A 275,971-nucleotide genomic window follows, 5' to 3' on the forward strand; every position below is an offset into this window, starting at 1 on the left:
TTTTTAGTAGAGACAGGGTTTTGCCATTTTGGCCAGGTTATTCTCGAACACCTGACCTCAGGCGTCCCACCTGCCTTGATCTCCCAAAGTGCTGAGATTACAAGCGTGAGCCATCAAGCCTGCCCCGTTTTTCAGGGCTATTTTGTTCATGGCTGGAACCAGGAGCAGCACTGATACACAGCAGCATTCAACAAATACATTTTATTATTGTTGTTTGAGAGACAGGATCTTGCTCCATTGCCCGGGCTGGAGTGCAGTGGGGTGATCACAGCTCACTGTAGCCTCAATCTCCCAGGCTCAAGCAGTCCTCCCACCGCAGCCTCCTAAGCGGCTAGAACTACAGAACCTACAGATACATGCCACTATGCCCAGCTATTTTATTTTTTAGTAGAGATGAGATCTCACTCTATTGCCCAGGCTGATCTCCAACACCTGGGCTCAAACAAGCCTCATGCCTCCGCCTCCCAAAGTGCTGGATAACACGTAATCTGCTGCACCTGACCACCAACAAATACCTTTTTAAAGCAGGTTTTGCTAGTCTGGTCAACATGGCCAGATCCCATCTATATGAAACAATTTTTTTGTTGTTTTAAATTAGCTGGACACAGTGGTGGACACCTGTAGTCCCAGCTACTCAGGAGGCTGAGGTGGGAGGTTATCTTCAGCCTGGGAGGTTGAGGCTACAGTGAGCTATAAATGCCCCACTGCACTCCACCCTGGGAGACAGAGCAAGACCCTGTCTCTAAAGAAAAATACATAAATAAAAGGAGAAAAGAAAAGGGCTTCTGAGCTATCTTACTAGCTTTAGCTTGCTAGGGCTGCCAGAAGGAAACATCACAGCTTGGGTGCCTTAAAAACAGAAACTTACATTTCTGGAGGCTGGCGTCCGAGATCAAGGTGTCATTAGGGTTGGTTTTAGTTTCTTTGAGACCAAGTTTTGCTCTTGCTGCCCAGGCTGGAGTGCAATGGCACAATCTCAGCTCACCACAATCTCTGCCTCCCAGGTTCAAGCGATTCTTCTGCATCAGCCTACCGAGTAGCTGGGATTACAGGTGTGCGCCACCATGCCAGCTAATTTTTGTATTTTTAGTAGAGACAGGGTTTCTCCGTTGGTCAGGCTGGTCTTGAACTCCCAACCTCACTGATCCACCTGCCTCAGCCTCCCAAAGTGCTGGGATTACAGGCAGGAGCCAGCACGCACAGCTGTGTGTGTGTGTGTGTGTGTGTTTGAGATGAAGTCTTGCTCTGTTACCTACACTGGAGTTCAGTGGCATGATCTCAGTTCACTGCAGCCTCTGCCTCCCAGGTTCAAGCGATTCTCCTGTCTCAGCTTCCCAAGCAGGTGGGATTACAGGCACGCGCCACCTCGTCTGAGCATACCTTCACTGCTTACTTTCCAGCTGGATGGACATTCTGCGTACCTGGCCAGCACAAAGTTCATCCAGCCTCCTGTGGCCCAGCCTTTCTCCAGTGCCAATGGTGGGAAGCAACAATTACGAAGCAATGATTCCAAGAAGATAAATTCAGTCATCTTCTTACCTGACTGTTACGTGGTCACATCCCATAGGAAACCAGACAGCTGTGCCTGAAGCTGATCCACACAGCCCCCCACCTCCTCCAGCCCACACCCCTATCTGTGAATGTGTGCGGGTGGGCAAGTTGCATGCTGTTCCTTCCACAGCCTCCCTTGAGATCTACCCGTGGGCAGGCTCTGGGCCAGTCACTGGAAATTAAACCCCATCCCAGCACTCGGGAGTGAGTGGCTGATGTCCACAGTCCCCAGGATGAAAGGTACAGGTCTCTGGCCGGGAACAGGGGCTCCCACCCATAATCCCGATGCTTTGGGAGCTGAAGCGGGAGGCTCACTTGAGCCCAGCAGTTCAGGTCTGCAGTGAGCTATGATCATGCCACTTGCACTCTAGCCTGGGTGACAGAACAAGACCGTATCTCTTTAAAAAATGAAATAAATAAATTTAAAAATAAAGGTACAGGCTTGCCGCCAGCCTCACTCAGGACCTAAATCTGGTGGGCTTGAGCCAACTGCCAGTATTCAGAGAATTTTAAAAAAATGATTAGGGCAAACAGCTAATGCATGAGGGACTTAAAACCTAGACGACGGGTGGATAGTGCAGCAAACCACCATGGAACACATGTCCCCCACGGAACACATGCCCCCCATGGAACACATGCCCCCCACGGAACACGTGTCCCCCACGGAACACGTGCCCCCCACGGAACACGTGCCCCCCACGGAACACATGTCCCCCACGGAACACATGCCCCCACGGAACACGTCACCCACGGAACACATGCCCCCACGGAACACATGCCCCCCACGGAACACATGCCCCCCACGGAACACATGCCCCCCACGGAACACATGCCCCCCACGGAACACATGTCACCCACGGAACACATGTCCCCCACGGAACACATGCCCCCCACGGAACACATGTCACCCACGGAACACATGTCAAGTGTCCCCCACGGAACACATGCCCCCACGGAACACATGTCCCCACGGAACACATGCCCCCCACGGAACACATGTCACCCACGGAACACATGTCCCCACGGAACACATGCCCCCACGGAACACATGTCCCCACGGAACACATGCCCCCACGGAACACATGTCCCCCATGGAACACAGCTACATGTTCTGTGCTTCTATCCAGGAACTTACCATTTTAAAATAAAAGTAAAGGATCAGGCTGGGCGCGGTGGCTCACGCCTGTAATCCCAGCACTTTGGGAGGCTGAGGCGGGCAGATCATGAGATCAGGAATTCCAGACCATCCTGGTCAACATGGTGAAACCCCGTCTCTACTAAAATACAAAAATTAGCTGGGCGTGGTGGCGGGTGCCTGTAATCCCAGCTACTCAGGAGGCTGAGGAAGGAGAATTGCCTGAACCCAGGAGGCGGAGGTTGCGGTGAGCCGAGATCGTGCCATTGCACTCCAGCCTGGGTAACAAGAGCGAAAACTCTGTCTCAAAAAAAAAAAAAAAAGTTTTATTACTTTGAGGCAGAGTCTTGCTCTGTCACCAAGACGGAGTGCAGTTGTACAAACTCAGCCACCCTTTTAGTAGCGACGGCATATCACCGTGCTGGCCAGGCTGGTCTCCAAATTCTGACCTCAGGTGATCTGCCCACCTCGGCCTCCCACAGTGCTGGGAGTACAGGCCTGAGCCGCTGCGCCTGGCTGATTTATTTATTTATTTCGAGACAGGGTCTCGCTCTGTCACCCAGGCTGGAGTGCAGTCCCCTCACTGCAACCTCCACCTCCTGGGTTCAAGCGATTCTCCTGCCTCAGCCTCCAAGTAGCTGGGACTACAGGTGTTTGCCACCACACTCAGCTGATTTTTGTATTTTTAGTAGAGATGGGGTTTCGCCATGTTGGCCAGGCTGGTCTCGAACTTCTAATCTCAGGTGATCCATCTGCCTCGGCCTCCCAAAGTGCTGGGATGCCAGGAATGAGCCATCTTGCTCCGCTCATTTATTTCTATTACAGGTTGGATCACATACATTTCTGACGTTTGGCATCTCATAACCTAAGAAAAGCAATGGCGATTTTAATACATATCAGCCAAATGCACTGCATAGGACCCTCAGGGCCATGTTCAACAGAGACAGTCATAGGAGCTACCCTTGTCTACATCCTAACTTTCATGAAAATCGCTTCTAAAATTTTACCATTAACTATGATGATTACTATATATTCAGGAAGATAGGGCCAGGTGTGGTGGCGCACACCTGTAATCCCAACACTTTGGAAGGCTGTGGGGGAAGAGGAGGGTCACTTGAGCCAGGGAGGTGGAGGTTGCAGTGAGCCTGGATGTTGACACTGCATTTCAGCCTGGGTGACAGTAAGACCTTGTCTCAAGGAAAAAAAAAAAAAAGAAACAAAAAGATGCTAGCAGTGCATTGTCTGATGTTGACCCTGCCCTTGCTTCACTGTAATACAATCTAATTCACCATGATGCATTATTGTGTGTGTGTGTGTGTTAGTGGACATTGCTGTATTCAACTTGATATTATTTTATATAAAATTTTGGAATTCATGTTCCTAAAAGTTAATAGTATCTAACATCTATTTGGTTTTCTGTGTTTTGGATATTGCTAAGTTACTTTCCTTGAAGTATTTCATTTCATCCTAGAAGGCTTGTTGTAAAGGTTATTTCCCCTTTATATATGAGGAAGCTAAGGCGCAGCAAAGGCAAGTCATTTTCCCGAAGGTCACAGGGAAGGCGAGTAGTGGCAGCAGAAATACCAATCCGGATTGCCTGGCTGCAGAGGCCGTCACTAGCACTGCCCTGCACCCCCTCCCTGTGACAAAGACCCATCGTTCAGACTGTCCTGTTGTGAACTTGCCTTGTACACCCTTGTTGCAGTTTTCCACCAAGATTGTATCATTCTCCAGAGATAATTAGATAGCTCTTCCTTTTCTCTTATTACAAAAATACTCATCCAACTTTCATAAAAACCTATTTCATCCAATCACCTTTGCTAGGGTGACTTCTACAGTTTTTCAGTGGCCCCCAGGTTTTACGGTATTTGCAAGCTCCTGTCCTGGAGATACTGGGGAGGTATACACCCCATAAAGCCAGGGATATCGACCACGGATCAGCAGTCCTTTCTTTTTTTTTTCTGAGATGGAGTCTTGCTCTTGTCACCCAGGCTGCAGTGCAGTGGCACAATCTCAGTTCACTGCAACCTCAGCCTTCGGGGTTCAGGTGATTCTCCTGCCTCAGCCTCCTGAGTAGCTGGGACTACAGGCATGTGCCACCACACCTGGCTAAATTTTTGTATTTTTAGTAGAGACAGGGTTTTGCCATGTTGGCCAGGCCAGTCTCAAACTCCTGGCCTAAGGTGTTGCGTCCGTCTCAGCCTCCCAAAGTGCTGGGATTACGGGCATGAGCCATCACGCCCAGTCTTTATTTGCTTTATATCTCTCACCTATTACTGCTGCAGTTTGCACAAGAGAGAATGCCCGCAAACTTAACTTCACCAAAGTGTCCCAAAAGGGAGGTCTGCCCCACGTCATCACTGTTGTTATTTATAAAAACCACATGTCAACATGTCAGATTCCAGCAAAGGGATGTGGACGGAGCAACACGAAAGCAAGACTGACAGTCCTGGAGAGAAGGTGGCAGAGCTGCCTTTTGAAGGGGAGTAGGCCGAGTAGTGAGTGTAGGGGGTATAGGTGAAGTAGGGGGTGTGGGGGTGTAGGGGGAGTAGGGGGGTAGGGCAGTAGGGAGTGTAGGGGGAGTGGGGAGTGGGGAGTGTGGGGTATAGGCGGAACAGGGGGTGTGGGGGTGTAGGGGGAGTGGGGGGTAGGGATTGTAGGGGGTATAGACGGAGCAGAAGGTGTGGGGGTGTAGGGGGAGTGGGGGGTAGGGAGTGTAGGGGATAGATATAGGCGGAGCAGGGGGTGTGGGGGTGTAGGGGGAGTGGGGGGGTAGGGAGTGTAGGGGATAGATATAGGTGGAGCAGGGGGTGTGGGGGTGTAGGGGGAGTGGGGGTGTAGGGAGTGTAGGAGATAGATATAGGCGGAGCAGGGGGTGTGGGGGTGTAGGGGATAGATATAGGTGGAGCAGGGGGTGTGGGGGTGTAGGGGGAGTGGGGGGGTAGGGAGTGTAGGGGATATAGGTGGAGCAGGGGGTGTGGGGGTGTAGGGGGAGTGGGGGGTAGGGAGTGTAGGGGATAGATATAGGTGGAGCAGGGGGTGTGGGGGTGTAGGGGGAGTGGGGGGTAGGGAGTGTAGGGGATAGATATAGGTGGAGCAGGGGGTGTGGGGGTGTAGGGGGAGTGGGGGGTAGGGAGTGTAGGGGATAGATATAGGTGGAGCAGGGGGTGTGGGGGTGTAGGGGGAGTGGGGGGTAGGGAGTGTAGGGGATATAGGCGGAGCAGGGGGTGTGGGGGTGTAGGGGGAGTGGGGGGTAGGGAGTGTAGGGGATAGATATAGGCGGAGCAGGGGGTGTGGTTGTGTAGGGGGAGTGGGGGGTAGGGAGTGTAGGGGATAGATATAGGTGGAGCAGGGGGTGTGGGGGTGTAGGGGGAGTGGGGGGTTAGGGAGTGTAGGGGATATAGGCGGAGCAAGGGGTGTGGAGGTGTAGGGGGAGTAGGTGGAGTAGGGGGTGTAGGGGGTGTAGGCAGAGTAGGGCTGTACAGGTGTAAGTCTCCTGGCATAGTGCCTTGTTTAAGGGAATGGGGAAAGTTATGGAATGATAATAAAGGTGGGCAAGTAGGTTAACAGGATGATTCTTCTGGATTTACTGATTTAAGGAAAGGCTAGCGCAGTCATTGGGGTGAGGGGTCTGACAATTTAAGCGCCAACAACCTCTGTGGTGCCAGAAATCCCAGACTGGTGAATGTTTTGTACAGTTTTCCCTGTAAAAACACCTGATTTGCTTTTGACAGACAGGACTGGGAAGTCCAGCCCAGGTGGCAAATGAGGGAGAGAGTGTCTTGTGGGAGGAGGTCCCTAGCAAGGGTTTTGAAGACGTTTTTGCACGATAAGAGTGACAGGACATACAAAATTAGACGTTAGGAGCAGACAGGACAACAGGCACCGAGGTAGGTAAGGCGCCGAGGTAGGTAAGGCGCCGAGGCAGGTAAAGGATTTTGGCAGTTTTAAGGACACTGGACCACGTCACGGCAGAACAGGCAAAACGGGTATTAAAGTTCATCTGCAAATTAGCGCCCGGTCCTCAGGTGACTGATATGTATTCCCAAGGACAGTAAAGAAATGTTTACCTAGACGTTGTGAGCCAAACCTGTGACCAGACATACAGGCAAGACACGGGCCCAAAAACACAGTGACAAAGGACTTTTCAATAGATGACTCAGATGCCCACCTGGCCGCTCCCCTTACGGGGACTTGGGTGCCCTTTGACATAGACAGGCTGGTGTAAACCCCCGGCTTGGAGTAGAACCAGCTAGGCTGGTACCAAACAAGTGGGATACTGTCAAGCCGTATGAGGTCACCACGGAACCACAGGGAGGGGCCCACCTGGACTCCGGAGCTTTTGCTGTGGAGCCACAGATGGATCCTCAGAGGCAGGCCCTGCGCTCACTCACACACTCACACGTTCACTTACAGGTCACGGCAGTTTTTGCACGTTGTAAACCAGTCAGAATCCTGGAGAAATTTCCTTTTTTGTTTTAGAAATTTCTTGTTAAACCAGACAGGAGAACAGAACAGGGGACTCTGTCCTCCAGCGTTCTGGAGGGTTGACAGAGTCCTGTGAGGTGCCCTTGTTAGGGCCAGTACCCCTCCAAACCAGGCAGCAGAATAGAACCGGGGACTCTAGAATACAGGAGAAATTCCTCAAACCAGGCAGAAAGCAGACAACAGGAGTCACTGCTGTTAATTGGTGACCCTGCGCTTTCCAGGAACCAGGTTAGGCCTGGCTTACCTTCTCCGTGGAGCAGGACCGAGGACGTGGAAGGAAAATTTGGTGGAGCGTGCTGGGAGTCAATCTGCTCTCCTCTGGAAAGGGGTGGCCTACAGGGCCCTGCTATGTCTCAGGGGGCACCTCCCCCAAGTCTGCCTCTTACCCAGTGGCAAATATCTCACTGGGGCCTCCAAATGTTCTATCCGAGCGAGTGGACAGGAAAACGCCACGCTCTGAAGCTGGATTGTGAGCTCTTTACTGCCGGTGACCAAGAGTCTGCTTACGCTTACAATCTCTTGGTCCCGAGGAAGGGGTTTGATTTCCTTTGGTATGTTGCTTAGCGTAAGAGAGCAAAGCAGAATTTTACAGAAGCAGAATGGGCAAGTTAGGGAGGAGGCTGGCAACTAGGAGGCAGGAAGCTCCCGTGATTGATTAACTGAGGAGGGTACACACAAGTGGTTCCCATGATTGCTGGTTACCCAGGGGGCATTCGGGACTTTCCATGTAATTAACTGAGGTGTTCACAATAGCAAGGGGGCTTGCTAAGCAGGGTATGTTTACAATGGTTATGTTTTTATAGTTTTAAGCACAACGTGACCCACCACAGTGTGGCCCAGGTATGCACTCGAGGGAGAAACGGTGGGGGGTGGGGGTGGGGCCAAGATGGGGTCAGTCAGTCAGGCTAGCACAAGTTAGGTTGTTACAATAGAATGGTGTGTGCCAGGGCCTGGGGGAGGGGAATTGGGGAGTGAGTGCTTAAGGCCACAGAGCTTCAGTCTTGCAAGATGAGAGTTCTGGGCTGGGCGAGGTGGCTCATGCAAGACTCTGTCTCCAAAAAAAAAGAGTTCTGGGGATGGATGGTAATGGTGTGAACATACTTAATGCCACACAGCTGAACACTTAAAAATCATCAAGATGATAAACTTGGTATTATGTGTATTTGACCACAATTCAAGTAACTTTATTTGAGATGGAGTCTCACTCTATCACCCAGGTTGGAGAGCAGTGACAGTCTCAGCTCACCACAACCTCCACCTCCCTGGTTCAAGCAGTTCTTTTGCCTCAGCCTCCCGAGTAGCTGGGATTACAGATGCACGCCACCATGCCCAGCTAATTTTTGTATTTTTCATAGAGGTGGGGTTTCACCATCCTGAAGTCTTGACCTCAAGTGATCTGCCCACTTCGGCCTCCCAAAGTGCTGGGATTACAGGTGTGAGCCACTGCACCTGGCCCTTTAAATCACATTTTTAAATGGGGAAAAAATGGCAAACAGGCGTGGGTCAGTGGCGTGTCCTGCATTTCCCTGTCCTCCAACCCCCCCCCCCCCGGTCCCCAGAAGCTCCTGGGTGTGGCCTCCACTTTCTCCTGCCTTTACTGCCTCCAGCAAAAGGTCCAGGTCAGCGAACAAGTTAGAAGGCACATGGGCACCACAAACACAGTGACAGCTCCTGTCATTCCCTGGAGGTGGGTGCCATGACCCTGTCTCACCAGTATGGACAGTCGCTCCCAGGGTCGCACAGACAGCCATGGCAGAAGCAGGGCTTGGGGTCCTGCCTGTCTGACCCTGGATTCCCCGTGCTTCCTCTCTAGGGCCCCAAATCAGGGTTGGTTTGATCCACGGTTCCAAGGGCTGAACCTCCACTCCTGGAGCCACAGAGAGAAGGGACTGGCCAATCTCAGGGAGGGGCAGAGTCTGAAACCTAAGCCGGGCCCAGGAGCCAGCCCAGATAACAAAGGTCCCCAGAAGGGAAGCCACAGAGGCACAGATGTATTCCTGAGACCTCAGCCTGTGCTTGCCTCTACAGGTTCCTGCCTGGCCCATTCTGTCCCCCACCCCCTAGCCTCCCGAGACTGACTTTGGGTCAAGTTGCCTTTTTTTTTTGGCTGGGTGCAGTGGCTCATTCCTGTAATCCCAGCACTTTGGGAGGTCAAGGCGGGCGGATCACAAGGTCAAGAGATCGGGACCATCCTGGCCAACATGGTAAAACCCCGTCTCTACTAAAAAGACAAAAATTAGCTTGGCTTAGTGGCATGCGCCTGTGGTCCCAGCTACTTGGGAGGCTGAAGCAGGAGAAATTGCTTGAACCTGGGAGGCGGAAGTTGCAGTGAGCTGAGATTGCGCCACTGCACTCCAGCCTGGTGAGAGAGCGAGACTCCATTTCAAAATAAAAAATAAAAAATGTTATTTTTAGGGACATTTTAGGTTCACAGCAAAATTCAGCAGAAGGTACAGTCTCCACATAACCCCACCCCACACATGCACCCTCCCCCGCTATCTGTGTCCTTTATCAAGAGCGGTGTCTTTGTTGCAACAGATAAAGCTGTGTGGACACCGCTCTGTCTTCTAGAACCCTGAGTTTCCATGGGGGTTCACTCTTGGCACTGTACCTACTATGGGTTTGGGCAAACATGTCATGACATGTCCACCACTGACCATAGTGTCGCACAGAGTCGTGTCCCTGCCCTAAACATCCTCCCAGCTCCACCTGCGGATGCCTTCCTCCCGTCTGCCCCCGGCAAACACTGATCTTTTCGCTGCCTCTATACTTTTGCCTTTTCCAAAGTGCTCTGCAGTTGGAAACTCAGTGTGCAGCCTTTCCTGACCAGCTTCTTTCACTTAGATGCATTTGAGGTCCCTTTGTGTCTTTTATTTTTTGAGATAGAGTCTTGCCCTGTCACCCAGGCTGGAGAGCAGTGGCACGATCTTGGCTCACTGCAATCTCTGCCGCCTGGGTTCAAGCAATTCTCCTGCCTCAGCCTCTGGAGTAGCTGGGATTATAGGCACACGCCACCATGGCTGGCTGGTTTGTATATTTTCAGTAGAGATGGGGTTTCACCATGTTGGCCAAGCTGGTCTCCAACTCCTGACCTTGGTCTCCCAAGTGCTGGAATTATAGGTGGGAGCCACTACGCCTGGCTCCTTCATGTCTTTGCAGCTTTGGAGCCCATTCCCTTTTATATCCTGTTGTCTGGAGGTGACATGGTTTATCCGTTCCCTGCTGAAGGATGTCTTGGTTGTGTCTGAGTTTGGGCAGTGGTGAATGTGGCCGCATATATCTGCGTGCAGGTTTTTGTGTGGATGCAAGTTTTCAGTTCCCTTGGGCAAATAGAAAGGAACACGACTGCTGGATGGTACTATTTGCTGTTAGGAGTAGCCTCATTCTCAGCGAGTGATGACGGCAGGTATGAAGCGCTGGTTACATGTTGTGAAACCCAGCGAGACAAAGCCCTCAGCAGCAACAGAATCAATATTCATGGGGCCCCACTGGAAGCCCCGGTCCCAGTGCCCTCTGTCAGCATCACATGTAGGGAGGGGTTCCTGAGATCCTCAGCCACCTCCCTGTACTTGAAGGTGCTGGACACACAGCAGCATTATTAATGCTGCTGTTCTCTCAGTAATGAACGTGGCTCACAGCCACACGCCTCTATGACCTCGTGTTTCCGTGGGTCAGGGGTCTGGCCTGGCAGGCTTGGTCCTTGGTTCAGGGTCAGATGAGGCTGTGATCAAGGTGTCAGCTGGGCTGTGTCCCTATCTGCTGCTCGGGGTCTTTCCTGGGCTCACATGGACTTTGGCAGAATTTGGGTCCTGGTGGTGGTGTGGTGGCTCTGAGATTCCACTCTTGGCTCTTGGAGGCCACTCTCTGTCCCCTGCCATGGGGTCCCCTCCTCAGCACAGTGGAGATGTCTTCAGGGCCAGTAAGGAACCTCTCATCTCATGTCATACCACCTCCTCCAGGCCATAGGCCCCGCCTACTTGAGGGTAGGGGAACCCTCGGGGCGGGGCCCCCTCAAAGACCTACTCTTCGTTCGCTCTCCTGGGACCAGCTCGGTCCTTTCCAGGCCCTGTAGCACTTCTGACCAAGAAAGCCAGTCTGCCGGCTCAGAGGGGACCCTGGGCATCCCCAGCTGTGTGATCGAGGCAGAAGGAAATGAGGTGGCCTCCAGCCTGGCTTGTCATACTACCCAGGAACCCTGACCCTCCAGCAGGAGTGGGGGTCAGAACTGCCAGGGCCATCTCACACAGCGTCTTGCAGGGCACCAGGCTGGCCGCCTCCACTGTCATGTTGTCCTCCAGCCAGCGGCTATGCCACTCTTCAAAGTGCTGGTGGTAGTGGAGCAGGACCAGGGGCTGCACCTGTTGGAGAGGCAGGGTGTCAGGGTGGCAGAGGGCTGGATCCCGGGCCCCACACATGGGGTGAGGAGGGTGTGTCGAGGCAGCCCCGGCCTCCCCTGGCAGCTGCTTGGCCCGGCAGAGGGTCCCGTGGCGGTACATGTAGTCCTCGGAGTTCACGATGAACACCATCTTGTGGGTGCTGAGCTTGAAGCGGCAGTCCACGTCGCAGGCGCTCTCCACGCCCACCAGCTGCTTCCAGGAGCTCCTGGCCTCGCCGCGCAGGGCCCGCGCCTGCTCGCTCTGCCATCGGCGGTGGAACTTCTTGAGGTTCCTGGGGGCGAGATGAGGTAGGGTGGACCTTGGTTCTTGGCATTGTGAGCCAAGGGCCTCTGGAAAGGGGAGGAGGATTTGCAGGCTGGGGAGCCCTCGGGCCTGGGACCACCAGAAGATGTGCTACCTCCTGGGGGGTCCACAGAAAAGCAAATGGAAGCAACAAGAAACATCCCCAGATCTGAACACCCACCAGAAGCCCCTACTGGTCCCAGGGGTGCCATCCTAGCCCAACGGGAGGTGCTCCAGGGTCCCACCATAGCCATCCACCTCGGGCCTGGCCTGCAGCTCGGGCAGCATCTCCCTCCAGGCCGGGTGCTCACTCTTCCATCCACTGCCTCCCCATGTGGTTGGACCTGGCCCCTTATACCCCTCAGCATCCTGGGGTTACTGATCCCACCCATGGAGACCACAAGCCTCAAAAGGGCAGGGCCATACCTTAGCACACAGCAGGTGCCTACTAAGTGCTCCCAGACAGAATGTGCCACGGTCCAGCCCCCATCAGGACAAAGGGGACACTCCCTAGGCTCACTGGAAGGAACTGAGCACGTGTCTCAGGGCCTCTCACCTCTGCAGGAACACAAGTTTCAGGAGGAAGCCCTCAGTGGGTGAGCTGGACACGCCCTCGGTCCCCACGTACTGCTCCACGTACCGAGCCAGGTGCTGGGGAGAGGAAGAGAGATAGCCCATGACCCATGATGCCCCTACAGCAGGGCCATGGTCCCTCTCACTCTGGACCCTGAGTTCAGTGGCTCACAGGGGTTCTGTGCACCACACCCCCAACTCCCAGAGCATGAGGAGGGCTGCTGTGGAGGGCTCCGATCCCTGACAGAGAACACCCATACTGTAGCTCTCACCAGCTGAGGCATGCCAGAAGCCTCAGAAGCTGGAAGAGCAGGAAGGATCTGCCCCTAGACCTTTAGCGGGGGCATGGCCCAACCCACACTGTTGTTGTGGGGTTGAGAGAATAGAATTTGTTGTTTGAAACCATGTGGTTTTTGATCGTTGTGGCAGTCACCCCAGCTGAGTGATGTGCACACACACACACTGGACCTGCAGGACCCAGTGACCACCCTGCGGACACACATAGGTCGATGCCATCCTCCCACCAGGACACGGGAGGTGAGCAGGAACATCTGTCCCAGTGGAAACTGACTGGGAACTGGGGGCTGGCAGCTCATTGGCTGGGGACTGGGATCAGGATTCGGTCCTGACATAGGGGAGCAGAGGTCATAGCTGCAGGGACTCCCTGCAGTGGGAGCCAGGGGCCAGGGAGAGGTGACCTGCCTCCCCTCCTGCCCTGGGACCCACCTGCTGGCTTGGGAGGGGTGGTCTGCTCTTTGGAGAGTGGGCACAGAAGACAGGCTGGCGGGGGAGCAGGGAGGGAGGCCGCCCCACCCACCAGGCCTCAAGGGGCACCCACGGCCTGCAGAGGGTCTCTGGGTGGATGCTGCGTGGCCTGCACTTGGCACTCCCTGGTGTGTGTGGCATGGACTAAAGCCAGGGCCTCACCTGGACCTCCACAGGGTCCTCCGTGGCCGGGAGCTCAATGGTCACGATCACCTGCCCTTTGCAGTGCAGGAACATGACCTGCGGGAGCAGGGAGGTGGACAGCCTGACTGCTGGGACAGCGCAGCGGCACCACTCGGGCTCACAAGGCTGCCGCCACCACCTCTGCCACCCTCCCAAAGCCCTGATGCTTCCTGCAGGTCAAAGCCACCTCACGGACTCTGCTGCAGGGCTGGCGTTCCAGCCGAAGGCCCAAGTCAAGAGCCAAGTGAGAGGCCGGGCCTCCCCACCTGTTCCCAGCCCTGGGCCACCTCTCACCTTGAAGCAGTTCTCATCGGCCATGCAGCACTCAGCCTTCCACTGGTAGCTGGTCTCCCTGGTGGCACGGACACAGCGGGAAGACAGGTTCCCGCCAGCAGCACCCTGCTTCTTCTCATTTAGGTAAAGCTCCACCACCTTCAGGCAGACGTCACTCACAAGGTGGTGCAGCTGGTGGGAGGGAGAGCAGGTAGTGCTGCTACCCTGCCTCCTGCAGGAGCCCCCACCTCACCCACAGAGGGAGTCGGAAAAGGCCAGAAACACCTCAGGATGGAGAGTGCGTGACACGGGGTGAAGACCAGGATCCTGACAGGCTGTGTGCAGACCAAACAGGCTGGACCAGACCAAACAGACCAGACCAGGCCAGGCCAGACCAGATGAGACCAAATAGGCCAGGCCAGACCTGGCCAGAACAGACCAGACCAGGCCAGACCAAACAGACCAGACTAGGTCAGACCAAACAGAACAGACCAGGCCAGACCAAACAGACCAGACTAGGCCACACCAAACAGACCAGACCAGGCCAGACCAGACCAGACCCAACAGGCCAGGTCAGGCCAGACCAAACAGAACAGACCAGGCCAGACCAAATAGGCCAGGCCATTCCAAACACACCAGACCAGGCCAGCCCAGGCCAGCCCAAACAGGCCAGACCAGACCAGGCCAGACCAAACAGAACTGACCAGACTAGACCAGGCCAGACCAAACAGACCAGACCAGACTAGACCAGGCCAGACCAAACAGACCAGACCAGACTAGACCAGGCCAGACCAAACAGACCAGACCAGGCCAGGCCAGACCAAACAGACCAGACCAGGCCAGGCCAGACCAAACAGACCAGACCAGACTAGACCAGGCCAGACCAAACAGACCAGACCAGGCCAGGCCAGACCAAACAGACCAGACCAGACTAGACCAGGCCAGACCAAACAGACCAGACCAGGCCAGGCCAGACCAAACAGACCAGACCAGGCCAGGCCAGACCAAACAGACCAGACCAGACTAGACCAGGCCAGACCAAACAGACCAGACCAGACCAAACAGACCAGACCAGGCCATGTCAGACCAAAAAGACCAGGCCAAGTCAGGCCAGGCCAGACCAAACAGACAAGGCCAGACCAGGCCAGGCCAGACCAGATCAGACCAGGCCAGGCCAGGCCAGGCCAGACCAGACCAGACCAACACGGGACCAGCTTAGAAGAGACCAGACCAGCACACCCTCCCTGGGTATGAGAAACACTCGGAGAAGATATGGACAAAAATGTGCCAAAGCAAACCAAGGAATGATGTGAAGGGAGTGTCAGTGCAGGCCATTCCTTTCCCCTGAATGCTTGGCTATAAACACACTGCCATTCCTTTTACCTTTGTGCTGAAGGAGAAAGTAATGGAGACAGCAGGGGTTGTGGGGCAGACAGGGCTGGTGTGAGCCCGCCTACACAGCCTGGGCCCTGGGCAGGACCACACTCCCTGCAGGTTCCATGTGCAGCTTTCTTGAATGGATACAATAACACCTGGGCAGGCACAGGTTTCAGACAGTAACTGGCACACAGCCGGTACCCACTGAATGCCAGCTGCTCCTGGGTTGTGGTGTGGCCACAGATGGGACAGCAGGGCAGTGTGAGTGAGGCCCTGACGACAGCTCCAGACAGCCAGCCCATTTTCACTGCTTTTTAACAAGTTCTAGAGAAGAGGTTTATGGAATGGGAGGATTTTTCAAAGTGTTAATCAATGCTTTCCATAAACCATCTGGTCCAATCTCCTGGTGCCACAGCAAAGCTGCGGTCCCTGAACCCGTGGCCCATCAGGGGTGCCCAGCCTGGGGGATGGAATGCCAGCCCTCTGGCATCCCTGCACCACTGACCTGACACCATGTGCTGGGCCCTGGGTGTCCTCTCTCCAGGCTGCTCCCTGCATGTCTCCCTCACCCGGAAGTGGCCACAGCTGTGGATGGTGATGGGCAGGAACCCATTTCAGGCACACAGAGGGAAAGTGGAGGGGGTTGAAGCAAAGGTATCAGGACACAGCTGTGGGTTTCTCTAAGTCCTGTGGCCAGAGACAGAATGGGGATCATTCCTGGGAATCACTGGCCAGTTCATCTCAACACAGGAATCTCACAGAATGATACTCCCAGGATGCAGCTGGGCACTGTGTGCTTCAAGACCAGGGATCTACCTCTGTGCAGAAATCAGGGTTGTGATGCTGGGCACGGTGGCTCATGCCTGTAATCCCAGCCCTTTGGGAGGCCAAGGCAGGAGGATAATCTGAGGTCAGGTCAAAACCAGCCTGACCAACATAGCGAAATCCCATCTCTACTAAAAACACAAAAATTAGCCAAGCGTGGTGGCACACACCTGTAATCCCAGCTACTTAGGAGGTTGAGGCAAGAGCACCGCTTGAACCAAGGAGGTGGAGGTTGCTATGAGCTGAGACTGCACCACTGCACTCCAGCCTAGTGACAGAGCAAGACCCAGTCTCAAAAAAAGATCGGGGTTATTGGTGTCCACAGGTGGCAGGTGGCTGGGTGGGGACACAGGGGCAGGGGTTCTCTTGATGAAAGCCCATCCATCTGCCCCCTTCAGATTTGGGGACTTTTCTGCGTGTGGTTTTTAGTTCCATAAGCAGTCTTTAAAACCGGGGTGGAAGCATCTTGTGTGAAATGCTTCTCGTGACTGTGTCTGAGTGGGAGAGTAATGGCATTAGTTTTTTTCCAGCTTTTTTTCCACTTTATGATGAATAGCCTTACTTGGTGACCAGGAAACAGAAGTCACCAAGAACAATGCTTCTGGCAGAAACCAAGCAGGACCCATGTCCTGGAACCACACCCAGCTCGCCTGGGACGTCTGCTGTTTCTATCTAGGTGACTGGCTTCCTTGTGGTGACATTCAGCGGGGGCTGGTTTTTGCTACTACTAAAACCAACGCTGGTGAGCTGTGCTGTTCACACCCTCCCCCAGGATAAGTGGGTTAAGGTTTTTTTCATGTTGTCAATTCACCCTCAAAAAAGGTTTGTCAACAGGGACTCAGAAGAACTTGTACACAAATGTTCAGAGCAGCACTGTTCACCGTCTCTGCCATAGCCCAGATGGCCACCAAGAGATGGAGAAACGAAATGCAGCCAGCCGTGCAACGGAGTATCACAGAGCCATAGAAAGGAATGAACGCAGCGCGCGGGAAACCCAGAGGCAGAAAGCAGATTACTGGGTGTCGGGGAGTGGCTGCTGCTGGGGACTGGGTCTCCTCTGGGAAAGATGAAATGTTCTGGAACTAGACAGAGGTGGAGGCTGCACAATATTGTGAATGTACTAAATGTTACCAAACTGGACACTTCAAAATGTTTCATTGTTACATTATGAGAATTTTGTCTCAATGAAGAAGAAATCAGGATAGGTTTGCCGTAGACCACAGGCCCCCTCCCGGCAAGGGAGTGTGATGATATGGCAGGGCCACATGCAGTGTCCTAAGTGTTGGTCCCGCCCCAGCTCACCTGCCACACGATGTTCTGTACCAGCTTGTCCATGGTGAAGCCCACTTAGGCATGGATGGTGAACATCTCACACAGGGTGTCTTCATACTGCGTGGGGTCGATGCTGCCCTCGTGCAGGCTCCGTACCAAGTCCAGGAAGGCTGGGTAGTATTCCTCCAGCTCCACTTCACCTGTGGAGACACACGGCTTCATCCACATGCCTCCCGGGGGTGTGAGAAGCCACGCAGGCCAAGCTCTGGCACCACAGCACCCCAACAAATGCCCCCGTGGGGCCCAGCAACCTGGTCACCTGCCACTCCTGGGGCAAGTCTGGGCATCAGCAGGAAATTTGAGTAACTGGCATTCACTGCTAACCTCCCTGAGGCTGCCTAATCTGACTGGCAACCCAGGGATGCCAGTGAAAGTGCTGTGGAGGCTGGGCACGGTGGCTCATGCCTGTAATCCCAGCACTTTGGAAGGCCAAGGCAGGTGGATCACCTGAGGTTAGGACTTCAAGAACAGCCTGGCCAACATGGTGAAATCCTGTCTATTAAAAATACAAAAAATTGGCTGGGTGTGCTGGCACATGCCTGTAATTCCAGCTACTTTGGAGGCTGAGGCAGGAGAATAGCTTGAACCTGGGAGGTGAGGTTGCAGTGAGCCAAGAGCACACTCCTGTACTCCGGCTTGGGAAACAAAGCAAAACTCCATCTCAAAAAAAAAAAAAAAGAAAAAGGGCGCTCTGGAGCTTGGCGATGATGGCTCCATGGGAAGGGCTGTGAAAAACACAGCTTTCCTGGTCAGGACAGGGTGCTACACCCAGGATAGGAGCCTGGGCGAGGGGTTCACCAGACCTGTCTGATGCTGGCAGCTTCCTCTTTGCAATTTCCCATTTGAAATCACAGAATTCTTAAAATGAAAAGCCAGAAAGAAACAGGACGTGTGGGATGATGAGCTGTGATCCCGAACCCCAGGCACCCTCAGGGCCTCCCGGCAGGCCCTGGACCCTTACTGGGCTGCTTCCGCCGCAGCTCCATGGCGGTGTTGCTGCCCTTTTCCCTGCGGCCCTCGCAGAGCAGCTTCTCCCGCTCCTTCTTGGTCCGATACTCCAGGAGCTGCTTCTGCGCCTGGTGGCAGATCTTCAGCAGCCTGGAGCACAGGGTCTGGTGCAGGCCCAGGAAGAAGTACCAGTCGTTGTTGGCGAAGAAGAGGCTGTAGAAGTCCTCCAGGGCCTTGTGCAGAAGTGGGGGTGGCGGGGGCAGCTGCTCGGCGGCCAGGGAATCCCTGAAGGCCCCCTTCTTCTCCGGGGGGCTGCTGTGCGGTCCTGGAGCCGGCTTCTTCCGTTTGCTGGGGTCTATGCTCTGCCCCTGGGAGCTGTCCCGGTCCTCGTTGGCTGACTCCTCGGAGGCACCCAGGTCCAGCTGCTGGGAGAAGAAGAGGCTGGGCACGAACTGGTACAACAGCTGGTGGATGGTGCCCTTGTCCTCCTTGTGGATGGCTGCCTGCCGCTTCACATAGTAGCTGATGAGCGCTGCTGCGTCCTCCAGGATCTGCCAGTCCTCGTACACAAAGATGAGGTGTGGCTCGCTGGAGGGGGCACTGTGGGCCTCCGAGTGCTGCTCCTGGTGCTGTGGGGGACAGGATGGCCATTAGGCAGGGAGCCACCCAGCACCCAGAGGACCCCTACGCCCTTCGTGAGTTGCTGTGAGCTAGGCCACCAAGGTGGATGAGCGCTGCCCAGAGAGGGGTGCGTGAGCAGTGTCAGTGAAGCAGCAGGGCCTGGGGGCGTGGGGTGCTTGCCTTAGCCTCTTGTGCAGTGCCATGTGCTCCTGATCCCCTCTCTGAAAGCAGGGCAGACCCAAGTCATCCTGGGACACCAGGCGAAGGAGAGAATTCTGAGATGGGAGCGGGGAGGTCACAGGGCGTCTGGCAGCATCAAGCGTGGGTCTGTCACTCAGCCCAACTCCAGGACAGAGATCAGGGCGCCATGGCTCAGCACGAAGCCTCTGAGGCCGACCTCCTACTACTAACAATGGCAGCGCCTGATTCCAGCCTGACCATGGCTGCCCACACCACACTGTTGACGAGGTCAAGTAGGTGCAGAGTGAGCCTCGACCTCTCTGCCTCTGCCCTCCATCTACTCCCCGGGAGGTCTGTGACTCTCACATCTGAAGCCCCACACGCCCATCGTCACCAAGCCCATCTCCACTGCTGTCACCTGCCAGCCCCTGCATGTGCCTGCTACCACCATCACGTCACCAGCCCTCCCACCAGCCTGCTCCAACCACTCTCCTCACGGGGACCTGGGCAGTTTGCCCAACAGGAGCAAGGTCACCCTGACTAATGGTCCCCAGGCTGCTCAGAAGACGCTGGGCCCTGGCACACCCCTCCACAACTCCTCTGGCCTTACAGTCCCCAGGCTCCTTCCTGCGATGTTTGGGGCATCAAGCTCCTCCTGCATGTGCAGGGCCTTTGCACATGCCTGTCTGCTCTTACTCCCTGGAAAACCCTATCCCAGGCTTACCCCTCCCTCAGGCTCACCTCTCCCCTTGGTCTTTATCCAAATCGTGACTTTCATTCCCTCACAGTGGAAGACAATCACTCCTTTCTCCAGCCTGCCATGCCACTGTGCTGGGCGGCCCCAACCCCTCAGGACCAGGCGGGGAGGCAGACGCACCGGGGCTCTTGAGGAAAGTGAGTTGTGGATGCTGTCTCTGCCGGCGGGGAGCTCCCGAGGGCAGCACTGGGTCTTCCAGCAGCCTGAGGCTTCCCTTCCTCCTCCCCTGCAGGGCAGCATAGAGGCTGGCGGGGCCAAGCATGCTGGGCTGGTTCCTAGGCTTCTGCACACTCAGCTCCACTCTGGGCTCTTCAGTGGGGCCTCTGCCCTCTGACTGCTTCCTAAGTCCCCCAGGTCTGATTTATGCCATAAACACTTTCAAAATTCCTTTACAGTCCCCTCTGAAGCAGGGTCCCCATGTCTGTGGTCCATAACCATGCTTTGTAAACTGCATGATGGAATGGGGGTCCGACTTTGGAATGTGACAAGGACCTGCATGTGCAGAGATGCGCCAGGCCAGGGGGCCAACCGCAGTGCCCTCATCAGCCCCAGGGAGGGACTGAGGAACTTGGGGTCGCATCAGTGAATCTCCAGGGCCACTTCATCACCTACACTTTGCAGATGCCACAGACTCACAGAACCTATGCAGGGTCTCGGGGTTGAGGATCCACGGAGGGCTACAGTGAGGAAGCCAGAGTGGCTGTGGGGTGGGCCTGCGGCGAGGACAGCCCACAGGGAGGGAGGTGGAAGGGAAAGGGGTCTCCACAGTCCCACAGGCTGTGGGAGAGGCCTCAGGCCAGCAGCCCAGTTCCTGTGGCTTCCGTTTCTGTGTCGCAAAAGGAGGAGCTACCGCTCATTGTGCAGTGACAGCAGGAAGAAACCGAATGGGGTGAGGTGATGCCCCTGCCCAGGTGGGCACCAGGCTGACAATGCAGCCCCACTGTGATCTGGGCACTGTCCAGGGAGCACCACCCCTCCCCAGCCACCTTCTCAGAGCGACCAAAGACCTTCCCGACAGCTGGCTGCCACCAAGACCAGCACCCTGCCAAGCTTCCCACCTCAGGCTCCAAAGGCATGGCTGCTAACAACCCAGCTCCCGGCAACCTGCGGGCCCTGCTAGCCTTGGTTCTGTGACTCAGGCCTCCTGAGCCTGCAGTGAGGATGTGCAGCGGAAAGCCTCGGACCTGACAACTCAGAGCTCTGGCCCGCTATGACCAGCCCTGGCCACGTGCAACCTCTTGTGCCTCAGTTTCCCCACTGGTAAAATCAGAATAATGCAGCAGCAGAGTCAGGTTCAGAAGTGAGGTCAGATGAGATATTACTCCTTCTGGGAGTGCTAACACCCTGCCTGGCACAGTCAGCAAGAAAGAAATGAAGGCTGCTGCCACCCGCCACCTAAGCCAAAGTCCATCACTGCCCCATGGGAGGGCCGGAGACTTCTCTACACAACAGCAGAGTTGCTGGTTCTTCTAGGGCAGGCTGAAGGCTAGGCATCACAGAGACATGAACCCTTGCCTAGACTCAGCCCTGAAAGGGCGATGCCACTACCCTGCCTAAGCACCAGGGAAACAGAGGCACAGACCCAGCAGTTGGGAAAGCCAGGACCCTGCCCAGCCAGCCAGTGGTACCTCGTCATAGACACTCTCGGTCTCGTTGAGCTCTTGGAGCGCAGGGCCTTGGTGTCATTCTGCTTGAAGTTCACAGCCTGGTGGTTGAGGGAATTGAGGTATGCCTTCTCATACTGCTCCCGCCAGATCTTGTTGAAGCCCTGCTGAGCCTCCTGCCACTCCTCCTCCTTGGCCTTCAACCTGCGGGGGAAAGAGGGGTCAGCGCCAGGGACAAGCCAGGCCATCCTCCCTAAAGCACCCTGGGGCTGGCCTGTCTTCCTCTGGGATTTGACTGGAGGCCCAGGACCCAGGCCAGCCAGCTCCCAGCCTAGTCTGTGCAGTGGGCTCCGTGCTGCATCAGAGGGAAGGCGTGATGGCCTCACAGAGCCAATGTGGCTGGCTTCCCAGTTCCACCGCCTCTCCGCATGGCTCCTGGATCAACCACTTAGGTTCCTTGCTCAGCTGTGAGTCCCATGAGGAGAGGGACCGGGTCTGCCCCACTCAGCTGCATAACCCCAGGGCCAAGCACTGCAGCTCCCTTAAAGTGGCCACTTAATAAATACCTGTACGGGATGGTATCTGAGATGTAGCATTACTTAAAAAGCCAGCCACAGTGTAGCGGTTGCATCTGACTCTTAAAGCAGTTATTTACACGTCTAGATGTGATTATGTGCAAGGTGGAAAGTCCTAGAGGGTCACAGTGCTCTCCTCTCAGGAGTGGGAGAGTGGGAGATACAGGAAGCCAGCCCTAGGCCTCAGAGACCCCCGCTGGAGATGACACCTGTTGACAAACAGCACTAATGAGCAGTCCAGAAGCTCCACGCGGTGGGGAAAGGAAGGCCAGATGCTGTAGGGCACCTTTTCAGGACAACAGGGACAGCGGTCATGGGGTTCTTCTTGAGGCTCTCAATGATCTCTGGGGCCTCGTTGCCATAGGTGCTATGGATGGCACGGCGCTGGATCACCTCCGACTGCCCCTCAGGGAGTCATCCAGCCAGAACTTCTCCTGGTCTTCCGGCGTCATCTGAGAGAGCTTCTGCACGCTTTCCAACATGCGGATGGTGGCCAGGTTGGTCTCCAGGACCACATCTAACTACGGAAAGGAAGGAAGGAAGGGGTCAGCCGCTGGGGAACTCAAGAGGCTGCAGGGAGGGTCCTGGGACCTCAGAGGACAGAGAATTTTTGGGGTGTGTGTGTGTGTATTTAAGAGATAAGGTGTGTGTGTGTGTGTGTGTGTGTGTGTGTATTTAAGAGAGTCTTACTCTGTCACACAGACCGGAGTGCTGTGGCAGAAGCATAGCTCATTGCAGTGTCAACCTCCTAGGCCCAAACTATCCTCCCACCTTGGCCTCCCAAGTAGCGAAGGGTATAGGTGTATACCACCACGCCTGGCTAATTAAAAAAATTTTTTTTCCTGTTATATGCGAAAAACGAAAAAGAGAAAAACAAAAAAAAAGAAAAAAAAGAATAAATAAAAAGAAAAATACAAAGAATGAAAAAAAACCTTTTTTTGTAGATGAGTTCTTACTTTGTTGCCCGGGCTGCTCTTGAACTCCTGGCCTCAAGCATTCCTCCTGACTCAGCCTCCCAAAGTGCAGGGATTACAGGCGTGAACCATCGCACCCAGCCAATAAAAATTTTATTTAAAAAAATATATATATTTACAAAAATTATTTTAGCCTGGGCAATAAAGACCCTGTTTCTTAAAAAAAAACAAAAACAAAAAACAACAACAACAACAAAAAAATAAGCCAGGTGCGGTGGCTCATTGCCTTAACCTCAGCACTCTGGGAGGCCAAGGAGGGAAGATCACTTGAGACCAGGAGTGTGAGACCCGCCTGGGGAACATAGTGAGACCTCAACCCTACAAAAAAAGTAAAAAACAAAAACAAAAACAAAAACAAAAACCTGGGCATGGTATTGTGCACCTGTGGTTCCAGTGACTCAGGAGGCTGAGGTGGGAGGATCATTTGAGTCTGGGAGGTCAAGGCTGCAGTGATCCATGATCGTGCCACTACACTCCAGCCTGGGAGACAGAGCAAGCAAGATAAACAAAATAAAAATAAATTTAAATTACATTAATTAAACATTTTTTTTTTTTGAGACGGAGTTTGGCTCTTGTTACCCAGGCTGGAGTGCAATGGCGCGATCTCGGCTCACCGCAACCTCCGCCTCCTGGGTTCAGGCAATTCTCCTGCCTCAGCCTCCCGAGTAGCTGGGATTACAGGCACGCGCCACCATGCCCAGCTAATTTTTGTATTTTTAGTAGAGACGGGGTTTCACCATGTTGACCAGGATGGTCTCGATCTCTTGACCTCGTGATCCACCCGCCTCGGCCTCCCAAAGTGCTGGGATTACAGGCGTGAGCCACCGTGCCCAGCCTAAACTTTTTTTTTAGTAGACAGGGTCTCATTCCATTACCCAGGCTAGAGTGCAGTGGCACAATCTCAGCTCGCGACAGCCTCAGCCTTACCTGGTTCAAGTAATTCTCCTGCCTCAGCCTCCTGAGTAGCTGGGAATACAGGTGCCCACTACCACGCCAGACTCATTTTTGTATTTTTGATACAGATGGGTTTTCACCACGTTGCCCAGGCTAGTCTCAAACTCCTGAACTCAAGCGAGTGACCTGCCTCGGCCTCCCAAAGTGCTGGGATTACAGGTATGTACCACTATGCCCAGCCCAAATAAAATTTTAAACAGAAAAAAAAGCGCCATCTAGTAGCCAGCCCAGAGGCCAGCAAGACCTGGCAGGAAGCTTCCAGGAGCTGCTGGAATGTGCTGCAACACCTGCTCCTCCAAAGGAGACTGGGGTGGTGGAGGAGGAAGAGGACGCCTGTCCTGTGGAGAATGTGCTGAGGGTGGAAGGGCCTGGCCACAGCAGCACACACACCTCGAAGCGCTCGTCCTCACAGAGGTGCAGCTGTTCCTCGTAGGGCGTCTTCTTGGAGCTGACAAAGGTGGAGTCCTCAGACCAGGAGGGGAAGGAGACCCAGGTATCGTTCAGTACCTGCACCAAGAGGAAACGATATGACCAGCGCAGCAGGCCCCAGGGGCCCAAATTTACTGTCATCCAGAGCAGAAAGTACAAAGATACATTATACCATCCTGATTATATAATATGCGGATGCCTTATGCAAATGGGAAGGCTAATCAAGTTTTTAAGGGAAAACATGACTTTGGTCAAGTGAACACGTCCCTTGGTGTCCCAGGAGACTGGTTGCAGAAGCACCCCTAGAGACCCAAATCCACAGATACTTAAGTCCCTGACGTCAAATGGAGTCCTATTTGCATATAACCTAGGCAGAATCACGTCTAGAATACTTAGACCTAACGCAATCGTTGTTACACTGCATGCTGAAAATGTGGATTATCTTTTGCTGTAATATTACTTTTTGGTTTCCCCACGTATTTTCAATCCATGGTTAGCTGAAACCACAGATGTGGAATCTGCAGATACAGAGGGCTGATTTCAGTTCAGACATTGGTAAATTCTCTCTGCAAAGCGTGAGATAGCGAGTATCTCAGGCTTTGCAGACTATCTTGGATGAATACTCAACTCTGCCTTTGTGGTGAGAAAAGCAGCCACAGGCAACATGTAAATAATTGCCTGAGTCTGTGTGCCAATAAAACTTTATTTACAAACACAGGCAGTGGGCCAGGGTCCTCGGGCCAGAGTTTGGTGACCCCTGCACTATATCCTAGAATCCAGCAGGTACTTTGGAAACTTGGACATGCAGTATCGTCTGTCCACAAACCCTGGATAAGTATCCAATGGTCAAGCTCAACAGAAACACTGAGGTCAGTGAGCCTGGAACTGAGCAGAATCACAGCAGCCATAAACCTAAGTCAACCGAAGAATAAGCTGAACTCCACACTATCCCTGCACTCGTGGTTTGCAACTACCAGCAGGGTACAACACTGTCGTCTCTGCTCAGGTGGTTTTGCCAGGCCACATCCCAGCACCACCCATAACCCAACATTCAAGGGGGCTGAGCTCACAGCAATGCATTCATAACGGGGGTATTGGGTGTTTGCTGGGGAGGGAGAGGGATGCACCATGTCAAGGAACATGTGAGCCCTGAGGAGCACTACCTCCTTGCAGATGGCCGTCCTCCCGCTGCACTTGGGTTGCTGGTAGGTTTTGGGGAGCGCCCAGTAGCTGGACACATAGTTTGCAAGACACATAGTCGATTTCCCGGCATATCCCATCCCCAGATCTGTCGCTCATGGGTGGCACAAAGGACAGCTCTTTTACCCCCAGGAAGGACTTGAACTGTGCAAAGAGTTCTGGAAATTTCCTTCAAAGATAAAAACAAATGGTAACTGGTCATCCCCAGGGCCTTCTGAGAGGGATCTGGAGATTTTAGAATGGCTTCAAATGGACATTCCAGGTTAAACAGAGTCAGCATTCAACATCATGGACAGGAATGAGAGGCGGAAACATCCGATACACAGGAAGTCACTGCATGTCCCAAGGTGTGTGAATGAATGGGCCTCCCACCCCTCTGTCACATACCAGGTCACTTCCTGTGCCTACTGACCCCAGACTCACAGGAAGCCTTTGAAATAAACCAGAAAAGATGACTTAAACGGGCAGAAGCTGGAGCCCGTGATGTTCCTTGACTGGAAGAGGTCGGGCTTCACCTCAGCCAATGTACCCACTGCCTATGTTTTGTTTGGTTGGTTTTAGAGACAGTGTTTCACTCTGTTGCCCAGGCTTGAGGGCGGTGGCATGATCTCAGCTCACTGCAACCTCAAACTCTTGGGCTCAAGAGATCTTCCCAACTTAGCCTCCTCAGCAGCTGGGACCACAGGCATGTGCCACCACGCCTGGCTAATTTTAAAAACTTTATTGTAGAGTTAGGGTCTTGCTGTGTTGCCCAGGCTGGTCTCCAACTCCTGGCCTCCAGCAACATTTTGCCTCATCCTCCCAAAGTGCTGGAATGACTGGCATGAGCCACCGTGCCCAGCCATCCCATCGTAAACAAAGGTTCACTGGCACAGTCAGTGCCTGTGGCCGCCTGCACGAGAGGGGTTTGAGTCATTTCCACAAAGCCCATATGAGCCCTCAGAGATCAAGTTCACTGATCCCTGATCCACAGCCTTCTGCTCTCATGAGGGAGACTCTTCTCTGTGAACCCCTCTCTGGACATATCCTTGAAAGTCAGAATGTCATGGCTGTGCTCGACGACAGGAAGGCTTTAATGCAAATGACCCTACAATGCCACTTGGATTTCTGTTTAGAACAGTATCAGATCTGGTGGTGTGTGCCTGGAATCCCAGCTACTCAGGAGGCCAGGGTGGATCGCTTCAGCTCGAGAGTTTGAGACCAGCCTGGGCAACACAGCGGGACACTGTCTCTAAACAGTAACATCAGATCCTACCAGAAAAGGTGCAGTCACTTTGACTGCTGGTGCCGCGGTCCTGCTGTGCCCCCCAGCCCACCCTCGTGTAACAACGTACCTCTCGGTGATGTGGCTTCCGTCTGCCCTATATTTAAGAACCCTATGCCAACTCTGTTCACAAGGAAAACCCACAAGCCAATGGAAATGTAGGGAGAAAAGATACCAATAAAAATACTGCAGGGGGCTGGGTGCAGTGGCTCACGCCTATAATCCCAGCACTTTGTGAGGCCCAGGCAGGTGGATCATGAGGTCAAGAGATCCAGACCACCTTGGCCAACATGGTGAAACCCCATCTCTACTAAAAATGCAAAAATTAGCTGGGTGTGATGGCATGCACCTGTAGTCCCAGCTACTCAGGAGGCTGAGGCAGAATTGCTTGAACCCAGGAGGTGGAAGTTGCAGTGAGCTGAAATCAAGCCACTACACTCCAGCCTGATGACAGAGTGAGACTGTCTCAAAAAGAAAAAACTGCTGCAGAGATGCCTGAGGCTACTGCTGAGTTTAACGCAAACCATAACCGCTCAAGGGATACTTAACCCCATCCACCCTGGCTGCCAGCTCCAAGGGGCAGCTCCCTGGGCCATGTTCATCTGCCTGGCCCAGCTGAGCACCTGATGGCAGGTTGAACTCGCAAAGGAATGCCACGTGGTGGTAAATGCTCCTAACCCAACCAGGCCTCGTGTCAAGAACATGCAGAGGCCTGCTTCAGTTCTGGACCTTGCTCCATATAGACCCTCCCCAAACACACTTCCCCATATGAGTCTCTCACTACTGCTGAAACACGGAAGCAAGAACAGCTGACTGTGCCCCAGCACTGCCCACCTGCTCAGCATCTTGCCTTTTATATTCTCGAATTTCATGTTCCTTTTGTCTTCTCCTCTAGCCCCCTGACAAGCCTAGGAGGGAGGTATGGCCATTTTACAAAGACACTGAGGCTTGCTTGGCTAGGAAGAAGCAGAGTCCCAAGCAGAGCAAGTGATCACTTGCTCCCTGGGCCCAGACGCCAACACCCAGCTGCACACACAGCCCCGAGGGCCCCCTGTCAGGAGAGTGCTGGATTCTGAGCCCAAAAGAGGTGAGTGAAGGTGACTGTGCATTCCACATCCACAGAAAACGCCACAAACAGGTCTCAGGGGCTCGTCTGGCTGAGACTAGAGTAACACCATCCTGCTCTGGGCTGTTCTTCAGGGCACTTACAGACCTTCAGCAGCCTGGGAAAGAAAACCCACTAGAAAGAGCACCCCAGCATGTGCAAGCCCAGGACCACCAGGGAAAAGGCCTTCTGACGGGCTCAGCTTGACCCGAGGGGGTCGTAGCCTCAGGAGCATTTGAGGGAGGACTAGAGACCAATGCTCATTGTTAGAGATCCTGCCATGCGGTTACTTAAAAATGAGGCCGTGGGTCGGGCGCGGTGCCTCACACCTATAATCCCAGCCCTTTGGGAGGCCGAGGTGGGCTGATCACAAGGTCAGGAGATCGAGACCATCCTGGCCAACATGGTGAAACCCTGTCTGTACTAAAAACACAAAAAATTACCTGGGCGTGGTGGCAGGTGCCTATAATCCCAGCTACTCGGGAGGCTGAGGAAGGGGAATCACTTGATCCGAGAGGCAGAGGTTGCAGTGAGCCGAGATCACGCCACTGCACTCCAGCCTGGAGACAGAGCAAGACTCCATCTCAAAAAAAAAAAAGGATGTGGGTTCACATCTGATGCTGAAACACTTCAAAGGAATGTTGAGTTAAAAAAAAAAAAAGACAGGGAAGTCCAGCCTGACAGCATGAGCCTGTTGACACAACACCCAGCAGCCACTGTGCCCAGAAGGCAGAGAACACACAAAGGGCTGGCTTTGGGGCTGGCGCACCCTGGCTGCTGCCTAACAGCACGCTAAGCTCACCTAGGAGTGTTTGTCCTCGGGTAAGTCAGAGGCATTTGATCTGAGCTTCAGCTTCCTCACCTTTATTTTTGTTTATTTATTATAGACAGAGTCTCACTCTGTCGCCCAGGCTGAGTGCAGTGGTGTGATCATGGCTCCCTGCAACCTCTGCCTCTGAAACCCAAGCGATAGCTACAGGTGCGTGCCACCACTGCAGGCTAGTTTCTGACAAGGACTCACTATGTTGCCCAGGTTAGTCTTTTTTTTTTTTTTTTTTTTTTTGAGACAGAGTATCGTTCTGCTGCCCAGGCTGGAGTGCAGCGGTGCGATCTTGGCTCACTGCAACCTCTGCTTCCTAAGTTCAAGCAATTCTATCTCAGCCTCCTGAGTAGCTACAGGCACAGGCCACCACATCCAGCTAATTTTTTAAATTTTTAGTAGGGAGGGGTTTCACCATATTGGTTCGGCTGGTCTTGAACTCCTGAACTCAGATGATCCACCCACCTCAGCCTCCCAAAGTGCTAGGATTACAGATGTGAGCCACAACACCCAGCCCCTCACCTTTAAAAGGACTAGAAAATGTATTGAAACGTATCAAATATGTTTTAAGTCCATGAATTCATTCACATGCTTTTTTAAAAAAGGACCTAATTGGTCCCCTTGGGAAGATGACACGAAAGCAGCTCATCACTCTGAGGCCGCAGGAAGGAAACAAGACTGAAACCAAGCAGCTTTCCTGGCCACTTTAGAAAAGGTGATAAATGCTGTGGCAATCTTCCTGTGCAACCCCAGATGAATGAGCAAACCTGGGAGGCTAATATCACAGCAATAACAGAGGCTGGGACACGTCGTAGAAGGCTATCAGAATAGAAATAGTAAGGACTAGAATCGGAGGGAACTGGAGGTGAAAGGAGACTTACGAGATGTATTAGGAAACAAAACCCAGGGCCTGGGTGCCGTGGCTCACATTTGTAATCCCAGCACTTTGGGAGGCTGAGACAGGAGAATCACTTGAGGCCAGGAGTTTGAAACCAGCCTGGCCGACGTGGAGAAACCCCATCTCTACTAAAAATACGAAAATGAGCTGGGCGTGGTGGCGCGCACCTGTACTCCCAGCTACTCGGGAGGCTAAGGCAGGAGAATGGCTTGAACCTGCAAGGTGGAGGTTGCAGTGAGCTGAGATCACCCCACTGCACTCCAGCCTGGGCGACAGAATGAGACTCCATCTCAAAAAGAAGGGAAGAAAACCCGGCTGGGGGTGAAACGGAGGCATGTATTTGGCAATGCCCCCCTGGGTGGCTGCACCGTCACTAGCGCAGTAGGTGGTCACTCTTGCAGTCAGGACACACTCGAAGTGAGAAGGGCAGGGACTGGAATGGTACGAAGGGGGCTCCTGGAGTCTGTTTTTGATGTGGGTGGTGGGCACGTGGGTGACTGCTAAATACAGATTCAAGCCATTTCTCGACCATGTGGATCTTGGATCTGTGCTTCATTTTACGTTAGAAAAATATTTACGTATACACACATTTTTTTAAGTTAGTGCGAAAGGACTCACACAGCACCTGTCCCCAGGGTTGATTTAACTGTTTCCCATTTAGAAAAAAAAAAGTACAGCTTATGCCAGAGCTCATTTAATTTTAAATAAACTCTCTCTGAGGCTGAAGCAAATCTGACTGATTTTCAAGGTGGAAGTAAAATATAAAAACTGTTCTCAGAATTATTTCTAAACAGAGTGTCAGAATCATGTGAATCACCAGAAGTGTCTACTTTAGAACATTCAGAGCCATCAGATGAGTCTCTGGCCAACAACTGTTTGAGAACAATGTTCCCATCAAGTGCAGGAATGCTACGTTTTCCAAGATTTTATATTTTCAGTGATCAAGAATTACTATATTTTGTGTAACTGGAAATACCACTGCTAAAAACAGAATGCTATACGTAAAACGATGTCTTTTTATTTCCAAGGTTGATATATGAGAGCAATGCAAAAATAATAATAAAAATTAGATGCTTCATGACAAAGTTATCTTGGGGTAAACGCTGCAGCCACAATTGCCGTCAACTACTATTCTTGGGGTAAATGGGAAAACAGTTAAGGACTGAATGGGCTGATCACATAACGTGTGTGCCCTCCATGTTTGAGAACCATTAAAAAAAAATCATGGCCAGGCACAGTGGCTCATGCTCGTAATCCCAGCACTTTGAGAGACTGAGGCAGGCAGATTGCCTGAGGTCACGAGTTCGGGACCAGCCTGGTCAACATAGCAAAACCCCATTTCTACTAAAAATACAAAAATGAGCCAGGTGTGGCGGCGTACACCTGTAATCCCAACTACTCAGGAGGCTGAGGCAGGAAAATCGCCTGAACCTGGGAGTTGGAGGTTGCAGTGAGCCAAGACTGCACCATTGCACTCCAGCCTGGTTGACAGAGCAAGACTCTGTCTCAAAAAAAAAGAAAGAAAAAAATCTTCAGGTGTATTTTTCTTGGACACTCTTCCCTTCTTTAGGTAGATCCAAGTTCGTGACTTACATCATTTCCTTCTGCATAAGGAAACCTATCATTTCCTTTTATTTGTGAGATTCTATTGTATTTGAAGAGCCCTAGAGGTAGCGCCCACCTGCAGGTCTCAGGAACCGCGCTGAGGTAGGTACATTTACTATCCCCATTTTACAGCAAGGAAACTGAGGCTTGGACTGGCCGAGTGACTCATCCCAGTCACAGGGCTGATGTGCAGGAAGGGAAACTGGCCCCACTTGGCTCCCAGGTCTCACACAGCGCTCACAGGCCCGCCTACTTGTATTGTACACACTCCTGTGCACCCAAGAGCAGACGCAAGTGTGCACAGTTGCGCCCAGGGCCCCCCACCCAGACCCAGTCCCCTCTTAGGCTGATCTGGCCACCAGGGGTTAGAAACTGCTCTCAGGCCTGACCCACTAATGAGGCTTTTCTCTGTGCAGCAGGGGTACAGTTTTGTTTTGTTTTTTTTTAATGGAGTCTTGCTCTTGCTGCCCAGGCTGGAATACAGTGGCACAGTCTTGGCTCACTGCAACCTCTGCCTCCTGGGTTCAAGCAGTTCTCCTGCCTCAGCCTCCCGAGTAGCTGGGATTACAGGTGCCCACCACCATGCCCAGCTAATTCTTGTATTTTTTTAGTAGAGATGGGGTTTCACCATGTTAGCAAGGCTGGTCTTGAACTCTCGACCTCAGGTGATCCACTCACCTTGGCCTCCCAAAGTGCTGGGATTACAGGTGTGAGTGACTACACCCAGACTTTTTTTTTTTTTTTTGGATATAGGGTCTCAGGCTGGAGTGCAGTGGCGTGATCACAGCTCAGCTCACTGCAGCCTTCACCTCCCGGGCTCAAGCGACCCTTCCAGCTCAGCCTCCCAAGTAGCTGGAACTACAGGAGTATGCCACCACCCCCCAGCTAATTTTTAAATTTTCTGGGAGAGGGTTTGGCCATGTTGCCCAGGCTGGTCTCAAATTCCTGGCATCCAGTGATCCACCCACCTTGGTCTCCCAAAGTGCTGGGATTACAGAAGTGAGCCACCGCATCCCACACAAGCCCGAACCAAGTATTAGAATTATAAAAGGCATGGGCCGGGCGCGGTGGCTCAAGCCTATAATCCCAGCACTTTGGGAGGCCGAGGCGGGTGGATCACAAGGTCAAGAGATCGAGACCATCCTGGTCAACAAGGTGAAACTCCGTCTCTACTAAAATACAAAAATTAGCTGGGCATGGTGGTGCGTGCCTGTAGTCCCAGCTACTCGGGAGGCTGAGGCAGGTGAATTGCCTGAACCCAGGAGGCGGAGGTTGTGGTGAGCCGAGATCGTGCCATTGCACTCCAGTCTGGGTAACAACAGCAAAACTCCGTCTCAAAAAAAAAAAAAAAAAAAAATTATAAAAGGCATTTATCGGGTGAATCTCCAGGGAATTATGCTGGGTTAAAAAAAAAAGTTTCTCCCATAAGGTTCCTCCTGTATAGTTCCATTACTGTAACATTTTAATATAAATTTTAGAGACACACAGATGAGTGGTTGCCAGGGGTTGAAAACAGACTCTGGGTGAGGCAGGCTTTTTGGATGGAAACGAAAGGTCAAGGCAGAATGCTGACGGCTCTGGAGCTGCTCAGTATCTTCTGTACTGTGAGAAGGTTGTATAAACACACACACCAGACGTGTACGAGTGACATGGAGAGGCTGGAAAGATCGGTGGGTTGTGTGAGAGTCGATACAGTCAGCCCTCACTCAACATCCACGGGTTTTAGGAGGCTGTGACTTTCGGGGAAAAGACACCTAACAAAACCAATTTTGCCGCAAGCTAATTGACACATCAACAAGACTGACACTCCTAACGCATATTTCCGGTCATAAAACCATCACCAAATTTCTCAAGAGAGACCAAACACTTCTAATATTTAACACTGAAATAAATGCAAGCCAGACATACAGATAAGAAAGATGAGTGAAAACAACTTACCCGATTTACCCAATCATCCCAGTTCAGGGTCTCCGGCGGCTGGACCCCACCCCAGCGGCTCAGAGCACCCTGGACAGGACATCGCCCCACTGCAGGGCGCTCACCACACCCTCACTCAGGCAGGGACCATGGAGATTCATCACTTCACCTACATTTAACCTAACATGCACATCTTTGGGATGTGGGAGAAACTCCACACAGACATGGGGAGAACGCGCAAACTCCACTCAGACCAGAAATGAATGTTTTTTCTCACCAGTAACAAAACAGTGTTAAATGAAAAGGCTTTATTCGAGGACCTGCTGTTTTCTGGTGAGGATACTAACTCTAGATGTTACTGTTGGAGGCACCAGCTGGAGGGTACCCAGGTGGTGTATCACTCCTTACAAAAGCATGGGAATTGGCCGTGCACGGTGGCTAATGCCTGTAATCTCAGCACCTGGGGAGGCTGAGGCAGGTGGATCACAAGGTCAGGAGTTCGAGAACAGCCTGGCCAACATGGTGAAACCCTGTCTCTACTAAAACTACAAAAATCAGCAAGGCATGGTGGCAGGCGCCTGTAATCCTGGCTAATCAGAAGGCTGAGGCAGGAGCATGGCTTGAACCCAGGAGGTGGAGGTTACAGTGAGCCAAGACTGTGCCATTGCAATCCAGCCTGGGGGACAGAGCAAGACTCTATCTTAAAACAAACAAACAAAAAACACAAATGCATAGGAATCTATAATTAATCTAAATCACTTCAATTAGTAAACAGGATTTTAGAAAAGCATAATCATTGTTCAAAAACAGTAACTAAAAACCTAGTAGATGGAGTTGACAGGAACAGAACTACCCTGGGGAGGCCAGGGAAGTCAGGTACTCACCCCAGAAATGGGCTGACGAGCTGCAGGAGCTCGGAGCCAGACACCAGCTCCTGGCTGAAGAGGGCGATGCAGTGGAGGAAGTTTTCATACACCTCCTGGCTCTTCAGCACCCGGCGGACCTGTGGAGACAGCAGTTGGGGACCCACTGTGAACCCCTGCTCCTCAGCTTCTGGGCCTGGTTCACTTGTAAGTCACCCACATGGGTGAGCAATACAGGAACCAGCTGTGTCTGTAAGTAAATGCGATCCATGCAGCAATTCACAGCCCGTGTGTCATCTGTGCAGCAAAAGTGCTGAGATTACAGGCGTGAGCCGCCGCGCCTGGCCGAACATTGGGTCTTAACATCAAAGGCCGGTCTAGTGGCAGTAATAACAGTTCCTAGGGGGACTGTGCCATCACTACATCCCACTCCTCTGTGGGGAGGTGGGGACACACCAGTGTGATGCCCGAGTTGCACTTTGAGATGGAGGTGGTGCAGGGCCAGGACCCAGGTCCTTGGAGACACGAGCCCAAAGAGCCCAGGGAACTCAGGCATGGGGCAGCAGGAGGTGAGGGCCAAGTATAGAGTGGGGAGCCCCAGGAGTCACCTGCCCAAAGTCACCCTAGGAAAACTGGTGACGGCAGGCATTGGGGCACCCAGGTCCTTGGAGATGCCAGCCCGAAGAGCCCAGGGAGGTTGACCCTGGGGCAGCAGGAGGTGAGGGCAGAGTATGGAGTGAGAAGCCCCGGGAGTCAGCAGCTCAAAATCACTCTGGGGCGACTGTTGAGAGCAGGGGCAGGACTGCTAATTGGGGTGGGGCTGGCTGACAAGATTTTGGTGCAAGGAGCCCAGAGGCACTAGGGGGGCCAGCCTGCTGCGGCTGAGGAGTGGCAAAGACTCTGGCAGCAGTCCTGCTGTCATGGGGGGCCTGGGGCTGTGTTGGGGGTCCATCACCTGGTGTGTTTTACCTTTTCCTTGGTCCATTTGAGCTCTCTGGTTGCTTTGGACATCTCGGGCTGGGGAGGGACGTGGGGTTGGGGAGGGACGTGGGATCTGGGATTGGGGAGGGAAGTGGGTTTAGGGACGGATGTGGGATTGGGGAGGGACGCGGGGTTGCGGAGGGACGCGGGCTACGGGACGGACGCGGGCGATGGGACGGACGAGGGGTTGGGGAGGGACGTGGGGTTCGGGAGGGACGTGGGCTTGGGGAGGGACGAAGGGTTGGGGAGAGACGTGGGCTTGGGGAGGGATGTAGGGTCGGGGAGGGACGTAAGGTGGGGGAGGGACGTAGGGTTGGAAAGCAACCTGGCCTTGGGGTGGGACGTGGGCTTGGGGAGGTATGTAGGGTTGGGGAGGGACGTGGGCTTGGGAAGGTACGTAGGGTTGGGGAGGGACATGAGCTTGGGGAGGGGCGTAGGGTTGGGGAAGGACGTAGGGTTGGGGAGGGACGTGGGGTTGGGGAGGGACTTGAGCTTGGGGAGGGATGTAGGATTGGGGAGGGATGTAGGATTGGGGAGGGACGTAGGGTTGCGGAGGGACTTGGGGTTGGGGCCACATCATCGTGACACAGAAGAGGACAGTGAGATACGTCCTGTCACCTACCACGCAGCTGTGTGGCTGAGGCTGAGGACGTGTAACCAGGGCCTCACTAGGACCCAGAATAGGGGTGTGGCCTGAATGCCTCAAGCTCATTGGTCAATGAGAAAGACAAAAGGGGATGGAGGCATGACCAGGCAGTGGTGTGTCATGAGGGTCCGACCTGTGGTGTCACAATGAAGGCTGCCCATGCACCAGCTGCCCCCGCCCACTCCAGGAGAGGGGCAGGGCTGGGTTTCACTTGAAAAACTTTAAAACTTCATTATCTCAAATCTATAGCATGCTTGACGATGACCAGACTGTATTATCCAACATTCCAAGAGATGAAATAATCACAATGGTTTTTTTTTTTTCTTTTGGAAAAGTTTCTTTTAGTCTCCTACATTAAAAAAAAAAATTTTTTTTTTTTAAAAGATACACGGCTGTGGGGCCCGGTGGCTTACATCTGTAATCCCAGCTCTTTGGGAGGTTGAGGTGGGAGAATCATGAGGTCAAGAGATCGAGATCATCCTGGCCAACATGGTGAAACCCCGTCTCTACCTAAATACAAAAATTTGCTGGGCATGGTGGCACACACCTGTAGTCCCAGCTACTCGGGAGGCTGAGGCAGGAGAAATGCCTGAACCCGGGAGGCGGAAGTTGCAGTGAGCTGAGATTGCGCCACTGAACCCCGGCCTGGGGCCTAGTGACAGAGCAAGACTCTGTCTCAAAAAAAAAAAAAAAAAGAAAAGGAAAAAAAAAACACGTCTAACATCTTTAAAAACACAAAGCTTTTGAGTTGGGCATGGTGGCTCATGCCTGTAATCCCAGCACTTTGGGAGGCTGAGGTGTGTGGATCACCTGCGGTCAGGAGTTCAAGAGCAGCCTGGCCAATATGATGAAACCCTGTCTCTACTAAAAATACGAAAACTAGCTGGGCATGGTGGCGTGAGCCTGTAATCCCAGCTGCTTGGGAGACTGAGGCAGGAGAACTGCTTGAACCCAAGAAGTGGAGGTTGCAGTGAGCCAAAATCGTGCCACTGCACTTCAGCCTGGGCAACAGAATGAGACTCTGTCTCAAAATAAATAAATAAATAAATAAATAAATAAATAAATACACAAAGCTTTCGACGTAATAAGCATTCAAAGCTCTTTACCAGTTTAAAACAAATACAAGACCCTCCTAAAGTAAGGCTGAATGCTAAGTGATGGGGGAGAGAAAAAGGACATAAATAACTCCTACTCCCACAAGGTTAATCACTAAATCCTATTTTTCTAGAATCATCTGGCCTCTCCAAGTCCTGTGAATAAACTGAATTTCTCACTTGATACTGGGCTATGACTTGCAATCATGAAAATCAAGAACTGCGTTAAGTCACTGTATATGGCCTGTTACCTGAATTCCACATTAGGCTGGCATCAAGGGTTGACTTTTTCATGGTTTGCTCCATTACCTGGGATAAGCTTTTATCCCAGACCAAACTAAGCTTTTTTCTAGAGTTCTACAATTTACAGCTAGGATATAAGAGTGAGTCTCAAAAATGTAGACCAGCACCAGCAGCATCTGGGAACTTCTTATAAATGCACATTCTCAGGCCTCACCCTAGACCTGATGAATCACAAACTCTAAAGTAGGGCCCAGAAGTCTGTGCTGCAATAAGCACTCCAGGTGTTCAGGAACTGCTGGCATACAGCAGGTAGAAAAAGGTCTTTCCTTCTGTAGGTCCAAAGCCAGGGATACTGTATGTTCTGTCTCGGTATGAAACAATGACACAAAATCAAAAGACAGAAATCTCCTTCCTACTCCCACCCTCTAGCCAGTGTGTTTTATTTGTATGAATAAAATAAGAAAATGAGTAGCAATCAGCGATTTTGTCTAAAAAGTGTATTTACAGGTGTAAATTCTCATCCAGCCTGATCTCACTGAATATCATTATACACTCTTACATCTAAAGTTTTAGGAAAGGGTCTTGACAATGGAAGACTCAGGCACACTAGGAGTTCTATCACAGAAGACCAAGTACATCTGAATGTCCAAACTTACTAGAGAAGAAAAGTGGAATCATTGCCTATATTTTCACACTGCATTCAACGGGAAATTAACGTTTTGAATTTTTATCACCTTCATGCTTCCAGGTTAGAAGCATTAAACCAGAATACACCATTCTTCCAAAGCCTCTAGCCAGGCAAAGTTTTACTGCATTGCTTCCTGCTTTTCAAGGGTTATAAAGCAGAGTCCTGGTAGGCACATTTTGTATACCTGCAAAGATCCAGAACTAAACAGTTCCATCTGTTCAATATTCAAACAAAAGTCCTGTAAACCTCAGATGGTGAGTGGAATACGTCAGTACTAGCACCAAGACCTCAAATAGAAAAAGATACCAAGAACACCACTAGCAAACAACAGTAAGCTCTTGGCTGAGAGCAGTAGTTCACACCTGTAATCCCAGCACATTGGCGAGCCAAGGATTACCTGAAGTCAGGAGTTCAAGACCAGCCTGGGCAGCATAGAGAATTCACATCTCTATACAAATTTTTTTTAAATTAGCTGGGCGTGGCAGCACACATCTGTAGTCCTAGCTACTTTGGGAGGCTGAGGTGGGAAAAATCACTTGAGCCCAGGAGTGTGAGGCTGCAGTAGCTACAACCATGCCACTGCACTCCAGTCGGGGTGACAGAGCCAAACCTACAGAATTACATTCTGTCCTGCTCCACTAAAATCACTAAGTGAAAACACTTTCAGTCAGCAGGATAAAAATTAAGTGAAACGTGACTTTGGTGTTTGGCTAGCAAAATCAGTCAAGAAAAAAATAGAGCGAAATGAGAAATTACTTATTGGGAGAAAGTCTTTGTAACTTCAGTGACAGATAAAGGGTTTCTATCCTTAGCCTATAAAGAAATCTTTAAAATTTCTCAGAAAAGAATGAAATATTTCCAACAGAAAATAAGCAACAGAGAAATAGGCACTTCCCACAATAATATAAATGGCCAAAGAGTCATATGAAAAAGATTCAAAACCACTAGAAATCAAAGAAATGTGATGAAAACAATGAAATGTTCTGCTTAAAAACCGGCAAAGAGGACAAATGAATAGGGGAACCTGGAGTTCTGTCCCTGCTGGGGATCAATTGAACCAATTTTCCTACAGGATGATTTGAACATTTCTATTAAAATCCTAAAGCTGTTTCATATGATTTCCCTCCAGAAATTCTTCTATGGATTCATTCCAGTAATACTCGCTCAGGTCCAATAAATGTACATAGAAACAAATTCACCTCTGGGGTGGCAATGATTCACTAAATATACATCCAATTATTAAAACTCAGAATGTCAGGATATATTTCTGCCATGAAAATATGCCCAAAATAAAACCCTATAAAATATTACTTGCAGATGAGAAAATATTAAGCTTCCACAACTACACATATGAATGACATTTTAAGTTAGAAATCTAAAGAATGCCCATAACTGGCACCAAGCCATTTACTAAAGGAGTCCTCTTCTAGTAAAAATATACAATCTTTCTAAGAAGCCAAATCTAGGATTAATTTTTACCCCATAGGTACAACCAACCTATTAACTTCCAATTAATACACCATCGGCATTCTCCGTAGCGGTGCACATCTATCTACTAGGTCCCAGATTTGCTTTTTGCGTAATAAATTCACACAGCACAACACTCAGGAATGTCTATATTCCAAGCACAAACTCGCCCCACTTGTCCCCTAACCACCAAGTTTCCTCCTATTCGTCCCCCTTCCTCCACAAAGTTAGCCACTATTACGAATTTCTTGTATGTTCTTCTTTAACAACAGGGGACAGCCCACTGTTACGAGCCACTGTCCCTGCTTTCCCTCGAGGACAGATGCATGCTACAGACACTGTTTCAAAAGCCTGTTCTCTTTGATAAGAAAGCTACATCAGTTGTTTGTTTGAGATGGAGTCTTGCTCTGTTGCTTAGCCTGGAGTGCAGTGGTGTGATCTCGGCTGAATGCAACCTGCCCCTCCCGGGTTCAAGGGAGTCTCCTGCCTCAGCCTCCCCAGTAATTGAGATTCCAGGCACATGCCACCATGCCCAGCTAATATCTGTACTTTTAGTAGAGACGAGGTTTCACCATGTTAGTTAGGCCGGACTCAAACTCCTGACCTCAAGTGATCTGCCTCAGCATACCAAAGTCCTGGGATTACAGGCGTGAGCCACCGTGCCTGGCTACATCCCTTGTTTTTGCTTAATGTATACTGGCATATCTTTATCAAGCTCTTTCCTTGATAAAAACTTTCCATCTTTTCGTATCCTCATACTTTATATATGATGGATTTTATCAATTCAATCAGTCTAACTTTAGTCCATTTACATTTGTTGTGACTGATTTATGTGGACTGCTTCTGTGACTTTTAGAGCTCCTATACCTTAAGAACTTCCATTTCTCTCGCTTTGTTTTTTTGTTTGGTTTTGAGATGGAGCTTCACTCTTGTCACCCAAGCTGGAGTGCAGTGGTGATCTCGGCTCACTGCAAACTCCACCTCCCAGGTTCAAGCAATTCTCATGCCTCAGCCTCCCCAGTAGCTGGAATTACAGGCGCCCGCCATCTTGCCCAGCTAATTTTTGTATTTTTAGTAGAGATAGGGTTTCACCATGTTGGACGGGCTAGTCTCCAACTCCTGGCCTCAAGTGATCCACCTGCCTCAGCCTCTGAAAGTGCTGGCACTACAGGCGTGAGCTACCATGCCCGGCCTTTCTCTCACTTTCTAATACGATTTTAATATTTCCTCCTGGGTCCACTGAGACATATTTTAGACCTCATTCTGACCTCTTTCCCCACTTCCGCCCTGTCATCTACCCTCATTGTCTCTGTGTAACATTCTGCCTTATGTTTTTGGAGATAATCGTCTAATCAACTAGTTCCCTCTTCTGATGTCGAATCCATCTACTGAGTTTCTTATGTTAGCAATTACATTTTATATTGATTTTATTTTACTTTATATTAAGATGGAGTCTCACTGTCACCCAGGTCAGCACGAACATTGCTCAGTGCAGCCTCAGCCCCCTGGGCTCAAGTGATCCTCCCACCTCAGCCTCCTCAGCACGTGCCTATAGTAGCTAGAACTATAGGCACAGAGAAAAAAAGAGTTAAAATACATGAATTAAAGACTAGAGCCTAGCATGTAAAAGGTCACCTGTTATTAGTTCTATATAGGAACTCAATTTTGCAAAACTTCCAAGTACATAAAATTTTTAACTTACTATGGTATACTCCTGGGAGAAGGTCTCGACACATGTGTGATGGAGTACGTTGTTTGCTGAGAGGCAGTGGGAAGGACACTGGCAGAAACATCCTCAGGCAGAAAACTGCTAGAATTGTAAATAATATGTACTGGTTATGCACTAGTTAAACCAGCTTGCAAATCGCAGGATATCTGACCTCGTCCCCATCGCTGACTCGCAAAGGGTGCTTTCTAGCTGCCTGTTTAGTCTGTCTTTATTCTATGAAGAAACACTGAGCACCTGCTTATTAAAAATAATCACTTGTTCACAAAGAATCAATCCGTGGGTCAGAGTCTGCTCTGGGCTTTCAGCTGGGAAATGCTGTCAGCCCAGTGACATCCCACTCTGATCCCACTTTCGCACTTTATACTGTCTGTTTAACTCCTTCAGCACCGCCAAAGGAATGGGACTCCACGACCCAGCTGGTCTCAGCGGGATACGTTACCAATAATAAATTTACAACAGTAGACATGTTTATCTACAGTACATCTAAACACAGACTAAAAAAACAGACCCTAAATCATTAAATGGTATTTTCTTATACCTCTTTATTTTCTATAGATCGCTTCTGTCACAAGAAAACAAAGCAAATGAACATGAAATTCTCTCAAAAAGAAGTCAAGACAAAAAGAAGGCTCATAAAGTAATATAAAATATTTCAGGGTTTAGGTAACGTTCTTAATAAAATTACCTTATTTGCTCCAAACTGCATTCTGGTTTTGCCTTCAACTAAGGTGGCATTCATCTGCATCATGACCCATACCATTCAGTAGGCACTGCTCCAGCCCTGCAGGAAGAACAAAACATCTCTAGAATACAGCAACGTTCCCAATTCCCACTTGGGAAGGCCTAACAAAATGGCATATAACTCAACAGCAGCAGATCGGTATGAAAAAGGCTGTTGTCAAGGGGAAGGTCAAACTGGACCCTTTCCAGAATCTCAAAAAGGACAACAAACCTATGTTCTAAGAGCCTAACATGATCAAACTAGAACCTTAAATAAAGGTCAGTCTTAATGCCTATCCAGGCATAGATTCAGCACCGAGTACAAAACCACTTTACTCGTTTACCATTTTCATTCTTGAAAGTAGGAGGTATTAAAAAAAAAGCAACTAAAATTTCTTTAAGAGTAGGAGCTATTACTTAAGAACTTTCTCCTTACAATCTGACATCATCAAAACACAATATTAAGGGTGAAAATTTAAAATTTTAAGAAAACAGTCACCTGTTTTGTGAGAAGTTCCATATGAAATGCTCCTCTACCCAATACATACCTTAAAAAAAGAAGGAATCATACAAAATTCTCTCAGGAATTATTCCTCTGGAAACTATTTCTAAGTGGCATTACTAAGAAAGTATGATACAAGTAAAGATGAGAACATGCAAACGTAAAATAGTTGTGTGGGCTACACGACAATGGGCATGTATTTAGTTATTTCTGTATTAGCAGAGTCTTACTCTGTTGCCCAGGCTGCAATGCGGTGGCACGATCTCGGCTCACTGCAACCTCTGCCACCCAGGTTCAGGGGATTCTCCTGCCTCAGCCTCCCAAGCAGTTGAGATTACAGGCGCACGGCACCATATCCGTCTAATTGCTGTATTTTCAGTAGAGAAGGGTTTCACCATGTTGGCCGGGCTGGTCTCAAACTCCTGACCTCAAGTGATCCACTGGCCTTGGCCTCCCAAAATGCTGGGATTACAGGCATGAGCCACCCCACCCGGTGGACTACTGGGTAATTTAAAAATTATAATGCTATTACCCTAATCACTCTTAAATTCTAGTCAATTTTTCCAAATGCCTCCTAGAACAGAATACTTTCAAATTTTTATGATGCCAGAAACTAAGAACTTAGCCCTAAATATTCCAAAGAATAGGGGCAGAAGAACTTGTTTCCTTAAATGACATTAGAGTGTTCTTTATCCTTAAATGACATTAGAGTCCTTTTTGCCTCTGAAACTTTCTCGACCATTACGTTACAGTCAAGAGTTTTTCCTCCGACGATGGAACAGGAATCAGAAGGTGGTTCCAGGATGTGAAGAGCTGATGAACAGGGTTAAAAGATGGCTATCAGTAGATGAGAAAGATAATCTAGAGCAATGAAACATAAACTGAGGCTATGTATGCGCGGTGGCTCATGCGTGTAATCCCAGCACTTTGGGACACCGTAATGGGAGGATACCTTGAACTCAGGTGTTCAAGATCAAACTGGGAAACATAGTGAGCCCTCATATCTCTACCAAAAATCAAAGATTACCCTGGCGTGGTGGCACATGCCCATAGTCCAAGCCACTTGGCAGGAGGATCCTTGGGGCCTAGGAGACAGTGAATTATGATTGTGCCACTGCACTCTAGTCCAGGTGACAGAGCAAAGACCCTGTCTCAATACCAACAAACATATGACTGAATCCACCACTAAGGCAGGAATGGAGGAGAAGAGCAGCTGAGATCAGCATGTTAATGAATTGCTGGTATAAACTATAATTACATAACCACAAAAGTCCAGGTTCTAGAGATTTACACACACTTACACATTTAAATGGTCTTGCCTCTGAGTCTTCCTAATTTTTTCTAATATTGCCAAATTTTCTTTTTCAAGTCCACCATCCTGATTTTTTCCCACTAACAGGCTCTTCTTCCTTCATCTCATAGTGATCTAAGTCTTCTATATCCTTCAAAAAGAAAGAAAAATATTACCTTATTAAAGGTGTTATTCTTCATAGTCTTATGCCAAAGTTAAATTATTCTTGGCTCAGTGAGAGACAAGAACCAGAATATGTCTATACTATGGGGAAGAGAAAAAGCCCCCACATTCAGTTCAAGAGGTTCCATCCTTTTATATCCCATTTTTTATTTAAAAGCTAGACTCTGGGTAAAGCAGATTAAAAGTTTTGTAAAGTCCTATTACCAAATAACCCAACATACATACATACATACGTTCATTCATTAATTCATTCATTTACTCACATGGAGTCTCCCTCTGTTGCCCAGGTTGTAGTACAGTGGTATGATCTCAATTCAGTACAACCTTGGCCTCCCCAGTTCAAGTGATTCTTGTGCCTCAGTCTCCCGAGTAGCTGGGATTTACACGCACGTCCACCAACATGCCAGCTAATCTTTTTGTATTGTTAGTAGAGATGGGGTTTCACCATGTTCGCCAGGCTGGTCTCCAACTCCTGACCTCGAGTGATCTGCCCACCTCTTGCTCTCCCGCCCTTCTGCCTTCTACCACGTGAGGATACAACAAGAAGGCCCTCAGACACTAAATATTGGTATTTTCATCTTGGACTTCCCAGTCTCAAGAACTGGAAGAAAATAAATATCTGTTCTTTATAAATTATCCAGTCTCTGGTATTCTGTTATAACATAAAACAGACTAAGATAAAACTCCTTGATGATTTTTCAACAAGAGGGAGTTTCACTACTTCTGGTGAGTAGTCCCTCAAATCTTCTCAAATTCTTTTATGCAAACATAAAAGTTTTAAAACTTAGCAGTTCCTCTTCTGAAAAATAACCAAATACAGGTTAAAGACTGATTAGTATTAAATATAATATAATATTGGTGCTAAAAGTAAACAGCTCTTGTTTGCCAGGAAACCAAATCCAAAGAATTCAGATAAAGCAATTTGCTCAAAGGTGTGTCATCAGTTAGAGGTAAAGCCAGAGTTGAGAAATTATATTCCATTCCAAATACACTGTGCTTTCAATTATTCCACGTTAACAGTAGTTTACAAAGGAGATTAGAAAATTATTCCCATGTTCACAAACGAAGATATTTAGGAAATGTCATTATTATCTAAAATACCTACTTCAGCCGTCTCCTCTTCTTCCTCTTCCTCTCAAGTCACTTATTCTGTTGTCCCATTCTGAAACAGAGAAAGAATCTGCCAGGATTACACAGGCTGACTACAGGCTGAGTCCATTAGAAGACTGGTGCCATAGCTTCAGGGACAAACTCTCAACCACCTGTTACTGCAGTGCCGCTACCAGAGAGTTTATTAAAATTAAATGTTAAAAACAAGCACAAAATAAACAAAGAAAACAAACAACTTTGCCATTATACTTTCTCCTGGATAACTGCAGATATTTCCCGTCATTTCCATTCTGTTTCAACATTGCAGAGCAATACCCTCGTGGCCCAATGGTGAAGCAATGTGCACACGAGTGACAAAACATGGGAACGGGAAAAAGAATATAAAGGTAAATCAAACTTTTAAAATCCCAGTAATGCAACAGCTTCTTTCCTTATTTATTGGATCAATGTCCATTCCACATGAATTCACATTTTGGTTCCAGGAGGCCATGCACCATAAGCCCTAATAAAAAAAAGACCACTATTTCTAGAGGGTAAAACAGAGCCTGTGGCCAGTATCTCCTGGTAGAAAAACTCTTCTGGAAGACTCATAAAATTAAGTTCTATTTGTTTTCTGGATTCGGGGGACCACGGAAATAGAAAAGGACAGAAACAAGGCATGGTTTCGACGCTCCTTGGGCTCATTAGCAGGAAAATAGGTGTTTTCCTTTGCGGATTTTTGCAGCTTAGAATACTTTTTCGTTTTCCTCAGTCTTTAAGGGAGTGGTAGGCTTCAAGGGAGTGGTAGGCTTTGGCAGTCCCACTGTTGACAAAATCTTGTCTTCTTAAACTGAGCCTTCTTGTAGGCATGATGGAGTTCCATGTGCGCCCACAGAGAACACAGGAGGATGGCTTCTTTCCTTGTTTGTTTTGTGCTTGTTTTTATCCCCTTGAGGTTTTATTTTCCCACTGATTTTTTTAATAAACTTAAGAAATTCAGATTACGAGTATGCATGACTGTAAGAAAAAAAAATTGAAAGTTGATCACAGCAAATTAAAGAAATCTTTTCCTCTCAGAACTTAAGGTAAAATAAAAAAATATATAAATAAGAATAAAAATAAGTCTTTTCCACAGAGAAAGGCAACTATGATTATAACATTTAACATTCCCCCAAACACTGAGTGAATGAGATTTTTGCTCAGGAAATACTTGACCTGGAACAATGCCATTAAATGCAAATCTCTTCTAAACTACGGCATACCATGTAATGTCTTTCCTGGTCTTTGCGGCCACTGCCCTGGACTAGTGGAAGAATGGACTCTAGTCTTTCTCTACAAGAGGAAATAAGGCCTTCTGTCAGACTGCCCGGCCAGCTTGGGGCACTGAAAATAGAGCTCATTTTAATGAGTTACATTTATCAACCAGCCCAGTTTTGCCCAACATTTAAGAAACAGCACAGAGCCAGTAAATCTCATATGATCTTCTTCAAGCCATTATTTTAACTCGAGAAAACACCAGAGAAGTAAAGAAGCCATGTTGAAGAAGATACAAGAATGTGTCAAGACCATCCAGAAATGATGTGGGAAATACTGCTGTTTAAAAGGTGACATCATCCAGTGAAATGAATCTATGTTAAATGTTATTTTAACTATGCTATTATTAGAGCCATTCATATAGAGTTAGTCTTCAAAACTGTGATATTTTCTTTTTCTTTTTCTTTTTTAAAACCTGACAATATTCGTCATAAGTAAGATAAGGAAAAAAATTCTTCAATTCCTTTTGGCCAGAAAAGCGTAACAGAAAATAAATTTTGAATGTGTACCTAAGTCTGTATATTTGAAACTTTTTTTTTTAATCTTAAAAGCTGAATGAAGACAACCTAGGTTACTAATCTAGTTCAAAATGAAATTATTTAGATAGCAATTTTTAAACTCTGGAGAGAATTTATAGGTCTTTTCCCAGGGTTCTGCGATAAGCATTTGGAGCACACCTATTCCTCTAGATAAGAAATGTATGTTCAATAACTTTTTGTGTTTTTTAAAGCATTGGTAAAGGCTTCGATAATATTAAATACAAAATGAGAGAAAAAAATTAAATCTTCACTTTTAAATCCAGCTTTGAATTGACAAACAACAGTTAACACCTTTTAAAAACGGAACAATTTTCAACAAATCAACTTAATGGATGCCTTAGGAATAAAGAAAAGCAACCCGTCAAATATAAAGCAAAACCAAAACAAATGTCAAAACATAATCTAATGTAAAACAAGAAACATTTTACTTATATGGCTATGTGAATAAGATCAATGGCTTATTTTGTTTCAAATAAATATCCCAAACTATCCATTCCTTAAAATAACTATCATTTTTAACTTGGAAAAGCCTGAATCATTAAATAAATTCAATTCCTTATGTTTTAAAAGATCAGATGTGTTATTTATAGACACTTCACAAAACTAAGAATCGTATATTAAAACCACAGTGCATATTCACCAGAATGGCTGTAATGAAAAGGAAAAAGAAAAATGCCAAATGCTGGCAGGGATTTAGAGCAACCGGGACTCTCACAGCCCGTTAGTGGGAAAAGAAAATTACATAGTCATTTTGGAAAATTATTGGAATTATTATCTAAAGCTGGACAAATGCGGGATCCAGCAATTCTATCTTTAGTTGTATAGCCAACATAAATGTATGTCTACATTCGATAAAATGTATATGAGAATGTCCATAGCAGCACTATTTATAATAATCCAACTTGAAAGTACCCAAATGTCCATTAAAAATTGAATAAATGGGTAAATACACTGTATTTACAAAATACGCTACTATATGCAGCTATAAGGATTAAGAAACTGTAACTGTTCAGTCACAATAATGACTCTCAGACACCTAATATTAATCAAAGGAAGCCAAATACAAAAAGTACATTCCATACGATACAAATTTATATTACGGGTAGTTACTGGCCTGCTGTTAATTTTTATAGAGCTGTACATTTATGATGCATACAGTTTTCTGCATGTTTATTACACATCAATTACAAAGTTCAGTAAACAGTAAAGTAACCCTGAGGAAATCCCAGTGGTCACCACCAATTAGAGGTGGTGGCACTTTATGTGTTTTCAATATCATCTTCAACCCTCCCCTCCCTGCTTTTCTCCTCTTCTTGTCGTTTCTCTCTGCTTCCTCTCTCTCTCAGTGAAAAATGACCTGTTTCTCAACTTTAACTTAATGAAACAAAAGTCACATTTCAAGGAGAGTGGCTTCAGGGATAGATACAGAGTTTTTCCTCTAAAACTCTTTAGATTACCCAGATAGAAGCACACAGAGAGTTTCCATCAAGATAATCTGTTTTGCCTTAGGTATTACTAGACTTAAAGAGACAAAACAAAATTGGCTTGGTCTGAGAATAGGATGTTCAGAGCAGCAGATTTAATTTTGCTATAAAAAACCTCTAAATGTTATTTTTCCTGAAAGTCATGCTGTTTAGCATTAAAATATAGTTAATATATGAATTTGGCTTTGGGAAAAGGTGAAGTTCCTATATAACAAGCAAATGTTAAAAAAAAAAGTGATGTCACTAAAGGTAGAAATGAGCACGGCTGCCTCTTTCCTTCCACCTTCCACGTCACATATAAAGGCCCCTTTTGGCCAACTCTTCCTCTGAGAAGTCCCTCCTCAAGGGGCACAGAACTGATGGGGAAGCCAGAGAGAGGAAGCTCAGAATAGAGGTGAAAAGCCAGGAATGTGGAGGCCGACTTCTGCTCAGCTTTGCTCCCTTGCTTAGAGAGACTGGAGCCCAGGGCATCAGCCACAGGCCTCAGGACAAACCCTGGGCGAAAGAAAACAAAGCTGGATGAATCCTTGGAGACCATGAGATCCACTGTCTCACTCTGAGGACTCGGAAATTGGCTCTGACTCTGGCTGTGGATTGCGGCAGGTCCCAGGCCACTAACTCTGTCCTCTCTGGCCAACACCACTGCAGTCTGGGCCTCAGTTGGTGGAGCAAACCAGGCTCACCCACTGCCAAGCAACTGCAAAAAGGGCATGCAGCAGTTGTGGGCGGAGCCCAGGCCAGGCGTCAGCCCGTCCAGCCTGTAGACAATTGCTTAGCCTGCAGCTGGGGTCTGGCTAGGCCAGACACGGGGCAGGGTGCACAGCAGGGAGGGTGCCTGCCCATCTCCACAGTTATCCTCCTCCTGGGCACACTCACTAACAGGCACACCTGAAAACAAAATAAAATATATTATCAAATATTCCAGGGCAGGTGCAGTGGCTGACACCTATAACCCCATCACTTTAGGAGGCTGAGACAGGTGGATCACTTGAGGTCAGGAGTTCAAGACCAGTCTAGTCAACATGGTGAAACCCCTGTCTCTACTTAAAACACAAAAATTACCCTGGTGTGGTTGCATGTGCCTGTAAACCCGGCTACTCTGGAGGCTAAGGTGGGAGAATCACTTGAACATGGGAGGTGGAGGTTGCGGTGAGTGAAGGGCAACAGAGCAAGACTCAGTCTCAAGAATAAATAAATAAATATTTCAAACATACATAAATCTGTAGTAGCCCATATGCCAAACCCCTGGATACCACTCTCTGAGGTTATCAGAACATACTCATATGTAGTGATACTTGCTTCAGACTTTGTTTCATGAACTAAAACAAACTTACATATGAAATAAAGCACCTCAGAACCCCCCCACCTACAGGCTTATTCCACTACCAGTCCCTAGAGGTACCCACTCCTCTGGATTCAGAGTTCGTCACTCCTGTGCAGTATTTTATAGTTCTGCTACTTATGTGGATGTCTTTAAACATGTTTAAATGTTAGCTAATACGTGTATGTCCTATTTGTTATATATTATACATGACTTGTATATGTTATTGAAAACTTACTTTTTTTGGTTAACTTTTTTTTTTGACAGTCTTGCTCTGTCTCAGGCTGGAGTGCAATGGCACCACCTTGCTCAGTGCATCCTCTGACTCCCTGGTTCAAGCGATTCTCCTGCCTCAGCCTCCCAAGTAGCTGGGATTACAGGCACGCACCACCACGCCCAGCTAATTTATATATTTTTAGTAGAGACGGGGTTTTACCATGTTGGTCAGGATGGTCTCCATCTCTTACCTCATGATCTACCCACCTTAACCTCCCAATGTGCTGGGATTACAGGCATGAGCCACCACACCTGGCCTCTCCTTGTCATTTCTATGTCCAATTCCCTCATTCCTATTGATGCTAAATCTCTTGCTGTTTGCAGGTCAGATCATTCAAGTTTCCTTTTTTTTTCCCCCCAGATGGAATCTTACTCTGCTTCCCAGGCTGGTGCACAATGATGCAATCTCTGCTCACTGCAACCTCTGCCCCCTGGGTTCAGATTCTCATGCCTCAGCCTCCTGAGTACCTGGGACTACAGGCACGTGCCAACATGGCCAGCTAATTTGTGTTTTTAGTAGAGATGAGGTTTCACCATGCTGGCCAGGCTGGTTTCAAATTCCTGACAACAGGTGATCTGCCCACCTTGGCCTACCAAAGTGTGGGGATCACAGGCATGAACCACTGTGCCTGGCCAAGTGAACTTTTCTATGAATTCCATGTTCATACTGTTTGCCCACTTTTCTTTTGGTTGGCTGACTTTTAAAAACATTAGTTTATAAGAATTCCTTAAATATCCTCCATCTGTATCCTTTGTTGATTACATGAATTGCAAATACCTGCTCCTGATCTACGGTTTCTCTTTAAACTTCGTTTTCGGCATGTTTGGTGGAAAAGAACTCTAAATACTTCGGCCAAATCAAATCTATCACCATTTTTCTTTTGACCTTATGCTTTTAATATTTTTTGCTTTTGAGACAGACTCTCACTTTGTTGCCCAGGCAGGAGTGCAGTGGCTCAATCACAACTCACTGCAGCCTCAAATTCGTGGCCCCCAGTGATCCTCTCTCCTTAGCCTCCTGAGTAGCCAGGGCTACAGGCATGCAGCCGACCAACCAGCTAATTTTGTATACATATATAGGGAGAGATAGGGTCTTGTTATGTTACCCTGGCTGGTCTGGAAGTCCTGGGCTCAAGCAATCCTCCTGTTTTAGCCTCCCAAAGTGCTGGGATTACAGGTGTGAACCACCACACCCATCCACTTTCAGTACTCTATTTAAGAAATTACTTTCTATGTACTACGGAATGAATGTGTTCCTTCAAAATTTGTATGTTGAAATCCTAGCCTCTAATGTAATGGTGTTAGGAGGTGAGGCCCTTGGGAGGTCATTAGCTCCGTAGGGTGGAGCTCTCATGATGGATCAGCACCTCTATAAGAAGAGATGCAGAGCCAGGTCCTTTGCTCTCAGGCCCCTCTGCTTCATTCTCTGGACAGGAGAGTCCTACGTGCTTGTGGGGCCACCTCGGCCTCTCCTCTGGGGTCCTAGTCTTGGGCTTGAAGTCTCTCTGGGGGTCTTCACAGTGCTTGGCCTCAGGAGGGAGGTTCAGTGACTTGGGTTTCACTTCGTACCTGCTGGGGCTGCAGCTGGCCTTGCTGGGCATGCAGGCCTCTGCAGAGTCCCCGGCTCAGGCCCATGCTCGGGGCTGGCCTCACTGGTGCTGGTGATGCTGGTCATGCTCAGGCTCCTCTCGATCTTGGCCATGATAGGGTCAATGTCCTCCTCCTGGTCCTCCAGGTCCCCGTCCCCATGCCTCAGGTGGTATGGGGAGGGGCCGGTGTTCCCGTTGGCCTCTATGGGGTAGTAGCCCTGGTAACCCTCTTTGCTGGGATAGTAGTGGCCATCTTCTTCCTGGTCGTGGGCCTCCAGGACAGAGGGCTCGTCCTCCAGGATGGGCAGGTGGCCGTCTGGGTAGTCCTGGCTGCCCTCAGCACAGTGGCTATAGGGGTGCAGGCCCACCAAGTCCAGCCACTCCTCTCCTGTCCCGGAGTAAGACTCTCCTGTCCTAGAGAAGGTAGCAGAGGGGCCCAAGAGCAAGGGACCTCCTGGTACAGCCCCTGCAGATGCTGAAGCAAGGCGGTGGGAGGGGCTGGGTGCCTTGCAGTTGTGATGATGGCTGAGCTCTTCACTGGTCGGTCTAGTTAGGAGGAATGCAGTGTGGATGCTCCTGGCACGTGTCAGTGTCGACGGGGTGCATGCCGTGGGCCAGGTACTCCTCCCCATTGCAGTCCCTGCTCTCCAGGTAGCTGTCGTCCTCCGGGCAGTAGCAGATGTTGTAGGTCATGCCCTCCTCCTCCTTGGGGAGGCCCTTGTCGTAGTCCTCCTCCTCGGAGGTGTTCACGTAGTTGGAGTCCCCATCAGGGCTGTGGTTGTGGCACTCCCACTGCTTGGGCTGTGGGAGAACGTGGTGGGAGGTGCCGCGGGGAATGGAGTGGCCTCGTGCATGGCCAGGCTTTGTGAGGTTCTGACTCTGCCCTTCCCAATGTTCCTCCCACACTGGCTGCCTCCTCCAGGAGATGATGGCTCCCTGAGCGCCTGCCATGGCCCACCGAAAGTGTGAGAGCGCGAGGAAGGGGCATGAAGGCAAACTGGGTCCCCAGAAAGATAATGTCCTGTAAGAAAACGAAGGCATGAGAGCCCCAAGATGACCATAATCCCTTGGGCAAGGGACTCTCTGGCCAGAGGGCAGCCAGTTCCAGGCCCTCGGGCACATAGTCCTCTACGGGCAGCTCCTCGTCTTCGCTCCTGGCCGTGGGGAACAGGGCCCAGCCTCACTCCGTGGTCCAACATGCCGCTCCTGGCGCTCTCACACTTTCGGTGGGCCATGGCAGGCGCTCAGGCAGCCATCATCTCCTGGAGGAGGCAGCCAGTGTGGGAGGAACATTGGGAAGGACAGAGTCAGAACCTCACAAAGCCTGGCCATGCACGAGGCCACTCCATTCCCCGCGGCACCTCCCACCACGTTCTCCCACAGCAACGGCAAATGACAGCTCCTCAGCGAGGCCGCGCGGAGCCGCACAAACCTTCTGCGGCGGAGTCGGAGTCGCGGCAGGCGCGTCCCGGAAGCGGCGCACGACAAGCGCGCAGGGCCGCGTCTACCGGGCGCACGCGCACTGACCTGAGCCTGCGGGACACGCGCCCCCAGCCGCTCGCTTCGCCTCACCCTCTCCTGGGTCGCCGAGGCGACATAGCGCGGCGGGAAGAGATGGAATACGAAGATGCCTCGGAGCCGGGCGTGCACGAGGCCCTGGTCCCTGGACCCCGGCCCCCGGCCCCCGGCCCCCGGCGCTGGGACAGTGGGCAGGGCGGGCGCGCCCGGAGCTCAGACGCTGGAAGGCGTGGCGCCCTCAAACCTGGGCCCTGGGAAGCACCCAGATTCCGAAGGCACGGCCTGGCCCTGCTGGCTGGGTAGCTGCAGGGGTCTAGTCCGGTTAGTAGAGCCGGTGAACACGAGGCTCCCACCGTGCCACGGCCGCCGCACTACGCCCTGCTCACCTGACCTCCACCACCACCGCAGCTGTAAGAGGCTACCCTAGACCAACGAACCCTCGGGGCTCCTCAGAAAACCCCATCCGTCAGGAGAGGCTCCCTGCTGCCTCCCCACCGCAGCTACCCTAGGCCCGTGCAAGGCTCCAAGTGTTCCCTACCAGTCCCCTCTAAGCACCCCGGCACCCTATTTCCCATACCTGTGCTGCTTTAGCCCCCAACCCTAGGGCCTCACTCCAAGCCATTCTCTCCTTGCTGTCCCGAATGGAGAGGACCCTGACCTCCGCGGGGCGCAGGGGAGCACACACTCACACACATCCCCAGGGGAGCCAGTCTTCTGCTCCACAGCGCGAGAAATTCCCTGAAGGCCCTGGAAGGTGATGCTGGAGACTCCGGTGTCACCTTCGGCCCTCTGGCCCTTTCCTCGAGTCCTAGGCAGATGTGGTAAGCCGTGGGAGACGCACAGGGTGCCTTGTCTGGGCAGAGCGGGGGCTCAGGTGCCTCCCTCCCTGAGTGATTTGCCTTCTTCTCTTCTTGTGGCTGGATTAGGTGAAGCTGCGTCTGAAGTTGGGGGTAAAGGACAGGGGACCTAGTGGGTGAGAAGAGCCCATCTTCCTGCTGTCCTGAGGGCCCGAGCTGAGACCCTGAGAAGAAGGGGCTGGGGGAAGCCGAATCCTGAGCTGCACTAGGGTTAGATACAGTGTGGACTTGGCCTCTCCACACTCTGCCCCCACCAAAGTTACAAATCCCCAGGGCCAGAGCTGCCAGTGGGGGTTGCTCCTGGTAGGGCAGCTTTGTAGCCACAGGGCCAAACAAAGAGGCAAAGGCAGAGCTGGGGCAGGCCAGTGAGGTTCGTGACCCCCTCCCCGCTCAGGTGAGCATATTTTTTAACTTTAGTGGAGACGGGGTTTCTCCACGCTGTTTATGCTGGTCTCAAACTCCCGACCTCAGTGATCCACCTGCCTCAGCCTCCCAAAGTCCTGGGATTACAGGCCTGAGCCACCACACCTGGCCAGAATGCTGGTTCTTTAACGTCTCTTGGCAGTGGAGGTGAAATCTTCCTTAGAATTCAAAACCGTGGGCAAGCACGAACATGGGATTAAGGTCTGAATTAAATCTGTCAGCAGACCCCAAAGATCCCAAGCCAAGAATTCTGTAACAGGTGGCCCCAGATCAGCAGTGCCCACACGGGCCTAAACAAAAGCAACACTGTCAGAGAAATCTAAAACTTAAAAAAAAAAAAAAGCAAAGCCAAAAACCTACAGGTGAAGTTGCAATGAACAGAACGCAGCTGAGAAAAGGTAACATGACCCTGAGGCAGGACAGGCAAGCCCTAAGTGGCTCAGCCTGAAATGGTTCTTGGCTTTGCCCAGGAAAGAATTCAAGGGCAAGTCAGACGTAGAAGAAATCAGCTTTATTGAAGCAACAGTGTTACAGCTCTGGGACTGCTCCTGCAGAGCAGGGCCACCCCACAGGCGGAGCGGGGCAGCTCAGCTCGGGGCAGTTTTACATTCCTATTTATACCTACTTTTTTTTTGAGACAGTCTTGCTCTGTCACCAGGCTGGAGGACAGTAGTGTGATCTCAGCTCACTGCAACCTCCACCTGCTGGGTTCCAGCAATTCTCCTGCCTCAGCCTCCAAAGTAGCTGGGACTACAGGCATGCATTCTTATGCCCAGCTAATTTTTGTGTTTTTCGTAGAGACAGGGTTTCACTATGGTGGCCAGGCTGGTTTGGAACTCCTGACCTCAGGTGATCCACCATCCTTGGCCTCCCAAAGTGCTGGGATTGCAGGCGTGAGCCTCTGCAACTGGCCTTCCTGGCCTCATTGAAAGAGGAGTCTCTAACACTTTGTTTGATCTGTTTTTCCTAAGGCTGATTCATCTAGAGGGCCTTACTTTTTAAATTTCAAAATATGCCCTGTAGATGGCAGTATTACACCATCCTAAATCCACAAACCAAAATGGTTTTCATTTGAACCCTGGCTAAGAATCACTAAAGCAATATCTTGAGTTTTGTAGCCAGTGTGAAAGGAAAATAAATCTCCCCCCAAAATTACTAAGCCGAAGGGAAAAGCCAAGCTGGGAACTGCATCGGGCAAACCTGCCTTCCATTCCGCTCCTAAATAAGATAGATACAAAGATTGAAACAATCCCCATCCCTCCCTCACAATTTTCTGGTGAGGAAATTCCCTGTAGACAGAGGACAGGCAGAACCAAAGTCATCCCTCTGTTCACATGAGACAAATGCGTATCTGGTGGCTTCCTCTCTCCTATTGTTTCATGAAGCCAGACTAAGGCATAAGTGACTATTCCTGTAAATTGTGCATTCAGCGAAAGGCTAATTAGAAGCTCCAAAGAGGCTGGGTGCAGTGGCTCACACCTGTAATCCCAGCACTTTGGGAGGCCGAGGTGGGAGAAGCACCTGAGGTTAGGAGTTTGAGACCAAACATGATGAAACCCTGTCTCTACTAAAAATACAAAAAATTAGCTGGGTGTGGTGTTGGGCTCCTGTAATCCCAGCTACTCAGGAGGCTGAGGTAGGAGAATCGGTTGAACTGGGAGGCAGAGGTTACAGTGAGCCGAGATCATGGCACTGCACTCCAGCCTGGGCCACAAGAGCAAGACTATATCTCAAGAAAAAAAAAAGGAAATAAGAAATAAGAAAAACAAGGCCAAGCATGGTGGCTCATGCCTGTAATCCCAGCACACCCATCAAAAAATTAGCTGGGTGTGCTGGTGGCACATGTAGTCCCAGCCACTCAGGAGGCTGAGGCAGGAGAATCACTGGAACCTGGGACATGGAAACTGCGATGAGCCGAGATGGTGCCACTGCACTCCAGCCTGTGCAACAAGAGCAAAACTCGAAGGAAGGAAGAAGGGAAGGATGGAGTGAGGGAGGGAGAGAGGGAGGGGAAAAAGAGAAAGAAACAGAGAAAGAGAAAGAAAAAGAAAAATGAAAGAAAGAAAAAAGAAAATGAAATAAATGTAAGAATGAAAAAGATAAAAGAAAGAAAGAAACTCAATTCAACTATTTGTTTACCTGTGACCTGGAAGTCCCCCTCCTCGCTTTGAGTTGTCCCACCTTTTTGGATGGAACCAACGTTCATCTTAGATATATTGAAGATGGCTCCTAGTCTCCCTAAAATACACAAAACCAAGCTGTGCCTGGCCACCTTGGGCACATCATCAGGGCTTCCTGAGGCTGTGTCACCTGCACTTTGGGAAAATTAACTTTCTAAACTGACTGAGACCTGTCTCGGATATTTGGGGTTCATATCAGCAGACACTGATCCTTCTGAGGGCACAGAATGGCTTACAAGAGAGAGAACAACACATTGGTGTCCTAGAATGCAACTGTACAATTATTCACTTTTTTTTTTTTTTTTTTTGAGATGGAGTCGTGCTCTGTCAATAAGGCTGGGGTACAGTGACACTATCTCAGCTCACTGCAATCTTCACCTCCCGGATTCAAGCAATTCTCCTGCCTCAGCCTCCCGAGGAGCTGAGATTACAGGCTCTTGCCACCACACCCCGCTAATTATTGTATTTTTAGTAGAGATGGGGTTTCACCATGTTGGCCAGGCTGGTCTCAAACTCTTGGCCTCTGGTGATCTGCCCACCTTGGCCTCCCCAAAGCACTGGGATTACAGGTGGGAGCCACCCTGCCTGGCTATAATCTCATTTTCATTCCTCAGTGGCTTTAAGATCTTTTCCACATGACTACCCTGATGGCTAACACAATGTTCATCTTATGAAAACAGTAATCACCAATTACACATGTCAGCCAATGAGTATTTACTCGTTCATGAAAAACCATACATTGGTCTTCTACAAGGCAACTATGCAAGTATTCACTTGAAGCAAGGAAAATCTCTTCAACTCCACAGACAGGATAGCCACTCCCTTTGTGATCACGGATCACAGGGGGCAATGGAAGTTTCATAATCTATGGTCTTCACTTTGTTCTCTGGAATGTAAAGTAAATTTGACTCAGCTGGGCTTCTGCTACCACAGAACACTTAAAAAGATGAATACACACCTGTAATCCTTCACCTTGGGAGGCCAAGGTGGGCCTCCTGAACACTTGAGGTCAGAAGTTTGAGACCAGCCTGGCCAACATGGCAAAACCTTGTCTCTACTAAAAATACAAAGAAAAAAACTAGCTGGGTGTGGTGACATGTGCCAGTACTCCCAGCTCCTACGGAGGCTGAGGCAGGAGAATTATTTGAATCCAGGAGGCAGAGGTTGCAATGAGCCAAGATTGTGCCACTGCACTCCAGCCTGGGTGACAGAGTGAGACTCCATGTCAAAAAAAAAAAAAAAAAAAAAAAAAAAAAAGAAAGAAAGAAAAGGAAAAGAAAATGTTTTATGAGGTGTCAAGAAAGAAAGGGAAACTCAAAAACAAAAGCTTAAGAATGCAAAGAAATGATAGTGTTAGAGATTGCAGTCTCCCTGAGAATTCCCACCAATCTCCACTGACCTGGGATTTTATTGCAATAGGAGGCAATCAAGCTGGGATACTGAAAGAGCTAGGGGAAGGTTAAATTGGAAAACACCCACTCTCTTAAAAAGAACGCTTTATCAGAAATAAAGAATTTTTTTTTAAGATGGATTTTCACTCTTGTTACCCAGGCTGGAGTGCAATGGTGCGATCTCGCCTCACTGCAACCTCTGCCTCTTAGGTTCAAGCAATTCTCCTGCCTCAGCCTCCCAAGTGCAGAGATTACGTGCCACCACGCCCCTCTAATTTTTGTGTTTTTTAGTAGAGACAGGGTTTCACCATTTTGGCCAGGCTGGTCTCAAACTCCTGACCTCAGGTGATCCACTGCCTCGGCCTCCCAAAGTGCTGGGATTGCAGGCGTTATCCTCCACACATGGCCTTCCTGGCCTCTTTCAATGAGGAGTCTCTAATACTTTCATCTGTTTTTCCTAAGGCTGACACCTCTAGAGTGCTTTTCTTTTTTATTTCAAAATATGCCCTGTAGATGGCAGTATTATACCACCCTAAATCCACAAACCAGCATGATTTCCATTTGAACCCAGGCTAAGAATCACGAAAGCTGTACTTTGTGCTTTGTAGCCAGGGTGAAAGGAAAATAAATCTCCCCCGAAAATCACCAAGCCAAAAGGAAAAGTCAACCTGGGAGCTGCATCGGGCAAACCTGCCTTCCATTCTATTTCTAAATAAGATAGATACTAAGTTAAAAAAAAAAGAAAGAAAAAATGCTGCCTACCTCCGTTGTAATTTGCCCTTGAGGAAAATCCCTGCGGACAGAGGACAGGCAGAACCAAAGTCATCCCTCTGTTCACATGAGACAAATGCGTATCTGGTGGCTTCCTCTCTCCTGTTGTTTCACGAAGCCAGACTAAGGCATTAAGTGACTATTCCTGTAAATTGTGCGTTCAGTGAAAGGCTAATTAGAAGCTCCAAAGAGGCTGGACACTGTGGCTCACACCTGTAATCCCAGCACTTTGGGAGGCCGAGGCGGGAGGAGCACCTACGGTTTGAATTTGAGACCAGCTTGGCCAACATGATGAAGCCCTGTCTCTACTAAAAATATAAAAAATTAGCTGGGTGTGGTCGTGGGTGCCTGTAATTCCAGCTACTCAGGAGGCTGAGGCCGGAGAATCACTTGAATCTGGGAGGTGGAGGTTGCAGTCAGCCAAGATTGCACCACTGCACTCCAACCTGGGCAACAGAGCCAGACCCCATCTCAAAAAAAAAAAAAAATTCATATTCCCTTTATACCCTGTGCACCAAGATGGTACCAGTATATTCATGGAAGTTTACAAAATAGCAACAAAACAAAAGTAAAAAAATGGGAAACTCCATATAGCCATCAATATGAGGGCTATGTATTTGCATTGATTCTGATAACAGGAGATCCTGACAGACATGAGGTGCCTAAGAGGAAACTGGGGTCCTAGAGTGGCGTCAGTTCACCTTAAAAACTGGTTGCAGCATGGACTTAAAGGGAAGCAGTTCCCTTCCAGGCTGGTTTGTTTGCTCACAGCACACACAACACAGTAAAACGTAGAAATTGCAGCATATCTTGGGGCTAAACAGGGTAATAATCTCCTTTTCATTCCTCAAATGGTTCAAGCTCTTTTCGAAATAATGGCTAATCATCACGGGAATCATTTGGAAAAGAGCTTGTTTTCCATCTTCTGAAAATAATAATCACCAACTGGGCATTGGAGCCAAAGAGCATTTACTCCTTCCATTAAGAACAATGCATTGGTCTCCTGGAGTGCAACCATACAGTTATTCACTGTGTGTGTGTGTGTGTGTGTGTGTGTGTGACTTTTTGTTGTCATTGTTTTTTGTTTGTTTGTTTTTTAGATGGAGTCATGCTCTGTTGCCCAGGCTGGAGTGTCATGGTACAGTCTCAGCTCACTATAATCTCTGCCTCCTGGGTTCAAGCAATTCTCCTGCCTCTGCCTCCCCAGTAGCTGGGATTATAGGCATGCACCACCATACCTGGCTAATTTTTCTATTTTTAGTAGAGACAGGGTTTCACCATGTTGGCCAGGCTTGTCTCGAACTCTTGGCCTCAGGTGATCTGCCTACTTTGGCCTCCCCAAAGTGCTGGGATTACAGGCACGAGCCACCCTGCCCAGCTATAATCTTATTTTCATTCCTCAATGGCTTTAAAATCTTTTCCAAATGATTGCCTTGGTCGCTAATACCTGTACATCTTCTGAAACCAATAATCACCAATTACATGTGAGAGCCAATGAACATTGACTGCTTCCATTAAGAAGAATACACTGGTCTCCTAGAACACAACTTACAATTATTCACTTGGAAGAAGGGAAATCTCTTCAACTCCACAGACAGGATAGCCACTCCCTTTGTGATCACGGATCACAGGGGGCAATGGAAGTTTCATAATCTATGGTCTTCACTTTGTTCTCTGGAATGTAAAGCAAATTTGACTCCGCTGGGCTTCTCCTACTACAGAACACTTAAAAAGATAAATACACACCTGCAATCCCAGTGCTTTGGGAGGCTAAGGTGGCCGATTACTTGAGGTCAGGAGTTGGAGACCAGCCTGGCCAATATGGCAAAACCCCGTCTCTACTAAAAATACAAAAAAAATGTTATCCAGGCATGATAGTGTGCATCAGTAATCCCAGCTACTCGAGAGGCTGAGGCAGGAGAATCACTTGAACCCAGGAGGCAGAGGTTGCAATGAGCCAAGATCGCACCGCTGCACTCCAGCCTGGGTGACCGAGTGAGAATACATCTATAAAAATAATAATAATAAAAATAAAGACAATTTTATGAGGTGTCAAGAAAGAATCAGAAGCTCAAAAACAAAAGCATAAGAATGCAAAGAAATAAGCTAGTGTTAGAAATTGCAGCCTGCCTAAGAATTCCCACCAATCTCCATTGATCTAGGATTTTATTGCAATCGGACACAATAAAGCTTGGATACTGAAAGAGCTAGGGGAAGGTTAAATTGGAAAGCACCCACTCTCTTTAAAAAGAACCCTTTATCAGAAGCAAAGCATGTTGGTTTTTTGTTTCGTTTTGTTTTTTTTGAGATGGAATTTCACTGTTGTTGCCCAGGCTGGAGTGCAATGGCGTGATCTCAGCTTACTGCAACCTCTACCTCTTTGGTTCAAGTGATTCTCCTGCCTCAGCCTCCCAAGTTGCTGGGATTACAGGTGCACAAAATTAGCCACCATGCCTGGCTAATTTTCTATTTTTAGTAAGGTGGGTGTCTCCATGATGGTTACACTGGTCTCGAACTCCCGACCTCAGGTGATTCGCCTGCCTCAGCCTCCCAAAGTGCTGGGATTACAGGCACGAGCCACCGTGCCTGGCCAGAATGTTGGTTCTGTAACTTCTCCGGGCAGTGGGGGGAGAATCTCTCCTAGAATTCAAAGCCACAGGCAAGCACTAACATGCGATTAAGGTCTGAATTAAATCTACCAGCACACCCCAGACGCCTTAAGTCAAGAATTCTGTTACAGGCGGCCTCACATCAGCCATGCCCACACGTGCCTAAACAAAAGCAAACACACAGACAAAAAATCTAATACTTAATAAATAAATAAATAGGCCAGGCACAGCGGCTCATGCCTGTAATCCCAACACTTTAGGAGGCTGAGGCGGGCAGATCACGAGGTCAGAATATTGAGACCATCCTAGCTAACACAGTGAAAGCTGTGTTTACTAAAAATACAAAAACTTAGCCGGGCATGGTGGCATGCATCTGTAATCCCAGCTATTTGGGAGGCTGGGGCAGGAGAATCACTTGAACCTGGGAGGTGGGGTTGCAGTGAGCTGAGATCAGGCCACTACACCCCAGCCTCAGCAACAGAGCAAGACTCCGATAAAGTTCCAAAGAACACATCGCAGCGGAAAATTGCAACACAGTTGAGAAAAGTTAACATGGAATTGATGTAGGACAGGGAAGCCCCAGAGTGGCTTAGCCTGAAAGTGTTCTTAGCTTTGCCCAGGAAAGAATTCAAGGGCAAGTCAGACGTAGAAGAAAACAGCTTTATTGAAGCAACAGTGTTACAGCTCTGGGACTGCTCCTGCAGAGCAGGGCCACCCCACAGGCGGAGCGGAGCAGCTCAGGGTCGTTCTACATTCCTATTTATACCTACTTTTTTTTTTGAGATGGAGTCTTGCTCTGTTGACAGGCTGGAGTGCAGTCATGTGATCTTGGCTCACTGCAACCTCTGCCTCCCGGGTTCAAGCGATTCTCCTGCCTCAGCCTCCCAAGTTGCTGGGACTACAGGTGCCTGCCACCACATCCGGCTAATTTTTTGTATTTTTAGTAGAGATGAGGTTTCACCATGTTGGCCAGGCTGGTCATGAACGCCTGACCTCAGGTGATCCACCTGCTTCAGCCTCCCAAAGTGGTGGGATTACAGGCATGAACTACCACGCACAGCTTTATACCTACTTTTAATTACATGTAGATGAAGGAGTGGTTTATGCAAAAAAAAATTCTAAGAAAGAGGTAGTAACTTCTGGATCATTGGGTCCTTGCCATGGAAAGGGGCGGTAACTCCGGGCATTGCCACGGGAACGGTAAACTGACCAGGCTCATTTACAACACAGACCACACAGCAAAACTTCAGAATTTCAGCACAGTGTCGGTGCTTCATGGCCTCATCATCTCCATTTCATTCTCCAATAACGTTAAGCTCTTTTCAAAATGATTCCCCAATGGCTAACATATGCCCATCTTCTGAAAATGATAATACCAATTAGAAATGTGAGCCAATTAGCATTAACTGGTGGCTGTGTCTTTTTTTTTTTTTTTTGGTGAGATGGAGTCTGGCCCTGTCACCCAGGCTGGAGTGCATCATCCACTGCAGCATCCACTACAGCATCCACTACAGCATCCACTACAGCATCCACTACCTCCACTACAGCATCTGCTACCTCCACAATAGCATCCATTACAGTGGATCTACCACAGCAATCACCACATCTACTACAGCATCCACTACAGTGGATCCAACACAGCACTCACTACATCCACTACAGCATCCATTACAGAATGCACTACAGTGAATCCAATACAGTGCCCCCAACAACATCAACCCCAGCATCCAGTATAGTGAATCCACTAGAGTTTCCACCATAGTGGCATTCTTTGGGTCTTGATTATAACAAGGGCTTCTAGAGGTGCTTGCGGTATAAGATTCTGGGGGAGTCACCTTGAGGGCACAATCTCAGGCAGCAGAGTCAACTTCATGAGGTTGGAGTTATGTTCAGGAGATGAACCAGCAGCCTCCAAGGAGGCTGGAGATCAACAGTTGAGAACATTAGAGCTTGGACTCATGGTCTAAACCACCCATCAACTATGTCACCCTAATTAAAAGTATTGCTTCCCTCTTTTGAGGAGTACTTTCAAGATACCAAAGTTTTCATGTGTTTTCTCTCACTTGTGCACTATCCTGGTGACCACTCTCTCATCTGTGGTCATGCAGAACACACATGGAGCAGAGCCAAGGCCAGAATTTGCATTTCCTGGCTCCCAAGTCTGACTGCCTCAGCAACCCACATCCTCATTCTAACCCAGAGCCCAGCCAGAGTTCCTCCTCTGGTTGTGAGACTGTGATCTATGAAACCAAAACTTTTGCCTTCCTTTCTTAGCCTGTCAGAGTCTTACCCCTGGGTAGGAGCCTTGGGTGAAAGGACAGGAGATAGATAAATTGATGGCGCGGATGGATGAATGGATGGATGGATAGTTGGATAGGTAAATGGATGGATGGATGGATAAGTGAGTGGATGAATAGGTAGGTGGATAGATAGATGAATGGATAGACAAGATGGATGTACAGACAAATGGGTGGGTGGATGGATAGAAAGAAAAGAGGGAAAGAAGGACAGATGGATGGATGAGTGGAGGAAGAGAAGGCAATAGATAAACATCTAGGAAATTACAAATACAAATAGGTAAAGAAGGCCCCAAGAGAGGACAGGTGGAAACAGGCTGGTCTGATGGTAGTGGGTTATCAGAACTTACTAACATTGGTGTCACTTAAGTTGGTATACAACCCCCCACTGCTAAGTTTGACTGGCCTTTAAAATAATAATTTTAAAAAAGACAAGTGGGGGTAGAAAAAGAATGGCAGAAAAGCCAGAGGAGTCTTTTAGTGGCAGGAGGAAGATGAAATCAGAGAGAAAGAAAAGCAAGACCAAATTATACTGTGACAGGAAGACTGGGTGGTAGAAATACAGATGCAAAGAAAGAAAAACAAGAGTCCAAAATTGGAGAAATAATTCAGAGAGAGAGTGACCAAGAAGGAGAGTAACTAAGGAACAGACAAAAGAGAAGCAAAGTGAGAGAAGAAAAATAAGACAAGAATGGGAGGAGCAGGGGGGAGATAGAGGAAGAAATGGGAAGACAGAGAAGTCCTATATAGAAGGAAAGACAGAGGGGAAGGTGGGGTAAGGAGACAGAGAAATAGTGTATAAAATAAAGTACGCTGGATGTGGTGACTCACGCCTGTAATCCCAGCACTTTTGGAGGCTGAGGTGGGTGGATCACCTGAGGTTAGGAGTTTGAGACCAGCCTGACCAACATGGTGAAACCCTGTCTCTACTAAAAATACAAAAAATTAGCCGGGTGTGGTGGCGGGTGTCTGCAATCCCAGCTTCTTGGGAGGCTGGGACAGGAGAATTGCTTGAACTCCAGAGGCAAAGGTTGCAGTGAGCCGAGATCGCGCCACTGTACTCCAGCCTGGGTGACAGAGCAAGAGACTCTGTCAAAGAAAAAAAGACTTGCATTTCTGACAACCAGATGATTCCTGTAGTCCCCACCCAGAAACAAACTCAGCATACACGGACCGTTTATTTTCATGCGTCCCGGACCAGTTAGTGGTACCTGCTTCCTACCCACCGAACTATCTTAAAAAAACCCTAGCCTCCAAATTTTCAGGTTTCCCATTTAGCTGGCTGTACACGTTTGTTTGTTTGTTTTTGAGACGGAGTCTCTCTCTGCTGCCCAGGCTGGAGTGCAGTGGTGCAATCTCGGCTCACTGCAACCTCCACCTCCTGGGTTCAAGCGATTCTTCTGCCTCAGCCTCCTGAGTAGCTGGGATTACAGGTGAGCACCACCATGCACAGCTAATTTTTGTATTTTCAGTAGACACAGGGTTTCACCATGTTGGCTAGGATGGTCTTGATCTCCTGACCTTATGACCCACCCACCTCGGCCTCCCAAAGTGCTGGGATTACAGGTGTGAGCCACCATGCCTGACCCATCTTTATAAACATGGGAGTTTCCTGCATGTTAGAATAAAGCAATATTAATAATGATTAGTAATAATAATAGGATGGTAAAGGAGTGGAAGATTCTTGCAGGATTGGACTCTAGTTGGTTCCCGTCACCTTTTATCTGCATCCTTGAACAGTACTCTCCAAAACTGACTCAGGGTTTAGCCATGGGACTTACTCTGGGCAGCGAGACAGTAGCAAATACCACACGAGCAGAAGTTTGGGAACCGTTTGCATTTTGGGGCTTGTTTTGTTCAGCTGGGTATCCTTGCAACCACCATGATATGAACAAGCTTGAGTGAACCTCATGGAAGACAAGCAATCCTGGCTATCCCAGCAGAGGCCTCAGCACAGGAGTGAGGCTACTCCTAGAACCACCACCCAACCAACACATAGAACTGTAGGAAACAGGCCAGGTGCTGTGGCTCACACCCAGAATCCAACACTTTGGGAGGCCGAGGTGGGCAGATCACTTGAGATCAGGAGTTCGAGACCAGCCTAGGCAACGTGGCAAAACCCCTTCTCTACTAAAAATACAACAACAAAAAATAAGGCTGAGTGTGGTGGCTCAAGCCTGTAATCCCAGTACTTTGGGAGGCCGAGGTGGGCAGATCACCTCGAGAGGTCAGGAGTCTGAGACCAGCCTGGCTAACATAGTGAAATTTACAAAAAATGTAAATTTCTTTTTGTCTTTACAAAAAATACAAAATTAGTGGGGCGTGGTGGCATGCATGTGTAATCCCAGCTACTTGGGATGCTGAGGCAGGAGAATTGCTTGAACCTTGGAGACAGAGTGTGGGGCTGTTACTTAGCAAAAATTAACATGTGAAATGATGTGACTCATTCAAAGCCACTCAAGGGACTGAAGGTGAGGAGTCTGTCTCTAACCCACTACACTCTGCACTGTGCACGAGTAGCTCAAGAAGGGCTATTCAAAAGGCTTTCAATCCCATGGTCTAACCCATGGTCGCCCACCTGTCCACCCAACCTGGGAAAAGTTCTCCACTCCCAGGATGACATGGAAAATATTTAACATCCGAGTTTCCCACATGTCAGAATAGAGCAAGATCTTGAAGGTTCATTGCTATTCCTGGAGTGAACCCTTTAGTGGCTGGACCATGGGGAGGTCTGGGAGCCCTTGGGGAGGTGCTTAATTACCAAATGGCATGGAAATAGTGCAATATTTAAACCACCAGTTTGGGCATACCAGTATGTCCCTGTGAGTCATCAACTCTGCTGGTAGCATTTATTTAATCTCCCTCTTGACGTATGGAAGAATCTAGGTGTTTTTCCCCTCTAAAAAAAGGTGCTCACGGCCAGGCATGGTGACTCATGCCTGTAATCCCTGCACTTTGGGATGCCAAGGTGGGCCGGGCCCATCACCTGATGTCAGGAGTTCAAGACCAGCATGACCGACATGGTGAAACCCTGTCTCTACTAAAATACAAAAATTAGCTGGGTGTGGTGGTGGGTAACTGTAATCCCAGCTACTCAGGAGGCTGAAGCAGAATTGCTTGAACCTGGGAGGCAGAGGTTGCAGTGAGCCGAGATCACACTATTACACTCCAGCCTGGGCAACAAGAGTGAAACTCCATCTCAAAAAAAAATGGTACCCACAAATTCCAAGAGGTTTTTCTTAACACAGCCCAACCCACAGCCACATCCCCCCACCACACAACAGGTCCTTACTAGGACACCACACAAAAGCAAGTGTATTCTCAGATCATTTAATCAGAATTTTAATATAAACAGGTCATTATCCCATATTTTACATGCAAAACGATTTCAATATTCCAAAAGAAAAAAAAGGCATCTTCTATACATGGTGCTACTTGGCTCTTGTAGGAAAACATTGAAAAAATAATAATCGAGCTGTTGGTGGGTTTTGTGTTTCTGAGTTGTTTTCTACAAAAGCTGCGGCACATTTGACCCTTTGTTGCCAAAACGCAGGGCCGAGGCCACCCAGGCACACAAAGGGATGAGGAGCAGCAACTTTGAGGCAAAGTGTAAAGACTGAACAAGCTGTTCCTGAATATGTGCACCAATGCACACTCATTTTGAGGCTCTTCCTTCCTTCTCAAATGGGACCAAGAGCCCCAGATTTATCTGTTTTTTAACAAGGATTTTCAATGGCCCACACCCACCCAGATAGAAATATGGCTGGTGTCTGGTTCTGGACCTTGACTGTTATCAGAAGGTAACAGTAAGCTCAAAAAGCCATTGTGTCCCCTTCTCCCACCCCTGTTTCTTGGGGACCCCTAAGGAAATCTTCATCTTCTGTTGTAGCCCCTGAAAGTCCACTATGTTCTTTTGTATGTTCTAGGGGAAAAAAAAAATTCTGACCTGTCCTTTTTATTCCCAATCTCACCTCTCATATACATGAACATTCTGAAGAACATGCTGGAAGATTTTCAAAGTGACACCATGCTACGTGTACCATGTATATAAAATCAGCATTCCCTGTTTCCCATCCCCAACAAAACCATTGTTTCTGAAGAGCCTAAGGTGTTGAGGACTCATTAGGTGGCATCCAGGGGACATTTAATCCTAAACTTCCACTCACATGAAATAGAAAAGTGATCGTCACTGGGATTATAGCACGTCCACTTACCAGGACGGCCAGCATAAGTCAAAACCTGATGACATTTCTGCTCTTTCACAAGTGTTACAGTGGAATACAAATAAACACCTCCCAACTCAATAAGCACATTTCTTGGTGGACTGTCTGCCACAGGATACAGTGAAAGATCTGTCCATCAGTTAGCAACATAATCCCCAGGGTCACAGGATTACCTGTGCAGACCCCTTGTGTCAGTTCCCACAGTTTATCTCAACTGTCCTCAGCCTACATCCAGATGAGCCACAGTGCTTCTCCTTCTCACCACTTCCAATGACAGAATAGCACCTAGGACAGCTCCCAGAATCTGAACATTTTTGGACGAGTATTTGACATCACTGATGCAGAGAGAAAGTGACGTGCTTAGTATTCTCCTCCTGGAAGAAGAAACTACTGTGTGGATTTTACTACATTAATGAAAAGGGTTTTAATCATAGTGAGACATCTTTAAAAACAAGCAACAGAAAGTATTACCCTAAGCTGGTTTTGTTGCTTTTTTTTTTTTTTTTTTTTTTTAACTTAACACTACAAACTCCCAGGACAACCATGTCTTTCTAGGACCAAAGTTCTATTGTTACAAAGCCAACATTTCCTAAAGTCAAAGGAGGCTTTCTTGCAACCCAACAGCTGCTTGCCCTTTTCACTGCAGCAGTAGAGTCAAATAAATGAGATTGGTGCACCCCATTTGCAAGGGGCAGGCCCAGCACCGTACCTTTCTCCAGGGCAGGTGGAGAAAGATGAATCTGCAAGGGCAGCGCCTAGAAGTACAAGAGCAGCAAGGTTTTGGCCCTGCTGGCCCTGCCTAGACTCTCACGTGGGTTATCAAAGCTGCACAGTGTCCAACAATATCAGCTTGAGGTCAATCAAACCCCAATACAGAGGTCTAAGGTGTTGTTGCAAAAAAAAAAGTGAAGGAAAGCATTCAGCACATTAATGGATTTTGGATTAGAATTTCCCCCACATGCTCCCATCCCACTTGGAGAATTAAAAAAGACATTGCATTAAGTGTTTGTGTGTCAGGTGCAGCAGCAGACTGAAAGAAGCAGGAATAAGACATCAGAGAGTCCAGGGCACCTTCGAGCTCACTTCAGGGGGATTCCATTGAACAGGTGGGAATGCTCGTTCTGAATCAAAGCCTGTCTTTGCCCCAGCAGCCATCTCTCACCAAAGGAAGGTACAGCATGCTGGGGCACCCCATATATCAGACACATCATGACATCCTGGGACTTAGTTTATGTTTGGGGAACTTAGTGACAATAGATGGAGGATTTTTTTTAAAGTAAGATTAAATTCAGAGAGGAATATTACCAGCCAGAAAGAAAAGGATCTATGCTCACATGAAGGCCACACCTTCTCCATCCCAACTCCCTCCCTCAAAATTCTTAATGGTCCCTGGCATTCGAATCAGCTAATAGACACTTTCCCTGATTCAGGCTGGTTCCAGGTAGAATTCTGAAATCTCAAAGATGTCCATTATTGAATCACATCTTAACAATACACTGAGGTAGACTGTGCTGAAAAAAAAATTATTATCCCCCATTCACCTGTTTATTTTTCTTTGATAAAAATTGACATGCGCTCCATTTTTTACGAGAGTGATTTTCAGAGTGATTTTATATATTAAAATAAATATGTTTTCCCCTAGTATAAGAAAAACCTTTCTGAATTAGAAAATGTGAAAATTGCAGCTAGTGTAGTATACAACCACTACAAATTTACTAGGAAGAGAACAAAATACCTAGATCTACGTGTGCGTGTGTTTTTAGATTTACGTACAGACCCTCACATTTGCAAAATAAATTTGGCAAAAATAATTTCTGTACTCTTGCTTCTTGTACCCAATCACTGAGGCTCCTTGGCAATACTTTTACATGCTGTAATTTCCCAAATCATATAAATAAGGTAACAATAGACCATTGGGATTTGTGTCTACCGGTGTTCTTAATCAAGAATTGAGAGGGCTCGGAGTTTGCCATTATGACTCTATCCCATTCTTAAGCCCACAACTCTTAAGAAGAAAAGGAAGCAGTCAAAAGCTTGTAAGAAAATGCACTCAGGAATAACGCATGGGTGATGAGTTTTTTGATGAACCAAAGTGATGAGTTCACTGTGTTCTTTGAGCAGCTGTGGTGGTTCTTTTCGCAAAGAGAAGAAACGGTGGACTGATGCCCCGTCGGAAGTTCTCGGTGGTGTGAAGGTCTTTTTTCACGGTTTCTCCTCCAGACTCTACTGTCTTAGGGATTGCAACAACGTAAGCGCCTGAGCATTCTGCTCAGACCTTACACCTGGCCCAGATGAGGTCACCGGGCTCAGAGCAGCTTCCGGGAGTTCAGTTCGGAGGACTGCCAGGTGCCCTCAGGCTGGAGGGGACCAAGACGTAGTCTCAGTGCACCTCTCTCTTATATTGCTTAGATGTTCCCAAAGTCCATCTGGGTTGCTGGCTCTTTGGGATCTGATATTCTTGCATTTGCACAATAACGGTAGGATGTGCACACCCAGGAGAGGAAACGCCACACGAGGTACACACAGAGAACCAGAGGATGAACCAGAGGAAGGCAGGCTCAGGGCTAGGTAGCTACCAGTTTCATCTGAACAGCTTGGCACCTGAACCAGACCATCCACAAAACCTAGTCTCCCGCACACTCCACGTGGCCTCACAATTTCCAAAAGTGTTAGCAGCGAACGTGGCTTCATTCCCAGAAATGGATGCCTTTAAGACCAAACAAAGAGGCCACTCGTGCCTCACTCCCTCCCCGTCCCGGCCCCACAACAGGCAAAGCTACTCATGTCCCCACTCCCCACCAACCCCGGAGAAGAGTCAATAACTTATGAGGCTAATTCTGGAGACTTCTTAAAAATTAAATATGCTACAAATATATTTTCAAAACTCTATGTCATCTCAGTTCTCTTTTTTTTTTCCTTTTTCCATTTTTCTTTGTTTTTTTCTTTCTTTCTTTTTTTTTTTTTAACATCCTAGCTTGGTTTGGTCTTGAAAAGCTTCAGAATCACTCCAAATGAAATATTCCTCCCTTGGCTCCCCAAAAGCATTTTTTTCATCAATGTGAAGGGAGGGTAGGAACCTGAGGCTAACCTTCTGACACAAGAAGTATCTGTCGAGAGCATAGTCTCCCAGTCAATAAGGAAGGAGTGGGGGACATGAGCTGGCACACTTGAGAAAAACCTTCATGAGCCGATTCCCAAAGCATCAACTCCGCGTGGGTATGTTGCATACACATCAGCCGTGTCTAACGGACACACACACACGCGCATACAGATGTGAGCACACGCCGGGACCACAGACCCTTATCCAAAGTATGAAAACAGCAGCTGTTGGTCAGTTTGAGGAACTGATTTTGTAAAGAAAACAAAACAAAACAAAACCCTTCAGCCTGGACGAGGAGAACAAAAACCTCGAAGCTCAACCTGTGAAGCTTGAAATTCTCCTGGAGCAGGGCTGCGTATTTTTTGTTGTTGTTGTTTTTCTTTCGAGTTTTTGTTCCACAAACAAGAAGTTTTATCTCTTATACTGCAGCTCAGACACCAGCAAAAAACAAAAACAAAAAAGAATCTGTAAAAATAGGTGCTTTCTTTCCATCTACTGGGGGAAAAAAAGCAACAAAAAACACAAAATCCTGCTTGGAAACTGTGGTTGCCTAAAGAGGCAGCAGCTGTGGCAACCCCCTGCCGCTAGGTTCACAGTTAAGTCCTCTGCAGGACTAGTCCAATTGGCAACCAAACGAACAGAAATGTACAGGAACGATCTCTGAGCTCCATTGGACACTGTAGAGTTGTGTGAATCCTGAGTTTTCCAGAGGTTTCAAAACGGAGGAAAGTGAAGATGGGAGCCCCTGCCTGCCCCCGCTGCGGTAGGCACTATTAGGAAGGGTTGGAACGAGGCAAGGCCAGAATCCGCCCGTTCTTCTTGCCTCCATTCATGTGGGTGTAGGGGATGTGTTCGTCGTAGCTCCTCTTGAGACCCAGTGAGGACCCTCCATCCCGGCCCCCGGCCTCCTCCCTCTGACAGTGAGAGGAACGATCCAGGGGAACGTTCTCCATATCCTCAAACTCCATCTCCAGCTCCTCGCTCTCGGGAGCCTTGTTCTCCTCGCTGTGAAAGAAGGACACCTCGGGAAAGCTAGGATGCAGGTCATCCTTGAGCAAGTTGACAATCTCTAGGAAGGTTGGCCTCATCTTGGGGTTGAATTGCCAGCACATACGCATGAGATCAGTCCTGTGGAGCAGAAGGAAACGTCCTGGGTGAGTCTGGGGGCCCAGCCAAGCATCCTCCCATTCCTCCCCCCACCCATATGTAGCACATATGGAAACTCAAGTGTGGGTACCACAATGCAATATGCAAATGCAAGCACGCATGTAAAGACAAGCTCTGCAAACACAAACACGCCTGTAACACGTAGACTGCAAATGCAGTGCACATGTAGACATATGAAAGGCAAAGCCAAGCACATGTGGAAGGGGCAATACCCTTGTAATGAGCACCTCACACACCTCAACCCCTTTCTACACTTACACTCTCTCTGGACAGTTGTCAGGTTGATCCAGATACCCTCCTTCCATGACGAATTTCAACACTTGTTCATTAGACAGGCCTTGGTAAGGCTGTTCTGCCAAGCTGGTGATTTCCCAAAGGACCACGCCAAAGGACCTGCGGTGACAGTTGAGGGTAGTAACAAAGCCATTCACACACACACCGCACACACAATACATGTACATAGACACACACACACACAGACACGCACAAATACACACAGACACATGCAAACACACACAAACACCACAGACACACAAACACATAGACACACACACACCAACACACAAATGCATACACACATGCAAACACAAACAGTACACACACAAACACACACAGGGACAGACACAAACACAAACCCACACAGACACACAAACACACACATACAAACACACACAGACACAAACACACACACAAACACATGCACACAAACACAGACACACACGCAAACACACACAAACACAGACACACGTACACGCACGCAAACATATCTCTTGGTTTGCTTGAACATGGTTGGCCGGCTAATGAAACATTCATCTGCAGTTCATAGATGCTGCCTTAATAAGGCAATTCTCCTGCCTTAGCCTCCTGAGTAGCTGGGATAAATACTGCGAAAGAAAATAAATCTCGGGGCCCCCAAATCACTAAACTCAATGAAAAAGTCAGGCTGGGAACTGCTTAGGGCCAACCTGCCTTCATTCTATTCAAAGTCCTCCCCTCCGCTCACTGAGATAAATGCATGTCTGATTTATCTCATGTCTGAGCCTCTCCAAAGGAGAGGCTCATCAGAAACTCAAAAGAATTCAGCCATTTGTCTCTTATCTATCTATGACCCACAAGCCCCCTCCCTGCTTCAAGTTGTCCTGTCTTTCGAGACGGAACCAATGTTCATCTTACATACGTTGTTGGATGCCTCGTTTCCCTAAAATGTATAAAACCAAGATGTGCTCTGGTCACCTTGGGCACATGCCATCACCTTGGGCACATGTCGTCACCTTGGGCAAACGTCCTCAACCTTGGCAAAATAAACTTCCTAAATCAACTGAGACCTGTCTCAGATTTTCAGGTTCACAATGCCCACCGGATTGGTCAGGACATAAGAGTAGCCGTGGGAAGGTCCTCAGACAGGAGGTTGCCTTTTTTACCTTGATGGGGAACCCACGAGGAAGGCAGGCTACCTTCTCCTGCTCTTGGGGGGTCACTGGCAGGGCACCTGGAATTCAAGCCCAGTGACTGCCCACCCATCTACGCACAACTCACCACATGTCAGAAGAAGTGGTAAAGATCCCGTCCTTCAGGGACTCCGGTGCCATCCACCGCACAGGGAGCAGACCCTTGCCCCCTTTCCGGTAGTAATCCGTTTCATAGATGTCTCTGGTCATTCCAAAGTCTGACAACACAAACGGTTCACACACTCTTAACCTTCAGCCTTGGTCCTAGCACCTGCCATCTTGACTGTCCCACCTCTCACACAGCCCTAAGAGGGGTTCACCTGGCTCAGGTGTGTGTCCACCTGGGTGGTGGCCAAAGCCGGTAAGAATGGATTCTGAGGGTATGCATGGGGAAGTGAAGGGGAAGGATGGGCCACTATTTAAAGCCTGCAGAAAGAAGGTACCAAGTGACAAAGAAGCTACATTTTTCTTTTACTTTCTTTTTTTTTTTGAGAGAGAGAGACTTGCTCTGTTGCCCAGGCTGGAGTGCAGTGGTGTGATCTCAGCTCACTGCAACCTCCATCTCCCGGGCTCAAGCAATTCTCCTGCCTTAGCCTCCTGAGTAGCTGGGATTACAGGTGTCCACCACCATGCCCGGCTAATGTTTTGCATTTTGAGTAGAGACAGGGTTTCACCATGTTGGCCAGGCTGGTCTTAAACTCTGGACCTCAGTTGATTTGCCTGCTTCGGCCTCCCAAAGTGCTGGGGATTACAGGCGTGAGCCACTGCACCCGGCCAAAGAAGCTACATTTTGGCCAACAGCTTGGGAATCCCAGTCTTAACAAGGCTTCCTTCCCACCGTTACCACTACAGGCATCCCAGACTGAACTTCCGCCTTTTTCCAGCAAACCTACAGTTGACCATTGGATATGGCCACGCCATCACCCAGCTGCCTCCCAGAAACCCGGAGTTGGCCCCTCCTTTGACCACCCCCTTTCCTCTCAGCCCACATCTGATTCAACCCATTCTCTCTCCACATGTCTCTGCTATTCAATCCATCTACTACTGTGGTTTCAACCAGACCCACGCCCACATCTCTTACCTGGAGGACCCTCCTTTCACCTTGACCTTCACAACCCACCACCCCATGTCACTTCCTGCTTCCCATTGCTAATGTAGGAGTTGTGTTTTTGTTTGTTTGTTTTGAGATGGAGTCTCGCTCTGTTGCCAGGCTGGAGTACAATGGCACGATCTGGGCTGAAACCTCTGCTTCCCAGGTTGAAGTGATTCTCCTGCCTCTGCCTCCCAAGTAGCTGGAACTATGGGTGCCTGCCAGCACACCTGGCTATTTTTTGTTTTTTTAGTAGAGATCGGGTTCACCATGTTGGCCAGGAAGGTCTTGATCTCTTGACCTCATGATCTGTGATCCACCCGCCTTGGCCTCCCAGAGTGCTGGAATTACAGGCATGAGCCACTGTGTCTGGCCTTTTTTTTTTTTGAGACAGAGTTTCACTCTTGTTGCCCAGGTTGGAGTTCAACGGCACAAGCTCTGCTCACTGCAACCTCCACCTCCCAGGTTCAAGTGATTCTCCTGCCTTAGCCTCTTGAGTAGCTGGGAGTACAGCCACCTGCCACCACACCTGGCTAATTTTTGCATTTTTAGTAGAGACAGGATTTTACCATGTTAACCTGGCTGGCCTTGAACTCCTGGCCTCAAGTGATCCACCCGCTTTGGCTTTCCAAAGTGCTGGGATTACAGGTGTGAGCCACTAAGCCTCACCAAGAGATGCCTTTTTGAGTCATATATAGAATCATGCACTTCCTGCTACCCCTTGTGAATGTACGATAATGTCGAGATGACTTGGCCAGACATGCAAGGTGCTTCTGGGTCTGGTTTCTGTCTCTCTCCTCAACCTCACATCTCATGCTGCTCTGGTGCCCTCTGTATTCCCTTTTTGTTTGTCTTTTGAAACTGTGTCTCACTGTTGCCCAGGCTGGAGTGCAGTGATGCAATCATAGCTCACTGCAGCCTCTACCTCCTGGGCTCAAGCAATCCTCCCATCCCAGCCTCCTGAGTAGCTGGGACCACAGGTATGCACCACTACACCCCACTAATTTTTAAATTTTTTCATAGAGATGGAGCCTCACTATGTTGCCCAGGCTCGTCTCAAACTCCTGGACTCAAGTAATCCTTATACCTTGGCCTTCCAAATCACTGGAATTACAGGTGGGAGCCCTGGGCCTAGAAACATCTTTTGAATGACACAAGAGTCTGGAAAGTGGTGGAAGATTCCAGAAAGTGATGGAAGATTCTGGAAAGCAAAGCAAGATTCCAGAAAGTGAATGGGCAAGTTTATCAACACATGCAATTAAATGACAGCTGGGGGGTGGTCCACTCCAGCCTGGGCGACAGAAAAACAAAAACAAACAAAAAACAGACAAAAAAGAAATAACTTGCCCCTTTATACTATCAGGAAGATCTAGCGGCTCAAGATAGACAGCTTCCTTCTGGAATCAAACCTGGCCTGGGTCGTTAATGTTTTCAAAGTGGAAAGCTGGACCAACCTCCAATTTTGACAGTGAAATCATGCGCGACCATGCAGTTTCTGGCCGCCAGGTCCCGATGCACAAACTTCTTGGCGTTCAGGTAAGCCATCCCATCAGCAATCTCTGCTGCCATCTGAATCATCTCTTGCAGGGTGGGGGGAGGGCGGCCGGGATTGTTCTAAAACAGAAACATGGGGTTGGTGTTTCAGCAGCACTAGTATCTGAGGAGGCTGGGAGCCAGTGCCCCACCGAGCACCCCGCTGGGTTCCCCAAGGCAGCTCACCTCAGCCTCCGGCCGCAGAGAACGGAGGTAGCTCTTCAGGTCTCCGTGAGCCATCAGCTCCATCACCACCAGTGTGGGCTGGCCCTTGGACACCACTCCCAGGAGGCGCACCTGCAGATCAAGCTATCAGGGCTCCTGGAGAAGGGTCCGTGATTCCACTCCCCAAGGTTCTCCCTGCCTGGTGTCCATGTCACACACAGCACCCTGTGACCTGGATGCAGGGAGCTCAGCCCTGGTCTAGGGGAGCAGACGGACCTGCCCAGACAGCAGACAGACAGGCCTTTGTATTTTAACTGTAACCCCCTGCCTGGCTCTCTGTTCTGTGCCACATCCACAGGGCCCAGCCCCTCATGTCCTCTAAGTCTCTGCTCAAAGACACCCCTGCCCAGCCCTCCTTTCCTCCCTTTCTTCACGTTTCCATAGATTTCCTCCTAATGCATAAAGGGTTTGAAGTAGGTTGGGGGCGGTGGCTTATGCATCCCAGCCATATGCATCCCAGCACTATGGCAGGCTGAGGCAGGTGGATCACCTGAAGTCAGGAGTTTGAGACCAGCCTGGCCAACATAGCGAAACCCCATCTCTACTGAAAATACAAAAATCAGCCAGGTGTGGTGGTGGGCGCTGGCCATCCTGGCTACTCAGGAGGCTGAGACAGGAAAATTGCTTGAACCTGGGCAGTAGAGGTTGCAGTGAGCTGAGATTGCCCCACTGCACTCCAGCCTGGGTGACAGAGTGAGACTCTGTCTTAAAAAATATATAAAAATAAACTGGGCATGCTGGCTCATGCCTGTAATCCCAGCACTTTGGGAGGCCTTTGAGGGCAGATCACAAGGTCAAGAGATCGAGACCATCCCAGTCAACATGGTGAAACCCCAACTGAACTAAAAATACAAAAATTAGCCGGATGTGGTGGTGGGTGCCTGTAATCTCAGCTACTCAGGAGACTGAGGCAGGAAAATCTCTTGAACCAGGGAGGCAGAGGTTGCAGTGAGACAAGATTGCGCCACTGCACTCCACCCTGCGTGAGAGAGAGAGAGACACTGTCTTAAAAAATATATAAAAATAAAAATAAAGGTTTGGAGTCTCTCCACGTGTTGTTTAGGAAGCTCTACAGGGGCAGAAATCCACTGTATCACAGGGACAAGAGCAGGGCTTTAAATGCCTCATAAATATGTCTGGCAAGAATGAAAGCACATGGGACCCAAAGAGAGACAAAGGGGTTACTGGAGCCGAAAGGCAGGAAGAGTTTGTGCTGCCTTCAGTGGAGGGTAGGAATGAGGGCAGGTGATATGGGGTGTACCTCTGTGTGGTCCATGATTACAAAGGAGCCAGGAAGAGGAAAGAAATGGAGGATTCTAAAAAGCAATGGAAGATTCTGGAAAATGATGGAAGATTCCAGAAGGTGATGGAAGATTCCAGAAAGCAATGAAGGATTCCAGAAAGTGATGCGACAGTGATAGAGTCTGGTTCCAGGTGAAGAGGATGGGATTTGAGAAGGGAAAGATCCCTCCCCACACTGATAGGATGGGAAGCTTAGTGCAGTAGGGGTTGGGCAGAGGGTTACACTCAGTATCCTCTGTTGCTCTGTGCAGGAGGAGGAGGAGGCAGAGAGAAGGAAGGGGCAGGAAGGCAAGCCTGTGTCCCATCCCTGCTGGACTCACCACGTGGTGGCAGGTGAAGCCCTTCATGACTGAGGCCTCGTTGAGGAACTCAATCCGCTCTCGGAGACTGGCTGACTCGTTGACCGTCTTCACCGCCACGCGGGTCTCTGCCTCACCCTTGATGACATCCTTGGCGTTGCCTTCATACACCATGCCAAAGGAGCCCTGCCCCAGCTCACGAAGGAGGGTGATCTTCTCTCGAGGCACCTCCCACTCGTCCGGCACGTACACAGAGCATGGAAACACTACTTCTCACTTATCTACACAGCATCCTTGGTGGATCCCTTGGGGGGTCTGCAGCCACCTTTCACCAAAGCCCTCATCCAGATCCCCTCAAAAACACTCATGAAATGAGTTCTGTGATCCAGGGCTCATGCCAGGCACTGGGTATATGGCCAAGAACAGGATGGGCGTCTGCACCCATGGAGGGCATGGCAGAGACTCAGGAAGGAGCCATAACAGGTCCAAGATCCTGCCTAATATGTCCAGAGGCAAGCCTGCATCCCACTTCTTGTCTGATTTCAGACCCTTGCTGCAGAGTGATACTACTTACCAACTGAAACTACTGTTTCTGCAAAGTGCCAAGAGGATGGAAGACAGGTTGTAATAGGTGGGAAAAAATTTAAAAGCCAGGATGCTTGGCAGCTCTTCACAGGAAAAGGTGAAGTCTTTCTCACCACCTCTTGGCCCTAGGCATGGCCTTGTGAGTTATTTTGGTCAATAGGAATCAGCAGGAATGACTCAGGCAGAGACTTGGAATGGACTAATGCCCTGGAGCTTGCCCTCCCTTGTTACTAGGCACCAACAGAGTACCATGTAATGAAGTCTCAGCCAGCCTACTGGAGCCTAAGAGGCCACATGGACAGGAGGAGGCTCAGCCTCCCCCAGCTTAGGCCCCCCAACCTTGGGAACATCCAGCCTGCTGACCACCAGACATGTGAGTGAAATCATCTAACACTACTGAGCACTAGCTGACACACCAGCAAAATGTACCTACGTGGGTGAAGCCAGGCAAGACCAGAAGAACTGTCCAGCTGAGCCCAGCCCAAGTGGTTGATCCTGCCCAAGGATCCCAGACCAGCTAGATGAGCCCATTCAGGCAGGTGCCAGATACCATGTGTCCAGATGCACATAGTAATGAAGTTTCTGCAGTAAGGGCAGTTTAGCAAACTCAAATGAATGAGAGGGCTTTTCTTGGCCTCCCTGGGGAACCCATCATTCACTCTCACTCAATGGTGAAAGCAAAGGAAGCTGATGAGTAGGGTTCTGGCCACCCACAGGGAAGGGATGGTACTCACCATCACTGGCACTGAGATACTCAGGGTTTGAAGAAGCATAAAGTGGTCCCAGTGGTCCATCTTGCTGCCTGGAGGAGAAAAATGATGCACACATTAGCTTGAGATTCTCATGGAACTTTGAGAGTCACCACAAAGGGGTTACATACAAGACTCTCCAAGGCGAATGGCAGCCCTTACCAGCAGAATCCCCATAATCCTAGATGCAGTCTAGGACAGGGATGGGGGACCTTTATATTTTGAATGAAAGCCCATCAGGATGGGGGACCTTTATGTTTTGAATGGAAGCCCATCAGACAGGTACTTAAGTGGAACAGCATGAGAGCACTCATTCCTCCCTGGATGGTTTTTCTCTTACATTTCAGAGTTGGAGTCTTGCTGTGTTGTGGCTGGAGGGCAGCAGTATAATCATAACTCACTGCAGTCTCAACATCCTAGGTTCCAGAGATTCTCCCACCTTAGCTTTCTGAGTAGCTAGGAATACAGGTACTCACCACCACACCTAGCTAATTTTTAAAATATTGTAGAGACAAGGTCTCACTATGTTGCCCAGGCTGGTCTTGAACTCCTCCTGGTCTCAAGAGATCCTGCTGCCTCAGCTTCCTGAGTAGCTGGGATTATAGATGTGCACCACCATGCCGGGCTCTGGGTGTGTGGCTCTTATTATAATTTATGGCCGTCCACATAACACTTAAAAGCCACTCACTCAGTACTGTTCTAGAGTGAGATTGTCCCAGCTGATGAGAAACAATTATTACATATTCAGGAAACCAGTGATCTAGTTGTGAAATACAACCATCATTGAAGATTAAATTATACAATGCCTTCCAAATAGAACAAAAAATTTAAATTATAGAGGCTTACAATTAAGTAAGTTATCCTAAAAGCAAAGACAATACATGTTCAAAACTGATCACTTCCTAACTCTCATACTACATTTTTCTATGATCAATGCAGTTGAGGTTATGTATGTTATATCATTTATGTACCATATTGTATCCATAGGGGAGATACAACAGGGAGCTGTCATGTATCCCTTTCCAAAACTGCACTCAGTAACATTATTTCTACAGCTTGAAATTAGCCATGCTGGGAATATTTACACCATGGAAACTGGCAAATGCTATAACCCAGGACAGGATTTGTTGTGTTATTGTTTGTCCAGGCTTGAGAAAGTGATGAGAAAAATGTTTAATAATGCGGATGAAACTCAAAAGCATGTCACATCTGCAACTACGACATTACACACTACACAAAACATTCAGAAAATGTTCTTCTGGTCTTTAAGAATTACTGTCTGACTCAGCAAAGACACCACTCATATCATTGAGGAACACATATGTCTTATTCCATTTTTGTCCTACACTTTTTTCTTTTGAGATGGAGTCTTGCTTTGTCGCCCAGGCTGAAGTGTAGTGGCGTGATCTTGGCTCACCACAACCTCCACCTCCCGGGTTCAAGCAATTCTCCTGCCTCAGCCTCCTAAGTAGCTGCAATTATAGGTGCATGCCACCATGCCTGGGTAAATTTTTTTGTATTTTTAGTAGAGACAAGGTTTCACCATGTTGGACAGGTTGGTCTCGAACTCCTGACCTCAGGTGATCCATTCGCCTCAGCCTCCCAAAGTGCTGGGATTACAGGCGTGAGCCACCACTCCCAGCCATGTCCTACTCTTTAATGTAAATTTTGAAAAATCAATCAACATTCACATTGGAGCTATGCTCGTTTATCAATTGCAATAATAGTTTGGCTTCGGATATAAAGATTTGGGCAAAAAAAAAAATCAACAAAAACATTCCACGAGAATCAACTGGCTAGAGAAAATTTACAATAAAGAATTGTGTATATCATATTATGATTATTACCTGTAAATTGCATGTTACATATCCTTTATCAGTAAAATTCATAATAAACTTAAATATACCTATAGAGAGCTGATGGTTACCAGCACACCACTGCACTCACCTCTTTCTCAGGAATATATAAATACTTCCAATCACAACACTGAAGAGAAAGACAAAGATGAGGGGGCCGATGATAATTTTTGCAATATTTGATGGGACATCTACTGAAATAGAATAAGAAAATATATGTTTCACATCAGTGTGTTCCCAACAGAGTTAACACCAAAAATCACATCCACTCCTAGAATGAGTGCAATCTTGGCTCACTGCAAACTCCGCCTCCCAGGTTCAAGCAATTCTCCTGCCTCAGCCTCCAAGTAGCTGGGATTACAGGCATACACCACCACGCCTGGTTAAATGTTTGCATTTTCAGTAGAGACAGGGTTTCACCATGTTGGCCAGGATGGTCTTGATCTCCTGATCTCATGACCCGCCTGCCTCAGCCTCCCAAAGTGCTGAGATTACAGGTGTGAGCCACCATGCCCAGTCACTCTGCTGTTTAATGCTCTGCTGTTCCCCCTCTGAAATTCTTACTCATTGTATTTTATTGTATTTTTATTATTTTTGTTTTTTTTCTTTTAATCTTCTTCTTATTCATGTTTGTGATGGAGTCTTGCTCTGATGCTTGGGCTGGAGTGCAGTGGTGTGATCTTGGCTCACTGCAACCTCTTCATCCCAGGTTCAAGTGATTCTCCTGCCTCAGCCTCTCAAGTAGCTGGGATTACAGGCATGCGCCACCACACCTGGCTAATTTTTGTATTTTTATTAGAGACTAAAGGGTTTCATCTTGTTGGCCAGGCTGGTCTCAAACCCCTGACCTCAGGTGATCCTCCCGCCTCGGTCTCCCAAAGTACCGGGATTATAGGCATGAGCCACTGTGCCTGGCCAACTTCTTAATAATTTTAAAGGCAGGAGCTCTGCGTTTTCATTTTTCACTGGGTCTTGCAAATTACATAGCTAGTCCCTATCCCAGCATGACTTTTGGCAGATGTAAAATTCTTTTGATTTTTATTTTTTAGAGACAAGGTCTTGCTCTGTGGTCCAGGTTGGAGTGTGGCGGCATGACCACAGTTCACTGCAACCTCCAACTCCGGGGCCCAAGTGATCCTCCTGTCTCAGCCTCCCAAGTAGCTGGGATTACAGGCATGCACCACCACACCTGGCTAATTTTTGTATTTTTGTTGCTGTTGTTCCCCGGCAACAGCCTGCACAGCCTGCAGCCCATTCCAAAGTGAAGTGCAGTGGTGCAGTCTCAGCTCCCTGCAACCTCTGCCTCCGGGGTTCAAGTGATTCCCTTGCCTCAGCCTCCCGAGTAGCTGGGACTACAGGCACTCGCCACCATGCCCGGGTAATTTTTTGTATTTTAGTAGAGATGGGGTTTCACCATGTTGGCGAGGATGGTCTCTATCTCCTGACCTCAGGTGCTCCACCCTCCTCAGCCCCCCAACGTGCAGAGATTACAGGTGTGAGCCATCGCACCTGGCCATTTTTGGATTTTTTGTAGAGACAGAGTCTCTCTGCTTGCTCAGGCTGGTCTCTAATGTGCATCCTCAAGTAATCCTCCTGCTTCAGCCTCCCAAAGTCCTGGGATTACAGGTATGAGCCACTGCACCAGCCAAAAATCTCTAATAACAAAGATGGAGACACTAGCAAGAGGTGGCAGGCACTTAACATTTATATTATTAAAATGTCCCTCCACCTCCAGAAGTGGTTCTGTTATTATCTCCATGTACAGATGAGGAAGTGCAGGATCACTAAAGAAAATGTGATACATACACACCATGGAATACTACACAGCCATAAAAAAGAATGTGATCACGTTATTTGCAGCAGCATGAATGGAGCCGAAGGTCATTATCCTAAGTGAATCAACACAGCAACAGAAAACCAGCTACCTCATGTTCTCACCCATGAGAATGAAACGCTGAGCGCATGTGAGCAGAAAGGAGGGAACAAGAGACAGCAGGGCTGATGTGGTTTGATCTGTGTCCCCCCCCCAAAGCTCTTGCAGAAATGTAACCCCGGTGTTGGAGGAGTGGCCTGCTGGGAGGTGACTGGATCATGGAGGCGGTTTCTAATGGGTTAGCAACGTCCTTGCCCGTTACTGTATAATGAGTGAGTTATCATGGGATCTGGTTGTTTAAAAAGTGTGTAGCACCGGCCGGGCGCGGTGGCTCAAGCTGTAATCCCAGCACTTTGGGAGGCCGAGGCGGGTGGATCACGAGGTCAAGAGATCGAGACCATCCTGGTCAACATGGTGAAACCCCGTCTCTACTAATGATACAAAAAATTAGCTGGGCATGGTGGCGAGTGCCTGTAGTCCCAGCTACTCAGGAGGCTGAGGCAGGAGAATTGCCTGAACCCAGGAGGCGGAGGTTGCGGTGAGCCGAGATCGCGCCATTGCACTCCAGCCTGGGTAACGAGAGTGAAACTCCGTCTCAAAAAAAAAAAAAAAAAAGTGTGTAGCACCACCCCCATTTGACACCTGGTTCCCACTTTGTCTTCTGCCATGATTGAAAGTTTCTTGAGGCCTTCTCAGAAGCCGAGCAGATGCTAGTATCAGGCTTCCTTTATTGCCTGTAGAGGCGGGAGCCAATTAAACCTCTTTTCTTTATAAATTCCTGAGTCCCAGTCTCAGGCCTCTTCTTTTCTCTTTCTTTCTCCTTTCTCTTTATTTTTTTCTCTCTTTCTCTCTTTTCTCTTCTTTTTCTTTTCTCTCTTCCTTTCTTTGTTTTTTTTCTCTCTCTCTTTTCTTTCTTTCTTTTTTTTTTTTTTTGAGACAGAGTCTGGCTCAGTTTCCCAGGCTAGAGTGCAGTGGCGTGATCTCGGCTCACTGTAACCTCTGCCTCCCTGGTTAAAGCAATTCTCCCACCTCAGCCTCCCAAGTAGCTGGGACTACAGGCACATATCACCATGCCCGGCTAATTTTTGTATTTTTTGGTAGAGCACTTTGGGAGGCCAAGGTGGGTGGATCACTTGAGTCCAGGAGTTGGAGACCAGCCTGACCAACATGGTGGAATGCCGTCTCTACTAAAAATACAAAAATTAGCTAGGCGTGGTGGTGGGCTCCTGTAGTCCCAGCTACTGGGAGGCTGAGGTGGGAGAATCACTTGAAACTGGGAGGTGGAGGCTACAGTGAGCCAAGGTTACTGTACTGCAGAGCGATCCTTCATCTCAAAAAAAAAAAATGCAGAATCACAGAGGGCAAGCATCTAGCCCCAGTCACACAGTGGCAGCTGATGGACTCGAGGGTTAAGACCAGGGCCAGCACCCGTGGCCTCTCTCCATGTCATCCTCTGCAGTGTCCCGCCATGCTCGGTGCTAAGCGCAGCCCCAGCCCCCCAAGGCTGCCACAGAGACTTACAGTAGTCTGACACATAGAAATAGGTAGGTTCCGTCCAGGAGCCGTTGCCCGCCAGGGAAGTGGCCCGGACTCGCACGCTGTAGTTCCCCGGCGACAGCCCACGCAGCCTGCAGCCCCGTTCCAGAGTGAAGTGCTTGCGGGAGACGCAGAGATGCAGCTCCTGGAAGGAAAGGAGGAGGAGGGTGTCTGAGCTTTGCACATCTGTGATTGTCCACCCCTAGCGGGGAGCTCACAGCCAGGATCCCGCTCAGAGATGACGCTAAGGCAGCAAAGCACAGACGAAGACACACGAGTGGCTTCGGGAATTGCGGAATTTTATAACCATAGTGCTATGGATAAGGATATAGATGCAGGGGTTGTCGTTATTGGTAAAAGCCAGACTTCCTAAGCCGGAAGCCAAGTATCAGACCCTGATAGTTTCATCTAATCCTTTTTAAAATTTTTAATTAAATTCGCCTGGCTCAGTGGCTCATGCCTGTAATCCAAACACTTTGGGAGGACGAGGCGGGTGAATCACTTGAGGTCAGCAGTTCAAGACCAGCCTGACCAACATGGTGAAACTCTGTCTCTACTAAAACAATACAAAATTAGCCTGGTGTAGTGGCGCATGCCTGCCATTCCAGCTACTTGGGAAGCTGAGGCAGGAGAATTGTTTGAACCCAGGAGGTGGATGTTGCAGTGAGCCGATATTGTGCCATTGCACTCCAGCCTGGAGGACAAGACCGAGACTCCGTTTCAAAAAACTTCTTTAAAATTAAATTAATTAATTTATGTATTCATTTATTATTTTGGAGTCTCACTCTATTACCCAGGCTGGTGTGGTATGATGGCATGATCTCAGCTCACTGCAACCTCTGCCGACTCCTGGGCTCAAGCAATCCTCCCACCTCAGTCTCCTGAGTAGCTGGGACTACAGGCACCCACCACCCCCAGCTCATTTTTGTATTTTTTAAGAAACAGGGTTTTTGTCATGCTGTCCAGGCTGGTCTTGAACTCCTCAAACAATCCTTCTGCCTCAGCCTCCCAAAGTACTGGGATTACAGGCATGAGCCACCACACCAGCCTTCATCTAATTCCTGCAAGCTGTGTCTTGAGTAACACTACATTAGCCTTACACTAGGGGTGAGGAAACTGAGACTTAGGATGGAGACTGGCCAACTTCTGCCGTCAAGGACAGATAGTAACTATTCGCAGCTTCTTAGGCCAGATGCAATTTGGCTGTTATACTTCATGGACAATTTCATAACACCCATAAACAAAAGGGTTTGGTTGTATGTTAACAAAACTTGTTGACACTGAGAAGTTGAACTTCATGTAATTTTCATCTCTGGAATATCATTTTTCTATTATCAATTTCTAGTATCTCCCTTCCTTCCCTCCTTCCCTCCTTCTTTCCTTCCTTCCTTCCTTCCTTCCTTCCTTCCTTCCTTCCTTCCTTCCTTCCTTCCTTCATTCCTCTCTCTCTCTCTCTTTTGGAGTTTCACTCTGTCACCCAGACTGGGGTGCAGTGGCACAATCTCGGTTCACTGCAACCTCTGCTTCCTGGGTTCAAGCGATTCTCCTGCCTCAGCCTCCTGAGCAGCTGGGACTACAGGCACTCACCACCACACCCAGCTAAGTTTTGTATTTTTAGTCAAGTCAGGGTATTACCATGCTGGCCTGCCTGGTTTCCAACTCCTGATCTCCAAGTGATCCACCCCACCTCGGCCTCCCAAAGTGCTGGGATTACAGGCGTGAGTCACTGCTCCAGGACCTATTGTCTATTTTCTACTAATATTATTTTCTATAATATTATATTTCTAAAAATCATTTATTTTTAATTGACAAACAATAGTATTATAGATCAGGCACAGTGGCTCATGCCTATAATCCCAGTCCTTTGGGAGGCTGTGATGGGAGGATCGCTGGAGCCCAGGAGTTAGAGACCAGCCTGGGTAACATAGTGAGACCCCATTTCCACAGAAAATAGAACAATTAGCTGGGTGCAATGGTTCACACCTGTAGTCTCAGCTACTCAGGAGGCTGAGGCAGGAAAATCACTGAGCCCAGGACATCAAGGATGCAGTGATCTATGATCTATGATCACTCCACTGCACTCCAGCTTGGGAGACAGGGCTAGACCCTGTCTCTAAAATAAATGAATAAACAAAAATAAGAATAATAGTTGTATATATGTATGGGGTACAGTATTAATATGTAATATGTATTGGGTACAGTATGATACAGTATAAATTGTGGAGTGATTAAAACAAGCTAATTAAATCCTCACCCCTCATGTATTCATCATTTCTTTGTTGTGAGAACATTTAAAATCTATTCTAGCAACTTTAAAATATGTGTCATTAGCTGCAGTCACCATTCACCTACAGAGCAACGGATTCCTAGAACGTATTCCTCCTGCTGAAACTCTGCCTGTGATTCACATCTCTCCTTCTTCTTCCTTTGGTCGCTCCCACTCCCAACCATTTTAAAATAGACAAGTGGGTGGTGCACGGTGGCTCACACCTGTAATCCCAGCATTCTGGAAGACTGAGGTGGGTGGATCACCTGAGGTCAGGAGTTCGAGACCAGCCTGGCCAACATGGTGAAACCCCATCTCTACCCAAAATACAAAAATTAGTGGTGACAAATGCCTGTAATCCCAGCTACTCGGGAGGCTGAGGCAGGGGAATTACTTGAACCCAGGAGGCAGAAGTTGCAGTGAGCTGAGATTGTGCCATTGCACTCCAATCTGGGCAACATGCAAGATTCCATCTCAAAAATAAATAAGTACGATGAAAAAGTGACTCCTAGCTCACAAATCATTAGAACTCAGGCAGCAAGGCCAAGCGCAGTGGCTCATGCCTATAATCCCAGTACTTTGGGAGGCCGAGGTGGGCAGAACACCTCAGGTCAGGAGTTCGAGACCAGCCTGACCAACATGGAGAAACCCCGTCTCTACTGAAAATACAAATATTAGCTGGGCATGGTGGCACATGCCTGTAATCCTAGCTACTTGGGAGGCTGAGGCAGGAGAATCGCTTAAACCTGGGAGGTGGAGATTGTGGTGAGCTGATATTGCACCATTGTACTCCAGCATGGGCAACAAGAGTGCAACTCTGTGTCAAAAAAATAAAAGTAAAACTAAAAATAAATAAAATGCAAAAGTGACCCCTAGCTCATGAATCGTTAGAAATTGGGCAGCGGGCCACATGTAGCCTATGGGATGCGGCTTGCTGACTGAGCCCTAGTTTAGATCACATGGTTTGTCCGAGATCTCACAGCTGCAAAGCAGCAGGGCCAGCTCTTGAACTCAGAACTGTCTGGCGTGAAAACGTCTCCTTCAGACCCCTGCAGAATATTTTTGCAGGTCTCCAACAAAATGAGAAAAGGGTAGAAATGAAGGATCTGCATGGCCCAAGCCAGATTTCCAGCCTTTCCCTGCAACTCCGGCCTCTGCACATCAGGACCAAATGCACACGTGGGCTTCGTGTCTATGGACAAATAAAAAAGCTTTTTCTTTGCCATGGTGCTGCCCTTCGATTTTTTTAAAAAGTCATCATGAAAACAGTTGAGAGCCACCCAAGTATCTGGTGGAAATAAGAGGAGATGCACAAAGTGTGGAAGACACCTGGTGACAAGCATGTAACTAGAGATACACCCAGAACTTACGAGAAGAGGCTCTCTAGGGAATAAGACCATGAAACCTGCCAGCGGTCAGCCAAAACTGAAAAGTTTTCGAAACAGTTCCAAGCTAGTAGTGCACACAGAGAACCGGCCTGGAACATTTGGTTTGGGGAGGGTGGGGGGTGGCGCAGGCCGGTGGAGAGTGGAGAAGAGAAAGACATTTAAAAAAAAAAAAGCCAGTATCCCCTTGCTTATCATGTGACAATAACAGCAAGAAAACAAATCGGGCTGGTGGCAGGGAACTGCAGCCCGAAGTTTCTTCCAAGTGGAGTGAGTCACGGAGTAGAGAGGGACAAATAAGCAAATATAGAAACCCAAGGTAGTTCCTATCCGGGACAAAGGGGAAATGCATCTTTTTTTTTTCTTCGAGATGGAGTTTCGCTCTTGTTGCCCAGGCAGGAGTGCAGTGGCACCATCTCAGCTCACTGCAACCTCCGCCTCCTGGGTTTAAGAGATTCTCCTGCCTCAGCCTCCCTAGTAGCTGGAACTACAGGCATACACCACTACGCCTGTCTAATATTGTATTTTTAGTAGAGATGGGGTTTCTCCATGTTGGACAGGCTGGTCTTGAACTCCTGACCTTAAAGGTGATTCTAAGCTTGACAGAGGTTCTAGATCCTTTCCACATGCATCTCTCTTGTTTTTCACTCCTCGAGGTATCTGGGGTGAATGATTGGCATTAGAAGATACATTTTCCAGCTGGGCACGATGGCTCATGCCTGTAATCCCAGCACTTTGGGAGTCTGAGGCAGGTGGATCACCTGAGGTCAGGAGTTCAAGATCAGCCTGGCCAACATGACGAAACCATGTCTCTACTAAAAATATAAAAACTTAGCTGGGCATGGTGGTGGGTGCCTGTAATCCCAGCTACTTGGGAGGCTGAGGCAGGGAGAATTGCTTGAACCCGGGAGGCGAAGGTTGCAGTGAGCTGAGATTACATCATTGCACCCTAGCCTGGGCAACAGAGTGAGACTATGTCTCAAAAAAAAAAAAAAAAAAAAAGGAATTAGGCTCTGACACAGGTTACCATGTGGATAAACCTTGAAAACGTGCACTGTTCACAGTAGCATAGACTTGGAACCAACCCGATACCCATCAGTGACAGACTGGATAAAGAAAATGTGGTACAGATACACCATGGAATACCATGCAGCCATAAAAAAGGATGAGTCCACGTCCTTTGCAGGGACATGGATGAAGCTGGAAACTGTCATTCTCAGCAAACCGACACCAGAACAGAAAACGAAACACCGCATGTTCTCACTCATAAGTGGGAGTTGAACAATGAGAACGCATGGACACAGGGAGGGGAACATCACACATCAGGACCTGTCGGGGGTTGGGGGGCTACAGGAGGGATAGCGGGGGGTGGGGGGATTGGGGAGGGACACCATTAGGAGAAATACCTAATGTAGATGACGGGGGGATGGATGCAGTGAACCACCATGACATGTGTATACCTATGTAACAAACCTGCTCGCTCTGCACATGTACCCCAGAACTTAAAGTATAATATATAAATTTTTTAAAAGGAAAGAAAAGAAAGCATGATGCTCAGTGAAAGAAGTTAGACACAAAAGGCCACACGGTATATGATTCCACTTGCAATGTCCAAAATAGGCAATAGAGACAGAGTCCCCAAAGAGAAAGAAAGTAGATTAATGGTTCCTAGGGGAGAAGAGACAGGGAAGCTTGGCAGGAAGGAGTGACAGGTACAGGAGGTAGGGTGCATTTTTGGATTTCGGGGTGATATTTTGGGTGACACAAACGTTCTGAAATTGACTGTGGTGATGTGGCACAATAAAAAGTTCAGAGAATGTACTGAAAACTGTTGGCATTTTTAAAAAATTATTTATTTATCTATCGAGATGGAGTCTCACTCTGTGGCCCAGGCTGGAGTACAGTGGTGCGATCTAGGCTCACTGCAACCTCCACCTCCCAGGTTCAAATGATTCTCCTGCCTCAGCCTCCCAAGTAGCTGGGATTATAGGCATGAGCCACCGTGCCCAGCCCCAAACATTGTTTTAAATGGCTCTTCATCCACCAATTTTATGGATGCACTGTCTTCCATGTGTCCATTCTCCAGTGCATGGACATCCAGTGGTTGGCATTTTTTGCTACTGATGAAAATCTTGTGCATAGAACTTTGTTCCCTGCCCCAAACTTGAACAATTTCTTTAGCACCTATAGGATTAATACATATGGGATAATACATTAATAAACTTTGCAATTATGGCCCTCAGGGAATCATGCCTTTCTGTGTCTATGAGACTCTGGAAGCCTCAGTATCCAGCTCACTGAAATGCCCAGAGGACGTACTGTCCTTCCTGATTCTGGACTTAGGCAAGGCCTCACTTTGCCAAAGGGGCACTAGCAAATGGGATGTAAACAGAGTCCTGAGAAGTGTTTGTACATGGGGCATGTCCTTTCTTGCCTGAGCTAGCTCTCTGGGCAGTAAGAGAATGCCCAGGGAGAAAGCTCCAAGTGCCCCCAGCTGAGCCCTGGCCATGTGAATGAGGCCATCCAGCTCCAGCCAAACTGGCTCAGGGCAAAGGAATCACCTAGTGAACGTGCAGAATTGAGAGAAAGAATAAATATCCTTTGTAGAAAACCAGTACTTTGGGGCGGGGGCAATTTGTTACGCAGCAAAAACTGACTGAAACAATAACTAAAGCTGTCAATCCAAAAAGCTAAACTGCTTTCCAGATAAAATTAGTATTGCCTAAAATGGTGAAAACTGGGCAACCAAAATCTGCACAAATAAATGAAGCCCAAGCATGAGATGAAGTCCTGTGTAGCAAGCACAAATCATAATCCCAAAGGCTAATGCAGACAGAGACATCAAGAGGAAGAAGAAAGTAACTTGTGAATATGGATTAGATGTACGGGCACGTTTGTGCCAATTAAAACTAGCTGAGCTCTGTGTGATAAGGAATTTTATTTTAAAAACAAATGTTAAAAAAAGGCAAGTCAGGCCATTCATTTAGTAAATAGGGCCCTAAAGTAGGCCCAGAATGACAATTTCAGTAAGAACCCTTTCTTTCTTTCTTTTCTTTCTTTCCTTCCTTCCTTCCTTCCTTTCTTTTTTTTTTTTTTTTTGACGGAGTCTCACTCATCACCACACAGGAGTGCAGTGGCCAGATCTCGTCTCACTGCAACTTCCACCTCCTGAGTTCAAGTGATTCTCCTGCCTCAGCCTCCTGAGCAGCTGAGACTACAGGTGAGCACCACCAGGCCCAGCTACTTTTTGGTATTTTTAGTAGAGATGGGTTCTACCATGTTGGCCAGGATGGTCTCAATCTCTTGACCTCATGATCTGCCTGTCTCAATCTCCCAAAGTGCTGGGATTACAGGCATGAGCCACCGTACCCAGCCGGACTCTTTCTATTTTTGAAAGTTTACTTTTCCTATGAAGGGCCACATCAAAAGGCAGAAGAAAGTAAGAAGAAAGTCTCTGTTGCATATTCTTTTTTAGTTTTGAGATGGAGTCTTGCTCTGTCTCCCAGGCTGGAGTGCAGTGGCACAATCTTGGCCCACTGCAACTTCTGCCTCCTGGGTTCAGGCAATTCTCCTTGCCTCAGCATCCTGAGTAGCTGGGACTACAGGCACCCATCACTACGCCCAGTTAATTTTTGTATTTTTAGTAGAGATGGAGTTTTGCCACGTTGGCCAGACTGGTCTTGAACTCCTGACCTCAGGTAATCTGCCTGCCTCGGCCTCCCAAAGTGCTGGGATTACAGGTGTGAGCCACCCCATCCGGCCCTGTTGCACAGTCTTTACAATGCTCTGTAAGCCAGATTTGGCCCACAAGCCATAGTGTACGGATCTCAATGCTAAATTATTGTCAAAGCCAAAATCTTTGGAAGCCAAGAGTAGATGTGGCCCCAGGAGGGGTAAGTAGAGAGAGGTCCAACTGGTCATAGGAGGACTCTCTCTCAAAGTTCCAGGAAATCAGATGTTTTGCTGTAACCTCAGTTAGTTGTTAACAAACTCTGGCCCCCTAGCTAAACCTGGCCCACCACTTGTTTTTGTAAATAAAGTTTTATTGGCACACAACCACACCCATTCATTTACATATCATCCTTGGCTGCTTTCTCAGGTCAATGGTGGAACTGAGTAGTTGTAACAGAAATCATCTGGCCATGGAGTCAAACATGTTTACTATCCAGACCTTTATGGTAAAAGAAAAATTGGCAATTTCCAGATTGGAATATCAGTCTTGCATTTGGATCCTGATTCTATTCTTATAGTCCTTGTGCAGTAACTTCAACTCTGGAAGCCTCAGTACCCATCTCACTGGGATAATTTGAGGACATATTGTACTTCCTCAGTCCTGAGAGGTTTATTATTTTTGCATTTTGGCATTTCTGCAATTGGAATTCATCTTACAAGCAATACCATCTTACAATGAGAATTAACAATGCTTGGAGTCTATATTCTAGGAAAAAATAAAAATAAAATTAGAATTAACAGCACCTTTTTTTTTCTGTCTAGCTGTTCATAAAAATAAAGGGGCCTCTCAAAATGTCCTAGAGGTAATAAAATGTGATCAATGAGATACTATGTGTAATGTACTGAACGTGTTTAGGTTCATACAGTGAACCCTGGGAATAGTTTAGCAACGGTTTGGGTTCTTTTGGGTTCTTTGTTTTGGATTCTGTGTTTTGTGCATCTCTGCATTCACCCAGCAGCCTGCATGGTGTCTGGCTGAATGGAAGGATCCAGTGAAAAGCAACTTAGAAGGTTTTGTTGTTGTTGTTGCTGCTGCTGTTTTTGAGATTGAGTCTCGCTCTGTCACCACGCTGGAGTGCAGTGACGCAATCTTGGCTCACTGCAACCTCCACCTCCCAGGATCAAGTGATTCTTCCACCTCAGCCTCCTGAGTAGCTGGGACTACAGGTGCCTGCCGCCATGCCCGGCTATTTTTTGTATGTTCAGTAGAGGTGGGGTTTCACCATGGTGGCCAGGCTGGTCTCAAACTCCTGGACTCAAGTGACCTGCCTGCTTCAGCCTCCCAGAGTGCTGGGATTACAGGTGTAAGCCACCGTGCCCAGCCACTTATAAGATTTTAAGACTCAGATAACTTCTTCTAAAGTGAAATGAGTCTCCTGTCACGGCAGACATCATCCACTTTAGAGGATGCAGCTGAAAAGCAATGTGAGAAACTAAGGAAAGTAACAAGCTTATAGGTTGGCATTTCTGACCCAGCTCCCTGGGAAGTCATGTATCAAGGCTTTAAGTGCTAATAACACAGTATCTGATGATAGAAGCATTGGAATCAGAATTTAAGCAAAGGAAGGAGGTACCAAGAGCAACTCAGAAGGGGTGTGCCCAAGTATGAAGGGACCTTACCTCATCGCCATATCGTCGATAACTCACTTCATAAAGCACGATCAGACCATTGGGTTCCTTTGGTTCCTGCCACATCAAGTGGACAATGTTGTTCTCAAGGATTTCATGGGTCACAGGGCTGACAATGTCATCAGCCTTGGCTGTAAGGAGAGGAAGTGAGAGGCAGGGGGGTAACTCTTGGATCAGATCCCACTTCTGTCACCTGCCCGTGGAGCAACCTTGAAATGGTGGTGTCATTTTCCCATGTCCCATTTTCCTTGTTGGAGAATGGACATCTGAAACTCATCCCGTGGGATTGTTAGGAAGATTAAATGGGTTACTTTCTGCATATAACTTTTATGCTAAAGTCACTGCAGACTCACGAGAAGTGGCAAAAATAGCTCAGAGAGTTCCCATGGAGGCTTCACCCAGCTTCTGCCAATGATAACACCTCACTTAAGTCTTGTACATTATTAAAGCAAGGAAACTTAAACATTTAATAATGTTAAAGTTTCCTTTAAAGCTAGAATACTACTGTTAACTGAATTGCAGTCCTTATTGGTTTTTCTTTGTTTTTGAGATGGAGTCTTGCTCCGTCACCCAGGCTGGAGTGCAGTAGTGTGATCCAGCTCCCTGAAACCTCTACCTGGGTTCAAGTGATTCTCCTGCCTCAGCCCTGCCCCGCCCCATAGCTGGGACTACAGGTGTGTGCCACCATGTCTGGCTTTTTTTTTTTTTTTTTTTAAATAGAGACAGGGTTTCACCATGTTTCACCACCAGGCTGGTCTTGAACTCCTGACCTCAGGTGATACACTTACTTCAGCCTCTCAAAGTGCTGTGCTGGGATTATAGGTGTGAGTCATCATGCCTGGCCCTTCCCATATACTTTAAATCATCTGTAGATTACTTATAATACCTAATACAATGCAAATGCTAAGTAAATAGTTGTTACACTGTATTTTTTTATTTAAAAAAAAAATCTTTTATTTTCAATCTGAGGTTGGTTGTAAAATATATATTATTGTTTTATTGTTGCATTTTGTTTGTTTGTTTGTTTGTTTGTTTGTTTTTGAGATGGAGTCTTGCTCTGTTGCCCAGGCTGGACTGCAGTGGTACCATCTTGGCTCACTGCAACCTCCACCTCCTGGGTTCAAGCGATTCTCCTGTCTCAGCCTCCTGAGTAGCTGGGACTACAGGCTCCCACCATCAAGCCTAGCTAATTTTTGTAATTTTATTAGAGACAGAGTTTCACCACATTGGCCAGGCTGGTCTTGAACTCCTGACCTTGTGATCTGACCACCTCTGCCTCCCAAAGTGCTGGGATTACAGGTGTGAGCCACCTCGCCCAGCCTATTGTTGCACCACTTTTAAAATTTTTCAATCTTTGATTGTTGTATGTTTTTGTTTGTTTTTTAAATGTTCAATTTGAGGCTGGTTGAACCCACAGATGCAGAACCGGTGGATACGGAGGATCAACTGCATGTTTACAGGCACTCACCCTGCTGGCTGCTTCTCTCTTGAACCCTGGCTACTACACCACCGATACGTATCAAACTTCTTAATTTTACTATAGCTTTCTTATTGCTTTTGTGTATTTTCTAAAGTTTACATGATGGTTATCTATGACTCGTAATTTAAAAATACGACCTGGCGTGATGGCTCATGTCTGTAATCCCAGCACTTTGGGAGGCCGAGGTGGGAGGATTACTTGAGCCCAGGAGTTGGAGACCAGCCTGGGCAACACGGTGAAACCCTATCTCTACTGAAAATACAAAAATTAGCCGGGCGTGGTGGCACACACCTGTAGTCTCAGCTACTTGAGAGGCTGAGGCAGGAGAATCACTTGAACCAGGGAGGTGGAGGTTGCAGTGAACCAAGATCGCTCCATTGCACTCCAGCCTGGGCAACAGAGCTAGACTTCACCTCAAAAAAAAAAAAAAAGGCCAGGTGTAGTGGCTCATGCCTGTAATGCCTGCACTTTGGAGGCCAAGGTAGGCACTTCACTTGAGCCCAGGAGTTTCAGACCAGCCTGGGCAATATGATGAAACCTCATCTCTACTAAAAATACAAAAATCAGCTGGGTGTGGTGTCACACACCTGTAGTCCCAGCTACTCGGTAGGCTGAAGCAGGAGAATCACTTGAACCAGGAGGCAGAGGGGTTGCAGTGAGCCGAGATGGCACCACTGGACTCTAGCCTGGGCAACAGAGCAAGCCTCTGTCCCCCCAAAAAAGAAAGCCAATAATCTGTCCTCAGTCAGACTGGATCTCCCACCCCATGACACTCAGACCCCAGGGCAGCAGCCCCACCTTCAGGCATGGTCCTGGCGCTGACATAGGCTGCCACACTGCACCGTTCCTCGGGGGTGTCTTGGTTGCAAGCCTGCAGCTCAATTCGATAGCCCGTGAAGTGTCGCAAGCCAGAGATGACCAGCGACTCTCTGTTCACCACCTTCTCGAAGGGCTTGGGCTCCTCTGGACTCATGGGCTCCATGGTCGAGGAAGTGTTGGGGAGAACTGCTACCGTGGGCTCGGCCTCCGTCATGTTCCCAGTGTCGTCAAGGGACCTGCGTCTCCGAGTCGGCCTAGAACGACAATATGCGTGATCACACCAACGCCATCGTTTTTATTTTATTATACTTGAAGTTCTGGGGTACATGTGCAGATCGTGCAGGATTGTTACATAGGTATACACATGCCATGGTGGTTTGTTGCATCCATCCCCCCGTCACCTACGTCAGGTAATTCTCCTAATGGTATCCCTCCACAATCCCCCCAACCCCTGCTATCCCTCCCATAGCTCTCCCACCCCCGCGTAACAGGTCCTGGTGTGTGATGTTCCCCTCCCTGTGTCCATGTGTTCTCATTGTTCAACACCCACTGATGAGTGAGAACATGCGGTGTTTGGTTTTCTGTTCTTGTGTCAGTTTGCTGAGGATGATGGTTTCCAGCTTCATCCGTGTCCCTGCAAAGGACATGAACTCATCCTTTTTTATGGCTGCATAGCATTCCACGGTGTATATGTGCCACATTTTCTTTATCCAGTCTATCATGCCACTGGAGAATACAAGGCTTGATTAAGAAGAACGGTCAGAGTGTAGGAGGGTGCAGTGGTGGGGAACATGGATTAAAATGCAGACTGCCAGGAATTGCCACCCAGAGCAGCTTTCGAGATGCCCTCTTGAAAGGATTAGAGCACGCCCACCTTGTGAGGGCTGAGTGTTTCCAAGGCCGTCAATAGTAGACACACACCCACATTCCCCCTGGACATGCTTGATTTCAGGTTTTTCATTTTGCAGTACATAGGCCAGCCAGGGACAGTGGCAGAAATAAGACACCAAAAGCAAGTAAGAGTCTAGCTTTTCAGGAAGTCCTGCCAAATGGCATTTGCTCAATGGCCCAAGCTGCTGATCGACATCATCAGTTTAAACAGGAAAAATGTATCTTCTCCTTTTTATGACTGCTTAGGGCACCTGCATAACTTGAGTGATTAAGCCACAATTCTCATGAAAGGAATCACATCACTCAGTCAGGAAGGGTAACTCCAAGAAACTTCGATACAATGGGCGCACTTCTCCCTATCCCATAAAAAACTTATATTAAACAACAAATGTTGGTAGCTAACAAATATTAAAACACAAAGAAAAAAGGATAAAGAAGAAAATACTTTGTACTTTGGGAGGCTGAGGCGGGCAGATCACCTGAGATCAGGAGTTCGAGACCAGCCTGGCCAACATGGGGAAACCCTGTTTCTACTAAAAATACAAAAATTAGACGAGCGTGGTGGTGCACAGCTGTAATTCCAGCTACTTGGGAGGCTGAGGCAAGAGAATCATTTGAACCCTCGAGGCGGAGGTTGCAGTGAGCTGAGATCGTGCCACTGCACTTCCACCTGGGTTGACAGTATGAAACTCTGTCTCAAAAAAAAAAAAAAAAAAGAAAAGAAAAGAAAAGAAAAAAGAAAATGTAAATTACTCAAATTCACAGCCCACCGCTTCCTTGGACAATTTTTTTTCTGTAAATATTATGTGTGAACATGATGAGGATCAAGCCTGTTTTATAAGTAAACTTGGTTTACTTGCTGTATTGGAAGCATTTATTAAATATTTTCCTTACGACATAACATTTTAACTAGGAGAGAATTTCGGGATTTTTCCTTTTTAATAGTAGTGGTTTCCCCCATCACCTGTGCTTTCTGCAGAAAACTTGGAAAACAATGAATGACTGTAAAATATTCCACTTACTACATGAGACATCATTCAGTTAACCATCCTCCTTATTTTATTTATTTGTTTGAGATGTAGCTTCACTCTTGTTGCCCAGGCTGGAGTGCCATAGCATGATCTTGGCTCACTGCAACCTCTGTCTCCTGGGTTCAAGCAATTCTCCTGCCTCAGCCTCCTGAGTAGCTGGAATTACAGGCGTCCACCACCATACCAGGCTAATTTTTTTCTAGTTTCAGTAGAGACAGTGTTTCACCATGTTGGCCAGGCTGGTCTTGAACTCCTGACCTCAGGTGATCCACCTCAGCCTCCCAAAGTGCTGGGATTACAGGCATGAGCCACTGAGCCTGGCCGTCATTGCGTGTGTGTGTGTGCGCTGTTATGAATAGTCCTTTGATCAGTGTCTGATTATTTTCCCCAAAGTAGATAGGTAGAGGAAAATAACACTAGGTTCAAGGAGACAGGAAACTCTTTAAGCTTCTGGCCAGTTATCCAGAAACCCTATATCGACTTGTGGTCCAACCAGCAGGCCATGGAATTTCAATCCAGAACAATCTCAGCAACCCTAAGGCTTAACAGGTTTTTTTTCTGTGTTTGCTTTGTTTGTCTAGATTTTTAACCCAAGAGATTAAAAATATGTGATCACTGAACTACTTTATTTGTGGATGTTTATGTTACTGAGTGTGACTCCATTTTTCCTTTATTGATTCTCTGTTTCTCCGAAGAATTGTCCTTCTTTGTCCCTTGTCTATTTTTCCATGAATTTCTCGTGTTTTCCTTACTCCTGTGTTGTTTATTTGTTAAGGACATTAACCTTTTATGTATCGTGCTATACAACTTACTCTTTTCCATTTGCCATTAATCTTTCTGTAAATTATTCTAAGCAGGCTTTTATGTTTATCTGTACAATTTAATATATCAGTAACATTTTTAAAATTTGTTCCTTTATAAGTCATTCTAGACGGGGTTGTTAGGAGGTGTGCTAAGGTTTTACAGCAGTTTTGAAAGGGATCTTTCCCCTATTTTATCTTCTAATTATTACTTGTATATCAAACTGTCTTTTTGCTTATTTCTATTGCACCTACTTTCCCAAACTCTAACTCATTTTAAAAGTTTCATAATTGACTTTCGTGGGTTTTCAATGACACACTAGAAGAGGGGGTCAGCAAAATTTTCCCGTAAATGGCTAGATAATAAATATTTTGGGTTTTGCAAGCCAGATGACCTCTGTCACAACTACTCTGTCATTGTAGCTTAAAGCAGCCCTAGATGCTTTGTAAACAGGTGGGTGGGGTTACATTTCAATAAGAGTTCATTTACAAAAACAGGCAGCTGGCCCATGGCCATAGTTTGCCTACTCTTGAGCTAGAGGCTCTGCAAATAGCAATGACTTTATTTCCCACATTCCATTCTTTACAATTCTAATTTCTGTTTCTTGTCTTATTACGTTGGCTGGATGCCCAGAGAAATGTTAATTAGTAATGATGAGCTTGGGCTTCCTTGTTCTGTTCCTAACTCAGCTGAGAATAATTTTAAGAATGACATTAGCTTGGCTGTTGGTTTACTCTAGGTAACATTTATCCTGTAGAAGAAATACTCTCCTACTAGTTTTATGAGAGGATTCTTTTTTTCCTGCCCTTTCTTTAAGTTAGGAATTTTAAATTAATGTTATTGAAACAGCTTTGATCTTCCTTACTGCACCTCTTGATGGCATAGATGATGTAATCAGATCTTCTGATCTTAAACCATCCTTGCATTTTGGAGGTAAACAATATTGCAGTGCAGTGTTTTATTTCGGATATTTGAACCTAACATCACATATTAGCTTGGTCCGTGGCTTTTATTGAGTGCAGTATCTTTGTCAAGTTCTTTAAGGGTGTTCTGTTCATTTCATAAAATGAACTGGGATAATTTTTTCTCTCTTTTTTTTTTTTTTTTTGAGATGGAGTCTTGCTCTGTCACCCAGACTGGAGTGCAGTGGCACAATCTTGACTCACTGCAACCTGCACCTCCAGGTTCGAGTGATTCTCCCGCCTCAGCTTCCAGAGTAGCTGGGATTACAGGTGTGTCCCACAATGCCCAGCTAATTTTTGTATTTTTAGCAGAGACAGGATTTCATCATGTTGGTCAGGCTGGTCTTGAACTCCTGACCTCATGATCTGCCTGCCTCGGCCTCCCAAAACGCTGGGATTACAGGCATGAGCCACCACACCCAGCTGGGATACTTTTTATATATTTCTATGCCCTAAGATATTATAGGAAATAGTTGCTTTTTCAGAATTTGAAAGAATGTGTCTGTAACCCTCTCTGGGCTGAGGGGACTTTTTGGGGAAATTAATTGACACATACCTTTTTCCAAGGTTCATAACCGCTTAACTTTTCTGCGTCTTTTTAAATCCGTTTAGACAAGTTACATTTTCCTAGCTTACTGGAGCTTTCGAATTGAGCGTGCACAGTCGTCCAAATACCTTAACACATTAAAATGTTCTTCAGATGTTCGTTTTATGTCATCTTCTTTCCTTCTACTTTGTGTTTTCCCTTTATGTTTGCCATAGGCTTGGCTATTATTGCTTTTCCCTTCCTAATACATTTATATTTTTATAGTTTAAAGTTTATTTCTTTAGTTATCAATCCATTTAAGTATGCTAATTAACACCAAAGCCAAGCTTTGGCAATATGCTAAAAGTTAAGGTGCATGATATTCACATTTTCGTTATTTTCCAAAAGGACTTCAATGGAAGTTTCCATTTCTGCTTTGGCCAATAGATATGTAAGTGATTAACTTTTTTTTTTTTTTTTTTTTTTTTCCTGAGATGGAGTCTCGCTCTGTAGCCCAGGCTGGAGCGCAGTGCTGCGATCTCGGCTTACTGTAACCTTTGCCTCCCGGGTCCTGGTTCCAGCAATTCTCCTACCTCAGCCTCCCAAGTAGCTGGGATTACAGGAACGAGACATCATGTGCAGCTAATTTTTATATTTTTTTTAAGTAGAGACAGGGTTTCACCATGTTGGCCAGTCTGGTCTTGAACTCCTGACCTCGTGATCCACCTGCCTCCGCCTCCCAAAGTGCTGGGATTATAGGCGTGAGCCACTGCACCCGGCTGTGATTAACTTTTAACCACCAAGAAGTGAAATTTTCTAATCAAACTTTTGAAATTAACGTTTAGTTTTTATTGCAATGTTGTCAGAAAACGTGTGGTCAGAAAACAAATCCTACTTTGGGGGCGTTCGTTAAGATTTTATTTGTGGTCTTCTTGTATTAAAAGACCAAGAACATTCTAAGATGGAAAAGAAAACAGCTCCACCACTTATCAAGCCAAAGATTATCCTGATTAGCAAGATTCAGATAATTTCTACATAGGCACAAATAGTTCTTGTGAAAATAACCAAGACATTGGTGCTTCATGAATAACTACTGAGAAACTGATATCTGAACAACCAGAGATGTAAAATGGGCTCATCAAACAGGCCAAATGAGTTTATATATCAAAAAGATTATGACCAAAAAGACTGTGAAGGGCGAAAGACAAAAGACAGTGCATCAACTGAGTGTTCTACTTCTTACATAGGCAGAATTTTTTGTTGTTGTTAGAGTTTTGCTCTGTCGCCCAGGCTGGAGTGCAGTGGCTTTATCTCAGCTCACTGCAACCTCCACCTTCTAGCAATTCTCCTGCCTCAGCCTCCCAAGTAGCTGGGATTACAGGCATGCATCACCATGCCTGGCTGATTTTTGTAGTTTTAGTAGAGATGGGGTTTTGCCATGTTGGCCAGGCTGGTTTCGAACTCCTGACCTTTGGTGATCCACCTGCCTTGGCCTCCTAAAGTGCTAGGATGACGGGCATGAGCCACCGTGCCCATTCTAGGCAGCATTTGATGATCCAACTGAACTGGTGGGCCCAACCAAGGGTCCTTCTGCCCCCCATCCCTCGGGGATATTTAGCAATGTCTAAAGATATTTTTGGTTATTACAACTTTGGGAGGCAGATACTGGCATCAGATTAGTGGAAGCCAGAGATTCTGTCCTGTGTTGTTGGATAGTGCCCAGGAAAGTTTCCATGCCCTAGAATAATCTGACCCCAAATATTATTTCTTATTTTTTTTTTAGACAGAGTGTCACTCTGTCACCCACGCTGGAGTGCAGTGGCGAGATCTGGGCTCATTGCAACCTCCGCCTCCAGGGTTCAAGCGATTCTCCTGCCTCAGCCTCCCAAGTAGCTGGGACTACAGGCATGTAGTATGAGGCTTGGCTAATTTTTGTATTTTTTTGTAGAAACGGGGTTTTGCCATCTTGGTCAGGCTGGTCTCAAACTCCTGGCCTCAAGTAATTGCCCCGCCCCGGCCTCCCAAAATGATGGGATTACAGGCGTGAGCCACCATGTCCAGCCTTGGCCCCAAATACTATTAATAGCAGGACTAAGCTTGAGATCCGCTTTGGACCAAGCCCAGACATTTTTAGACCCTTCTTGGCTACAGATAGTACTGCAAAGGGCCACTAGAGGTCAGATCAGGCCACACAGCAAACTGCTAAAAGAAGAAAATTCCTTGGCCAGGACACCGTGGCCCACGCCCGTAATTCCAGCACTTTGGGAAGCCAAGGCGGGCAGATCACCTGAGGTTGGGAGTTGGGAGACCAGCCTGACCAACATGGTGAAAACCCGTCATGACTAAAAATACAAAATTTATCCGGGCGTGGTGGCACACGCCTGTAATCTCAGCTACTCCGGAGGCTGAGGCAGGAGAATCATTTGAACTTGGGAGGCAGAGGTTGCAGTGAGCTGAGACTGTGCCATTGCACTCACTCCAGCCCAGGTGACAAGAACAAAACTCCGTCTCAATAAAAAAATAAAAAATAGAAATCCCTCAAAGTGGTCCCAAACTGACTTTCTAGTCTCACCTCCTGTTTCTCCCAAAATCTCATCTCCTTGCCTTTCTCTCTCTCCCAGGACCCCACTTCTTTTTTCTCTTAGGATGCAAGTTGAAAGGAAACGTCCCTGACTCTCCTCCGTGGAATTCAGTGAGTGACACGTGTTCTTGTGTTCACAGTGCATCACCCTTTCAGGAAAATGTTTTATTTCCAGATCAACTTCCCACCATGGGGTAGGAGCTGCTGGGTCAGGGCATCCAGCTGCGGGGAGCTCAGATCCCGGGGACCCCGACCCAGTTCTGTAGACACACGCAGGAGGTGCAAAGAGACGTTTAGTGAGCAAAGGGTGGCTGCTAACAGAGGGCAGAGAGGGGGTGTCCAGGAAGTCCTCCCGTGATTCTAGGTTTCAGCAAGAGTGTGTTAGCGAAGATTCCCCTCTCCCCCACATTCATGCCCCAATTTCATTTCAGAGTGAAGGCACTCGATTTCTGAATTTGTGAAGCATCTGCTCTCCAGCCCAGCAACCCACCACATGCAAAAAGCCACAGAAGCCCCTGGAATCTCCGAGGCATCTGCCTGGCACGCTGCCACCCTGCACCAAGCAGACAAGGGGTCACATGGGTGAGCCATACCTAGAGTTCTCCGCACCAGGGCCTGGAGAGGTTCTTCTGTGGAAATAAAACCAACTGCTTTGAGGACAGAGGGAGCTTATGAGACAGACCACTGGGCTTTGACACTCAGAGGCACATCGCGCCCAAGTAAGGGCAGCCTGGTTTTGACCCGGGGCCCACTGGCTTCCATCACTTGCTGGAGGGAGGGAGCTACATATTCCCCAGCAGGTGCCTGGATCCAGCAAGGGAAGGGGAAGAAAGCAGAGAAGATTCTCCCCAGGGACAGCCTGGGGAGGTGGCCCTGGGATGGCAAATGTAACTGTGTAGACACAACTGACTCAACACTTCTCCAAGTCTGCCAGTCTTCCTTCTCTTTTTCTTTCTTTCTCCTTTATTTCCTTCCTTCTCTTTTCTTCCCTTTTTCTTTCCTTTCTTTCTCTCCCTCGCTCCCCTTCTTTCTTTCCCTCATTTTCCTTCTTTCCATCTTTTTTGTCTCCTCCTCTCCTTCCTTTCTCTTTCTTTCTTCCTCTTTCCTTCTCTCCTTTATTTTCTCTTTCCTTCTTGTCTTCTCCCTCTTCCTTCTCTCCTTCTTCTTTTCTTTCTCTTCTCTCTGTCTCTCTACCCTTTCCTCCCTCCTTTCCTTGTTTTCTTTCCTTTCTTTCTTTTTTAATTTCTTGCTTTATTTTCTTTTTGAGGGTTTTGCTCTGTGCAGTGGCACCATCACAGCTCATTGTAGCCTTGATCTCCTGGCCTCAAGTGATCCTTCTGCCTCAGCCTCCCCATGTGCTAGGAATTCAGGCATACACCATCATGCCTGGCTAATTTTTAAATTGTTTTTTGTAGAGATGGATTCTCATTATGTTGCCCAGGTTGGCCTCAAGCAACCCTACCACCTTGGCTTCCCAGATAGCTGGGACCACAGGCTTATACTACTGCAGCCAGCTAAAGCCTCAATCATCATGGCCAGGCATGGTAGCTCATACCTGTAATCCCAGCAGTTTGGGAAGCCAAGGCAGGTGGATCACATGAGGTCAGGAGTTCGAGACCAGCCTGGCCAACATGAGAAAACCCCGTCTCTACTAAAAATATAAAAATCAGCCAGGCGTGGTGGCAGGCACCTGTAATCCCAGCTACTTGGAAGGCTGAGGCACGAGAATAACTTGAACCCAGGAGGCAGAGGTTGTGGTGAGTCGAAATTGCACCACTGCACTCCAGCCTGGGTGACAGAGTGAGACTCTGGCAAAAAAAAAAAAGCCTTAACCATCTAATGGAGAACTCAGACCAGCTCAGGAGAGGTAAGAAAGGCAAATGCTGAGTTTTGTCCATTTTTCCCCTTGTGTGTGATTATTTGCTCTTCCTAATAAAATTCTCCTGGAAATAGCAAGATCTCGTCTTCCACCCAGGAAAGGGCTCCATTCAGACTCCACCCACCCTTCTGTGCCTCTGGGTCCCTTACTTAAGGGACTGTCCACCAACACCAAGCCAACTGACACCTGCTAAGGGAGCCCAGCGCCATGCCCAGTCCTGACCTGGGGATGAAAACCACATTGTGCAGGTAATCCTCAAACGTCTTCCTAAACGAGGACTCCTCCAGCTCCTTCTGGATCTGAGAGTCTGTCTTCGGACAGGAGCAACACTCGCCAGCCAAATCCTCCTCTTCACTCTGGTTGTGCTTCTGAAAACCTTCAGACTCAACTGGTGGAGACCAGGTCCTCGAGGGCAACTTCAACCCTGGAGAAAGAAACAGAAAAGGGGGTTCAGGTCTCTGTGGCTGAAAACACACACACACAGTGCTATATATTTCACACACATACTACACCACACACACATACACACAACAGCACATACCAACTACACACACCACACATCACACATACCACACACATACACCACACGTCCATGCCACAGACCACACACACCACAAACACACCACACATACCCTGCATACACCACACACACACCACATACACTATACACCACACACTATACCACACACACAAGTCACACACCACACACACACACACACCAGCACATACCAACTACACACACCACACATCACACATACCACACACATACACCACATGTCCATGCCACAGACCACACACACCACACACACCCTGCATACACCACACACACTACACACCACACACAACACAAATCACACACACCACACACACACACCACACACACCCATGCCACAGACCACACACACCACAAACACCATACACACAAACCACATACACCATGTACACTACACACCACACACACACCACATATATCAAAACACCAACACCACACACCACACACACACAACACACACACACCACATACATACACATATCACACCACATACATACACACATCACACCACACATACACACCACACACCACACACACACACACACACACACACACACACGCACACCACACATCACATACACACAGTGAAGGGGGCCTTCCCCGAGAGGCTGAGCTGAGACAGAGCCTAGATTCAAGTTCTGCTTTGAATCTAGACACTATGGCTCACACCTGTGGTCCCAGCAACTTGGGAGGCTGAGGTGGAAGGATCGCCTGAGCCCAAGAGGTTGAGGTTGCAGTGAGCCATGATTGTGCCCCTACACTTCAGCCTGGGTGACCAAATAGGACCCTGTCTCAAAAGATTAAAGAGATGGCCAAGTGGGGCCGGGAGCGGTGGTTCACGTCTATAATCCCAGCACTTTGGGAGGCTGAGGTGGGCAGATCACGAGGTCAGGAGATCGAGACCATCCTGGTCAATATGGTGAAACCCCCTCTCTACTAAAAAATACAAAAAAATTAGCTGGGCATGGTAGCACATGCCTGTAGTCCCAGCTACTCAGGAGGCTGAGGCAGGAGAACTGCTTGAATCTAGGAGGTGGAGATTGCAGCGAGGCGAGATCACCCCACTGCACTACAGCCAGGGTGACAGTGCGAGATTCTGTTTCAAAAAAAAAAAAATATGGCCAAGCACAGTGGCTCACGCCTGTAATCCTGGCTAGGGCATCCTCCTGCAGCATGGAATGGATAGAGGCCAGGGATACTGCTCAGCACCCCAAGGCGCCCAGGACAGTCCCAGTCCCACCCCAGAAAGTGATCCAATGCCAGATATCAAAAATGCCAAGGTAGAGAAACCCTGAGCTAAGGGCATGAGAGGAAATAGAGGAAAAAATGTTTCAAATATGCATAGAAAAGGGAATTTAAAAATTCATATATGAAGAAGAACACCATTAGCTTATAAAGGTAGCAGCCCTAAGAATGCAATTTTTTTCTCTCTTTTTTTTTTTTATGAGATGGGGTCTCGCTCTGTCATCCAGGCTGCAGTGCAGTGGTGCAGTCTTGGCTCGCCATGGCCTCCACCTCCTGGGCTGGAGCGATTCTCCTGCCTCAGCTCTCCCAAGTAGCTGGGATTACAGGCATGAGCCACCATCCCTGGCTTTTTTTTTTAATTTTATTTTTATTTTTAGTAGAGACAGGGTTTCACCATGTTGGCCAGGCTGATCTCAAACTCTTGACCTCAGGTGATCCACTTGCCTTGGCCTCCCAAAGTGCTGGGATTACAGGCGTGAGCCACTGCCCCCAGCCAATTTCTGTATTTTTTTGATAGAGACAGAGTTTTCCCATGTCACTCAGGCTGATCTCAAACTCCTGAGCTCAAGCAATCTGCTCTCCTTGGCCTCCCAAAGTGCTGGGATTACAGGTGTGAGCCACCAAGCCAGCCTACAATCCTTAAGTACCGTAGCTGGTCATGTCTTAACCCCTGAAGTTAGATTTCAAAGGTTCTTGTGATCCCTGGTGCATGCACAATTATACCTCTGCTACAGCCACGAAGACAGACACAGCTCTTTACAAGCAAAATCCACTACAGTCCCTGGAGATTCACCTTCCCTGCTGCCAGCCCGCCTGGTGCCTGGTGACTGCTGAGTACAGGAAATTCCATTTTTTTCTCCCCTTAATGCCTCAAGTGTAGACAATAAGCTCTAAATCATGTATCAAGTACTTTCTCATGAATGGTGAGTATCAACTCGGAAACCCAAGTATTTATACAGCTTTAAAAGCCTAAGAGAGACCGGAGAATACTTCTTATGTTTATAAATAGACATAGAATAACCTGCGTGGGTTAACTCTGATGGGAGCTAGTTACAGCATTCCAGATGGAAGAAAAATGCAGGGCTCCTTTTTTTTTTATGATTGTTAATATTTTTTGAGCCAGAGTCTCGCTCTGTCACCCAGGCTGGAGTGCCGTGGCATGATTTCGGCTCACTGTAACCTCCACCTCCTAGGTTTAAGCTATTCTCCCGCGTCAGCCTTTCGAGTAGCTGGGATTATAGGTGTGTGCCCCCACGCCCAGCTAATTTTTTGTATTTGTAGTACAGATGGGGTTTCATCATGTTGGCCAGTCTCGAATTCGTGACCTTATGATTCACCCACCCTGGCCTCCCAAAGTGCTGGGACTACAGGCAGGCAGGAGCCAACACACCCGGACTTTTTTTTTTTTTGAGACAGAGTCTTACTGTCTCTTAGGCTGGAGCACAGTGGCGCGATCTCGGCTCACAGCAACCTCCACCTCCTGAATTCAAGCGATTCTCCCGCCTCAGCCTCCCCAGTAGCTGGGATTATAGGCACCTACCACCACGCTCAGCTAATTTTTGTATTTTTTCTAGAGACAGGGTTTCACCATGTTGTCCAGGCTGGTCTTGAACTCCTGGCCTCAAAGTGATCCACCCACCTCAGCCTCCCAATGTGCTGGGATTACAGGAGTGGGCCTCTGTGCCCAGCAAATCTCTCCCATTTTAAGCGCACAGTTCTGTGCTTAAAATTCCTTCATAACGTTGTTCAATCATCACCACCTTCCTCTCCGGAACTTTCTCATCTTCCCAAACTGAAACTCTGCCCCCAACCCGTCCACTCCCCAGCCCCTGGCACCCCGCATTCTACTTTCTGTCTCTATGAATCTGAGGACTCTAGGGACCGCCTAGGCATGAAATCACACAGAATTTGTCCTGAGTGACTTTACTTTTAATGATATTAACTTTATGACATTTACGAATAAAACCATGTTGAAATGGTCTCATGGTAATTAGAGGTTTAGACTTTCAGAATTAAAAAAAAGAGAGAGAGAGAGAAAGCTTTGACTGACGTGGCTGGTGGCAGCTCTCACGGATAATTCTGGTTACCTGGACGCAGGGCCAACAGCTTACGGCGGAGCTGATGACTGGACTCGCCCTGGAGTTATATAAAGCATCGGAGGAGATAAATCACGTTTGCAGCCCTCAGCTCGGGTGGGGATGATGTCACACACATACATATAGCACATGAACTTAGAGCTGGGACAGCTCCCAGAGGTCATCTGTCCTCCCGCCCCTTCTCCCAAAAAAAGGAGGCAGACAGTGACTTGATCAGGAACTTGGCAAAAGCATTTCAGCAGGTCAGGGCCAGAGCCAAGAGCTCCCGGCCTCAACCACATCTCACCAGAGGCCCCCTGGCCTTCCCCTCCAGGGTCATGGACTGAGGCTATCACGAACCAAAAATATCTCAAGAAAAAGGCGTCAAGACACACAAGGAAACCAAAAGTAAAGAAAGAAATGGGCCCAGTGCAGTGGCTCATGCTTGTAATAGCAGAATGTTAGCAGGCTGAGGCCGGAGGATCGCTTGCAGTCAGGAGTTTGAGACCAGCCTGGGAAGTATATCAAGAGCCCCACTGCCAAAAAATTATTTTGGGCCGGGTGTGGTTGTTCATGCCTGTAACCCCAGCACTTTGAGAGGCCAAGGTGGGCTGATCAACTGAGGTTGGGAGTTCAAGACCATTCTGACCAACATGGAGAAATCCCATCTCTGCTAACAATACAGGATTAGCGGGGCGTGGTGACACACATCTGTAATCCCAGCTACTTGGGAGGCTGAAGCAGGAGAATCGCTTAAACCCCGGAGGTGGAGGTTTCAGCAAGGTGAGATTGCGACATTGCACTCCAGCCTGGGCGACAAGGGCAAAACTCTGCCTCAAAAAAATAAATAAGAAATAAATAGATAAAAACATGTACGTATGTTTTCATAGGAGACACGACAGAGTATGTGTTCACGTGCAAACCCCACTGATCTCAGCGTGGCTGCCTGCACTTACCTTTGAGGCAATAATCCAACTCGAACAGCTCACTGTCTTCCACCTGCTTCTGCCAGAAAACCAGGTAGTGGGTGATGTTGCCATTGGGGTCCGTGGGGGGTTTCCACTTCAAAATAATCTGGGATGATGAGTTAGACACTGAGATTGGATCCAGTGGCACGGACGGGTCTGCCAAGGAGAAAGGAAATGGGTCAACCATGAGAAAGCATGTGCAAAAAAAGCTGGGGGGGGCAGGACGCGGGAGGAGGGGGGGCGGGACACACCAGTTAAAGACATCAGGAGGATGTTTGCTGCAGTGTTTTGTTGGTTTTTTTTTGTTGTTGTTTTGTTTTGTTTTTTTTAGACGGAGTCTCCTCTGTTGCCCGGGCTGGAGTGCAGTGCCATGATCTTGGCTCACTGCAACCTCTGCCTCCCGGGTTCAAGTGATTCTCCTGCCTCAACCTCCCGAGTAGCTGGGATTACAGGTGTGTACCACCAGGCCTGGCTAATTTTTGTCTTTTTAGTAGAGACAGGGTTTCACCATGTTGACCAGGCTGGTCTCGAACTCCTGACCTCAAGTGATCTTCCCCACCCTCAGCCTCCCAAAGTGAAGTAATCATAGCTTACCGCAGACTCCTGGGCTCAAGAGATCTTCCCGCACGGGGCTGCTGAGTAACTGGGAATATAGGTGTACACCACCATTTTTTAAAAAAATTCTTGGAGAGATAGGATCTTGCTCTGTTGTCCAGCTGGTCTCAAACTCCTGGCCTCCAGTGATCCTCCCACCTTGGCCTCCCAATGTGCTGGGATTACAGACATGAGAGCCAAGCCTGGCCGACATTTTCATTCAAAGTGTGGGCCACCGCATCCGGCTGCTGCAGTGTTATTTAACATCGGTGAAAACTGGAGACACACAGGAAATCCTCACCCAATCAGTGCACGGGCTACCAAGCTATAGCCCATTCACATCACAGACTACATGAGCATTCCTGTATCCATTTCTGCAACAAACATCAGTGGGCTCTGACTATGCACTAAGCCCCTGTTCTGGGAACCAGGTAGATGCTGCTTGGGAAAGAGAGGATAGTGGAAAGAGACCAATAAACTCACGTTTTCCGATTAACATCTGTTCCTAATTAAACCGAGTCATGGGGCAGACGTGAAGCCATTGGATCGTGTCATTGAGCTGGTATTCACTCTATAAAACCTTCCCGTCAAGAACGGAGGTGGCTGGCTCAGTGGCTCAGACTATAATCCCAGGACTTTGGGAGGCTGAGAAGGGAGGATTGATTGAGCTTAGGAGTTTGAGGCCAGCCTCTGCAGCATAGCAAGACCCTGTCTCTATTACTAAAAAATCATAAAAATCAGCCAGGCATGGGGAAGCACGCCTGTGGTCCCAGCCACTTGGGAGGCTAAGATGGGAGGATCACTTGAACTCAGGAGGTTGATGCTGTAGTGAGCTGCGATCGCACGACTGTACTCCAGCCTGGGCAACAGGGCAAGATCCTTTCTCAAAACAAACAAAAATGTACAAAAAAACACAACCAAACAAACAAATGAATCTCCAAAACCCAAAGTAATGGAGGTGGCTGAGAGAGCTGGGGATGGAGAGGGGGTCAAAACACCTGGGAGCTGGACGTTTCTGAAAACTCCAAGTCTTTTGGTGTCACTAAAGGATGCAGGATGAGAGGGGACTAAGTGAAGAAGATAGGACTGATGGCTGGGCATGGTGGCTCACGCCTGTAATTCCAGCACTTTAGGAGGCCAAGGCGGGTGGACCTCCTGAGGTCAGGAGTTCAAGACCAGCCTGGCCAACATGGTGAAACCCCGTCTCTACTAAAAACATAAAAATCAGCCGGGTGTGGTGGCGCATGCCTGTAATCCCAGCTACTTGGGAGGCTGAGGCTGGAGAATCGCTTGAACCCAGGAGGTAGAGGTTGCAGTGAGCCAAGAATGCACCCTTGAACTCTGGTCTGGGTGACAACAGTGAAACTCCATTTCAAAAAGAAAAAAAGTTTGAATTTGAGCCTATAGGACAGGGTTTGTCACCTTCGGCCCTATTGGCTTTTAGGGCTGGATAATTCTTTGTCATGAGGGAGGGTACATCCAGTGTGATGTAGGACATGGAGCAGCCTCTCTGGCTTCCACCCTCAAAATGCCAGTGGTTTCATTCCCACAGCTGTGACAACCAAAGATGTCTCCTGATATCGACTGGCAACTGTTCCCTGGGAGAGCAGTCACCCCCATTTGGGAACTACTGCTATAACAGAAGGACTTAGGTTTCAGAAAAATATAATTAGAACAGGCCCAGTGGCTTGCGCCTGCAATCCCAGCACTTTGGGAGGTCAAGGTGGGTGGATCACTTGAGGTCAAGAGTTCGAGAGCCAACATGGTAAAGCCCCATCGCTATTAAAAATACAAAAATGGCCGGGCACGGTGGCTCACGCCTGTAATCCCAGCACTTTGGGAGGCCGAGGCGGGTGTATCACCTGAGGTCGGGAGTTCAAGATCAGCCTGACCAACATGGAGAAACCCTGTCTCTACTTAAAAAAAAAAAAAAAAAAAAAAAAAAGCAAAATTAGCTGGGTGTAGTGGCACATGCCTGTAATCCCAACTACTCGGGAGGCTGAGGCAGGAGAATCACTTGAACCCGGGAGGCGGAGGTTGCGGTGAGCCGAGATCACGCCCTCCCACTCCAGCCTGGGCAACAAGAGTGAAAATCCATCTAAAAAAAAAAAAAAGCGAACAACCATATCAAGGATCATTTTAAACAACCTCATTGTGTCAGCCTCTTAAAAGCAAGAGGTCCGATTCACATACAAATTCACATTCCCAAGACACACTCACTGGTGGCAGCTGTCTGGACATAAATGATGTCACTCTTGGCCCCATAGGTCCGGCGTTCATCAGAAAAGGTGACCAGGGTCTTCACAAAGATAGCATACTGGGTCCAGGGCTTGAGATTCCGCATCAGCCATCCTGGGTGGCTCTGTGATGTGGGGTCACTGGACCTCTGGGGCGGGTCAATGTCTACCACCGTCCAACTGTTGGAACCACAAGCATCCTGCCCGTCGAACTCCGTCACATTCTGATAAGGGCTTTCCAGACAAAACAGCAGAAGGTGGTTACCCTGACAAGACCATCACACTGAATGCAGTGCAGATGCGGCCCGGGAAGTCACATCCCATAGAGTCACATCCTATTCACCCAACAATCTTATGCCACTGGAAAAAAATAACTCGGGAACAGCCAAAGAGAAAGGAACCCCCAAATCTGACATCTCGATGATGAAACACAGCTTGGGCATCTCTCGTTCAAAATACTTGGGACTTGGCCAGGCACGGAGGTGGCTCATGCCTGTAATCCCAACACTTTGGGAGTTCCAGGTGGGTGGATCACTGGAGGTAAGGCGTTCGAGAACTGCCTGGCCAACATGGTGAAAACCCTGTCTCTACTAAAAATACAAAAATTATCCGGGTGTGGTGGCACAAGCCTGTAATCCCAGCTACTTGGGAGGCTGAGGCAGGAGAATCGCTTGAACCTGGGAGGCAGAGGTTGCAACAAACTGAGATCGAACTACTGCACTCCAGCCTGGGCGACAAAGGGAGACTGTTTCTAAATAAATAAATAAATAAATGCTTAGGACCAGAAGTCTTTTTGTTTGTTTGTTTGTTTGTTTGTTTTGAGACAGAGTCTCGCTCTGTCACCCAGGCTGGAGTGTCCTGGGGCTATCTGGACTCACTGCAACCTCCGCCTCCTGGGTTCAAGCAATTCTCCTGCCTCAGCCTCCCGAGTAGCTGGGATTATAGGCATACGCCACCACGCCTGGCTAAGAAGTGTTTTGGATTATGGATATTTTTGGGTTTTGAAATATTGGCATTTTGCCAGTTCATTTGCATTGTACTGCTTTAGCATCTCCGATCTAAAAACCTGAATTCTGAAATGCTCCAATGAGCATCTCCTTCAAGCTTCAAGTTGGCCCTCAAAAAGCTTTGGATTTTGAAGCATTACAGATTTCAGATTTTCAGATTAGGGATAGTAAACCTGTAATAATAGTAATAGCAGGAACTGCCTCACAAGTTATTGATAAGATTACATGAGAGACTGTGTGTAAGTTCTCAGCAAGGCACCAGGTACATCTTGAGAGCTAGAACTATTATTATTATTGTTATTTGAGAAGAGTCTCATTCTGTTGCCCAAGCTGGAGTGCAGTGATGTGACCTCACACCCAGCTAATTTTTGTGCCACCACACCCAGCTAATTTTTTTATTTTTAGTAGAGACAGGATGTCACCATGTTGGCCAGGATGGTCTTGATCTGTTGACTTCGTGATCCGCCCACCTCAGCCTCCCAAAATGCTGAGATTACAGGCATGAGCCACTGCACTCGGCAGAACTATTATATATACATATAAATATATCTATAAACATATATATAAATATATCTATATAATATATATGTTTATATATATACACATACACACATATATATACAGATACACATATATACATACACATATATACACACACACACATATGTATATATATACACAGAGAGAGAGAGAGAGAGAGAGAGAGGCAGAGTTTCGCTCTTTGTTCCCCAGGCTGGACTGCAGTAGCCCGATCTTGGCTCACCACAACTTCCACCTCCCGGGTTCTAGCAATTCTCCTGTCTCAGCCTCCCGAGTAGCTGGGATTACAGGCGCCCACGAGCATGCCTGGATAATTTTTGTATTTTTAGTAGAGATGGGGTTTCACCATGTTGACCACGCTGGTCTCGAACTCCTGACCTCAGGTGATCTGCCCGCCTCGGCCTCCTAAAGTGCTGGGATTATAGGTGAGAGCCACCATGCCCGGCCAGAACTATTATTAATATTACTACTGGCTAGCTGTGGTGGCTCATGCCTGTAATCTCAGCACTTTGCGGGGCCAAGGTGGGAGGATCACCTGAAGTCAGGAGTTTGAGACCAGCCTGGCCAAAATGGCAAAACCTGTCACTACCAAAAATACACAAATTAGCTGGTTGTGATGATGCACACCCCTAATCCCAGCTACTCAAGAGACTGAGGCAGGAGAATTGCTTGAACCCGGAAGACGGAGGTTGCAGTAAGCCACTGCACACCAGCCTGGGCAACAGAACAAGACTCTGTCTCAGAAAAAAAAGAAAGAAAGGAAGAACGAAAAATAGATAAGCAATACATTTGATAACATCCACTCAGTAGGCTGAGCTCCTGGCTACTAAGGATGTCTGATGAGACATATACAGGAAAGGCACAGTGGAATAGTACCCTAGAAATACTGTCTGGGTTTCTACAGGAAAGCTATCTACTTCCATTTCAGGCATTTGATAAAAGCGGATGCCATTAACTTTGAGTACCATCGACTGGTGAGATTGTGAAAAGGACCCTAAGATATTCATTCCAGGAGGAGGGGGCTAGAGAGGAACCTGAGAGGGACAGATCTGAGCACAAACGTAGCAAGCACAGAGCTAGCTGGCCCTCGCCTCCGCAGGGTCTAACTCTTCTACTTACGCTTCTTTGTAGAACAGCATGAACCCCAAGAGATCTCGGAAGTCGGGGGGCCAGTACGGCTCCCATTTCAGCAAGATCTTGTCAGAACTTGTCCGAATGGAAGAAAATTTAATTAATTCATTTTCACCTGGAAAATTTAAAACAAGAGGCAAAAGCCAGCTATTTCAGTATCATTTCAGACCAAAGGATGTGACCCCACACTTCCTGGAGGGTCTGTGAGAAGGGAGAGGTCAGTCTGCTATTCCTTATGGGTCTCCTTCCCATGTGCCTTGCTAAGTGTGAATCCGGGGAGATTCAAAGGCAAGAACCAGTTTTGCAACTTGGTCGTTCACGTAAAGCCAATTACTTGGCCAGATACTCAACTGAGTAAGAGCAATCTGTGGCCACGCAAGGACATCTGGCCAATAGTTACTGGGAGAAGGGATTTTCAAGGGTGATTTTTTTTGTTTTTGTTTTTGTTTTTTGAGACAGTCTTGCTCTGTCACCCAGGCTGGAGTGCAGTGGCGCAATCTTGGCTCACTGCAACGTCCTCCTGGGTTCAAGTAATTCTCTCTCACTTCAGCCTCCAGAGTAGCCGGGATTACAGGCACATACCACTAGGCCCAGCTAATTATTTTTGTATTTTTAGTAGAGACAGGGTTTTGCCATGCTGGCCAGGCTGGTCTTGAACTGAATGTTGCCTTGCATATTTCCTTGAAAGAATGAGATGGAAGGAGATGCAACTCCAGTGCAAATCAACCCACACCGAGTGAGTTTAGAGAGCCTGCAGATCATTACACACTGGAGAGACGCATCTAAGTCATTCTCTCTGCCTAGAAGGCAAACCCACTCCTAAACCTCACTCTAGCCTTGTTCTCTCTCTTTGCACTACAATTTTTTTTTTTTTTTTGGAGAGAGAATCTTATTCTATTGCCAGGGCTGGAGTGCAGTGGCATGATCTCTGCTCACTACAACCTTCACCTTGTGGGTTTAAGCAATTCTCCTGCCTCACCCTCTCAAGTAGCTGGGATTACAGGTGCTCATCACTACGCCCAGCTAGGTTTTGTGTTTTTTTTTTAGTAGAGATGGGGTTTCATTCGCCATGTTGGCCAGGCTGGTCTCGAACTCCTGACCTCAAGTGATCTGTCTCTGCCTCCCAAAGTGCTAGGATTACAAGCATAAGCCACTCCACCTGGCCCTCGCACTAGATTTTGACATAAGGAATTAACTTCTCATGAAGGTGTCACAGAAGCCCCTGGCAGCTCACTGCTCAGAATCTATCAGGGGCGTGCAGTCAGCAGGCAGCCTGCAGCTGCAGAAGCTTCAGGACACGCTATAGCATCCCAGCCAAGACCTGACTCCCTGGGCAGCCCCCACCTATGACTGAGCTTGGTGGATGCCTGGCTGTCCCTTTGCAATGCAGAACTCTGCAGACAACCACGGCCTTGAGCTCTTTCTGGGTTTGTCCAAGACTCAGGGGTGCACCACTGTCTGAAGCTCTCCCAGTCCTATCCTCCTTCCTTCCCTCTGTTTACAGGGGTCAGACCCATGCTGTTGTCAAAAGGCTCTTCCTGGCTGGGCGTGGTGGTTCATGCCAGTAATCCCAGCACTTTGGGGGGGCTGAGATTGAATGGATTACCTGAGGTCAGGAGTTCGAGACCAGCCTGGCCAACATGGCAAAACCCCGTTTCTACTAAAAATACAAAAAAATTAGCTGGGCATGGTGGCATGTTCTTGTAATCCCAGCTACTCTGAAGGCTGAGACAAGACCATTATTTGAACCCAGGAGGAGCAGGTTGCAGTGAGCCAAGATCATGCCACTGCACTCCAGCCTGGGTGACAGAGCAAGAATCTATCTCAAAAAAAGTCTTCCTCTCTTTCATATTTAATGGGTATCACCTCAGTATATTTTCTGCATTTCTAACTTCAACTTGGCAGTTACTTCCCAGGAGATGCAGACTGATAGGTATTTTACTCAACTGTTAACTCTTCAGTGTTGGCCTGATACACATAGAAAGTGTTATTGGCTGGGCGCAGTGGCTCATGCCTGTAATCCCAGCTCTTTGAGAGGCCGAGGTGGGTGGATCACAAGGTCAGGAGTTTGACCAGCCTGACCAACATGATGAAACCCTGTCTTTATTAAAAACATAAAAAATTAGCCAGGTGTGGTGCTGCGCACCTGTAATCCCAGCTACTCAGGAGGCTGAGGCAGGAGAATTACTTGAACCCGGGAGGCGGAGGTTGTAGTGAGCCGAGATTGCTCCACTACACTCCAGCCTGAAAGACAGAGCGAGACTCCATCTCAAAAAAAAAAAATTATAATAGGAATAAAGCACACAATAAATGTGCACTTGAATCATGCAGAAACCATCCCCGCCCCACCCCCATTCCCAGGCTGTGGAAACATTGCCTTCCACTAAGCAGGTCACTGGTGCCAAAAAGGTTGCAGACCACCGACTTACAGGATGCTTGGTCCCCATTGGTCTTTAAGGCAATGTCATTCTTCTCCTGGCGCCCCTTGGTTCCTGAAATTTCTTCCATCTTGTGGATTTCTGACAAGCAGAGTTTGGGGTTATAGTGGAAGAAGAGTTTCCCCTGAGTGATGGTGAGGTTGTGTTTGCTCCAGTCCCAGAGCTGCCTTAGGTTCTGATTGTCCAAGGCATAGAAGGAGTAGTTCCTGTGGAAATAACACACATCTGGTCATTCCACGGCTGGTCTTCTACAACTCCAAGAGGGTGTGGCTATGCCTGGAGTTGATGTTGTTTGGTGCTACACCCCTAATCCTACCCACTTGCTTGGCACATACTCAATACATATTTGTCGAATGGGGATAACAGGAAGTCGAGGAAGTTTTCATGGCCAGGAAGGAGGCTCCACTCAGTCATGAAGGGTGGTGGTGAGTCTGTGATGGACTGTGACACAGGTTTTACAGAAACCTATTTCTGCAAATAGGGGAAATATGGATGACACAGAGGCACCTAAGCTGAGCTCAGGGAAGAGCAAAGTAGCCTATTTTGGCCAGTAGGTGACAAGAAATAGCTGGAGTTGTAACGGACCAGACCTTCTAGTGTACTACATGCCAGAGCAGGACCAAGAACATGTGACCAATCCTCAATAAGCAGAAAGGAGCCATTGAAGGGTTTTGTTTTTTGTTTTCAGAGAGAATCTCACTCTGTCTCCCAGGCTAGAGTGCAGACAATATAGTCTAAACTCTATTGTTTAGACCACCTTCTCGAATCACTTACCAGCTCACATTGATTAGCATGTCCTTTTGTCCCTTTCCCCATTTGCTGTCCATTCTACAGATGTGAGGCTGGGGCTGAGGCAGCCATCTTGTGACCATGAAGAGCACAAAGATGGAAAGAACCTGGATTTTCCCCGGACCTCCTGCCTGTGAGTCAATCTTGATCTGCGTAAAGCATAGCTCATCTGAATTTCCGCTGTTTCAGACAAGCTGTGCTTCACACAGCTCCAGATTGACTCTAACTAAAACAGAGTTTCTAGGACCTCAAGGAGAAGTTGGAATGTATTGGAATATACTGAGATGGAGTCCATCCCAGAAATCAGGACGGACAATTGGGACTGGGACTAAAGCTCCATTTTATGCATGTTAAACTCTACTCACAATGTCGCCCAGATAGCCCAATGACCTACTTAGCAAAAATTCCAGCCTGCACCCTTGGAGGGTGGGCACCCCGGGGGCTGCTCCCACTTTTCTCAAGAATGACCATGAAACAGCTTTTACAAATTTTGGCTGGACGGGCCTTTAGCACATTCCAAGCTTTTTTCTGCTGAGGTTTTGCTGGATAGATTTCTGTTTGTTTTTTTTAAAAAAAATCTCTAAGTTTTTCTTTTCCCTTTTTTTTTTTTTTTTTTTTTGAGACAGAGTCTTACTCTGTCACCCAGGCTGGAGTGCAGTGGTGCGATCTCGGCTCACTGCAACTGCTGCTTCCCGGGTTCAAACGATTCTTCTGCCTCAGCCTCCCGAGTAGCTGGGATTACAGGCATTCACCACCATGCCCGGCTAATTTTTGTATTTTTAATAGGGACAGAGTTTCACCACGTTGGCCAGGCTGGTCTCGAACTCCTGGCCCCAAGTGATCTGCCCACATCAGCCTCCCAAAGTGCTGGGATTACAGGCATAAGCCACTGCGCCTGGCTGAAAGCATCCTTAAGTTTTTCTAATGCACAAACTTCCTAGTTAGCGCTCAGGCCATACACACAATAGGGCCCATGTACCCGGCTTCCAAGGTCTCTCCTCGAATCAGACGCAACTTCCGAAAGAAGGCAAGTGATACCAGCGCGTAGGATCGGCGGATTTTTAGATATCCTGAAATTTCTTCAATGAGGCCGAGGTTGGCTTCTAGCTCAACTGCCAGATTGTCTAAGGAAAGGAGAGAACATGCAGTGGGTTTCTACAGAAAATATTTCAATCTTTTCGTGATTCTCCATGGTGAGAAGATACCCCTCAGGCTGCAAACAACTGGACATACCCAGCTTAAAAGTCACCACGCTTAGAACACAATCTGAAGTCCTTACCATTCCTTAAGTGGGCGAAGCATACTTACCCCTCAGGATCTTTGCACTGGCTGTCTCTGTGGTTCAGAATATTACTCCACCATGTATCGGCTTGGCTTGTTCCATCATGATCTCAAACCCTCCTTCCCCACACCAGAGACTTCTCTAAAACAGCAACCCCAGGCTGGGCACAGTGACTCACACCTGTAATCCCAGCATCTTGGGAAGTCGCGGCAGGTGGATCACTTGAGGTCAGGAGTTCAAGACCAGACTGGCCAACATGGAGAAACCCTGTCTTGACTAATACTACAAAAACAAAAACTAAAGCAACCGCTGATATTCTGTATTTCAGAGGTTGACAAATGACAGCCCACTGGCTCAATTCCACCTTCGTCGTAAATAAAGTTTCACTGGAACAAAGCCACGCTCACTAGCTGACGTGGGTCTATGGCTGTTGCCATATTACAGCGGCATAGTGGAGTGGTTATGACAGAGACTGCCCGTTCTGCAGGGCTGCATATATTCACAAAATAGCCCTTTGTAGGGAATAGTTGCCCATTTCCATTCCACCTGTGACCCTGCTGCATTTCCCTTCACAGCAAGACCCTTACCTTCTCTTACGTTATCTGTGGTTTACTTAAGCGCAAAAATCTGCCAGGGCAAGGACTGCGCCTTGCTCACTGTCAGTATTCAATAAATGTTTGCTAGAGAAATAAACAAAGGAATGGCTTTTTTGCCTGAGACAGCTTATTATTGATTGATTGATTGATTGATTGATGACTGATTGTTGAGACGGAGTCTTGCTCTGTCACCCAGGCTGGAGGGCAGTGGTGTGATCTCGACTCACTGCAACCTCCGACTCCCAGGTTCAAGTAATTCTTCCGCCTCAGCCTCCTGAGTAGTTGGGACTACAGGCACGTGCCACCACGCCTGACTAATTTTTGTATTTTTAGTAGAGACAGGGTTTCACCATGTTGGCCAGGCTGCTCTCAAACTCCTGACCTCAAATGATCCACCCACCTCAGCCTCCCAAAGTGCTGGGATTATAGGCATGAGTCACCGAATCGGCTTTTTTTTTTTTTTTTTTGAGACAGAGTCTCATTCTGTCGTCCAGGCTGGAGTACAGTGGTGCGATCTCAGCTCACTGCAACCTCCACTTCCTGATTTCAAGTTATTCTCCTGCCTCAACCTCCTGCGTAATTGGGATTACAGGTGCTTGCCAGCACGCCGGGTCAATTTTTTGTATTTTTAGTAGAGATGGGGTTTCACCATATTGGCCAGGCTGGTCTCAAACTCCTAACCTCAAGTGACCCATCCACCCAGGCCTCCCAAAGTGCCAAAGGGATTAGAGGCATGAGCCACTGAGCCTGGCCCTGAGAGTTATTTCTGAAGACACAGTCTGCAAATGTGCAGCAGGGCATATTGCCCAATTGTAAAAAATGACAATTCCAAAGCCAGGTGGGCTATCTTGTGCCTATAATTCCTGCACCTTGAGAGGCTGAGGCATGAGGATTGCTTGAGCCCTGGAGTTTGAGACTAGCCTGGGCAACATAGTGAGACCCTGTTTCTGGAAAACAATTAAAAAAAAAAATTAACCAGGTGCAGTGAAACCTGCCTGTCCTCCCAGCTACTTGGGAGGCTGAGGTAGGAGGACTGCATGAGCCCAGGAGTTTGAGGCTGCAGTGAGCTAGGGTTGCCCCACTATACTCTAGCCTGGGCCACTGAGTGAGACCCTATCTCTAAAAATAAAAATAGATTTTAAAGCAGATTCCTGATGCCTCAATTCCTAATGTAGAACACGAGAATATCAAGGTGAGTGAGGCCATGACTGGACTGTTCATTTCAGGTTTTGAGGCAAACTCCCATTATGGTTCTATCCATGGGAAAGCCACGGAATGATCACCTAAAAGTGCTTTAGGAGCGTGCATCTGAGTCTGCGCTGCTTTTCCTCCCCGCTCACAGCTCACAGGGACGTGGAGCCCAGGAGGCTGCCCCCACATCCCCACAGAGAGACTCACTGCCTCCTCGGATGTTGATGATCAGACTCCCATTGATGATGGTGCATCCTCGGAGATCCTGGGCAGATGTCACTGAGTCGATGATTTTCTCGCGGTCTAGAAGGTGGCACACCTTGGGACAGGGACCCAGGCACGGGGTGCACATCAAGCTACAGATGGAGGAGAGAGAGAGAGAGAAAAAGAAAGAGAGAGAAGAATCAGGGTATTCAAGGTCCTTCAGACATTTCAGGCATCTTTCCACATATGGTATTTCTATTCTTTTCTTTTTTTTATCCCTGTTTTTCTCGAGATGGAGTCCTATTCTGTTGGGATCTCAGCTCACTGCAACCTCCGCCTCCTGGGTTCAAGCAATTCTAATAATAATAAAGATTGACAATAAATAGCAAGTGCTGCGGAGGCTGTGGAGCAATTAGAACTCTCACACATCGCTGGTGGAAATATAACAGGCTCCAACTGTTTCAACCACTTTGGAAAACAATCTAGCCTTTCCTTTTTTATTTTTTTTTTTAAGACAGAGAATTCACTTTGGGAAGCCGAGGAGGGTGGATCAGGAGGTCAAGAGATCGAGACCATCCTGGTCAACAAGGTGAAACCGCGTCTCTACTAAAAATACAAAAAATTAGCTGGGCATGGTGGCGTGTGCCTGTAGTCCCAGCTACTCAGGAGGCTGAGGCAGGAGAATTGCCTGAACCCAGGAGGCGGAGGTTGCGGTGAGCCGAGATCATGTCATTGCACTCCAGTCTGGGTAACAACAGCGAAACTCCATCTCAAAAAAAAGAAATGTCCAGGCATGGTGGTGTGCACCTGTGGTCCCAGCTACTTGAGAGATTGAGGGGCAGGATTATTTGAGCCTGCGAGTGTGAGGCTGAAGTGAGCCATAATTGTGCCATTGCACTCAATCTTGGGTGATAGATTGAGACCCTGTATCAAAAAAAAAAAACTGTTAAGACGATATTCCATTTTATTAAATATGTCTTAAAGGGTCAAAAAAAAAAAGAGTATTGCTCTGTCACTCAGGCTGGAGTGCAGTGGCACAATCTCAGCTCACTGAAACCTCCACCTCCCAGGTTCAAGCAATTCTCCCGCCTCATCCTCCCAAGTAGCTGGGATTACAAGTGTGCAGTAGCACACCCAGCTAATTTTTGTATTTTCAGTAGAGACAGGTTTTCACCATGTTGGTCAGGCTGGTCTTGAACTTCTGACCTCAGGTGATCCACCTGCCCTGGCCTCCCAAAGTGCTGGGATTACAGGCGTGAGCCACCGTGGCTGGCCCAATGGTCACTTGTTATTAGTGGCATCACTGTTGCCGCTGCTGTTGTTCTTACACCCCTGTGTGTTCAACTCTTTAGAATGATTTTTGTGGCTGTAGTAACATAAAGAATGTATCTGGTCTTCATCCCAGTTCTTGGCATAGAGCCTCAGAAATCCTTGGAATTTTCTGAGTCATAGGAATGCTTTTGTTAGGATTGTTAAGAATGTTGGGGTGACTTGTGGTGGGGGGGGCCTAGATAACATTAGGGTGGGGATTGGTCACCAGAAAGACCAATTGTGTGATTGAAGGGTTAGGGCTTTTAGTCATCTGACTTCCAGGGAGGGGAGGGGGCTGGAAATGGCAGTGTTCAACCACATGGCCAACGATTTCAATCAATTACACCTAAGGAACGAGACTCCAATAAAAACTCTGAACACTGGGATGGGTACAGTGGCTCACATCTGTAACCCAGCACTTTGGGAGGCTGAGGCAGTCAGGAGTTCAAGACCAGCCTGGCCAACGTGGTGAAACCCTGTCTCTACTAAAAATACAAAAATTAGCTGTGCACGCCTGGAGTCTCAGCTACTCGGGAGGCACCACACCTGGCCAGGTTTATTTTCGTTCTGTGAGTCGTTCCAGCAAATTATCAAACCTAGAATTTGTTGTAATCCTCCAATATAGAGTCAGTTGGTCAGAAGTGTGGGTAGCTGAGGGATCTCCAGGATTCTGCCAGTGTCTGAAGTAAGGGAAATCTCATGAAGGGCTGAGCCTTTTTTTCTTTTTTTGGAGACACAGTCTCACCCTGTTGCCCAGGCTGGAGTGCAGTGGCACAATCTCTGCTCACTACAACCTTCGCCTCCTGGGTTCAAGTGATTCTCCTGCCTCAACCTCCTGAGTAGCTGGGATTACAGGTGCCCACAACCACACCTGGTTAATTTTTTATATCTTTAGTAGAGACGGGGTTTCACCATATTGGCCAGGTGGATCTTGAACTCCTGACCTCGTGATCCGCCCACCTTGGCTTACCAAACTGCTGGGATTACAGGCATAAGCCACCATGCCCGGCCCAGGGCTGAGCCTTAAACTTGTGGAGTCTGATGCTAACTTTTGAGGAGGATGGTGTCAGAAGGGTGATGCAGTACACCCAGGTAGTGGCGGAACAGCTGAGGCAAAACAAAATAGTGACCAAATGTTTGACTTCTTTTATTGGTTCTATTCTTATGATGTGGCAGGTGATGCTCTGAGCCTGGTCTTGGCAAACAGTGGCCTAGGAGCCAAAGCCAGTTGGCCACCTGTTTTTGCAAATAATCTCCTACTGGAATATGGCCACACTTAATGGTTAGTATACGGTTTCACCCTGCTTTCATGCTGCAAAGGCAGAGGTGAGTAGCTCCAACAGAGACCATATGGCTCTAAGAGCTGAAAATATTTACTGTCTGGCCCTTGGCCAAGCTCTGTTCCCAGCTGCAGGTATACATGAGTGAACAAAGCAGATAATATGCTTTCCTTGTGGGAGATTATAAATGACCATGAGTTCTTTTTTTTTTTGAGACGGTGTCTTGCTCTGTCTCCCAGGCTGGAGTGCAGTGGCGTGATCTCAGCTCACTGCAACCTCTGCCTCCCTGGTTCAAGCAATTCTCCTGTCTCAGCCTCCCAAGTAGCTGGAACTAACTACTGGCACGCACCAGCATGCCTGGCAATTTTTTGTGGTTTTAGAAGAGACAGGGTTTCACCATACTGGTCAGGCTGGTATTGAACTCCTGACTTTAGGTGATCCACCCATCTTGGCTGCTCAAAGTACTGGGATTACAGGTGTGAGCCACCGCACGTGGCCCAGATGGCCACTTTTAATCAGGGTCACTAGAATGGAATCAGGAGCAAAGGGATTGTTCAAGGGGACTGGATCAGACATGATGGACAGATGGAATTGTAGAAAAATCTAAGACCTCAGCTTAATAGGAAGAAGTGAGGGAGGCCAAGAAGAGTCAAGGATTTTAGGTAATTCTCCCCTTCCCAATGGATGCCCCATACCCTTTGAAAATTTATTCATCACAAATATCTGGTCCCCCTCATCTCAGGAAGCAGTACTGTGCTCTTACATCCTAGCAGGTACTTGGGATGACAGTAGATGGTGAGACCTTTGTTTGTTTTGAGATGGAGTTTCACTCCTTTCACCCACACTGGAGTGTAATGGTGTGACAGCTCACTGCAACTTCTTCCTCTTGGGTTCAAGCAATTCTCGTGCCTCTGCCTCCTGAGTCGCTGGGATTACAGGCAGTCACTACCAATTCCAGCTGTTTTTATTTTTGCATTTTTAAAAATTATTTTTAGTAGAGAGAGGATTTCACCATGGTGGCCAGGCTAATCTCAAACTCCTGACCTCAGGTGATCCGCCCACTTTGGCCTCCCAAAGTGCTGGGATTACAGGTGTGAGCCACTGTGCCCGGCCAAGACCTTTCGACAAATCCACATGAGTTCCCAGAACTCTGCTCTGAAAACATCAAGAACTCTTTCCCAGATACGGCACCAGAATAGAAGAAAACATCTGGCCCTATTTGATATCAAACCACATTAGAAAATGCTACAATACTATAAAGACTTTCATAAAATAAAAATGAAAGCTTCAGGCTGGGTGCGCTTGGTCACGCCAGTGATCTCAGCACTTTGGGAGGCGAAGGTGGATGGCTCACTTGAGGTCAGGAGTTTGAGACCATTCTGTCCAACATGGTGAAACCCCATCTCTACTAAAAATACAAAAAAAAAAAAAAAGGAAAAAGAAAAAGAAAAAAGAATTAGCCAGGAATGGTGGTGGAGCTAATCCTAGCTCCTTGGGAGGCTGAGGTAGGAGAATTGTTTGAACCTGGGAGGCTGAGATTACAGTGAGCCAAGATTGCGCCATTGTACTCTAGCCTGGACAACAAGAATGAAACTTAAAGAAACAAAACAAAAGTCTTAAAGAAACAAAAACAAAACAGCTGGGCATGGTGGCGGGCGCCTGTAATCCCAGCTACTCGAGAGGCTGAGTCAGGAGAATTGCTGGAACCTGGGAGGTAGAGGTTGCAGTGAGCAGAGATCACACCACTGCACTCCAGCCTGGGTGACAAAGTGAGGCTCTGTCTCTGAAAATAAATAAATAAATAAAAGCTTCAGAAATAGAAATAATAATTTTTTTAAACCTACAAAAGAAAACACTGTGACAATGAACCATTCTCTCCATTCAGGAATGGGCCCAGATGCCAAGATATGCTGTCAATTTCCGGGGGTTTTTGTTTTAGCACTACTGCACCATCAGTGAGAAAATCAAAGGAGGTTGCTATATTTCTCAGGCTGTAGTTACGGTGAGGGAAAAACACCTTTTTTTTAAAATTATTTTTATTTTTTGAGACAGAGTTTCACTCTTGTTACCCAGGCTGGAGTGCAATGGCGCGATCTCGGCTCACCGCAACCTCCACCTCCTGGGTTCAGGCAATTCTCCTGCCTCAGCCTCCCGAGTAGCTGGGATTACAGGCACGCGCCACCATGCCCAGCTAATTTTTGTATTTTTAGTAGAGACGGGGTTTCACCATGTTGACCAGGATGGTCTCGATCTCTTGACCTCGTGATCCACCCGCCTCGGCCTCCCAAAGTGCTGGGATTACAGGCGTGAGCCACCGCGCCCGGCCTCCCAAAGTGCTGGGATGACAGGAAAAACACCTTTTACATAAGGCCAATGTCTTAAACATCTTGCCAGGGGTTATTAACCCATGTTTTAAAAATTTTTCAAATGTGATTTTAAAAACAAAGAAAGAGGCCAGGCATGGTGGCTTCCGCCTGTAATCCCAGCATTTTGGGAGGCTGAGGTGGGCGGATCACAAGGTCAGGAGTTCAAGACCAGCCTGACCAACATGGTGAAAGTTCATCTTTACTAAAAATACAAAAATTAGCCGGGCATGGTGGCGGGCACCTGTAATCCCAGCTACTCAGGAGGCTGAGGCAGGAGAATCACTTAAACTGTGGAGGTGGAGGTTGCAGTGAGCTGAGATCACACTGCTGCACACCAGCCTGGGTGACAGAGCAAGACTCCATCTCAAAAAAAGAAAGAAAGAAATGAATTAAAAGGAATATAGCCATTTTCCCAATCTTGGGAATACACTGGCCAAAAAAAAAAAACCAAAAAAAGCAAAAATGTTCTCTCTGGTATGCAAAAGGTGATTTATAGACACTTTTGGTCAATAAAGCCAAAAGATTTTTGTTGGTAGGATTTGTATGAAAAATGAGCAAAACAAAACATATTGTACTTGCAGTTTTCGCAAACATTAGAAGAAAGAGTCATAAGAACCGAAATGAAAACTTGTTTTCCTTCCCACCCTCTCCACCCAGGGAAATAAAACTTCCCACCACAACACTCTCACTTGGCCAATTTTCAAGTCTGAAGAGGAAGATATTTTACGTAAGCAGGTCAGCTCAAGGCCTTTTGGTGTGTGTCTGTTTCTGATTTGTTTTTGTGTTATTTTGTGGTGTGTGTTTGTGTGTGTGTGTGTGTGTGTGTTTAAAACAAAACAAAAAGCCTCAATATGAAAACCAGGAAACAGATTTTTGAAACTCAGTTATGGCCCCAAAATAGCTCATGGAAGAAGCTAACAGCACGAACAGAAAGTCTACGATATGCGTAGAAAATCTGACTCACTGCCGAAGAGAGAAAATCCTGCTATTTCTCACCCAAAAGGCAGGAAATGGTTTGATTATACTGCCCTTCAGAGAACAGCAAAGCCTGACAATTATGCAGAAGTGAGTCTCTTCCTCCTGGAGACGGCATGTTCTGGGTTAATCTTGGCACACTACCAGGCTACAGGTCAGGGAAGACACGAAAGACCTTGGCAATATCCTTGATGTAACAATGATGAAGCGACCTCAGTGAGGACAGGCCATGTGGAGGACTTTAGGGAAAACCAAGGACTCTGACCTTATGCTTTTTTCTTGTTCTGAAGCTAAGCACAGAAAGCTTAGAACTGGGATGCACAATGCCAGGCTGGGTGCGGTGGCTCACACCCGTAATCCTAGCATTCTGGGAGGCCGAGGCCTGCAGATCACCTGAGGTCAGGAGTTTGAGACCAGCCTAGCCAACATGGCAAAACCCTGTCTCTATTAAAAATACCAAAAATTAGCCAGGCCTGATGGCAAGCACCTGTAGTCCCAGCTGCTTGGGAGGCTGAGGCAGGAAAATCACTTGATCCAGGAGGCAGAGGTTGCAGTGAGCCAGGATCATGCCACTGCACTTCAGCTTGGGCAAGAGAGCAAGATTTCATCTCCAAAAAAAAAAAAAAAAAAAAAAAGAATGGTATGTACAATGCCAGAATATATACTATCTGGCCCTTTAGAGAAAAAGGTAGTCAATTCCTGCTCCCAAGCCCAGGACCAAAACAGAGGGCAAAAGTAACATCTGAAAGTGGAGGCCTCACTCACAGCCAATGAATCCTGGGTTTGCACGCAGTCTTTTTGTTTTTGTTTTTGTTTTGAGACACAGTTTCACTCTTGTTGCCCAGGCTGGAGTGCAATGGTGTGATCTCAGCTCATAGCAACCTCCACCTCCCGAGTTCAAGCAATTCTCCTGCCTCAGCCTCCCGAGTAGCTGGGATTACAGGCATGTGCCGCCACACCTGGTTAATTTTTAATTTTTTTAGTAGAGATGGGGTTTCCCCATGTTGGTCAGGCTGGTCTCGAACTCCTGACCTCAGTTGATCCACCCACCTTGGTCTCCCAAAGTGCTGGGATTACAGGCATGAGTCAGACACAGTTTTAACAGGCAGTACCATCACAACCAACCACATGTTCCTTCTTCTCTTGGCTGCCCCCCAAGACCCACATGCAGGACTCACTTGCTGGAATTCATCGTGTACCCAGAGGGACACTCGGGGAGGCACTTGTTGTTGTGAATGACGTACTGGTAGCAGCTCTGCCTCTGCGAATTCTTGCATTTGTAGTGCAGGTCCTGGCAGAAGCTGAAGTTCACGCAGCGCCAGTCCTGGAACTGGTAGTACGGGGGCGGGCAGGAGTCCACACACCTGCCGTCCAGGTAGTAGTTGCGGCAGGCCACGCACTTGGTGGGGTCGCCGGGCTCAGAACAGTTGCCCAAGCACTCACTATGGCAACAGAGGCCTTCCGCGGTACAGCCGTGTGACTTACAGATGGTCGGGCAAACTGGAGAGAGAGAGGGGGAAGACAAAATAGAACAGCTGGTCAGTGGCTTTGTCTAATTCCTGTCTGCCTATGCAGCAGTTCTGAATCAGACAGTGAAAGCCAAGCAAAACACTAACAATAAAAACGGCTCTTCTACATCACTAGCCACGTGCCAGAGCCATCTATTCACTGGTTTAAGCCTCCAAACGACTGGGGTGCCCGTAAATGTTTAACTGCTGCCTGGGGGAGGGGGACAGAGGGGCCCAGATTTATATAGCATTTGCTAATTTCCATGGTGTAAATATTCCTGCCAGTGGTGGGTTTCAGGCTACCAACATGTTATTACCAAACCAGAGCTGGCACGAGACACAGAGCAGCATTCTTCTAAATAGTATCGATAAGTAAATACAAAGTATGCCCACGATCGACGCGAAAGTAGTAAATAACCTCAACAGCATGAATGACAGGAACGCATCCTATGATATTAGGAGGTGGTAAGTTGAGTATTCATCATTTTTTAAACCTTTAAACACCTTCAATTTTAAAACCTTTGATATTAATGTAATTTGTTTAATTGTAGGTTTATGTAATTTTTATGAATATCTATGTTTAACAAGTAGCTCAAAAATGGCCTGGAAATTTCACCATTGGCTCTAGCAAGCCAACTCCAGCATGCTGCTGCACCCCACATATGAAGTAGATATACTGTTATCTCGTTTAAAAAAAAATTCTTACAAAAAGGGAAACTGAGGCACGGGGAGATTAAGTAACTTGCCCCCAAACCACTGATTGCTTTGACAGATACTTGCTTGCATTAAGCTAGACACTGAAGTCACTATGGGGGAAGAGGTGGCTGCAGACCCTGCCTTTGGGAGCACAAGGTCTAATGGAGACCTGTGAATTACTGAAACATGCAAATGTGGCCGGATGCGGTGGCTCGTGCCTGTCATCCCAGCACTTTGGGAGGTCGAGGCGGGTTGATCACCCGAGGTCAGGAGTTTGAGACCAGCCTGGCCAACATGGTGAAACCCCGTCTCAACCAAAAATACAAAAATTAACCAGATATGGTAGTGCGCGCCTGTAATCCCAGCTACTCGGGAGGCTGAGGCACGAGAATCACTTGAACCCTGGAGGTGCAAGTTGCAGGAAGAGCCGAGATCATGCCACTGTACTTCAGCCTTGGTAACAGAGCCAGACTCTGTCTTAAAACAAAAACAAAACAAAACCAAAATAAAAGAAAGAAAGCTGGGGAGTGTTCTTTACCCCAAATCCTCAGACTGTGAGTATCAGCACAGTGGATCCCACTGGCCAGACTCAGGGAACAGAAGTGGCCCCAGAAGCTACATCCATATATGAGCAGCACAGTCCGATGGAACTTTCTGCAATGACGGAAAAGTTCTCTCTCCGGCCATCCGACACAGTAGCCACTTCTCCCCTGTGGCTACCGAATGTGGTCAGTACAACTAGGAAATCCAATTTTTTTTTAATTGTGGTAAAACACACATAGCATACAATTCACTCCTGTAATCACGTGTACGTGCATAGCTCAGTGGCATTACACACTTTCACATGGCTGTGCAATCACTGCCACCACCCATCTCCAGAACTTTCTCATCTTCCCAAAGAGAAGCTCTGTCCCCCTGAAACACTCACACACACCCTCCTCCCCAGCTCCTGGCACCTCCCATTCTACTTTCTGTCTCTGTGAATCTGACGACACTAGGGACCTCCTGTAACTGGAATAATATGGGATTTATTCTTTGTTATTTATTTTGAGATGGAGTCTCACTCTGTCACTCAGGCTGGAGGGCAGTGGTTAGATATCAGCTTATTGCAACCTCCACCTCCTGGGTTCAAGGAATTCTTGTGCCTCAGCTTCTGAGTAGCTGGGATTATAGGTGTCCACCATCACGCCTGGCTAATTTTGTCGTATTTTTAGTAGAGACAGGGTTTCACCACGTTGGCCAGGCTGGTCTCGAACTTCCGCCGGCCTCGGCCTCCCAAAGTGCTGGGATTACCAATGTGAGCCACCATGCCTGGCCTAGCTGTACAATTTTACATTCCCATCAACAGTGTACCAGGGTTACAATTTTTACCAAGGAACCAAACTTTTAACTGCATTTCATTTTAATTTCAGTTTAAAATTTTAAAACAAGTTTTAAATTGATACAATAATATTTTACCTATTTATGGGGTATATGTGATATTTTATCACATGGATAAAATGTGTAATGGTTTCTTTTGTGTGTGTGTGTGATGGAATCTGGCTCTGTCCCCAGGCTCTGGGAAGCAGTGACACGATCACTATCCTCAGTCTCCTGGGCTCAGGTGATCCTCCCACCTTGGCCTCCTGAGTAGCTGAACTATGAACATGCTCCACCATCTCCAGCTAAGTTTTTAATTTTTTGTAGAAACGGAGTCTCCCTATGTTGCCCAGGCTGGTCTTGAACTCCTGGCTCCAGCGATCTTCCCAAATTGCTGGATTACAGGCGTGAGCCACCGTGCCTGACACAGTTCCAATATTAATTAGCCACAGATGACTACCATCGCCCACACTAGACAGCACAGGCATAGAGAATAAAACCAGACTCCCTACAGGCTTTGTGGGTCTAATCCCTGCCAGTCTTGCTAAATCCTTCTCCCAACCCCAGGCAGCAGCCATGCTGGCCTCCTTTCTGCTCCCCCCACCCACATACATCCAGGCTCAGCCCTGCCTTAGGACCTTGCATAAGCTGTCCTGGCTGGAGCACCCTGGTCCCTTGTCCCCTCATGACTGGCTCCTTTGCACCCTTCAAGTCTCGACACCTTACACAGACCTTCCCTGATCTCTCCAGCAGAAGTTGCCCCTCCTCAATTCATGAGCTAACACATTATCTCATTACATTTTCCTTATGGCACGGATCACTCTTGAAAATTATCTTGGGGCCGGGAGCAGTGGCTCACGCCTATAATCCCAGCACTCTGGGAAGCTGAGATGGGCAATTACTTGAGGTCAGGAGTTTGAGACCAGCCTGGCCAACATGGTGAAACCCCATCTCAACTAAAAATACAAAAATTAGTCAGATGTGGTGGTGCACACCTGTTATCCCAGCTACTCGGGAGGCTGAGGCAGGAGAATCACTTGAACCTAGGAGGCAAAGTTTGCAGTAAGTCGAGATTGTGCCACTGCACTCCAGTCTGGGCGACAGAGTGAGACTCCATCTCCCAAAGAAAGCGGAGGATTGTTAATAAGAGTCCTTTGTTTCCTTCTTACAGTTGTTGCAAAAAATAAACAGGATGTCAGTAACACATCAGATTCTTTGATACAGACATTTTTAGGCTTGATAGAAATTAGCGACAAGGGGTACCTATAATTATCATAACTATCAACATCATTAGCACTGGTCTGTCTGTGGGAACCTTTGGGTTGAAATTCAATTGAAGGAAGCAATCTACAAAGCAGACAACAATTATCTGGGGCCCACGGAGTCCCAGCGCTCTGGCAAGGACACACACTAGGACAGGAAGGGGCTTGTTTCCTGGGCTGGAGCCACTTCAGAGGGTCATCAATGGCCTTGACAAAACCTCTCAAACACATAAGCCTTCCGGCCTAGACAATGCAAAGAAGAAAAATTACCCAACCATTGCAAACAAGGCCAGAGGCTGCAAGACTGCCATCCTGTGAGAGAGCGATCCTATGTTACAGCCCTGTCTGGCAGGTCCATTTGAGCTCCTTCATTCTCCAGGATAGGAGTTGGTCAACTTTTTCTGTAAAGGACCACAAGCAAATACTTGAGGCTTTGCAGGATACATGGTGTCTGTTGAAACTACTCAACTCCGCCATGATGCATGATAGCAGCTACATGCAGTACGTACATGAAGAGGGATGGCTGAGTCTAATAAGTTTATTTATATATATAAAAAAGGGATGAATTCATATCTTTTGCAGGGACATGGATGAAGCTGGAAACCATCATTCTCAGCAAACTAACACAGAAACTGAAAACCAAACACCACATGTTCTCACTCATAAGTCGGGGGGCGTTGAACAATGAGAACACATTGACACAGGTGGGGAACATCACACACCGGGGCTTTTCATGGGGTGAGGGGCTAGGAGAGGGATAGCATTAGGAGAAATACCTAATGTAGATGACGGGTTGACGGGTGCAGCAAACCACCACGGCACGTGTGTACCTATGTAACAAACCTGCATGTTCTGCACATGTATCCCACAACTTAAAATATAATAATAAAAAATAAACGAAAGCCAGCAATAGGCCAGATAGTTTACCAACCTGCTCTGGTGAAATGTACCTGTAATTTATTTATTTTATTTTATTTTTGAGACAGAGTCTTGCTCTGTTGCCCAGGCTGGAGTATGGTGGTACAATCTCCTCTCACTGCAACCTCTGCGTCCCGGGGTTCAAGTGATTCTTCTGCCTCAGCCTCCTGAATAGCTGGGATTACAGGTACCTATCATCATGCCAGGATAATTTTTGTATTTTTAGTAGAGATGGGGTTTCACTGTGTTGGCCAGGCTGGTCTGACTTCAAGTGATCTGCCCACCTTGGCCTCTCAAAGTGATGAGATTGGAGGCGTGACCCACTACACCCGGATGATTTTACTATTTCTATTAGGGCCTAGACTCGTGGAAATTAGTGCTAACCTACAGACAGATATGCTGCAAATTATTTTCATCTCAGAGAAGAGATCATCTCAGCTGGGCATGGTGGCACATGCCTGTAATCCCAGAACTTTAGGAGGCTGAGGCAAGCAGATCACTTGATATTGGGAGTTCGAGACCAGCCTGACCAACATGGAGAAACCCCATCCCTACTAAAAATAAAAATTAGCTGGGTGTGGGGGCGTGTGCCTATAATCTCAGCTACTCAGGAGGCTGAGGCAGGAGAATCTCTTGAACCCCAGGAGGTGAAGTTTACAATGGGCCAAGATTGTGCCACTGCACTCCAGCCTGAGAGGCAGAGTGAGACTCCAACTTAAAAAAAAAAAAAAAAAAAAAGAAAGAAAGAAAGAGAGAGAAAGAGACACACACACACAGGAAAGAAAGAGAAAAAAAAGCCACTCGGGGTGGCCACTGCTGCTGGGAATACCTTGGTGGTGACTGAGTGACCCCAGCCTTCTGGAAGAATGGCTCAGCAAAACCTGAGCTATCTGAAATAACAAGAAGAAACTGTTGTTGATTTTTAACCTGTAAATTCTCTTAGAATTTGGTTTCCCCGAAATGAATTATTTGCTTTGCGATGCTTGTTACTTACTCTATCGATTATATTTGAGAAAATGAAGAATAACGTGAAATGCTGAGATGTCACTTGTAACTCTGGCTCTGCTGAGCTGCAACTTGTAACTTTGGCTCTGCTGAGCTGTTCTGGTAAAAACAGGAACTCTGTGAAAGGGACTAACTACATAGCTTGACTGCCAGAGAGAGATGACAGCGTGTAATGGGCTTCTCATTGCAGAAAGCCTATACACAGACGTGTAATGGAGAGGCTCATTACCCAGATGCCTTTCCCAGGAAAGGGATATTGATTAGGGCCCTGGAACAGAATGCGACCCTAATGGAGAGCCTATAAATGGACACATGAGGGGCGTCTGTCTCTGTGGTTGAGATAAGGATGTAAAAGTCCTTCTCCCACTGCTCCTCCAGGCCTGCATGGAGGCCCCTCCTCTTGTAGCTTTGTGGTCAGGCTGGTTGTCCTGTGTCAGATCCTGTTCCCCCTGCAGCTGTGAGCCCAATATGTTCTTGCTGACAATCATAAGTTTATGTTTAACCTGCGATCTTGCTAAGGTGTATAATTTCTATGCTGACACACAGAAAGTTATCTTTATATTGTTCTGCTTTTATAATATCACGTGATTCTTGTGCGCCAGTTTTGGCAAATGTATTCTTTTTGCATAATTATCACTGAAACGTTGTGTAACCTCGCTCCCCCTCCCCTATTGAAAGAGCATAATAAAAAACTGAGGTTTTCAAGGGAACCTTAGACATCCATGGAGCGGCTTTATGTGGTGTCTCCCCGGCCCAGCTTTAAGGAAAACTTTCCTTGTCTCTCTTTCTTTTTGACCAACCACACAATCACTTTGAGAGATCTTAAACCCATGTTGATATGTTGGGAGCTGGTCTTTCCAATACACTGCGCCTCCTAGCTGAGCGGGAGCCCTCTAAACTGGCGCTAGATGTTCCCAAATACTCTTGCTCCCCATGCTGGTTCCTCTGAAAATGAATTGTTGGAGAGAACGTGAAAGACTCCACATGAAAATCAAGAGCCTGTCAGGTGCAGTGGCTTGAGCATATCATGGCACTTTGGGAGGCAATCGTGGGAGGATCACTTAAGTCCAGTAGTTCAAAATCCGTCTGGGCAAAAATAGCCAGACCCTGTCTCTACAAAAATAAAAAAAAATTAACCAGGTGTGATGGTGCATGCCAGTAGTCCCAGCTACTTGGGAGACTGAGATGGAAGGATGGCTTGAGCCCAGGAGTTTGAGGCTGCAGTGAGCTGTGACTGTGCCACTGCACTCCAGCCTGGGTAACAGAGAAAGACACTATCTCTAAAAAGAAGAAAGAGACAGAGAAAGGAAAGAGAGAGAAAGAAGGAGGAAAGGAAGGAAGAAGAGAGAGAAAAGAAAGAAAGAAGTGAAGGAAGGAGAGAGAGACAGAAAAGAAAGAAGGAGGGAGGGAGGGGGAGAAAGAAAAAGAAAGAGAGAAGGAAAGAAATAAGGAAAGATAAAGAAAGAAGAAAGAAAAGGAAGAGAGTGAAAGAAAATGAAATGAAAGAAAGAAGAAAAGAGACAAAAAAGAAAAAAACAGAGAAAGAAAAAAGGAAGAAAGACACAGAGAGAAAGAAGAAAGAAAAAAGAAAGGAGAGGGAAAGAAAGAGAAAGAAGGAAAGAAAAGAAAAAGAGAGATAAAGAGAAAGAAGAGAGAGAAAAGATAGAGAAAAAACAAAGAAGACAGAAAGAAGGAAAGAGAGAAAGAGAAAGGAAAGAGAGAGAGAAAGAAGCAAAGAAAAGAAAGAAGGAAAGAAGGGGAAAGTCACAAGCATCCCAGGTCATGACACCAGCCCAGGTCATAGCCACAAACCAGCGGCTTCTCCTGGTGAGACAGACCGCAAAGTGAAGACAGTATGAGAGCCATGTGTCATGCAAGATATGAGCCAGCCCCAGAGGAGGACGGGGTTGACTTTCCTCTAACTGTGTCCCTGACCTGACCCCCCACATTGATACTTATAGCCCGAGTGTCGGTTCCTGCCCAGATACTGGTTTGGGATAGGTACAGTCAGCAGCCCAGGCTGTGTCTGCCCAGGAAGACAGCAGACTTTCAGGAAAATGCCAAGCCACCCGGGAGCTGTCACCGCTTCACACCTGCACGCACGTGCAAGCTGTGTGTGTAGGGAACATCTCCCCAGACCTCCTCTCTCCAAAAATGCAAGTTCTGTGTCCATCCGTCTTCTCCCCTTCAGAGCCACCTTGAGCTGCTGGTCCCAATTTCCCCCCAATTCTCCCTAAATGTCCCAAAAGCTCCTGGGTGAGCAAATAGAAGTGACCATCACCTTCCTGAAACATCCACCTGCCAGTGGCTTTTTCACTATACACTGCTGAGAGATCAGAGGCTCAAAGCTAAATAAATCGATGGAGGGAAAAGGAGATTGCTGCCAGAGTTCTCCAGTAGACCCGCCCAAGGCAAAACAATGTCCCAATGTCCCCAATAAAAGACACCTTCCCCAGACAGGATCCACAGAAACACCAGTTTGCTTCAGGGAGCAAATCTTCCTTTGCTTTTCGGTTCAAAGCAAAGGAAGGAACGTGGCACGGAGAGGCAAGTGCAATTTGAAGCAGTATTGCTGCTCCTTGGAATTTCCCTGCGGACAACAGAGGCAATGTACATGTTGATGCCTGGACGGGGATATTCTTTGCCCTCTCAGACCTGAGCCATTTGTGTTTACAAGAGCAAAAGACAGAAAACAACTTAAAGATCCAACATAGAAGACTGGGTAAATAAATTCCTGTGGGTCAGGGAGGGGGGATCAGACGCAGCTGTGGAAACGGAGATTGCTCTGTGCACTGTGAAGTTGGAATCGCTACTCAGATAGCATTCACTTGAAAAACATCAAGGTGAACCACGCCCTCTAAAGAGTCTAATTCATTTGTGGAGAAGGGAAAAAGACATATATAGTGGGAATACAAATGGGATGGCTGCTCTGGAAAACAGTTTGGGCATTTCTCTCTTGCTTGCTTTCTTTCTTTGGAAAACAGTTTGGCAAGTTTCTCTTTCTCTTTCTTTCTTTGGCAATTTTTATTTCTCTCTCCTTTCTTTCATTCTTTCTCTTTCTTTGATGATTTTTATCTTTCTTTCTTCTCTCTTTCTTTCTCTGGTGATTCCTTCCTTCCTTCTATCCTTCCTTCCTTCCTTCCCTCCCTCCTTCCTTCCTTTCTCATGTGTTGCCCCAGCAGTCCATTCTTTCTTTCCTTCTCTCTTTCTCTCTCTCTCATTGTGTGGCCCCAGTTCTAAAGTAGCTGGATTACAGGGATGGGCCAGCCCACTCAGCTCACATTTTTGTAATTTTTTTGTAGGGATGGAGTCTTGCTTGGTGCCCAGGCTAGTCTCGAACCTGACCTCAAGCGATCCTCCCACCTTGGCCTCACATTGTGCTCACAGGTGTCAATCACTGTGCCAGGCAGTTTCTTATAAAGTTAAGCATACGGGCCAGGCATGGTGGCTCACGCTTGTAATCCAGCACTGTGGGAGGGCAAGGCGGCCGGATCACCAAAGGTCAAGAGTTCAAGCCCAGCCTGGCCAACATAGTGAAACCCCCTCTCTACTACAAATACAAAATTAGCTGGGCATGGTGGTGGGTAGTCCCAGCTACTCAGGAGGCTGAAACTGTAAATCTCTTGAACCCAGGAGGTGGAGATTGCCGTGAGCACAGATCGCTGGGTGCTATTGCATTCCAGCCTGGGCGACAAGAGCAAAACTTGATCTCAAAATAATGATAATAATAAAATCAAATCAAAATAAAGATAAGCATATGGGCCAGCATGGTGGCTCACACCTGTAATTCCAGCATGCTGGGAGGCAGAGGCCACAGGATCATATGAGTTCAGGAGTCTCTACTACAAATGCAACACGTAGCCAGGCGCGGTGGTGCACTCCTGTAACGCCAGCTAGTTTGGAGCCCGAGGCAGGGGAATCGCTTGAACTCAGGAGGGAGAGGTTGCAGTGAGCTGAGACTGCACCACCGCACTCCAGCCTGGGCAATAGAGAGAGACTCGGTCTCAAAAATAAATAAATAAAATAAAAATAAAGTTAAGCATATGCTTCTTATCCTTACCACATAACCTGGAAATCTCATTCCTAGGGTTTTACCCAGGTAAAATGGAAACGTGTTCATGCCAAAACCTGTATTTGAACGCTGATAATGGCTGCATTCATAATCACTCAGAACTAGAAACAATTCAAATGTCCCTCAGCTGGGGAATGGATACACCGGCACATCCATACAAGGAAACACCACTCAGCAATAAAAAGAAATTAAATGCTCATCCCATAACAGCATGGATTATTTTTCTTTTTAACATGGAATCTCACTGTCACCCAGGCTGGAGTGAAACAGTGCAATCTCAGCTCATTGCAACCTCTGCCTCCTGGGTTCCAGCAATTCTCCTGCCTCAGCCTCCTGAATAGCTGGGATTACAGGCACCCACCACCATGCTCGACTAATTTTGGTATGTATATACATACATATTTGGTAGAGATGAGGTCTCACAGTAATGCCCAGGCTCGTCTTGAACTCCTAGGCTCAAGTGATCTGCTCTCCCCAAGCTCCCAAACTGCCTGGATCATAGGTATAAGCTGTAATGCCCAGCCTGGAAATACATTTTTTTAAAGCCTCTGCTAGACAATAAACAATCTTATTGATTAGTTACATGATTCTACTCCCAAATATTCTAATAATGACCACTTAAAACAGCTGACAGCCACCGGTGAGAGCTTTTACAAAGCTTATCTTAAAGCTTATCTTTGCCAACTGGGTGTGGTGGCTCATGCCCATAATCCCAGCACTTTGGGAGGCTGAGGCAGGCAGATCACTTGATGTCAAGAGTTTGAGACCAGCCTGGCCAACATGGTGAAACCCTGTCTCTACTAAAAATACAAAAATTAGCCAGGCGTTAATCCCAGCTACTCGGGAGGCTGAGGCAGGAGAATCGCTTGAACCCAGGAGGCGGAGGCTGCAGTCAGCGAAGATGGTGCCACTGCACTCTAGCCTGGGTGACAGAGTGAGCCTGCTACTCAAGAAAAAAAATTCCAAACTTGTGAAAGACAGAAAACTGAGCAACTGTGCAGACTAAGGAGTCAGCAGCATTCAAAAGCAAAGTGTGATCCTAGATTGGAACCTTCAACTAGGAAAAAAAAAATCTACGTAAGGCAATATTGAGACAACTGATAATTATAGAAGACATTGGATCAAAAGACTATCAATATTAATTCCCTGATTTTGACCATGGTACCAGTACCCTCACTGTATATGAGAACTTACTTTGTTTTCTTTTTTGAGACTAAGTCTCGCTCTTCTTGCCCAGGCTGGAGTGCAATTGCATGATCTCGGCTCACTGCAACCTCCACCTGCCAGGTCCAAGAGATTCTCCAGCCTCAGCCTCCTGAGTAACTGGGATTACAGGCCCACACCACCACACTCGGGTAATTTTTTTTTTTTTTTTTTGTAGAGACGGGGTTTCTCCATGTTGGCCAGGCTGGTCTCGAACTCCCGAGCTCAGGTCATCTGCCTGCCTTGGCCTCCCAAAGTCCTGGGATTACAGGCGTGAACCACTGCGCCCGGCCTGAGAACTTTCTTAGAAAACATCCACTGAAGAATTAAGCTATATATATCATGCCTGCAACTGACTCAAATAGTTCAGGGAAATAAATGTATATAAGGTGTGTGCATATCTGTATTAGAGAGGTAATGGAACAACTAGGATAAAAGGTAAACAATTGATCGATCTAGATATAATCTTGCAATTTTTCTGTAAGCTTGAAACTACATCAAAAACAAAAAGCGACCAATTTATCCAAAGCAAGGTTAAAAGCCAGAAAAATGGCAGATGAGATGCAGTGCTGTGTTGTTAAATGACTCGCGAACAAAAATGCAGTCACTCGACACTTTTTTCTTTGCCTCCCTTTTTAAGTTGAAATCAGTTGGGGTTTTCCTTAATTAAGAAGATATGTGGTAAAAACAAAACAGAAAACACAGAAACCACCATTAAATGATTCCATAGTCCCACATGTTAATAACATTTTGTTACATTGTTTCCAGAGCCTGTCGTTTAAAAAAAAAGAAAGAAAGAAAGAAAAAACACTCAAGATTTATGATTCAAAAATTACTGCTTTCCAGAAATTTCCAAAAGGAACAGTTGCGTCATGGGCCTGCTGGTACATTCACCACAGGGCCCCGCGGCTCTCCCTATGAGTGTGAATTTTATAAACTCCTTAAAGTAATTTATTTTGTTTCCATTCAAGGCCTTTCTCTCCCACACTTGCCCGAGACCCTGACCTCAGAGGTTCGAGTCCCCAGAGCCAAATTCCTCTCCTTGGAATCTAGTAAATGATTTAATGGCGGAGGGGCAGGGGTTGGGGGCAGGCAAAGGGGTGAACTTTTGACAGCTGGGTGGTCAGCAGCCACGACCGCAGGAGCGCTTGTCCTTGAAAAGAGGAAGCGCCCTCTTTCCTTACCTGACAATATCGCCCAATGCGCGCGGATGCCTTTGGAATCCAACCGCGCAGCTCTTTGGAGACATACGGCGCGTGCAGAGGCTACAAAGAGAACGCAGTCCCGGGGGCCTTCCCACTTTGGGAGTCGTCGGCTTGCTCTTTCCAAGAGAGAATGAGTAAGTAAGCCAGCGAATGAGTGAGTGGGGCGAGAGTGAGTCCCTGTGGACCCTCTGCATGCTGCGGATGTCTTCGGAGAAATACCGCGCACGTAGAGGCCCGGAAAGAGACGGGGTCCCAGGGGCCTCCGAGCTACCTCCCTAGAACAGCCCCAGGATTGGTCGGTTCCAGAGTAGGAATGTGGGAGTGGGTCTGTGTGTGTGTGTGTGTGTGTGCGCGCGCGCGCGCGCGCGTGTGTCCCCATGGTGGGAGTGGGAATGTGTGTCCATGATGGGCGTGTGTGTCTGCAAGTGTGTGTGTGTCCACGGGGACGGGGGAGGGAACCCTGGGCAGTCAAGGCTCCGCCCTCTCGAGCTAGAGGCCTTGGCACAGCACAAAGGCAGGGGCGCGCTCCGCTCCGGGGAATCCAGGCCAGGCAGTGGCGGCGGCCACAGAGCCGCCCTCGCGCTCAGCCAATGGGCGGGCGTGCTGCCGCGGCGCTGGCCCCGCCCCCGGGTGTGCGAGGTCTGGGGGCCCAGCTACCCCGACTCGCTATCTGGCAGTGGCCGCCTTTAGGCGGTTGAGGCCAGAGGAGGGGGCGCTCTGGGAGGGCCCCTCGTGGCCGCAGACCCTGAAGGGCGAGCCTGCCACGGTTGGACCTTTGGAAAAAGCTAGGGAAAAGGAGAAACCGAGCGTGCAAGGGCGCATCAAGCATGCACCGGGGTGGCTGAGGCTGCACGCGGCGCTGGGCGTGTGCCCGGGAGGAGATCGGGTCACTGCGTGGCAGTGCCCGGGACGGCCGAGGGGCGCCCTGACCCCAGGCCTCCCTCGGGAGGAGCCCACAAAGGGGCAGCGGCTCACGAGGGTCACACAGCAGAATTCCCCGCATTGCAGGGGGTAGGGTCCGCACCTCTGGACTCCCCCGGGCCAGTGCATCCTGTATTCTCACCCACCACTCACCCAGAAAAACGAGAACCATACTCACAAATACAGTCTTAAAATCCACAGGCTGGCTACGTTTTTGGGGTGACCTCCAGCCCAGTGTTCCCCATGCATTTGAAAACTTGTGTGTCCCCAGTGAATTTGCAGTTCCAGTAAACCAAGGCAGCAAGTGCACATTCTCATTTAACATTCAGCCCCATAAATACACTTTTTTTGGTGGGGGCAGGTGTTCTCACTGTCGCCCCAGGTTGAAGTGCAGTGGTGTGATCATCCCTCACTGCAGCCTCAAACTCCTAGGCTCCAGCCATCCTCCCACTTCAGCCTCCCGAGTAGCTGGGACTACAGGTGTGCATCACTATGCCTGGCTAATTTTTTCTATTTTTTTGTAGACATAGGGACTCACTATGTTGCACAAGCTGGTCTAGAACTCCTGGCCTCAAGTGCTCTCCTGCCTCAGCCTCCCAAAGTATTGGGATTACAGGCATGAGCCTCTGCCCCAGCCTGAATACACTTTAAAATGTGTATTCTGTTTGCAGCACACATGGTGTTACACTGTGAGTTATGTTTATCTGTTCCCTACCCCAGGACACCCAGATCTGGCACCCTCTTGGCATTGGAATGCAGAAATGGATGGAGACCCCCTCCCTGCCCTTCCAGTATGCACAAGATACGTACCTCCCACGAAGGGAAGGATGGTGTATGTCTTGCTTATTACAACATCCCAGAGCCATACACACAGTAGGTGCATAATAAATCTTATAGAAAAAAAAATGCAATGGGGTGGTGGGGGGGTTAGGTGACTGTTGCTTTATCACAGCAGAGGCAGAACAGTACGCGCAAATGTGTGAATCACTCAGGCTGCGTTCAGAGAACTATAAACAGTTCAGAGTTGATGAAGGGCAAAGTACAGGGTGAGAGGAACAGAAGATTAGACCAGAGAGGAAAGACAGGGAGCCAAGGGGCTTGGACTTTACCCCAACAGAGATGCCAAAGAAAGATGCCAGGCAGAAAGAACATCATCAGATTCATACTTGGGGGTCACTTTTCTAGCTTATGGTAGATGGATGAGGAAGGTGAGAGGCAGAGGAAACAGAAAAGAAGAGGCTGACTTCTGAAGCCATCAGGGAGGTGGAATTGTTGGGACTTATCTACTGGATCATGCCCAAGTTTCCACCTGGGGCAACTGGATATGACTCGTGAGAGAAACAGCAAACTGAAAAGACAGGTGCTCAGATGTGGACAATCTGGGTTTGAGGTGTGGAGTTCAAGATATAGAGGCTGCTCTTTGGAGGCTGAGGTGGGAGGATTGCTTGAGCCTAGGAGTTCAAGACCATCTTGGACAACATAGCAAGACCTCATCTCTTTAAAAATAATAATAATAATAATTAATAATTAGCTGGGCATAATGACACACGCATGTAGTTCCAGCTACTTGGGAGGCTGAGGCAGGAGGATTGCTTGAGCCTAGGAAGTTGAGGCTGCAGTGAGCTAGGATTGTGCCACTGTACTCCAGCCTGGGTAACACAATGAGACCTTGTCTCAACAACAACAACAAAAAAAAACATGTCTACATAAAAAATGGTTGTGTTTGTGATTACCTCAAACCACCCTGGCTTGCTCCAGAAAGCTACTTGCAGTAAGGTGCAAAAAAACCCTGCTTGTTGGGGACATTTTGGAAGTGTTTTTTTTGTTGTTGGTTTTTCTCATTCATGTAGGTAATACACATTTTATGTAATTTAGTACAGGCGTAACTTTTTAAAGGTTGTTGAGTTTCAACTTACTTATATTTCCTGCTTTTTGAGTCCATATACACTTTATAGGCTATTTAGAAATTACTGATCATGAGAGAGTGCAGCGTATGAGAGATAGGCATAGCTGTTCTCTGAGGCAAATTCAGAGCCTCAATTTCTGGTAAAAAAAAAACAATCTAAATAAAAGTAACACTTAAATCAGTAAATGAAGTTATTTTTAATATTTCCAAAATTGTTAGTAGAGCTGTCTTTACAATTTTCTATGGATTTAAATGACATCTGTTTTGTTTTGCTGCCTTCCTGCCCTTCACCCACATTTGGCATTTCTCCCCAGGCTATCCCTCCCCAGCTCCCCGCCCCGCTGTCCCTCCCCATTCCCGCCAATAGACCCCGATGTGTAGTACTCCCTTCCCTGTGTCCATGTGTTCTCATTTTTCCTCATGACCGAATCTGTTTTTAATCTCGGAATTTTGGGAGGCCAAGGCAGGCAGATCACCTGAAGTCAGGAGTTCCAGACCAGCCTGGTCAACAGGGTGAAACCCCTTTTCTACTAAAAATACAACAATTAGCCAGGCACGATGGCGTGTGCCTGTAATCCTAGCTACTCTGAAGGCTGACGCAGGAGAATTACTTGAACACAGGAGACGGACGTTGCAGTGACCCGGATCACACCACTGCACTCTGGCCTGGGCAACCAAGTAAGACTCTGTCTCAATCAATCAATAATAAATAAATTATACCTGTTTTCATTCTTAATTTTATATACAATATTTGTTCTCTCCTCCTCCTTTGTCTTAGTTATTCTATTTTATTGATTCTTCCCTCTAAAACAGCACGGCCCAACCAACTTACAGCAGCGATACAGTGATAGAAGAGTTTTGGTTTTTTTCTTTTTTTATTTTTGAGATGGAGTCTTGCTCTTGTTGCCTAGGCTGGTTAGAGTCCAATGGCGTGATCTCACTCACTACAACCTCTGCCTCCCAGGTTCAAGAGCAATTCTCCTGCCTCAGCCACCCAAGTAGCTGGGATTACAGGCACCCACCGCTACGCCCAGCCAATTTTTGTATTTTTAGTAGAGATGGGGTTTCACCATGTTAGCCAGGCTGGTCTTGAACTCCTGACCTCATGATCTGCCTGCCTCAGCTTCATAGTGTTAGGATTACCTAGCACTATGCTACCTAGCACTAGGATTACCTAGCACATGCTAGGATTACCTAGTATGAGCCACCACGCCTAGCCTAGTGATGGAAAAGTTTTGTATCTATATTGTCCAATTCAGTAGTCACTAACCATCCACTGAGCACTGGGAACTTGGCTCATGTGACTGAGAAAATGATTTTCTAATTTAATTTTCACATGGTTTGGGGCCACCCTAGTGAGCAGCATAGCTCTAAAAGATCCAGCTGTTTTACTTTGTCAGTTCTTTTTGTTTTCTACTCAGTTTGTCTGTGCTAATTTATTATTTCCAATACTCATCTCATTTCTGTGATTTCTGTATATATTTTTAATAATAAAATGTCAAGCAAAATTTCTCTGTAATCATTTAAACTTCTGCCTTTCTCTCCATGACCACATCGTTGTCATCAATAGTGTATTCTTGCAGCACTCCAACTTAAGACTTACAGGTTGGTTTTTTGGTTTTGTTTTTCCTTTTTTTGGATAGAGTTGAGCTCTTGTCGCCCAGGCTAGAGTGCAATGGTGCGATCACGGCTCACTGCAACCTCCGCCTCCTGGACTCAAGTGATACTCCTACCTCAGCCTCCCAAGCAGCTGGGATTACATGCATGCGCCAACACGCTTGGCTAATTTTTGTGTTTTTGGTAGAGACAGGGTTTCACCATGTTGGCCAGGCTGGTCTCAAACTCCTGATCTCAGGTGATCTGCCATCCTTGACCTCCCAAAGTGCTGGGATTACAGACGTGAACCACCATTCCCAGCCCTTTTGGGTTTTTTTGTTTTTGTTTGTTTGGTTTTTATTTTCTTTTTAGTTATCAAGTGGTAGGAGTCTCTCGTGCATGCTTGTTCAGTTAAGCTTTTAAACATTAATTTTCAGTTATGCTTACTTGAAGCCAGAGATCACAGCCAGTACAACGTCTGATCTTTTGGAATGCATTAGTTTGGGGTTTTTTTTTTCTTTCTCAGATTTAACAGATGATTAATTTTTCTAAATATTCCAAGAGCACTTTAAAATGTAGGTTGTTTGCCGAGTGCAAAGTTCAGTCCTATCTGTTACCACAATCTGCTTAACCAGTTATCCAAACTTTTTCTTACATGTGTCTTATCTACAAGATCAAGGCTGTGTTGGCATCTTCAGGTTTCTCCTTGCGTTTCCAACAATTTGCTCTCCACAGTTTAATTCTATTCTAAGTGACCCTCAACTCATTAAAGGCCATCCCTTCAGATCTAGAACTAGACATACCATTTGACCCAGCAATCCCATTGAGTACATACTCAAAGGATTCTAAAACATTCAATTATAAAGACACATGCACACGTATGTTTATTGCAGCACTGTTCACAATAGCAACGACTTGGAACCAACCCAAATGCCCACCAAAGATAGGCTAAATGAAGAAAATCGTGGTATATATACACCATGGAATACTATGCAGCCACAAAAAAGGATGAGTTCATGGTTTTTGCAGGGCCATGGATGAAGCTGGAACCATCATTCTCAGCAAATTGACACAAGAACAGAAAAGCAAACACCATATGTTCTCACTCATAAGTGGGTGTTGAACAATGAGAACACATGGATGTAGGGAGGGGAGCATCACACACCAGGGCCAGTCTGGGGGTGGGGGGCTATGGGAGGAATAGCAGGGGTTGGAGGGATTGGGGAGGGCTACATTAGGAACAATACCTAATATGGATGACGGGGGGATGGATGCAGCAAACCACCATGGCACATGTATACCTACGGAACAAACCTACACAATCTGCACATGTACCCCAGGACTTAAAGTATAATAACAAAGAAAAAAAGATCATCCCTTCAAACAATGCTAAAGCTCTCCCTCTCTTCCTGAAAATGCCTTGTGCCTTTGAATTCTTGGCTTATTTTTCTGTTTAAATTTAGCCAGGTGTTTAAGTTTTCTGTGTCATTTTTGGAATTAGGCATGACAATTTGACAATTTCCAAGTGGCAGAGAGAGAGAGAACCACAGCCTCCTTGGAAACAAGGAAGTGGGAACAGGATGAGAGAGTTTGGACTTGATCTCCGACGAGGGTCTGAATTGCAAGGCGGGTTTCCCTGGGGACAGTCTTAACCATAAGAAAGTTCAGCTCACATGACTGATGGCTTTTCAGTAACAAGGATATGGTGGTTTTGAACACCCACAGGTTGACGGTTTCCTGGGAGCTGCTGCGTGCATGAGCTGGCAGAGTCTAGGAACAGAGACAGGGAATGGAGAACATTTCCTCAACTCCTGAAGGACATGAGTCCACCTGAGGACGTACTGAATGTCTGCAGGGGCACCATGAAACAGAATCACAAGTCAGACAGAAATGCACCTATTTCAAATGCCATCGTGACAAAAGGGAGACAACTTGTAGCTTATTTCCTGATTCTGTGGGTTCCTAAAAGCCAGAATGACTGCTCTAATTTCTTTTTTCTTTTTTTTCCGGCGGGGGGAACAGAGTTTTGTTCCTGGGTGCAAGCTGGAGTGCAGTGGTGCAATCTTGGCTCACTGCAACCTCTGCCTCCCAGGTTCAAGGAATTCTTCTGCCTTAGCCTCCCAAGTAGCTGAGATTACAGGCTCCTCGCTCACTGCAACCTCTGCCTCCCAGGTTCAACAATTCTCCTGCCTCAGCCTCCTGAGTAGCAGGGATTACAGGTGCCCACCACCAAGCTCAGCTAATTTTATTTTATTTTGTATTTTTAGAAAAGACAGGATTTCACCATGTTGGCCAGGCTGGACTTGAAGTCTTGACTTCAGGTGATAGACCCGCCTCGGCCTCCCAATCTGCTGGTTTACAGCTGTGAGCCACAGCACGTGGCCTGGAATGACTGCGTTATTTTCCATTCTAGAAGTTATGAGAGGCTCTGTGTGTCATCTCCATGCCAGGAGCCTCATGGCCTTCTTTACCCAGGGTGGGCACTCCCTGTGTATACACTTCAGACACTGCTATTCTATTAGAAAAAAGTGTGAAGTTCTCTGATTAGGGGTGAGGTCCATTTCTTGCCCATGTGTATTTCAGCAAGAGAAAGGAGTAAGTTTTCCTCTGGATCCTCAGACTTCACTGGCTAATCAGCCCCACTTTGCAGCTCTTTGTCCATGGGAGCAAACAGCCCAGACACCTGGAACTTCCTGGCTCCACCTGGATTTATGCTACTGAGCCCGGGCACCTCTGCAGGGAAAATGCAAGAAGGAAAATAAAGATAAACGATGCTTCTCTATCAGACTGGCTGCTGGATATCATCGTGTAAGAAAGATGGGTAAAGCCGGGCATGGTGGCTCACGCCTGTAACCCTAACACTTTGGGAGGTCAAGGTGGGCAGATAAGTTGAGATCAGGAGTTCGAGACCAGCCTGGCCAACACAATAAAACTCCATCTCTACTAAAAATACAAAAATTATCTGGGTGTGATGGGAGGTGCATGTAATACTGGCTACTTGGGAGGCTGAGGCAGGAGAATCACTTGAATCCGGGAGACGGAGGTTACAGTGAGCCAAGATTGTACCACTGCACTCCAGCCTGACAAAAGTGAAACTCCATCTCAAAAAAACAAAGAAAAGAAAAAGTTTACTAGACAGCAAAACACCTCCGGTTGCTGGTCCCATCCTCTAGAATCCTCTAGTGGCCTCTGTCAACAGATCTGAGCGCCTACGGAGTGTCGGGCAGTATCTGAGCTCCAGATACAACCTGATGGTTAGAACAGACTGTTCCACAGCCTAAAGGGTAGACAGAGAGATCTCAGCACTGGGCCTGCAAGAACATTTCATTACAAATTGCTACCATGGTCCTGGCAAATTCACAGGGGGCTGAAATGCCTGGGTTGTTAATTTCCTCAGAAGGTTATTCTATAAAAGCCAACGTGTTACTTTCTTGCCTTGAACAACCAGAGAGCCAAATGCCAACTTTCTAAGTTCTCACCTTCCTTTCTCATCTCTGTTATGCAATCAAGCTAAGGAAGAGATGGACAGCCTCAATGCCTGTCAGTCCCACAGCAGCCAGGCCTAAGATGGGGACAGTAGGAGTAGTCCAGAGAAATTTTACATTGTCCAAATCTGCTCTCTTGGCCTCCTGCAGTGGCTGTCTCATGCCAGTAATCCCAGCACTTTGGGACACTGAGGCCAGAGGATCACTTGAGGTCAGGAGTTCAAGACCAGCCTGGGCAACATGGCAAGACCTCCCCATCTCTACAAATAATACAAAAGTTAGGAGGGCATTGTGGTGGACACCTGTAGTCCCAGCTACTTGGGAGTCTGAGGTAGGAGGATGGATTAGTCAAAGTTGCAGTGAGCTATGATCCCATGACAGCACTGCAGCCTGGGTGACAGAGTGAGACACTGCCTGAGACTCTCCCATCAGACCTGCGAGCCACAGCTTCAATCATCAGCATGTGGAGTGCAAAAAAATCATGGCATCAGACAGACCTGAGTTTCAAGCAGACACAGCTACTTCCTGGTCACGTGGCTCGGCTTTATGTGCCTCAGTTTCCCTATATGCAGAAGGTAACCATTGCGGCCCCTTGGGCTAACTTGAGTTCTGGAGAGGACGATGCACAAAACATCACTCACAACTTTCTATATTTCATGGGGAAGACAGGGTTGGATGGATTCAACTAGGGGTTCCCCACACCTCCCCCTCCCATCCAGGGAATTGAGAGGCAGAGGCTCATTCTGTAACCCAGGCTGGAGTGTAGTGGGTGCGATCATAACTCACTGCAGCTGCACAGGAGGCAGAAATGCCCTCCAGGATCCCACAGCTGAGTCCCGGAAGATCATGGCCAGACACCGGTATGTGTGCATTTGCATCTGAATCCAGTCTCTCCACATTCCCATCAACCCCACATTCACCTCTTTCCCAAAAGGAAACAACTCAAAGAGTCAAAGGAAGGCCAGGTGCGGTGGCTCACGCCTGTCATCCCAGCACTTTGGGAGGCCAAGACGGGTGGATCACTTGCGATCAGCAGTTCAAGACCAGCCTGGCCAACATGGTGAAACCCCGTCTCTACTAAAAAATACAAACATTAGCTGGGTGTGGTGGCACACTGTAATCTCTGCTACTTGGGAGGCTGAGGCAGGAGAATTGCTTGAACCCGGGAAGAGGAGGTTTCAGTGAACAGAGATTGCACCACTGCACTCCAGCCTGGGCGGCAGAGTGAGACTCCATCTTAAAACAAAAAAAAAGTCATTAAAGAATAAACCTCTTAGGCTCACTCCATCCTCTCACCTTAAACTCTCAAGTAGCTGGGACTACAGGCACACACCTGTGATCCACACTCAGCTAATTCTTGTATTTGTTGTACAGATGGGGTTTTGCCATGTTGCCCAGTCTAGTTTCAAACCAGGCAGTCAGGAACCGGGCCACAGGTGAGCAGCGGGCGAGCGATGGAGGCTTCCTCTGTATCTACATGGTTCATTGTTCACATTGTTCACGTCGCCACCAGAGCTCTGCCTCCTGTCAGATGAACAGCGTAGGAGCGAGAACCCTATTGTGAACTGCGCATGCGTGAACCGTACTGTGAACTGCGCATGTGAGAGATCCCGGTTGCGCGCTCCTTATGAGACTCTAATGCCTGATGATCTGTCACTGTCTCCCACCACCGCCAGATGGGACCGTCTATTTGCAGGAAAACAAGCTGAGGGCTCCCACGGATGCTACATTATGGTGAGCTGTATAATTATTTCATTTTATATTACAATGTAATAATAATAGAAATAAAAAGCGCAGGTAAATTTAACGCATCGGAATCATCTCGAAAACGCCCCCCAACCCCCACTGCGCTCAGTCTCTGGAGACAGTGTTCCATTCCACGAAACCAGTCCTTTGGTGTCAAACAGGTTGCTGACCTCAGGATTAAACGGTGGAATTCAAAGCGTGCACCAAGCAACTGTAGTTCCCCCCGCCCTTTGATGCATTCTTGGGAAAACGGTGTTTGTCCCCACTGTGGCGGGCGCCTGTAATCCCAGCTACTGGGGAGGCTGAGGCACGAGAATTGCTTGAACCCGGAAGGAGGAGTTTTCAATGAGCAAATATTGCGCCACTGCACTCCAGCCTGGGCAGCTGAGTGAGACTCCATCTCAAAAAAAAAAAAAAAAAGCCATCAAGGAATAAATAAAACAGGAGACAAGCTGTTTTTCTAAAGCCCAAATGTAATGTCATCAAATAACCACACTTCCTGATGACACCTAAATGCCCTTTGAAACTGCTTGGAAGTTTCTAGAAGAGCTCACCCACGGTAACAGAACACTCAAGTCTAAAAGGGAAAACACAAAATCCCCAATTTTCCTCTCAGAAATCAAGTTTTAATAGCCTCCTACGGAAACCATAATTTGAGGGCCACTGGGTGAACTGCTCTCTGAGGCCTGTGATCATAGAACGCTGAGAATGATTGGGCACCTGAACCGCCAGTGGATTTGGGATCCAAGTAAAATGAATGAGACCCACAGCTGGGCATGGTGGCTCATACCTGTCACCCCAGCACTTTGGGAGGCCGAGGCAGGCAGATCACCTGACGTCAGGAGTTGGAGACCAGCCTGGCCAGCATGGTGAAACCCGATCTCTACTAAAAATACAAACATTAGCAGGGCATGGTGGCAGGCACCTGTAATCCCAGTTACTCAGAAGGCTGAGGCAGGAGAATCGCTTGAACCTGGGAGGAGGAGGTTGCAGTGAGCTGAGATGGTGCCACTGTACTCTGTTGCCTGGGCAAGAGAGTGAGACTCCATCTCAAAACAAAACAAAACAAAACAAAAAAATAAAATGAATGACACCCAAAGCATAAGGTGTAGTGAAGCACTTTTACCCACACACAGAAGCCAAGAGGAGGCTGAGGAGGGCATGAGGAAGTTGGAAAGAAGGAAATTATCACATAGAGAATAAAGCAAGCAACTCAAATAAATATGAGTCTCTCCACTTATGTCCCCCTAGCCTGGCTAGACAAAGAAGAGCAGGCCAGGGCAGAGGCTCACGCCTGTAATCCCAGCACTTTGGGAGGCTGTCAGGAGAATCCCTTGAGACTAGAAGTTTGAGGCAAGCCTGGGCAATATAGTGAGACCCATCTCTACAAACAAGTTTAAAAACGACTTGAGGGACTGAGGTGGGAGGACCACTTGAGCACAGGGTTTGAGGCTGCAGTGAGCTGTGATCGTGCTATTGCACTCTAGCCTGGGCGACAGAGTGAGACCTTGTCTGATGAAGGATGGAAGGAAGGAAGAAGAAAGAGGAAAGGAAGAAAGGAAGGAAGGAAGAGAAAGAGTGAGAGACAAAGGAGGGAGGGAGGGAAAGGAAGAGAAAGAAAGAAAGGGAAAGAGAAAGAAAGAAAGGAGGGATGAAGGGAGGAAAGAAGGAAGGAAAAGAAAGAAAAGAGTTACAGGAGCTTGGCCTTGGGCATGGAAAGGGATTTATGGGTAAGAACGGGCCCCCCTTCCAGCCCTTGTACCTCCCAGAAAACCACCTTGTGTTTGGCTCACGAACTTCTGCTTCTTGGAACTCATCTAAGTGAAAGACAACATGCCCCTCTGAGAGATCACTGATCTCATGCCACGTTACCGTTCTGTGGCTGCCAGGAGGAACTGCCCGGTCGGTCTTGGGTTTACTCCTAATTCCGCTCCCACCTCACCTTGAGTTTTCCACTTTGAAATCTAAAGATCAAAGGTGTTTCTTGGGTCTCATAGAAATCCCCGCACCACCCCCCCAACTTCCTTCCTATCTGTTTTCTCAGCCAGTCATCCCTCTGGCTGTGTATTATTCACAAACAGTTTTACAGGATGCAAAGATAAAATTTAATGCACTTTCCTTAGCAACCGGGAAAAAAAAATCCTTGAAAAATTAAACAGCAGATACCCAAATAGAAACTTTGCATTAGAAAAATGGAATCTGACCACACACGCGTGCACACAGCACACACATTGTCATAACCTTGACCAGCCTGAGAGAAACAGTTCTCAAGCCAGCGAGAAAACAACAGCTGTAGCCGGGTACAGTGGCTCGAACCTATAATCCCAGCACTTTGGGAGGCCCAGGTGGGTGGGTCGCTTGAGCCCAGGAGCTCAAGACCAGCCTAGATAACATGGCAAAACCCCATCTTCCCTAGGGATACAAAAATTAGCCGGGCATGGTGGCACATGCCTGTGATCCAGCTACTCAGGAGGCTGAGGCACTAGAATTGCTTGAACCTGGGAGGCGAAGGTTGCAGTGAACCAAGATTGTGCCACTGCAGTCCAGCCTGGGCAACAGAGACTCCATCCCTAAATAAACAAACAATTAAATAAATAAATAAATAAAATTAGCTGGACATAGCGGCGCACGCCAGTGGTCCCAGCGACTCAGGAAGCTGAGGTGGGAGGACTGCTTGTGCCCAGGAGGTCAAGGCTGTAACGAGCTGTGATCACGCCACTGCACTCCAGCCGGGGTGACTGATGCCTCACTTTCACTTCACTCCAGGCAGCCTGCAGAAGCCGGATATTTATTTGAAATCTCCAGCTTTGGTTCTTTATGTGTATGCAAACGTTGAGCTCAACTCCATAAAAATCATGTTTTGTTGTGTTTTGCTTTGCTTTGATTTGAGACAGGGTCGTGCTCTGTCACCCAGGCTGCCTATCACAACTCTCTGCAGCCTCGACCTCCCAGGCTTAACTGATCCTCCTGCCTCAGCCTCTCCAGTAACTGGGATTACAGGCGCACACCACCAGACCCAGTTAATTTTTGTTTTTTAGACCGAGTGTCGCTCTGTCACCCAGGTTGGAGTGCAGTGGCACGATCTTGGTTCACTGCAACCTCCACCTCCCAGGTTCAAGCAATTCTAGTGCCTCAGCCTCCTGAGTAGCTGGGATTACAGGTGCCTGCCACCACTCCCGGCTAATTTTTGTATTTTCAGTAGAGACAGGGTTTCACTCTGTTGGTCAGGCTGGTGGTCTCAAACTCCTGACCTCGTGATCCACCCGCCTTGGCCTCCCAAAGTGCTAGGATTACAGATGTGAGCCACTGCACCCAGCCTGTGCTGTCTTATTTAGCAATAAGCTAAATTCAGTTTTCAGGAGATGATGCTGTCACCCAACTGCCAGTCAAACCCAGGTGAGGATTTCGCTCCATCCCCTGTGTTTTCCAAAGGAGCTGGTGTTTGGAAAGGACACGCATGCCACCAAGCATTCTAAATGACCTGGAACTCCAGGGCCAGGTAAGTTCCGGATTTTATTATTAGTAACAAATTAAATTGACTAACAACAAAAGAAAAGTGCACAATCAGTGACCCCTCGTGAACCAAAACATGCATAACCTCATTTACACAGGGCAGAGTCAACTGCAAAACAGCTGTCTCCGCTCCCACAGACTGAAAGCCACCGGGTCAGGGCAGGCAGCCGCGGAGTAGGAACCTGTCCCCATCCACGCGATCTGGAACAATCCACAAGGCTTATCAGGGAGCTGCCCCCGGCAAGAAACAACAAAAACACTTCTTGTGCCAAATAGAGCTTTGGCGGGAAGATCGGTTTGTCTGGGGCAGGGTGGGGTCACAGGCGACACCCCTCTCCCTTTATCCTCACGAATCCAACACCTGTTAATGCTGGGACCATTTTCTAAGTCACGGACTCAGCCTCTGGGTTGGAAAATTCCCCCATCATTGTTATCTTTGTTTGTTTATTTGTTTGCTTCTTTTTTGAGACAGAGTCCCGCTCTGTCACCCAGGCTGGAGTGCAGTGGCACAATCTCAGCTCACTGCAACCTCCGACTCCCAGGTTCAAGCAGTTCTCTTGCCTCAGCCTCCCGAGTAGCTGGGGTTACAGGTGACCACCACAATGCCTGGCTAATTTTTCTGTATTTTTAGTACAGACGGGGTTTTTCCTTGTTGGCCAGGCTGCTCTCGAACTCCTGACCTCAGGTGATCCACATGCCTCGGCCTCCCACAGTGCTGGGATTACAAGCGTGAGCCACCGTACCCAGCCGCTGTTACCTTAAAGTAGGGTTGCTCAGCCTCAGGACTGGCGGTATTCGAAGCCGGATCTTCGTCTGGGGTAGGGCTGTCTTGCACACTGCGGTGCTCAGGAGCATCCCACTCCATGCCAAGCAACCCCCACCTCGAGGTGGGGCCACCACGGATGTCCCCAGAAATATCCAGACCCACCCTAGGGTGAGAGCCACTTGGTGAATGAGACCCTTGCCAAAGCCAGAGGGAAATCATCAAAGAGGATGGCACTGAAATGGCTGAGTGGGCCCATCTGTCTGTCCATCAGACCCTGATTTACAGCTTTTGGGGACTCCAGCAGCCCACTGCTCTGGCTTCCCCTCGGTCACCCTGCTGTTTCCCATCATCCCTAAGACCCAAGCCCTGCGATTCCCACTCAGCTCCCACCTTGCAGACACATTGAATTGAATGCATATCCGCCTGTCCAAGGCTTGCTGAGGGTCTGCCATGTTTTGGGGGCCACTTCAATAGCAACAAGGCATCGTGGATATTGACCTCATGGTGCTTCCAGCCTGGCAGGCAGGCAGAATCAGAGAGAATTTTTTTTAATTTATTTTTGGATTTCTGTTTTTTGAGATGGAGTTTTGCTCTTTGTTGCCCAGGCTGGAATGCAATAGTGCAATCTCGGCTAACCACAACCTCCGCCTCCCAGGTTCAAGGGATTCTCCTGCCTCAGCCTCCCGAATAGCTGGGAGTACAGGCATGCACTGCCATGCCTGGCTAATTTTTGTATTTTTAGTATAGACGGGGTTTCACCATGTTGGCCAGGCTGGTCTCAAACTCCTGATCTCAGGTGATCTGCCCACCTCAGCCTCCCAAAGTGCTGGGATTACAGGCATGAGCCACCACGCCTGACCATATATATACATATTTTTTTTTTCTGAGACGGAGTTTTACTCTTTTTGTCCAGGGTGGAGTGCAATGGCACAATCTCAGCTCACTGCAACCTCCGCCTCCTGGGTTCAAGCAATTCTCCTGCCTCAGCCTCCCAAATAGCTGGGATTACAGGTGCCTGCCACCATGCCCCACTAATTTTTTGTATTTTTAGCAGAGTGGGGTTTCACCATGTTGCCCAGGCTGGTCTTGAACTCCTGACCCCAGGTGATTCACCCACTTCAGCCTCCCAAAGTGCTGGGATTACAGCACTGTGCCCAGCCAGAGAGAAATTTCCATCTGCTTCTGTGCCACCGTCTAGTAGACCTCTTCAGCCTCGGCCCCCTCAGTGAATTCCTATAGCACACAAGGATCCCAGGCCAGCAATCAGGGTCCCTTTCCAGCTCTGTTTAAAATGTGAGGCTTAGAGCAACAGTGAAGACGCTTTAAGCCCCCGCAGGGCACTGCGAGAACCCACCCTCCACAAAGTGTGCAAAGAATGGTTATCTAGCCTTCATCTTCCCTTTGCTTCTCTCCCCAAGGAATACTCAAGATAAATCCTCTCTTGCAGGTCCTTTATTTATTGAGCCGAAGACCATCTCAGAAGGTTGACTTCTGCAGCAGAGGTTGCAAATCATTTGCACATCTTCAAAGTATCATCATCCACAGCCCAGTGCATGCGCTGCTCTAATTGTCTACGAAGAAAAGCAACACCTTCAACAACTCAAGATCAGCAGGGAAAGACTTCAGATGGGAAAAGTCAAATCACAGGTTACAAGTCAGAACTGGCTGGGTGTGGTGGTTCACGCCTGTCATCCCAGCACTTTGGGAGGCTGAGGTGGGCAGGTCATCTGAGGACAGAAGTTCAAGACCAGCCTGGCCAACGTGGTGAAACCCCGTCTCTACTAAAAATACAAAAAATTACCCGGGCATGGTGGTGAGTGCCTGTAATCCCAGCTACCTGGGAGGCTGAGGCAGGAGAATTGCTTGAACCTGGGAGGCGAGGTTGCAGTGAGCTGAGTTCACACCACTGCACTCAAGCCTGGACGACAGAGTGACTTTGTCTCAAAAAAAAAGAAAAAGAAAGAAAGAAAGGAAAAGGAATATAGACACTTGAACTTCCCAAAACCCAGATGGATTGCCTATTAACAATCCGGACGAGAAGTCTATGAACCAGCTTCTCAATAAATGTCTTTTAAGGGTGGCAATGTGATGAAGGCGTTTTCTCTTTGTAACTAAACTCCATACTCATGTGAAGGGGGCCATTCCATTTAAGAAATGAACCAGGTATGAGAAGAAACATTTTCCCGGAGAGAGGCAATGCCCTCTTTCTTCCCTGGAGCTCGGAACTTGTTTCTTTGCACGTCCTCCCAGAACTCCAGTTCTTATCCCTCCCCTGGTGCTGGCCCTCCATAAACATTTGCTGAACAAATAAACCAACGACTGAAGGTAACAGAAACTTCAAGACGGCTGGGCCTCTGACCCACCGCCTAACCGGAGGGAACCAGACGTTAGCATTCAAGTTAAAAGTTACAAGCCTTCCCAAGGTCACAGAGCGAGGTCTCTCTAACCTGGCCTCAGGTCCTCATTCTTCTCTGTTTACCCAGGATGGAAAAATGACTTTCTCTGCCGGTGGGCTGGTTGTCCACGTGAGAGATTTCAACACAGCGGTTTGGGGGTTTTAAACCTCTATCAGCTACAGCCCAAGGAACTAAATTGGGGGCCAGGTATGCGTGAGGGGATTTGCAAACCTTGTCTAATTTAATCCACTCCGTGACCATAGAGGAAGGTACTATGATGATTTATCTCTCTTTTTATAGACGAGGAAAGAGATGTTTAGTAGTTCTGAAGGTCCATCCCTTCCTATCCTTTCTCTCCCTTCCTTCCTCCCTCCCTTTCTCCCTCCCTCCCTCTTTCCTTGTTCCTTCCCTCCCTTCTTCCTTTCTTGTTCTCTCCTTTCCTCCCTCCATTTTTCCTTCTTCCTTCCCTCCCTCCCCACTCCCTCCCTCCCGCCTCCCTCCCTCATTCCTCTCTCCCTCCTTCCCTCTTTCCTTCCTTCTTCCCTTCTGCCTTCCTTCACTCCTTCCTTCCCCACTTCCTTCCTCCCTCTTTCCCTCCTTCCCTCCTTCCTTCCTTTCTTCCTTCTGTCCCCACTCCTTTCCCTCCCACTTCCTTCCCTCCTTCCCTCCCTCCCTTCCTCCTTTCTTCCTTCTTCCCTCCTGCCTTTCCTTTCTTTCTTCAGGGTCTGGCTCTGTTGCCTAGGCTGGAGTGCAGTGGTGCAATCATAGCTCACTGCAGCCTTGACCCCAGGGCTCACGGGATCTTCCTGCCTCAGCCTCCCAAGTAGCTGGGGCTACAGGCACATGCCACTGTGCCTAGCTAATTTTTTTATTTTTTGTAGACAAAGGTCACACGGCAAAGAAGTGGAAGAACCAGGATTCGAATGCAGGACCACAGGCTGTAAGTCTGTGTTGTTCATGGAAGCACCAGTCAGCTCAGGCGCTCCCAATCCTTGCCCAGATGGTCAAATGCTTCACACAAGGACACCAGGGAAGGTTATTGTTCATCGTATTTATGCCCTTGTGTCACTCTCTATATCTGGGGTTAAGAATCACTCCAGAAACACCACACTGATCTCCCAGACTCTCATTTCCAGCAGAGCAGACAGCCATCCCCGCCAGCACCCCCTCCACCCACTCAGTCCCCTCCCGGTTCCACTTCAGGATGACTCTGAAGACGGAAAAAGACTCAAAGCAAAATGCCTATAGCTTGGAAATGCCAGCAGTCCCTAAAAACTACTGAGCCTCCTTTTTTTTGAGATAGAATCTCATTCTGTCACCCAGGCTGGAGTGCAGTGGTATGATCTCAGCTCACTGCAACCTCTGCCTCCTGGGTTCCAGTGATTCCCCTGCCTCAGCCTCCTGAGTAGCTGGGATTACAGGCATGCACCACCCTGCCTGGTCAATTTTTTTTATTTTTTGGTAGAGACGAGGTTTCCCCATATTGGCCAGGCTGGTCTCCAACTCCTGGCCTCAGGCGATCTGCCCACCTCAGCCTCCCAAAGTGCTGGGATTACAGGCGTGAGTCACCGCATCTGGCCTCGAGCCTCCTTTTTTGATACCATCCCTCATTTCCGCTTCCTTCTTTGAACATATTTGAATCACAAAGCCCCAGCTCTGTTGGGAAATTTCAACAGAATTGAAACAGGTTCCTAATCTCATGGTCTCACTTCAGGGTAAAGTGGCTAAGAAGATGGAAGTAGGCCCAGTGTGGTTGCTCACGTCTGGCATCCCTGCACTTTGGGAGGCTGAGGTGGGAGGATCACCTGAGGTCAGGAGATCGAGACCAGCCTGGCCAACATGGAGAAACCCCATCCCTACTAAAAATTAAAAAAAAAATTTTTTTAAAGCCAGGTATGGTGGCAGGGGCCTGTAATCCCAGCTACTCAGGAGGCTGAGTCAGGAGAATCGCTTAAACCTGGGAGGCAGAGATTGCAGTGAACTGAGATTGTGCCATTGCACTCCAGCCTGGGCGACAGAGCAAGACTCCGTCTCAAAAAAAAAAAAAAGGATGGAAGTACTGACTGTGACTTGAAATCCTAAAGAGAATATTGCATGAACTCTTGGGCTCTTGGACCCCCGTGTTGTTATGTGGTACAAAGGAGTCGGCCCCTGAACTCCCACTGTGTACCAAGAGTTGGGGAGAGGTGCACAGTAGCAGGACTGACATCCAGAAGGTAACAGGGAACCACTGGGGCTGTTCCTGGGCTCTAGGTTCTAAAGTGCAGGCCCCTTGTATCCAGGAGGTCTAGGAAGGAACAAAGTGCCACGATCTAAGGGAACAGAGATCTCGATCACGTCGGAGTCACCACCTGAGACGTCAACCACCACCTGCAGAGGTCTGTCCTGCAGACCCTGACTCAGTGATGGATGAATGAATGCACTCACATGTACTGACCTGAGAGGGCTAGGGATGGTTGTCAGCTGCTTTCAGAGGGCAGTTACAGCCAACTGATCATAACTCCCTGTACATCCTCACATTTATTCTATATAGATCTAATAATAGAGGTTCTAAGTCAACACACTTGTGGATAATTAACATGGTTGAAAGAGTGGTTTTACGGCTGGGCGAGGTGGCTCACATCTGTCATCCCAACAATTTAGGAGGCTGAGGTGGGCAGATCACCTGAGATCAGGAGTTCGAGACCAGCTTGACCAATATGCAGAAACCCCTGTCCTTACTAAAAATACAAAATTAGCCGGGCGTGGTGGTGCACGCCTGTAATCCCAGCTACGCGGGAGGCTGAGGCAGAATTGCTTGGACCCGGGAGGTGGAGGGTGAGCCTGGATCACACCATTGCACTCCAGCCTGGGCAACAAGAGTGAAACTCCATCTCAAAAAACAAACAAACAAAAGAGTGGGTTTATGAATGATAAAAGCTTTAGGTACCAGGGCCCAGAGTAAACACCATTAACAGGTAATTCCCCTCCCTTTGACCTCCCCCCGAGAGGACCATCCAGCACAAAGTCTACATGAGCAAACAGAGCAGAAACAAAGGGGTGTGGGGTAACAGACAACTGCGGAAGCTTCATTGTCCCTATCTTTCACCCTGTGACTTAAACTCTAACATAATGAACTGGCTGCCTTCAGCCCATTACATCAAAACTTTTCCGCCTTCCAAAAGGTTCGAGACTATAATCCTCTAACTTTCCCTAATAGTTCCCTAATATTTTGCCAGCCACCCTGAGTGCATCCCAATAGGAACCACTGCAGGGATCCCCAGAAGCCACAGCAAGGCCATCAGGATGCTGGGGACCCCATCTGCCTCTCACCAAGCCCCTGCTCCAACTCCTGTTGGCCCCAGGCTAGAGACCTGCCCAGAGGGGGTTTCCAGGCCCAGATGATAGGTTTCTCACTGTACCCATTCCCCATTTCTGCTGTAACGAATGCCTGCAAACGTAAAATGACATAAATTTGCTATTTTCTCTTGCCACGGGATCTTACTCTGTTGCCTAGGCTGGAGTGCAGTGGTGCAATCATGGCTCACTGCAGCCCCGAACTCCCAGGCTCAAGCAATCCTCCCACCTCAATCTCCCAAGTAGCTGGGATATAGACGTGTGCCACCAAGCCTGACCAATTTTTCCTTTTCTTTTTTTTCTTTTTTGTAGAAATAGGGTCTTGCTATATTGCCCAGACTAGTCACAAACTCATAGCCTCAAAAACTCATCCCACCTTGGCCTCCCAAAGCACTGGCATTACAGGCACAAGCCACCATGCCCTGCCTATTTTCTTACAGTTTGGGTGGTTAAAAAGCCCAAAATGAGGCCAGGCGCAGTGGCTCATGCCTGTAATCCTAGCACTTTGGGAGACTGAGGCAGGCAGATCAAGAGGTCAGGAGTTTGAGATGAGCTTGGCTAATATGGTGAAACCCTGTCTCTGCTAAAAAAAAAAAAAAAAAAAAAAATTAGCCAGGCATGGTGGTGCACGCCTGTAGTCCCAGCTACTTGGGAGGGTGAGGCAGAAGAGTTGCTTGAACCCAGGAGGCAGAGGTTGCAGTGAGCTGAGATCGCACCACTGCACTCCAGCCTAAGCAACAAAGCATGACTCCATCACACACACACACACACACACACACACACACACACACACAAAGCCCAAAATGAGTTTTACAAGGCTAAAATCAAGGTGTCACAAAGGCTGATTCCTTCTGGAGACTCCAGAAAGAATCCAGCTTTTAAGGCAGCCCCTTTTTCTTCATGATAGCACTCGACTCTCTTGCCTCCCTCTTTACCTGAAAAAAATCCCTGTGATGGCATCTGGTGCACCGGATAATCTAGGATCATCCTCTATCTCAAGAGCCTCAACTTAATCACAACATCTGCAAAGAGCCTTGTGCCAAGTGAGGCACTGAATTCACAGGTGACAGAGATTACAACGTGGTCATCTCTGGGGGCAGGGAGGGGCATCATTCCACCGACTACATCCACCCTTCCCAGGATTTTCCTCTACCAGCCGCAGAACGTTTCGGTAGCAGACATCGAGTGACATCTCTCACCTTTTCCTTTTTTCTTTGTAAAAACAAAACATAAAAGATGCAAGGTTGAGACAGAGCATTCTCATGTACCCATCACTCAGCAGAAATACAACCCCCGGAAGGTAACAGAACCCTGCACCCAAGAATCTGTTGCTTGGGATAGTCCCGAAAGCTCTCTTCACCGTGGGAGGATGGGATGGTGATGGAGTTAGGAGAGCCCCAGACTTGCAGTGAGGCAAGAGAGATTGCAAAACGGTCAGCAAAGAAATAAACACATTGCATCTCCATAAGGAAACACAGGGAGAAGGGGGAGAAATTCTGACTCACCCCCACCCCGCCCTGGGGGTCACTTGGCAGTGTCTGGGAGACATTTCTGGTTGTCGCAACTGGTGTGGGGTGGAAATGTGACTGACATCTAGTGAGGAGAGGCCTGAAATGCCCAGGACATCCCCCACCAGAAAGACTAATCCAGCCTGAGACTTCCTCAGTACTGTGGTTGAATAAGCATGGAATAGACTTTATTATTTTACAGGTGAGGAAATTTCATCTAAGAGAAATCAACTCAGTTACCTAATGTCACCCTGCTCAAAAGAGGCAGACCTGGGGTTAATGACCATGGGCTTTTCTCAGAGATTGGGCACACTGAACGTCTTGCCTCTTGTTGTTTGTTTTGTTTAGACGGAGTCTTTCTCAGTTGCCCAGGCTGGAGTGCAATGGCACGATCTCAGCTCACTGCAACCTCCACCTCTTGGGTTTAAGTGATTCTCCTGCCTCAGCCACCCAAGTGTACCAGGGATTACAGGCAACCGCCACCACAGCTAGCTATTTGTGTGTGTGTATTTTTTGTAGCAATGGGGTTTCTCCATGTTGGCCAGGCTTGTCTCAAACTCCTGATCCCAAGTGATCCACTTGCCTTGGCTGCCCAAAGTGCTGGGATTATAGGCATGAGCCACCGCACCCAGTCTGTTGTTTGAGCAAAGACAATCTGAGGAAATCATGTGAGGAAGGATCACAGGGAAAAGCATGTAGGTAGAGGGAACAGCAAGTACAGAGGCTCAGAGGCAGCAGGAAATCAGCCAGTGAACTCCAGCCAAGAGTCCGACGACAGAGAAACAGGCAACTGGCTTGTTGGTGACAGCAAAGAAGGAGGCATGAACCATTCACTCTTCTGTGCAGCAGTCACTCTGTGTGTGGTTTTCAGACACATTTAAAGTGGACTTGAAAAAAAAAAAGACCTGCAATCCAACATCTGAGTAAGGGCTTTGTCCCGCTTCCCAGGACCTGAAGATCTTACCCAGAATCCAGGATAAAACTGCTGTGGTGTCGGTTGCAGGGACCAGATAGATCACTCTCTCCCAACCACAACCTTCCCAACCTCTACACTGGCGTCTGAAGCTCTTGGGCTCCAGTTATCTCCACTGACCACCCCAGGGGCTGGAAGTCATGAGGGCAGTTCTGCAGCTCTTTGGGCTTCACATGTTGCTTTGATTGTCATGCCTTGGATTAGCAAGATCTCTCTCAGTTTGTGAGAACAAACAGAAAGCTCAGTTATACAAAAAGAAAGCAAGAAAGAGAGAGAGAGAAGGGAGAGTGGGAGGGAAGGAAACAAGGGACGGAGGGAGAGAGAGGGAAAAAAAGAAAGAAAGAAGAAAGAAAGAAAAAAGGAAGGAAAGGCAAGGTTAGGTTCTGGTTCATGTAACTAACAAGTCATAGGACAAGGATGCTTTCAGGTACAGCTAGATCCAGGTGTCAAATGATGTAATGGGGACCCTGTCTCTCTCCCTCTCCTTTTCTCAGTCCTGCTTCCCTCTGTAGTGTCAGAAGTCTGAGACAGGTGGTCTCCACATGGTAGCACCTGGATTATAGCGTCACAGCAAGAAAGACCTAGCAAGGAAAAAACTCTCTTTCAATCACTCCCACCAAAGTCTCAGAACTGAATCTTATGAAACCCTCTGGGGTCACATGCCCACCCCTGACCCAATCATAGAGGCTGGAGGGATGAGGGAAAACTGATTGGCCCAGCCTGAGTCATGCGCCCTCCCCTGAGCCAATCATAGAGTCCGAAGGAATAAAGGAAGCTGGTTCTGGAAATGGAGTCCACACAACGTGGTCTGACTGCCTTCCCATGCAAAATATGGTTCTAACCCATGCAAATATGCTTCTGTCTCCAGGAATGCCAAATAGGCAAAACTGAATGTCTCCTCTCCAGAGATGGGTAGTCTTGTGTTTGCCTCCTTTTCAAGTTGGTGGCAAAAGTAAATCTTATTTATATATATATATATTTTTTTGAGACCAAAGTCTCACTCTGTCGCCCAGGCTGCAGTGCAGTGACCCCATCTCAGCTCATTGCAACCGCTGCCTCCTGGGTTCAAGTGATTCTCCTGCCTCAGTCTCCTGAGTAGCTGGGATTACAGGCGCCTACCACCACGCCTGGCTAATTTTTGTACTTTTACTAGAGATGGGGTTTCACTATGTTGGCCAGGCTGGTCTCAAACTCCTGACTTCAGGTGATCCTCTCTTCTCAGCCTCCCAAAGTGTAGGATTACAAGCATGAGCCCCACGCCCAGCCGTGAACCTATTTTTACAACTTGTGCCAACTCTAAGTAGGTTCAGTCCTGTTATGCTCATTCAAAAAACTGAGACTGACAGAGCATACCTTATGCAGTAACTAAAAAAATTTTTTGAATACTAGATATAAAACACACAGGATCTAGTATTCGGTAAGCCTGCCACACATTGGCCATCATTATTCCTAGGTTATAAATTTTACTGGTAACATAATAGTATGATTGGGATATCTGTCCCCTCCAAATCTCATGTTGAAATGTAATCCCCCATGTGGAAGTATTGAGAGGTGGGGCCTTTAAGAGGTGATTATAAGGGTTCTGTCTGCATAAGTGGATTAATCCATTCATGGGAGTGGGACTAGTGGTTTTGTAAGAAGAGGAAGAGAGACCTGAACTGGCACTCTCAGCCCCCTCACCACGTGATGTCCTGCCCTGTCAGGACTCTGCAGAGTCCCCACCGGGAAGAAGGTCCTCAGCAGGCCGGGCGCGGTGGCTCATGCCTGTAATCCCAGCACTCTGGGAGGCCAAGGCAGGCAGATCACTTGAGGTGAAGAGTTTGAGACCAACCTGGCCAACATGGTGAGACCTTGTCTCTACTAAAAACACAAAACTTAGCCAGGCTTGGTGCTGTGTGTCTGTAACCCCAGCTACTTGGAAGGCTGAGGTGGGAGAATCACTTGAACCTGCATGGTGGAGGTTGCAGTGAGCAGAAATCCAGCCACTGTACTCTAGTCTAGGCAACAAATCAAGACTGTCTCAAAAAAAAAAAAAAAAAAGGAATAATGTTAAGTCCTGAGGCCGCTGGTTTGGTTCTTTCTTTAGCCTGGATGGGGTGAGCAAACTCCAGCCCTTTGCCTGTTTAGTAAAGTTTTATTGGAACACAGGGACACCATTCATTTTCCTGTCTATAGCTGCATTTGTGCTACAGCAGCAGAGTAGTGAAGTCAAGATAGAGATCCTGGGCTCAGCGTGGTGGCTTGCGCCTGTAATCCCAGCATTTTGGCGAGCCAAGGCGGGCAGATAACCTGGGGTCAGGAGTTCGAGACCAGCCTGGCCAGCATGTTTTTAGTAGAAACTCTGTCTCTACTAAAAGTACAAAAATTGGCTGGTCACGGTGGCTCATGCCTGTAATCCCAGCACTTTTCGAGGCTGAGTTGGGTGGATCATGAGGTCAAGAGATGAAGACCATTCTGGCCAACATGTTGGAAACCCATCTCTACTAAAAATACAAAAATTGGCCATGTGTGTTGGCTCACGCCTGTAATCTCAGCTACTCAGGAGGCTGAGACAGAAGAATCTCTTGAACCTGGGAGGTGGAGGTTGGAGTGAGCTGAGACTGCGCCACTGCAGACTCCGTCTCAAACAAACAAAAATTAGCCGAGCGTGGTGTCACACATCTGTAATCCCAGCTATTTGGGAGGTTGAGGCAGGAGAATCGCTTGAGAGGCAGAGGTTGCAGTGAGCCAAGATAGCACCACTGCACTCCAGCCCAGGTGACAGAGCAAGACTCCATCTCAAAAAAAAAAAAAAAAAAGAAAGAAAAGAAAAGAAAAAGAAAAAAAGAAACCACCGAGATCCCACAGCCTGCAAAGCCAAAAACACGATGTGACTTTGCAAGGTGAAGTTTGCATGGCTGTGGCATCACACTGTTTCAACTCTTCCTTCCTAGCTGTGGCCCTCTCTCTAGGCAATTCAGCTACTCCAGACCCCCTGTTGACTTGCCAGCAACAAGCAACATCCACCTGATAGGTCTGTTGTAGGGATCAAGAGCAATTATACAGCAAACTCGGGGCTGGGAAGCAGCTGGGAAGATCCTCATAAAGCCACGATTTATTGAGCACCAACTGTTTTGTTTACACTTACCAAGTATGCACAATTCAGCAGACACATAATCCTTGTAACAATCTCCATTTTTTTCTTTTTCTTTTTTTTTTTTTTTTTTGAGATGGAGTCTCACACTGTCACCGAGGCTGGAGTGCAGTGGCATGATCTTGGCTCATTGCAACCTCTGCCTTCTAGGTTCAAGCGATTCTCCTGCCTCAACCCCCCCCCCCCCCCAAGGAGCTGGGACTACAGGCACCTGCCACCATACCGGGCTAATTTTTGTATTTTTAGTAGAGACAGGGTTTCACCATATTGACCAGGCTGGCCTGGAACTCCTGACCTTGTGATCTACCTGCCTTGGCCTCCCAAAGTGCTGGGATTACAGGTGTGAGCCACCCTGCCCGGCCAATCTTTTCATTTTTCTTCAGAACACCATTTGGGAAAGGCTAGGTCAGAGTCTGGGGTGGGTTGAGAGCTAGAAGACACCCTGAGCCTATGTCCTCGGTAAATGAGCAGGAGTGACCCATGCTCAGCTGACAGCATTCACGAGGAAGGAAAGAGGGCAGCAGTGCACAGAAGAGAACAGATTCTGCCAACATCTATCTAGCCCAGCTTGGTACTTTGGACTGCAGCCTGTATGCAAATCCCTGGCCTCTGGTGACCTCAAGCTGTCTTGGCCCTGACTCCCAACCCTGAACCTGTTTCCTTACTCAGACAGAGGTCTGACATTTGACATGCATCCCCCACCCCAGCACCCATCTGGCTTCCCTATTTTTTTTTTTTTAAGAGACAGGGTCTTGCTCTGTTGTCCTGGCTGGTGTGCAGTGCTGTGGCCATAGCTGACTGCAGCATCGAACTTCGGGGCTCAAGCGATCCTCCTGCCTCAGCCTCCCAAGTAGCTGGGACTACAGGCATGGGCCACTACAGCTGACTAATTTTTTTATTTGTTTAGAGACAGGGTCTTGCTACATTGCCCAGGTTGGTCTTGAAATCCTGGCCTCAAGCAATCCTCCCACCTCGGTCTCTCAAAGTCCTGGGATTACAGGCATGGGCCACTGCACCCAGTCTGGCTCCCCTATTTTTTGGCAGTCATTATATCCACTCCTTGCTCTTGGTGGGGGACCTAGCTATGTCCTTGGGGAGGGCCAGGCTAAAGGTAACTGCGCTTCCTTAGAGGAGGAGAGGTATGAGGAAGCCTGCTTACTCCAGGGACAGGGAGGCCAGCTCCCTTGCAAAAAACGCAAAGGAGGAAGCCAATGAGAACTGGCTAAAACTGGCTGGGTGCCGTGGCTCACGCCTGTATCCCAGCACTTGGATCACCTGAGGTCAGGAGTTTGAGACCAGCCTGGCCAGCATGGTGAAATGCCATCTCTACTAAAAATACAAAAATTGGCCAAGCATGGTGGTGGGCACCTGTAATCCCAGCTACTCAGGAGGCTGAGGCAGGAGAATCACTTGAACCTGGGAGGCAGAGGTTGCAGTGAGCTGAGATCAGGCCACTGCCCTCCAGCCTGGGTGATAGAATGAGACTCTGTCTCAAAAAAAAAAAAAAAAAAAAAAGGCTAAAACTAAAGAGGTTACATGTGCCACGCACCACACTTTACATGTCATAAGCATTAATTACCTCATTAGATTTTTACCCAAACCAAGAAATGGAAGTATTTAGAGAAACAAGCCCAGCATTAAGATGCAAGGGAGCATCGACATCTTTACCTCAGGGAGGTACTCCTGACAGAATGAGTTAAAGAGAATTCAATCGGTGTCCAGGCTCTGGTATAAAATTCTGCTTTTGGGTGAAATGTAAGGTGACCTGGACACACTGTGATGAGTTGGTTATCCTAGTGACCCAATTTTGGCCTCCAGATATCAGCTTCTGGCCAATTCTAACAGGAGCAGGAAGCCAAGGTTAGCACAGAGTATGCTTTTTCTTCATTGAACTCCTATTCACCCTTCAAAACCCAGTAGAAAGTTCCCTTCCTCTGTAAGGCGGAGTATAGCAGAAAATACTAGCGTTCTGAAGCCAGAGAGACTATGGGTTCAAATCTGAGCTCTGTGAAAAGATTGTCATGAGGACCATGTGCCTGGGAAACAATACATGCTCAAAACTGCATATAGATGGTGCTCAATAAATAGTGAGTCGTAGATGTTCTCAGGTGCTTCAAAGCCCTTAACCAGATGTAAATTACTCTATTACACCCAAAATTTCCCATCTGCCCTCCTGTAAGCCACCAGAACAGACTGGAACACAATTTTTTTTTTTTACTGAGTCTTGTCACATGTGCAAACCAGTTCATGCAAATCTCCATTTCAGTCTCTCTCCCTCCTCCTCAAGCCTGACACCAAGCAGGGCTGTTTTCCACTTGGCTTTTCCTCTGCCAAGAATTTCCCCAGAGCCCAAACAGAGGCGTGCCTCGAAGTAAACACGGGAAGCTCTGAAAACCCATTCACGAGCAGCTCAAAGGTGTCGAGACGTCAGGGTGTGTGGCCGAGCCTTCCACCGTGGGGACAGGGAGCCTCCATGAAGCCGAGGCGACTTGCTGACGGCCCCACTCCAGGTGACCAAGCCACATCTCGACCAGAGGAAGGAGAACACACAAAGACATACACTGTCTCTGCCGGAGGGCGATGGGCCAGGCAGTGCACCCCGGCGAAGGGGCCAAGAAGCCATAAGACGTGTGTCCCGAGGAAATGCACGATGGTTATAAATACAAGCAAAGAGTGTTTTGACGGAGCTGTGTCTGAAATTGGAGATGATCCTGGCTAACCAGTGGCAGGTGGGCTTTTGCAGAGATAATCCAGGGTACTTTTCATAGAGACCTGGGACTGTAAGGATGCTCCCCAAACCCCCATGAAATAGCCGGGTTCTGCTCAATTAGCTGGCTGAAGAAAGCTTGGTCCAAACTGTGTCAGTGGTAGGAGTGGTGGAACAGAGGAAAGAAAAGGGGATGAGAGGTCGGGCATGGTGGCTCACAACTGTAATCTCAGCACTTTGGGAGGCCGAGGTGGGCAGATCACCTGAGGTCAGGAGTTCGAGACCAGTCTGACCAACATGGAGAAACCCCATCTTTACTAAAAATACAGAATTAGCCAGGCATAGTGGCAGGTGCCTGTAATCCCAGCTACTCGGGAGGCTGAGGCAGGAGAATCGCTTGAACCCAGAAGGCGGAGGTCACAGTGAGCTGAGATTGCACCACTGCACTCCAGCTTGGGCAACAGATTGAAACTCTGTCTCAAAATAAATAAATAAATAAATATTTTTTTTAAATGCCTAAATCATAGTTCCCCAGATTCCTCGGTCCCTCAAGACTAGGGACGTGGTTCTTGTCGGTGGCACTAGAGTCGAGCCAACCAAACCATGTGGCTGATGATGGGCTCTTGGTTTCCATTTTTGTCCCCCCAAAAAGAGCAGGGAATAATTGCAGAGTACCCCTCTGACATTTGACATGTGTCCCCCAACCCCAGCATCCATCTGGCTTCCCTATTGTTTTCTTTTTAAGAGACAGGGTCTTGCTCTGTTGTCCAGGCTAGTGTGTGGTGGTGTGACCATAGCTCACTGCAGCATCGAACGCCTGGAATCAAGCAATCCTCCTGCTTCATCCTCCAGCGTAGCTAGGACAACCCCTCACCCCCATTCCAGCACCCTGGTCCAAGGGTCCTCAAATGGAGGCAATTGTGCTCACTAGGAGAGAACTGGCAGTGTCTGGAGACATTTGTGTTTGCCATGCCTGGGGGGCACGCCTGGCATGGAATGGGTGGAAGCCAGGGGATGCTTCTCAGCACAGCCCCACCCCAGAGAACAATCCAGCCCCAATGTCCACAGGACCCAGGGTGGAGAAACCCTGTCCCAGAATGGGAAGTCTCTCTTCTCTACCACATGAAACCCAAGATGACAACATCTCTGCCTTTGACGCAAAGTTAGAGGGAAGTCTCATTGTTCAAATGGCTCTAACACTAGAACAGGAAAATTAAGAAGTGTCTGAGGTCATCCTGGCCAACATGATGAAACCCTGTCTCTACTAAAATTACAAAAAATTCGCCGGGCAAGGTGGTGGGTGCTGTAGCCCCAGCTGCTTGGGAAGTTGAAGCTGGAGAATGACTTGAGTCCAGGAGGTCAAGGCTACAGTGAGCCATGATCACACCACTGCACTCCAGCCTGGGCAACAGAGCCAGACCCTGTTTCAAAAAAAAAAAAAAAAAAAAAAATGCCCAAAGGAGGAGATGGGTCCTAGAAACAGCCCAATTCCATCTCCATACACCCCTGCTCCAAACAGGTTTCCAAATTGCAAAAATTACCTATAAATGGAGCAAGACTCTGTCTCTTAAAAATTGCCTATGGGTGCTGGGGTTGGGGACACATGTCAAATTGCCTATAATTGATTTGATTAAAAAATCAAATCAAAATAATTTGATTAAAGAATTTGTCAATCCCACCTAATATTATCCCTATTATGCCTAGAAGGCATACTACTTTTATTATACGTTTATATGTATACATATATCATCAACATTTATTATAATTACTGTCATGACTTTTAAATACACATTTCACTCCAGCATCTGTAATACCCATTATCCTCTTAGTATTTGCTGCCTGCAAATACTCCTGGATGCAAATTCAATGCCCTTCTCCCCTGGCCAATTTTGCTACTCTTGAGCAAGATCTCGGCAACCCCACTTGGATGCTGGAAATATATGCCGGAGGAGACTTACTACGCTAATTTCCTGTAGTAAACAATTCAAATCTTACCTTGGAAACCACTGAAATAAGAAGAGTTAGCCACAGGCTGTGTGGAATTCCTTCCTCTTAACACTAAACACCAGCCATTCTGTGACTTTTGCTCTTGGGGTGGCAAACACAAATGCTTCTAGAACATTCAGTTTTCCAGCATGTACCTTTTCCGATTATTTTCAATAGGTTTGGTGTAAAAAATTAACAAATTCACTATTTGTTGTCAGACAGTCGCTCTGGAAAAAAGAACTGTGTGTTAAATACCAGCTGAATAAAGACCAGGCACGGTGGCTCATGCCTGTAATCCCAGCACTTTGGGACGCCAAGGCGGGCGGATCACGAGGTCAGCAGTTCAAGACTAGCCTGACCAACATAATGAAACTCCGTCTCTACTGAAAATACAAAAATTAGCCACGTATGGTGGTGCATGCCTGTGGTCCCAGCTACTTGGGAGGCTGAGGCAGGAGAATTGCTTGAACCTGGGACACAGAGGTTACAGTGAGCCGAGATCGTGCCACTGCACTCCAGGCTAGGCGACAAAGTGAGAGTCCATCTCAAAAAAAAAAAAGAAAGAAAGAAAGAAAAAATACCAGTTGAGTAATCGCGCAAACAAATACCAGTTGAATAATTGAGCAAACATTTACATTCTTTTGTTTTGGAGGGGGGATGGAGAGACATGGTTTGGTTCTGTAGCCCAGGCTGGAGTGCAGTGGCACAATCACAGCTCACTGCAGCCTCGACCTCCTGGACTCAAGCAATCCTCTCACCTCAGCCTCTCAAGTAGCTGGGACTACAAGCATGCACTACCACACCTGGCTGGTTTTTGTATGTTTTGTAGAAACAGATTTCACCAAGTTGCCCAGTCTGGTCTCTAACTCCTGGACTCAAGCAATCAGCTTGCCTTAGTCTCCCCAAATGCTGTGATGACAGGCATGAACCACTGCGCCAGGTCAACATTTGCATTCTTGCCTGAAGATCACTTGCTTTTCCCAAAGCATGAGAGTTTTGCGTCAACTCCAGCCAGCTTAGACCTAATGCAGGTCCTCTGCTTTCACCAAGAGGACCGGCAAATTACATTATTGCAGATGACCTTGCAAATTACAAAACCAGTTCTCTATCAAGCCACACAGGGAAAGGCAGACCACCCTGATGAAAACCACAGTCGTGGTACAAATTGTTTTGTTTTCCTTTTTTCCAGAACACTGATATGCATTCCCAATGGTCAACATTGTGTCCTAAAAGGTGTTTTTCTGTTTCTTAACATACCAGAGACAAGACGGTCTGAGATTGGGACCTTCACACTGAGGTCATATTTCAACCCAGAAATCGGGGTAGCATCACCCAGAAAAAAAGAAAAAACAAGAGACAAATCAGACTGTCCCAAATCTAGGACCTCTCTCAGGGCACAAGAAATAGCCCCAGAGGGCCCCCATGGGTACTGCTCACTAAGGCCCTTTGTCTCTGTTCACTGTGGTGCTGAATGGTTCGGAAACCCACCCTCACTTTAGTGACGACACAGGGTCTGGAGAGTATCCAGACCTACAGTCCACCAGAGTTTCCATTCATTCCTAAAACAAATATTGACATTTGGCCAGAGGCAAAAAAAACAATATTCCACTCCGCTTGAAAATCGAGGTGGGGGCTTAAAGGTTTATTTACAGCTTAACAAAATAAATCTGCCATCTTTATAAACAGACAAATGTCATTTGTGTCTCTTGCATCTATGAGACAATCAAGATTTCATGATCACACCCCATTTACTCAGTAAGGCTAAAGACAGGAAGGTCAAGAGTATTAACAATTATGTAATTATCCTCTGCAGTAAAACAATTGATGCATTCCACTCAAATCAGAAATGAGACTGCACTGACCACATTCAGCTGTGTCACCAAACACTCTTCTGGAAATTCCTGTCGTAAAACGGTTAACAGCAATAACTGGTCTAATTATTGGCAAAAGGCAACAAATCATCATTATCTGCAGATGCTGCAATTATAGAGTTGGAAAATTGAAGGTACTCAATTGCTGGGCTTTTAGAACTAGTAAGCATTTAATAAGGTGGCAGTGAGTAAAGAAAACACAATTCCTGTCCCCTATTCTACAAAATAATCACTTTTAATGCTTCAGAACATCTCCCTCATATTAGATAGACACATGGATAGATGGAGAGATAAATGGAAACATGGAGATGGGTGGATGAATGAATAAGTGGGTATATGGATGGGTGGGTAGATGAATGACAAAGATTGGTGGATGAGTGGTTAGAAGGGATGGAGGGACAGGTGTGTGGATTGTTGGGAGAGTAGATAGAAGGATGGATGGGTGAATGGATGAATGGATGGATGGATGGATGGATGAGTGGATGAATGAGTGGATGGAGGGAAGGGTGAGTGGATGAATGGATGGAGGAATGGATAGATGGAGGGATGAATGGATGGATGATAGATGGGTGGGTGGATGGATGGACTGGAGGGATGGATGGATGGATAAATGGGCAGATGAGCAAGTGGATGGAGGGATGGATGGATGGATGGGTGAGGGATGAATGAAGGAATGGATGGATGGATGGATGATAGATGGGTGGGTGGATGGATGGACCGGTTGGATGGACGGATGGATAAATGGGCATATGAGTGAGTGGATAGCGGGATGGATGGACAGATGGGTGAGTGGATGAACAGATGGAGGAATGGATGGATGGATGATCAATGGTGGGTGGATGGATGGATGGATGGGCAGATGAGTGAGTAGATGGAGGGAAGGAGGGAGGGATGGATGGATGGACAGATGGGCGAGTGGATGGAGGGATGGAGGGATGGATGATAGATGGGTGGGTGGATGGATGGACTAGATGAATGGATGGATGGACAGATAAGCGAGTGGATGGATGGATGGATGGATGATAGATGGGTGGGTGGATGGATGGACTAGATGAATGGATAAATGGATGGATGCATGGACAGATGAGCAAGTGGATGGAGGGATGGATGGATGGGTGGATGATAGGTGGGTGGGTGGATGGATGGATTGGGTGGATGGATGGGGAGATGGGTGAGTGGATGGAGGGATGGATGGATGGATGGATGGATGGATGGATGGATGGATAGATGGGGAGATGAGTGAGTGGATGGATGGATGGATGGATGGGGAGATGAGTGAGTGGATGGAGGGAGGGAGAGATAAATATAAGGCCAGCAATCTAAGAACAAACCTTACAAGAAGTGGACAAACTGTGCCTGAAGCAAAATCACAAAACATTCTAAGAATAGGAAGGAACCCTTGGGAAAATGGGGAGGAAATCCCTGACATAAGATGGTAAATACAGTCAAGTAAACGCTGTCAAGACGCTCCTTCCCTCCAGATCAGTTTACAGACTTCACATGAAATCTAACCCACAAGGGGCTCCAGGTCTGTGTTTTCCTTCCCCTCTGCTTCCCTTTTTCTTTCTTGGAACTTGGCTACAGTTTTTAAACTTTTAGAGAAGTAAACAAAGCAAGAGTACTTTTGAAAAATGGAAAAGAAGAATTACTCTGGAGGAAATAGTCACAGACTTGGTTGGTTTGTTTGGTTTTTTTTTTGAGACAGGGTCTTGCTCTTGCCCAGGCTGGAGTACAGTGGCACAATCATGGCTCACTGCATTCTCGAACTCCTGGGGTCAAGTGATGCTGCCACCTCAGCCTCCCAAGTCGCTGGGACTACAAGTGAGTGCCACCACGCCCAGCCAGTTTTTCTTTTTCTTTTCTTTTTTGGTAAAGACAGGGACTTGCTCTGTTGCCCATGCTGGCCTCTAACTCCTGGCTTCAAGCAAGTCTTCTGCATCAACCGCCCAAAGCTCTGGGTTTATAGACATGAGCCACCAAACCTGGCTAAGAAATTTTATCTGTATTTTTTTGGATAAAAGTTTTATCTCGGTCACATTCTCAGAGCCCAGCATAGCACCTGGTTCTTAGGAGATGGACAGAATGCATTCGGAAGTCAGTGAATGGGCAGCTTAGGTAGGGAAGATGGATTTGAAGGCCATGTAAGGAGTTAAAGGGATGGGACTCAGTCATTGATCAAGTGTAGCAACGAGAGAGAGAAAGCTTCCCAGCTCTACTGAGGTCAGGCTGTGAGCTCAGAGCAAAGGCTGCAGTGCATCTTGGGAGCAGCTGCATCACTGTAAACACAGTGCTGACCTTTCTGTCAGCCTCAATTTCTCTCTCTGCAAGTTAGGAATCCTAACAGTGTTCATCTGATGGGGTCACTGAGGAGATGGCAGTTCACACCAAGCATCTAGCTCACAGCACAGTACTCCACCTTTCAGAAACATTAGCTCGGCCAGACGAGGTGGCTCACGCCTGTAATCCCAGCACTTTGGGAGACCAAGGCGGGTGGATCACCTGAGGTCAGGAGTTCAAGACCAGCCTGGCCTCCTCTCAACACAGAGAAATCCCATCTCTACTAAAAATACAAAAATTAGCTGGGTGTGGTGGCAGGCAACTGCAATCCCAGCTACTTTGGAGGTTGAGGCAAGATAATTAATTGCTTGAACCCAGGAGGTGGAGATTGCAGTGAACCGAGATTGTACCACTGCACTCCAGCCTGGGCAACAGAGTAATCCCAGCACTTTCGGAGACCAAGGTGGGAGAATTGCTCTCCCCAGGAGAACTGCTCCTGGCAGTATGCCCTATCTAGGACAACCTGCCAACATCTCTAAAACTTCTCTCTCTCTCTCTCTCTCTCTCTCTCGCTCTCTCTCTCTCTCTCTCTCTCTCTCTCTCTTTCTCTCTCTGTCTCTCTAATAAAGACAGAATCTCACTATGTTGCCCAGGCTATTCTCAAACTCCTGAGCTCAAACAAAAGATAGATAGATAGATGATAGATAGATAGATAGATAGATAGATAGATAGATAGATTAGTTCAAGGCCTCCTCTAGGAGAGATGAGGTCAGACCGTTCCTCCGGCAGCAAGGCCCTCCAGCATGCGGAAGAACTTCAGAGGTTTGTGCAGAAGACAGACTATCCAGGGAAAGCGTTTTCAACAAAGCAAGTGCCAAGGAGGCACGTGTCTACAGCGAAGCTGTGGCCTTTAAAAGCCTCCAGCCTCCCCTCCTGGCGCATACACAGGGAAGCCTACTCCCTTGGCCAGAGCCAGGAGCCAGGAGCCACACCAGCTCACTGATTTCCAGAAACTCACAATTGCCCACTTACTTGGTACACCCTGCATGCCACTGAGGAAAGTGGAAAGGAGGGATATCCCCGGAACATTCTGGCAGCTCAGCAAAGAGGGAGGGAAAATGAGTTCCAGATCCTGAATTTGCATCTGTGAATGCTGTTTTTGTTCAAACACTTTGTGTTGTCCCCACCCCCCTTTCTTTTTCTTTGTCTTTTTTGAGATGGAGTCTTACTCTGCCCCCCACGCTGGAGTGCAGTGGTGCAATCTCTGCTCACTGCAACCTCCACCTCCCAAGTTCAAGTGATTCTCCTGCCTCAGCCTCCCCAGTAGCTGGGATTACAGGCACGCACCACAACACCTGGCTAATTTTTGTATTTATAGTAGAGATGGGGTTTCACCGTGTTGGTCAGGCTGGTCTTGAACTCCTGACCTCAAGTGATCTGCCCACCTTGGCCTCCCCTAGTGCTGGGATTGCAGATGTGAGCCACGGCACCCAGCCCTGTGTTGTCTTGACAGAGTTCAAAGTCACTGGGTGTTGAGGCTGTATATCCACCACCCAACAAACTGCCATGCATCCTTTACCCTCAGATTTTTGCTTTTTGAATCTTAACTGCTCCTGGCAATAAACCCCATCTAGGATAACCTGCCAGCATTCCTTAAACCTCTCTCTCTCTCTCTCTCTCTGTAATAGAGACAAAATTCTCCCACCTCGGCCTCCCAAAGTGCTTGGATTACAGGCATGAGCCACTGCACCCGGCCACAGTTTTCAAACAATACTCTTCTTAAGCCACGTCTCACATTCTCATGTGCCATACCTTTTGAATGAAGCTAATGATTTCTTTCTCTACTCTCTTCTTCAATAAGACCAAACTAAATGATAATCATCAACAATGGTGTTAATAATCATAGTAAGACGTCATTCCTGGGGGTATTGGGAAAGAGCTGGGAAGAGCTGGGTTGAGGAGATGTTCTCCATTTTGTTTTCAGTGGTGGTTACACACGTGCATATAATTTTTGTCAAAATTCATTGAACCGAATGCTTAAGATCTGTGCATTTTATTTTATTTTGAGACAGAGTCCCTCTGCCGCCCTGGCTGGAGTACAATGGCCCGATCTCAGCTCACTGCAACCTCTGCCTCCTGGGTTGAAGTGATTCTCCTGTCTCAACCTCCCAAGTAGCTGGGATTACAAGCATGCGCCATCACATCCAGCTAATTTTTGTATTTTTAGTAGAGAAGGGGTTTCACCATGTTGGCCAGGCTGGTCTCAAACTCCCGACCTCAAGTGATCCTCCTGCCTCGGCCTCCCAAAGTGCTGTGATTACAGGCATGAGCCACCAAGGCCCACCATGGGCATTTTATCATAAGTTAAATATTTCAGTTGTTAAAACAATAGCAGCAGCTACAACAGGATCACAATGTATAACTGCAGTGTAGCTACATGACTAGCAACAATGTAACTTGTTAAACATAACCAAAGGAATAGCAGCAGATACAACAGGATCACAATGTATAACTAGCAACAATGTCACTACCAAACCTCTTCTCCAATCCTCAAAACAAGCTTGTGATACATTTTGCATTTTGTTTGGTTGTGGTTTTTTTGAAACAGTCTCTCTCTGTCACCCAGGCTGGAGCGCAGTGGTGGGATCTCAGCTCACTGCAACCTCTGCTTCCTGCTTTCAAGCGATTCTCCTGCCTCAGTCTCCAGAGTAGCTGGGATTACAGGTGCCATGGCTGGCTAATTTTTGTATTTTTAGTAGGTGTTGGCTAGGCTGGTCTCTAACTCCTGACTCAAGTGATCCACCGGCCTTGGCTTCCCAAAGTGCTGGGATTACAGGTATGAGCCACCACGCCTGGCCTGTGATACCTTTTAGTTCCCATTTTACAGAAGAGGAAACAGTGATCCCAGAGAACTCCAGTGAAGTTGCTCAGGGTCCCAAGGCTACTAATGGTTATAAACCATAGTACTACCCTGTGTGTCCTGGCATGAGTCACAATGGCCAGAAGGTGGAAACAACTCAAATGTGCATTAATAGATGAATTCTCAAAAAAAAAAAAAAAAAAGAAAGAAAGAAAAAAGAAAAAGGTTAAGATGCTCAATTTTATGATGCATGTTCTATTACAAGAACAAAGAAAAAACCAATTAGAGATTTAAAGAAGAGCCACTGAAGATATTCAAACATCAGCATCTCAAAAAAAAAGAAGGACACCCATTGGTCTAACTGGGTTTCTATCTAGTTACTATTTCAAGTGAGAAAAGCAAAGTACACATTGAAATGCTGGGTAAAGAAATGTAATGACAGGCCAGACATGGTAGCTCAAGCCTGTAATCCTGAAACTTTCGGAGGCCAAGGTGGGCAGATCACAAGGTCAGGAGTTCAAGACCAGCCTGGCCAACATAGTAAAACTATGGTCTCTACTAAAAAAAAATGCAAAAAAATTAGACAGGCATGGTGGTGTGTGCCTGTAGTCCCAGCTACTTGGGAGGCTGAGGCAGGAGAATTGCTTGAACCCCAGAAGTGGAGGTTGCAGAGAGCCAAGATCACACTGCTCACTCCAGCCTAGGCAACAGAGTGAGACTTCACCTCAAAAACGAAAAAATTCAATGACAGCAGCAAAGTATTTCCAACATTTCAATCCCCTGTGCACCTCTTTGTGACAGTTGCCATTGCAGAGTCCCTGAAGAAAAAGGCCCAGCCCCCACCCCAAAACAGCTCCCAGGGAAAGCGGAGGAAGATGTAGGAAGATATGGCTAAGAACCATACAGAGAGATTCTCAGTCTTACCAGGAATCAAGGAGATGCAAGAGAAAGCCGTGGCATACCAATTTCCATGCACTTTGGAATTACCATAAAATTAACATCATTTCCCTGCAGCTTTGCCCACGATTGGCCTATACTTTAATGCACCACTGGTGGAACTGTACGCTGTTACAGCCACCTTGGTGATCATTTGGGAAGTATATCCTAGGCCTAAAAATGCACATACCCCATCTCCCAGTCACTTCAATTCTGAACATCAATCCTAGAAAACCATTCACAAATGGGTAGGAGGAGACTGACACCAAGATGTTCATTTCAGCATTGTTTATAAAAGAAACAAACTGGAAACAATCTCAATGCCTTCTTCCACTAGGGGGGTGAGTAGCATGTGGCTTATTCATACAAGATACGACATAGCACGTAAATGAATGAACTAGCAGTACCAAATCAAGAAGTATAAACTTAAGGAACATATTGGCTGAGAGGAAAAAAAAGCATCTGGCTTAAGAATTCATGCAGCAGGTGTAGAAATCTGAATTACACACACACAAAAATCGTGTGTGTGCATGGTGAGGGGGATCGCTGAGTATTTTTAAAGACTAGATCCATTACGGTAGGACCAGCGTGTGTGGTCAGTCAGAACTGAAATGTGCTTTAAGTGCAAAATACACTTAAAGTGGCTTCCCAAGGGATCATATTGCTTAGCTTCAATATATGCAGATCTTGAGAATACTCAAAAGTGTATTCCAATATAAATGGCAGCGTTTAATGCCAGTGAACTGTATACTTCAAAAGGGTTAGGATGGCACATTTTATGATGTATATTTTCTTACAACAAACGATTTGAAGAAAGATTTATGCCAGGAGCTGTGGCTCATGCCTGTAATCCCAACACTTTCGGAGGCTGAGGCAGGTGGATTACCTGAAGTGAGGAGTTTGAGACTAGCCTGGCCAACATAGTGAAACCCTGTCTCTACAAAAATGCAAAAATTAGCTGAGTGTAGTGGTGGACACCTGTAATCCCAGCTACTCAGGAGGCTGAGGCAGGAGAATTGCTTGAACCTGGGAGGTGGAGGCTGCAGTGAGCTGAGATTGTGTCACTGCACTCCAGCCTGGGTGACAAGAGCAAAACTCCTTGTCAATCAATCAATCAATCAATAATTATAAAGATGTAAAGAATAACCAAAGATATCCCAAAATCTAGAACCCTAAATGCTCCAAAATTTCCTGATCCAGAAATCCAGAATCCTAAATGCTCCAAAATTCAAAACTTCTTGAGTGCTGACATGACAGAAGTGGAAGAAAATTCCATACCTGACCTCATGTGACAGGTCACAGTCAGCACAGTCAAAACCAAGCTTCCTGCACAAAGTTACTCAAAATATTGTACAGGATTACCTCCAAGCTCTGTGTATAAGGTGTATACGAAACATAAATGAATTTGATGTTTGGACCTGGGTCTCAGCCCCACAGTACCTCATTACATATAGGCAAATATTCCAAAACCTGAAATAAAATCCCAAGTTGGAAACACTGCTAGTCCCAAGCATTTTGGATAAGGGATACTGAACCCGTGTACAGCATTGATGCATACAAGCTTATGTGTCAAAAATATATGCAGGGCTGGAAGTTTATGTACCAAAGTTAAGACAATTGTTACCTCTGGGAAGAAGGGAAGAGAATATGGCAAGGGAAGATGACAGAGAGCAACAGTATCTTACATTTTATTACTTTCACTTATTTACTTATGATTTTGTTTCATTTTATTTTATTGTTTATTTATTATTATTATTTTTTGAGACAGACTGGAATGCAATGGCACAATCTTGGCTCACTGCAACCTCTGCCTCGCAGGTTCAAGCGATTTTTCTGCCTCAGCCTCCCAAGTACCTGGGATTACACACACCATCATGCCTGGCTAATTTTTGTATGTTTGTAGATACAGGGTTTCACCATGTTGGCCAGGCTGGTCTCAAACTCCTTGTCTCAAGTGATCCGCCCACCTCCACCTCCCGAAGTATTGGGACTACAGGCATAAGCCACTGCGCCCGGCCAATCCTCCCACTTTAGCCTCCTGAATCGCTGTTGAGTACAGGTGTGCACCACCATGACTGGCTTTTTCTTTATATGAGACACAGGTCTGATAAAAAGGCATGTGACTTGGGTGTTTATCCTGGTCCCCTGACATCTGCTCTACAAATGAGTCACCTGCCCAGACTCATGCACTGTGCCCGTGAAAAATCCTGACTCAGTTTACCCAAAATACCTGTCACGCACCCAATAAGCACCCTGCTCCCAGCCCCCAGCCCTGTTGCTCTGCATTTCCCCAGCAAGAACCCCCCCAGGCATACAGAGAGCAAGGCAAGTAAACCCAAATGCAGGCTCTGGAAGTCCATCCCGAGAGCCCAGGTCATTGGTAACTGGGCCCTGCTACCAGGTGGCCATCCCAAACATCTGCTTTCAGAGTCTATCACCTCCACCTCCAAGGGTTTATGCAATCTGTACTTAGTGCTATGAAGAAGAGAATGAATGAAGTAGGAGGACCAGAGCCCTGCTGGTTTCAGCTTATATTTGCACAGGATTTCACAAAGCTGACAAAAGAGCTTCACGCTCCACATCTCAGTGGATTCCCATGACAGCCCTGTTGGTAAGTGCAAGTCAGTCACAGGCAGCTAAGCAGCCAAGGTGCTCAGCTGTTTCCCTCCCTCCCTCCCTCCCTTTGTCTCTTTCTTTCAGCAGAGTCTTGCTCTGCCACCCAGGATATTGTGAGCCCAATCTCGGCTCATTGCAGCCTCTGCCTCCTGGGTTCAAGTGATTCTGTTGCCTCAGCCTCCTGAGTAGCTGGAACTACAGGCATGCTCCGCCACACCCGGCTAATTTTTGTATTTTTGGTAGAGATGGGGTTTTGCTAAGCTGGCCAGGCTGGTCTCGAACTCCTGGCCTCAAGTGATCTGCCTGCCTCAGCCTCCCAATGTGTTGGGATTACAGGCATGAGCCACCATGCTCAGCCAAAAGAGAGGGTTAATAGATTCAAGAGGTAAGGGCAGATTCAACATAGGCATAATAAGTATTACAGAGCTTCATTTTCCTTGTTTTATTTCATTTTGTATTTTTTGAGATGGAGTCTCGTTCTGTCACCCAGGCTGGAGTGCAGTGGCATGATCTCGGCTCACTGCAACCTCCAGCTCCTGGGTTCAAGGGATTCTCCTGCCTCAGCCTCCCAAATAGCTTGGACTACAGGTAGGCTCCACCACGCCCAGCTCATTTTTGTATTTTTAGTAGAGATGCGGTTTCACCATGTTGGCCAGGATGGTCTTGATCTCTTGACCTTGTGATCTGCTTGCCTTGGCCTCCCAAAGTGCTGGGATATCAGGTGTGAGCCACCGTGCCCAGCCAATTAATTTATTTTTTTTAAAAGACAGGGTCTTGCTCTGTCGCCCAGGCTAGAGAGCAGTGGTGCGATCATAGGTGACTGCAGCCTCTAACTTCTGGGCTCAAGCCATCCTCCCACCTCGGCCTCCTGAGTAGTTGGGACTATGGGCACATTTAAATGTTTTTTTGCAGGTGCAAGATCAAACTGTAGTATCTAGGAATGGAACTTGGGTTGTCAACTATACAGTAACGCAAGGCAGTGATTACTATAAAAGTGAGAGCAGTGGTGAGTTTAGGGGAAGAGAAGGGCTGGGACTGCAGTGTGGTCCATGGAGGTCCATGGGTGAGCAACAGCAAATCGATACTTCCTGAAATGAATGAAGGCAACAAGGGTTCGCCCCAGAGCAGGAGTTCTCAACAACGGAAGAGGGAGCATTGTTGCCCAGCGGACACTTGACAGTGTCTGGAGACAGTTTTGGTTGTCATGACTTGGGGTTGCTACTAGTATTGAGTGGTGGAGGCCAGGGACGCTTCTAAGCTTCCTACAATGTACAGGGCAGTCTCTACCACAGAGAGGGATCCAGTCCAGGATGCTAATACTGTGGAGGCTGAGAAACCCTGCCTAAGCTCATTAACTTTAAAAAAGAAGAAAACAAACTGGGTGCAGTGACACAAGCCTGTAATCCCAGCACTTTGAAAGATTGAGGTAGGAGGATTGCTTGAGGTCAGGAGTTTGAAACCAGCCTGGCCAACATGGTGAAATCCCGTCTCTACTAAAAATACAAAAATTAGCTGGGCATGGTGGCGGGCACCTGTAATCCTAGCTACTCGTGAGACTGAGGCAGGAGAATCACTTGAACCCAGGAGGCAGAGGTTGCAGTGAGCCAAGATCGTGCCAGTGCACTCCAGCCTGGGTGACAGACTGAGACTCCATCCGAAAAAAGAAGAAAGAAGGAAGAAGAGGAAGGAGAAGGAGGAAGGAGAAGAAGAAGAAGAAGAAGGAGAAGGAGAAGGAGAGGGAGAAGAAGAAGAAAACAAGCTGGATGTACTGGCATGTTGCTGTAGTCCCAGCTGCTTGGGAGGCTGAAGCATGAGGATCCCTTCAGCCCAGGAGTTCGAGGCCATGGTGTACTATGGCTGCGTTTCTGAATAGCCACTGTACTGGGCGACATAGTACATATCTTTTCAAACATTCTTTCTAAAAACGGCAAATTTTATGTTATGTGTGACTTTTACCATAAATAAAAATGTTTTAAAAATAATAAAAGTACCCTGTCTCTACTAAAAATACAAAAAATTAGCTGGGCATGGTGGCGCGTGCCTGTAATCCCAGCTACCCAGGAGGCTGAGGCAGTAGAATTGCCTGAACCCAGGAGGCAGAGGTTGCTGTGAGCCGAGATCTCGCCATTGCACTCCAGCCTGGGTAACAAGAGTGAAACTCCGTCTCATAAAAAGAATAAATAAATAAAATAAACAATAATAATAAAAGTTCGGCAGGTGTGGTGGCTTATGCCTGTAATCCCAGCACTTTGAGAGGCTGGGGCAGGCAGGTGGATCACTTGAGGTCAGGAGTTTGAGACCAGCCTGGCCAACATGGTGAAACCTCATCTCTACTAAAAATACAAAATTAACCAGGTGTGGTGGTGCTTGCCTATAATCCCAGCTACTCAGGAGGCTGAGGCAGGAGAATCGCTTGAACCCCGAAGGTGGAGGTTGCAGTGAGCCGAGATTGCACCACTGCACTCCAGCCTGAATGACAGAGCGACAGTCTGTCAAAAACACAAAACAAAACAAAACAAAACCTACATCTATGGTGTAATATGTGAAACCAAAAATATCTGCATGTTGTATACCACAGAAGCTATTTATAAATGAAAATTTTGGCCTAAGAAAAGAAAGAAAAAGAATTCAAATCAGGACCAATCTGAAAAGCAGCACCCTGTTTTCTGCATTAGTCTACTGCTACAGCAGAGAAAAATGAGGTCTCGGGAAGTGGGACAGCTCCTTTGGGCCAATGTTAGCAATATTACCAAGCCAACCCCCCCAGCACCGACACACACCACTCTTAGTCATGAGCAATAAGACATACAAGGAACACAGACTCCAGATGGCAGATTTAAAAACATTATTAGATTTCCAATGAAAACTTCTGCTATAGTGCTTCTAATGTGATACAGTCCTATAAAAATAAAGATGAATCATGGCCCATTTGGAAGGAAAGTTCTGACTGCCTTACGTCACAGCCAGTCACACACTGTTTTCTTATTTATTTATTTATTTATTTATTTATTTTTTTGAGACAGAGTTTAGCTCCATTGCCCAGGCTGGAGTGCAGTGGCACGATCTCAGCTCACTGCAACCTCCGTCCCCAACCCTGGGTTCAAGCAATTCTCCTGCCTCAGTCTCCCAAGTAGCTGGGATTACAGGCGCCCACCACCACACCCAGCTAAGTTTTGTATTTTTAGTAGAGACGTGGTTTCACCATGTTGGCCAGGCTGGTCTCAAACTCCGGACCTCTAGTGACCACCTTGGCCTCCCAAAGGGCTGGGGTGACAGGTGTGAGCTACTGCACTCTGCCTACTTTTTTTTTTAAGTTATCAAAGAATTACTTTCCCCAAAAAATGGCACCATAAAATTTGTCAATGAATACTCAGTTACCTGCTATTTCATTTTATATGGCTAGAACATAATAAATTATCAAAACGGGTGAAGAGGTTGCAAAGGAAAACAAACCAAGAACAGCCCAGTTTCACGCGTGAATACAGACGGCAAGAATTCAACAAATGAAACAAAGCAAACCTAGCAAATCGAATTGAACATTATGCTGAAAGAATAATTCATCACCACCAAGTAGGGTTTACCGCAGGAAAGCAAGGATGATTTTCTATTAGGAAGTCTATTAAACATGGATGTCAGATAATTCCATTGTTAAATATTTAATATTAGTCTAGAAGCCCTGGTCAATAAAATAAGATTTAAAACTGAAATAAGAGAGATGACTTTTAGACATCGTTTTTCTATGCTTCCATATCTGAGCAGACATAACTTCTTTAAATGACCGTAATTTGTAGAGGACAAAATTGCATACAATAGATAAAACAATTAAAAAACCTACCAATCAATTTCACTAAAGGACCTGGATTCAGTGTAAATATGCTATTCACAGGAGCAATAACTAACACAAGAAAACTCTGTGATACAGAAATCAGGAATCGCCATAACAAAAATGTACAGGGTAAAGACAAAAAAGAGACAATATAAAAGATTTGAACAGATGGGCTGGGTGAGGTGGCTCATGCCTGTAATCGCAGCACTTTGGGAGGCTGAAGTGGACAGATCACTTGAGACCAAGAGTTCAAGACCAGCCTGGCCAACATGGTGAAACCCTATCTCTACTAAAAACACAAAAATTAGCCAGGTGTGGTGGTGGGCACCTGTAATCCCAGCTACTTCGTAGTCTGAGGCAGGAGAATTGCTTGAATTCAAGAGGCAGAGCTGAGATCACCCCAGTGTACTCCAGCCTGGGTGGCAGAGCGAGACTCCAACTCAAAGAAAAAAAAAGAAATATTTGAACAGATGGAAGAGGACATCCCATACCTGCCTGGAAAGGAAAAATACGAAGGTATTTATTTCTTAATTTATGAATTTTAACCCATTTTCCATTTGTCCCAAGAATAGTGGACAGAGGTCCACTAATCCTAATGTATAATCCTAATTATAGACATTTCTGTTACATTAAGAGTAGAGACAAGTTCTGTTTAGAAATAACTCCAAGAATCATTTTTTATATTTTCTCACATTGAAAATCAGGCAGATTTGCTTCAGCTTCGAAGAACATGTTTATGTGAAATTAAATGAGCCCTGGCAGTGAGTTGCACTTTTTTTTCTGTGGGAAATGGGTTACATTTTAAATTACATTTTTAAATCAATATCTCAATGAGTTTTATATGAGGACGAGAGCAGGGAGTGATTTAGTTCATCCAGAAAAGGAAACACTTTTCTAAAAATGTGTAATAGGGAAAAAAACCTAGATTTGCCACTTCATAAAGCATGTTCTTATCAGGCATGAGCTTGTAGTCCCAGCTACTTGGAGGCTAAGGCAGGAGGATCACTTGCACCCAGGAGTCTGAGTCCAGTCTGGGTAACACAAGTGAACCCCCATTCTTTTCTTCAGAGACGGAGTCTCACTCCGTCACCGAGGCTTGAGTGCAGTGACACGATCTCAGCTCACTGCAACCTCCACCTCCCGGGTTCATGCAATCCTCCTGCCTTAGGCTCCCAAGTAGCTGGGACTACAGGCACACACCATCACACCTAGCTAATTTCTGTATTTATACTAGTGGGGTTTCTCCATTTTGGCCAGGCTGGTCTCAAACTCCTGACTTCAAGTGATCCACCCACCTTGGCCTTCCAAAGTGCTGGGATTACAGGCGTGAGCTGCAGCATTCAGCTGAGCTCAATGCCTTTTAAAAAAAAAGTAAAAGCCACATGTTCTGAATCTATAAACACAATGGTACCCGGGCAAGATTAAGGCACAGAGGACTTGAAATAGAATTGATATCCCAAATGTAAATTCATGGTTTTGGCTGAATGTAATACCTGATGAGGAAAACTTCAAGAATTACTGAGGAAAGAATTCATTATTCAATAATTGGAATTCATAAAAATTAAATTACTACCCAAAAAAATCATTTAATGTCTTCAGTCACACCATACACAGTCCTGAAGTGCAATTGAGCTCCAAATCCTGGTTAAAATGTTCTTGTACCCATGAACCTGAAATAAAGAATTTTTAAAAAATGTTTTATGAGTCCCACTGTGTTTCCCACCCCAGGGTTCTTTAGCAGATGGCCACAAATTCTTCCCCTCCCATCAACAGGTAAAGACTATATTCTCCCTTTCCCTCCCAGCTCACCTTAGCCAATGGAACATTAGCACACAACATGCAAACAGAAACTTGAAAGGCACTGTGCACTGGAAATTGATCTCTTGCCACTCTTGGAGTGCTGAGACCATCATGTAATCTAAGCCCAAACTAGCCAACTAGAAGATGAGCAGCTCCAGAGAGGAAAACCAAGGCCTCCCAGCTGACAGCCAGCACCAACCACCAGACATGTGAGTGAGGCCATGCTAAACCATTTAGCTACCAGACAACCCACTGTTTGATCCCAGACATTAGTGAGAACAGGGTCTGTCTGTTTATGGTCAGCTGGTGGGTCTACATAAGAAAACTTGCCCAGCCACCTCACAGAATCATGAGCTAAATATATGAATGTTGATTAAGCCATTATGTTTCAGAGAAGTTTGTTACACAGCAAAAGCTAGCTGATACAAACTCAAAGCCCTGTGTTGTCCCAGTTAACACCCTACCCCCACCTCATTGTTTAAGTGAGTCCAAATAGATTCCCATTACTGGCAATCATGTGTTGACTGAGACACTCAGTGCTGAGCCAGGAAGACAAACTCAACTGGGGTTCTATCCCCCAGCCCCTTCCCCATCCTTAATCCACTTCCTCAATACCCACAATGATTTTACTCCACTTAAGCTGAAATGCACTGTTCTCTGTTCCCAGAGAGAAGCCAGGAAGGAACTGACACATTCCTCATTCTTGGTCACCCATAGACAAGACACTCTGAGCCTCGGTCAACACACCTCCTCCTTCCTTGTTCCTCTTGTTGTTTAGATGCGCCTATAATGGCCTCTTTGTCGTGATCAACTTTCCCAGGCCACTCCTTCGTCTATTCCGGGGACTCTCAAGGGGTAGAGAGGTTGAAAAAACATCCAATGGTATATTTTATACTTAGAGGAAAAAGAAAAAGAACAAACTCCAAGTAGGGAAGAGAAATTGGATTTTTAATTTTTATCAAAAGGGGATATACTAGTTCGAAGTTGAGGAAAACCTTGGAGACAGGCTCCCTTAATTTTTTCCTCATGATAGAAGAGAAAACAGACTTCAGAAAAGCTAGACAACTTGATCAAGGTCACAAAACAGATACAGTATTCAAATGCAGGCCTGTCTGACTCCAGAACTGTCTTTAATCCCGGAATGAAGTGTTCTAAGGCATAGACACCCAACGCAACTTTCTGCGGCGATAGTAACATTCTGTGTCTGCAGTGTCTAAATGCGGTCAGTACAACTCAGGTCCAAATATCTAATTTTAATGAATTTCTACTTAAATTGCCACATGTGGCTGTGGCTGACAAGGTAATTCTAGAATGTCACTAAGTTGGTTCTATATCACTATCAAGAGCAGGACCCAGACAGGTGAAGTGGCTCGTGCCTATAATTCCAGAATTTTGGGCCAAGACAGGAGGATCACTTGAGCCCAGGAGTTCAAGACCAGCTTGGGTAACATAGCAAGTTTCCATCTTTTATTTTTTAGTTTTCAGACCGGGTCTCTGTTACCCAGGCTGGAGTGCAGTGACATGATCTTTGCTCACTGCAGCCTCAACCTCCCAGGCTCAAGCTATCCTCCCACCTCATCCTCCCAAGCAGCTGGGACTACAGGCATGCACAACCACACCTGGCTCATTTTGCAAAAATATATATTTTTTAAATTAGCCAGACACAGTGGTTCATGCCTGTAGTCCCAGCTATTTGGGAGGCTGAGGTATGAGGATTGCTTAAGCCTGAAAGGTTGAGGCTGCAGTGAGCTGTGATTGCATCACTGCACTCCGGCCTGGGCAACAGAGGGAGACCCTGTCTCAACAAAGAAAAAAGTACAATCCTCAATATACATACCCACCCACCCAGAAGTGGCAACTGAAAGATTTAAGACCTTATGGGAAAATAAAGTTATGACCAAACCCGGGAAAGCCCTTTGTAACTATTCTAATGTCCTGCAAAATACAATAAACAACCCATGCTGTTCGACATTTACTGAGTTAGCAAGAACAAGTTCTGAAGAATGGATTGCCCTTGACTATTCCTGGCTTGCCAGATTTTTTTCAAGGTCTTTGTCAACCTGGGGAAAACTTAGAAATGTGTTCACCAGGCCAGATGCAGTGGTTCACGCCTATAATCCCAGCACTTTGGGAGGTGGAAGAGGGCAGATCACTAGGTCAGGAGTTTGAGACCATCCTTGCCAACATGGTGAAACCCTGTCTCTACTAAAAATACAAAAATTAGCCAGGTGTGGTGGTGCACACCTATAATCCCAGCTACTCAGGAGGCTGAGATAGGAGAATGGCTTGAACGCGGGAGGCAGAGGTTGCAGTGAGCCAAGATTGCACCACTGCACTCCAGCCTGGGCAACAGAGCAAGACTCTATCTCAAAAAGAAGAAGAAGAGGAAGAAGAAGGAGAAGGAGGAGGAGGATGAGAAGGAGAAGGAGAAGGAGAAGGAGAAGGAGAAGGAGAAGAAGAAGCATGTTCACCACTGTGTGGGCAACGTTCGTGCTTTGGGTCAAAAGAAAAATCATCCAAGTCATTTTCTGACTTATTTGATTCTCTTATTTGTAGCTCTTATGATCTGGGTCTACTTTAGCCACCTGGATCTCTCCTCCCAAGAATCAGTGTCAACATGACGACATGTCCTTCACTTTATCACGTCACATGATGCTTATTTTGCATGATATCCAATGCCCACTGTTGATATCTGCAATTCCCAACAGAAGACACTTAGACATATGATGTTCCCATGGCCAGATGCCCCCAGTTCCAGTCAAACCACACCCCTGTCTCTCTTCTCTCTCTCTCTCTCTCTTTTTTTTGGGGGGGGGGACTCTTGCTTGCTCTGTCACCCAGACTGGAGTGCAGTGGTGCAATCTCAACTCACCACAACCTCCACCTCCAGAGTTCAAGTGAGTCTCCTGCCTCAGCCTCCGTGTAGCTGGGACTATGGGACTATAGACATGCACCACCACGCCTGGATAATTTTTGTATTTTTAGTAGAGACGGGGTCCCACCAGATTGGCCAGTCTGGTTTTGAACTCCTGACCTCAAGTGATCCACCTGCCTTGGCCTCCCAAAGTGCTGGGATTATAGGCGTGACCTACCATGCCCATCCCCCCCCAGCCCCACAGCACCCAGGTATCTTTTGAAGCCACCCTTTCAGAACTAAGTCTGTGAAGAACTTCACCGTCCTCTGAACTACACTGGCAAACTTAACAGCATCCTCCAGCTTTTTTTACTGCATCAAATTCATCCCTCCTGGGAAGCTCTTTCCTTTCAGAGGTTCAGCCATCACTTTCCCAGTGACATCTGTGGTGACGTCTTCTGCCTATTCCATCTTCTGTACCACCAGGAATCCTAAGATAAACCTCTTGCTTTTTTCTCACCCTAATAAAATTCCTTTGCAAATAACCTTCATATCTTTCTTGCTTATAAAAATAATTTTCTTAGCAAAACTTGCCTTCGTCAGAAACACAAAGTTTTGTTATGAGGTTGGGTCTGTGCCCTGTTTGTCAGACACTAAAACAAGGGAGGCCCAACAGCACCATTTCACCGCAGAACAAAATGCTCAGACGTAATCCCTGTACAGCTTTATTACTTAAGTATGAACTCTAGACAAATATTTCAGTCTTGTGCATTAAAAAAGGGGGGTACACCTGTAATCCCAGTGAATTGGGGGAGGGGAGGGTGCTAGAACTGCTTGAGCCCGGGAGTTCAAAACCAGCCTGGCCAATATAATGAGACTCTATCTGTACAAAAAATAAATTTAAAAAAATTAGCTGGGATTAGGCACAGTGGCTCATGCCTATAATCCCAGCACTTTGGGAGGCTGAGGCAGGCAGATCACTTGAGGTCAGAAGTTCGAGACCAGGCTGGCCAAACATGGCAAAACCCGTCTCTAACAGAAGTACAAAAATTAGGTGAGCATGGTGGCATGTGCCTATAATTCCAGCTACTCAGGAGGCTGAAGCAGGAGAATCATTTGCCCCCAGAAGGTGGAGGCTGCAGTGAGCTGAGATCACGCCACTGCACTCCAACCTGGTCGACAGAGTGAGACTCCATCTAAAGCAAACAAAAAAATATTTAACTGGGCATGGGTGCAGACACCTGTAGTTCCAGCTACTCGGGAGGCTGAGGTAGGAGGATAGCTTAAGGCCAGGAGTTCAAGACTGCCATGAGCTATGATCATGCTACTGTACTCCAGCCTGGGTGATAGAGCAAGACCCTGTCAAGAAAAGAAAGGAAGGGAAAAGAGAAAAGAAGAAAAGGAAGGGAAGGGAAGGGGTAGGGAAGGGGAAGGAAGAGGGAGGAAAGGAGGAAAAGGGAGGGAAAAGAAAGGGAGGGGAGGGAATGGAAAGGAAAGGAAGAGAGAGAAACAGAGGGAGAGAAAAGGAAAGAGGAAGAGAGAGGGAAAGAAGGGAGGTAAGAAATAAAGAGAAAAGAAAGAAGGAGAGAAAGTGGGAGAAAGGGAGGGAGGGAGAGATGGAAGGACGGGAGGAAATAAAGAGAAAGAATGAAAGAAAGAGAGAAAGGAAGAAAAGAGGAAAGGGAAGGGAAGAAGGAAACAGGTGTAAACAACAACAAAAATTTTTTTTTAATCAAAGAACACACCACCACTCAGACCCATGTGCAAAAGAACAGCATCAAGCATGATTGCCTCTGCAAATAGCTGACTCCAGAGAGTGCTGAATGGGAGTGGTACACATTAAATAAAGTCAGTCCAGGAGGGAGAACCTGAGCGTACTGTAGCTCTGAGTCTGGAGCTCAGAGGGGCAAGCGGAACTGTCCCAGGAACATGCGATTAGCAACACCCAGACTGTGGAACTCACCCCAAGCCAGAGCCCAGCTCTTTAACAGAGAGAGGGTAAGGAACAGAAACAGGTGGAGGGAGAACCTGTAGACCAGGGTTTCTCACCCTCGGCACTATTCACACTTGGGGCTGAATCGCTCTTTGTGGCTGGGCTGTCTCTGCATTGCCGGATGTTGAAAAGCATCCCTGGCCTCCATCTGCTCAATGAAAGCAGCACATACACATTCCCTGGAGTTGTGACAACCAAAAATGTCTCCAGACATGGCCAAATGTCCCCTGGGAGACAAAAACCACTGCTAGAGACCCAAACAAACAAACCCATTTATTTATTTCCAAGCCAAGGTCTTGCTCTGTCATGCAGGCTGCCGGGCAATGTGTGATCTCGGCTCACTGCAGCCTCAACCTTCCATGCCCAAGTGATCCTCCCATCTCAGCCTCCCAGGTAGCTGGGAATAGGTGCACAACACCATGCTCAGCTAATTTTTAATTGTATTTAGTAGAGATGGGGTCTCAGTATGTTACCCAGGCTGGTCTCCAGCAGGCGGTCAGCGGTCAGTAAATAACGCGGTGCTTTGCACACCGCATGCCAACATGACTAGGTGCCAGCACTGTAAAACCCATTCTGATCAGATCTTCAAATAGGAATGCTTTCATTCCCCAGGTGAGCCCTTGGAAACACTCCATAAAAAAGCCTATTAAACAGCCATTCTTTCTAGGCTGCAGTCCATAAGCCTTGGAGTCTTCATTAAAGATCCAAGACCTGGCCCGGCGCGGTGACTCACACCTATAATCCCAGCACCTGAGGTCGGGAGTTCAAGATCAGCCTGGCCAACATGGAGAAACCCCATCTCTACTAAAAATACAAAAATTAGCCAGGCGTGCTGGCATGCACCTGTAATCCTAGCACTCAGGAGGCTGAGGCAGGAGAATTGCTTGAACTCAGGAGGCAGAGGTTGTGGTGAGCCAAGATCATGCCACTGCACTCCAGCCTAGGTGACAGAGCAAGACTCCATCTCATAAAAAAAAAAAAAAAAAAAGAATGAGCATATAAATCAGGTATGGTGGCTCACAACTGTAATCCCAACACTTCGGGAGGCCCGAGGTGGGAAGATTGCTTGAGTCTAAGAGTTCAAGACCAGCCTGGACAACATAGCAAAATCCCCATCTCTACAAAAATAAAAATAAAATAAAAATTAGCCGGGCATGGTGGTGCACACCTGTAGTCTTAGCTAATGGGGAGGCTGAAGTGAGAGGGTCACTTGAGGATAGGAGTTCTAGCCTGGGAAACAGCAAGACTTCATCTCTTAAAAAAAGAAAATCAAAAAAATTAGCTGGGCGTGGTGGTGTGCACCTTCCCCTCCCTTCCCTTTCCCCTTTCCCTCCCTTCCCTTTCCCCCTCCCTCCCTTCCCTTTCCCCCTCCCCTCCCCTCCCCTCTCCTCCCCTCCCCTTCTCTTCCTGTAGTTCCAGCTACTGGAGAGGCTGAGACTGGAGGACTGCTTGAACCTAGAAGGCTGAGGCTGCAGTGAGCTGTGATCACACCACTGCACTGCAGACTGGACAACAAGCGAGATCCCATTTCAAAAACAAACAAATAAACAAAAACAGAGAGGGAAGACAGAGGATTTTTGTTTGATTCTCTCCTAGAGGAAGGAGATCGGATAAGGGCACAACTTTGAGACGCCAGCACACACATCCCCTCCCTTTACTGGGAAATGGACAGTTCTATCCAACACAGGCACATTCAGAGAGGCCTGGAATCCTGGCCCGATGTGCACTCCCTCCCTCGCTGCCGTCCCTGGGTACTCCCTGGGGCATTTCGGGTGTTCAGTCACAAAGAACAGATTTTCATTCTGACGGAGTCGGGTGACATGGGAAATACCTGGTCAATGAATATCATCAGGTAGGAGGGAGAAAAAGAAAAACTTGTCGGACCAGTTACTAAGTTAGCAGGCAGCCAACCAGGAGAGCAGAGAGAGCAGCCTTTCCATGACGGTGGATTTTAACTCCCCCAACCTTCCTCCCAAAAGGAGTGGGCCAAAAGGTTAAATTTCAATTGATATCCCTCAGCCTCCCACCCCCGCCCACCGGCTCCAGGAAGCCAGGCAACCGTGGGAATTGTAAATTTGTTATCTTCACCATTACAGATTTAGACAAAGTCATCTTCATCATCTTTGGGGCAGCAGAGTGACCACACGGCCAGCTGGTCTACCATCTTTCTGTGCAGCCTTGCACCCACCAAAGGGCTTTCTGCCCACTCAGCTTATACAAACTTAGAGTGAATTTTTTTCTTTTTTTGAGACAGGCGCCAGGCTGGAGTGCAGTGGCAAGATCTCGGCTCACCGCAACCTCCGCTTCCTGTGTTCAAGTGATTCTCCTGCCTCAGCCTCCTAACTGGGACTACAGGTGCATGCCACCATGCCCAGCTAATTTTTGTATTTTTTACTAGAGATGGGGTTTCACTGTTAGCCAGAATGGTCTCGATCTCTTGACCTTGTGATCTGCCTGCCTCGGCTTCCCAAAGTGCTGAGATGGCAGGTGTGAGCCACCGTACCCAGCTCTTAGAATTACTTTCACTTCCTCCCTGACTCAGCAGGGGCTCCAGGGCCCCAACAAAAAGCCTGGCTCAGCAAGGCTGTCCACTGAGTACTGGTGGAAAGAGCCCCTCCTAAACATGGCCCCATGTGAACTTCATGATGGCACTGGAGCATGTGATGACCCTGTGCTGGTCCCAGCCTCCCTTCCCGACATGAGCACCCTCTTTGCCTTCCCACACAATGCCCCTTGGCCTTGTCTGCCACTGCATCCACCTGAATATCCTCCAGTCTCACCCTCTCCCCTCCGCACCCCTTCCCAATGCACTCCTGCCTGCAGGACAGAGTTGAGACCTTTGTTATTAAAAAAAATTCTAATCATCCAAGTAAAAATTGAATTACAATGACTATGGAATATTTTCAGCACAGTGCTTTTTTTTGATTCTCTCCTAGATTTTTTTTTTTTTTATCTTTGACAACATAAAAGGAAAGAAAAATGAATGAGAAATTCAAGTGGGCCATCATTCATATAACGTGCCCCACCTTATTTATTTATTTATTTATTTATTTATTTATTTATTTATTTATTTATGTGTTTAAGACAGAGTCTCGCTCTGTCACTCAGGCTGGAGTGCGGTGGCGCAATCTCAGCTCACTGCAACCTCCGCCCCTTGGGTTAAAACAATTCTCCTGCCTCAGCCTCCTGCTGGGATTACAGGCACCCGCCATCATGCTTGGCTAATTTTTGTATTTGTTGTAGAGACGGGGTTTCACCATGTTGGCCAGGCTGGTCTTGAACTCCCAACCTCAGGTGATCTGCCTGCCTCGGCCTCCCAAAGTGCTGGGATGACAGGTGTGAGCCTCCGCGCCCGGCCTCCCCAACTTTATCTTTTTTGTTGTTGGATCCCCATGCGCAGGCGTTACACTTTCTTGTCTTCTTCATGGACTATAGTGACATTGACACAAGGAAATTTATCAGTTTCCTCTGTTATCTGGAGAACATCATGATTTTCAGGTGCTCTGCTCCGAAGGCATCTAGAAGCACCGGTTCATGACTCACTAGAAAGGGAAAGGCAGGGGCGGGAGGAGGGAGGAGGGCGGAGAGGGGCCTTGTATTGTACATTTACTGCACTCCCCCACCCAAACAGAGAGCTCCAAAAGGGGCAAGGGTGGCATCTGATGCCATGCATCCCCCTCCCCTCAGAACCAGCAAGGGGCAGCAGGGCTGCATCAGCCTGAGGCTGTGTGCCCGCAAGTTCCACTGCAACAGCTTCTCTCCCTGAATGCTGAATGTCCTGCTCATATAGAGAGAGACAGAGGCCCGCTCTGTCATCCAGGCTGGGGTGCAGCAGCGCAATCTCTGCTTACTGCAACCGAGATTCTCCTTTCTCAGCCTCTCGAGTAGCTAGGATCACAGGCACCTGCCACCATGCCTGGTGAATTTTTGTACTTTTTTTTTTTCCTGAGATGGAGTCTCGCTCTGTCGCCCAGGCTGGAGTACAGTGGTGCTATCTCGGCTCACTGCAACCTCCACCTCACAGGTTCAAGTGATTCTCCTGCCACAGCCAACCCCGCCCCCGCGCCCCCCCCCCCACCCCGCCCCAGAGTAGCTGGGATTACAGGTGCCTGCCACCACGCCTGGCTAATTTTTGTATTTTTAGTAGAGACAGGGTTTTGCCATGTTGGCCAGACTGGTGTTGAACTCCTGACCTCAGATGATCTGCCTACCTCGGCTTCCCAAAGTGCTGGGATTATAGGCATGAGCCACTGTGCCTGGTCCCTTTTTGTACTTTTTTTTAGTAGAGATGGCATTTCTTATTTTTTAATTTTTTTGTTTTTTGTTTTGTTTTGAGGCGGAGTTTCGCCCTTGTTACCCAGGCTGGAGTGCAATGGCGCGATCTCAGCTCACCGCATCCTCCGCCTCCTGGGTTCAGGCAATTCTCCTGCCTCAGCCTCCTGAGTAGCTGGGATTACAGGCACGCGCCACCATGCCCAGCTAATTTTTTGTATTTTTAGTAGAGACGGGGTTTCACCATGTTGACCAGGATGGTCTCGATCTCTTGACCTCGTGATCCACCCACCTCGGCCTCCCAAAGTGCTGGGATTACAGGCTTGAGCCACCGCGCCCGGCGAGATAGCATTTCTTGGTGTTGGACAGGCTGACCTCGAACTCCTCGTCTCAAGTAATCGCCCTGCTTCGGCCTCCCAAGGTGCTGGAATTACAGGCATGAGCCACTGTGCCCAGCCAAAAATGTGAAAAAAGCATTCTTAAGCCGAGCAAGCGCAAGCACAGTGGCTCACGCCTATAGTCCCAGCACTCTGGGAGACCAAGGCAGGAGGATTGCTTGAGCCCAGTTGTTTGAGACCAGCCTGGACAACACATTGAGATTCTATCTCTACCAAAAAAATAAAAAGAAACTAGCTGGGCATGGTGGTGCAAGCCTGTGGCTCCACCTACTCAGGAGGCTGGGGTTGCAGTGACCTATGATCACCCCACTGCACTCCAGCCTGGGCGACAGAGTGAGACCCCATCTCTAAAAATAAAATTAAAATTAAAAATTCTTAGCTCAGAGATCATACAAAAACAGCAGCTGGCGGACTGGATTTGGCCCAAGGGTCATAGTTTGCTGATCTGTGGGCAAAGGCCTTATGTCAGACAAGTCTGAAGTCAAACCCTTCCTGAGCTTGGTCTCCTGGAGCAAGTCTCTTCAGTCCTAGCCATGCCTCCATTCCCTGTTCTGAAAAATGAGGATAACAAACCCTTATAGGCTGTGGTGGGATCCCCTAAGGCATTGCTTAGCACATAGTAAGTGTTCAATAAACACTAGCTACTGATAGGCATTAAGGATGTCATTGTTTGTCAACTGTGAGCCAGGTGCCATGACAGGTGCTTGGAATATACCAAGTCCCTGCCTTCGGGGTAGCTTTGGCTGACCGGAGAGGCAGCTGAGTCCAGACAGGATGAGAAGGCTGATAAGAAGAGTCAGGGGCAAATTCTGTATTTCCTCTGGTTTCCTTTCCTTCTTTCCTCCCTTTCTTCCCTCCTTCCTTCCTTCTTTCCTTTCCTTTCCTCCTTCTTTCCTTTCCTTCCCTCCTTCTTTCCTTTTCTTCCCTCCTTCCTTCCTTTCTTTCCTCTTTCCCTCCCTCCTTCCCTCCTTTCTTCTCTTTTCTTCCTTTCCTTTCCTTCCTTCTCTCCTTTCTTTTCTTTCTTCCCTCTTTCCTTCTTTCCCTCTTTCCTTCTTCCTTTCTTTTTGTTCCTCCCTCCTTCTTTCTCTCCTTCCCTCCTTTCTTTCCTCTTTTCTTCCTTTCCTTTCTTCCCTCCTTCCTTCCCCCTTTCTTTTCTTCCCTCCTTCCTCCCTTCCCTCCCTCCTTCCTTCCTTCCTTTCTTTTTACAGCTTCCTACATTCCACCAACTTCCCACAATGATATCCATAAAACACAATGACAGGGAGCTTAGATGCTGAACGAAAATCCCTAGGTTCAAATCCCATCTCCACTACTTACTACCCATGTGTGTGTGGGAGCGAAGCGGTGTGGGGATGGGGAAGTTGCTTAATCTCTCGAAGCCTTAGTAACCTCAACCATAAAGAAGATTGTTGGGAAGATTGGATGCAGTATCCCAATCAGAGCACTTAGAACCACAGCTGACATGAAATCAGCATTTGCTGCAAGGACAGTTTCGATTGGCCCAGCGTGGTAGCTCATACCTGTAATCCCAGCACTTTGGGAGGCCAAGACAGGCAGACAACTTGAGGCCAGGAGTTCGAGACCAGCCTAGGCAACATGGCGAAACCCTAGCTCTACTAAAAATACAAAAACTAGCCTGGCATGGTGGCACATGCCTGTAATCCCAGCTATTTGGGACGCTGAGGCAGGAGAATCTCTTGAACCCGAGTGGTGGAGGTTGCAGTGAACTGAGATCATACCACTCCCCTTTGGCCTGGGTGACAGGCCGAGACTCTATATAAAAGAAAGAAAAAAATCAAGGCAAGTCCAGCATGGTGACTCACACCTGTAATCCCAGCACTTAAAAGAGAGGCTGAGATGGAGGATTCCCTTGGGCCCAGGAGTTTGAGATCGGCCTGGGCAACATAGCAAGACTCCCATCTCAATTAAAAAGAAATAAAAACTAAATATAAATGAAAAAAATAAAAATAAAATATCAAGGCAAACTTTTTAAGTGGAAGAAGAAAAAGAAGCAGAGACTTTCCATAGGCAGCTAAAAATTCTGCCAAAAGTCAAACCCTACAAGAGCATGCATTTAGACTCATGCATTTCAATACATGACATTTAACGTGGTAGGCAGAATACCACACTTTCAGAGACTCGAAGCTGTAATCTCAGACGCGGGAGGAGGGGTTTTCTGCTTTCAGCCTCCTCCTCCTGCTATGGTGCCGACGTCCATATGTGGCATCTCAGGCTGGTTTCCCCTGGCACCCAGCATGTCCCGGCCTCACCCACCCCTCGGATCAGCAGTGAGCAGCTGGGGTGACCTCCCAGAAAGAAAATGCCAGTGGCTTTGGCTAAAGCAGCTAGTCAGTCAAGCCATGTGGCTTTGGGTCCCCTCAAAATGCCCAGAGCTGAGAATTTCCAGAGCATCACATGCTGTTGGCACCTGAAAATCAGGGTGGTCTTTCATCTGGGACAGCCACCCCTCATTGGCAGGGTCACAAGATACACGTTCTTCTGCCTGCCTCAAGGCCAAAGTCAGAAATGAGGCTGAACCCTGGAAAATACTCACCTGGAAGCCGATCTGCCCAGATAGGGTGGGCCCATGGTACTTACTTACTGGAAACTTTCAGAACACTCACGGAGCACCTAAGGCTGGGTTAAGTGCCTCCTCCTGCACCATCTCATTTAACCCCCAAACCACCACACTCTATCCCCAGGCTGCAGTGGAGTGGTACAACCTCAGCTCCCTGAAACCTCCATCCCCGGGCTCAAGCGATCCTCCCACCTCAGCCTTCCAAGTAGCTAGGGTCATAGGCACCTGCCACCATGCCTGGACTAATTTTTGTATTTTTTTCATGGTTTGTCATTTTTGTATTTTTTCATTGTATCTCCAGGTTGCCCAGGCTGGTCTTGAACTCCTGAGCTCAAGGAATCTGCCCTCCTTGGCCTCCTAACGTGCTGGGATTACAGGCATGAGCCACCATGCCTGGCTGGCTGAACCAATATCCATCTCCCTCTAACTCTTCCCCTCCTGAGTGTACTTGGTTTTATGGTCAACATCTGCATTTGCCACTAGACTGGCCACTCTGAGGAGGCAAAGGCTGGCTCCCTTCCTATGCCCCGAGTTCCCCAGAACATGACCTAGTAGGCAGTCAGTACACAGACCCTGTCTCCACTCTTCCCATTCAGAGCTTCTTCTGGTAACTTCCCCCCAAATCCACAGCAGGATAATGGAGAGAGTGAGTCCGGCTATGGATCATTAGCACATGCCACGGTGGTTTGTTGTTGCTTTTTCTTTTAATTCCCTTAACTATTTTTTTTTTAAACGGAGTTTCACTCTGTTGCCCGAGCTGGAGTCCAATGACATGATCTTAACTCACTGCAACCTCTGCCTCCTGGGCTCAAGCAATTCTCCTGCCTCAGCCTCCTGAGTAGCTGGGATTACAGGCACCAACCACCATGCCTGGCTAAATGTTTGTATTTTTAGTAGAGACAGTGTTTCACTATGTGGGCCAGGCTTGTCTTGAACTCCTGACCTCACGTGATCCGCCCACCTCAGCCTCCCAAAGTGCTGGGATTACGGGACTGAGCCACCGCACCCGGCCCCCTAACCACTGAAAGCCTTCCTTTGGTCTTTCTGCAGAAAACATCATTGCTTAAGGGACAGGTAGAAGAAGGCGTGGACTTTTCACAGAATTGCTTAAACTAGGTCCAAAGGACAAACAAGTACCTTCATCCTAGATGTTACCCATTCCCCTGATGCTTCCAGAAGCTGCCAAGTGTGGAAGAAAAAACTGACGACCACAGATGTTCACAGAAGTGTCCGAGAAGATTCTGGGGAAAAAGAGGGGTTGATGGATAGCTTTCTCCAGCCTATGTCTGCCCCTAAGACAGAGGAGTATCCTCTGGAGGTTCAATCTATTCTGCATTCAAAAATCCCATCAGACATTAAATAATGTCCGGGTGCAGTGGCTCATGCCTGTAATCCCAGCACTTTGGGAGGCCAAGGCAGATAGATCATCTAAGGGCAGGAGTTTAAGATCAGCCTGGTCGACATGGTAAAATCCCATCTCTATTAAAAACACAAAAATTAGCCAGGCGTGGTGGCAGATGTCTGTAATCACAGCTACTCAGGAGGCTGAGGCAGGAGAATGGCTTGAACCCAGGACGCAAAGTTTGCAGTGAGCTGAGATCGCACCACTGCACTCCAGCCTGGGCGACAAGAGCTAAACTCCATCTCAATAAATAAATAAATAAGCCTCCAAAAGTCTCAGCAACAAAGTTAATGCAGGCGTTGAATGGCTGCAAGTGTAGGGCCAGGCACGGTGGCTCCCACCTGTAATCCCAGCACTTTGGGAGGCCGAGGCAGGTGGATCACCTGAGGTCAGGAGTTCAAAACCAGCCTGGCCAACATGGTGAAAACCCGTCTTTACTAAAAATTAAGAAACACAATAGCTGGGTGTGGTGGCAGGCACCTGTAATCCCAGCTACTTGGAAGGCTGAAGCAGGAGAATTGCTTGAACCGAGGAGGCGGAGGTTGCAGTGAGCTCAGATTGTGTCATTTCACTCCAGCCTGGGTGACAAGAGCAAAACTCCGTCTCAAGAAATAAATAAATAAATAAATAAGCCTCCGAAAGCCTCAGCAACAAGGTGAATGCAGGCATTGAAAAGCTACAAATGTAAACGGGTATTCACAGCACTGTGATTCACGGTAGCGGAAATGTGGAAGCAGCCCAATGCCGGTGGATGGATGAATGAACACGCAGAATGTGCTCCCTCCATACAATGGAATATGACTCAGCCTGAAAAAGGAAAGAGTGTCTGACACAGGCTTCCACGAGGATGAACCTTGAGGACATCAGGCTCAGTGAAATAAGCCAGGCACAAAAGGACAAATCCTGTCTGATTCCACTCACAGGAGGTCCCCAGAGTCATCACATTCATAGAGTCAGGAAGTGGGATGGTGGGTGCCAGGGGCTGGGAGAGGGAGATAGGGAGTGAGTGTTTCATGGGGACAGAGTTTCGGTTTGGGAGGATGAGAACATTTGGGAGATGGTGGTGGCCATGGCTACATGATCATGCTTAAGGCCACTGAACTGTGCACTTAAAATGGTTGAGATGAGGCTGGGCACAGTGGCTCACACCTGGAATCCCAGCACTTTGTGAGGCCAAGGTGGGTGTATCGCTTGAGGCCAGGAGCTTGAGATCAGCCTGGCCAACATGGCAAAGCCCCCTCTCTCCTAAAAGTACAAAAATTAGCCAGGCATGGTGGCTAGCACCTGTAGTCCCAGCCACAGGGGAGACTGAGGCAGGAGAATCACTTGAATCCAGGAGGCGGAGGTTGCAGTGAGCCGAGATTGCACCACTGCCTTCCAACCCAGGTGACAGAGCAAGATTCCATCTCAAAAAAAAAAAAAGTTAAGATGGCAAATATTATGCTATGTGTATTTTACAATAAAAGAAACTGAAGAGGGGAAAGAAAGCTGAAGCTCTCCAAAGACAGGGGCAACAGTTCAAAAAACAAGCATTTCTTGACCGGGCATGATGGCTCACACCTATAATCTCAGCACTTTCAGAGGCTGAGGTGGTTGGATCACCTGAGGTCAGGAGTTTGAGACCAGCCTGACCCACGTGGTGAAACCCTGTCTCTACTAAAAATACAAAAATTAGCTGGCTGTGATGTAATGCTTGTAATCCCAGCTACTGGGGAGGCTGAGGCAGGAGAATCGCTTGAACCTGGGAGGCGGAGGTTGCAGGGAGCCAAGATTGCACCATTACACTCCAGCCTGGCGACAGAGTGAGAATCCGTCTCATAAATAAATAAAATGAACACAATCATTTCTTGAAATTATTATCAGGACATGGCAGGCCCCCTGGGGATACTACTACTAATGGTGGCTGAAATATATACCAAATGCCAGGAACCGGGACCCCAGGAAGTGTTAGTTGAACCTTCCCTGGGTGACAAAACCCCCAGTACTGGAAAAACAAGCCCTTTTTTGTTTTATGTTCAGTTTTGTTTTCTTTTTCTTTTGTTTTTGAGATAGTGTCTCGCTTTGTCGCCCAGGCTGGAGCCCAGTGGCACAAACAGCTCAGTGCAGCCTCAACCTCCCAGACACAAGAAGCCTGGTTCCTAACAGCAAAAAGATGTTGAATTCACTGGAAACATCAGGCACAACCAGGCACGGTGGCCGACACGTGAAATCGCAGCACTTTGGGAGGCCAAGGTGGAAGGATTACTTGAGCTCAGAAGTTCAAGACCAGCCTGGCCAACATGGCCAAATCCTGTCTCTACGACATATACAAAACTTAGCTGGCTGTTGGCTGAGTGAGGTAGCTCACACCTGTAATCCCAGCGCTTTCGGAGCCAAGGCAGGTGGATCATCTGAGGTAATGAGTTCAAGACCAGCCTGACCAACATGGTGAAACCCTGTCTCTACTAAAAATACAAAAATTAGCTGGGCGTGGTGGTGTGCACCTGTAATCCCAGCTACTTGGAGGCTGAGACAGGAGAACTGCTTGAATCCGGGAAGCGGAGGTTACAGGGAGCCGGGATCGAGCCACTGCACTCCAGCCTGAATGACAAGAGTAAAACTCCGTCTCCAAAAGAAAAAGTAATTAAAATGTAAAATGTAGAGAAAAAATTCTTTCACGGGTGGAAAAAGACTTTCTAAGTGCAAAGTACAGAAGTGGCACACAGAAATCCAGCTCTGAACTCCATAAACATGTTAAGCTTCTCCAGCAAAACACATCCCAGGCTATTTTAACCACGGAGCAACAACAACAAAATTCAATTGGCAAAGGGTTAGCAGCAGTCATTGATGAAACCACATAGAGATTAATTTTGCAGAAGCTGCTGAGGTACTAAAAGATAAACGCACAAAGGATATGAACAGGAAGAGAAAACCCAAATGATAAATAAATGTTTAAAAGGTTTAACCCCGATAGCAGTCAAAGAAATGCAAATAGAAACAATGACAACACGTCAGCTCCTCCCTCCCACAGTCAATATGAAAGATTTTTCAAATAACACTCAAAGGCTGGCCAAGGTGCTCCCTCTCGTCCAAAGCTAGGAGGAGAGGCCATTGGTAAAACATTTCCGGAACACCATTTGGCACTCTGCACCAAGAGCCTCTGACCCAGAAATTTCACTTCTGGAAAGCAAGCCTAAAGAAACAACTGCTGGATAAAGCTTCCACTCCAAAATGTTCATCACTCTCTTTGTGAAAACTATAAATCATCTTTTTTGTTTTTTTGGGTTTTTTTTGAGACGGAGTTTCACTTTTGTCACCCAGGCTGGAGTGTGGTGATGCGATCTCAGCTCACCGAAATCTCTGCCTACCGGGTTCAAGTGATTCTCCTGCCTCAGCCTCCCAAGTAGCTGGGACTACAGGCACACACCACCATGCCCAGCTAATTTTGTATTTTTAGTAAAGACAAGGTTTATCCATGTCAGTCAGGCTGGTCTTGAACTCCTGACCTCAGGTGATCCACCTGCCTTAGCCTCCCAAAATGTTGGGATAACAGGCATGAGCCACCGCACTCGGTCTGGAAATCATCTTTATCCCCAGTAACAGAAATGGTTAAGGAAACCTTTACTAGACACAACAGATTCTTGAAGACCACTAGAAAGAACAAGCCCCGATAAACTCGCAGTGACATGCATTGTGGAACAAGATGAATGTTTTGCTTTTCTTTTCCTTTACACATTTCTTTCTCCAAATGTTAAGAACTAAACTACATTTTTAAAAAACCAAATCTATTGTTTCTAACTCCTTTTTCTCTCCCAAGCAAGAAAAACATTCACTGTCTGGCACAGGAGGGGGCGAACTGCAGTCCTCGGGCGAAATCCAGCCCACATTTATTTTGTAAATAAAGTTTTATTGAAACACAGCCATACTCACACGTTTATGCATGCCTGTGGCTGCTTGCTTGCCACTACAATGCAGAATTGAGTCGTTGCAACAGAGACCACATGGCCTGCAAAATCTAAAGTATCTACTATCTGAGTCTTTACAGAAAAAGTCTGCCACTCCCTGGGCTAGTGAATGCCACCACTCACTGTCCCCTGTCCCCTACCTAATGGCCATTTAACTTCTTAAGCTTAAAATATTTGATAAATCTTTTAAGGTTTCTAGAAGAACAAACATGAGATACTGCTTAGAGCCCTGTATCCCCAGCATACCTTTCTGACAGTGACTGTGAGTCCAGCACCGTTCGACAAACTGCCCGTTGATGACGGTGGCGGGGCAGTTGGTCTTGCCCTTCGAGGTACCTGGACAGATGTCTCCACACTCCTCGTTGTCATCTTTGTTCAACACGATGTAATTGTCCTCCACGGAATCCAGGATACGGGACCAGTCAATAGTGGCCAAGTAGCAGAGCTCATTGTTCTTCTCAATCCGGACGGAACCCCGGGTGATGTTCATCAGGCTGTAGAGGCCGAGTTCCTTGAGGTGAACCATCTCGAAGACGACCAGCGCATAGTTGAAGAACAGTCTCGATCCCCGGATGACGGTGAGGTTGGGGAACAGGTCTTTCAGGCTCTCGAGCCCATAGACCCGGAAGAGCAGCAAGTAATCAGTGATCATGATGAGTTTGGGAAAACTGAGGTCTCGGAAATCTTCGGGCCTCGTTTTGAACATCAAGAGTATCTGTAAGTGTCCTTCGATGACAGAGCAATTCTCCAGCTCATGCAGCCTGCTGAGGTTGTTCCGGATGTCCATGCCGGGGCACACTAGGAGAGAAAATGAGTGGGAAACGAGAGGTGAGTGGATGCATGGTGGATGCCTCAGAAGGATCAGGATCAGGGGCAGAGCTGGCTTCATGGGCATGAAACCTGGGCCCTGTGTTTTCATCCTGGGCCCGGTACACTCTGCAGCCAGCTGGGATGAGTGACTTTCTCTGTAAAGTCCCCATGCCTAAGTAATTACTTTCAAAAGGCAAAGAAAATAATTCTTTTGGCAAGACCTGTTAAAATCCTTAAAACCATCACCTCTGAAATGATGCAATCGTGACAATAGGATTACAGGAGATTGGGTAATACAGCAGGTGCAGAAGGCGAAAGGGGAACTGTCTCCAGTGCGCCAACACCGAAGACATTCAGGAGATGATTTATGGGGATAAAGGTGCCCACGTCAGAAATATGGCAAGGAAAGCCGAATGTATTTGTTTTGTCAATCCTCCCACCTCGCTGGCTGACTTTCCTTCCCAGACAGCTCTCCTGGCCTGCAATCAAGACCTAATTACCTTTCACCTGGGTGTGGTGTGCTCACACTCTCCAGGGAGTCTGATCTCCATTGCACAATGCCCTGCGTTCTCATTCTCCTGAAGGCGGTCCGTCCCAGGCTCCAACACCCTCCATGGCTCCCCATCACCCTACGCTCCCCTCAAGATTCCACCCTGCACCCCACAAAACAAGCCTGCCCACCACTCTTGCACAACTCCAAGACTCCTATCTTCCTCTGTAACATGGCTTATATAGAGGAAGTGAAATAATTCAGGGCAAGCACTCAAACAGTGCCTGAAATATAGTAAGTGCTACATTAATCTCAGCTATTTTGTTCTTTCTTATTGCTGTTGCTATTGTTTATTCTCCTGAACATACCACAGTCATCCCTAGGCATCTGTAGGCTAGTCTATCTTTTGGCTGGCAAAGTGCTTTGTACCTTAGCTCCTTATTTCTAAATCCAGCCCAACATGCTTCAAGATATCCAGTGCAAATGATGCCTCCTTCTCCAAGTAGTCTTCCCTGATTTCCTTTCCTTGGCACACCTATTTGGGTATTTCTTCTCTTTGTATTCCTTACACTTTAGTTAACATTTTTCAGAATCAAACTCTTTAGATGGCTTCTCTCCACAGATACACACACACACCCCACATCCCCAACACACATAGCACCTAGAATATAAGGCTCAGACAACCCCTGCTTATTTTGTTCCAAAACACTAAACCTTCCACAAATATCTTTGAGAAAAACAGATTGTTCTAAAGAAGAACAGTAAATTTTCTTACAAAAGAAAAAACAAAAACTCCACCCTGAGAATGACCCGCAAAAGAAGCACAAATTAAAAAACTAACAAACAAACAAAACAGCAAAAGCAAACAAATGGGAAAAACAAAGTAGCAATGACACTGGATCGCATTCCACGCAGCGAGTGAATTAGGCTAAGCCAAGAACACACACACACACACACTCTGCAGGTAAAAAGAACACTTGTCCACCATCCTCCCCAGGCTATGGCAGAACCAAAATCAGACACGAATATGCATTCAAAGGTTAACTAGGGCGAAGCACAGTGGCTCACCCCTGTAATCCCAGCAGTTTGGGAGACCACTGTGGAAGAATCAATTGAAGCCAGGAGTTCAAAGCCAGCCTGGGCAACATAGCAAGACCCCATCTCTATAAATCAATCAATCAATCAATCAATATCCCAGCATGGTGGCATGTGCCTGTAGTCCCAGCTACTTGGGAGGCTGAGATAGGAGGATTGCTTGGGTCCAGGAATACGAGGTTATACTGAGCTGTGATCAAACCATTGCACTCCAGCCTGGGCAGCACAGTGAGACCTCGTGTCAATTAAAAAAACAACAACAAAGCTTAACTGGCTATTGGACATCAGGGAAATACAAATTCAAATCACAATGAGATACTACTTCATTCCCTCTAGGATGACTAAAACCGAAAAGACTGACAATTACAAGTGCAAATAATATAGAGAAATGGGCCAGCCACTGTGGCTCATGCCTGTAATCTCAGCCCTTTGGGAGGCCAAGGCAGCAGACCACCTGAGGTCAGGAGTTCCAGACCAGCCTGGCCAACATGGAGAAACCCCGTCTCTACTAAAAACACAAAAACAACTAGCTGGGCGTGATGGCAGGTGCCTGTAGTCTCAGATACTTGGGAGTCTGAGGCAGGAGAATCACTTGAACCTGGGAGGCAGAGGTTGCAGTGAGCTAAGATCACTGCACTCCAGCCAGGGTGACAGAGGAAGACTCCATCTCAATGAATAAAAAAAAAAAATGTAGAGAAATTAGTATCCTTTTGCATTCCTGACGGGACGTAAAACAGTGCAGCCACTGTGGAAAACACTCGTAGTTCCTCAAAATACTAAACCAAGAGTTGCCACAGGGCCCAGCAATTCCACTGCTAGGTAACCACCTAAGAGAAATGACACAATATGTCCACATAAAGATGTGTACACAAATGTCTATAGCAGCATTATTCATAATAGCTGAGGCTGAGTGCAGTGGTTCATACCTGTAATCCTAGCACTTTGAGAGGTAGAGATGGAAGGAGTCCTTGAGCCCAGGTGGGGCAACATAGTGAGACCCCATCTCTACAAAAATTAAAACATTAGTGGGGCATGCTGGTGCGTGTCTCTGGTCCCAGCTATATGGGAGGCTGAGGCAGGAGAATCGTTTGAGTCTAGGAGGTCGTGATGCTGAGCTCCAGCCTGGGTAGCAGAGCAAGATCTTGTCTCAAAAGTAAATACAGGCTGAGCATGGTGACTCATGCTTGTCATCCCAGCACCTTGGGAGGCCAAGGCGGACGGACCACCTGAGTTCAGAAGTTTGAGACCATCCTGGCTAACATGGAGAAACCCTGTCCCTACTAAAAATAAAAATACAATAAATAAAATAAAAATAGCTGGGCACATGAGGCAGGAGAATTGCTTGAACCAGGGAGTCGGAGGTTGCAGTGAACCAAGATCGCGCTGCTGCACTCCAGCCAGACAATAGAGAGAGACTCTGTCTCAAAAACATAAAATAAAGCAAAATACAATAAATGCAAGGCCGGCCATAGTGGTTCACACCTATAATCCCAGCACTCTAGGAGGCCAAGGTGGATGGATCACCTGAGCTCAGGAGTTTGAGACCAGCCTGGCCAACATAGTGAAACCCTGTCCCTACTAAAAATACAAAAAATTAGCTGGGTATGGTGACATGTGCCTGTAACCTGAGCTACCCGGGAGGCTGAGCCACGAGAATCACTTGAACCGAGAATAACTTGAACCCAGGAGGCCAAGATTGCAGTGAGCTGAGATGGCACCACTGCACTCCAGCCTGGGTGACAGAGTGAAACTCCATCTCAAAACAAACAAACAAAAACCTATGCCTCCAGTGTAGCTGGAACCACAGACACCCACCACCATGCCTGGCCAATTTAATTTTTTTTTGTAGAGATAGTGGTCTTGCTGTGTCGCCCAGCCTGCTCTCAAGCGATCCTCCAGTCTTGGCCTCCAAAGTGCTGGGATTCCAGGTATGAACCTTCACCATCAAAGAAGCCAGACAGAGAAGGCGACATGCCGTGCAACTCCATTCATACAAAAAAATCCAGAAGAGGCAAATCCATAGTGACAGAGAATAGATTTGTGGTTGTCAAGAGCTGGGGAGACAGGGGAGATGGGAAGGGGTAGCTGAAAGGTACAGGGTTTCTCTGAGGACGACGTAAATGTTCTAAAACTGACTGTGGTCCTGGTTGCGCAACTCCAGTAAATATCCTGACAGCCACCTAACTGCACAGTTAAAATGGGTGACTTGTATGTCCTGTGAATTCTAACTCAGTAAAATCGTTATGAGTAGAGATTAAGCAGCTCTAATTGGAGGGGACAATAAAGAATTGTTCTTCTTTTTAAATCTCCTATGAATCAAACTCTTAATTCATTAAAGCCATATGTGTCCCTAGTAGGGAAAGACAATAGAGCAATTTACCACCGGGACAGCATATACCCAGAGGATATCAGAAATGACGCAGAAATAGATGCAAGCACTTCTCCTGGCTTTTAGTGTCTCTGAGTGGGAGGTGAAGGCTGCTTCAAGTGCTTCATAAGGGGTGCCTGGCTAATAGCCACTCTATCCACAGGTAGAGAAAGGCAATGAGGAAGAGGATGCTAGTGGTAGCTAATTTTTTCCCCCTTTAATTGAGACTGACTCTCGCTCTGTCCCTCAGGTTGGAATGCAGTGGTGCGATCTTGGCTCACTGCAACCTCCACTTCCCAGTTTCAAGTGATTCTCTTGCCTCCGTCTCCCGAGTGGCTGGGACTACAGGCACCGCACATGCCTGGCTAATTTTTGTATTTTTAGTAGAGATGGGGTTTCACCATGTTGGCCAAGCTGGTCTCAAACTCCGACCTCAGGTGATCCATCCACCTCAGCCTCCTAAAGTGCTGGGACTAGAGGCACATGCCACCATGCTGGGCTAATTTTTGTATTTTTAGTAGAGATGGGGATTCACCATGTTGGCCAGGCTGGTCTTGAACTCTGACCTCAGGTGATCCATCCACCTCAGCCTCCCAAAATGCTGGGACTACAGGCACATGCCACCATGCTGGCTAATTTTTGTATTTTTAGTAGTGATGGGGTTTCACCATATTGGTCAGGCTGATCTCAAACTCCTGACCTCAAGTGATCTACCTCCCCTGGCCTCTCAAAACGTTGGGGTTACAGGCATGAGCCACCACACCCAGCCTCTTCTCTTCTTCTTTTTTTTTTAATTGCATTTTAGGTTTTGGGGTACATGTGAAGAACATGTAAGATTGTTGCATAGGTACACACATGGCAGTGTGATTTGCTGCCTTCCTCCCCATCACCTATATCTGGCATTTCTCCCCATGCTATCTCTCCCCAGCTCCCCACCCTCCTCTGTCCCTCCCCTATTTCCCCCCAACAGACCCCAGTGTGTGGTGCTCCCCTCTCTGTGTCCATGTGTTCTCATTGTTCAACACCCGCCTATGAGTGAGAACATGTGGTGTTCGATTTTCTGTTCTTGTGTCAATTTCCTGAGAATGATGACTTCCAGGTTCATCAGTGTCCCTATAAAGGACATGAACTCATCATTTTTGATGGCTGCATAATATTCCATGGTGTATATGTGCCACATTTTCCCTGTCCAGTCTATCATCGATGGGCATTTGGGTTGGTTCCAGGTCTTTGCTGTTGTACACAGGGCTGCAATGAACATTTGTGTGCATGTGTCCTTATAGTAGAATGATTTATAATCCTTTGGATATATACCCAGTAACAGCATTGCTGGGTCAAATGGAATTTCTAATTCTAGGTCCTTGAGGAATTGCCACACTGTCTTCCACAATGGTTGAACTAATTTACACTCCCACCAACAGTGTTAAAGTGTTCCTATTTCTCCACATCCTCTCCAGCATCTGTTGTCTCCAGATTTTTTAATGATTGCCATTCTGACTGCTATGAGATGGTATCTCAATGTAGTTTTGATTTGCATTTCTCTAATGACCAGTGATGATGAGCATTTTTTCACACGTTTGTTGGCCTCATGTATGTCTTCTTTTGTAAAGTGTCTGTGCATATCCTTCACCCACTTTGGAATGGGCTTGTTTTTTTCTTGTAAATCTGTTTTAGTTCTTTGTAGATTCTGGATATCAGTCCTTTGTCAGATGGGTAAACTGCAAAAATTTTTTCCCATTCTGTTAGTTGCCAATTCACTCTAATGACTGTTTCTTTTGCCGTGCAGAAGCTGTGGAGTTTGATTAGGTCCCATTTGTCTATTTAGGCTTTTGTTGCCAATGCTTTTGGTATTTTGGTCATGAAGTCCTTGCCTATGCCTATGTCCTGAATGGTTTTGCCTAGATTTTCTTCTAGGGTTTTTATGGTGTTAGGTCTTATGTTTAAGTGTTTAATCCATCTGGAGTTAATTTTAGTGTAAGGTGCCAGGAAGGAGTCCAGTTTCTGCTTTCTGCACATGGCTAGCCAGTTTTCCCAACACTATTTATTAAACAGGGAATCCTTTCCCCATTGCTTGTTTTTGTCAGGTTTGTCAAAGATCAGATGGTTGTAGATATGTTATGTTGCCTCCGAGGCCTCTGTTCTGTTTCATTAGTCTGTATCTCTGTTTTGGTACCAGTACCATGCTGTTTTGATTACTGTAGCCTTGTAGTATAGTTTGAAGTCCGGTAGTGTGATATCTCCCGCTTTGTTCTTTTTGCTTAGAATTGGCTTGGCTATGCGGATTCTCTTTTGGTTCCATATGAAGTTTAAAGTGGTTTTTTCCAGTTCTGTAAAGAAGGTCATTGGTAGCTTGATGGGGATAGTGTTGAATCTGTAAATTACTTTGGGCAGTATGGCCATTTTCATGATATTGATTCTTCCTAACCATGAACATGGAATGTTTCTCCATCTGTTTGTGTCCTATTTCGTTGACCAGTGGTTTGTAGTTCTCCTTGAAGAGGTCCTTTATGTTCCATGTTAGTTGTATTCCTAGGTATTTTATTCTCTTTGTAGGAATTGTGAATGGCAGTTCATTCTTGACTTGGCTCTCTTTAAGTCTGTTATTGGTGTATAGAAATGCTTGTGATTTTTGCACATTGATTTTGTATCCTGAGACTTTGCTGAAGTTGCTTATCAGTTTCAGGAGATTAGGGGCTGAGACGATGGGGTCTTCTAGATGTACAATCATGTCGTCTGCAAATAGAGACAATCTGACTTCCTCCTTTCCTATTTGAATACCCTTTATTTCTTTTTCTTGCCTGATTGCTCGGCTAGAACTTCCAGTACTATGTTGAATAGGAGTGGTGAGAGAGGGCATCCTTGTCTAGTGCCAGATTTCAAAGGAATGCTTCCATTTTTTGCCCATTCAGTATGATATTGGCTGTTGGTTTGTCATAAATAGCTTTTATTATTTTGAGATACATTTGGTCAATACCCATTTTATTGAGGGTTTTTAGCATAAAGGGCTGTCGAATTTTGCCAAAGGCCTTCTCTGCGTCAATTGAGATGATCATGTGGTTTTTGTCTTTGGTTCTGTTTACGTGCTGAATTATGTTTATAGACTTGCATATGCTGAACCAGCCTTGCATCCCTGGGATGAATCCTACTTGATCATGGTGGATACGCTTTTTGATGTGTTGTTGCAATTGGCTTCCCAGTATTTTATTGAAGATTTTTGCATCTATGTTCATCATGGATATCAGCCTGAAGTTTTCTTTTCTTTTTGAGTCTCTGCTGGGTTTTGGTATCAGGATGATGTTGGTCTCATAAAATGATTTGGGAAGGATTCCCTCTTTTGGGATTATTTGGAATAGTTTCTGAAGGAATGGTACCAGCTCCTCTTTGTGTGTCTGGTAGAATTCAACTGTGAACCCATCTGGACCTGGGCTTTTTTTGTGTGGTGGGCTCTTAATTGCTGCCTCGACTTCAGACCTTGTTATTGGTCTATTCAGGGTTTCGACTTCTTCCTGGTTTAGGCTTGGAAGGAGGCAAGTGTCCAGGAATTTATTTATTTCTTCCAGGTTTCCTAGTTTATGTGCATAGAGTTGTTTGTAATAATCTCTGATGATGGTTTGAATTTCTGTGGAATCTGTGGTGATAGCCCCTTTATCGTTTTTTGGTTATTCTCTCTCTTTTTTTTTTTTTATTAATCTGGCTAGTGGTCTATTTTGTTGATCTTTTCAATAAACCACCTCCTGGAATTATTGATATTTTGAAGGGTTTTTTGTGCCTCTATCTCCTTCAGTTCGGCTCTGATCTTGTTATTTCTTGTCTTCTACTAGGTTTTGAGTTTTTTTGATCTTCCTCCAACTCCTTCAATTTTGATAATAGGGTGTCAATTTTAGATCTCTCCTTGCTTCTCATGTGGGCATTTATTGCTATATATTTTCCTCTAGAGACTGCTTTAAATGTGTCCCAGAGATTCTGGTATGTCGTGTCTTCATTCTCATTGGTTTCGAAGAACATCTTTATTTCTGCCTTCATTTCATTGTTTATCCAGTAAACATTCAAGAGCCAGTTGTTCAGTTTCCATGAAGCTGTGCAGTTCTGAGTTAGTTTCTGAATTCTGAGTTCTAACTTGATTGCACTGTGGTCTGAGAGACTGTTTTTTATGATTTCCATTCTTTTGCATTTGCTGAGGAGTGATTTACTTCTAATTACATGGACAATTTTAGAGTAGGTATGATGTGGTGCCTTGTTCACTTGCTGGTGAGGAGTTGTGATCCCTTGCAGGAGGAGAGGCGTTCTGGTTTCGAGTGGTTTCATCCTTTTTGCGCTGGTTTCGTCCCATCTTTGTGGATTTATCCACCTGTCGTCTTTGTAGTTGTTGACTTTCAGATTAGGTCTCTGAATGGATGTCCAGTTTGTTGATGCTGGAGTTATTTCTTTCTCTTTCTTAGTTTTCCTTCTAACAGTCTGGCCCTGCTGCTGTAGGACTGCTGAGGTCCACTCTAGGTCCTGTTTGCCTGGGGATCACCTGCAGCAGGTGCAGAACAGTCAGGGTTGCTGCCAGTTTCTTCTGCTGCTGTCTTTGTCCCAGAAAAGGATACCCACCAAATGTCAGTCTGAGCTCTCCTTTATGAGGTGATGCTTTGGATATACAGGTGTCAGGGAGCTGCTTGAGGAGATAGTCTGTCCTTTATAGGAGCTCAAGTGCTGAGCTGTGAGCTCCGTTGTTCATTCAGAGCTGCTGGGCAGGTACGTTTAAGTCTGCTGCAGCAGAACTCATAAACCCCCTTTTTTTGCCCAGGTGCTCTGTCCCAGGGAGTTAGGGCTTTATTTATGAGCTTCCGTTATGCTGCTGCCTTTTTTCAGGGCTGCCCTGCCCAGCAAGGAGGCAGCCTAGTCACTATCTGCCTGCAGAGGCTTTGCTGAGCTGCTGTGGGTTCCACCCTGCTGCCATGTGAACTTCCCTGCAGTCCTGTTTATACGGGTGCAGTTAGAACTGCCTCGGCAATGGTGGCCCAACTCTGCAATGGCAGACTCTCTCTGTAGTGGCAGGTTGCCTCAGCAATGGCAGGCTGCCTCAGCAATGTGGACTACCTCCGTAGTGGTGGAGTGCCTCGGTAATGGTGGACGCCCCTCCCCCACAGAGCTGGACCGTCCCGGGTTTAGCTATGCTTGCTGTGAAGCTCTCAACCCAGAGCATTTCCTATTGCTGTTTTTTTGTGGGAGCGGGACCTGCCAAGCCTGATCACCTGGCTCCCTGCCTCAGAGCCTTTTTTTTTTTTTTTAAGTTAAACGGTTGACTCTCTCCCAGGTGAGGATTACAGCAGGTCAGGATTACAGCTCCCAGTGAAAGTGCAGAGGGTGAGTGGACACTGCATTTCCAGTCGCCTGTTGAAAAGGCACCGGGATCTGCATGATTTTCCCATGTGATGACCCACTGCACCGGCTGAAACAGTGGCGCTGAGATTCATGGAGCCTTTTTGCCTGGAAATGTCCTGGACTGGCTCCCTGTTTCTGTCCCCCTTTTAATCAGATGAATGGGTGACTCTGCCTTCCTGGAGCTCCACTCGCTGGCTAAAAGGGCACCCAGACCTGTGTATTTTGTATGGAGAACCACCACGCCGGCCAAAACAGCCACACTGGCCACCCGTGGGGCTCCTCCGCCTGGGAGTCTCCTGGTCTGTGGGCAATAAAAATCCATCTGGAAATGCAGCGTCCACTCACCCTCTGCACTTTCACTGGGAGCTGTAATCCTGACCTGCTCCTGATTGGCCATCTTGGATCTTCCCTCACCTCTTTTCTTAATAAGGCCACCGATCCTATCATACCAAGAACAGGAAACTCCAAGTAACTGCAGCCTCCAGGAGCTCATGGGGATCAAGGAAGCCAAGCTCAAGAGCAGGTGAAAGGATCTGGCTGGCAACAGCAAAAGGACAAAGGAGAAAAGTAGAATTATCCTCTGGGCACAGTGGCTGGGGCCTGTAATCCCAGCACTTTGGGAGGCTGAGGTGGGTAGATCTCCTGAGGTCCAGGAGTTTGAGACCAGCCTGGCCAAAATGGTGAAGCCCCATCTCTACTAAAAATACAAAAATTAGCACAGCTTGGTGATGTGTGCCTGTAATCCCAGCATTTTGAGGTCAGGAGTTTGAGACCGGCCTGGCCAACATGGTAAAGCCCCATCTCCACTAAAAATACAAAAATTAACCAGGCATGGTGGTACACACCTGTAATCCCAGCTACCTGGGATGCTGAGTAAGAGAATCTCTTGAACCCAGGAAGCGGAGGTTGCAGTGAGCAGAGATCATGCCACTACACTTCCACCTGGGCAGTAGTGCAAGACCCTGTCTCAGAAAAAAAAAAGCCAGGTGCAGTGGCTCACGCCTGTAATCCCAGCACTTTGGGAGGCCAAAGCAGGTGGATCACTTGAGGTCAGGAGTTTGAGACCAACCTGGCCAAAGTTAGAGACCTATATCTACCAAAAATATAAAAACGTAGCCAGGTGTGGTGGTATGAGCTTATAGCCCCAGCTACTCTGGAGGCTGAGGCAGGATGATGGCTTGAACCTGGGAGGCAGAGGTTGCCATGAGCCAAAATCGTGCCACTGCACTCTGGTCTGGGCAACAGAGCGAGACTCAGTTTCAGAAAAACAAAACAAAGGGAGGAAGGGAAGAAGGAAGGAAGGAAGGAAGGAGAGAAAGGAGGGAGGGAGGGAGGGAAGGAAAGAAGGATGGAGAGAGGAACAGAAGGAAGGAAGGAGAGAAAGGAGGCAGGGATGAAGGGAGGGAAGGAAGGAAAGAAGGAAGGAGGGAAAGGTAGGAGGGAAGGGAGGGAGGGAGGGAATGACAGAGGGAGGGAAGGAAGGAAAGAAGGAAGGAGGGAGGGAAAGGAGGGAGGGAGGAAGGAAGAAAGGAAGGAGAGAAAGGAGGGAGGGAGGGAGGGAGGGAACCAGAGAAAGGAGGGAGGGGTGGAGGGAGGGGGAGGGAAGGAAAGAAGGGAGGAGGGAAGGAAGGAAGGGAACGAGAGAAGGAAGGGAGGGAAGGGAGGGAGGGAAGGGAGGGAGGGAAAGAAGGAAGGCAGGAAGAAGGGCTCCTGGGGGCACAGTATGGAAAGGCAAGGGACTGCTAGGAAGGGCACCTGTGTGCTACAGCCACGCTGATACCAACACCTTCTATGAGCTCTGGAGTGCCTGACTCCTCTAGTCTATTACATAGTTTTGTAATCATAACAACATCACACATCAAACCACGGTATTAGAAGGGGGCTTCCATGCTATTTCAGGAGTCCTGAGATTTACACAGCTGGGAGCAGACAGGCCTGCAGAAGATAGAAGGGAAAACAGGAGAAAGTCCTGCTAGACTAGAAAGACACTTTGTAACAGGTGGGATAGAGACCATGTAACTGAGTCCAATTAAGAGGGAGCATAAGAGATCCTCCCTTTTCTGATCTTCTGGAAGGAAACAAAAGGATACATTCTTGAGAGTAGAATGGCAATAACACACACACACACACACACACACACACACACACACACACACACACAGCAGACAGAAAACAGTTGTATCCCACCAGGCACAGTGGCTCACATCTGTAATCCCGGTACTTTGGGAGGCTGAGGTGGGACGATCACTTGAGATCTTGAGTTTGAGACCAATCTGGGCAACATGGCTAGACCTTGTGTCTTCAAAAAGTAAAAATAAAAAAGCTAGCCAAGTGTGGTGGTGCGTGCATGCCTGTAGTCCCAGCTACTCGGGAGGATGAAGCTGGAGAATCATTTGAGGCCAGGAGTTCAAAGCTGCAACGAGCCATAATTGCACCACTGCATTCCAGCCTGGATGACAGAGCAAGACCCTGTCTCTAATAATAATATTAAATGAGATTTTAAAATCAATCAATAAAAAAGAAGCTGCATCCCTACTCTCTTGAGTCCCTTCCTGTCTATTTTTGCCTGCGTTGATAACGAGAGTAATTTTTAGAAAGTACCTATGTTGGCCAGATGAGGTGGCTCATGTCTGTAATCCCAGCACTTTGGGAGGCTGAGGCAGGTGGATCACCTGAGGTCAGGAGTTCGAGATCATCCTGACCAACAAGTTGAAACCCCATCTCTATTAAAAATACAAAAATTCACCGGGCATTGTGGCAGGAGCCTGTAATCCCAGCTACTTGGAAGGCTGAGACAGGAGAATCGCTTGAACCCAGGAGGCAGAAGTTGCAGTGAGATGAGACTGCATCACTACATTACAGCCTGGGAGACAAAGGGAGACTCTTTCTCAAAAAAAAAAAAAAAAAAAGAAAGTACCTATGTTTTCTACATTGCCACAAAGGCAAAAGAAACAAGAATCTTATGATAACATCCTGCCCTTCCTGAACATAAGATGGAAGCTTTTATATAAACCTGATGAGACACCCTACTTTTAAGGAACTGGAAGCAAATGCCAGATTTGAAATTAAACATTCATTCTCACAAGTCTGCTTTGAACTCCAGCAGGAACGCAGATCCAGTCTGTATGTGGCAGTGCAGAATAGCAAATCTTACTCTGCTGGAAACAAAATCTGTTTCTAAAATCCTGTAAGCCAGCTGGGCAAGGTGCCTCACACCAGTAATCCCAGCACTTTGAGAGTTCGAGGCAGATAGATGGCTTGAGTTCAGAAGTTCAAGACCCACTTGGGCAACACGATGAAACCTCATCTCTACTAAAATACAAAAATTAGCCAATCATGGTGGCACACGCCTATAGTCCCAGCTACTCAGGAGGCTGATGTGGGAGGACCACTTGAGCACAGGAGGTCAAGGCCGCAGTGAGCCATGATCCCTCCACTGCACTCCAGCCTGAGCAAGAGAACAAGACCCTTTCTCAAAAAAATATAAATGGGCCGGGCGCGATGGCTCAAGCCTGTAATCCCAGCACTTTGGGAGGCCAAGGCGTGTGGATCACAAGGTGAAGAGATCGAGACCATCGATCTCATGAACTTTCCAAAACATAATCAACCCAGCAGTTTCCATGCAGATGAAAATACAAGAAAAAGGATGTTCGCATTCAAAGGATTCTAAACGAAAAATGACAAACTCACAATTTTTTTTTAAGATGGTGTATTGCTCTGTTTCCCTGGCTGGAATGCAGTAGTGCAATCTTGGCTCACTGCAACCTCCACCTCCTGGGTTTCTGCAATTCTCCCACCTCAGCCTCACAAGTAGCTGGGACTACAGGCATGAGTCACTGCACCTGGCTAATTGTTGCATTTTTAGTAGAGATGGGGTTTGACCATGTTGACCAGGCTGGTCTTGAACTCATGCCCTCAGGTGATCCACCTGCCTTGGCCTCCCAAGGTGCAGGCATTACAGGCGTGAGCCACAGAATCTGCTGCCATTTTAAAACACTTGCAGCCAGTTCTTGTTATTGGTGGTAGTTTGGCTCTGTGAAGTTACCTTGAATGTTGAATTAGTGAATTCTGAGCCATTGCTCCTAGAAGAAAGCAAGGCTAAGTACCTGAGAGCTTCTGACCACAACACATTTATCCGTGAATCAGTACCTACCCTTGTTTTACGTGGGTTTCTGTTGAAAGACACTTTACTGAATCTATATTGTTCATTCATTAACACTGAACTTATGGCCAACAGCAGTAGAACTCATGCCTAAAAAGGTTTATCTTAACACATGCCTGTGTGTTTGTGTGTGTGTGTGTGTGTGTGTGTGTGTGTGTTTTGTTTTTTGTGGTTTTTCTGGAGATGGGGTCTCACTCTGTTGCCCAGGCTTGAGTGCAGTGGCACTGTCTCAGCTCACTGCAACCTCCACGGACTCAAGCAATTCTTGTGCCTCAGTCTCCCAAGTAGCTGGAATTACAGGCATGCGCTGTCACTCCTGGCTATTTTTAGTAGATTTAGGATGTAATAATTTAGTAATATTATTTGTAGTTTTAGTAGAGATAGAGTTTCACCATGTTGCCCGGGCTGGTCTTGAACTCTGGCCTCAAGTGATCCACCTGACTCTGCCTCCCAAAGTGCTGGAATTGCAGGTGTGAGCCACCATGCCGGACACACTGCCTTTTCTCCACAAGGGTGGTCATGGCCTTCCTAAGCTAAGGAACAGCAGGTAGCAGTGCTTCAGCACTCTGGGGGGCATTTGAGACCATCCCATACCAACTTAAACATAAAAATGCTAAAAAAAAAAAAAAAAAAAACGTGGCACCAAATAGCCACTAAAAAGACTGGGTTTGTTATTGTTGTTGGGGATTTTTTTTTTTTTTTTTTTTTTTTTTTTTTTTTTTTTTTTTTTTTTGAGACAAAGTCTCACTTCGTTGCCCAGGCTGGAGTGCAGTGACACAATCTTGGCTCACTGCAATCTCCACCTCCTGGGTTCAAGCGATTCTCCTACCTCAGCCTCCCAAGTAGCTGGGATTACAGGTGCCCGCCACCACGCCCAGCCAATTGTTTGTATTTTTAGTAGAGACAGGGCTTCTCCATGTTGGCCAGGCTGGTCTTGAACTCCTGACATCAGGTGATCTGCCCACCTTAGCCTCCCAAAGTGCTGGGATTACATGTTAGCCAGGATGGTCTCGATCTCCTGATCTTGTGATCCACCTGCCTCGGCCTCCCAAAGTGCTGGGATTACAAGCATGAGCCACCACACCTGGCCAAAAAGGACTAGTTTTAATCCTCAGTGTGCAGATTGTATGACTCTGATGCATAAGGGCTGAAGCAAACAGGTGGAGTGCCCCCTTACTTGACCTCAAATTTGAGACTCATTCTTATGAGTGTCCTGAAATGAGCAGACAGGCACTGAGCATGCTGGTTTAAGGGTTACAGATACATTTTAGTGAGTAGGTAAATTCAAAAGTACAGGGTCTGGGCCAGATGTGGTGGCCTATGCATGTAATCCCAGTACTTGAGGAGATCAAGGTGGGAAGATCGCTTGAGGCCAGGAGTTCGAGACCAGCCTGGGCAACATTTTGAGAACTTATCTAAAAATTTAAAAATCAGGCTGATCCTGGTAGCTCATGTCTGTAATCCCAGCACTTTGGGAGGCCGAGGTGGGCAGATCACTTGAAGCCAGGAGTTCAAGACCAGCCTGACCAACATGGTGAAACCCTATCTCTACTAAAAATAAAAAAATTGGCTGAGTGTGGTGGCACACCTATAACCCCAGTTACTAGGCAGGCCGAGGCAGGAGAATCGCTTGAGCCTAGGAGGAGGAGGCTGCAGTGAGCCCACATCACACCACTGCAGTTTAGCCTGGGCAACAAAATGAGTAAGACTATCTCAAAAATAAATAAATAAACAACAATAAAAATTAGCTGAGCATGGCAGTGTATGCCTGTAGTCCCAGCTACTCAGGAGGCTGAAGCAGGGGGATTGTTGATGCTCCAGAGTTGGCAGCTGCAGAGAGTTAGGACCGCACTACTGCACTCTAGCCTGAGCATCAGAGCAGGACCCTGCCTATCAAAATAAAAATTTTAATTTTAAATTTTAGAAAGAAAATATGGGATCTGGCAATAACAGGAATCAAATGGACTCAAATTTAAAATTTCAACTTTAAGAATATTAATCCAATTATAAGATAACATTTAAAGTCTAGAAAAACTATAGGGATGGAGAGCAGATCCACGGTTGGGGGTGGAGGTGGTTTGTTGATGAAGGGGTGAACTGAGGGAGCTCGGACAACGATGAGACTCTTCTGTATCCTAACTGTGGCAATAGCTATACCACTCTACACTTGGCTTAAAATTCATAAAACAGTACACTTTAAAAAGTCAATTTTGCTGTAAGTTCTTTCTTTCTTCCTTCCTTCCTCCTCCTCCTCCTCCTCCTCCTCCTCCTCCTCCTCCTCCTCCTCTTCTTCTTCCTCCTCCTCCTCCTCCTCCTCTTCTTCTTCTTCTTCTTCTTCCTTCTTCTTCTTCCTCCTCCGCCTCCTCCTCCTCTTCTTCTTTTTCTTTTTCTTTGATGGGGTCTTGTTCTGTCACCCAGGTTAGAGTGCAGTGGCTTGATCTTGGCTCACTGCAACCCCCACCTCCCTGGTTCAAGCCATTCTCCTGCCTCAGCCTCCCCAGTAGCCGGGATTACAGACACATGCCACCACACCCACCTAATTTTTGTATTTTTAGTAGAAACAGGGTTTCACCATGTTGGCCAGGCTGGTCTTGAACTCCTGACTTTGTGATACGCCCGCCTCAGCTTCCCAAAGTGCTGGGATTATAGGCGTGAGCCACCACACCCGGCTCAGAAGTATTCTCAATAGAAATTAACACAAGGGAGGCTTGAGAAAAAAAAAAATCTCATGACATACACCACTTCCTTTTGCATTCTAGAAGCTGGGCTGAAAGGGTGAAATCCTCATTCAATGCCAATATAGCTGTTTAAATAAATTGTAAGTTCATACACATAGCTAGGTAGGAAACATCACTGCCATCTTTCTCATCCTTGGAATCCGTATATTCAGTGCAGCAAATGATACACATTTCTTTAACATGTCTTGCGGTGTAAAGAGAAAGACAGCATTTCATTTCACTCACTTCATTCAAGTGGTACGAGTGACCACACAAGCTATCATGAATGAAACCTCAAGGCCTCTGTTCCAGATCAGAGGTCAGCAAACATTCTCTGTAAAGGGCCAAAGTGTAAATATTTTGGCTGTGGAATTCCTGTTTTAACTGCTCAACCGGCCGTGGTGGGGCATTTTTGTGCAGCCATCGATGATGAGTAGATAAATGAGTGTGACTGCATGACTGTAAAACAGCATTTACAGAAACCGTGGGATTTGGCCTGAGGGCCATAGTGTGCTGACCCCTGTCCAGATGAAGTTGGACACCATAGTAAATTTCTTAGCTGGGTGGAATGGCTCCTCATGCCTGGAACCCCAGCCCTGGGGAGGCCTAGGAGGGAGGACTGCTTGAGCTAGGAATTCAAGACCAGCCTATGCAGTATAGCAAGACCCTGTCTCTAGAAACAAAAACATTTTTTTAATTAGCCAGGCATGGTGATGATTGCCTGTGGTCCCAGGTACTCAAGAGGCTGAGGCAAGCAGGTTGCTTGAGGCCAGGAGTTCAATTCAGTCTGGGCAACATAGCAAGATTCTGTCTCTACAAAAAAAAAAAAAAAAAATTTAAATTAGCTGGTCATGGCAGTGCCTGCCTGTGATCCTAGGTACTTAGGAGGCTGAGGCGGGAGGATCACCTGAGTCCAGGAATTCAAGACCAGCCTGAGCAACAGAGCAAGACTCTGTCTGTACAAAAAACTTTTTTAGTTAGCTGGGTGTGGTGGCGCCTGCCTGTGATTCTAGTTACTTGGGAAACCTAGGTGGGAGGATTGCTTGAGGCCATGAGTTCGGGGATGCAGTAACTAGGGCTGAACCTTTGCCTCCAGCCTGGGTGACAGAGTAAGATCCTGTCTCTAAAAAGAAATAAAAATTTAAGAAAAAAAAAAAAGTGAGCTTAGAGAAGAGTAAACACTAACCCTCTGGGAAGAGAGAGCCAACATCTTAGCCCAGGTAGAAGGAGAAAAGCACAGTAAAACTAAAGAACCCAGGTGCAGGTGAGAACGTGACAGGAGAGAGCCTTCCAGGAGGAGGGATTGGCAAACCCAGAGGGGTCAAGTGAGGTGAGGCCGCAGGAGACGAAACTGAGAGATGAGAGATTACCTCTGAGAGCCATTGGTGAAGTGGCGGAGACGCAAGCCAGACACCGGGGGCTGAACGGTGGGTAAAGAGTGAGATGGCAAGGGCGGGGAGGGCTGACAGAGGGAAGCTGGACAGGGTGGAGGCTGGAAGTCAGTGGTGGGTAAGGGGGATTGGGGGATACTGGGTGTTAGAGGTTGAAAAAGCATGTGGGTAAATAAATTTTTTTTTTTTTTAGATGTAGTCTCACTCTGTCACCCAGTCTGGAGTGTAGTGGCTCAGTCTCGGCTCACTGCCACTTCCTCCTCCTGGGTTCAAGAGATTCTCCTGCCTCAGCCTCCTGAGTAGCTGGGATTACAGGTGCCTGCCACCACGCCCAGCTAATTTTTGTATTTTCAGTAGACAGGTTTTCACCATGTTGGTCAGGCTGGTCTCCAACTCCTGACCTCAGGGGATCTGCCCGCCTTGGCCTCCCAAAGCGCTGGGATTATAGGTGTGACCCATTGCGCGCAGCCAAAGATTCCTGAACAAAGAGAGGAGACAGAGCAAGAGCCCAGATGGGGAAATGTCTCAGACAGGGAAAAGGTTAACTCCTCCAGTGCAGTGCTTGGCAGTGTCTAGAGACATCTGTGGTGTCATGACTGTGGGGAGGGGATCCTACCAGGACCAAGTGGGTGAAGACCCGGGTTGCAGCTCAGTACTCTACATACAGGCCAGCCCCCACCACCAAGAATGATCCAACCCCCAATGTCAGCAGTGCCCAGGTTGAGAGCCCTGCTTGAACCACAGAAGAATGGAAATCAAGGACGGAGTGGGGTGAGGTGGGGACCCCAGGGGACCCAGCCCACACCCTCTGGCCTCTATGCATAAGTCTGGAAGGGCAAGATGGAGGTCTCCAGGAGAGAAGCAAAAGGTAAGAATAACTGCAGAGGCCAGGCACCATGACTCATGCCTGTGATCCCAGCACTTTGGGAGGCTGAGGTAGACGGATTATTTGAGGCCAGGAGTCTGAGACCAGCCTGGACAAAATAGCAAGACTTCATCTCTACAAATTAATAATAATTTTTAAAAACTAGCTGGGCATGGTGGCATGCAACTGTGGTCCCAGCTACCAGGGAGGCTGAGGTGAGAGGATGGCTTGAGTACAGGGAGGTCGAGGCTGTAGTGAGCCGTCACTGCCCGACTGTGGCTGCATTGCAGCCTAAGCAACAGAGCAAGACCCCATCTCAAAAAATAAATACAGTAAAACAAATAGATAGCTAGACCAATAGAGACAAAAATCACACTGATTTTCCTCCACCCTTCATGCCAATCAAAATGCCATATTAGAGCCGGGATTGGTGGTTCATGCCTGTAATCCCAGCGCTTTGGGAGGCCAAGGCAGGCAGATCACTTGAGATCAGAAGTTTGAGACCAGCCTAGCCAATGTGGCAAAACCTCATCTCTACTAAAAATACAAAAATTCGCCAGGGGTGGTGATACACCCTGTAATCCCAGCTACTCAGGAGCGTGAGGCAGGAGACTCACTTGAATCTGAAAATTGGAAGTTGCAATGAGCAAAGATCTTGTCACTGCACTCTAACCAGGGTGACAGTGAGACCCTGTCTCAAAAAAAAATGCTGGGCATGGTGGCTCATGCCTATAATCCCAGTACTTTGGGAGGCTGAGGTGGGCAGATCACAAGGTCAGGAGATCAAGACCATCCTGCCTAACATGGTGAAACCCCATCTCTACTAAAAATACAAAAAATTAGCCAAGTGTGGTGGTGCTTGCCTGTACTCCGGAGGATGAGGCAGGAGAATCTCTTAAACATGGAAGGTGGAGGTTGCAGTGAGGTGACATCACGCCACTGCCCTCCAACCTGGGCAACAGAGTGAGACTCCCTTTAAAAAAAAAAAAAAAAAAAAAAAAAGTCTTATTGGTTGACATTAGAGATTAATGATCTGAAAAGTTCTTTGCCCCTCTCCAAGCCTTCAAGAGGCGTCACGCCCGTTTATTTGATAGGATTTTGTTCACCATTACCCCAAGCATGGGAGGTATGGAGGCTCACACTCAAAAGAACAAGGATCTGTTAAAAAAAAAAAAAAAAAAAAAAAAAAAAAAAAAAAAAACCATTGCTCTGCAGCCACGCTAGCTAGATTGTAATGCCAGCCCTGCTGCCTGCTGGCCCCAAGTGGAGTTTTCTCACTTGTGAAAAGAGACGATTAAACTGCACCTCGTGGGGTTTTGTGGTGAGGATTAACTGAGATTATATATGCAAAGCACACAGAACAGCACCTGCTGAGGCCTTGCTCTTATAATTCTTAGAAAGGTATTAAGCAGAGAATGAGGAACTCCTTACGAATAAAGGCACCCAGTACACCCAGGGATTCCACCACCTGGGCTCCAAATATTTGCCAAACACCTACTATGTGCCAGGCACTGTTCTGGGCTCTCGAAATGCAGAAGTGAACACTGACAACAACAGCAAACCGTAAACCCCTGCCCATAAGGAAGCCATAACTGTGCAAATAAATGGCAAATCCATTTACTGATCCTGAAAGCGCAGGCACAGATCCACAATTCATCACCAAAGCTGCAAGGAACAGAAGAGCAAGGAACCACACATAGGCACACACAGAATTTGGCATAGTTCTTTTTTTTTTTTTTCTGAGACGGAGACTCTGTTGCCCAGGCAGGAGTGTAGTGGCGCAATGTTGGCTCACTGTAACCTCCAACTCCCAGGCTGATTCTCCTGCCTCAGCCTCCAGAGTAGCTGGGATTACAGGTGCGCGTCACCATGCCCAGATAATTTTTGTATTTTCAGTAGAGATAGGATTTCACCATGTAGGCCAGGATGGTCTTGATTTCCTGACCTCATGATCTGCCTGCCTCGGTCTCCCAAAGTGCTGGGATTACAGGCACGAGCCACCATGCCTGGCCTGGCATAGTTCTAAACCACTCTTCTTGGATTTTCTTAACAAGAACCCAAACTAACTGCCACCCTTCATTGAGCACCTGCTGTCTGCCAGGCCCTGGGGTGGTGGTGGTGGGGCTTTTAGACATTATGTAATTGATAGAGTCAACTCCGCAAACCCGGTTGGTCCACTCCAGCACCTCTGATTTCACATCTACCCCGTTCTCCCTCAATACATTAAGGAGCTTCAGTTCCTTCCCTCTCCGACCCCTTCCTCATCACCACTGATTTCCTTTTATGGAGAAATCTGCAACAGTGACACAACAAATATTTTTAAAGCAGGGTCTCAGACCCTACAGTGGGAAACCCAGGCTATATTCTCTTAAATGATTACTCCATCTTCATTCTACAACCGCAAAGGCGTCTTCAAGGAAGATGCTGCTCCCACGTGGGAGAGCCGGTGGGGGTCAGGGGGAATGAAAGGCTCTTTCATGAAGGGCAGAGCTGAGGGGAGAGGAGGCGTTAAGGAAACAGCAGGTGAAGGACAGTAGTCCAGATTCTTGGGCAGAACAGGGAGCAGAGAGATTCAGGTCCTGGCTCTGGCACTGACTTTAGGGCAAGGGAGCTATGCGTTTTACCTGAGCCTCAGTTCACTCCTCTGTAAAATGGGTGCATAACTGTAACCGCTTCCCGGGGCCACTGTGACAGTCCAGAGAGATAAGATAGACCAGCGTGTGGCCTGTGGTGACACCAATTACAATAAACATGGCCAAAAAAAAAAAAAAAAAAAACACGCCACTACTTCTGCCACAATTGCTGCTGTTTCTAAGGCTTTAGAATGTGCCTCGGGACATCTGGAAACAGAACCCAAAAGGGAAACCATGGACCTAGAGTCCGGGGTGGCCACTGGCCTAGATCCAAGATATCGGGATGGAGCTGGGGGCGGGTTCTACAATCCCCGACCCCAGGCAGCGTCTCCCACCAGTGAGGCACTCAGGGCACTTGGCTCCATCTACACCTTATGCGCTCCGGGGATGGGCTGTCCGGAGCTGCCCAGACCGAGTGACCCCACTTCGCAGCCGCCACCCAGAGAGGACGCGTGTGTTGTCTCCAGAGCGACTTGGCCTCGGAGAGACCGGGGCTCTGGTCGCAGGGGCGATCCGGAGAGGCGCCCGCGGCGGGGCGGGCACTGGGGCAAGGTTCCTCGGGCTCAGGTCGGGCACGCGGGGCGCGGAGGCACGAGTCCGGGCGGGCAAAGGCCAAGGTCAGCGGCTTCCCGCCCCGCACGCGGAGCAGAAGCGACCGCCCGAGCCACCGACCCCAGCCCCCCGTCCTCGGAAGGGGTCTCAGTCCACCAGCGGGGTGGGGGGAGGAGGGCTCTCTTTTGTCTCGGGTTGGGGGGGTCCTCTCCCCATCGCCTTGCTCCCCGCCCACTCCTGCGCCCCCAGACTCACCCTCTCCAGGGTACATTTGGCCCGCGGCGCCCAAGAGCAGCGCGGCCACCGCCACCAGCAGCGGCGCGGCCGCCGCCCCCCGGCGGCTCCCGGCTCCCATGGCTGCGGGGAGCTCAGGGTCTCCTCGGATCAGAACGCGCGGTGCGGACCCGCGGGGGTCATGCCGCAAGGCGGCCGCCCGAGAGGCGCTGGGGGCCGCGTGTCCTTCTCTTCCACGCGGGCGATCCGCGGGCCGCAGCGCCCCTGCCCGAGATCTGGGGTCCTAGAGGCAGCCCCGGGAAGGGCGCGCGCGCGGCCTCGCCCGCTACAAAGAGAGCTGGGAGGCCCCGCGGTAGCTGCCCCGACCCCCCGGCCGCTGCGGGCCGGGCCCCGTCCCACGATCTCGAGGCCCGGAGCTCTGCGCTGCGCCCGGGACTGTCTCCTGGCTTTCGGCCCCGCGCACTCTGGGTCGCGATCGGCGGGCTCCGGGACAGAGGGACTCGCGGACCGAGGGACCCGCTGCAGGGCGGGCGGGCACCTGGGCGGGCGAGTGGCTGGTGGCGGGCGGCGGGAGTGAGGGCTGCTCGGGCCGTAAACAAGGCGACCCGTCAGCTGGGCCCCTTGCGGGCCGAGGGAAAAGGCGGCGCGGATCTGGCCTGGGAAGGGACTGTGCGCCCGGGAGAGGCCCGGGAAAGGGAGGGAAAGCGGGGGGCCGGGGAGGGAGGTGGCGCCCGGCCCCGCCCCGCCTCCCCGCCTCCCCGAGCCGGGCCCCTCGCTGGAGGCCCTGGGCGCGCCTGGACCGAGGGGCCGCCCCAGATCCGCGCGCTCTACACCGCCCGAGTCTCCTCCAGCCTCAGACGCCCCCAAAGGCGCCCCACAGGCCTGACCCAGCGACATAAATCCTTTCTCTACCATTTTGCTCTTTTGTTCGGAGTGGGGCTTTGGAGGATTTCTGTTAATAATTTTAAAATACTGCATTAAAATATTTACGTTGGTGACTCGAGGTGGGTTCGGTTTTTTGTTTGTTTTTGTTTTTTGTTTTGTATGTGTGGTGTATTTGTGGGGGATTAAATTTTGCACCTCAGGCGAGTAGTTGTTCACTCACCGCCTTTCCCTCATCCAGGCCTGGCCAGACACACTCGTCCCAGAGCGGGTGGACGCTCCCAGATGTCCCTCCCGCGCGTGCGCCCCCACCCAGAGGCAAGACCCAAGTCAGGCCCCTGGGGACAGCCACGTGCCTGCGTGTCCAGTGCGCTCCCTGTGTTCAAGTTGGAGAAAGACACCTGGGAAAATGTGCAGAAGCTTCTGAAAGGGGAAAGACGATGCAGGAGACCTCGAATAGAGGGTGGACATGTCTGATTATCAGCAGACCAGCCTGTGTGTGTCTGAACGTCTAGCAATGTCAGTCACGAACAAGGCGGGACAGCGGTTCCACCCACCATACTGAAGGAGAGGAAGGGGCTTTCAGTGTAGGAAAGCCAGAACTCAGTGGGAAAAGGGTTCCTCCACCCCTCACTCCTGTGTAGTCTTGGACCAGCTACTTCACTATGTCCGGGCCAGTCTTGCTTCAGTGATGGGTTTGATAATACCTGTACACCAGATCTGGGAAGGTACCCGAGGGAGAAAACTTAAGAATGCACACAGCACAACCGTAGACCCAAGGCATTCATTCTCTTTATTTTTATTTTTATTTTATTTGAGTCTTGCTCTATCGACCAGGCTGGAGCGCAGCGGCTTGATCTCTGCTCACTGCAACCCCCGCCTCCTGGGTTCAAGCAATTCTCCCGCCTTAGCCTCTCAAGTAGCTGGGACCACCAGGCATATACCACCACGCCCAGCTAATTTTTGTATTTTTAGTAGAGACCGGATTTCACCATGTTGACCAGGACGGTCTCAATCCCCTGGCCTTGTGATCTGCCCACCTCGGTCTCCCGAAGTGCTAGGATTACAGGCATGAGCCACGGCGCCTGGACCGTTCTTCCATTATTAAAGAAATAGTTTGTTCAGAGCTGGGCCCACTCTTCTTGCAAAAGGCCAAACTTCTGGCTTCATCGCTGCTCCAAGGACTCATCCCTACCACATTTTGGAAATCCTCCCCCCAGTTCCCTGTTCCCTTCTTTTTTTTTTTTTTTTCTTTTTTCTTTCTTTCTTTCTTTTCTTTTTTTTCTTTTTTTTTTTTTTTTTTTTTTTTTTGAGAAGGAGTCTTGCTCTGTTGCCCAGGCTGGAGTGCAATGACATGATCTCGGTTCACTGCAACCTCTGCCTCCTGGGTTCAAGTGATTCTCCTGCCTCAGCCTCCCAAGTAGCTGGGATTACAGGTGCCCACCACTGCACCCAACTAATTTTTGTATCTTTAGTAGAGACGGGGTTTCACCATGTTGGCCAGGCTGGTCTTGAACTCCTGACCTCAGTTGATTCACCCGCCTTGGCCTCCCAACATGCTGGGATTACAGGTCTGAGCCCCTGCACCTGGCCCCTTCTCTCTCATTTTCATAGCATGCTTACCTCTCTGCCTGAAATTATTTTCTTCTCTTTTCTTCCTTCCCTTTCCTTCCTTCCTTGTCCTTTCTTTCTTTCTTTCGTTCTTTCTTCCTTTCTTTCTTTTTTCCAGAATCTTGCTGTCACCCAGGCTGGAATGCAGTGGTGCAATCCTAGCTGACTGGAGCCTTGAACTCCTGGCCAAGCAGTCCTCCTGCTTTGGCCTCCCAAGGTGCTAGGATTACAGACATGCGTCACTTTGATTGGCCTTGACATTCTTATTCAATGTGTTCTGTGTTTTCTCCTCTCCCATGAAGGCAGAAATCTTTAAAGTCTCATTTCACTGATTAAACTCAGTGCCTGGCATAGCTGTTGCTTAATAAATATTTGTTGAGTGGGAGAATCAACAAGCAATAAGTAATATGGGATTTTTCAGTGAGCAAAATCAGCATGATCCATTTCTTTACGAAGTTCACAACTGAGCTTAGGAGAGAGCCCTTAAAATAATTGAGCGTGTGATGAGTTGAGGGGAATAGGAGGGGCATAGAGAGGGATCCACTGAGGGCGGCTTTTGTTTGTTGGTTGGTTGGATTTTGAAAAATCACGCTCTGTCCCCTAAGCTAACTTCAGTGGTGCGATCTTGGCTCACCACAACCTCCGTCCCCCGGGGTTCAAGCAATTCTCCTGCCTCAGCCTCCTGAGTAGTTGGGATTACAGGTGCCCGCCACCATGCCCAGGTAATTTTTGTATTTTTGGTAAAGACAGCATTTTACCATATTGGACAGACTGGTCTTGAACTCCTGACCTCAAGAGATCCACCCTCCTCAGCCTCCTCAAATGCTAGGAGTACAGGCATGTGAGCCACCGCACCTGACTGAGGATGTGGTTTTCAGCTTAAGTCTGAAAATGAAGAGGAGCCAGCCTAGGGAAGCCATGGAGAAGTGTTTCAGGTCGAGGGAAAGGCATGAGGATAGGCCCAGAGGAGGGTGAGCAAGACATTCTTACAACTGAACCAGTCACTCACTGTAGCTGTAGAAAAGAAAGAGGAGACGCTGGGCGTGGTGGCTCACGCCTGTAATCCTGGCACCTTGGGAGGCTGAGGCAGGTGGATCATGAAGGTCAGGAGTTTGAGACCCCCCATCTCTGCAAAAAATACAAAAAATTAGCCAGGCTTGGTTGCATGCACCTGTAATCCCAACTTGGGAAGCTGAGGTAGGAGAATCATTTGAACCTGGGAGGTGGAGGTTGCAGTGAGCTGAGATTGTGCCACTGCACTCCAGCCTGGGCAACAGGAAGAGATTCAGTTTCAAAAAAAAAAAAAAGAAAGAATGAGGAGAAAGTGAAGCCATGGGTAAGAACTGCAGTGGAGCCTTGAACCATGAGTTTGAACAGTGCAGGTTTTTTTTTGTTGTTTTTTTTTTTTTGGCAAAGTCTTGCTCTGTTGTCCAGGCTAGAATGCAGTGGAGCTATCTCGGCTCACTGTACTTTCCACCTCCCAGGTTCAAGTGATTCTCCTGCCTCAGCTTCCCAAGTATCTGGGACTACAGGCACACACCACCACATCTGGTTAATTTTTGTATTTTTAGTAGAGACAGGGTTTCACCATGTTGGCCAGGCTGGTCTCAAACTCCTGACATCAGGTGATCTGCCCACCTCAGCCTCCCAAAGTGAGGTCATCTTTTAAGCAGAATGTTTTTCAATAAATATATTGGAAACAGTTTTAGAGATCTGCAGCAATTTGAGAATTCTTGCAGATGAACTTGGTGACCAAGAAATATCCAAAAAAATTAAGTTAGGTATGTCACGAGTGCATAAAACATATGTAGATATGTTTTATTATTTTATTTTATTTTGGGGGGACAAAGTCTCACTCTGTCACCAGGCTGGAGTGCAGTGGTGCAACCTTCACCCCCCCAGTTCAAGTGATCCTCCTGCCTCAGCCTCCCTAATAGCTGGGATTACAGGCATGCGCCACCATGCCCAGCTAATTTTTGTATTTTTAGTAGAGACAGTGTTTCACCATGTTGGCCAGCATGGTCTCCATCTCCTGACCTCATGATCTGCCCACCTCAGCCTGCCGAAGTGCTGGGGTTACAGGCACAAGCCTCTGCACCTGGCTTATTATTTTCTTTTAGTGACAGGGTCTTGCTCTGTTGCCTAGGCTGGAGAGCAGTGGCCCAATCACAGCTCACTGTAACCTCCAACCCCTGGACTCAAGTCATCCTCCTGCCTCAGCCTCCTAAGTAGCTGGAACTACAGGCAAGCACCAACACCCCCAGCTAATTTTTTTTTTTTTTTTTTTTTTTTTTTACTTTTTGTAGAGACGAGGTCTCACCATGTTGCCCATGCTGGTCTCAAACTCCTAAATTCAAGCGATCCTCCTGCCTCTGCCTCTCAAAGTGCTGCGATTACAGCCATAAGCCACCATGTCCATCCCTATTTTATCATTTACCAGCATAAAATATACATAAATCTATTATTTTTAAGTGTATTAAAACATACACACACACTAACAAACCATGCATGGTGTTATTTGAAGTTAAGAGAAATGTAAATAAATCTAAACATGCACCATTCACTCATAACTGCATAAAATTAACTGCGGCTGTATTGTGTTACTGTTATAATTTCACGGCCACCTCCTGCTGCTGGAGTGAGTGCAAGCGTTGCAAGTATCCGCTTAAAATGTCATGTTATGGGCCGGGCGCGGTGGTTCAAGCCTATAATCCCAGCACTTTGGGAGGCCGAGGCGGGTGGATCACGAGGTCAAGAGATCGAGACCATCCTGATCAACATGGTGAAACCCCGTCTCTACTAAAATTACAAAAAATTAGCTGGGAACAGTGACGCGTGCCTGTAATCCCAGCTGCTCGGGAGGCTGAGGCAGGAGAATTGCCTGAACCCAGGAGGCGGAGATTGCGGTGAGCCGAGATCGCACCATTGCACTGCAGCCTGGGTAACAAGAGCGAAACTCCGTCTCAAAAAAAAAAAAAAAAACGTCATGTTACACTAATGATCTCCCTGTGGGCAGTTCGCCTCTCCAGGAAATAGTGCCCCAGGGAAAAGGGATCTCTTGTTCCTGTGGATTTTTCACTGGGTTTAGCGCAATACCATAGATACTGAATAACATCACCAGACCCATGTGAAGTGCCACTAGTGTTGTTGGAAGTGCTCCCAAGAAGCAGAGAAAAGTTGTACAGTACAAGAAAGGGGGTAATTGCTTGATATGTAACAAAAATTGAGCTCTGCAGCTTCAGTTATCCATTTCAGAGAGATAATTCATCTCATAAACAAATGTATGGCATTGATAGATATTGTAGCGTTCTGTAACTGTAAATGTATTTTCCTTGTGGCTTTCTTTTTTATTATCTTTTTTGAGACAGGTTTTCACTCTGCTGCCCAGACTGGAGTGCGGGGGCTCTATCAGGGCATGATAGCCTCTACCTCCTTGGCCTTCAGTGATCCTCCCACGTCAGCCTCCCAGGGAGCTGGGAGTACAGGCACGTGCCACCATGCCAGCTGTGATTTTCTTAACAACATTTTCTCTTCTCTAACTTACTTCACTGTAAAAAAAACAACTTATCTAACTTACTTTATGGTAAAAATACAGTATGTAGAGGGGCAGGTGTGTGGTGGTTCACTCCTGTAATCCCAGCACTTTGCAAGACGGAGGTAGATGGATCACTTGAGGCCAGGAGACTAGCCTGGCCAACATTACAAAACCTCAAATCTACTAAAAATATAAAAATGACCTGGGGCGTGGTGGCGCATGCCTGTAATTCTGGCTACTGTGGAGAGCTGAGGCAGGAGAATTATTTGAACCCAAGAGGCGGAGATTGCAGTGAGCCGAGATCATGCCACTACCACACTCCAGGCTGGGTGAGACAGTAAGATTCTGTCTCAAAAAAAAAAAAAAGTAAGAAAGAAAGGAATACAGTATGTAATAAGTGTAACATACAAAATACCTGTTAATCGGCTGTTTATGTTATTAAGTCTTCAGGTCAACAGCAGGCTGTGCATAGTTAAGTTTTCAGGGAGTCAAAAGTTATATCCAGATTGTCAACTCCGTGGGGGTGAATTGACACCAGTAACCACAACACTATTGAAAGGTCAACCATAAAAGGTGCAGAACCTCAAACACACTATGTGAAGATTTGCTTTGGGGCTGGGTGTGGTGGCTCAGGCCTGTAATCATAATCCCAACACTTTGGGAGGCCAAGAGGGGGGATCACTTGAGCCCAGGAGTTCGAGACCAGCTGGTGAGCGCCTATAGTCCCAGATACTCAGGAGACTGAGGTAGGAGGATCGCTTGAGTGTAGGAGGCAAAGGCTGAGGCTGCAGTGAGCTAAGATCCCAATTGCCCTGCTGCACTCCAGCCTGAGCAAGAGGAAGACTCCAAAAAAGAAAGAGAAAAGAAAAAGATTTGCACCTCCATGATACTAAAAATGCATTTGGTGAATTCCACAGCCGTTCAAAAAAGAAACCGTAAGACTATGATATGGAAGTTTTATTTTATAATTTCAGAGTGAGGAAAGTTTCTCCAAGCAAGACATGAACCCCAAGTTTAAGTTTGTAAAGTAACAAACTTAGCAATGTAGAAATTAAGATATATGAATGGGAAAAAAAAGCCTCAGATATCAAGTCAAAAGACAGATTTTGAAAGAAATTTTTCTTGGCCGGGTACAGTGGCTTACACCTTCAATCCCAGCATTTTGGGAGGCTGAGGTGGATGGATCACCTGAGGTCAGGAGTTTGAGACCAGCCTGACCAACATGGTGAAACCCTGTCTCTACTAAATACAAAAAATTAGCTGGACGTGGTGGTGCATGCCTGTAATCCCAGCTACTTGGGAGGCTGAGACAGGAGAATCGCTTGAACCCAGGAGGCAGAGGTTTCAGTGAGGTGAGATTGTACCACTGCACTCCAGCCTGGGCAACAAGAGCAAAACTCTGTCAAAAGAGGAAAGAAAGAAAGAAAGAAAGAGAGAAAGAGAGAAAGAGAGAAAGAGAGAGAGAAAGAGAGAGAGAGAGAAAGAAGGAAGGAAGGAAGGGAGGAGAGGGAGGGAGGGAGGAAAGAAAGAAAGAAATTTTTCTGCTGGTGCATAATAGATGAACACAGTTTTGGGGTACATGTGATAATTCAATACATTTATATAATTTGTAAAGATCAAATCAGTGTACTTGGGATATCTATCACTTTAAATATTTGTCTTTTCTTTATGTTAAAACAGTCAAATTCTTCTCTTGTAGCTATTTTGAAATCAATAGGCTATTGTAAACTAAGTCACCCTACTGATCTGACAAGCACTGGCATTTCTGCTATCAAACTGTACACTTGTACCTAGAAATCAACTTCTCTTCATCTCCCTCTTTCTTCCACCCTTCCTAGGCCCTGGTAACCACCAATCTACTGTCTGTCTTTATGAGATCCACTTTTTTTTTTTTTTTTCAGATGGAGTCCCATTCTGTCACCCAGGCTGGAATGCAGTGGCACAGTCTCAGTTCACTGCAACCTCCAACTCCTGGGTTCAAGTGATTCTCCTGCCTCAGCCTCCCATGTAACTGGGACTACAGTGCCTGCCACCATGCCCGGTTAATTTTTTGTATTTTTAGTAGAGACGGGGTTTCACCATGTTGGCCAGGCTGGTCTCAAACACCTGACCTCAGGTGATCCACCCGACTCAGCCTTCCAAAGTGCAGGGGTGACAGGCGTGAGCCACCACACCTGTCCAAGATCCACTTTTTAAGCTCCCACTTACGAGTGAGAACATGTGATATTTGTCCAAAAGACAATTTTTTTTAATGAGGAAAATATATGCAGCAGATAAAAGGCAGGCATTCAGTCTGGGCAACACAGTGAGACCTTGTCTCTACAAAAAATGTAAAAATTAGCTGGATGTGGCAGTGTGCACGGATAGTCCCAGCTACATGGGAGGCTGAAGTGGGTGGATTGCTTGAGCCGAGGAATTTGAGGCTGCAGTGAGCTCTGATTGCACCACTGCACTCTAGCCTGAGCAACAGGGCAAGATTCTGTCTCAAAAAAAAAAAAAAAAAAAAAAAAAAGGCATTCAATCCTAATGGATTTGATAAGGGTCGGAAATGGGAAATTTTTTTATCTGTTCAAATGTAAGTGGTACAGGTGCAATTTTGTTACACAAATATATTGCAGAGTGGCGAAGCCTGGGCTTCTGGTGCTTCCTTTACCCAAATAATGTACACTGTGCCCAGAAATTTATTTATTTATTATTTTTATTTATGTATTTTGAGACAGAGTCTCACTCTGTCACCCAGGCTGGAGTACAGTGGCGCGATCTTGGCTCACTGCAACCTCCACCTCCTGGATTCAAGCAATTCTCTGCCTCAGCCTCCTCCTGAGTAGCTGGGATTACAGGCACCCACCACCACACCTGGCTAATTTTTGTATTTTTAGTAGAGACAGGGTTTCACCATCTTGGCCAGGCTGGTCTTGAACTCCTGACCTCGTGATCCACCCTCCTTGTCCTCCCAAAGTGCTGGGATTGCAGGCGTGAACCACTGAGTCAGAAATTTATAATTTAAGACTAAGAGAGCTTCGTGGGAGTATTGAAATATACCCCCTTGTTTTTGTTTACCATGGTAAAATACACATAACACAGAATCTACCATTGTAACCATTTTAACGTGTACTACTCAGAGATATTCAGAACATTCACGACGTGATGCCACCATTGCCACCATCTCATTCCAGAATGTTTTTATCACCCCAGATGGAAACCCTTTCCCATCAGCAGCCATTCCCCACCTCCCTTCCCCAGTTCCAGGCACCCACTAATCCACTTCACATCTCTGTGGACTTGCCTGTTCTGGAAACTCCATATAAATGGAACTTTATAGTATGTGAGTTTTGGGGACTAGCTACTTTTACTTAGCGTAACGTGTTCAAGGTTCATCCCTGTTGTTGCCTGAACCCAGTGCTTTATTCCTTTTTACGGCTGAACAATATTCCATCATTCCTTTGATTTTGAATGATCAGACCCATTCCACATGCCTATTTTGAACCCATGCTGATTGATTGATTGATCGAGACAGGGTGTCACTCTTGTTGCCCAGGCCAGAGTGCAGTGGCCCTGTCTTGGCTCACTGTAGCCTCCACTTCCCTGGTTCAAGTGATTCTCCTGCCTCAGCCTCCCAAGTAGCTGGGATCACAGGAGTGCACTACCATGCCTGGCTAATATTTGTATTTTTGGCAGACAGGCTTTCACCATATTGGCCAGGCTGGTCTCCAACTCCTGACCTTAAGTGATCCTCTCGCCTTGGCCTCCCAAAGTGCTGGAATTATAGGCATGAGCCACTGCACCAGGCTTAATTGTATGTTTAAAAATAACTACAAGAGTATAACTAGATTGTTTGTAACACAAAGGATAAATGCTTGAGGGGACGGATTCCCCTTTCTTCATGATATGACCATTACAGGTCACGTGACTGTATCAAAACATCTCATGTACCTTGTAAATATAATCAACTACTATGAACTCACAAAAATTAAAAACAAAACCTTAAAGAAAAATACAAGAAGTGCAATCTGCAGGGATTTCTGGACAATGAGCTTCCTCCAGTGTCTTATGCTGCTAGGGCCATGGTCAGAATCGAGGCTTCATGTTAAAGAGTTTCAGAGCGCATAGGTATTATCTGGGCTCAACAAATAAAACTTGTAGAAAATGATTGGAAGGCCAAAGTGGGTGCATTGCTCGAGTTCAGGAGTTTGAGACCAGCCTGGACAGCATGGTGAAACCCTGTCTATAAAAAAAATATGAAAAACTGCCACTGCACTCCAGCCCGAGTGAAAAAGTGAGATCCTGTCTCAAAAAGAAAGAAAAGAAAGAGAGAAAGAGAAAGCAAGAAGGATGGAAGGAAGGAAAAGAAGGAAGAAAAAAGAAAGAAGGGAAAGAGGAAGGAAGACGGAAGAAAAATGAAGGAAGGAAAGAAGGAAGGAAGGGGAAAAGGGAGAGGAAAAGGGAAGGAAAAAGGGAAAGGGAAGGGAGAGAGGAGGGAAGGGGAGAGGGAAGTAGGGGAGGGGCTTCTATGTCAAACTGTTTGTGCCTGAATCAGGCAAAGGTTATAAAGGAATTATTAGCAATTTATCTGGAGATACTGGAGCAATGGTATTTGTTTCTCTCTCTTCTCATTTCCCTCCCCCCTCCCCCACCTCACCCCTGCCGGGTGCACTTTTCAAGAAAGATGGAGACAAAATTCATGTGAAATATTCTCATTTCCAAAAGGGCTTCTTGGATTTGTTTCGCAAATGTACAAGACCCTTTCCCACGGACTGAGAGAGGTCGTTACCTGAATCTAGGTAGAAAATGATTATGTACAATTTAATAATTAAAGTCAAACCATTTTCACCACATAAATAAACACTGTAAAGATATTCAGTGGAACACTGTGATGCTTCCAGAAAAGACCAAGCTACAGCTACAGGTCCTGAGCTGAGAACTTCCAAAATGCATATGTATTATGCCTCAAAAAAATTAAACGGAGAATCACGTACCTGAAAAACTATCATTTGCGAGACCAATCCAAGATGGCCGACCACTAACAGCTCAGGATTGTAGCTCCCAGTGAAAGCTCAGAGAACGAGACGACGCCACACTTTTAGATGAATTTTCGTCACTCACGGATCAGCCGATTCCCAGTGGAGGAGCCCCACGGGTCGCCAGTGCGACTCTTGTTGCCGCCGCAGCGGTTTTGCCGGCGTCTCGGCGCAGCAGCTCTTCATGCAGAGCCAACAGGACTGCTTCCCCTACTGACCGGAGTTGGGAGCTCCAGGAAGTCCGAGCCGCTTGTTGCGGACTCAAGAGGGAAGCCAGACCAGAGATTCCCGGGCAGAAGAGCACCATCGGTCTTATCGCTGCTATTTAGGCCGCCACAGTGGGTTGCTCGGATCCCAGCACTGGGAATCAATAAATCGGCCGTCGACTCAGAAACCTAATTAGAAAGGCGGGTCATCTACAATGAAGGGAAAAAAACAGCCTAAGAAGGCCGAGTATACTCGAAATCAGAACCCATCAGTAATGGAACAAGCCCTGATGGAAAAGGACTCATCAGCAACCGAACAAGCCCTGATGGAAAAGGACTGTGATCCATTATCTGAAATAGGCTTTAAAAGGTGGATGATGAGAAACTTCTGGGAGTTAAAGGAACTTGTTCTAACCCAATGTAAAGAAACTAAGAACTTGGAAAAAAGGTTCGATGAAATGAAGAAAAGAATAGACAATATAGAGAGGAATACAAATGAACTTATGGAGTTGAAAAATACAACACGAGAACTTAGTGAAATATGTACAAGCTTAAATAGCCGAATGGATCAAGCAGAAGAAAGGATATCAGAGGTCGAAGACCAATTTAATGAAATAAAACGACAAGACAAGAATAGAGAAAAAAGGATAAAAAGGAATGAGCAAAGTCTCCAAGAAATATGGGACTATGTGAAAAGACCTAATATACGTTTGATTGGTGTACCTGAATGTGATGGAGAGAATGAATTCAAGCTGGAAAATATTCTTCAGGATATTATCCAGGAAAATTTTCCTAATTTAGCAAAGCAGGACACTATTCAACCCCAGGCAACACAGAGAACACCACAAAGATATTCCTCAAGAAGACCAACCCCAAGGCACATAATCGTTAGATTCACCAGGATCGAAATGAAGGAGAAAATATTAAGGGCAGCCAGAGGGAAAGATCAGGTTACCCATAAAGGGAAGCCTATTAGGCTTACAGCAGATCTCTCAGTGGAAACCCTACAAGCTAGAAGAGAGTGGGGGCCAATATTCAATATACTTAAAGAACAGAACTTTCAGCCCAGAATTTCATATCCTGCCAATTTAAGCTTTACAATTGAAGGAAAAATAAAATCTTTTAGGAACAAGCAAGTACTCAGAGATTTTATTACCACCAGGCGTGCTTTACAAGAACTTCTAAAAGAAGCATTATACATAGAAAGGAACAACTAGTATGAGCCTTTCTAAAAATACACCAAAAAGTAAAGAGCATTAACATAAAGAAGAATTTACATCAACGAAAGGATAAAATAGCCAGTTAATATCAAATGGCAGTAATCCTATATTTAAATCGACTAAATCCCCCAATCAAAAGATACAGACAAAATCTAACGGTATATCTAAAGATATACAAAGACTCAAAATAAAGGGTTGGAAAAAAACTTACCAATTAAACGGAGAGCAAAAATAAATAAATAAAAAGCAGGAGTTGCAATTCTCACAATTAATAAAATAGATTTCAAAGCTACAAGGATACAAGGGTAAAAGGATTAATTAATAATAAGAGATCTTAACACCCAGATGCATAAGACCCATAACGAGATTTAGATTCAACGAGACAGAAAATTGATAACGATATCCAGGACTTGAACTCAGATCCAGAACAAATAAACTCAATAGAGCTCTCCATTTTAAACACACAGAATATACATTATCCACTTTAAATACACAAAATATTGATCGGCCATTATTGATACCCATTTTAGGAATGAAGTAATATTTCTTTTTCCCTCTTTTTCTCTTTTTCCCTCTTTCTCTTTCTTCAAAAAAGAAAAAAGAAACTGATCATCTTTTAATATATTTAAGAGCTGTAATAATTTCTTTTCTGTGAATTCTGTCTCCCTTTTTTTTTTTTAAGACAGAGTCTTGCTCTGTGGCAAAAAAAAAAAAAAAGGAAAAAAAAAAAGAAAAACTATCATTTGCATTTTAAAGGAGGAGGAGGTGCAGCTATGCACACTAACTATACACATTCATGGATATTTCTAGAATCTTGAAGAATGTCTCCAAAAGCACATTCAAAACTGGCAATCTTTTTTTGTCTGTTTGAAGAGTTTGAACCATGTATACTAAATCTCTTTTTAAAAAGCAGATTAGACAGATACATTTTTTTTTTTTCAGAATAGCATTACCATAGCTACAAAGTGACATAAAATACAGAGAGAGCCGGGCGTGGTGAAGCCCTGCCTGTAGTCCCAGCTACTCCGGAGGCTGAGGGGGAAGGATCGCTTGAGCCCAGGAGTTCAAGAATATGGTGAAATGTGTTCCTGTTTGTGAATGTCACTGCATTCCAGCCCGGGTGACATAGGGAGACCCCACCTCTTAAAAAAAAAAACAACAACAAACTTAGAAACAGGAAAAAACAAAACATTGAACAGGAATGGCTCTGACCCAAATTTTTAAAAAAACTAATGGTTTATAATTTAAATAAATAAATATGCCTTATTATTTCTGGGAGAAAGAGCAGAATATTGGAGGCCAGGCACAGTGGCTCATGCCTGTAATCCCAGCACTTTGGGAGGCCCACTGAGAGGATCACATGAGGCCAGGAGTTCAAGACCAGCCTGGGCAACATAGCAAGACCCTGTCTACCTCTTTCCTTCACTTCCAGTTCTTTCTTATTTTTTTAAAGACAGGGTCTCACTCTGTCACCCAGGCTGGAGTGCAGTGGCACAATCTCAGCTCACTGCAGCCTTCACTTCCCAGGTTCAAAGGATTCTCCTTCCTTACCCTCCCAAGTACCATGAACATGCACCACCACGCCTGGCTAATTTTTGTATTTTTAGTAGAGACGGGGTATTGCCATGTTGGCCATACTGGTCTTGAACTCCTACCTCAGGCGATCCTCCTACCTCAGCTTCCCAAATCCTGCGATTACAGGTGTGAGCCACTGCGCCCAGCCCCATCTGACTTCTTAAATCACCTTGTCTCATTACCCGTCAGAGAAAGACATTTCTACTCCTGTCCCTCTCTGAGCTGCTCTGGTTGCACTACAATCTGAGGCCGGGGGCGGTGGCTCACACTTGTAACCCCAGCACTTTGGGACACCAAGACAGGCAGATCACCTGAGATCAGGACTTCAAGACTAGCCTGACCAATATGGAGAAACCCCGTCTCTAATAAAACTACAAAATTAGCCTGTAATACCACCTACTCGGGAGGCTGAGGCAGGAGAATACCTTGCACCCGGGAGGCGGAGGTTGCAGTGAGCTGAGATCTCACCATTGAACTCCAGCCTGGGCAACAAGAGCAAAACTCCATCTCAAAAATAGCTAAATAAATAAAAATCTGAAAAGTCCATGCTTTCATTATGTGCAATAGCGCAAAACTAGAAGCAATCCAGATGCTTATCAACAGGTGAATGGAGAAACCAACAGTGATGTGACCGTGCCATGAATCACTGCTTTGAGATACAAGGGAAGGAAATATTGATACATGCAACAAAGGGATGTACCTCAAAATAATTCTGCTGAGTTAGAAGAAGCCAGGCCATAAAAAATGCATGGTACATGATTCCAGAAGATCTTAGAAATTCTGCTGAGTTAGAAGCCAGGCCATATGAAAAATGCATGGTACATGATTCCACTTTTGTGCCTATAATCTCAGCATTTTGCGAGGCTGAGGCAGGTGAATCACAATGTCAAGAGATAGAGACCAGTCTAGCCAACATGGTAAAACCCCATCTCTACTAAAAATAAAAAAAAAAATTAGCTAGGCATGTTGGCGTACACCTGCAGTCCCAGCTACTCAAGAGGCTGAAGCAGGAGAATTGCTTGAACCCAGGAAGTAGAGGTTGCAGTGAGCTGAGATCGCACCACTGCACTTCAGCCTGGGCAACAAAGCAAGAGTCTGTCTCAAAAAGAAAAAAGGAAAAAAGAAAATCAGACTCATGTATAATGATGGACAGCAAATCACAAGCTGTCAGGAGAGGAGAAAGAGGGAGGGGTTCCAAAGAATCATGTAGAAACTTTCAGCTGGGCACGATGGCTCACACCTGTAATCCCAGCACTTTGGGAGGCTGAGGTGGGTGGATCACCTGAGGTCAGGAATTTGAGACCAGCCTGGCCAAAATGGTGAAACCCCATCTCAACTAAAAATAAAAAAATAAAATAAAATAAAAACTAGCCAGGTGTGGTGAAGCCCTGCCTGTAGTCCCAGCTCCTCCGGAGGCTGAGGGGGAAGGATCGCTTGAGCCCAGGAGTTCAAGGATATAGTGAAATATGTTCCTGCTTGTGAATGTCACTGCATTCCAGCTGGGGTTACATAGGGAGACCTCACCTCTTAAAACGACAGCAACTACAACTTAGAAACAGAAAAAAAAAAATTTAACAGCAATGGCTCTGATCCAATTTTTAAAAAACGAATGTTTTATAACTTGAATAAGTAAATAAATATGCCTTATTATTTCTGGGAAAAAGAACAGAATATTGGAGGCCAGGCACAGTGGCTCATGCCTGTAATCCAAGCACTTTGGGAGGCCCAGGTAAGGGGATCACATGAGGCCAGGAGTTCAAGACCAGCCTGGCAACACAGCAAGACCCTCTGTATACCTCTTTCCCATTTTCAGTTCTTTTTTATTTTTTTAAAGACAATCTCAGTTCACTGCAACCTCCACTTCCCAGGATCAAAGAATTATCCTGCCTCACCCTCCCAAGTACCTAGAACTATGGGCATGCACCACCTGCCTGGCTAATCTTTGTATTTTCAGTAGAGACGGGGTGGATCACCTGAGGTCAGGAGTTTGAGACCAGCCTGACCAATGTGGTGAAAGCCCATCTCTACTAAAACTACAAAATTTTCCGGGCATGGTGGTGCATGCCTGTAATCCTACCTACTCGGGAGGCTGAGGCAGGAGAATCCCTTGCACCCAGGAGACGGAGGTTGCAGTGAGCTGAGATCTCACCATTGAACTCCAGCCTGGGCAACGAAAGCAAAACTCCATCTGTTTTTCAGCTAAATAAATAAAAATCTTTCATTATGTGCAATAGCTCAAAACTAGAAGCAATCCAGATGCTTATCAACAGGTGAATGGAGAAACCAACAGTGATGTAACCATGCCGTGAATCACTGCTTTGAGATACAGAGGAAGGAAATATTGATACATGCAACAAAGGGATGTACCTCAAAATAATTCTGCTGAGTTAGAAGAAGCCAGGCCATAAAAAATGCATGGTACATGATTCCAGAAGACCTTAGAAATTCTGCTGAGTTAGAAGAAGCCAGGCCAAAAAACAACAACAAAAATGCGTGGTACAGGATTCCATTTTCACACCTGTAATCTCAGCATTTTGGACGCTGAGGCAGGTGAATCACAAAGTCAAGAGATAGAGACCATCCTGGCCAACACAGTAAAACCCCATCTCTACTAAAAATTAAAAAAGTAGCCAGGCGTGGTGGCATACACCTGTAGTCCCAGCTACTCAGCGGGTAGAGGCAGGAGAATCGCTTGAACCCAGGAGGTGGAGGTTGCAGGGAGCCGAAATCGCGCCATTGCACTCCAGCCTGAGTAACAAGAGCGAAACTCCGTCTCAAAAAAAAAAAGAAGTTCGAGACCTGCCTGGCCAAAATGGTGAAACTGCGTCTCTACTAAAAATACAAAACAAACAAACTAGCCAGACATGGTGAAGCCCTGCCTGTAGTCCCAGCTACTTGGGAGGCTGAGGCAGGAGAATCACTTGAACCCAGGAGTCAGAGGTTGTAATGAGTCAAGATCATACCATTGCACTCCAGCCTGGGTGACAGAGCAAGACTCTGCTCAAAAAAGAAAAAAGAAACTTTCAGAGGCAGTGGATGTGTTGCTGTCTTGACGGTGGTGGTGTTCTCACAGGTGTAGACATACAGCAAAGTTTATCATGTTGTGCACTTTAAATATTAATGGTTTATTATATGTCAATTACACTTTAATAAAGCTTTTTTTAAGCAATAAAAATTGTGTTTTACAGGTTTCAACTGAAGATTTTGTTTTTGTGAGTTTGAGACAGGGTCTCACTCTGTTGCCCAGCCTTGAGTGCAGTAGTGCAGTCATAGCTCACTGTAGCCTTGACCTCCTAGGTTCAAGCGATCCTCCCACCTCAGCCTCCCAAGTAGCTGGGATTACAGGTACTCATCACCACACCCAGCTAATTATTTTATTTCTTTGTAGAGACAGGGTTTTGCCATGTTGCCTAGGCTGGTCTCAAACTCCTGGGCTCAATGAGTCCACCAAAGTGCTGGGGTTACAGACGTGAGCCACCATCCCTGGCCTCCTAGACAGATGATCTTCTGACACCGTTTGCTGTTCTCCACACTCTGAGGTTTAAGGACACAATCATTGAGGCCAGTCTCTACCGCAGAACACGTTGGTGCTACTTGCTGTTCCGTGGCGGAGTTGGTGGGAGGGAATTTCCTACTGAGGAGCTCTCATTCAAGGGGTTATAATTCCATAAAAGCTGCCCCCATCATATCTGATGTAAAAACCTGCAGAGTTGAAACCATCCATCTCTCATGACAAAGTAGCTCTACAGGAATCAAAGAGGCAATAAACATCTGAGCAAAGGAGACCATGACGAGGTAAGAGATGGTAACGCTGCACCAGACACTTCACAGGACAGAATTAAGTGTCACGGGATTTGTGGTGAAAAGTGAGCATGACAAATTCCATCCAGCCAATGAACCTCTCCAAATAGGAATGAGACCGGCTTTTAAAGGGACAACCGCAAGCAATATGAAGATGTTTCCCAGCTGTTAAGAATGCACCTGGCCAGGTGCAGTGGCTCAGGCCTGTAGTCCCAGCACTTTGGGAGGCTGAGGCGGTGGGATCATGAGGTCAGGAGTTCGAAACCAGCCTGGCCAACAAGGTGGAACCCTGTCTCTACTAAAAATACAAAAATTAGCTGGGCATGGTGGCGGGTAACCTCAGCTATTCAGGAGGCTGAGACAGGACAATCGCTTGAACCTGGGAGGCGGGGGTTGCAGTGAGCTAAGATCATTGCCACTGCACTCCAGCCTGGGCAACAGAGTGAGACTCCATCTCAATAATAATAATGATGAAAATAATAATGAAAATGATAATGTACCTAGCCAGGTAGAGTGACTCACACCTGTAATCTACCACTTTGGAAAGCCAAGGCAGGAATATCTGTAGAGGCCAGAAGTTCAGGACCCACCTGGGCAACATAGCAAAACCCCATCTCTTAAAAAAAAATTCAACTCAGCCACTCACAGTGGTGCATTCCTATAGTCCCAGCATTTTGGGAGGCCAGGATGGGAGGATGGCTTGAGTCCAGGAGTTCCAGGCTGCGGTGAGCAATGATCCTGCTACTGCACTCCAGCCTGGGTGACAGAGTGAGACCCTGTCTCAAAAAACTAAAAAAATAAGGAGTCAGAGAGAGGTTGTTTTTTAGACAGAGTCTTGCTCTGTCGCCAGGCGCCAGGCTGGAGTACAGTGGCGCAATCTCGGCTCACTGCAACCTCTGCCTCCTGGGTTCAAGCAATTCTCCTGCCTCAGCCTCCCGAGTAACTGGGACTACAGACGCGTGCCACCACAACCAGCTAATGTTTATATTTTAGTAGAGATGGGGTTTCACTATGTATCTCTTGACCTCGTGATCCGCCCGCCTCGGCCTCCCAAAGTGCTGAGATTACAGGCGTGAGCCACCGCGCCCATCAGAGAGAGTTTTGACAGAAGAGGAGAAGGTCATATAATGGTAGTTGCAGAGATTGGAGTGATTTAGCAACAAACAAAAAAATGCCGGCAGCCACCAGAAGTTAGAAGAAGCAAGGAGTGTGCGTGTGTTTGAAACAGAGTTTCACTCTTGTTGCCCAGGCTGGAGTGCAATGTCGAAATCTCAGCTGACTGCAGCTTCCGCCTCCAGGGTTCAAGTGATTCTCCTGCTTCAGTCTCCCAAGTAGCTGGGATTACAGACACACACCACCACGTCTGGATAATTTTTTTGAGAGATGAGGTTTCACCATGTTGGCCAGGCTGGTCTCGAACTCCTGACCTTAGGTGATCCACACACCTCGGCCTTCCAAAGTGCTGAGATTACAGGTAGGAACCACCGCGACTGGCCATGTGTGTGTATTTTTTAATTGTGAAATTCCCATAAAATAAGATCAAGGATCTTAAAGTGAGTAACTTAGTGCTTAGTGGTGTTTTGCACATTTACAATGTTGTACAACCACCACCTCTATCAAGTTCCCAGACACTTTCAACATCCCCAAAGGGAAACCCCACTCATCCTAAGCAGTTGTTCCCATCCCACCTTGCTCCTTGGCAACTGGTAATTTACTTTCTGTCTCTATGAAGTTTGCTATTCCAGAATTTTTTTTTTTTTTTTTGAGATGGAATTTCACTCTCGTCGCCCAGGCTGGAATGCAGTGATACAATCTTGGCTCACTGCAACCTCTGCTTCCCGAGTTCAAGTGATTCTCCTGCCTCCGCCTCCCGAGTAGCTGAGATTACAGGTGCCCACAACCACGCCTAGCTATTTTTTTTTATTTTGAGTAGAGACAGGGTTTTGCCACGTTGCCCAGGCTGGTCTCGAACTCCTGAGCTCAGGCAATCTGCCAGCCTTGCCTCCCAAAGTGCTGGGATGTCAGACATAGCCTGGAACTCCAGGCCAGGCCTTATTTTGTGTCTAATTTATTTAAGGAACCAGTGTACCCTTTTCCATAGCAGGGGCACCATTTTATATTTCCACCCTCATTGCCCAAAAATGTCTCAATTCTTCCACATCCTTGCCTTGTTGCCCACATTTCCCATACCCCAATACCTTCTTGGTGTCTGCTTCCAGAGCATCCCACTGGGGGACACTCAAGCCCTACAGCTGGGTTCCTAACCACTGCGCTTCCCAGATTCCTCCTGAATGCTGTCTTCTGAATGCCTTTGGGTCACAGATGGCCGGGGAAGGAGGCTTTCTGCTAGCATAAGCCACTGCAGTACAGCGTACTGGGTGAGAGCCAGGTCCTGGGACCATCCTTTCCCTAATTCTCAGTCAACCATCCCCACTCACTTCCCATAATCTGATTCAAGCCCTCCCATTCTTCTCAGCTCCCAATACCTCCCACCCCTGCCTGAGACACACCAGCTGGTAGCCTTTCCTGCTCCCGAGAGGAAGAGAAGTCATGCGGTCCATTACATGTCTTCCGTCTTCACCCAGAACTCCATCCACACCCACCTCATGGCCTTCCTTCCTCCCTATTCCCAGCTGTGAGCAGCCCTTCCCATCCATCCCAGGCCTTTCCCTTTCCAACTTTCAGGACGGCATCTACCAGCCATTCTGTCTCTCCTAAGCCTCTGCTCCATTCCCCTGGCTGTGGACTCAGCCTTCTCAGATCCTAGTTCTGCCACATCCCGGCTGTGTGAGAGGCAGACGCACCTCTTCTGTAAAATGGGGAATAAGAAAAGAAACATGGGAACAGGCACAGTGGTTCACACTTTGGGAGGCCAAGGCAGGAGGATTGCTTGAGTCCAGGAGCTTGAGGCCAGCCTGGACAACATAGTGAGACCCCATTGCTATAAAAAGAGAATAAAAATAAACAAAATTAGGGCTGGGCTGAGGACAGTGGCTCAGAACTGGGAGTGGTGGCTCACGCCTATAATCCCACCACCTTGGGAGGCTGAGGCAGGCATATCACCTGAGGTCGGGAGTTCAAGACCAGCCTGACCAAGATGGAGAAACCTCATCTCTACTGAAAATACAAAATTAGCCAGGCATGGTGGCACATGCCTGTGGTCCCAGCTACTCAGGAGGCTGAGGCAGGAGAATCATTTGTACCTGGGAGGCAGAGGTTGCAGTGAGTGGAGATCGCACCATTGCCCTCCAGCCAGGGGAAGAAGAGTGAAACTCTGTCTCGAAAACAAAACAAAACAAAATTAGCTGAGCATGGTGGTGCGTGCCTATAGTCCCAGCTACATAGGAGGCTGAGGCAGGAGACTTGCTTGAGCCCAGGAGTTTGAGGTTGCAGTGAGTCATGATCACGCCACTGCACTCCAGCCTGGGAGACAGAGTGAGACCTTGTCCCACAACAACGGCACACAAACAAAAATGATGCATCCTTATCCTTGTCACAATCGGTGCTGTATTCCTAGTGCACAATTCACAAAATTCACCCATGCTTCCAGCTCACCAGTTCAATGATACCTGTACCATCCCACACGGAAGAAAATCTTATTAATTTCCTATCTTGATTTTTTTTTTTTTGAGATGGAGTCTCACTCTGTCACCCAGGCTGGAACGCAGTGGAGTGATCTCGGCTCACTAAAACCTCTACATCCCAGGTTTAAGTGATTCTGCCTCAGCCTCCCAAGTAGCTGGGACCACAGGCATGCGGCCACCATGCTTGACTAATTTTTGTATTTTTGGTAGAGACAGGGTTTCTCCACATTGGCCAGGCTAGTCTGGAACTCCTGACTTCAGATGATATGCTCACCTCAGCCTCCCAAAGTGCTGGGATTAGGGGTGTGAGCCACTGCGCCAAGGCTTTTTTTAAATTGGGTATTATTTATATACAATAAGTATATGTAAACTGTAAGCAGAAGGTTTGATGAGTCTTGTTAGCATACACACCCTTTAACCATGACCCCTGTCAAGATACGGAATATTTCTAAAAATAGTACTACCATTCTATCCAGCGATCCCACTGCTGGGTGTCTACGTAAAGGAAAAGAAATCAATATACTGAAGATATGCTTGCACTCATATGTTCATTACAGTGCTCTTCACAATAGCAACAATACGGACTCAACCTAAGCATCATTCAGTGGATGACTGAATAAAGAAAATGTGGTGGCCACTAATGGTGGCTCACATCTGTAACCCCAGCACTTTGGGAGGCTGAGGCGTGTGGATCACAAGGTCGGGAGCTCCAGACCAGCCTAACCAACATGATGAAACTCCATCTTTACTAAAAATACAAAAATTAGCCAGGCTTGGTGGCGGTGCCTGTAATCCCAGCTCCTCAGGAGGCTGAGGCAGAAGAATCAGTTGAACCTGGGAGGCAGAGGTGGCAGTGAGCCAAGATCGTGCCACTGCCACTCCAGCCTGGGTGACAGAGCGGGACTCCTTCTCAAAAATAAATAAATAATAATAATTTTTAAAAAACAAGAAAATGTGGTATACATACACCATAGAATACTATTTGGCCATAAATAGTATAGTATTTTTGCAAAAGAATGAGATCATGTCTTTTGCAGCTTCATGGATGGAACTAGAGGCCATTCTCTTAAGTGAAACAAGCCAGACACAGACAGACAAACATCACAAACATCACATGTTCTTACTCATAAGTGGGTGCTAAACAATGCGTATACGTGGATGTAGAGAGTGGGAAAATGGGCAATGGAGACTCAAAACCGTTGGGAGGGGTGGATGATGAGAAGATACGTGGCTGGGGACGGTGGCTCACTCCTGTAATCCCAGCACTTTGGGAGGCTGAGGCGGACAGATCACGAGGTCAGGAGACCGAGACCAGCCTGGCCAACATGGTGAAGCCTCGTCTCTACTAAAAATACAAAAATTAGCTGGGCATGGTGACAGACGCCTGTAATCCCAGCTACTCAGGAGGCTGAGGCAGGAGAATCGCTTGAACTTGGGAGGCGGAGGTTGCATTGAGCCAAGATCGCACCAGTGCACTCCAGCCTGGGTAACAGAATGAGATTCCGTTTCCAAAAAAGAGAGAGAGAGAGAGAATACCTAATGGATATGATGTACACTATTTGGGTAACGGATATCCTAAAAGTCCCGACTTGACCACTATGGGAGCAATCTGTGCATGTAACAAAATGGTAGGGCGGACATGGTGACTCAAGCCTGTAATCCCAGCATTTTGGGAGGCCAAGGTGGGCTGATGGCTTGAGCTCAGAAGTTGGAGACCAGCCTAAGCAACATGGCCAGTCCCCATCTCTACAAAAACTATAAAACGTAGTCAGACGTGGTGGCACATGCCTGTGTTCCAGCTACTCAGGAGGCTGAGGTTAGGAGGATCACTTGACTCCAAGAGGAGGAGATTGCAGGGAGCCGAGATGGCACCACTGCACTCCAGCCTGGGCAATAGAGTGAGATCTTGTCTCAAAATCAAAAAGAGCACTTGTACCCCGTACATTTACACATATAAAAAAATAACGCTATATGTGTAAACTTATTTTTTTTTAATATGTGGAATATTGGCCAGGCATGGTGACTCATGCCTGTAATCCCAGTGCTTTGGGAGACTGAGACTGGTGGATCACCTGAGGTCAGGAGATTGAGACCAGCCTGGCCAACATGGTGAAACCTCATGTCTACTAAAAATACAAAAAAAAAAAATTATTAGCTGGACATGCACTCCTGCCTGAGTAAGAGAGCAAGACTCTGCTTAAAAAAAAAAAAAAAAGATGTGGAATTTTTCCATCACTCCAAAAATCTCCCTCATGCCCCTTCCCTGTCTGTTGGGGTCCCCAACCTCCTGAGGTAACTGTGATTCTCCATCATGTTAAACCCCTTTGATCTCTTCGAGAACTTAATAGGAATGGAACCCTGAAGTCTAGTACAGGTTGAGCTTCCCTTGCTCAAAATCACATCAGTAGCATTCAGCGGTGTTGCTGTTGGGACGGAGGGTTATGACTTTTTGTTTGTTTGCTTGTTTTTTGAGACGGAGTCTTTCTCTGTCAGGCTGGACTGCGGTGGCATGATCTTGGCTCACTGCAACCTCTGCCTCCTGGGTTCAAGCGATTCTCCTGCCTCAGTCTCCTGAGTAACTGGGATTACAGCTGTGCACCACCATGCCCAACTAGTTTTTGTATTTTTATTAGAGACGGGGTTCCACCATGTTGCCCAGGCTGGCCTCAAACTCAGGTAATCCACCTGCTTCGGCCTCCAAAAGTGGTGGGATTACAGGCGTGAGCCACTGCGCCCGGCCCCGTTCATCTGAGGATGGATACTTGGGTTGCTTTCACCTCTTGGCTACTGTGAATAGAGCCGCTATGAATATGGGTGTGTAAATATCTTTGATCCTCTGATTTAAACCCTTTGGGATATATATACATAAATGGGACTGCTGGATCATATAATGATTCTGTTTACTTTTTTGAGGAAATTCGGTATTGTTTTGCACTGCTGCCGCACCATTTTGCATTCCCACTGATAATGGGAATTTCCAATTTCTTCACATCTTCTTCCACACTTCTTATTTTCTGATATATACCATAAATATATAAAACCATATATATAGTATGACTATATTAGCATATTAGACCACATATAGTGCTATTAGTCACATAGGTTTTTTGTGTGTGTATAAATTTACCAGGTACAAGTGCCTTTTTTGTTTTTGCTTTTGTTTTTGTTTTGAGATGGTCTTGCTCTGTCACCCAGGCTGGAATGCAGTGGCACGATCTCAACTCACTGCAGCCTCTGCCTCCGGGGTTCAAGTGATCCTCCCAACCTCAGCCTTCCAAGTAGCTGGGATTACAGGTGTGTCCCACCATGACTAGCTAATTTTGTATTTTTAGTAGAGACGAGGTTTCACCATGTTGGCCAAGCTGGTCTCGAACTCCTGACTTCAGGTGATCCGCCTGTCTTGGCTTCCCAAAGTGCTGGGATTACAGCCGCGAGGCACCATGCTTGGACTCCTTTTTGTTTGTAAGACAAGGTCTGCTCTATCACTCACGGTGGAGTGCAGTGGGGCAATCTCAGCTCCCTGCAACCTCAGCCTCCTAAGTAGCTGGAACACAGGCATGTGCCACCAAGCCTGGCTAAGTTTTGCATTTTTTGTAGAGAAGGAATCCCACCATGTTTCCCAGGCTAGTAGTCTTGAACTCCTGAGCTCTGATATATACCATACAAACAATATATATCTCAGCATATATATTTACTAGGGTGTGTGTGTGGTGATATCTCATTGTTTTTTGATTTGCATTTTCCTAATGACTAATAATGTCGAGCAACTTTTTTTTTTTTTTTTGAGACTGAGTCTCGCTCTGTCACCAGGCTGGAGTGCAGTGATGTAATCACCGCAATCTCTATCTCCTGGGTTCAAGCGATTCTCCTGCCTCAGCCTCCCAAGTAGCTAGGATTACAGGCACGCACCACCATGCCCCACTAATTTTCATATTTTTACTAGAAAAGGGGTTTCACCATGTTAGCCAGGATCATCTCGCTCTCTCAACCTCATGATCTGCCCACCTCGGCCTCCCAAAGTGCTGGGATTACAGGCATGAGCCACCGTGCCCGGCCAATGTCAAGCACCTTTTCATGTGCTTATTGGCCATTTTTACATCTTCTTTGGAGAAATGTCTAGTAAAGTCCTTTGCCCAGTTTTTAGTTAGAGTATTGGATTTTTGTTGTTGAATTGCAGGAGGTATCTTTATGTATTATGGATACCAACCCCTCCTCAGATACATATTTGCAAATGTTTTCTCCCATTCTGTAGACTGCCTTTTCACTCTGTTGATTGTGTCCTTTGATGCACAAAAGATTTTAAGTTTGAAGTAATCCCATTTGTCTATTTTTGGCTTTTATTGCCCATGCTTCTGTATCGTATTTTTTTTATTTATTTACTTATTTATTTATTTATTTATTTGAGACGAGGTCTTAGTCTGTCACCCAAGCTGGAGTGCAGTGGCACAGTCCCAGCTTACTGCAACCTCTGCCTCCCAGGTGCAAGCGACTCCTGCCTCAGCCTCCCAAGTAGCTGGGACTACAGGCACACACCACCGCATCCAATTAATTTTTTTAGTATTTTGAGTAGAGACGAGATTTCACCATGTTGGCCAGACTGGCCTCAAATCCTGGCCTTAAGTGATCCACCACCCCAAAGTGCTTGGATTACAGGCATTAGCCACCATGCCTGGCCACCTTTGCATTGTATTCGATAAACCATTGTAGAAGTGAACAGAGCAAACTTTTTTCAGTCTCCTAACTTTTGTATGTGCTGTTTCTTCTGCCTAAAAGGTCTCTCCTTTGGCCCAACTAACTCTTATTTGTCTATTAATGCAAACTTCTTGTGGGAAGATGCTCCTGACCATCCCTGGGGCCAAAGATTGAGTGTACACCCAAAGGAATACAAATCATTCTATCATAAAGACACATGGCACTGTAAGTTCATTACAGCACCCTATTCACAATAGCAAACACATGGAATCAACCTAAATGCCCATGATAGACTGGAAAAAGAAAATATGGTATATGGCCTGGCGTGGTGGCTCATACCTGTAATCCTAGCCCTTTGGGAGGCTGAGGCGGGTGGATCCCCCGAGGTCAGGAGTTCGAGATCATCCTGGCCAACATGGTGAAAGCCGATTTCTACTAAAAATACAAAAATTAACTGGGCATGGTGACAGGTGCCTATAATCCCAGCTACTTAGGTGGCTGAGGCAGGAGAATTGCTTGAATCTGGGAGGCAGAGGTTGCGGTGAGCTGAGATTGTTCCATTGCACTCCAACCTGGGCAGCAGAGTGAGACTCCGTCTCAAAAGGAAAGAAAATGTGATACATATACACCATGGAATACTATGCAGCCATAAAAAAAGAATGAGATCGTGTCCTTTGCAGGAGCATGGATGGACCTGGAGGCCATTATCCTTGGCAAAACTAATGCAGGAACAAAAAAACAAATATTGCATGTTCTAACTTATATGTGAGAGCTAAATGATAAGAACACACAGACACATAGAGGGGAACAACACACACTGGGACCTATCAGAAGGTGAGGTGCAGGGGGAGGAGGGAGAGGATCAGAAAAAATGACTAATCCATACTAGGCTTAATACTTGGGTGATTAAACAATCTGTACAGGCTGGACACAGTGGCTCACACCTGTAATCCCAGTGCTTTGGGAGGCTAAGGCTGGTGGATCATCTGAAGTCAGGAGTTCGAGACCAGCCTGGCCAGCACGGTGAGACCCTGTCTCTACTAAACATAGAAAAATTAGCCAGGCATGGTGGAAGGCACCTGTAATCCCAGCTCCTCAGGGGCTGAGGTGAGAGAATCACTTGAACTTAGGAGGTGGATGTTGCAGTGAGCTGACATCATGCCACTGCACTCCAGCCTGGGCAAAAAGTGAGACTCTGTCTCAAAAAAAAAATCATAATAATAATCTATGACACAAGTTTACTGGTATAACACCAGCAAACCCCATGACACAAATTTACCTACATAACACACCTGCACATTTGCCCCTGAACTTAAAAGTTAAAATTTTAAAAAAAGCAAATTTTTCAAAAACCCACAGGTGGGAGTTGGGGGAGGGGGGCGGGAAGAGCCTTCTCTAAATTGTAACCGAAAATAGACAATCATAAACAAGGCCAATCACACAATCATCATCTCCGAGATCACCGCCAGATGATCGGAGCCAACACACCTCCTAAAACAGCCCCCGCTTGACAGTTCTTGCGTCTGTCTGAGAGAGACCTCAAGGCACGCACGTTCCAAACCAAGAGGACCGAAGGTCATTTCTGAAGTCACATCCTCCATCCACCCGCCAGGCAAGGCCAAAACAAACAGGAGCTGATAAGCCGGCTCTATTCTGAGTAGAGAGGGGTCAGCTTATCACTCAGCCGGCCCTGCCCCAAATGGAAAGACGTGTCCCTCTCCTTGGCCCAGAGATGGGAATGTGTTCGACAGCACAGAAACAAACAAAAAAATGAAAGAAATAAATAAAATGACCCCAAATGGAGTTCATTCCATTCGAATAGAGTTTCTCATAGGATGGCACAATTCTTTGCATAGGACCATCCTGTGTGTATGGTAGGACATTGAATGGTACCCTGCCTCTGTCCCCCGCCACCAATACCAGTAGCAGCTACACTCCAGTGTGACAACCAATAGTGTTTCCAGGCATTGCCAAGTGTTCTCTGGGAGGCAACATCACCCCCGTTAAGAAACACTAGGGTAGGATCATGCTACCTGCTGTTTCAGATAAACTCCAACGTTTTCTTTTATTTTTGAGACAGTCTCACTCTGTCACCCAGGCTGGAGTGCAGTGGTTGGCACTATCTCGGCTCACTGCAACCTCTGCCTCCTGGGCTCTAGTGGTTCTTGTGCTCTAGCCTCCCAAGTAGCTGGGACTATGGGTGTGCGCCACCCCACCCAGCTAATTTTTGGTGTTTTTTTTGAGACAGAGTCTCACCCTGTCACCCAGGCTGGAGTGCAATGCCACAATCTCAGCTCACTACAACCTCCACCTCCCAGGTTCAAGCGATTCTCCTGCCTCAGCCTCCTGAGTAGTTGGGATGACAGGTGTACACCATCACGCCTGGCTAATTTTTGTATTTTTAGTAGAGACAGGGTTTCACCATGTTGGCTAGGATAGTCTCGAACTGCTGACCTTGTGATCCACCCGCCTTAGCCTCCCAAAGTGCTGGGATTACAGGCGTGGGCCAATGTGCCCATCTAATTTTTGCATTTTTAGTGGAGATGGAATTTGTTCATGTTGGCCAGGCTGGTCTCAAACTCCTGGCTTCAAGTGATCTGCCCACCTTGAACACCCAAGTGTTGGGATTACAGGTGTGAGCCACCATGCCCAGGCTTCACAATGCCCTTGCTGGGCAACAAGAGCAAAACATTGTCTCAAAATAAATAAATAGATTGAATGGGTGCAGTGGCTCACGCCTGTAATCCCAGCACTTTGGGAGGCCGAGTCGAGTAGAACACTTGAGGAGAGTTCAAGACCAGCCTTGCCAACATAGTGAAATACCATCTCTACTAAAAATACAAAAAAAAAAAACCCACTTTTTTTGATAGCCAATCATGGTGGCAGGCACCTGTGATTCCAGCTACCCATGAGGCTGAGGCAGGAAAATTGCTTGAGGCTGGGAGGTGGAGGTTGCAGTGGGCCGAGATTGCACCACTGCACTCCAGCCTGGGTGACAAACCGAGACTCTGTATCAAAAAAAATAAAAAGGTTTCCTCTCTCTGAACCTCAGTTTCCACATCTGTAAAATGGCAGTATCCTAACAGGACCCACAAAAATCACAATCTATAAAAGATTGATAAGTGGCTTTCACCAAAATTCAAACTCAAGCTGTTCAAAAGATAAACCAGTAGGAAAATTAAAAGGCAAGCACACATCGAGAAAAAATATTTGCAAAGCATGTATCCCCACAAAGGGCATGGATATTAGACACATAAAGAACTCTTACAACTCAACAGTAAGAGGACAAATTTGGCCAGCCTTGGTGGGTCACATCTGTAATCCCAGCACTTCAGGAGGCGGAGGTGGGAGGAATGCTTCAGCTCAGGAGTTCAAGACCAGCCTGGATAACATAATGAGACCTCATCTCTACTAAAACTTAAAAAAAAAAAAAAAAAAAAGAATTAGCCAGGTGTAGTGGTGCATTCCTGTAGTGCCAGGTACTCAGGAGGCTGAAGTGGGAGGATCCCTTGAGGCCAGGAGGTCTAGGTTGCCATGAGCTGTGATTGTGCCACTGTACTCCAGCCTGGGGGGCAGAGCAAGACCAAGAAGGAGGAGAAGGAGACAGAGGAGAAGGGGAAGGGGAATAGGAAGAGAAAGGAGGAGAAGGGGAGGAAGAAGAAGAGGAAGGAGAATAAGGAGAAGGAGACAAAGGAAAAGGAGAAGAAGAAGGATGGGGGGAGAAGGAGGGGAAGGGGAAGAGGAAGAGGGAGGAGGAGGGGAAGAAGAGGAAGAAGAAGGAGAACAAGAGGAGAACGGAGGTGGAGGAGGAGGAAGAGGAGAAAAGGAGGAAGAAGGACAAATCTGATATTGTTGACAATCTAGTTGTTTTTTTTTTTTTATAATGTACCAAATATTTGAACAGGCACTTTCCCAAAGAAGGTAAAGAGATGGCATGTAAACACCTGAAAAGATATTTACCATCATTATTCATACAAATTCAACCACAGTGAGACACCACTATAAGCCTACTAGAATGCCTAGAACCAAAAACAACACTATCAAGTGCTGTCAAGGATATGGAGAAACTGGAACTCCCTGACACAGCTAAGGGGAATGTAAAATGATAAACCACTTTGGTGATTTCTTAAAAAGTTAAACATACACTTACTATACAAATCAACCATTCTAATCTTGATTGTTTACCCATGAGAGATAAAAGCATATATCCATACAAAGATTTGTAGGTGAATGTTCATAGCTCCATTTGTATTCACCAACAAATGAAGGCAAATCCAATGTCTATCAATAGAAGGATAAATAAACACTATGGTATATTTGTACAATGGAACATCATTACTTAACCATGAAAAAAGAGAATAGGCCAGGTGTGGTGTGGCTCATGCCTGTAATCCCAGTACTTTGGGAGGCCAAGGTGGCCAGATTGCTTGAGGTCAGGAGTTCCAGACCAGCCTGACCAACATGGTGAAACCCTGTTTCCATTAAAAAGACAAAAATTAGCCAGGCGTGGTGGCACACCTCTAGTCCCAGCTATTCAGGAGGCTGAAGCAGGAGAATCACTTAAACCTGGGAGATGGAGGTTGCAGTGAGCCAAGATCGTGCCACTGCACTCCAGCCTGGGTGACAGAGTGAGACCCTTCCTCAAAAAATATGTATATATAAATAAAAAAGAGAAAAAACTATGGATTCTCACAGCAGCATGGATAAATATCAAAATCACTATGTTGAGTGAGCATACTGTATGCTCAGACAAAATTAGTACATGCACCTTGATTCTACTTATATAAAATACTACAAAATGCAAACTAATCTATAGCAATGGAAAAACAGATGCATCGGTTTTTGGTGATTTGGGGAAAGAGGGGAGAAACAGGAAGGCAGGATTACCAAGGGACAGTAGGAAATTTGGGAGGCTGACAGGATATGTTTATCATCTTCTTTGTGATGTGGTTTTACAGATGTACCAATATACCAGAACCATCAAACTTTGTACCTTAAGTAGGTGCAGTTTGCTGTATACCAATTATATCTCAACAAAGCCACTGAAAAATAAAAACAATGGAATTCCATTCAGCCCCATACACAAATGACAATTGATTCACTTTCTCTCTCTCTCTCTCTCTCTCTCTCTCTCTCTCTCTCTCTCTCTCTCTCTTCCCCCCCACAACGTCCCCCGCCCCAGGCTGAAATGCAATGGCACAATCTCGGCTCACTGCCGTCTCTGCCTCCTGGACTCTAGTGATTCTTCTGCCTCAGCCTCCAAGTAGCTGGGATTACAAGTGCTCGCCACCACACCTGGCTGATTTTTGTATTTTTAGTAGAGACAGGGAGGGTTTCACCACATTGGCCAGGCAGGTCTCGAACTCCTGATCTCAGGTGATCCTCCTGCCTCAGCCTCCCAAAGTGCTGGGATTACAGGCATGAGCCACCACACTCATCCTGGTTCACTTCTCTCTAAATCCTTCACCTCCCACCTGTACCAACAAGGCAGCTGCCTCCTCCTTGATGGCCCAGTGTCCACTCCTGCCCCCTAGAGTCCATTCTCACCACTGCAGTCACAGGATTCTCTGTTTTAAATACATTACGATCCATGGGGTTCTCCTCCCATTGCTGAGCTGGGAAGACCAGGTCCTGGAGATGGCGCTAGAAAACAGCCCCTGCCCTCATGGAGCTTATAGTTGAATCAGACAACCACACAAATAAATATACTCTTAGAAATGGAAGTCTGTGCCATTCACTGGTTCATTCAACCCTATCATACTGGTGCTTCTTTCTAAAACACAGCTGGCACTCCAGTTCTCTAAGAGTAGAAAATAAAAAAAGAAAACAATTTTTAAATAAAGTAAAACACAGCTGGTCTTTCATTCCTCTGCCATTTTCAGCCAGAAAGAACCTCTCCTCCTGGAAAACTCTTATTCATCCATCAAAACCCAGCTTAAAGTTTACTTCCCCGATCCACCTTTCTCCTACACCTCACAAAATGAGCTCCTCCTTTCACTGTGCCACTAGGGAAGACAACAAACCTTTTAAGCATTCAAGAAGTCCTAGAGAAATAGGCTGAGAAAGAAGTTGTCCTGGGTTCAGAAGTGAAACTTCATCCATTAAAAACATAAAAACACTAGAATGAAGAAAAGAATTGGGGAAATAGAATTTGTTTTCCTTTTCTGTTTCTTGAATAAACTCTAGCCTGTTGAATAAACTGTTTTTCAGATAATTCAATTATCTAAATAACAGAAAGGTGGCCATAAACTCAGATGTAGAGTTTTTTTTTTTTGGTTTTTTGTTTTGTTTTGTTTTGTTTTTTTGAGAGGGAGTTTCACTCTTGTTACCCAGGCTGGAGTGCAATGGCGTGATCTCGGCTCACTGCAACCTCCACCTCCTGGGTTCAGGCAATTCTCCTGCCTCAGCCTCCCAAGTAGCTGGGATTACAGGCACACGCCACCATGCCCAGCTAATTTTTTGTATTTTTAGTAGGGACGGGGTTTCACCATGTTGACCAGGATGGTCTCGATCTCTTGACCTCATATCCACCTGCCTCGGCCTCCCAAAGTGCTGGGATTACAGGCTTGAGCCACCGGGCCCGGCCCAGATGTAGAGTTTTTTAAATAAAAGAATATGATATACATTCTATGCTGAAATTTTTAAAATCTCAATGAAACTGAGGTTTTGATAAATACATAAATTACCAAAATTAATTCAAGAAGGAATAGAGGCAGTGAACAGATAAATATGATGAAAGAAACTAGAGATATTATGAAAAATAACCTCCAGAAAGGTCAATCCCAAATGATTTATGGAATCATTTCACCTTCAAAAGCTCAAGAAATAGATAAAGATTTCTAGGATTTGTGGAATCATTAAACTTCAAAAGTTCAAGACATAAAGATTTCTAAAATAGATGAGAAATTTCCTAATCATTCTATAAACAGCTCAATCCTGGTACAAAACCTGACAACCTACCAAAAAATTTTTAAGACCAATTTCTCTCTCTTTCTGTCTCTCTCTCTCGTAGACACACACACACACACACACACACACACACACACACAGAGCTAAGTAAAGAAAACTAGATCCACTAACTTTTTTTGTGTGAGACAGGGTCTCACTCTGTTGCCCAGGCTGGAGTGCAGTGGTTGGATTGTAGCTCACAGCAGCCTCTACGTCCTGGGCTCAAGCGAGCCTCCCACATCAGTTTCCCAAGTAACTTGGATTGTAAGCACACACCACCATGCCTGGCTAAGGTTCACAGACTCTTATCCATAATTCTGAAAACCTAGATGCTCTGGGCACACAAAATTTTTGGCATAGACCGGGCATGGTGGCTCATGTCTGCAATTCCAGCACTTCAGGAGTGTGAGGTAGGTAGATCACCTGAGGCCAGGAGTTCAAGACCAGCCTGGCCAACATGGTGAAACCCTGTCTCTATTAAAAATACAAAAATTAGTGGGGCGTGGTTGCAGGCACCTGTAATCCCAGCTACTCAGGAGGCTGAGGCAGGAGAATCACTTGAACACAGGAAGCAGAGGTTGCAGTGAGCTGCAATTGCGCCACTGCACTCCAGCCTGGGCAACAAGAGCAAGACTCTGTCTTAAAAAAAAATTGGCATAAATTTGGTACCAAAACTTATTTGGTAACTAACTTCACTAAAAGTGATGTGAGTCTATTTGTATTATTGATGACACCTATATGAATATTTGTAAATTTTCTTTGCTGAAATATTAATATATTTCTCTGCTGAAATAATATGCTGGATTACAAATATTAATATGCTCTATATACACCATAAGGGGTTTTAGGTAGTAACACATATGCACTCTATTGAATGTGTGTATGTACGCGCACGTGTGTATGTATGTGTGTGTTTTAAAACCATAAACCATCATAACCCTTGAGATTTATACCAGGAACACAAGTATGAATCAATGTGGGCAGCAATGTGTTGGAACTGGCTCAGAATGGGTCACATGGGTCAATGGGCAGCATCTCTTCCCAACCTGCCCTCAGTGCTAACATGCTGGGTAGCTTGAATCACCCACAGCACAAGTATTTACACCACTGGAATTGGCAAATGCTACAAATTTGGGACACTCTTTTTTTCCATTGGCCAGCACTTTCTTGAACATTGGGAAATCTTCTAATGAAACTCACTGTCTGTAGGTAAAAGAAAGAAAAATCATACATGTTCATCTCCAAAGAAGCCAGATCGTTGTTTGATGAAATCTTTTTTTTTTTTTTTTTTTTGAGATGAAGTGTCACTCTGTTGCCCAAGCTGGAGAGTAGTGGCGCCATCTCGGCTGACTGAAACCTCCACCTCCTGGTTTAAGCAATTCTTTTGCCTCCACCTCCCAAGTGGCTGGGATTATAGGCGCATGCCACCACGTCTGGCTAATTTTTGTTTTTTTATTAAGACGGGGTTTCGCCATGTTGGCCAGGCTGGTCTCAAACTCCTGACCTCAAGCGATCCACCCACCTCAGCCTCCCAAAGTGCTGGGATTACAGGCATGAGCCACAGCAGCCAGACACTGCTTGATGAAATCTTTATCTATTTCTGATATAAAAGCTTAGTAAATCAGTAGTGGGAGGATATTTTTATCGTCCAGTGGGGGCAGTATAGTCCAGTTAAACACAGAGGCTCAGAAGTTCTACTGCCCGTGTGTAAATTCTGATTCTTCCACTTTCTGGTTCTTTTTATGGGTTCTCTGAGCCTAAGCTTTCTCCTATGCATATGAAATAACCATAGTTCCTACCCCTGAAGGCTATCTGGAGGAATTAAGTGAAATAATTCCTGTAAAGTGCTTAGAAAAATGCCTGGCAAATACTAGTAGTAAGAACCTAGTCAATGGTAGCTACTGCTATGAATTGTTAAAAATAGGAAAACATTATATCTTCTTGGTAATAAGCAGTTCTAACTCAAACATTGTATCATGTTTAATAAGGAGGCCAGGTGAGGCAGCTCATGCTTGTAATGCCAGCAGGTTGGGAGGCTGAGGTGGGCAGATCGCTTGAGGTCAGGAGTTTGAGACCAGCCTGGGCAACACGGTGAAACCCCGTCTCTACAAAAAATGCAAAAATTAGCCAGGAGTGGTGGTGTGTGCCTATAGTCACAGCTACTTGGGAGGCTGAGATCGGAGAATCACTTGAACTTGGGAGGCAGAGGTTACAGTGAGCCGATATCAGGTCACTGCACTCCAGCCTGGCTGACAGACCAACACTCTGTCTCAAAATAAAAATAAAAATCTATACGGTTTTTAAAACTAAAGAGAAATTTTTTTCCAAACAGGTAACTTTCTAAGTGGGTGTCTCTGCACCTATATAGTAAGTCAAAATAATTAAATTTGTAAAGATATACTGAATACCTCCTAGGCCAACATTTTTTTCTTTGCAGAGAAACTTTTTTCTTTTATTCTTCAGGGTTCATATAATGAACAACAGTTAGCCAGGCATGGTGGGCTGTGCCTGTAATTCCAGCTACTTAGGAGGCTGAGGCAGGAGAGTAACTTGAACCAGCCATTTCTTATTTCCTCATTTCCAAACTCCACAAACCTGAGACAGAAACAGCATGTAGTTTAGACTGACTGCCTTGAGATTCGCATCTTGGTGCTTCCACTTTTCAGCTCTGTGACTGTGACGAGGAATCATGCTTCATCTCTCAGAGTCTGTTTCCTCACTCTATTGTTGGAGGAATGATAGTAATGGATGAAACACTGAATCATGTGCCTGGGACATCATTGTCGCATTACTGTTGCTACTCCTACCCACCACCATCACCACCACCACCATGATCACCACCATCATTACTGTCACCATCTCCATCACCATCATCACCACCATCAATATTACCATCATTGTCATCACCACCATCATTATTACCATCACCATCACTATCATTGTCTTCACCATCATCATCACCACCATCATCATTACCATTACCATCTCCATCACCATTATCACCATCATTGTCATCACCACCATCACCGCCATCATCATTACTGTCAACATCACCATCTCTATCACTATAATCATCATCACCAACTTAATATCACCATCATTGTCATCACCATCATCATCACCATCATGATCACCATCACTATCTCCATCACTATAAACACCAACATTACCGACATCAGTATCAGCATCATTGCCCTCCCCATCATCACCACCATCATCATCATTACCATTACCATCACCATCACCACCATCGATATCACCATCATTATCATCACCATCATCATCACCACCATCATTACCGTCGCCATCACCATCTCTATCACTATAATAATCACCAACATTAATATCACCATCATTGTCATCACCATCGCCATCGTTACCATTACCATCTCCATCACCATCATCACCACCATCATCATCTTTATCATTACGATCACCATCATCTCCATTATCATCATCACCATCATCATCATCGCTGACACCATCAACATCATTATATCACCCTTATCATCTCCATTGCCATTATCATTAACATCACCACCATCAATATCACCATCATTGTCATCACCTTCATCACCACCATCATCACCACAATCACCATCATCACCACCATCATCATTACCATCACCATCTCCATCACTATAATCATCAACATCAACATTAATATTGCCATCATTGTCATCACCACCATCATCACCACCATCATCTTTACCATCACCATCACCATCTCCGTCACTATAATTATCAACATCACCAACATTAATATCACCATCATTGTCATCACCACCATCATCACCACCATCATCATTACCATCACCATCTCCATCACTATAACCATCAACATCAAGATTAATATTGCCATCATTGTCATCACCATCATCATCACCACCATCATCATTACCATCACCATCACCATCTCCGTCACTATAATTATCAACATCACCAACATTAATATCACCATCATTGTCATCACCACCATCATCACCACCATCATCATTACCATCACCATCTCCATCACTATAATCATCAACATCAAGATTAATATTGCCATCATTGTCATCACCATCATCATCACCACCATCATCATTACCATCACCATCACCATCTCCATCACTATAATTATCAACATCACCAACATTAATATCACCATCATTGTCATCACCACCATCATCACCACCATCATCATTACCATCATTGTCATCACCACCATCATCACCACCATCATCATTACCATCATTGTCATCACCACCATCATCACCACCATCATCATTACCATCATTGTCATCACCACCATCATCACCACCATCATCATCACCATCACCATCTCCATCACTATAATCACCACCATCAATAGCACCATCATTGTCATCACCATCATTATCATTACTGTCACCATCATCATCTCCATCACCACCATCTCAGTATCATCACCATCAACACCATCATCATTGTCACTATCCTCACCACTACCACCATTATAATAATCATCAATATCACCATCACTATCATCACCATCTTTATGATGGTGGCAGTGATCATCACTATGGTAGTGATGATAGTGAAGTGACATCATTATTACCACCACCACCATCATCATCATCACCACTATACTCACTACCATCATCATCACCATCATTAACTTCATCATCACCATCATCATCACACTCTCATAATCATCAGTATCATCACCATCACCATTATCACCATCACCATCACCAACATCATACTCATAATGATCATTAGTGTCACTGCTACTATGTTCTATCTTTAAGTTCATAATGATCCAGTTTGTGATAAGGTGGCTGCTAGGTTCCTCCCTACAAAACCAACAGGAGATACTACAGAAGAGAGACTGAAGTAAGGCATTGAGGGATTAATATAAAAACCATGAGAAACCCTGCTGGTGAACAGGTGTGTGCGTTTGGGGGGGGTCACAGTAGCATAGGACAGGAGGGAGGTAGGCAGAAGGAGATGTACATTCTGTTTGTGCTTTTCCCCTTTATTGTCCTCAGAGGATCAGTGTCTGATTTTGTTAAGAAGTAGAATCTACCTCTCGGTCCTTGAATCTGGGCTGGTTTTGTGATTTTATGAATTTATTTGACAGGTAGAACCTGGCATTGTATGAATGACAACCTGGGTGGATAGGAAAGGATCATTGGGGAGGGAGAGAGGCAGAGAGAGAGATGGATAGATTTAATTATAGATAGATGGATACACAGAGAGATGATAGATGATAGACGATAGATGATAGATAGATAGATAGATAGATAGATAGATGATAGATAGATAGATAGATAGATAGATAGATAGATAGATAGATAATAGATAGACAGACAGATAAATGGCCAGGCACAGTGGCCCATGCCTGTCATCTCAGCACTTTGGGAGGCTAAAGTGGGAGAATCCCTTGAGTCCAGGAGCTTGAGACCAGTCTAGGCAGCATAGTGAGAACCTGTTTTATTAAAAAATAAAACATTTGACCAGGCACAGTGGCTCACGTCTGTAATTCCAGTACTTTGGGAGGACAAGGTGGGCAGATCATGAGGTCAGGAGTTTGAGACCAGCTTTGCCAATATGGTAAAAGCTGTCTCTACTAAAAATACAACAAAATTAACTGGGTGTGGTGGCAGGTGCCTGTAATCCCAGCTACTCAGGAGGCTGAGGCAGGAGAATCACTTGAACCTGGGAGGCAGAGATTGTTATGAGCCTAGATCAAGCCATTGCACTCTGGCCTGGGTGACAAGAGCCAGACTCTGTTTCTACATAATTAGCACACCCAGTGAATAGATCAAACAAAGGTGGCACAGATGTTAAGCAACTTTTCCACATGAGTGGTAAGTAGTGGAACTTGGGCCAGGTGTGGTGGCTCATGCCTGTGAGCACTTTGGGAGGCTGATCAGGGCGGATCACGAGGTTAGGAGTTCGAGACCAGCCTGGCCAACATGGTGAAACCTGTCCCTAATAAAAATACAAAAAAATTAGCTGGGCATGGTGGCAGGCACCTGTAATTCCAACTACTAGGGAGGCTGAGGCAGGAGAATCGCTTGAAACTAGGAGGTGGAGGTTGTAGTGAGCTGAGATCATGCCATTGCCCTCCAGCCTGGGCAATAAGAGCCAGACTCTGTTTCAAATAATTATATGTATAATTGATAAAATAATTATATGTATAATATATATATTTACTCTGGGTTTGCTCCGAATTAAGAATTCATATATATATATATAATACAGATAATATAGATCTATATATATTGAGCGCACACACCAGACACTGTTCTCAAAACACTTTACATGGGTTTGCTCTGAATTAAGAATTATTATCATCAGCCAGCACAGTGACTCATGCCTGTAATCCCAGTTCTTTGGGAGATATAATATTATCTATATATAGATATCACCATCATTGTCATCACCATCATCATGACCACCATCATCACCATCACCACTACCATCTCCATCACCACCATCACCATCATCACCACCATCAATATCACCATCATCATCCCCACCATCATCACCATCGCCAATACCATCTCCTCACCACCATCACCACCACCATCATCATCATCACCACCATCATCACCACCGCCAATACCATCTCCTCACCACCATCACCACCACCATCATCATCATCACCACCACCATCACCATCATCACCACCATCAATATCACCATCATCATCACCACCATCATCATCACCAATACCATCTCCATCACCACCATCACCATCATCACCATCACCAATACCATCTCCATCACCACCATCACCATCATCACCATCACCAATACCATCTCCATCACCACCATCACCATCATCACCATCACCAATACCATCTCCATCACCACCATCACCATCATCACCATCACCAATACCATCTCCATCACCACCATCACCATCATCACCATCATCAATATCACCAACATCATCACCACCATCACCATCACCAGTACCATCTCCATCACCACCATCACCATCATCACCACCATCAATATCACCACCATCATCCCCAACATCACCACCATCAATATGACCATATATTATATATATTTTTATATATGAATTCTTAATTCAGAGCAAACTCATGTAAAATATATATATACTTTTACAAACCCATGTAAAATATATATTATATATTGTATCTATATTATATGATATGGTATATATTATATTATATATCTATATATAGATATATAGTATATTTTATAATACATTATATGTATATATTATATATCATATATACACGATATATAATATACAATATATCTATATATAGATCTATATTTTATATATATATATATAATTATCACACCCAGTGAATAGATGACACAAAGGAGGCACAGATGTTAAGCAACTCTCCCACACAAGTGGTAAGTAGTGGAGCATGGAGCACAGTTGGAAATAAACTAACAGGTTCCTGTTTGCACAAGCTTCCACTCCAGCTGCAGACAGAGAACAATGAGTAAAGCCCAGTAACAATGAATAAGTCAAAAAGCGTGGTGAATAGAATAAGGAAAATCATGGGGTGGGGGGCACATGGAGGGAGGCCTGCCTGGGGTGACTTGTGACTTGCGGCTTGAAGTCCAGAGAATGAGAAGGAGTCGACCAGGCATGACAGTTCACACATGTAATCCCCGCACTTTGGGAGGCTGAGGCGGGTGGATCACGAGGTCAGGGGTTCAAGACCAGCTGGTCAAGATGGTGAAACCTTGTCTCTACTTAAAATACAAAAAATTAGCTGAGCATGGTGGCGGGCACCTGTAATCCCAACTGCTTGGGAGGCTGATGCAGGAGAATCTCTTGAACCCGGGAGGTAGAAGTTGCAGTAGCTGAGATGGTGCCATTGCACTCACTCCGGCCTGGGCAACAAAGCAAAACTCCATCTCAGAAGAGAGAGAGAGAGAGAGAAAGAGAGGAGAGAGAGAGAGAGAGAGAGAGAATGAGAAGGGGAGACTGGAAGGGAGAATACCAAGCAGAGGGAACAGCATGTGCAAAGTCCCTGAGGCTGGAAAGAGATCTGTCTGAAGGGCAGAAAGGCAGCCTGTGCGTTTGATTTGCTGGGAGAAAGACAGAAAGCAGCATTCATAACTTCTCAGTCCTGGGCCTGGCACCCAGCCCATGCTGACTAAATGCGACAATTGTTAGGACTTCATTCTAAGAGGTGGGCGCCTCCGCAGCTGCCCCTGGGGGCTGAGCTTTGGGAAGTCCCCTGGCCTTCAGATGTGGCTATGGAACAAGCATCTGCCATGGGAACCTCTCCAGGTCTGGCTCAGGAAAGTCCTGCGTGGGAAGGTCCCAACCGGTCAGCGAGTCATTCTTCCTCAGGTCCTCAAACACAGCCCTGGGGTCACCCCCACCTACCTTCCAGGAAGAGGGCTGGAGACTCAGCACCCCTCCCATTCTCCTAAGAAACCTCTGTCAGATGATAACTGTCGCCTTTTTTTTTTTTTTAAACACAATAGTCTCATTGGAGAAGGAAACAACTAAAAAAAGAAAGTGCTCAAAAGTCATTTTTATCCAAAATATGTGTGTGTATTGACTCTATATTCCATGCACTGCAATGGCTCTGCTCAAGGCAAGGGTCTCAGAAACCGAGAGGCCGGTGCGGTGGCTCATGGTTGTAATCCCAGCACTTTAGGGGGCCAAGGCGAGTGGATCACTTGAGGTCGGGAGTTCGAGAGCAGCCTGGCCAGCATGGTGAAACCCCGTCTCTACTAAAAATACAAAAATTACCCACATGTGGTGGTGCACACCTATAATCCCAGCTTCTTGGGAGGCTGAAGTGGGAGGATCTCTTGAGCCCAGGAGGCAGAGGCTGCAGTGAGCTGAGATCATGCCACTGCACTCCTGCCTGGGCGACAGAATGAGACCCTGTCTCAAAAAATAATAATAAATAAAAAAAGAAACTGAGGCCATTTATATTTTAATGGATGTTTGTGCCAACTAGGGGCAGAAACCCCTGAATGGTGGAGCAAAGGCATTTAAACTGAATTCCCCGCTGTGGACGCATCACAACCCTGGCTATGAGGCTGGGAAGGGCTACTCTGCTTGAACAGAAAAGATGACTGCAATTCTGTCTGATTTTCCTAGGAAGTGGAATCTACCTCTCAGCCCTTGAATCTGGGCTGGTTTTGTGATTTTATGAATTGGTTTGACTGGTAGAACCTGGCGATGCGTGGATGACAACCTGGGAGATAGGAAAGGAGTGTCGGGGAGGGAGAGAGGCAGAGAGAGATGGTTAGATAGAATTATAGCTAGATGGATGATAGAAAGATAGATAGATCATAGATAGATAGATAGATAGATAATAGACAGATAGATAGATAGATCATAGATAGATAGATAATAGATAGATAATAGACAGATTCGATTAGATAGATAATAGACAGATTAGATAGATAGATAATAGACAGATAGATAGACAATAGATCGATAGATAGATCTATCAGGGACAATTTCATGGAAGATAATTGGAAGGTGGTGGTTTCAGGATGATGATTCAAGCATATTACATTTATCGTGCACTTTATTTCTGATTTTTTTTGGTGTGGGAGACAGAGTCTCACTCTGTCACCCAACTGGAATACAGCGGCATGATCTCGGCTCACTGCAGCCTCTGCCTCCCAGGTTCAAGCGATTCTCCTGCCCCAGTCTCCTGAGTAGCTGAGATTACCGGCGCCCACCACCATGCCCAGCTAATTTTTGTATTTTTAGTAGAGACGGGGTTTCACCATGTTGGTCAGGCTGGTCTTGAACTCCTGACCTCATGATCTGCCAGTCTTGGCCTCCCAAAGTGCTGGGATCCCAAAATGCACCTCACCTGGCCATGCATTTTATTTCTATTATTACTATAACGTAATATGTAATGAAATTATTATACAACTAGGCCTGGCCCAAGGCAGCTCATGCCTGTAATCCCAGCACTGTGGGAGGCCGAGGTGGGTAGATAGATCTCTTGAGGCCAGGAGGGTGAGACCAGCCTAGCCAACATGGTAAAATCCCATCTCTACTAAAAAAAAAAAAATATATATATATATATGTATATATATATATATACATATATATATATATACACACACACACATACACACACACACACACACACACACACACACACACACACACGTTAGCTAGACACAGTGGCGCAAGCCTGTAGTTCCAGCTGCTCCAGAGACTGAGGCAGGAGAATCGCTTGAACCCTGGGGGCAGAGGTTGCAGTGAGCTGAGACTGTGTCACTGCACTCCAGTCTGGGTGACAGAGTGAGACCCTGTCTGAAAAATAAATAAATAAATAACATAAAGACAACTCAGAAAATAAAATGGGGAGATGTGGAGGGGAGCAGAGAGATCGAGAGAGGCAAAGCCCCTTGAGGAGGTGCTGTGTGAGCAGAAACTAAATTAAGAAGAAGGAGCCAGACATGCCCCCAAGGTAACATCCTCACACCTGTCCAGATGACCCAGACATGGGCTCTCAGCCCCCACCACCAACCTGGGCTTCCTGAGCCCTCTCCTGCTGACATCTGGCAGGATACTGAGCCCATGAATGCATGGGAAGAGAGGTGCCCACAGCCATGACCCCTTGCCCGCCCGCTGGACACCCTGCCCCTTCCTCTGGGGTTCCCAGATGCTCTGGCACAGTGCTACCTGGAGGAAAAGGAAAAGCGTCAGCCCGGGGCAGCCTCTGTCTTGTGGGCCAGCTGCTGGGATGGGAGACCTCCTTCCCAGCCCTCTCCCTCCCAGAGCAACCAGAGGAGCAGCTGGAAAGTTCCAGGCTCAGGAAATGCAAATAGATGAATGGAGGGAAGTGGACAGGGACGCTACACCCGTAGACTGCTGGGAATTGAGGCTGTCAGTCCAAAGTGCTGACCCTGGAGCATGTCCCAGACCCTGTCTGCTGGGGAAGCAGGCTGGGAGCTGAGTGGCATCCTCGCTTCCCATCCTCCTGTCTCTAAACAAAGTCCAGCTCATCTTGCCTCTCAAATTCCCCCGAGTCACCCACTTTTCTCCCTCTTATACCTGGGCCACTGTCCTGTCTTCCTGAGTGACAGCACTACCACCTTGCCAGCTTCCAGGATGATACCCTCTATCCATTCTTTCCATTCCCAGTTAGAAACAAAGGTCAGGTTTTGCCTCCTCTCTGCATAAAACCTCCCATGGCCCCCCATTGCCTTAGGGATGAAAGCTAAAGCTATGCCACGGGACCAAGACACAATGGCCTCTGTCTCTCGCTTCCCCCATCAGAGCCACTTTCCCTCTTGGTTCTCCTTGCTGTGGATGGGTACAATCACCTGTGGCCCTGTGCTTGTCCCAGGTCCCTCATGTCCTTCAGGTATCTCCTGGGCACTGCTTCCCAAGGAAGCCTCCTTGGACTTCCAAGTCTGCGGCTCGGGGCTGCTCACCTGGGCTCCAACTATCACACCTGCCATATTGCTTTGTGCTTATTGAAGAATGCAGTGACGGGAAGGGAATGGCTGGGGCATGGCCCTGTGTCCCCGATGTGTCTTCTGCAGGTGCAAGTGGTGGGGAGAGGTTGTCCACTGCACCATCTGCATGAGTCCAGGTCAATGGCAGACACAGGCAGGGAAAGCAATACAAATGCCTGGCCCCTCGGCCAGCGTGGTTAGCACAGCTTCCCAGAGGCTATCTCGACATGCCGTTAACAAAGCAGATGTTCTTTTTTTTTTTCCAGTGCAAAGGAAAAATGAGTTCATTAAGAAAATACAGTGGTGAAAGTACAGCTACTCCATAGACAGAGAAGGACGTTCCTGGAAGTAAGGGGAGGGATGCATCGACCCTAGGTACAATGCTTGTCTATATGGGGAGGTGTGCTCTGCTACAAGGGTCTGTGATAAATAATTAATTTTCTTAATTACTGTATTTTGCAAGAATCCACATTGTTATCTTCTTTTTATCTTTGTCTTTTTCTTTTTTTAGTATACTTTAAGTTCTGGGGTACATGTGCAGACTGTGCATGTTTGTTACACGTGCATACACACGCCATGGTGGTTTGCTGCACCCATTCCCCCATCACCAACATTAGGTATTTCTCCTAATGGTATCCCTCCCCAATCCCCCTATTCCCTCCTATCCCTCCCCCAGCCTCCCTACCCCTCAACAGGCCCCAGTGTGTGATGTTCCCTTCCCTGGGTCTATGTGTTCTCACCCACTGTTCAACACCCATTTAACTAAAGCAGATGTTCTCAGGGGTTCTGCACGCTGCAGCCTCTGGGGAACGGTGTGCCACAGAGCCTTGCCTAACTGAGCCTTAGCTTCCTCATCTACAGAATGGAGCCAGTAGTTCCGATGGGGCCTTCCTCCCTGGATGGTTGTAAAGATTGTATGAGATTAAATAAACCACATGGAAAGTGCTCAGAGAGGGGTGACCCCTCTTTTATGATTCATAACCAGTGCCAGAAGCCATGTCAGGACACATCTTGCCATTGGAAGTACGTAAAGTAATGACGCTGTGCTTCTGTGGGCGTCTCTTTATGAGAACGTTCAGTTCTTGGGTTATATTAAGATGCGGTTTTCCTGTTGGAGCCTCTAAAGTCCCTTGTGGTTTCTCTGGGGTCCAACAGCTGTATGAGGAAAAGAAAGGACCCAGCCTGCTCTCCAACCTCGTGTTACTATCAGAATTGAGGTACCAGCCCCTGGGGATACAGAGGTTACCACAAAGAGTCCCTGAACAGGCTTGCCACATTCAACAAATAAAGGTGTAAGACATCCAGGTTCCTATATTTGATCTGGCAACGCTATTTCTGAGTCCACAAGTGTGCTAGGTACTCTCACTTGTCTGAATAAGTAACATCTCCTGTATATATGTAAATCTATTTTTCTTTTTCTTTTTCTTTTGAGACAAGATCTCATTCTATTGTCCAGGCTGGAGTGCAGTGGTGCAGTCATAGCTCACTGCAGCCTCCACCTCTCAGACCGGAAGGATCTTCCCATCGCAGTCTCCTGAGTAGCTAGGTCAACAGGTGGGTGCTACCACACCTGGCTAATTTCTAAATTTTTTATAGAGACAGGATTTTACTATGTCTCCCAGGCTGATCTTGAACTCCCGGGCTAAAGCAATTTTCCTGCCTCAGCCTCCCAATGTGCTGGGATCACAAGCATGAGCCACAGTGCCCAGCCTAATTAGCTAACCTAAGCTTTTTGCCTACACACACACACACACACACACACACACACGGAGAGAGAAAGAGAAAGAGAGAGAGAGATAACTGAGAGGACCAAAAGAAGGATAAAGAATAGTCCAGCTGGGTGTTGTGTCTCATGCCTGTAATCCTGGCACTTTGGGAGGTTGAGGTGGGCAGATCACCTGAGGTCAGGAGTTCGAGACCAGTCTGACCAAAATGGTGAAATGCTGTCTCTACTAAAAATACAAAAATGAGTTGGGCATGGTGGTGGGTGCCTGTATTCCAAGCTACTGGGAGGTTGAGGTGGGAGAACTGCTTGAGCCTGGGACGTGGAGGCACTGCACTCCAGCCTGGGTGACAGAATGAGACTCTGTCTCAAAAAACAAAGAAGAAGAAGAAAAGGAAGGAGAAGAAGAAGGAGAAGGAGAAGGGGAGGAGAAGGGGAAGGGGAAGGGAAGAGAGAAGGAGGAGCAGGAGAAGAAGGAGTAGGAGAGGAGGAGAAGGAGCGGAAGGTGGGGGAGGAGGGAGAGGACGGGGAGGAGGAGAAGAAGAGGAAGAAGAGTCCAGTAGAGGTAATTGCAAGGGCAAAAGTTCTGAAGCTGGAAAGAGTTTAGCAAAGAAGCCATGAGAAAACCTGGGTGTGCCTACGTGGGTCACATCTTGTTCTGAGCTCTTCACCTGCATCATCTCATCTAATCTTATGAGATGGGAAGGTTGTCACATTCCAGAGGAGAGAATTTCGGCAGCACAGACAGATTGCAGCTGTGCAGCTTCCCCAACAGAACACACAACACGTAATTTGCAGAACCAGGAGTTGAAGCCAGACTCCCTATACTCTCACCCCCTGCAGGCCCTATTGCCCACCTTCTCCATCCAAGGATATTAAAAGTCACAGTGGCAATCATGTGATGCATCATCAAAGTTTTCTGATGTTATTAAGGGGCCCCAACACAATGAGAGACCACTACCGATTAGAATGGCTGAAATAAGAAAATGACAATACTAAGTCATGGAGCAACTGGAACTTTCAAACATTGCTGGTGGGAATGCAAAATGGTGCAATCTTTGTAAGAAACAGTTAAAATGGGCCAGGTGCAGTGGCTCACACCTGTAATCCCAGCACTTTGGGAGGCCAAGGTGGGAGGATCACCTGAGGTTGGGAGTTCAAGACCAGCCTGACCAACATGGAGAAACCCTGTCTCTACAAAAAATACAAAATTAATCAGGCCTGATGGCTCATGCCTGTATTCTTAGCTACTCGAGAGGCTGAGGCAGGAGAATCGCTTGAACCTGGGAGGTAGAGGTTGTGGTGAGCCAAGATTGTGCCATTGCACTCCATGCTGGGAAACAAAAGCAAAACTCCATCTCAAAAAATAATAATAATAACTAAACAAAATTTTAAACATAAAATAAAATGAAATGAAAGAAGACATTGATCTGCACAGCAACATGGATGAATCCCAAATGCATTAGGCAAAGTGAAAGAAGCCGGACTCAAAGGCTTTTAAAAAACTATTCCATTTATGTGATATTGTGGAAAAGATAAACCTATAGGGACAAAGACAAAATTCATGGCCATCAATGGTAGGGAAAGAGGCCTGTAATCCCAGCACTTGGGGAGGCTGAGGCGGGCGGATGGATCACTTGTGGCCAATAGTTCGAGACCAGCCTGGCCAACATGGTGAAACCCAGTCTCTACTAAAAAAATACAAAACTTAGCTGGGCGTGGTGGTGTGTACCTGTAGTCCCAGCTACTTGGGAGGCTGAGGCAAGAGAATCTCTGGAACCCAGGAGACAGAGGCTGCAGTGAGCCACAATCCTGCTACTCCACTCCAGCCTGGGATAGAGACACTCTATCTCAAAAAAAAAAAAAAAAAAAAAAGAGGCTGGGCATGGTGGCTCACGCCTGTAATCCCAGCACTTTGGGAGGCCGAGGTGGGTGGATCATGAGGTCAGGAGTTCAAGACCAGCCTGGCCAAGATGATGAAACCCTGTCTCTACTAAAAATACAAAAAAAAAAAAAAAAAAATAGTTGGGCATGGTGACATTCGCCTGTAATCCCAGCTACTGGGGAGGCTGAGGCAGAGAATTGCTTGAACCCAGGAGGCAGAGGTTGCAGTGAGCCAAGATCACACCACTGCACTCCAGTCTGGGTGACAGAGCAAGACCCTGTCTCAAAAAAAAAAAAAAAAAAAAGGAAAAAAAGGAAACGGTAGGGAAAGAGGATTCCTACCAAAGAGCACAAGGGAACTTGGGGGCAATGCCACGGTTGTAGATGTTGATTGCAATGGTGGTTACATGGCTGTATGGATTAGTTAAAAATCCCAGAACAGTGCACTAAAAAGAATGAATTTACTGTGTATAAATCATATCTCAATTTGTGAAAATCAAAAGAAGAGGCAGCTCAAGGTGGCTCACGCCTGTAATCCCAACACTTTGGGAGGCCAAAGTGGGCACATCACTTGAGTGCAGCCTGGGCAGCATAGACGGACCCATCTTTACAAAAACTAATAATAATAATAATTAATGTTTTAGAAAACAAGATGAAGCTTTAGACTCACTTTAGACTCACTGTAGATAATGAGACTCTACTTCCTGCTTACATGAGATTGGAATGGAAATCAAAGGCAAATCCCAAATTCTGCTTCGCAAACAAGACACAGCAGAAGCAAATAAGGGGCAGCCTCAGATAGAAACTTTATGGCCTATGGCTGTTAGGAGGAGAGTTTTTATTACATGACAGAATATGCCAGTAAGCTATTCTCTGCATCACTGCCAACAGTGTGTGTTATCACTTTTTAATGTTTTAATTACTTTATTTTTTATAAGAGATGGGGTCTTCCTATGTTGGCCAGGTTAGTCTTGAACTCTTTGCCTCAAGCAATCCTTCTGCCTTGGCCTCTCCAAGTGCTTCAATTACAAGCATGAGCCACCATGCCCCGCCAATTACCTTATTTGTACATATTTTATGAGAATGGCTTGAAAGATTTGTTCAACTTTAGAAAATATCATAAGTCAATCAGGTGTGGTGACTCACACCTTTAATGCTAACACTTTGGGAGGCTGAAGCAGGAGGATCACTTGAGCTCAGGAGTTTGAGACCAGCCTGCGCAACACAGTCAGACCCTGTCTCTAAAAAAATAAAATAAAATTAGCCCGGTGTGGTGGCATACGCCTGTTGTCCAGCTACTCCAGTGGCTGAGGTGGGAAGATCAGTTGAGCCTTAGAGGTTGAGGCTACAGTGAGCTGAGCTCATGCCACTGCCCTCCAGCCTGGGTGACAGAGGGAGACCCTGTCTCCAAAAGGAAATATTAGAAATCATAGACAAATTAAGCCAGTAGAAGTTCATAAATAAATTTTCTAATTTCCAATATAATTTCAACTACAATAAGATGATAATCAGA

The 275,971-nt window shown here is 47.2% G+C and overlaps 3 protein-coding genes across 16 annotated transcripts; all 3 read right to left on the reverse strand.

Moving 5' to 3' along the window:
• Positions 1 to 9,555: 9,555 nt before the first annotated feature.
• LOC100402324 (paired amphipathic helix protein Sin3b-like) lies at positions 9,556 to 35,515 on the reverse strand. The gene is given in 15 exon segments (XM_035285112.3): positions 9,556 to 11,842; positions 12,410 to 12,504; positions 13,354 to 13,431; positions 13,669 to 13,839; positions 17,152 to 17,321; positions 18,143 to 18,758; positions 21,316 to 21,347; positions 21,350 to 21,495; positions 22,153 to 22,273; positions 22,276 to 22,387; positions 24,185 to 24,301; positions 25,387 to 25,459; positions 25,461 to 25,592; positions 33,917 to 34,035; positions 34,865 to 35,515. Coding segments are annotated over 15 exon segments (2,589 nt in total). The 5' UTR covers positions 34,907 to 35,515; the 3' UTR covers positions 9,556 to 11,277.
• Positions 35,516 to 66,411: 30,896 nt separating this feature from the next.
• INSR (insulin receptor) lies at positions 66,412 to 226,968 on the reverse strand. Of its 14 annotated transcripts, none has more exons than XM_054250107.2 (23): positions 226,380 to 226,968; positions 203,921 to 204,472; positions 128,026 to 128,347; positions 120,919 to 121,067; positions 118,622 to 118,766; positions 116,845 to 117,059; positions 114,404 to 114,530; positions 111,721 to 111,971; positions 111,476 to 111,598; positions 108,895 to 109,062; positions 104,288 to 104,489; positions 102,780 to 102,815; positions 95,374 to 95,648; positions 93,087 to 93,226; positions 84,069 to 84,228; positions 80,766 to 80,865; positions 78,804 to 78,871; positions 77,506 to 77,750; positions 75,845 to 75,955; positions 75,580 to 75,739; positions 73,124 to 73,253; positions 71,846 to 71,980; positions 67,802 to 71,548 (listed from the first exon to the last, which is right to left on the reverse strand). In XM_054250107.2, the coding sequence occupies exons 1-23, from the start codon at positions 226,477 to 226,479 to the stop codon at positions 71,194 to 71,196; spliced, it is 4,269 nt and encodes a 1,422-aa protein (XP_054106082.2). In that variant the 5' UTR covers positions 226,480 to 226,968; the 3' UTR covers positions 67,802 to 71,193. The 14 variants fall into 14 exon arrangements, with proteins under 14 accessions (XP_035142190.2, XP_035142192.2, XP_054106082.2 ...); XM_054250106.2 differs by having other exon boundaries at positions 80,766 to 80,868; XM_035286299.3 differs by lacking the exon at positions 111,476 to 111,598 and having other exon boundaries at positions 66,412 to 71,548; positions 80,766 to 80,868.
• Positions 167,621 to 168,402, reverse strand: LOC103789737 (uncharacterized). Its single transcript, XM_078360361.1, is given in 3 exon segments — positions 167,621 to 167,959; positions 167,962 to 168,180; positions 168,183 to 168,402. Coding segments are annotated over 3 exon segments (513 nt in total). The 5' UTR covers positions 168,271 to 168,402; the 3' UTR covers positions 167,621 to 167,753.
• Positions 226,969 to 275,971: the final 49,003 nt, after the last annotated feature.

Source organism: Callithrix jacchus, chromosome 22, assembly GCF_049354715.1.
Source record: "Callithrix jacchus isolate 240 chromosome 22, calJac240_pri, whole genome shotgun sequence".
NCBI classification, from domain to species: Eukaryota; Metazoa; Chordata; class Mammalia; order Primates; family Cebidae; genus Callithrix; species Callithrix jacchus.

Coding starts and splice junctions, on each gene's coding strand:
- INSR (XM_054250106.2), bottom strand. CDS start 226,479: ATGGGAGCCGGGAGCCGCCGGGGGGCGGCGGCCGCGCCGCTGCTGGTG. Junction 78,872..80,765: donor TATATATTCCTGAGAAAGAG/GTGAGTGCAGTG, acceptor TTTCTCCTCCAG/GCAGCAAGATGGACCACTGG. Junction 75,740..75,844: donor CTCTGCGGCCGGAGGCTGAG/GTGAGCTGCCTT, acceptor TTTCTGTTTTAG/AACAATCCCGGCCGCCCTCC.